The following is a 255,046-nucleotide window of genomic DNA, read 5'->3' as shown; positions in this document are numbered from 1 at the left end:
AGCACATTTTTAGTTGTTACTTGTGACTTTTGGAGATGCATCCTCCATTGAATCCTTATAGAATGAAGCTCAGATGAATTATATTTTAAATATGAAAACGATGATATGAAAACTATATTTGTGCTAACTGTCAAATCATACCTATAATCAATGGCGAATAAATGCTATTTCAGACATGTGTGTATTACTTAATGCTACTCCTGTCTAAATTGAGCCACCCCAGTGAAAAAAAGCCAGACACGCCCCTGTCTCTGACCACTTCCCTCTGACATTGAGCCGTTTGAGAAGAGGTATGAACATATACTGTAGCTTAGTCTGAACAGCGTGAAAGGGGTTAACCACAGTTCTTTCAGTTCTCTATCTCAGTTGTAGTTTGAGCTTTCAGTGTTGAGGAACAACATTTTGATTTGCCATTTAAAAGGCCCTTAAACTGAAAGGGCGGGGGCAGTTGACTCTGTTGACCAAAGCTGTGTATGCTACGAGTGATTCGTAAAAGCCTACAGCTGCAGACCCAAGAAAGTGTGAGCAGTGATGATTAGGGATTACCCATGGCAGTGTTTTATGTGGGTCAAACACAGCCCCATGTCCTCAAACAGCCTCAGCCATCCCAACGCTTCGTATGTGAGCAGACAAATTCTTAGGTTCACTCTTGAATATTGCAACTGTGTGAAAAGAAACCACCTCTTACAATCTAGCTGAACTCACTGAGTGGTGACTGTAAGGTCAGGGGCTTTGTTAATGTAATGTTTCCTAGAAAAAGGTCAAGGTTCCAGTCTAACAAACATTGTAATCATGTTTTGGTTGGGGTAGCAAAGGTGCTGGTGTAAAATTGAGAATAGATGTGAAAAACATAAAATGTGACTGACCTTTTTGGCTGACTCTGGAGGGAAATTATTTAGTTTCCTGTTTAACCTATAATATAACGGCATACTTCCAGAAAGGAAGATAGGGTAGTTGAATGTGATTGAAACAATAACGAAACACTTCATGAAACAGAAACATCACAAGACCTAAAAGTAATAATATAATTTAAATATAATGTCTATAAGTCTGATTATGACTCATATTGTAAGATCTATAACTAACAGACCTGATTACTTTATGCATCTTCCACATATTTCTTGCCCTTCCTTTTCGCCTCTATTGAACCGCCATTGACCTATGCATCAGATGTTGACTTTACTCGAGCAGGTTCAATCAATTAGTGTATGTTCTTCATGTGTAATTGCTTCATGTTGTTTGCTTATCGATGAGACTGCATTGAGGGAACTTGGCCTCCACATGTGTTTGCTGTTAGGGTGTTAGGCTATAGAAGACAGCAGCTATAAAACATTTCGCCAAATGCAATTAAGCCTCCACGCTACAGTAGATGTGATTCCAGTAATAGATAGAGTTGTCAGTTTTCAGAATATGTCCTCTTAAATCCTGACAAGCCATTAATGAAATTCCAGAATATACACGGCATAAATACTTAATGTTGTTTTGCATATATGTGTAAAATAAAGGGTGTCACAAAAAAGAATGACATTATATCCGGTTCCTTATGAATTGCAGCTACATTCTAGTCATCAAGGGGTCATGTTAATAAGGGGAGGAGACGCATATCTGAGAAAATGTATCCTTGATGCTTAAAAGATGTTCTATATTTTAGCCTGATGATTTATAAAACATTCTCCTTAGAGCATACCCTTATATATTCAGGGATCTTACAAAGGTCGGAGAAACTAAACCTAAAACACAAAACTAAAACTAAATCTTTGGTTGAATCCTTTTCCGTCTTGTTTTATGATTGAGCAGCTGACATGTAGTTTATCACAGTGAGCCTGTGGACGCAATAATAAAGAGGCAGACGGCTGCTGTCCTCTGTGATTTATCCTGCTCTTCTGCCCTCCATCTGCACTTGACCAAAAGCTAATTAAAACCCCTGTCTTGTGTCTTCATTCCATCCTGGACAGCAAGAGCAAATCATCTCCCACCATTCACAGCCTTTATGATTTCTTTATGATCAACAGCAGAGCTGAAGTCAAAGGGGGCAGCATGGAGGCTTTATTAGCGTTATTATTTTAACCTAACTTCATTACGAGATGCAATGTCTTTCATCTTTAATTCCTGTCATCCCCGTTGGATACTCTATTAAAAATTGTTGTGTGTGAAGGAGAGATAGCGAAACAGCTCGTTACATACAGTAGTTACATAGAATTAATACAGCCAAATTGAGGTAGTACTAACTGCTACTCCTCGACTTTGCTATTTCTTTAAATTTTTTAAAAAACTTTCTTGAACAATAGGGTTCAACTCAATAGTCCAACTCAATAGTCCTCTGTTGAAAAACAATCTGATGTATCAAAGCCCCTGTGATTTTTAAACGGTTGTGAGAATCAGAATCAGAAATACTTTATTAATCCCAGAGGGAAATTCGGTGGGGATTTGAAGCGGTTTAGATGTTTAGCATTAGACACCTGAAGCCATTCCTCACAGTGCCCTACTGCTGATTCACCACAAACAGCAGGGCTGTTTGTCAGAGGAGACTGCACCATTCCCACCAACGAGGAGTGATAGTCAATTTTCTTCAAGGGAACAGTGAGTAATGGTGCAGGGACAGAGAAGACAGTTCACATCCAGGACACAGAGCTCTCACAGTGAGGGTGTCATACAGTATGTGCTTGCATCATCCACGCAACTGACCAAGATGGTTGGTCATTTACAGGGAATCTTTATCTCTCACACCTAGGGCTATAGAAAATGCCCACTCAAAGCTTTATTTTCAGTATACAACACAAAAGTAAAGCCCTATTTTTATGCAATAATAAAGGAGAACCATCCATGGCACCAATAGATTAGTGGAGCTACATTAGACCTTTTTTCAGCTTACTGTCTGTGTGTCGTTCAAAATAAATGATATGAACTGCATGTTTTTGGGGACTGATGATCATATGTTCTTGCTCATTATTTTGAGCTCCACAGACAGAGACCTGCAAATAGACATCATCATCATATTGTGTTGTCTGTATTTGCAGCACATCTCTTAATTTGCTTGTGTGTTTTATCTGAAAACTTTTCTTCTTTAAATTGCATTGTATTGAGCTTCAAGGTGACTGTAATGAAGGCTATATTTTTTATTTTAATGTTTGTTTAAAGTGAAGGTATAATGTGTATTCTCGAAATGAAAAATATCAGGACAGTTGATCATATGGGTCAAAATTGAGTTTGTAACATATAAACAATATTGCAACATTTCTTCATCAACATACAAAAAAATATTGACATAGTCATTAAACCATGTGTCGCAAAGCCAAATAGCATTAGCTGCAGGCTTCTCGCTCTACACTCTTTATGGCAGGACTGATTACGCCAGAGAATAACACCTGTGAACAGTCCCTTATTTCAAATACGTAAAGGCGAGGTGTCCTCCTAAAACCGGCAAGCATCATGGGAAATTGGTCCCAGAGGATCATGAAAGTTTTAGTGGTGCAGCGGTTCTCTAGCTACCCTGTGCCCAGAAAACTGGCTAGAAAATGAACTGAAATACTGATAAGATGAGACAGCAAGCAATGTGAGATATTGTACAAAACTGAAAAATTGTTATTATTTGTGTCAAAAAGTTTAAACTTGTCTACTGGTGAGAAAAAATTACCCCAGGCAAAAACTGCTGATCAATCTTTTTTCTTTTCTTTTTTTTGATGAGAAATACAAGAAAATAAAAAAATAAAAACAAAAGAAGATTATAATTATAATGTGGGTTGGCCGTCAGTTTCATACACTTTTTACTCCAGTGTCTTTCCAAACATAGTTACCTTAAAAAGGCACTCTTCATTTGCGTGGGTCTTAGTCGACTATTGTTAAGTGTTTCCCCAATGAGCCCACAGAGGGCCATTTCTTTTTAGTGTACTGAATAAAAAGCAAAGTCACCTTGAACCTAAGAGGCATCACCAGACATGTCTCAGCTGCTCCTTTATTTCACAGGCGTAGAACTTTGGATGGAGTCATGTTGGAAGGAAACGTGTATACTGTAACGGTTGCTTCATTGATTATTATTACTGCAAGTGTATAATAGTGAGTCTGAAGAGGGTGTGGAGAAAACAAGCATCATCTCATTTCCAAGGAGTGAAATACTGGCACTTTGTCAAGGCTATACATGTCAAGGTTCCCTTCGGGGTCTTCATTTGCAAAATTAGACTTAGCAATCAGGGCAATATCGCATCAAATAACACAGAACATTCCACCTGGAAGTTTGAAAATTGTGACTTTAATCATGTACATTTCCCAGCCTACAGCTTACCTGACATACAGTTAGATGTTAACCAAGTGTAAGACATGAAGGAAACGGACCTCATGTGTCTGTGGAACAAAAACCTAACATTGCCTTAGGTGTCCATATGAGATACCATGTACATCTAATGAGATGCCAAAGAATTTTACACAGTGGTATTTGACAAACTGGGACAAGAATGTGTGACGGCAACACACTTGAAACTCTTTTAACATGAATAATGTAAGACATTTTATCAAGTGTGTTGGTAGATATAGCTTGAGATCAGGACTATGAGATGTTCATGTAGCTTTCAATAATGCCAAACATGAATTTAAATCAAATTCAAAAGTAAAGGTATGGGAAGAGGCAGCTAAAATAAGTAATGTATTGCAAAGGGGAAAGCATAAAAGACTGAACAGTAAATATGTTTGATGGCTTTTCTTACATTTTATAAAGTCATGCATTTTTCATAAGTTTTGCAGTGTAATGAATAAATGGACTGTGTTGTGTCAATCTAATTGGATAAAGGTTATCTGTGGGGCATCAATGTTCAGTTGGATCTGTGGTTCCTCGTGTGGCCTAACCAAGTAAACTGCAGTCTAATCACATTCAAGCCAAAGTCTGTTTACTTTCTGGGGCCATGCTGCTCTGGCAAGAGACAAAATGGGCTTGTGGAAGGGCTCTTGTAAATGTGTGTGCCATTGCCAATCTAGCCCTCCTAATGCTTATACAGTGTACAGGGCCAGTGAGAGGCCTTGACAGGCTGGCAACAGGGGAAAGTAGGCCCTGCTTAAATCAATTAGCTAAGAGGACAAATATCATCTAAATCATACCACGCCTGGCCCTGGGCAAAGAGTCTGAATTGGAGGCACATGAAGGCAGAAAGCAGCATTTGTTCTCTAAGGGCCATAGTAATGATTCAGGTGCTGACAGGTAAGCATACACTTACTATATCAACTAGATTAGAACTAATCATCCATTAAAATTAAAATTGTATATCAAACCTAAAAAACCTACAGTTTACTTTTGGTACATTCTAGTGAGTGTACAATCAATCCACTCAACCTGCAAACATGGAAAGCAAATTCAGAAGTGTAAATTTGGGTAGTTATATCTGGTGAATGTTTAAGATTTCAGTGTTCAAAAACAGATTATCCGACAGTCATACCCACTTTATTCAGTTATTGATGAGGACAACTTTTATGCTTGGATTTGTCACAAAATATACCCCCAAGTGACCATATATCAATTTGTAGATAAGAGTAAGTTTGGTTACTCTGACGGAGCTCAAGTTAGCTGAATAACTTAACAAATCCTGCTTTTGTCTCTTTGTTTCTTCCACAATCCAGAAAGTTTCTAAAGTGCCTTCTACCTGTCCAACTATCTCCCTGTCCTGTGAGTGCAGCCTAGGTGTGGAGAACAGGGAGTGGTATCATACAAGGGAGAAGGTGGGGACATATGGTGTCTGTGCTGAGAAGCTGTATGTGGGAGATAACATTTCCCACCAATGTTTATTCTCACTGTGGAGACTTCAAGAAGGAGAGGGTCTCAAGGGGAGCAACATACCATCTGGATTTCTGACACATCCAATTTACCTCTGCCTGTGGACCAGTCAGTATCCTCTCTGTAGGGCTCACCAGGCCAACAGCCATAGAGATTAGATGAAGTCAGTCAGACAACACAAACCTTTCAGAAAGAGCAAGCTCCTCTCTGCATCAGAGCAGATTTAAGATGTGTAGCTATTGTTGCTATATGTATAGCAGAAGAAAATGTATGTGGAAGGGATTATACACATTTTACCCTCTTCCAACTACAGATTGGAGCAGTATTTTTTGTATTATTAACCTGAGGAGGTGTAAAACTTTTCCTTCAGATGTCCCCTACAACAGCTATTACGCTGTAAATGAAATTTATGCATTTTAAGATTAGCAGTCCATAACTAAATTTTGCTATGCTCGGCTCACAACATGCATCTCATCAAATCATCCTCATCAAAGCCAAGGACACCGCCATATCTTCTTTCTATGGACTTATGCCAAAGAGAGACTCTTTTCTTCACATCATCATCATTTAGCCTGAAATGAAAAGTCACAAGTCACATTTCATGGTACAAAGATTTCTCTCTAATAAAAATCATTGAGCTGTCTTTCAAATGTTCTAATATTATACAAACAAAAGGATATCAAAGCAATAAAATACCACATTGAAGACATAAATCATCCACTAATTACATTAGACGTCTCAAATGTCTAATTAACACTCAAGGGCATCAGACTTGTACTTTTAAAAAAAAAGAGAGGCTACAAATGCAAAAATATTTTTTGGAAAGCAGATAGTATCACGATGTAATAAAACCAGTTGTGTCCAAAGTTAAAAGAAAAATCATATACTTTTTCGAATGCTTCAGCTGTATGTGAAATGTTTTTTTCAAATGTATATCTGAAAACTTAGCTCTAAACCAATATTATCTGAAATTGAATACTATTTCCAAGGGAATATTACAGTATGCAAGTGGTAAATAGACTTTCTTCTGACTACTCAAAGTGTTTTTTACACTGCAGGTCACACATACCCATTCACACACTGATGGCAGAGGCTGCTATGGGAATTGTCCCTTAGCATATTAACTAATCCCATTCATACACATTCACACTCCATGGATGGAATTTGGGGTTCGGTGTATTCCCCAAGGACACTTTGGCATGTGACTGCAGGAGCTGGGGATCAAACCCCTTGACCTTCTGGTTGAGAGATGACAGACTCAACAACATAAAAGGCAGAAGTAGTGTAATGTTAATAATGTATCATGGAACTTTTTGCAAGGCATACTTTATGTGTTATAATGAATATCTTGTTGTTTAAAATCACAGTGAATGTCCTATGTTTTGAGTCCTACAGGCTATGGTTTGACTGTCAGGGAGGCTTTCAGGAAGAGATGTGATCATATTGATTGCGCTGAGGTCTAAAAAGTAGAGACTACTTTTAATTCACAAAGTGTCTTGAACAGAATGCAGAATTTACTGTCAACTTCTGAGCTCTCAGTTGGATGTCTAGCAAATGTACAGAGACTACATTTTTATTTAGCTTTAGATGTGATGTGCTCATGGACCTATTGTCACCATTTGAAGAAGCAAGGCTAGGTGTTTCTATTTTTTACAGAGAGATTATAGATTACCAGCTGGTATCCATTTCTCATCTTACTCTTGTTCTTTATGTTCAAGTCTATAATTAAGTGCTCGGAGGTTTGATGGGGTAAATAGATAGCCTATAGTATTCACTTGTTACTGACTGTCTAATAACTACATTTGCAGGACAACCTCTAGGTCAATTTCCTCCTTCCTTTTTATAACTCATACTGGATCTGGAGGAAAATGCAAGACAAGAGGGAAAGCATCTACAGTATGTGGGTACATTTCCCAACCTCTAACAAACTATCCACTTCACCTGGATGTTTTCGCTTTCAGCTAATTGATGAATGGTTGGATTTCAAAGTGGGAAATGCAGCCTCACATCCTATCTGTTTCACTTATTTTGGAGTAACTACTAGCCAGGCTGCCTGTGGTTAGTTGATTATCTCTACCCAGCATCATTAGCAGCCAGTCCAGACAGGCACTCTGCAATCAGTCACATCGCCATCTGAGCCCGGCCCACTATGATGGACTCCCCGTGATAATGATGAGGGCCTCTGTGGTCTCCTGCGTAGCCTGGATGACAGAAAAGCTTCATCCTCTCCATGCCTCTCCCTGAGGAGTTGGTTTGATGGTAACACAGACACAGAATTGAATCACAGAGACATAACACTGGCCAAATGTACAGACGTCATTAACCCAAGATACTGTATCCAATTCTCCATAGTTAAATGATTTAGTTGCATCATAAAAGCTCCAGTCACATACAGGTCAGTAACATGAATCAAACAATTTTTTGTCCTATAATCAAGTTTCTGGGTACTCATTATGACTTCAGCTCTCTGTTTTAGAGACTCCAATTTGTTAAAGCTGTCACACAGTGTGTTGTTTGCAGCCGCTCAAACATTTTTATTCAAAACCAATGCATCTTTCTAGTACAACTCATATTTGCTCCTATCTGATTTGATTGTACTAATTGATTATATGTTTCCCACCTCATCTTACAGTGCACTTCATTTTACTCTCCCTTTGTGAAGATGCATCCTCCCACTGGGACCCCCTTCATGGCGGTGAATTTCCCATCTCACACTGCTGGTCAGGCTCAGGCAGGTCATTTCCATGTCCAGCGCTGATAGGCATTGATTGAATCCCCACTGCTTTGACCCTACTTTGAGCCCCAGGAGAGAAGCTTAGTGTCCAATGTCCAATACCACCAGAGCTGCATTATCTGTTATACTCCATCATAATTACCTTCCAACCATGACCAATGTCTCCTCATCTTCATCTTGCTCCACAAAAATGAGCTCAAGGGATTGAACGTGGCATAATGATATTTAATGATGCAATTTTGATAGCTGACATGAACGTTTTATTTCCAAAATGAACGGAGTGAAAGACATAATTGTGGCAATGCATTACCAGAATGGACATCTTCCAAAATTTATTTTTCTGTGATTCATTTTTTATGCATGAAATTAGTGTCAGGAGTATAAATTATTATTTCAATTCTTTGTCAAAACGTTTGTTAGACGTTTGGAAGTAAATAACCTTCTCTCAATGAAAGATACTGAAAATGACCCAGAACATTTTCAAAATAATTTCCTGAAAGACTCCCAATATTCCCAGATAATTTCCATGAATGTTTCCAAAAATGTCCTTAAAAATTACCCCAAACTTCGTAGAAGGTTTCATGAATTTCTTTTGTTGCCCATTTTTGCATTTATTTTGATGAGACAGGGAAGAATAACAGGAAATGTTGGAGAAGAGAGTAGGGAAAGACATTTGACAAATGTTAAGTGTCAGACTATATCAGGGTCAGAGAGTGTAGCCTCTGCACATGGGTCACACACTCTAACTGCTAGGCTAAACCTGGGCCACATTTCCATGAATTTCCCAAAGTACTTTTAGGTTCTACCTAAAATTTCCATAAATGTTTTTAAAAAATAACCTGAATATTATCTAAAATTTCCCTATGAATGTATACAAAATAACCCTATAAAAGTTTCCAAAAATTTCAACGAAATTAGTTTAATAAAACTTCTCAATTCCCAATTTCAATAGAAAGTTTATGAAAAATTAAATGAATTTTCCAAAAGATTTTTAATGACATTGAATTATTCCAATCATTTGTTTTTACAGCTTCCAAATAGTTCTAATGAAGATTACCAAAAGTTTCCAAACATTTTTCAGTTACCCAAATGCCTCTGAAAGATTTCTATAACTTTTAACAAAAGTGATTATTTTCGATCGTTTTTTACAACATTTTACAGGGAGTTTATGAAAACTCCAAAAAATGTCAGACGAAAGTTCTGGAAAATTTCTAAACATCTCCAAATTAAATTACGATAAGTTTCCATTTAATATTTCTAATATGATCAAAGTTCTACCCTGACATTTCAGGGCCTGTTTTAAGCTACCCACTGGTAAGGAGCAATAAGTTAACCCTGAAATTGCATTTACATACTACTGTCTACGCACATAATGCTTGATAACTGTGTGTTGGCTGCTGCTATCTACTGGCTACAGGCACTCAAATATAACTCTTGATGCACTGTCCATAACTCATGACAATTCTGATCTGTGTAGACTGCAGCAAAACCCCGACACACCCTGACATGCACAAAGGTGAGAGGTTCCAATCAGTGCTAGTTGATGAGCAGAAAGACACATTGCTTTGCTTCAATCTAGCTCTTCTCTTAGACAGATATTCACTTCTTAGCACATTACAGGCCCATCCAGGGTTAAGAGAATGACTCTGGTCCACGGTGATTGTGTGGAATCATGTCAGTAAAAAGTACCTTTGTAAGACAGTTGAATGTCTATGTCAAATGGAATTCATTTTTAAACTAAAAAGTTAACTGAGTGATAATCAAGGTGTTTTGTAGACAGACAGACATTGCTGCATGTGCACATGAATTAATAGAGCCTCACACATATACTGTTGTCAGGTATACATTGAGATGTTTGACCCTGTCCTTTTTCCTTCAGTCATTTATTTATTTATTATTCTATCATCAGAGCAAAATTCAAAAGAAAAACCTGCAAAGTATGACAGCTGTTTATTCAAGTTCCTAATCCGCCAGCCTCTATAATCTTTGATGCACAATTTGGAAAGCAATCTTTCTTTCTTTCAGTTCTCTTCAGAAAAAGTATTTGGTGGCTGAAACTAGCCGACCTGGGCAGAAGGCCACTTATAAATCAAACTTCTGAGGGAGGAGATCTGAGATGGCCCAGACCAATTAATCCAATAAGGATTTGTGGGGCAGCAACTAAAGACAGGTGTGGTTTAATGCTCCTCCTGGGCTGTAAAAAATGTCACCATGGAGTACTCTCAGGAGATCATTAAGTCCCGCTCTATCTGCAGGTGTCACTACAGAGAATCTATCTTCCTAACTCTTGCTGCATGGCATACTGGACACTTCACCTTCCTGTCTATCATTGAGAAGCTGAATGCATTAATGAACAGGCTAATCTGTCTTCATAGAGACTATCCCAAACTGACCGCTCAGTCTGATGCAACAGATATGGACTGCTAACATAAACCCACCCACAGGGTGACTACTTCTCACTATTTCCACACTTTGTATACAAGAAACAAGTGTAAAGGTTTCAACTCGTGATCATTCAGTCAGCAAAATGCTCCCCCTCCCATTGCTTCTTTTAAAACAACAGACGGTGAAAATGGATTGCTTACAGGGATATTAATCAATAAAATTAGAAAAAAAAATGTTTTGTCAGTGTATAAAGCATCTTGTCAAGTGCTAAACATGAGATTTGGTAACAGACGAGCAGGTTCAGTGACAAACTCTAAACTATCACAGAATTTCCTGGATAGATGCCAAAATATATTTATATAATGAATGTTACTATATTTCTTTTATCAAGTTATTGTAATACTGTGCATAATACACAGAAGTGGATAGTCTTCTGAAGTACTCTGATCAATTTCATACAAATACCCTATCAGAATGAAAAACACTTGATTACAAAAAAAGTGCTGCATTCAAAGTTTTAGTTGGTGTGAAAGAAGTTTTGGTTTCAACTTCTTTCTAATATATAAAAGCAAAACTACATAAGAAGAAAAAGGACTACAACTTTTATTACACTATCATAGTTTGTTGTTGAATGTTTTACAGTGAAGGATTCATTTGGCATTTTGCTCTTGTTGCTGGTTGCGCTGATTATAACTAAATGCTATGTTGCCAATGAACCTTTATTTGTATAGTGCCAATCCATAACAAGTGTTATCTCCAGACCCTTTACAAAAAGTAGGTAAAAGACCTTACTCTTTGTTATTTAATATTACAAAAGAGCAGGTAAAAAGACCTTACTCTTTGTTATTTAATATTACAAAAGAGCAGGTAAAAAGACCTTACTTATTACTATATTACAAAAAGCAGGTAAAAGACCGTATTCATTGCTAAATTACAAAGAACCAGCGTCAATCCATCATGAGCGTAGCATAAATTGTTGTTACTACATTCTTAAGCTGCCGACAATGTCTAGGGGAAAAATGCAATGTTTCCTTTGAATATGTAGTGTAGAAATGCGACGAATCAGATGAACCCTTATACAAAAAAGAAATTAAAGTACAGTTCCTCTCTACCTCTGTTTTTCTTGTTGTTATTCTGTAGTTACATTGAATACATTGACTCAGTCGAAACCCTGCAAGATGATGAAGAATACACCCAAACTATGAGCGACCCTTTGACATTCAATTCATGCTTAACCTCATATGATTAAGTGAAACAAGTTTTATAAGAACCTGAAAGGAAGCAATCAACACACACACACACACACACACACACACACACACACACACATATAGAGAAAAAAAAGTCAGAAGAAGACTTAAAAATAAAGCATCTCACATGAACCAATGAGATGGGGTTTACCCCCCAGCAGGCATTCGATGGAGGGAAATCGATATCCTCACATGAGGCTGCGACTCTATGGTACTGAAGCCGAGCACTCCAGGTAATGAACTGCCTCCTTGATATATTTCTCTCACAGGGTGGTATTGCAGTGGTGCAACATGGTACTGCAACAGCAGCAATTCTTTGATTAGCCATCTCTCTTCCATCACACTTCCCTGGCATGCAGCAAAATCTCTCACACACGTACACTAAACAGTCCGTCGCCATGTCAGCATGTCTGTTCATGTGGTTCATTCCATCTTTCAGACTGCAGAGAAAGAGAAAAGTCAAATACAACCTCCAGCATCATCTATGTGATGTGTCATGTCAGTTCCAGGTTTATATCACTTTTTCTGCTATGCAGCTATTGTTTCATTATTATTCAACAACAAAATAACTATATTAAACTCTTCTGAAATGTAATGCACATTAGTTAGTCACAAGTCTCTGTCAGTCTCCTCCTGTCAGGATCCTTGGAGCTGTTTCCTGTCTTTATTGTGTCCACTGAGAGTCAAGACAGGGTCCCCCCAGGCTAAACTTGATTAAGATGATTCAAGGGCAGGAGCTAAAGTCTGTTTAGGATGATAACAGAACACTTTATAGCCAGACCAAAACAACAAGGCCTCTGCAGACAGCAAAAAAGACACAGACTATGCTGTCACCCTTAAAGTAATTGATGATTGCATGCCATATTGCATAAACAATTATGATACAATTTTACTATACATGTCTGAATGTAGGTGTAGGAAAGGATGTCTTAAACATGTTTTTTTTAAAAAGAAAACCTAAATTAAGATTATTTGACAATGTTTGTGTGTGTGTGTGCACGTGTATACAGTATATCCTATATATATATATATATATATATATATATTATGCATACAGATGGACTAAGATGTGACCCCGAATGACCCATGAATTTAAATATTTATCTATGTTTATTCTTGTGATTTCTCACTGTAAATCCTGTATCTTAAAGTAACGTCCACTCCTATTTGCCGATTGTATATCTTTTTGTTTGTTCACTTCGACGAGCTGCACTTTGCATAGTGGCTACAAGTCAGAGGGTAGTTACTCATTCTTTCGCCGAAGCAGAAAGAGTGATATTTAAATATAGGCCTATTGCTTTCTAAAGATAATATGTATAATGCACACATATGATTCCACAAACATATAATAAAACAGTGCAGTCCATGGCCCTGACCCATCCATTCACCCTAATAAAAGACAGGCGAGGTTCAAAACCTAATCAGCTCCCATTGATCTGCTCTTAGTGATCCAGAAAAGAAGTATGTGGAGCAAATCTATAATCCCTTACAAGTCATTGAGGCTGCTCCTCATGCATGATACAGTTCCTTTACTGGCCATAGTAATGAGGCTTTAAGCAGTGTGATGACTGTAAATCTGCTACGCTAAGATTGCACTGCCCCTGATCTGACTGGACCTCAGCTCACTAAATCTTACATCCTGTGCCACAGAATAATTGACTGTCCACTCTTGAGCACACTTGCCAAAGCAGTGTGAAGTCAGCAAATGATCACAGGTCACCGCGATTTGTCAACCTATGTTTGTTGATGGGAAGTTATTTAGGGTCCCCATTTGTAGATCGACATCTGTACTAAGGTCTCTGGGTTGTGTATTTGTGGTTTTGGATAAAAAAAGCTGTGAGAACAAAAACTGCTGATTTACAGTATAGACAGAGAAATAGTGTATAAATTCCACTCTGAACCTGCAGAGACCTTAATAATTTGGATTTTTTTTTTTCATAAAGTTTTCAAGCAGAGTCAAATGAATAAATATCATGTGCCATTTGTTATAAATGGAGATGCTGGATTCATCCACACACCATCAAGAAAGAAACAATACTTATTTTGTTTGTATTGACGCCTGTCTTTGCCATTCCCAGTGCAAAAGTATAATTATGGCAATGATATAAATCAAAACTTTAATTTTTTGAAACAACAAATGGCACAACAAATGTGCTGATGTGTGATCAGCATGTAACCTACCACCAAAAAGCATCTACTAAGGTGGTGTAAACTTGCAGTAGCTGTCGCTGATCGGAGTCCTGGTATAGGACCTGCGGGACCTGCTGGGGGAGGATAGGCTGCTGCGCATAGACGGAGCGTAAAGAGCTGTTTGTCTCGAGGAGGGAATGTTTATGGGCCGAGTAGTTTCAAAGTCGCCAAGCCGTGCAGTAACAAGTCTCGCTTTGCGGTTAATGATCTGTTTTTTTCAGACATTGGGCACAGTGCAGATTAAGTGTCCAAACTGTGAGGAGTCCGGCATGTCCGAAAGACAGAGAGCTGACGACCGCAGCTTTGAGGCTTCATCACTGACAACTTGCGCGGAGCAGATGGTGCCGAAAAAATGACTCGGGCTCTCCCCATCATACTCGCTTCCTTTTTCTCTTTGCTTCACGGTAAGTGTGTAGCCTATTTCTTACCTTATATGACTTAATTATTTAGTAGGCTAGCTAATTACGGAAGTTCAACGCTTTTATGTGTGCCTGCTCCAAACTGATTTGAGTAAAAATCCCATGTTGTTAGTGGATAGTCTTTTTGAGAGGCGTTTCAAATTATAATTGTAAATGCATGAAGTTTCAGTGCAGTACGTGTGTGTGCGTGTCTCTGTGTGTCTCTGTGTGTGTGTTAAGACACCCAATTTATTGCCCCATTTTTGTATTGGAAAGTAAATCCTTTTTTAAAGGGCCTATACTTTTTATTTAAATATGCTTAAATAGGCTTAAAACTTAAAACTCCTATATTCCACAAGGGACAATTTGATGAGTCTTTCCTGCCATCAAAGTTGACACTTGAGGGAGGAAGATATTTAGTGTATGAGAACAACATACAAGTATCCAAACATATAAAACAAAGAATGGTTAATATAAGAAATAGTTTCCTAAACCTGTAAAAAGAAGAAAAAAAACATCTTTATACATACTCTATAACAGCTCAATCAACCTTGGCCATGTTTTGGTTTATTCTTTGGTTTCATTCTTCATGTTCTAAGGACTCACACTGTATAAGATTTTTGTAGAATCATGTTTTCAGTTTTCTTCACAGAGTGACCTTATCAGCTCCGCAATGGCTGACTCAAGCAATGTATTCACACGCCTGACCTCACTCTCCATCAACATAATGTCAACATAACCCTCACTTTACAAATTCAATCTACGCACACACTCACAATCACACACACTCACACTCTCACACACACGTAAAAAACACACACACACACACTCTCTCACACACACACACACACAGACACACACACACACACACACACACACACACACACACACACACACACACAGACACACACACACACAGACACACACACACACACACACACACACACACACACACAGACACACAGACACACACACACACACACACACACACACACACGCACACACGCACACACACACACACACACAGAAGTGGCCTTGGCAGGGCAGATTTTGTATGACTGGTCTCTAAAGGGCTTCACTACACATCATCTGTTAAAGGGTGCTGTGAGATCAGATTGTGTTTGATGGGACCTCACTAAAATGACTGACACGGCACAGTCGTGGCAGCATGCTCTGACACATTGGGCAAAGCTGAACCCTGCCGAGCTCCGGGTGTGCTGATAATGACACACAGCAACTGAAAAAAAAATACTGGGGTTAGAAAGTCTTATTTTGTTCTTGCTTAAACTGTAGCATCACATAAAGCTGCACAAAATGCACATGTGCAGATTCTCTGAGATTATGCAGCCATGCAATTCACTCTGCTGACTACTGACAATAGTAGCAGTTCTTCCTCTGCAGGCCCATCATGAGTAAGTCCACTCAGCTACTCCAAACCACATGTGGGGTCATTAATAACTAGCTGCATGTAAGGAAAATGGAAGAGGTGTTGCTACATGTATTCAATCTGTTCCAGATGAGAAGCAATGATCATCAGTTTCAATCAGGCTTGAGTTCACCTCTGACACAGGCTTCATTAATCATGGAGGGAGGGAAGAAGGCAGAGTTTCAGTGTCGGTATTCTTAGCTTCTTCTCATTTCAAACGTACAGAGCATCCAAAAGTTTGGTTAAAAAGAAAAGCCGACTTCTTAACTTGCAGTCTAATCATCTCCCCTCCACCAACAATGTGATTACTTTGATATGACTTTGCAGTCTTTAAATATAATTTCCACAACACAGTCATGTCTGGCTTTCCTAATTGACAGCTGCTGTTTTCAAAAGGACCTTGAAAGTTATATGTGCAGTCACTAAATGAGAGTCTGTGGGATTCAGGTGAACTGCTGAAGTAAGAAAAGTATTTTGCCAAAGAGATTTGTTCATTTCCTTTTGTTTCAAGAATCTCTAAAACAAAAGGAAGTGAACAATGCAAGAGTGTAATAAAACAGGGTAGCAGATAGCTAGCTTATGGTTCATTAGACTGCATCAACATAGTGTGAAAGCATGGCCATAGTACCCAGGCTTCCAATCATAGCATAGACAGGTACTTGTATCCACTACATCAGAATCAGTGATACTACCTGCCCGTTTCCTGGCCCGGGACTGGTATAAGTCCTGGATGAGGGGGAGGATTTTTTCTGCAGTCCTTATAGTCCGTTGCAGTCTGTGTCTGTCCAGTTTGGTTGCAGATCCAAACCAGACAGTGATGGAGGTGCACAGAACAGACTGGATGATGGCGGTGTAAAACATGATCAGCAGCTCCTGGGGCAGGTTGAACTTCCTGAGCTGACGCAGGAAGTGCATCCTCTGCTGTGCCTTATTTCTGATTGTGTCTATGTGGGAGGTCCACTTCAGGTCTCCAGAGATTGTGGATCCCAGGAACCTGAAGGAGTCCACAGTAGACACTGTGCTGTTCAGAATGGTGAGGGGGGGAGTGAAGGGGGGCTTCTCCTGAAGTCCACTGTCATCTCCACAGTCTTGAGCGGGTTCAGCTCCAGATGGTTCTGACTGCACCAGAGAGCCAGCTGTTCCACCTCCCGTCTGTGAGCAGACTCGTCTCCGTCCTCAATGAGACCGATGACGGTGGTGTCGTCTGCAAAGTTCAGGAGTTTCACAGAAGGGTCTCCTGAGGTACATGTGAAAAAAGTTATCATTGATCTACATTGTGACACCAGGTATCAGCTGTGCTGACTCAGAGGAGCGTCTCATGAACTGGCTGCTGGGAAAGAATCGCTACAATCCACTCATCCGCCCGGCTGTCAACAGGAGCGCCAGAGTCACAGTGAAGCTGCAAGTGTCTCTGGCTCAGCTAATCAGTGTGGTAAGACACCAAATACTTCTGCCCACTGTGAAGATATCTGTGTATTTATTAATGTGAGTATGAAGGAGATAATACATGCTGGGGAGACAGAAGAGAAAGACAGAATGAAAGGAAGTTGATAGTAGAAAAGACAGAGCAGAGCCACAAAGCTTTCACAAAGCAGTTAATTTCACAGCGGCCTGCACAGAGAAGCCATAGCTCTGAAAGAATGGATGAAGTGGAGGATAGATGTGGTCAGCTGTGATCTCTGCCTCTGTCATGTTCAGATTGAAACTTCAGCACATTGGATTAAAAGGGGCCATAAAGCTGTTTCAGCCACAGTGATAGAGCCTCTACTCTGATTTACAGTGGACGCTCCTCCCAGCTGCAGACCATGGCAGCGTGGTTCATGCAGCCTCATTTTATGAGTTTACATTGTAATACTTGGAGTAATTGGAATTTGATATCAATTTTTTTTAAGGTGCATGTCATGACAGTGTGATGGGAATTTTATATACAAACATGTTGACAAGCAATCTGAAATGCTTCACAGTTGGATTGGTTTTATTATGAACTTAACCTCAAACTAGACATTGATTCGAAACGGAAGGTTCATCTGGCATTGTTTAGTAAGGTCACTTCTCTGCGCTCAAGCCTTGACTAACTCTGCTTTAGATTGTCATTTTGCTTTTACACATGTTGCCGCTTTTAGTATCATCTCAGTTTAACGGTGGAGTTAAAAGACTGCAGACCACTAATAAGTCACAGTGTCAGGCCCAACAATGCAAGATGGGCTGGTCCACCAAGTTTGGTGTAAAGATACCAACAATAAAAAGTGATCGAGCTCATAACCAGGTTTTATGCAAAATGTGACTTTGAATTCAGGGAAACTTTGCATTGTGATGCATAATGATTAACAAAGGAGGAGAACACAAAAGTACATATATATATATACATAAAATGCAAATTCAGGGTCGCTGGTGGTGCAGTGGTTAGTGCGCGTGCCCCATGTATGGAGGCTGTGGTCCTCCCAGCGAGCGGCCCAGGTTCAAATCCAACCTTTGGCTCCTTTCCCACATGTCATTCCCCACTCTCCCTATCCCTGATTTCCAACTCTATCCACTGTCCTATCTCTCCATTTAAGGCACACACACAAAAAAAATATTTTAAATAAAGGCAAATTTAAAGCAATAACAATTACAATATATATAGATATAGATATAAAAAAAATGTACAAATATTTAGTTAAAGGTATGACAAAGAACATGTGCAATTTGCAATAATCTACTTGCGTTTTTGTTTCCCATTTAACATGATGTGTTAACTGTTAATATTGTTGTGTATGAAGGTTATTAGAGTATTTAGATTTCTGGCTTAAATTAGCACTTAGCATCAGCATATTTACAGTCTTGGGTATTACAGAGACTATTTATTTTTATCTTTTGTTTTAGTCTGACTCAAATGTATTTGTGCTTGAGCAAGTTCTCAGAATAATTGTCATTTCTCTCGTACATTTCCAGAATGAAAGAGAACAGATCATGACCACAAATGTCTGGCTCACTCAGGTAAGTTTGATGAATCTCTGTGTCACAAGCTGCCAGTCAGCCTGGGTCTTGTTAAATGTCCTTCCATCTGAACTTGAATTAAACCGTATCCTTTCATCCTCTTTAAATGTGGAACAAAACACTTCTATAATTGTGCTCTAAATATATTTCACTGATAATGAAGCATGTAATGCGAATTAAGTTGGTCCCGAGACAGCAAGTAGAAGGTCTCTCCGTCTTTCTCTCCAGCACTGGGAGGATTACAGGTTATCCTGGGACCCAGCAAAGTACGAAGGTATTGACAAGCTGCGTATTCCCTCCAGGCACATCTGGCTCCCTGATATTGTTCTGTATAACAAGTAAGCATTATCTGAAAACCCATTTTGAGATTTTACAACGATTGCAGAAATAATAAAAAAGACGCTTATTCTTTTTTTAGCCATATTCTCCAACTGATTTACTTGCGCTTCTTCAGGTTTTATGTACAGGCATCTTTAATGCACCTTTAAGTCTATCCTATTTGGTTTTGAATTTTATTTGGAATGATGCAGAAAGTAACTTTTTTCTTATCTTCCTCATGACTGCACTGTTTAGTTTATATTTTGTGCAAAAAATACTAAATAGAAAACACATGAAGAAAAGAATGAAAGCATACTGTATGTTTTGATGGGGTATGGGTATTAAAGTTCCCTCTCTCCCTCTCTCTCTCTCTCTGCCTTTTTTTTCTCATTAGTGCTGATGGTACTTATGAGGTGACAGTCTTCACAAATGCTATAGTCCTCTTCAATGGCAGCATCAACTGGCTTCCTCCAGCGATCTACAAAAGCGCCTGTAGGATTGAGGTCAAGCATTTTCCCTTCGATCAGCAGAACTGCACCCTGAAGTTCCGCTCCTGGACGTACGACCACACAGAGATCGACCTCATCCTCAAGTCTGGGGTGGCCAGTATGGACGATTTTACACCCAGTGGGGAGTGGGATATCTTGGCGCTGCCAGGCAGACGGACTGTTAACCCTTTGGATCCCACCTATGTGGACCTTACCTATGACTTCATCATCAAGAGGAAGCCGCTTTTCTACACCATCAACCTGATCATTCCCTGTGTTCTGATCACCTCTCTGGCCATCTTGGTCTTCTATCTACCATCAGACTGTGGAGAGAAGATAACCCTCTGCATATCCGTCCTTCTGGCGCTCACTGTGTTCCTGCTTTTGATCTCAAAGATTGTCCCTCCCACTTCGCTGGATGTGCCTCTGATTGGCAAGTACCTGATGTTCACCATGGTGCTTGTGACCTTCTCCATCATTACCAGTGTGTGCGTGCTCAACGTGCACCACCGCTCTCCCAGCACTCACACCATGCCCTCCTGGGTCAAGCTGATATTTCTGGTCAAACTGCCCGCTCTACTCTTCATGAGACGCCCTTGTAATATCTCCGCACGCCAGAGACTTCGCCAGCAGCGGTGTCTGCGGGCGAGGAGAGCCATTTTGGGCGTGAGTTACCCAGTCGCATCTAAAACTGGTATCACCATGTCGTCTGCTGCCCTGCTATCCCCAGACTGTGTCTTTCCCACACCAGGGCACAAAAATGTACCTCCTCCACTGAGTCACAGCCACTGCAACAGGAAAGGAGACCTGCAGCCAAATGACCTTACAAGTTGTTTTGCTTCCACCCAAGATCTCCTGCAGAACAGAAACTCAGACTGGTCCGCCGATGTCCAGGAGGCTGTAAACGGGGTCCGCTATGTGGCGGAGCACATGATGGGAGATGATGACGATCAGAGTGTATGTAAAAACATTTCAACTTTATGTCACGGTTCTGAATATTTAAACAAAGGAAAGAAGACCCAATTGCAGAATTAACAAAAATGATTTATTTAAAAAAATGGCAAAACAAAATCTCACTCACTCAGGGGTCCAAAAATTAAATAGCCCACAATTAGTCCCAAAAAGTCCAACAGAAAACAGGGACATTATCAAGAAGCAGAGGAAACACAACATGCATACCAAAAATGCTAAAAAAAATTTTTAAATCTTAACCGATTATAAAAACAAGGGTGACCATACAGCAAGGACAGTTCAACACATTTTTAAAAATGTAATCTTCTGAACGCACGCCCTTGATAATTCAGGCAGACCGCGAGATCACACACTTGATGTTTGTGGTAAGATACGATCAAACTTGACTTCAGAAGAACAAAATATGGACAACATTCAACGTTGTCATCTGGCTCTCCTGACGTGTGTTCTATTTTGCAGCCGACAACAGAACTAACTGCGTAATACAATTTGTAGCGTGAGCTGGAGGTGAATTGTAAAGATACACAACATCAAGTTATCGACTCTTCCCAGTCTGATGTCATTGGCTATTGCGTGTATTCCGTCGTAGGCAGCCCAACCTGGAATCTTTCTCAGGATCAGAGAGGCTCGGACTCGATCGGGAGCAGTAAATTAATTTTATTGACACTATACTATGAGGATTGAGCCACGCTCAGTATGTAGGAGACATTTTTCCCACAAAGATGCATGACACAAGAAATAAAAATAAATCATTGAAATCTTATGAGTCTAAAATGAATGAAATGATCAGAAAACACAATTGCATTGCAGTTTCAAGAGTTTATATGGCAAAAGGGTTTACATTTTTAATCTAAAAACTGGTAAGGTAAGAGTTGAATTAAACACTGTCCTCTTCCATTTTTGACCCAATAAACTGGATCAATAGTGTTTGTATGACATGATAACATTTACGGTAAAGTCTGTGACCTCTGAGGCACAGGAAGGAATAACCTTAAGTAGTGGCTGTGACCAGCAAATTGATGACTGACTTTAGGTAATCAATTGCTTCCTCTGATAATCAATACAATAAGGAGGGAACCAGGCGTGAGGAATTACTCGTTCCAACAACTACCAAGGACAGGGCTGGAAATGGGGTTAAAGGGTCAATAGATACGTCAGTGAACATCTCTGCAATCTATAAATGGTCAATATGGACGTGATCCTACCAAAGATAACTTAATATAGTTATGTCTTTATAAATATATTAAGTCTTTCAATACCTGAAAAATACATTTCTCTAACAAAGCAGTATAACTGTGATGAGTGAATGTAACACAAAAATGAGAAAGATTGTAATAAAAACATTTTCCCCCCATTTCTACAATTCATGAGCTCATGAATGTTATGTAAACCAAGAGATGTTACATAAAAGTGGCAACATGGTAAAAGGCATGACATTAAAAAGAGGAACACTCACACCAATTCATTCATTCACTCAGATACACTCTCTGCCCTCCATTGACTCTGCCATACTGATGTTTAAAAATGTCTGTGTACATTTTCTTTTTACAAAAAATGGTTTACAAAAAATGTTGATTATAGTGTTTATATGTGGTTTCTTTTTTTTCTTCACCTTTTTTAGGTAATAGAGGACTGGAAGTATGTGGCCATGGTGGTGGATCGGATGTTCCTGTGGATCTTTATGATTGTATGTGTGGTGGGAACCCTGGGCTTATTTCTCCAACCTGTCTTCCAGACTCAGATTATTCCGAGCAAGTGAGCCAGCATAGACACCCCTCGCATGTGACGGAATATAAATACCACAGAGCAAATTAAGGTTTACTTAAAAAAAATTATACTGTATGACAAGAAAGACCAAAAGCAGATGTTCCTCTGTAGCTATTGAGAGGTGTTTCTGTTGTAAGCTTAAAGCCTTTGCAGCCATACTGGTTGGTTAGAAATTACTACACTGCAACTCAGCATGTGCCAAACTTCACCACTAAGGCACCCTGATATGCTTATACCAGACAAAGAAGTACTTGCAACCACTTATCAGAGGGACCAACAAGATATAAGTCCATGATGGCACCTAAATACAATATCTGCTCTTAACCAAGACTGCAAAGTTAGCGACAATATAACCCTTTACAGGACCTGATATATTGAGGAAATGGTACAACTGAAAAGGACCCATTTCAACATCATAGCGCTGAGGTAATTTTTCTTGTCCATAAAGGATTCTGCAGAACTGGACTGAATGTAACATTTACTGCATTTATTTATACTGAATTGTTGCATAAATATACCCCAATATAACAGACATATGAGGAATATCTGCTTGCTGTCAGATGACAATTGATTTTCTTTGTGTTCAAGATGAAATGTGATGTGTGATTAAAGAAGGGATAATAAAGGTAAAATGTGCCCTCTTTCAGTTTGATTCAATCTATGAAATCACCAGTAAAGTCTTTAAATCGTCGGGGTCCAGCCAAAGTGCTTAGTTAATCTTTGATGCTGGTGATAAAGTTTATGCTCAGAGCCAATACATTAGTCGAAGATGTGCCAAAAGGACATTTCATCAAAAAGGCTAGATAGCCATTCACTTGAAACGTGTAAAATGTGTGACCAGGCAAAAATAACAAATCAGTTAGCGATGGAGCTGATTTCCATTATAACGCCAGAAGTGTGATCCCATAGTTATAGTCAAAGATCTGGTGCATACAATTTCTTAATAGGGCTTTAAATGTTTTTATTGATGATGAGAGAAAACTACTACAAAGTGCTTTCTCAAACTGTAAGGTAAGGCCAGGAAAATATAAATGATGCTTCACTATGCGTACAAACTGACGCAGAGCTGAACCTTCAGCCACACATTTACTACTCAATAAACAGTGCTGAGTGGGCTCGTTACAGATTCTGCAGACTGTTCTTGTTTATAATCTCGATATAGCAACAGCATCTATGTCAAGATACGCACTTGATTTCCTTTAATTTGTGTTTCAACCTTTCAATATCATTCATGTTTTTTTTTGCTCTAACTCACCTGTTATCTTCCTGTCATTAATGAAGGTAGAGCCAGTGTAATCCATCATCTGTTTCAATCCAAACAAAGCAGGAGTTGTCATTGGACACTCATGGGAAGGTCCCATAAATCACGAGCGTCCCCGTCAGCAGCATTTTGTAATTAGTGTCTAATAAGATATGCATGGAAACATTGCTCTGAAAACTTTTCTATTACACAGGCAGGCAGGTAACATTTATAATTACAGATCTACTGCCATACACTCTTTAAAAATAAATTAGAGTATTACCATTTCTGTCTGTATTGATGCAATGTTTTCCTGTACAAGTTCCCCTCGAGTGCAGCCCCCTTCTCATTTACCTGAGGGAGTTGATAAGGCAGGGTCAGACACAAAACAGAATATCTGGTGCCAGAGAGGATTTAACATTTGAGGGCCCTGCTGCAGGGCTGACAGCACTTGGACCTCTCCATTATCCAGCTGAGGGACCGAAGTGGGAAACCACTGGGCCTGGTAATGGCTACCCTGCTGGCCACAGAAAAGAGAAATAACATAATAAAATGGCATCACAGAGAGAAAACGAAAAAGTCGAGAGCTAAATACATACAAGGATATTTTTTTGGGGGGGGAAAGTACATGAGAAAATCAAAATCAATAAGGAAACTATAAATCAATCAGGAATAGTTCTAAAGCTGAAAGGCCACCAAAAATGAACCCAGCAGCACACAGGCTCTATTGATTTTTTTGATGAAGGCTATGTGGTGATTTAATAAAGGCGTTTTCACATTGAGTGGAAACTATATGTCAACACCTGTGTCCACGGTCACTGTCCACAAGAAATGTTGGTTACACTGCATCTGTCTCAATATAAATTTAGGTAAATCCCCCTAAAATATTGTAAATATTTTGCTTAATCAACAAAATTAAAGTAAAAAGAACCTGTTTTTTTATTATTGTGAAAAGTATGGACTTAAAAGATTCAAGCTAATCTGCTTAATCAAGAGCGTGGTTTGATGATATTTGATTAATTAAACAGCTCTCTGACTATCATCAAAGGAAGTTACAAATGGCTAATGGTCATATCTGGTTGTCTGGAGATCACAAGTTAATCATTTCTTATCTTGAGATAACACAGCCTGTTGTCTCTTGATTGCTTGTTAATGTCAGATATATCTTTGTTAAAGGGAATGTTTTTGTATTTTATTGGGGCTTGACAAAATTATTAACTTGTGATATTAATAAAACAAGTTTCAAAATATTTGCATTTAAGCCATTATTATGCTGAGTCAAATGCTGCAAAATGATGGTGGGTCGTGGGGTGACGTCACATGCCCAAGCCCCGCCCATGTCTGAGCAATAAGGGGAGTGCAAGAAAAACAGAAATGTAGCTCGTCAACTATCCAAAAGTTTTTTTTTTATATTTGTGGGAATAATGTATAGTATTCAATCACTCAAGCTAATAAAACAATTAATTGTCCTTCATAGGCCGTTGTTTGTTTTTACAATAATTTTGTTTCACGTCATTCGCCTATTTGCTGTCTTGTAGCCAATGTTTGTTGATGTCTTTTTTCATTTGCGTTTTTATGCTCTTGGTGCGAGGCAAATTCCCCGAGGGGCACTAAAAGTTTAATTCATTAATTTCCTTTTTCCCTCAGAGCCTTAATTTTTAGGAACATGTAGGCTAGTAAGGGCCTGATTTAAAACAATTTGAGATCTTATCTGTAGCCACAGGAAGTCTGTTTTGATCTTTAAGTAGCGGAACAACGTCTTCTCTTTTTGTTCTGTGTCTATCACCGTGCAGTTTGCCTCATCTGTTTCACGTCTGTCCGTGTAGCTCTCTCTCTCTCTCTCTCTCTCTTTCTCTCTCTCTCTCTGTAGCCCTGTCTCTCTCTTTCTCTCTCTCTCTGTAGCCCTCTCTCTCTCTCTCTCTCTTTCTCTCTCTCTCTGTAGCCCTCTCTCTGTAGCCCTCTCTCTCTCTCTCTCTCTCTCTCTCTGTAGCCCTCTCTCTCTCTCTCTCTGTAGCCCTCTCTCTCTCTCTCTCTCTCTCTCTCTCTCTCTCTGTAGCCCTCTCTCTCTCTCTCTCTCTCTCTCTCTCTCTCTCTCTCTGCTCTCTGGAGCTGCTTTCACTCTCACACTTTCTCCTGCTGTCTGCTCCGAGGAACTGCTGCCTCTGACCCTGCGTGGATTCACGTCCAAGTCGTCCGTGGAAACAAGATGAAAGTCGATTTTTACTTCGTTTTACCCACGTTTTCTTTACTCCTCTGCCTTCTTCCAGGTGAGCTATAAGCTAATAGTCCTAAAATAACGTTTTTATTACGTACCTACTTGTTGCTTTGCATAAAAGGGTTGAATTATTCCACTAAAATGTGTCATGAATATTATATCATATAAGAACATTTTAACATAACAACAAAACAAAATGTGCTCATATTAATGGGAATACCATAAGAAAACCATAAAACTGAAGCAGACCAACACAGTCTGGTTTTTCACTCTATGGGATTAAAAAGAAAATGTTATTTATCAGTGCACTGAAATAGGTCAAATATAATGTCATGTTTCTGACCCTATGCTCCTCTTCAGGAAGCTTCACTTCAGATGGAGAGCACAAGCTCTTCTCTGTGATATTTTCCAGATACAACCAGTACATACGGCCGGTGGAAAATGTGTCTGATCCCGTTATTGTGCAGTTTGAGGTGTCCATGTCCCAGCTGGTCAAAGTGGTAAGTAAAAGGTTTTTTTCACTGTTTGTGTGGCCGGGGCTGCTGCATTTGTAGTCCTTGTGAGTTATGTGCAGCTACTTCACCATGGCCAAACATTCATCACTCTTTTGAAGGAGCAGTCAGGACCTGAGGGGAAAACAAGGAATAACACAAAGCCAGCATTACATTTGAAAGGTCTGGGCATGGGAAGAAATATGAGAACATGGAACAACAAAGTTTTACAGAGGAGTGAACTTGTGATACCATCCAAGACAACTGAAATACACCCTGCCAGTGCAAAGCAGCCCCTGGTTTATAGTCCTGAGGAGGTACTACCAGATGAAAAGAGGCAGTGTGGCTGTTTGTCTGGACAGGACAAGATGGAAAGTGTCAGCTGTCTGAGTGCCTCTCACTTTAGGAAAGCCTCTATCACTCTATCACTGCCACTTCACATGAGCACCTCTGGATTCGGCTGCAGGTTGTGCTGAAGCTCGATTAGTGCAGGCTGCAGGGCAGACAGACGCCTCTCTTTTGACTCAGACACTTCCAGAGAGGATGTTGATAATTAAGTAAAAAGGCTTGTGTTGGACAGGGTGCACAGCCCTATTTACAGAGTCAACAGGGCTGGACACATTGCACCTCATCACATTAGCCTGTCTGTTTGTATTGAGTGGCATTAGGAGTTGCTGATCAGCTCTTTTTTCTTCTTCGGAGACTTGGAGGAGAGAATGGATAATATAAAACTAAAGGTGTGTTATTTTATTTTTAATGACTTCATGACTTTAAATCAGAGGTAGAGCTACAGAAGAGATACACAAAAGGTTAAAAAATAAATCTTTGGGCTAAGGCTAACATATATTTCAGTTGTAAAGAACTATTCATCAAACTGTTAATACGATAGTGACAAACATACTTTGAAGAGTGTACTATTTATTTGGAAAATGCTATAATAATTAAGAATTTCTCATCCAAAAGTATGAATGAACTAGTAGCCTATATGCACAGTTTCTTATAGTCATTTCTCGTGAACGTGTGGGGTCTGACACATTGCAGCCACCCTCAATCTGTTTTCCTTTGCCTGTGTACAGGCAATCCATGTGTTGATGGATGACCGTTATTCCCTCCCTACACCTGCTGCTCCTTACACAGATGCAATTGGTATTGGTCAGCCCACACCAATTACAGTCGGGCTGCATGAGCTCATTAAGACCATCAATATCTCATTGCATGTGGTGGGTCAGTCATCATCTCACAACCAGGGTTCATTTGACAGGCTCTCTGAGGGAGAAGAACAGGTGACAGGTGCATGTACTGAAAGAGACTGTCATTTAAATAAGGTTTGACATGTCAGGAAATTGGCTTATTTACTTATTTTTGCAAGAGATAGATGAGACATTTATCCCACTCTCAGGCTTTCCCTCAAATATGAGGCTATAGACAGAAGCAGATACCTAGCACAGAGACTGAAATAAGGCGAAAAAGCTTGTCTGGAGTGATCCAAAGGTAATATAGTCTGCGAAATAAGTACCTCTAATGATCATTTGAATATTACACATATTTTTTGTTTAATTAATAAAGAGTAAAGACAATTTCTTGGCAAGAAATTAAAACGATTGTTTAGTCTTCCAAATACCAAACTGACACTTTCTAAGTCTTATTCTTGATCATCATGTAACATCAATTTTTTGTACAAATGCAGTACCTAAGATGAGGCTGGCACGCAATTGTCCAACAATTGCAAAAACCATGCTGCAAGAGAAACATTATCCGATCTATTATTCTCATTCCTGATGAAAGCTAAACAAGTAGTTCTTAATGAATCCTTCTGTGGTCTGAATTCAAAGACTTCCTTGTGTGTATCTGCACTATGTCTGATTTGGTGATGAGATACAGGATGCTCTACAGAGCTTTCAAAGAGATATATCGAATCAACATTTTTCCAAAGCTAATCCAATAAAGTTTGTCCTGCAGCCTTTTTTCCACCAGTGCTCACCAGCCATGTACGTCCTCTCCTGAATACTACATGTTAACATAAATACTTTATGTTATGCACTGGGTCATGAGATTTGTTCATTCACGGTCTAAGTCACACACAAACCTATCTCACACACACACTCTCCCAGTTAGTCCCTCTGCTCCAGCTTTACCACTGAGTTATTAGGATAAAAAAGTAAACCCAGTGCTGTGACCCCAAAGTTGTCATGTGGGCCATGCTGCAGGCATGGAGGACTCAGGTGTGCTGCTCTTAATCCTCCTGTCTGGGATTCACAGAAGTCTGACCCTCTGTGCACACAAACAATCCAAACATTGTTGTATTTGTATCTTGCCTCTTTTCTATTGTTGTCTGTACCTCTGCACCATTGCAAATGAGGGTTCTCCCTCAATGTGTTTTCCGAGGATTTAAATAAAAGAAATGATGATGTGACAGTATGATTGCCTGTGACACTGTTTTTCCTGTTTAAACTCTAAAATGTTACATTTTTACTGGTTTATCTTTGCTAAGAAGTCTTCATCATCATTGTTGCTGTTTTCCCAGGATGAAGTCAATCAGATCATGGAGACAAATCTGTGGCTGAGGCATGTAAGTTTATGGCGCGTGTCTGTGCAAATGGCCCTTGGGCAAGGACATCAAGTATGGATCCAGCCTTCTGTCATACATGATTCTTGGTTGCTAGACTGACAAGATGAATTATTCATGGAGGAGAGGTCTTTAAACACATTGATCCCCCTGGCTCTCTTTTTGAAAAAAGAAAAGAAAATCCTATGACCCAAATGAACCTAGTTTTTATGATCAATTAGGTGTTTATGTTTTATAAATATTTGACAGTGGTCTTAAATGTAAAATACTTACCCATGTCAAAATGTTGGTCTTTGTCTTTCTGACAGATAACATCTATGGCACACTGTGTGCACTACTATTCCATAATTACACAGAACAAATCTATATCACGAGTGAACCAGTTTCATTATGCTGTAAAGCTTTTTGTTTTGTCATCTACTGGGTCCCTCGTCTGCCGTGCTGCGTTATGCAGTGAAACAGTGTAGCATCAAATGAGGCAGGGCAAGTCTCCAGGTCCCATATTACAAGTGCTGAGCAAATAAACATCTGTGCTGGAGCCATTTTCATGCTGCAATTGCTCTTTGGTGCTGAGAGTTTAAACACTGTTGCACTTATTTTAATGTGATCTGTTGTTTCAGTGTCTCTCAAAGCAATGTAACAACAGCTGGCCATTCAAATCTCACAGCAGACTATGGAGGTTTTTTGTTTCTTCTTAATTAAGTGAGTTTTTTTACAGCTCTACATTGTTGCTTTATGAGTCTCAGGATCATTCTCTGTCCTCAAAGGAGGGACAAAACAAATTGTCCAAAGGGTCCATAAAACACACTGTAAGCTGTGCTCCATATCTCTCAGTTTATATCCTGTATTAACGATGTTTATATGCTGCAGCTGGACGAAGCATCTTGTCATTGTTTTTACGAGGACATTTTTCCCCCCCAAATGAATCCATTTAAAATGAGCCAGAATACATTCATAAAGTAAAAGATGATCCCCATGAGGAAACAACTAGTGCCTGCTAGCTTTTATATCTAATTTTAGATTATAAAAACCCTGTTTTGTTCATATTACTTGCCTACTACAACTAAAAAGCTAAACCAAAGATGCTAGCATGCTAACAATAGCTTTTAGCTGTAACTAATACAGCGACCAAGTATAGCTTCACAATGTCACTAGCCAGTGTGGTCAAAGGGTAATTGCCATAATGTGGACTGTTGCTTTATGAGTTGTAAAATATTTTGTCTTGTAGGTATTTGTATGTTTGTATCTTTCATGCCATGTGTTTCAAATAGCAGTGGTTACATTTATGAGAACTAAAATGTCTTGGATTCTTTGAATAATAAAAATAGGGCCTTCATTGAGTAGAAAAGTGGATACATTTCATGATTGTTGCCAACTTAACACGTGACCTTAAGTCAAATTAGTTGTTTTTATATGAACTTAAATCAAAAAAAGAGTCAAGGGACTTGTTCTTTTGAGTTTTACCAATTCAGGATTTCATTAAACCCCTAAAAAAGAAACCTCTATTGTAGATCATTTTTCTCTAGACATTTTTATTTTATTTTCCTACAAGTCTTAAATGTAAATGAAATATTCTGTTGTTTTTTTTTTGTTTCAGATCTGGAATGACTACAAACTAAGATGGAATCCAAAAGATTATGCAGGCGTCGAGTTTATCCGAGTCCCGTCCAATAGGATTTGGAAGCCAGACATTGTGCTATACAACAAGTGAGTGTAACAGCTGATTAAAAACCTGGCTGAACATCTTCATTGATTGTTTTTTCCGTTTGCTATGAATGATGGCTAACAATGATAAACTCTGTGTCTCCATATTTTGTATGGGTCATCTTTATTGTTGCATAATCTTAAAGGAGTGTAATAGGAACACCTGATGGTGTAGCATATTAAAACTACAAGGCATTTAAAAAAAAAAGATTTCTCCTCACCATCATCAATTGATAACTTCCTTCACTCTAATCTTCAATCACTCATTGGTCTCCAACCCCTACTCTTCCTCTCTCTCTTATTCTGGGAACAGTGCAGTGGGAGATTTCCAGGTGGATGATAAAACAAAGGCCCTGCTTCGTTACAATGGTGATGTCACCTGGATCCCTCCGGCCATATTCAAGAGCTCCTGCAAGATCGACGTCACTTACTTCCCCTTTGACTATCAGAACTGCACCATGAAGTTCGGCTCCTGGACCTACGACAAGGCCAAGATCGATCTGGTGCTCATTGGCTCCACAATCAACCTCAAAGACTTCTGGGAGAGCGGCCAGTGGAATATCATCGATGCCCCAGGTTACAAACACGACATTAAGTACAACTGCTGTGAGGAAATCTACACAGACATCACCTACTCCTTGTACATCCGCCGCCTGCCACTTTTTTACACCATAAACATGATCATCCCCTGCCTCCTCATCTCCTTCCTCACCGTGCTTGTCTTCTATCTTCCGTCTGACTGCGGTGAGAAAGTCACTCTCTGTATTTCTGTCCTTCTGTCTTTAACTGTCTTCCTTCTTGTTATAACTGAAACCATCCCCTCCACGTCCCTTGTCATCCCTCTGATCGGCGAGTATCTCCTCTTCACCATGATCTTTGTCACCCTCTCTATTGTTATCACTGTTTTTGTTTTGAATGTACACTACCGCACGCCAAAGACAAACACAATGCCCTGCTGGGTGAGGACAGTCTTCCTAGGACTCCTGCCTAAAGTAATGTTTATGATCAGACCAGAGAGGGAACCCGAGAATGTGACAGTGGCCAGCAGTGCTCAGATGATCCATTCAAGGCCCTGTGCCATTCATTCCTCAAGTACCTTACAGAAGCAGCACAAACCTCAGGCCCTGGCCTCCAGCGTGGTGTCCACCCTGACAAACCGTCATCGGCTTTTCAACAACACTGAGCTCTCCAACCTCAATAACTTAAGTGGAGACCCAGGCGATAGTGCAGGAGCCGCATTCATTTGCCGGGAGGGCCACTGCAAATGCTGCTGGCACCAGAGATCCAGCAAACTGCCCGCAGACTCAGGGGGAGGGACTGGAGGGCTGGGCAGCCTGGGGGCGCTGACAGGAGGAGGAAGTGCTATCGGGGTTGGAGGGAGTCAGTGCTCCAGCTCTGAGTCTCTGGATGTAGGATTAATGTCCTTGTTGCCGCTCTCTCCTGAGGTCAGGGAGGCTATTGAGAGTGTCAAATACATCGCAGAGAATATGAGACTGCAGAATGAAGCAAAGGAGGTGAGTGCATTTAAAACTGTACCTTTTTAAACCCTTTAAACCCTTTACTCTTTAAGAAAAAATGTGAAACAACCTGAACAATTGTTTTCACTGTGATCCTCTGTCAGGTGCAGGATGACTGGAAGTACGTGGCCATGGTTATCGACAGGATCTTCCTCTGGGTTTTTGTGCTCGTGTGCATCTTGGGGACAGCTGGCCTCTTCCTCCAGCCTCTCTTACTTTTAGAAGATATTTGAGTAACAAAACAAATACTCCAGACTGTTGAACTAGAGGACATTGTTTTCATGTAAGACTCTCAACCTGGCTCTGAGAGAGACAACAAAGAGTGAACCCAAAGCAACGAAGGAAAGTGACTGTGCCAAATGTTGACTCGAATGTTTTCTGTTTGTTTTTCTGCACAAAGAGATGATGATTGTTGTTTGTTGAAGTGGTTCGAGGGCTCTGCAATGCTGAGAACATGGCTGAAAAACAATGGCATAGACCAAAGTGGGTGGGGATCTATTTGTGTACAATATAGTCACAAACTGGCAGCGTAATCTTCGATGCTACAGAAAAGAAACAGGAAATAAATTCAATAAACTTAAAAATACCTCATATACAGTTTAGAAAGTATCAACATAGGTTCAAAAGTGCAACCTTTACTCCACTAGAAAGCTAAATATTTGAAATACAGACATTTTCCATGTGTCTGAGAAATGAGCAAGGACTGTGTTCAAAGACTGCCATCATGTGGTAATTCTGTGCAACTGCTAAAAAGGCTTGCTACCTGTTTGTTTTTTAAGGAAGTTTTAGTATGTCACATGAGCTGTGGTGGCATCATCTTAGGGATAACATTTAACCAAAGTACTGGTATTTTATTTTGTTGTATCCTTTTCATTTCTTCCTTCCTACATTTCATGTTTATTCAATGCATAAAGATAGCGGATGTTGGATCTACATAGAACTATCTGCTAGATCAGATGAGAGAAGAAAATGTCACTTCTTGACCATGTAAAATTGATTAACGTAATGCCCTGAAAGAATTTGATGTGCAAGGAAAAGATTTATACGTAAATATTTCAGTGCTGTTTTTCCTCACATATGTCACTAAATAAATATTTAAACAATTATATTAAAGTGAGATGGATCTATATCTTAATCGCTTTCTTTTCCAAATTAGAAGTATTTCTGCTTATGCAACAATAGCTATGGGATGTACATGTATGGGGCACTGAGGCTCTGTTTATTGCTCCACATGCTCTAGAAGCTAACTCAGCTAATTGAATCATGATCAATACAGAGAGTAACTGATGAAGGACCTTATTGGATTTCTCTATTTTCTTCATCAAACCACTCTTCTGGCCAAAATACATGTTTCCACTCTGACTCCACGGGGTCTGTTCTCTCTCTATAAGCTCTGTTCTAACACAGTATGTCTGCTGCTGTCAGTGGATGTACAGTACTAATCGATATTATACTGAAATCACAGTCGTCCTGTTTGATTCAACATAACACAGACTCTCTACGCACATAGAGGTCCAGGTATTGAAGAAATACTAGTGCAGGGGTCAGATTTGAAGAAATGCAGCTGATATTCCCACATGCACTTTGGATATCTGTGTCAAAAGCCTCTTTCATGGGCTCTGTCTTTCACTATGTCGCTGTCAGATTCTCATTATACAACTAAAAATCAGAGCAGATGGCGAGCTATGTGATTACAACAAAAACCTGCCTGTATTAATTGAAAGCTGGCAGGGTAGCACAGACAGATATAGTGTAATCGCTCGCTGTCACATCTGATAAGAAATCTAGCTAATGAATTTAATTCAAGCTGTTCAACAGTTACTGTGTGATGTCAGACATAAAGATGAGGTATGAGGTAAAGGAAGAACAAATGATGCTAATTCAAAAAATACAAAACCAAATTTAAACTCTTGGTGTTTAAGTTTAGAACAGGTGTGTTCAAATGTCAGCAGATATAACAAACAGGAAGAAGTTCATTTCAGTGCAGGGTTTCACTTTCAGTGGTCTGTAAAACAAGAACTTGTTTCACGAGGTGCAGGGGAGTGGAGGCTTTCGAGATCCCCATCATGAATTTAATCATAATTTTTCTTTGTAAGTATATTGTCAAACTATTTATAGAACTTTCTTTTTAAATTCAATGAACCTTTGCCTAGCAAAAAGTTGTATTTTATTTTTCTTTTAGACGGCGTCACAAACCTTGTCACAAGCCAAAGTAATGGTAAGCTTCCATTCATTAGTAAACATTTGTACATTTCTTCTCAATATCTTTGTTTGGCATTCAATGATTTGTAATTCAATATCTGTTTCTGTGTCAACTGATCATTGCGACAGATACTTTTCCTGCAAGGATCCTGTCCCAGCAGAAAACTATCAGCGAGAACAGTGACCTTTATCTAACCTGCAGCACATTTGGGAAGAAAAGCATCACAGTTTATGTTTATTTATGCAAGGAAGAGATTGCATTTGATAAGAAAATGCAGAAACAAGATCGACATGACACCACCTTCATCATACAGAGAGTGAAACAACACCACAGTGGGAATTACAGCTGTTTTTACTCCTTAAAAAATGATTTACCCAAACAAGCTAGCATGAGAGGACACAACATCATTGAGATTCTAGTTATAGGTTTGAATTTTTCATTTCAAATAAAGCATGATATCAGTGTTATATACCTCCACTCAATTTGCTTTATCTTTCTGCTGCACAGCCAATTTTCTCCCTGGAGATATTTCAGTAGCCGGGGCATCCACTGTCAACGAGGGAGACTATGTTGAATTCAGGTGCACTCTTTCGGTCACCCTGCAAACAATCAGAGAATGTCAGCTCATCCACTCGTACCTGTGGAGAAATGACTCCATCCTGCAGGTGCAAACATTTAATGTCTCAAAGATGGAGGCTATTTTCACCATCCAGGGCGCAGCCATGAGAGATTCAGGACATTACAGCTGTGTGGTGCTCCCATCTACATGCACCAAGAAGCATGAGGAGATCTATGGAAACAATGCTGTAATCCTAGAGGTCAAAGGTCTGTATAGTTTTTTTCTACAAATAACAAAAAATACTTAGTTTAAGAACAGAAATATGATCATAATGTTGAACTGCCTGTGCTGCTTTTCAGGGAGTCTCTTCTTCCAAGTGCTTATCTCTGCTGGAGTGATAAGCCTGATTGTATCTCTGGGTCTGGGTCTCTGTCTTGGTTTGTGGTGGATCAACAAACAAGGTCAAATAATTTGAAACAAATTATGTAGATATCCAGCAAATTCAAATTCAAAAATAAATATCTATATATTCAGCATATATTTTAAAGCTTTTTTTTTCATGTTATATTGTCTATACCTTGGAAGTATGCATGTTTTATTTACCTACAATTTATTAATTCATTCGTTTGTTTCACCTCATCAACAGGATCAGCCTCAGCTTTGTGCAACCTTAGGTAAGTCTTACTGATTCTGTCTGAAGATGTCTGATGTCTGTGTCAAACAATGCTGGGCTGATTAAAGAGCTTGTTTCACAGTGCACAGATACAGCAGGAGCAGCAGGCAGAAGCAGACAATATGGAAACAGAGGATGGTATGTTGAAAATAGAATTACAGTAAATACATACTCAGGGGAACCTGTGATTGAATTATCTTTGATGACTTGAAAACATAATCTAGAAACATTCTACCCAGTCTGAAAACAACAAGAGCATGAACAGTATGAGACATAACTGAGATGGTCCTACTTTGTGTTTTTATTTTATCTTGACTTCAGCTGAAACTGTTTAATCTTTTCAGTTTATCCCTCAAATCAAATGATACAATGGATTAAAGATTAAGGCTTTCACATAACATATGATTATAATAACCAAAGAATGCATTGTTATTTTCTTTTTAGAATCCTTTAAACAACAATAATATTACACTGTTGTTATGAATATTGGGACTTAGAGAAATATTCAAAGCGTTATCTGCCAAAAGTAATCCGTGGATTTCTGTCTCTTACACTATAAACTCTTCTTTCGTGTAATAGATGAATCTTTCAGCACGGAGGATGAGGAGGAACAACAGTAAGTAATCTCATCAATTTTGATTAAGAAAAATGTTTACCCCAGTGCCTTTTAATAAATTAGATTTTTTTTAAATCTGTTATATTTGAATGTTTAGACAGAGTGACTTGTTAGAAAACTTTTACAGTTCATCTTGCTTTATTATTATTATAACTTTTATTATTGTTGTTATCTATTTGCAACATTTTGTCAGGTATCAGAATGGCATGGTGGCTGAGGAAGCTGACATCTCGGACCCTGAAGAGTATGATGACTTGTACAGTGTTGTAGGTGAGAGAAGACTTTGTGTTATAATCAGTATTTTAACTTCCTCTAGAAGTCTCTTGGATGAATTTGGGTATCTAACAAATAGATGACAGTGACAGGGTGTGTTCCCTCTGACTTCTTTTGATTGTTGAGTATATAGTGAAATGTTTATTTATCATCTTAATTCTGTATTCTCATATATAATGACAGAGCAGTTAACAATGTAACAAGTGAGCCACTTGTCAAATTAAACTTTTATTTTTATTGTGTAGATGTTATTATTTCTTTGCTTACACTGCTGCTCTATAAAAAGATAAATGAGCAGAAAACGCACAAGAAAGCTATCTTCGATTATGAGGCTATAGGGTTCAGATAAGGGATTCTTGCTTTCTGTCAGTAAGTGCACGTTACAGGAAAACCGCAACTCTATTTGTAACAGATGTGAGCAGACCTTTGCAGCAAGCTTTCTAACCCACAAGAGCTAATTCTGTCTGTTTGAAAACAAAGAGTATAACCTATTAAAATCGTGTTAATTAACACAGATAACACTGGGCCTGTCTTTAACCCGTGAACTTCTCAACCACAGATGAAGGACCCCCGAGACAGGATTTGTATTCCAAGTCCATCAAACTGAACAAATTCCAGCATTGATTAAATTTCACTTCAGTGCATCATTATACAACCTGTTTGTTCTGTTTCTGTGTAATCTGTGTTGTAAGGGTGAGGGTTTTATTTTCTGCCTTCATTTCTTTCATTTTAAATAAATGAATGAATGTGTTATGTGGAATATTAAACAGCTTTGTCATAGTCTAGTCTATCAAAACAGAAAATAAAGCTGATTAGCTCATGTCAAATTTAAACATGGATCCTTTTTTTTCATTAAACCGACTTATAAACCTTTATATCAGTTGAATTAAAAGAATGGCGTCTGCTGTATTGAACTATAAGTGCTTGATAAAATATACAGAAGTTTATCATTTGAGAGAAAGAGAATGACTAGAAGAAGAAAATGTGTTTTGCTTTGTATTGAACAACATGGAAAGCAGATTGTAACACTTGACACGTGTTATCAGACACATATGTTGTTGGTTGTATCCTTTGTCTATTCATGTAAATATTATGCTTACAGAAATAAATCATATTTTTCTGCTGATTCATTGAGACGCACGTACTTTCTTTCTGTGTAACTCTGTATCAACATTGATTTTCATTGTAACACTGCATTCATTTCTCCTCCTGTGGCTGCACTATAATTACTATACTAAAATATTTAACATCATAATTAAAACCATTAACGGCTGATTCTGACACAAAACTAAAAGAAAGTGTTTCATGTATTATGCCATTTAAAAGGAAAACAATTTCTACAACTGTACATCTAGTATTAAAAATTAGTGTTTTAGGTCAAAAAAGCTACACTAAAGAGGTAACTATTGTTACTATATTCTCCATCTGACGAGCTGCCAATCAAGAGAAGAATCAAATGTATTTTGCTACTTTCCATCTCTCTTTCTTTAATTCTGCAGCTCTTGGGACAACACAGTGAATCAACCTACAGAAAGAATGGAGTAACTTGTCAGTTATTAAAATGGAGGGGAGAGGGGTGTGCATTTCTGTTAATAACCTCTGAACAAAGAGGCTTAAAGCTTAAGAGCCATTTTAACAGCTTTACTCAGATAAGCTGAAAATTCACATACCTTTCTCAAAAGTTTTTCTTTGGTATTTTTTCAGTCTGAGCGAACAAGGTCATTTTACGTAACAAGTAAAATCAGGACTACAAGCTATGAAAACCTAATCAGAGGTCTAATTTAAAGGTCTCTTCTAAAGAGCACCTCAGTGCTCACAGAGCCAGCCTAACCAGAATCTACACACAGGGTTTCCCATCCCCTTTAGAAGGGGTTTTGCCTATCCCTTCTTGTAACATGTTTTGAAACATCTGCATTGGAAAAAAGAACATATTCCTGGTCTTTGTAGGAGTTTTGCATATGCAATCAAACCTTAACTCCTGTACTGTACCAATGGCTGCTGAGGACCCTGAGGTGCAGTAGGGGAATTAAGTGGAAGCTTTGTTTCTTTTTTTGTGTAGATGGTGAGATGAAAGATATAATAAATTGTAGTGAGAAATAATGAATTACATAACCTCTCTGTATTGTTCCTGCAGCTAGTTCTACAAATAGAAGGATACCGTTTAGTGTCTTGCTGTTGTATCTTTTTCTTTGGCATGATTTGGTAGCCTATATCGCCTTGAATTAATTCTAAAATTGGCTCCATGCTAAGGGCATGGTCTTGTTTTTATAGATGTAATGTGTATAGCCTTTGAATGATTAGTCACGTTTCATTTTATTTTTACTCCTGGTAGTGCATAAACACCTAATTAACATGAAAGCAGTTATTAGTATGAGAAGCAAAGCTCCAGCCAGGAACACAAAGACATCAACAGAGTAGTAGGAATACCAGGGTAGCTTGTAGGACTCTGTTCTCAGATGAGCTGCACCTTTGTGTCTCATGACAAACTCTATCCAGAAGAGGGCGCTATCCAGAGGCTTTATGGGAGTATCTCTGTGCAGCCTGGAGAGTCTCTGCATGTTCATCCTGTATGAGGGCTCATTCAGGACTTCCTGAATGGTCTTCAGGAAGTTGTCATCTTTGTCCACAGTAGCTAAGGTAAGAATCTTAGCGGCTCCTCTCTCTTTGAGACGCAGCAGGTTGTCATATTGGTCAAAAAACAAAGGCAGACCCACAACAGGGACTCCATGATAAATGGCTTCTTGAACTCCATTTGTTCCTCCGTGCGCCACGAATAGTTTTATCTTGGGATGCCCTAAAAGATCATTCTGCGGCATCCAGTCGACCAGCAAAGTGTTGTCACCTAAAGATTTTGGTTTTTCACCTTTATGTCTCCAGATGACTTTCTGAGGCAATTTAGCAAAAGCTGAGGCAATTTCATTTGTCATGTCATCAGGAAGTTCACTTACAAAAGTCCCCATAGACATAATAATGACTCCATGCTCTCCAGAACTCTGCACAAACTCCTCCAGGTCTTCAGGAAGTGGTTTTGCAGGTTTACACTGAAACCCTCCCATGTAGATGACATTAGGCATGGTGGGACGAGGGAACTCAAAGACAAAGTCCACTCTCATGAGCCACAGGTCTGCTTCCTGTAATAGGTCTCTAAATCTGACCTCCGAGCCAAAAAATTCATCACAAACAGCCTGATACTGAGGGTTGACTAGGAATCCATCCTGTATTTGCCAAATGAAGTAGAAAAGAAGATTTTGAAATCTTTGTTTAAAACTCATTTTGTCTGACAGTCCTGATCCAGTCATTGGGATGTAAGATAAAGGAGAAGGTGCAATTGCCATATGTCCCTCTCCACTTGTGATCCATCGCACGTTATAAACCAGAGGAAGCTTCAGAGCATGAGCCAACATTACACCTGCACCCCATGCAGGGTCAGTGAAGACCAAGTCATAGTCGCGCTCCTTCAACCTACTCATCAAGTCTTCATCTTTGAACATGCTCATTGCCATATTGCAGGTTATTCTGTGTATGTTGTACATGGCATCAAACATCTCCAACAGCAAACTTGCAAAGGTCCAAAAAGAGCTCCCCCCCCTCTCAATGTGAAAGATCTTTTTCAGAATCGGTTTGACGAAGTCGTGGTTGAAGGCTTCAGCGACAGAGACAGTGATTGTCTTGTAGTGTGGGAAGCCGTCCTTAATGTACCAGCTTTGATTTGTTCGTACAACATCAACCGAGTGTCCTTCAGAGTGCAGAGCTTTGATCATGATGTCCATGTTCACCCAGTGGCTGCCCTCTAAAGGGACGATCAAAATCTTACCTCCGTGACATGTCCTCCATGTTAAAAACATTGTACACAACAAGAGAAGAAATGTCGCATTTCTGTTATGGTACATCTTCAACCTGAAAAAAATAAAATAAAATAAATACAAACAATTTGTAATCATCATGGGTAACAAAACGAGCTGTGTAAAGTTCACTATGAATCAGTCTAATCTGTGACATACCTGTTTAACATGAGGTAGCCCCGGGGTGCATGTGGTTGATAGTGGTGTGGACCACCAAATGTACCGCTGAATAAATAACTACAGATTCCAGGAAAGCTTACGTATGTGGACTTTGGATTAGCTTTCAATTGGAATTTGTCCCCCCATGAATATACTACTGTGTGAGCTCTTAGTCGAAGCTTTTGGTAGAAACATGTTACAGCTGCTTATAAGTAACCCTTTATCCCAAGAAGCATTTCTGTGGTAGGAATTGTAAATTTATATTGACAGTGTACTCTTCTTAGGATTTGTCTTATTCATTTTACCATTATGGCCCCTGACTTATCCTGACTGTTGGTATTGTCTTACTACTGGAAAAAAAAGGATCCTTTATATCTACCTGGTCTTCTTTGTTTGTATTTGGCATGTTGTTGTGTTGTTATCATTACTGTTATAATTATTCATTTTCTGCATTTCATTTTATTATTGTCTTTTCCTGTATTGCCTTTGACTTTAGATAATGTAATTTGTGTGGACTTTATTTTCCTGTTTGCCCGTGTTAACCCCATTAAGACTGGTTGCTACATTGGTAGTGGATAAATATTTTTGGTTACATATTGTGCAACTCTGCACTTGAACACATTGATTAACAGAAAATTCATCCTTTCTTTATCCTCATATCAGGCTCATCAGATGAGTATTGCATTGCTCGTTTTTTTTTTTTTATCTCAGCCTTCAGACAATCTTCCTTGTCTGAAGAAGTCTTAGATTGCTGCCTTGATGTAATTAAAAACGGCTTTGGCCACGTATCAAATAAAAACGGTCCTAATGCTAAACCTACACTAAAAGATGTTATAGTTTGCTAACAGTATTGTCTCAACTCTAACCACGCTCCCTGAACTATGAGTATGAACTATTACCATGATAATTTTTAAACAAGTCAATCCAAAAATGAAAAATGGAGCTTAGTCCCAGATCAAGAGGGTTGAGGTCTCTGAATATTTGTCTGTGTTTGAAAGTTATTTCAAATGTATGCATCTTTTTATGTTGTCTTGAATTTTTATGTTGTAAATTCAGATTAATATTAATTATTTATTGGATAAATGGAGCTGCATTAATGCGAGTCAAACTTCAGATGTCAGACACAAAAGTCATCAATCAATAGACTTTCAAATCTATTGCTTTATGCTGGAGTCTGCAGCATCTTTTCTTTGATTTGTTTTATCCATCTAAATCAAATCTGAATAAAATATCAAAAATACATTCTCTATCTGTAATGATTTTGTTCATCACTTTTTAATAACATTCTCTACATTCAATGTAGTAGTAACCAACTAAAATGTTGCAGATTTCACAACCTCGGTCCCAAACATGTTCATGCTCGTCAACGTGCCTTTGTTGCTTTTTCTTTTTAGCTGTAATGTGACAACATGGCCATGCGGTGGCAGTGCAGGCTCGACATAGGCTGACAGCGTCTTCCTGATTATTGGAGATGTTGTTAGTGGTGAAGAGAACCTAAAGGCCTTTATAACATGTCTCTGAATCACATCATCTGAGGTATCTGCATGCAGCATCAATCAAACAAGATCTGTTTTCAGTTACACTGAAGCTAAGTCTTGGTGCTAAGCTACAGGTAGGCTAAAAACACTGTGGACCTACGTTGTCTTTGTACTGATCTAGAAAGGATAGCTTTACAGTCCTCAGGAGACTGTGCCCTCAGGCTGAGAGGAAGTGGTGCCTGAGAAATTCAAGTCTTGGCAAGAAAGTCGACCTCTCCTTCTCCCACGCACAGTCAAGTGGAATAGAGAATCATTTAACCACGTGGGTCTCTAAAAAGGAGTGCTGAACCTGCGTGCAGTCTGAATGATCGTCTGTACATTGTTTTTATGTAACTTTGGAAAGTGTACACAGAAGTTAACAGATGTCACAAAGATACAGGTTTTTATAGTAGTTATCTGTGGTTCTTTTTTCAGCATTATGTTCCAGCTCTTTAATCACATTTCACATAATTACCTTTAAGAATATTCTACAGAAATATCAATATATTAATGACACTTGCTGATGCCATGATATGTATGTCTTTTTAAGTGATTAGAAGTTGAATCACCCCTTTTGTTTGGAGCATGTTCCATGAATAAAGTGGTCAGCTTTCCAAATAGAGAGCAATTAGGAGAGCAAATAGGCTGATAGAAAGTCATACGTAAAATGGGAGCAAAGGTCCTCTTCTATCTATTGTGTGCAGGTATATTTATCTTGGTGGTGAGCTGCCATGACAAGGACATAGTTGTACTGAAATGAACTGAATCTGATTTTATCACTGTTCTCACAAATACAGAAGTTTAAATCCCTCTCAAACTAAAAACAGGTTTCTGTGAGATAAAATCAGCAAGCAGCAGCCTGATCTCTCGCTTCGGCTCTGAGGATGACTGCAGATATTAGAGCAGGACCTGAACCTGTTGCTACTCTCAGTATTTCAGTCCTTCAGTCCAAAATATGTCCCATAACAAAGTGTTTTAATGTGCTTTGTGTTTGCCTCCATCAGTCAGTGTGGTTACTAGAGGGTGCTTCCAGCGTGGTTAGGGACGATGATGTTGGCCCATTTGTAAATAACTGGGATGAAGAGGAGAGCAGTGCCCAAGATCGACACCAAGAGGAAGGCCCAAAGAAACATCCGATCCAGGACCTGGGCTACAAACTTCCAGTCTTGAACCACCTGAAACATCCAGGAGACACATGTTATTCTCCAGATAATTCAGTGAAATAACTTTAAGTATTGATAATGTATAAGCCAAATTTTCTCATCTATATGTGGAGGCCAACATAAAACACTCCATCTTAAAGGTCACATATTACGCTAAATACACTTCACTATGTTTTTCTAACACTAATGTGTGCCCTTAGCCTGTCTACAAACCTCCCAACTTTGAGTAAAGTCCGTCCTGTCTATCTTTAGCCTGCTCAACTTTTCAGAAAATGTGTGCTCAAACAGGCCGTTTGGAAATTTTCAAGTAACCCCCTCCCCGTGTAATGATAGTTCACATTTCTATTAGCCATCATTTTTATTCAAAGATGTAGCCTACTATAGATTTTTTTATCATTATTATTCCTTTACAATATTAATTTCAATAGCGTAGTAGACTTGAGTAACTTCATAAAAAACATTTGTACCCTTATTATTAATATTCTTATATGTGCATGCCAGAAGCGCCACTCAGCTATAAGCAATAAGAAGCCTCTTTTAGCCCACCATGTGGGCCTATGTACAAGTGTGTGAGGTCATGTGAAAAGAATAAATTAACTTTGGATGAACTTGAGGTTATATAAATACACAAAAGCCCACGTACTCACCTCTCTGACCTCATTTTCTTTAACTACATGCATGGTTATGTAGCGAATAGAATCCAAAGCAGCTTCTAGGCTGTGTCTGGTGTACAGGAGAGGTGTCAGTTCAGGTGCTTGGTCCTTCATCAGACCCAATCCTACTGCACATCTGGCTCTGGCTGCTCCTGCCGTGGCGTACCGATCCGCATGGCTGCGCATGCAAAGCAGCTTAGGCAACATGTGCAGGAAAATCCTCCTCACCCAGGGGGCCATATCATGGTGTGTGGACGATGAGCGATGGTGGATGTTGATGGCAAAGACTGTGATGATAATGGAGAGTGTGACGAAAATCATGGTGAAGACTAGGTACTCTCCGATGAGAGGGATGGCCTTTGAGGAGGACGGGATGATCTCCTCGATGACCAGGAGGAAAACTGTGAGTGACACCAGGACTGAGGTGCAAAGAGAGATCTTCTCTCCACCGTTTGACGGGAGATAGAAGACGAGGATGGTAAGGAAGGACAGGCCAATGCAGGGAATGATGAGGAAAAGGGTGTAGAAAAGAGGCAGACGGCGGATGATGAAGTAATAAGTGATGGTGGGATAGGAAGAGCTGCTGTCTGTTCTGATACCACGGCTGCCTGTGGCTTTCACTATCTCCCATTCACCATTGTCAAAATAGTCCTGTTTGTCCACGTGGAAGTCCTCCAGTGTGATGTCCACCTGTTAAATACAGAGATAACCTCATGTCAATCACTGATCATGACTGAAAATAATCTACCACACACGTACTGAGAAGTAGAAACTTACCTGGGAGCCATCATACGTCCAGGAACCGAACTTCATAGAACAGTTCTGGAGGTCAAAAGGGAAGAATGTGACATCAATGGTGCAGGCTGACTTGTAATTAGCTGGTGGTGTCCATGCTATGGTTCCATCATATTTCACAACAGCCTTAGTGACCGTACCCTCAAAACGCCCATCTGAACTGTTGAAAGAAAATACATTAATTAATCTTATATGTTACATGGTAATCAGAAGTTGCATTACACTTTGTCATTGTCTGTCATTTTGATGGACTGGGTCGTAAAGACTCTGTCATCATGTGTTATTACTCTGAATTTTAACCATCACTTTTCTGATAAGACTACCACTGGATCAGTTTTCAACAAACAATGAAAATAAAATCTAAGGTTCAGTCCCATGTCTTTGTTGTGAGAATAAAACTGAACACCTTTCATGAAGCACCCACCTGACAGAAACACATTGCACTCGTTATTGTGGAGCTACAGCTGCAGTTATATTCTGGCTAATGTTATTCACTAGCTTAAGCTTAACAAACTACTCGGAAACTGTGATGCACTTATGCAAGAGCAAGTGTGCCAATGATAGCCAGCAAAAGTCTGCCATGCGTTGTCGGCATATAGTGGGAGTCCGTTAGCTTCAGCTCACACAAACATGATTTTGATAGGCATATTAGTTAGGCTGTTGTTCGGACCCAACATAACTAATGTTAAACACATTTTGTTGTAGGAAAAAACCCGATAAGTGTGTGTGTTCTAAAGTTGGGTACAGTGGTCCGTTGTCAGACAGTCGATTCTCCTGTTCACAGCTAACCAACTCAAATAGGCCTACATTCCATGCAGCCAAGATGTTCGGCATGTAGGCTACTCAACCATGCAAACGTTGTTGCTGTGATCATTTGGTGGCATTGTAATCATTAAGTGTAACTTTGTGAAGGATTTTCCCGCATCATAAGTGCCAGACAGAATGGTATTGTTGATCGACCTCAATTTTCGAACCAGTCAAAATGACAGACAGACTTCAGATTTTTCCGTCATTGTTAAAAAATATTCTGTCAAAGACGGAAAATATTCGGTTAACGCGATTTCTGATAATAATAGATAGAAATTAGACGTATTTCATTGTAAGTCATTGTTAGAATCCGGTCATGTCCTTGCATACATAAGGCTTACTAAAACATACTTATCATACAGTACGACATCAGGGAGCCAGAGCCTGTCTGAAGGGACGCGTATAATTGTGATGCCCAGATAGTCATTAGGGTTCCATCTCAGCTTCATGTCAATCCACTCCTACATTGAAGAAAAATGGAAATTTAAATTAAAAAAAGAAGACATGAGGGCTTTGAAGGAAAGCTTTGATATCTGGGAAATGTGTTAGTTTGCTTTCTTGCTGATAGCTTGATGGGAATATGGAAAACATTGATACAAACGACTAACAGGGTACTCTATACACAGCCAAACTACGTACTCAGGTGCTGGTTGCAAGAATATACAGTTAGAAAATAAATAAGTCCGCCACAAACTGAGTGCACTAGCAGAAATGTATTATCTAATTGATAACATTAATGTGTCTATGCTAAGAAGCTCTGGCTGCAGCAGAAAGACAGGAATAAAAGCTATCGTGGCTCCGTGCAAACAAAACCTGTCCAGTAAAACCTCAGTGCTAACTAATAAGGCTAGTTAATGTTTAAATACAAAGTTGCATGTATAAAAATAAAATGACAAATTGAAGTTTTACATGCAGTTTAAACAAGATTCCAAAAGTTGAGGTTTAGAGGGTTGGCTCTGCCGGAGCCAAGCTAATGGTTCCCCTCTTTGTTTCAATCTTTTAGCTTAGCTAGGCTAACCCACTTCTGGTGGCAGCTTCACATTTACTTTACAGTAACAGTAGTATCCATATTCTCATCTAAACACAAAAAGAAAGCAAATAAGAATATTTTCAAAAATGTCAATCTTCCCTCTTTAGGATTGGTATACATTGTGTGTTAGCATTATTGCTAATATTTGCAAAGCTCAGAGCCACTGAAAAGGTTCCTTGTACAAGCAAATATAGAAAGATTTACTGTGACTAAAATGACAAACTAGACTTGCTGTACATGATAAGTGCCTTGTGATAGAATAATGTGAAGGGTAAGCCTTTCTTTCCACTTTGCAAATTACAATGATAGATGGACATCAGTAGGTTCAATGCCCTTCATTTCTCTCTTTGCAGGACGCTATCCATCACTGTGAAAGGGGGCAGCTGACCTGCATGGCATGGCCTCATCTGTGGGGATAATTCATAAAATGTATGACAGACAGGGACAGCCATGACCATAAATAAGGGTGACAGAGGTGGGGGAGGAGGGGGCTTGTGATGAAAGGTGTGTGGGCACTGAGCACTGTATGGACTCAGAAAGAAGGAAAGTCGGTGAAATGCCACCTGACCAGATTAAAAGAGGGTACGAAGAGGCTGACCGGCTGCCTCTAAGGGCCATGTTAGCCATGAGCAAGAATATTGTACTGCAATACCCTCACATATTTACCTGTATATTAACTCATGATGTTAAATGTCATGCTGTATCAGTGGTTTAGATCAACTTTACTTGCCTGTTTCATCCACACATTGGTTGTCATCCGCTGATTTTTCTCATCCTAGAATGGTAAAACAACAATAAGATCAAAATGAAATGAAAAAACAAGATAAGTGGATGTGCAGTATCTGTTTCAAAAATCGTTACTTTGTTTAACATGAGTGTAGTCTTTGACACATAGTCATAAACAATATTAATAATCTGTGCTCACCACATCAACTAGCTGGGAGATGGCCAGTCCGAACTTCACACGTATCGTCTGGTTTAGGTATTCTACTGGGCGAACCCATTTCTGGTAGTTTCCAAAGAGGTATTTGAACAGCTTGTCCTCTGCTTTTGCATAGGAGGAGAGTTTTGGAACCCCTAAAAGGCAACAAACGACAAACTGAAGTTTCATAGTAACTTGTAGATCATTCTGCAAATATGACAGCAGCACTTTTTGTTTTATTCACTAGTCCCATAAAGACTCTACTCTTAATAAGAGCTATAATACAAACATTGCTCTCAAACAGTGATGTTCACCTCTGTGACCTTACTGCAGTGTTTCTTTCAAGTGTTTTTCCTCTGGATATAACCTTCAGGGTAAACCTCTAGTTTCAAAAGATTTAACCAGGCGGCAATGAATATTTAACAATGTTAGGAATCAATAATACTTCAAACAAATGAAACGCCTGGAAATCAATGCCAAAATGAGTGAGCCAACACTGGATACCAAGTCCTTAATGTAGCAGTGATGAGTGCAGTGTGTTCATGACAAGGCTGGGATGTGAAGAATTTATGAAGAATCTCTCTGATTTTTAAACGTAGTTATATTGTATTTCCAGATGAAGTTAAAACATAAGGTTTTATGAGGGGGTTGACTAGCTTAACAATTTCAAATTTGATCAGAGAAAGCATTTACTTTCAGATGTTGATTCTTTCCCACTTTACGGCATGCTCTCCCTAGATTCACCACAGTAAGCAATGACTCATGTGCGTGGTGATTAAAAACAATGCAGGTACTCTTCTTTCAAAGTGGAATCATTAAAAAAAAAACACTGCTCACTAATGAAACTATTGTAAATGTAGGCTCTTATGTAGTGGTGTGACGGATCTCAAAGCTAGCCATGGGTTAAACTTTACATTTTAACAGCACTACAAACCAAAAAGAATCATCATGAATCTTAATAAGGTTTCACACCATCAGTTTTCTTCACTATATACACATTGATACAATTCCAATAATAACACTATTCAGTAAAAGTGTTTTTTTTATAAAGTATCCTTAGACAATGATCTATCTTTACGTCCCTTTTTCCTGTATGAAAGTCACCATAAACTTTCATACAAATATCTTTGAACAGACTGTTTTGACTATTTTTACAGCACTCCTTCATGGCGCAGTATGCACTACTTAAATGCTGCCTTCTTTTCACTGAGACTTTGTGCAGGGATTGTGGCAGGACATTTATTTCACGCTGTGATGATAGATTTACTATCAGTCGACGGATCGCAAGCGGCCTGATCCGTGGGACTCATGGAGAGGTCACAGATAAGCTATGATCCATTGCACCACTATTTATATGTGATACTGTGAATTGGACAGTCGAGGGTGTTTATGTAACAAAAGATCAACGGCCACAGGAGGATCCCAGGAAGAAAAGCTGTTGCAATGCTGCAGCAAATTGGGATCCTAATAAACTAAACTAAAATACAGTTTGAAATATGACTAGAACTTTGCACTTATGAGAAATGTTGTATATTGACACCAAAATATTCAACATGCACCCACATGTACAAGACATGTAGCCATGGTTATTCAGTAGCAAAACAATGAAAGAGTATTATACCGTATAAACCACAGTCAAAGTGGAGCATTGTCTTTCTGCAGCAGGTCTCCTCTACACTGCAGAACGTATCGATTACATTGTGAATTACGCACAATTTCTTTCATCTTGCTCCTTAAATCATTCACAAAGCGGTAATATACTCAATTTATGGACCCAGAATGCGGCTAGAAATCTACCACAAGACCGAGGAAAAACTGTATGGTGTCACACTTTCAGTGCTTGTGGATCAATAAAGACAGGGCTGCAAAACCCCCAATCAATGACTGTGTGATAAGAGAATTCATCATTTCTGCAGCCTCTCCCGCACTGTTATCATCATCATCATTCTCGAGTTGCAGACTCTGCTGGATACAATGCGAATTTGAAAACAGAACGATACAAACAAACAAAAATAATGGATGTGCTACAAGGTACTGGGTAATGATTATTTTACCTCATGCTGGGTAATATTCAAATTTTACAAAAACTGATTCCTGTGTTTTTAACAAGAGCTGAGTCAGTGCTTGTTACTCTCTGCTAGGTACAGGAGAGGGCATGACACATATTCACTATACATTGAATAAATAATGTTTGTATGAATTGCTACCATACTGATGCATAGGATTCCCTTGAGCTCAACCTTAGATGACACATAACTACAAGCAGATAAATGTGCAAAACATGAATGGCAGAAAGAAAAAAAAAAATACAATATATAGCAGGAGGCACAGAAGTATGCTTTGTCATAGCAACACGCAGCTCTTACCTTCACTCTTGCCAACAGTTTTTAAAAGGTTTGAACTATTTTTCACATGTTGGACTAAACTTCACCGTCACTCCTTGCTTTCCCTCAGGCTTCCATTACGGTTAACTGATTCAGCTCATCATCTGACCCTATCATCTCTGATCTGTCCATCACGCTGTGCTGTGTTTACCTCAGTATCAGTTGTCCTGCAACTTTTTTCTGCCTGTTGCTGTCACAGTTCTAGTGGCTGTTTGGCTGTCTTTTGTCAAACACCTGTATGCCTAACGCATAGCTTGTAGATAGCAGCCGTGCTTACTTGAGCTCGTAATAACTGGGAAAGTAATTTTTGTCTGAAAGCTTAGAAGTATCTGACTTAAGAATAAGGTGCCTGAAAACCAAACAAACATTGACACCCCAACAGGTGTTAAAACAGGTCAATAAAATGAATCAATGCTGAGCTAAGTTTTCATTATTTTCATGCAGCTAGAATCATAACATGATGAAAACTGGTAATAAAACTACATGAACAACCATAACATTTGATATAAGAAGGAAAGCGGCCCCAATCACGCACGTTTAATTGAGTTTGACTCCTAAATTTCAAGCTCTGCTCACCCTTCACTGACCATCTGCCAATTCCTCATATTTTTTTGCTCGCTTTGACATATCCACTTGAGCCCCGCTTATCCTCATCTACACCATCTGTCACACTCAGACTATCACCAAAAGCATTTCCAGTGCATATGAAACTTACGCAGTGAGTGGCACAGGTGGCAACAGCACAGCAATGGCAGCAGCAGCAGCAGTGCTAGAGAGGTGGCTGCCCCTCCTGCTCTCAACATCATATCAGAGGTGGCACCGGATCCACACAGCTGGCATCACAGATCTGGGAAATTAATAAAACAGATGCTATTGTGTGTAACGGGCAAACATCTAAGCTATGAGAGAACATCCTGACTTTGGTTGAGGGTTCAAATTCGATGGTAGCCAGTGCAGTGTACCTGTGGTAAATCTCCATGCAATCTTGCTTATAGACCACCTTGGAAAATCACTGTAAAGATACAAAAAGATGATGCAAATCATTTGATAGCACACCTTTAATAAACAGCAAGCCATAGTGCACTCTACCCTCACTTATTGTTCCATTCCACTCAGTAAACACTGCACACATACCTGCTCTGGGTCTCTTCCATTAACACACTATCCAGAGTGGTGGTAGTTGACGACAGCCACAGTGCTGCTCAAGCACTCCTCGATTGCACACAGGTTCCTTTTCTCGCCTCATACAGATGCTGCTTCACTCCTAGCTGCTTCCAATTGTGCAAAGACTACGCATCCTTCTCCTTCTCCTTTTCCATACTGAGAGCCCGCCCCTTTTTGCCACCACAACAACCCCCTCCTCCCCTTCTCATATCATTCTCATGGTCACTAATCACAGGCAGGGATAGTCGCCCCCTCCATGCCGCCGCCTTTTCCACAGCAGCATCAAGGAAATGCAAAGAAAGCTCTGCCACTGAGAATCTGCTTCACATATCCCTGTTTCTTATCTAATAATGCACACAGTAAAATGTGATGCAACATTTTGTCCCTCCAATCACTGTCAATCTCTCTGTGTGAGTGTGTGTGTGTGTGTGCTGCCATGGCGACAGCATATTGAGGAGGACCCAAAGATGTTGCATGAGATTGAAAAAAAAAATCAATTTCCAGCCTGTGGTTAAAAATAAGTGTAGAGTTACTGTTGAATATCGAGCTTTGTCATTAATATTCATGTGTGGGGCGACTATAGTCTTACACAAATAGTAAGGTTTAAAATAACTTGGAAATTAACTATGGGCTAAAAATTAGCAACTAAACCTACATTTACATGTATTAATTAATCTGACGCTGTAAAGAAATGAAGGATCATTCAAAAGTGCAAATCTAGATTGGAATATTTAATCTAATGTGATCCTACCGACAGACAGACCAGACATACGGCATGTTATGTTCACACCATGTAAATTAAACAAATGAGCCAAAAGTCTCCATGCAGTTGCAGGCAGGAGGGATTAACATCCAAATATTGCAACACTGCCAACTCTGGGTTTCTAACAGTATTGGTTTTGCTTTGAAATAATAGCAATGGGGAAAAATTGGCAGACTGGCATTAAGCACTTCAAAATTAAATTACATGTACAGCCTAAGGTCTCTGTTCTTTTCATTGTAAACATGGTAGTAAACAGATATCCACCTTGTTACCCCGTATTTGTTGTCTTATCCAATGAGCTGAGACTTAGGGGTAAAAAAAAAAAAATGACTGTAATGACAAAAAAGAAAGCAGTTTAAAACCGAAACTGTGTCCTAAGGGTCATGTGCAGTTATTTGATCAGAAACGTCTTAGCTATCTAATAAATGATTAATTGTGAACAATATCAATACGTCATTCAATCCTTCTACATGTCAACGCACTGATATCAATCAGTAAATGCCTTATCACCTTATCACGATGTTTACTGCTCAGACTTCAGTCTGTTATAACCTCTCACTGCGCGGGGCGCTACTGGACCACTTCCTCATGTCATTCATCTGGACCACAGAGACTCTCTGCTGGTCCCGCTCGGCTCTGCACACTGGGACTATAGACTCAGGCTGAAACAATCTTCTTACGCTGTGACTTTTCTGCGTAGAGTGAAGAGAAAAAAAACACGGAGAAAGGTAAGTTGAAATGCTAAAGGCTTTGTTACGGTCTATTGACTGTTATTTGGATGAAAGCTGCGGAGTTTATGTTCGTGGTGAAGGTGTCGGTGCTCAAAGTCTCCCCGCAGATTGAAAAACAAACTTCTCCTTGCAGTAAGGGAAACGGAATTAAAAACTCGACTCCTGTAGCTGTAAAACAAATGTAGTTAAATTTAAGTAGGCTATTTCTGCATCAAAGCATGTTTAATGGTTAAATTAAAAATATCATGGGAGTCGTCCTTAAGAGACACATGTCACGAGTTACTTGCGTTGGACTACGTGTTTACATCGGTTTATATGTAACGTACTGAGCTGTTTTTGAAAGTTCAAACATCTCACACCACATTTAGCCTACACCATAACTTCATGAGTTTCAGCTCGATATGAAAAATACTGATATTCAAATTGATCCTCTCTGTGACCACTGACCTTAAAAAAGAAGTCCCGCGGGTACACGATTGAAAATGTAAAGGCTAGTCTTACAGTAAATTGAATGCATGCAACTACTGCGACTGGTTCAGTGTCGGACAAAGTGAGTGAGTCCCAGCATGCTGAAGAATAGTTTAAAAAAAAAAAAAAAAAAAAAAAGAACCCCAGTGAGGGTCCGTTTGAAACTGAAAGAAAGGAAGAGGAGATATTTCATTAGACACACTACTTACCCATGGACAGGACAAGATCAGCCACGACTGAAGAGGTCCAATTTTGTTGAGGAGACACCAAATCAACATATTCTGAAGGTTTCTTACATGAGCTTTAAATGAGCCATTTCTCTTAATTTTCCACATCTTTGGTCTTACTGTCAATGTTTTCATTTCAGATGAGGCTGGTCTGTTTCTGCAGTGCTCTGCTGCTACTTGTCTTTATTCCCAAAGCCTGTCAGGGTGGCAACATCTTGGTCCTTCCTATAGAAGGCAGCCACTGGATAAACATGGAGATCCTTCTTCAAGCTTGTCATGAGAAAGGACACAATCTAACAATACTGCGTTCAAACAAAAGCTGGTACATCAAGGAGAAATCCTCCTATTACCACACTTTAACAGTTCAAGTGGAGAGGAGCTTGGATCAGAAGTTCATAACAAAAATCATAAAAGAGGCCATTGACATGGAGAGGGGAGCTCTTCCCTTGACACATTTTCTCCACATGTCTGTAGGAATGATCGGCACGTTTTTGGACGCTCACGAAGCTGTGGCCGAGTTTATGACAGGGATCCTGGATAACTCAGAACTGATAAAAAAGTTGAAGGACAGCAAGTTCGACCTGGTGCTCACTGACCCCTGCTGGGGTGGAGGAGTGATTTTGGCCAAATATTTGAACCTTCCTTTGGTTTATAATGTTCGCTGGCTATTAGGCGGAGAGGCTCACCTCGCTATTGCTCCTTCTCCTTTATCATACATTCCTATAACAGGATCTGGCAACACAGACAAGATTACCTTTTTGCAGAGAGTAAAAAATGTGGCTTTTCATTTAGTAACGGAAACACAAAATCACTTAGTTAGTCAAATATACCAGAAAATGTCTGACAAATATCTTGGGCCTGGTATCGACTATAAACAGTTAATGCTTGATGCAGATCTGTGGCTCATGAGGGCGGACTTTGTGTTTGAGTTCCCTCGTCCCACCATGCCAAATGTCGTCTACATGGGAGGGTTTCAGTGTAAACCTGCAAAACCACTTCCTGCAGATCTTGAGGAGTTTGTGCAGAGTTCTGGAGAGCATGGAGTCATTATTATGTCTCTGGGGACTTTTGTGAGTGAACTTCCTGATGACATGACGGACGAGCTCGCCTCAGCTTTTGCGAAAGTACCTCAGAAAGTCATCTGGAGACATAAAGGACGAAAACCAGCCACTCTGGGCAACAACACTTTGCTGGTCGACTGGATGCCACAGAATGATCTTTTAGGGCATCCCAAGGTAAAGCTATTTGTTGCACATGGAGGAACAAATGGAGTTCAAGAAGCCATTTATCATGGAGTCCCTGTTGTGGGTCTGCCTTTGTTTTTTGACCAATATGACAACCTGCTGCGTCTCAAAGAGAGAGGTGGTGCTGAGATCCTGAGCATTCAAACAGTGGACAAAGAAGACAACTTCCTGAAGACCATACAGGAAGTCCTGAATGAGCCCTCGTACAGGATGAACATGCAGAGACTCTCCAGGCTGCACAGAGATACTCCCATAAAGCCTCTGGATAACGCTCTCTTCTGGATAGGATTTGTTATTAGACACAAAGGTGCAGCTCATCTGAAAGCACAGTCCTTACAGATGCCCTGGTATTCCTACCACTCAGTTGATGTCTTTGTGTTCCTGGCTGGAGCTTTGCTTCTCGTTCTTCTAACTGTTTTCATGCTGATGAGATGTTTCTACAATAGAATGTGTAAGAAAAAAGTGAAACACGAGTAATCATTTACAACATTTCCATTTCACTTTATAGACCAAAATATGTCATAAAGATTTTCTGATTTTGGGATTTATGTGAGACCTTTGATTTATGGTACCTCTGAACAGATATGAAAAATACATCAATTTTGGCAGCACAATCAATAATAATAATAATTTTTGAGTGTGTTTTTTTAATTATATTGATCATAATTTATAAGGTATTTGTATGAACCTAATGAATGTTGTGACAGGGCCTCTATCTGAAAGACCTTTCTTAAAATAAACATTGTCTAAATAAAATATTTCACATGGTTTATTTTCTTGTTGTTGGCACTGATGATATTTATTGTCTTACTCAACCTTTGCTCGAGGGTAAAGCACTAGTGTTCCGGATAAATCATTTCCTAAGTATAGGATATCAGAGGTTAATGTGAACAGAGGGTAACCTTCTGGGGGCACTTTATTTATATTATCCCACTAGGTTTAGATACATATCATCAAATGAAAAGCTATGAATAACTAATCACTGACAGGAGAAGCTAACACATGCTTTTAGTTTAGATTTATTCTGTGTGTTGATCCTCCTACTAACTACTCTTAGTTAGTGCAACAAGCTTCAAGTATTACAAACAACACTGGTTCTGCAAATGTTGAGCTATAAAACAACAGCTACACAGTGAAAGCCTCTCAGTGGCTTTTCAGGAATACATTCTATCTCTATTTAAACTCGAGAATGATTGAAAGCATTGCCCTTATTTACAATGACGTTGAGCAGACAAAAATATCAGATTGCAATATAAACAACGCAAAAAAAGATGTAGGGGAAAAAAAGATCAGTTAAAACATACATTCACATAACAAGCAATGTTAACATTAAAATCAGTTGAAAAGGAAGGTGAAGAAGTTAATAATTAGGATCTAAAAGGGCCATATCCTTCAACAATAGGCTTGATTCAATAAAATCTCCCTTCCCCTTTTGTAACACTTTAGCTGGTTAAAAGTTAAAAACAGACGTGTTCCTTCCTGTTTGAATGGCTGCTTACAACATGAAAGATCGCTGACTCATTTTTAATCCAAGTAGAAACCTCCCTGGGACAACAGACAAAAACTCTCTTGCCAATTAGTTCATACCTAAACAAAGCAAGGCAGATAAGAGAGGAGCTCAACTGTGGGAAGAACAATACCTATTTTACTGCAACATGTTTGACTTTGAATAACATGACTAATTTAAGAGTTGTTTTCCTGTAGCTGGTGTCTCTGCCTTAAGGGTGTGCACAGGTCTATGCAGGTCCTATGATTATAAAGTCTTATCAATGGATGACTGCCTTTTCATTACTAATCCAAAGTTCAACAATCACGAGAAATAAAAATCAAGCGTATCTTGATGTTTTGGATAAAGACATATCTGCTGTGTGAGGTCTATTGAAATCATTCTTTTTTTTTTTTTTTTTTACTTTTATACTCCTATCGTTTCAGATTGGTTCAAGTTGTATGTAGAATTGAGGGATTTTATTATATCTATTTGCCTCGTCATCTAATTGGTGAAGTCTTGGTAACCCCATCGGAGACATAGCTTTTGTGTTGTATGTTCAACTTAACTGCCTTATGGGGTGTGGCAAAGTTTGCAGAGAAAAAAGATTACCTGTCTAGTATTTAAGTACGAAGTTTGTTAGTTTTCACTTAATTTCTAAGTGTTCGTGTTCGGTTTATTTGGGCCGCTTGGTTAGTTATTATAGCAAATGATACCTGTGTTTTGGGCGACAAATCTTGCAGCCTAAATTAAACAAAACATTTTTTACTTTGAGTCACAAGATATCAGAAGACCTCATTTACAAGGGTCCCAGTTCATTTCTAAACAGTTTGCGCTGACATTGTTGGAGGTCGGTGCAATTGTTGTGCACCCATTGCACAGTAACCCTGCTCTCTTGATAGAACTGCAGCTCTCTCTTAATGCACAGTGAGGACTATGTAAATTGAGCTTTTCCTGGAATGAGACAGGAATCTCTTGTGGAGAGTGTTGTTGGAGGGACAAAAGAAACCTGCAAGTGTTTATGTTCTGTTAGGAATCAGTAAGGTTCTTCTTCTTCATCCTTATCTGTCTGTTTTGTTAATCACTTTGGACTGGTTTTCATGGGGAGAATAGAGAATGGGTTTAAGCTGTGTTTACTGGATTGTCCGATAGTCTTGAACGCACCATTCCTGAAGTGAGCTCAGAGCGGTGCTCTGGCGCTTTAAATGACGTAATACGACAGGTGAAGTGGCAGCTGACGGAGGACCCGTACGGACGCCAAATTGGAAGCTGTCGGACCTAACAGATGACCCACTCCCATGGACTTGTTTTAGAAACCAGCCGTATCTTATGTGATCCAACTACAACAAACAAATCTGAACTCAAACACAAAGCTTGGGCTCGTCGCTCTAAAAGCTGTCCGGTGCCCCTGCAGACCCGCGTGTAGGTGAGCTGACCTAACCTTATGTTTTCCCTGTGTGAGAATCAGTCCGTTCAGTACCTGTCATCTCTTGACTTCTCTGTCACACTTCAGGTTAGGGCTAGTTTTGTTGTGTGTATATGTGTAGCCGGTGCTACATCATCTACTTGAATTTGTTTAGGTATGAACTGATTGGAAATAGAGTTTTTGACAGTTGTCCCAGAAAAGTTTTCACTTGGATAAGGAGAAATGAGTCAGCAATCTTTCATGCTGTCAGCAGCCATTCAAACGGGAAGGAACACGTCTGTTACAAAATGGGAAGGGAGATGTTCCTGAATCAAGCCTATTGAAGGACTGGGTGTTCCATCAAAAGGAAAAATAGGTGCACTGGATTGGTTTCAAATGGATTATGTGTTTTCTCCGATGAAAGCTCTTGAATTTTAATTACATGCCAAACAACACTTGTGATTTCTAAAACGTTGTTGCTCAGGGAGACTGGAGGAAATCCATCACATGCACAGCTCTTGTCACAAACTGCACTTTCACTTCCTGAGAAAGGCCCCGTGTGGGACTTCTACATCAGGGTGTTTACATTTCCAGGTATACTACATAATTTTATTTGGTCAAGCTTTAAATTCGGAGTCTATAAATGGTCTTATATATTTGAATGTATTCACATTTGTTTTGTATATATTTTTTTTTTAGCAGATATAATCAATAAGTTCTTGACAGTAGCAGATTTTTTTACTGTGTTTTTCTGTGTGTTGTTTTAGAAGACAGTCTATGACTAAGTCTACATTTTTTCAATGGTTATTACTATTACTAATTAGGGCCTGACCGGTATAGGATTTTTGGGGAGAGAAAAAAATCTGGTACCAATATATTGGAAAATATCTTTCTTAGATCTATGCTCGATACATCGAGAAAGCTAGAGAAAGATATACACATCTATTGTGTTGATCCCTCAAATGCAGTTATCAAACACTGTTGGAAAAGATATACAGTGTAACATAGACAACATGGTCACTCAACTGGAAAGTAACTGTGCATGTACGTGCGTCACTGCGTGACACTCTGGAGAGTGATAATGCTTGTTGTGATCTGTGCAGCACACTCTCTGAAGAACAGACAGAAAAAGAACCCCTAGTGTAATACAACGAGACTCAAACTCAATGCTTTTTAACTGGTGAATAAATCTAGTAATATCAGCGTATATATCTGTGATAAAATTAGCCGACACTGATAGTCACTTGATAATACTTGATATTAATGCTAATATCTGCTGATACTATCGGCTGGCCGATTAATCGGTCGGGCTCCATTACAGATAATAATAATCAAGGTCAAGCACTCACAGCAAGGGCAAACTATCATGAGACCAGTAGATAAACGTACTGAAAAGTGTCAAAGTACTAAACTATGTTATGTAAAATGCACACTATTGAAAAGATGACCCTGAATAAAATAAAACAATAAAATAACACCAATAAGTATTATAATGCCCCTGAATCTTTTTAACATAGATAGCAGTGGTTTTCCATGCTGAAAGTAAACCCTCTTGATTTGTTAAGATACAAAGATAGTGTAGGAGTGTAGGATTTTACACCCTCAGATATGAGAGCTTGCTAATTTTCATTTAACGGCCAGTAAATGTTTTTCAAGGGTTTTAAAAATGACATTGTTTGACAATCTAAAATTTTCATCTGAATGAACACTTGTAATAAGGAGTTCATCCATCTGTTTTACAGGTTTTTCTTATTTGTTTTTGCTGATGATATCTGATTCAAGTTTAACACTATAAACATGTTTGACTCCCTTCCTTTTGTACTTTCTTTTCCGCTGTGCATTGAAGACCCTGAAACCACCTTCTCAAAGTTCTTCTGGAGTTGAGAAACAGCAAGAGTGTGGCTCTACAGAAAATGTGAAATATACAAGTACAGTACATCTTCTTGTCCCAATGCGTTGCTTATTGGTTCTTGCAGTAAATATTAAAAAGGTTACAATGCAGACACTTATTTAGTAACTGCATAAAACATCAACCTTTTCATATTGATACAAAAGTAAATCCTACATTTGATGTTCTGTTTAAAAATGAATTGCTTCTTGCTTACATAAAAAATACTGTAAAACCATTACAATAGAGAAGTGACATAGAAAGATGTTCATTGACAAATAAGTGATGAATTATTCCTTCTGTATGTACATTTTAAATACTAATTCAACTTTTTTAGTAAAAAACAAATACACATTTGATAAGACTTAATGTGCTTTCTTCCCATCTCCAGAATGAAAATGCATTCACTGTGGGTCCTGATCATTCTCTGCCTGCTCTGTCCAACCATGATTTGCGGAGGGAAAATTCTTGTTGTCCCCTTGGACGGGAGCCACTGGGTGAACATGAAGGTCATTGTTGAGGCACTGCATTCAAGGGGTCACCAGATTTCTGTTGTGCGATACCTAGACAGCTGGTACATCAAGGAAACCTCCCCTTTTTATGATTCTATTACACTCGAAATGGATTGTGGATTTGATGAAGATTTTATCACGGCTTTTGCATCTAAGCTGCTGGAGATTCAGAGGGAGGGGAGGTCTGCCTGGGCACGTTTTAAACTGGAAATGGAACAAACAAGCATAGCCTCTGAGATGCATGTGCACACATCCAAAATGATTGAGCGGCTTTTTGAAAACAAAAAACAGATACAGTCACTACAGGAGGCCAAATATGACCTTGTCCTTACAGATCCTGTTCTTCCAGTAGGTGTTATAATCGCACACTACCTGAGGTTGCCGATTGTGTTTAATGTTAGGTGGACAAGTCACGGTGAAGGCCATTTTGCAATCGCCCCTTCTCCTCTTTCATATGTACCACTTCCAGGAATTGGGTTTTCAGATAAGATGAGCTTTCTTGAGAGAGTTCTTAACGTTATAGTTTTTGGCCTTGCGGAAATTCATACTACACACAATGTCTTACCACATTATGATGGCATAATCAAGAAATATTTAGGTCCAGAGCTAGATTACCTCTCCCTGTTTCAAGCTGCAGACCTGTGGCTCATGAGAGTGGACTTTGTCTTTGAGTTCCCTCGTCCCACCATGCCTAATGTCGTCTACATGGGAGGGTTTCAGTGTAAACCTGCAAAACCACTTCCTGAAGACCTGGAGGAGTTTGTGCAGAGTTCTGGAGAGCATGGAGTCATTATTATGTCTCTGGGGACACTTATTGCAAAGCTTCCCCATGACCTAGCTGACGCTATCGCCTCAGCTTTTGCGAGAGTACCTCAGAAAGTCATCTGGAGACATAAAGGCGACAAACCAGCCACTCTGGGCAACAACACTTTACTTGTTGACTGGATGCCACAGAATGATCTTTTGGGCCATCCAAAAATTAAACTATTTGTGGCTCATGGAGGAACAAATGGAGTTTATGAAGCTATGTACCATGGAGTTCCCATCTTAGGTGTCCCATTGATTTTTGATCAGCATGATAATCTGTTCAAAATTGAATCAAGAGGAGCAGGGAAAGTGATAGATATCTTTACTATGAATGAAGATATCTTCTATCAAGGAATTCAGGAAGTCCTGAATGAGCCCTCATACAGGATGAACATGCAGAGACTCTCCAGGCTGCACAGAGATACTCCCATAAAGCCTCTGGATAGCGCCCTCTTCTGGATAGAGTTTGTCATGAGACACAAAGGTGCAGCTCATCTGAGAACAGAGTCCTACAAGCTACCCTGGTATTCCTACTACTCTGTTGATGTGATATCTTTTCTACTAACAGTCACACTGCTAATGTTGTTGTGTTTTACTGTGTTAATATGGTCATGCTACAAAACCTGTCTAAAAAGGAAAGTTAAATCTACCTCAAAGGGAAAGACAGAATGATGCTTTCATAGTTACTGTATATATACATTGTTTTACTTTGGTCAGTCTCACTTACACTAAATGTGATATTTTGTTTACTAAAATGTGTAACAATAATACAAAAAAGTAATCAATGACACTGTTTTCATGGACTTTTGTTTTAACTGTTACTTTAAATAAATTTTTTAAATGAATTAAAAGCAAGTCATTTTTTATTTGGTTTTAGTGAGACCCAATCGAGTTGCAAAGGCCATTCAGCAAGTCCTTAAAGGGCAACACAAAACAAATAAATGAAGGGACCCTTCAGCCTGCAGAGATCAGCCAATAAAGGTTGTTGACTGTGCTTCTGGGAGGTACAGTATTTGTCACGAGATACAAAGGTGCAGCTTGCCTAAGAAAAGAGTGCTACAGCCTGCCCTGGTGTTCCACAACTCTGCTGGTTTCATAGTATTTAGTTTGGCCACGCTTTTAAACTGTGTGTTGTTTTAGTTACCTTTAGGTTGTCTTATGATTGTTTGAGGTCTGTTTAATTACTTGTGTCAGTTTTAAGGTGATAAGTATTGATACTTACACTCAAAAAGTCTTGAGGTGAAAAAAGAAATAGGTTAAGCAATCACACCAAAGGAAACTGTCACAGGGCTACTATTGAGCTGAAAAAGATAGGACACAGTTCAAATGTATGCTTAATTTTTCTAAAGAGCACTGTGACAGAAATAAGTTGAATGCATTATTTATAAACTGGCAAGTAAAGGTTATGTCTGCTAAAAGGCAAACCACAAACATTTTTAAAACTAGATAAAGTGTTTATAATCTTTCTAGTCATATATATATATATATATATGAGGGTTTGGTGATTATTTATCAGCTATAGAAGGTGATGTTATTCATGCATTTACTGAATTTTGCTAACGTGTCAAAAATGACATTTAATGACAATCTAAAAGGTTGATGATTATGAACATTTGTGAAAAGGGGAAATCCATATGGTTTTAGTTTTATGAATATTTGCTTAAAGTTCAACACTTTATGACTGACATGGACTCCCCTTTGTACTTTCTTATCATCTGTGTTGTAGATGACACTCCATTACCTAAGACCTTTACAAGTTGAATGTCGAAGGACCAGCACATGTGCTGCTCTCTGTAAAAGGAGAAATATTTCAAGAAATAAATTGGATGCCAAAAAAGGTAACTGTATCATTTAAAATCATTTTTATTTTAAATGACTAGCTCTATTAAGGTTTGAACTGCTGTGTTTGTTTTTTCCAAACGTGAACACTCACTTTGGACTTCTCTCAGGTGCACATGTTGTTGTTCATTAGTTCTTTCAGTGAATGCTAAAAAGTACTCCATGCAGACACTAACGCAGTTATAGCACGATACATCAACAATTCAGTTTAATAAAATGATAATACCCTTTTCAGATAATAATAATACAATTGGTTATTTGTAAAGAAACTAGCTGCACATGTAATGTAAAAACGTATGGAAAGATTCTGAACAAATTCAGGTAATAAATTGCACGCCCTAAGAACATTTTCCAGTAGATAAAAACGCTGGAAATGATTAACACAAATATGCTTCCTCCCAACTTTAGAAAATGCATTCACTGTGGGTCCTGATCATTCTCTGCCTGCTCTGTCCAACCATGATTTTTGGAGGAAGAATTCTTGTTTTTCCCATGGACGGGAGCCACTGGGTGAACATGAAGGTCATTGTTGAGGCACTGCATTCAAGGGGTCACCAGATTTCTGTTGTGCGATACCTAGACAGCTGGTACATCAAGGAAACCTCCCCTTTTTATGATTCTATTACACTCGAAATGGATTGTGGATTTGATGAAGATTTTATCACGGCTTTTGCATCTAAGCTGCTGGAGATTCAGAGGGAGGGGAGGTCTGCCTGGGCACGTTTTAAACTGGAAATGGAACAAACAAGCATAGCCTCTGAGATGAATGTGCACTCATCCAAAGAGCTTGAGCGGCTTTTTGAAAACAAAAAACAGATACAGTCACTACAGGAGGCCAAATATGACCTTGTCCTTACAGATCCTGTTCTTCCAGTAGGTGTTATAATCGCACACTACCTGAGGTTGCCGATTGTGTTTAATGTTAGGTGGACAAGTCACGGTGAAGGCCATTTTGCAATCGCCCCTTCTCCTCTTTCATATGTTCCCCTGCCAGGGACTGAATTGTCAGATAAGATGAGCTTTCTTGAGAGAGTTCTAAACGTTATAGTTTTTGGCTTCTCGGAACTTCAAATTTCATTGTGTCTCACACCACATTATGATGGCATAATCAAGAAATATTTGGGTCCAGAGCTAGATTACCTCTCCCTGTTTCAAGCTGCAGACCTGTGGCTCATGAGAGTGGACTTTGTCTTTGAGTTCCCTCGTCCCACCATGCCTAATGTCGTCTACATGGGAGGGTTTCAGTGTAAACCTGCAAAACCACTTCCTGAAGACCTGGAGGAGTTTGTGCAGAGTTCTGGAGAGCATGGAGTCATTATTATGTCTCTGGGGACACTTATTGCAAAGCTTCCCCATGACCTAGCTGACGCTATCGCCTCAGCTTTTGCGAGAGTACCTCAGAAAGTCATCTGGAGACATAAAGGCGACAAACCAGCCACTCTGGGCAACAACACTTTACTTGTTGACTGGATGCCACAGAATGATCTTTTGGGCCATCCAAAAATTAAACTATTTGTGGCTCATGGAGGAACAAATGGAGTTTATGAAGCTATGTACCATGGAGTTCCCATCTTAGGTGTCCCATTGATTTTTGATCAGCATGATAATCTGTTCAAAATTGAATCAAGAGGAGCAGGGAAAGTGATAGATATCTTTACTATGAATGAAGATATCTTCTATCAAGGAATTCAGGAAGTCCTGAATGAGCCCTCATACAGGATGAACATGCAGAGACTCTCCAGGCTGCACAGAGATACTCCCATAAAGCCTCTGGATAGCGCCCTCTTCTGGATAGAGTTTGTCATGAGACACAAAGGTGCAGCTCATCTGAGAACAGAGTCCTACAAGCTACCCTGGTATTCCTACTACTCTGTTGATGTGATATCTTTTCTACTAACAGTCACACTGCTAATGTTGTTGTGTTTTACTGTGTTAATATGGTCATGCTACAAAACCTGTCTAAAAAGGAAAGTTAAATCTACCTCAAAGGGAAAGACAGAATGAAAGGTTTTATCAATATATTTACTTTGGTTTGTGGGGATTGATGATTGATTAGGGTTAATTACAAAATCAGTCTGATTTCCATTCATTGTCATTCATTGGTTTAACTGTTATTATTTCACAATGAGGGTATTTTAGAAAAACAAAACATAACCTACCTTTACTTTTCAGGTTGGTTATCATGATTATTGTGAGGAAATCAAATGTATATGCAAATAAAAAAAGGTACAGTTTGTGTGTTTGCTTTGTCTTTTATTACTTCTGTTTTTCATGACTTTTTAAATAAATTTTTACTGTACATGCCTTAATATCTTACATAAAATTAGGGCCCGACCGATATTGAATTTTTGGGGCCAATACTGATATTGGAAAGAGAATAAAATCTGATACCAATATATCCCTGGATATCTTTATTAGATCATCATGTTCGATCTGTAGAGATATATACATTTATTATGTTGATCCCTCAAAATCAGTTATTAAACACTTGAGGAAAAGAGCAATAATAAAGATAAGAAGGTCACTCAACTGGAAAGTAACTGCGCATGAAAGTGCAACACTGCTTGACACTCTGGAGAGTGACAATGCTTGTTGTAATCTGTATAGCACACTCTGCTGATGAAAGAGAACTGCTAGTGTAATACAATGACACTCAAATGAAATTTGACTAGTGAATAAATCTAGCAATACCAGCACATATCTGTGATAAAATTAGCTAATATCGATAATCACTAAAAATTAACAATTCGCTTTCTTAATTTCTCATGCCTCTTTGACTGTCCTAATTGTTTTTTCATCCAACTTCTCTTCTGTAAAGACTCAAGATCCACTAACCATTAAGTTCTTAAACTGACAGATAAGTCCTTCAGTTAAAACACTGAAAGATTTATCGTAAATCTGATGTACGTAGAACACTTGATACAGTGATGTACAAACGATGTATAAAAGTACACAGTGGGGATGTTAACTGCCAAGTTTTTAGTTTAGGATCAACCTCATTTATCATCTTAAAGGCAGGCAGCATGCTGATCTTAACTTAACCAGTACATGGTGTAGTATTAGTATTTATTAGAACCTGCATATTTAAGGGGAGGACTTGGCTCTGCAACAGTTATACATTTCTTAAGTTTTGTTATTGGCTTAATAGTGGTTGCAATTATGTTTAAACCAAATGTCCTATACTCAAGTGAACATTCACTATAAAAGTAGTTTAAGACTCCCAGTTGTGGCTCTGTATTTGTCTGCAAATGAATATGACACCCTGTTGTGATTAAGAGTGAAAGGTGCTTAGTGGATAAAGACAACTTCCTCAAGGCGATCTGTGAAGTTCTGAATAAGCTCCCCCCACAGGATGAACATGCAGGGTCTGCTCCAATTTCTACACTTAATAGGCTTAACTGGCACTTAGGCAATGTTGTGGGAAAAAAAACAAGAAACACAAGTCAGAACTCTACTTTGCTGTATTTGTCAATTCTGTCAGACCTACAGGGACTCTCCAGGCAGCAAAGATTAGCCTATAAAGCCACTGAACAACAATCTTTTCTGGAATAAGGCCACCTTAAAACATAAAGGTGCCATTCACCAGGTTACTACCAACAGTTTTGGTTTTCCTCTGAAGATAAACTGCTTTAAAATAGTCATTCAATTTTTTTCAAGCAAATTCTGATCTTCCTAATGAAGATATTGAATATACAGCATCAACTAAAAATTGAACAAGAGTTGCTTTGGTAAACATAGGTTGTAGCTGTTGGAACATCAGTGTTGAGTATTCAAATGCTGATGTTCAACGGTGGATTGGCGTTTGTTAAATTTCCTCGCTGTAGCGACGCTACAGTAAAATCTAGCTTTTAGTGCAGTTACAGACAAACTCAGAATCCCAAGACCGTTGGGGTAATGAGGGTTGTTCAAGGTTCAAGGTTTCTTTATTGGTACCTTGAAAGGTCAATCTGTTGTGCAGACAGGAGATTCAGCGTTCCAGTTGTGGAATTTGTTATGCAAATATGACATGACAGTACAAGATCCCTGATTGTTTTACTTCAATAAATAAATTATTTTATTACAAAACAATAAAAAAAAAAACGTACTGCAAATACAGTTACAGAACTCATGTCTACATATCACTATTGGCGGGTTGCAGCTATGATAGAAATCAGTGTATACATGGTAGGTGTCAAAAAGGTACATGAATTTATTCAGTTTCATCACTGTTGGCGGCATAAGGCAAGAGGGGGAGCAAGACCCTTTAAAAGTCTGAAGAGGTTAACGACCAATGTGGGAAAATTAAAAGATATAAAGTGAAACTCCACTTTGAATAAACATTTTCAGGACACACACAATATAACAAGTCAACTAACATTAGTCAGATTGATATTAGCTGCCTGGTGGATTCCACTTGTGTTGCAATAGCATGTATATAAGGCACGAGAAAACACTACTTTTAAAGGTACCAAAAGCTTAAAGTTAGGGAACACTTCTGTATGAGCTTCTCATGGATTCTTGCTAATAATTCACGATGACAGGAAAAAAAACCTTGCCGAGGTTGAATGTCACTTATTTGAAACTATGGTAAAAAGCTGTTTTGCTGAACCTAGCACCTGGAACACAGCGAAACAGGTAATTCACCATTTTATGTACGGGGGGTTATGTACCAGACTTTCTGTCTCTTCTGGAACATAACCTCCTTTAAAACTAACAAATAATAATTTTACTTTAAAAACTTAAAGCTTTAGGACAGACCTCCTTTAGAGGTACTGTAAAGATGATTTTGTTATATATGGACAGAAAAATGCTGGCTGTGTTCCCCTTTTCTTTATTTTAGGCAATGCTAACCAGCAGCTAGCTGGTGCTTTAAAGTTAGAAGACAGAGATGAGTGTAGTTTTGACCTCCTCATCAAACCCTTGGACATATGTTAAGAGGCATATTTCCCGAAATATAACACTTTCCCTTAAAGATAGGAACTATAGTAAGAGGCACAAAAATGGTTACAAATTCGATATTATATAAAAAACAAAAACAAAATACTGTTTTAAATGACATCCATACTTACATTACCTTCACTTGGAGGCATCATTTACCAATCATGTGCTATCTCCTTAACATAAAACACTTTTAAACAGCACCTATTAACAATAGTTACGAAAACTGGTAGTGAAGTCTGTTCAAAGGATTTACAAAGTTTCCATGCCATCAGGCAGGTGTTTGTTGGGCGGTGCAAGTCCTCTCATGATGTCCGGGTCCGTAAAGAGCTCATCCTGAGCACTGTGAGCTCGGCTACATCTGCATCCTCCATCTCCACCTCTTGTTCGCAGCTTTCTCTGATTACATACACTACGAGACCCACACAGATGAAAATGAGGAGGATTATGCCTATAACCTGGGGTACAAAAGAGTAAAGCAACATGTTGTTAAGTAAACAACCAAAGACATATTCTAGTTTCTATTGACAAAGACTGTTAACAGAGCTATAGAAATAGTTTCTGTAGGGTCATGCGATGCAACATTATGGATCTTCAGTGCATACAATCATACAGTATAAGCTTCTATAAAGTTGAAAATAATGAACTCACCTGAGAAAAAACAAAGAGCTGCTGTGAGCGGAGCATTAGTTCTTGTGGGGTGACTTCTCCCTCACTTATCGGCTCACACCACTTCTGCGGAGCCGCCTTGTCAACTATTACAAATCTACCCTCCCAGTCTGTCATAGCACAAGCAAAGTATTGGCCATCGAGGAACAACAAGATCAGCCACACGATAGCAGGAACAAAACTGGAGAGGGAAACAGTTTTCCTGCACCACGTATCACATCTGCATCCTTGAATGATCAACATCAAGGTGAAGGCCATGACGGCAGGAATGATGAAGAAAGCTGATGAAAATACTCCGTTCCATGTAGGGTTGCAAGGACACTCAAACTCCAGCTCCACCAGCTTCTCTAGTCCCATGAGGATAAAGCCAAACGCCACATTTGATACCAGAGGACTGTTGCTAAGTTCATTTTTCAGCCTGGTAAGCCATTGTTGTCTACTTTCCATACTAGATTGACCGAAAAATGAAGACAATCGTTGTAAAAAGCCCAAAAGAGGGTCCACCGTTGTGAACACATTGGCAACAGCTAAGTGATGCGTAATTAACTCACCCAGGGGTAAGTTTTCCCTCGGGCAAAATGCCACACTTCCACTCTGATTGGTTTTGAACAAAGGAGGGTGTGCCGTCTGCTCTGACACTTCTCTAGCTGATTGGCCTGTGCGAGGTTTCAGGTGGGGTTACATTTTAAATGTGGTCTCTCATAGACAAACTGGAGGGAGGGCTGTAAAGTGGAGGGAAGTTTGTTCTGCAGTTAAGCAGACTGACTCTTTGCATTGTCCCAGTATAAAAAAAAACATGGACAGAAGTGTATAAGAAGGGGGGAGCATCTAAATAAATATAACAATCTAGTTAAAATGCACCAAAATGTGCACTTAAACTAAACAAAATACCTACATTTTTGCAAGTGAACAATGCATACATAAAAAAGTCACTAAATTCACCCCATAGTACTTCAAACTGAGTCAGTAAGTATGCTGAAGGTAAAAGGGCTTTGTTTTTTTTGCAACTGACTACAACTTAAAAAAATAAGAGGCATTCAGACTTTTTATGAAGTTACCACAACTGGCCACATGAGGGCACCCACGCAGTAGCACAGCTTAAGGATAGAGGGGATTACAGGAGGCCATGTTGAACTTTCAAGGGGATGTGGTTCATACAGCTTGAGAACAGCCAGGCCACTGATGTGATGACATAATTTATAAATGACCTCACTGAGCTCAAGAGCATCACCATAATCTGCTCACATTAAAACCTGACAGGAGCAAGTATTTGGGCTCTGTGAAATAGGATTGGAAAGATGGGACTGTTGAAAACAAGCGCTTCACTTTCATTCCATCTGCAGAACAATTTAGTGCATTTGTATTTTTAAAATGTAAAACCAAGCCTATTCAGATATTTCTAATTCCTGCACAGTTTTATTAATAATCTGACTTTTTTTTTCTTTTCCTGCTGATAAACGAGCAGTGAATTTATAGAAGCATTAATATTGCAAGAGCTGCTGAAAAAGAGGAAACCATATGGACCATGCTGATACTGAAGCTGTGGTCAGTACAGAAAAATGCTGTATGAGCAGTATCAACATCTTGCAAATGGGAAGATGATGAATATGCGCACCTGTCTTCACTTAAAATACCTTTGTCTGCATTTGAGTGAATGCAGGCGCAAATAAGTCACTGATTTCATAAACGACATCAATTACATACGTGTTTTAAGCTGTTTGTGTGTGTGTGTGTGTGTGTGTGTGTGTGTGTGTGTGTGTGTGTGTGTGTGTGTGTGTGTGTGTGTCTGCTTCTTTTCACGGTCATGAGCGCATAGGGCACGCGCAGCTTGTCGTTGCAGCCGTTGGTGTCCTACCAGCATCTGTTCCTCTTTTTGGAGCAGACTTATGTTTCGGCTACATCGGCTCCCATCGGGAATAATTTGTGCACCACTTTCATTTTAATCACCGCAACGTTACCGCGAGAGCGTAAATGCGCATCGCTCTGCGCATCTTTGAATCTTCAGAACTACACTGTGGACAATCTCCCTGACATCCCAAGACCTCTCCCCCGCAATCCGAAGAGGCTTCTTCAACCGCCTATGGCCGCATATCGGCATCCCTGAGCCGCTGGCCTCGACCTCGGACCTCTCACCCACCGCTGTCCTCAACAATTAAGAAGACATCTACAAACATTTTTTTTTATTTTGTCATCCTCGGCGTTCTATTTTTAAAGAACCCGGTGCTATGCTGGGCCCATCTCTCTAGATCTTGTGATTAAAACACGATCTCTCCTCCCACATTCGTCCGACAGAGACCCTGGTACTCTCGTCGAGCCCCGACGATGCATCCTAACGCAGTGATGCTGGCGGTGGTCCTTCTGGGGAACTTGATGCTGCCCTTCGTGTCGGCGCAAAACGGTAAGAAAGCAGATGTGACCATGGCATGATTGTAAACAGCGCGGTGGGGGGGGGGGGGGGGGGGGGAGAAGTGACTTGACTTGCGTGAAGACGCCCGAGCCCAATGTATTCCAAGGAGGATTCTGAGTATGACTGCGATAACGCTACTAATACAGTTTCATGCATCCCGAAAACAAGGCCAGAGTAAGGCATCAGCGAATCTGATCCAGTCTCTGACCGCAGGATGTAACTCTTAACTGAGAAACCAGACGATGTAGTGAGATTTTTTTTTTTTTGCAAGGTTATTTACTGTCAACTGAGTGAAGGGAAGGTGTGTCTGAATGAGGAATTATCGGTAACCGACACTGGCTGGCAGGTGGTACATGTTGCCAGATTCGTGTTAATAGTGAGCAAACTTGGCCTTGTAGGCTACATACACGAATGAAGTTATAATGAATATTTACACATGGCAGCCCATAGTAGCCTTAGGGTGCCAGCTGTGTCATTTATTTGGTTATAGGGGATTGGGAAGCAGAGTGTCTCAAGCAAGACTGATCAGTTGCTTGCTGATCTAGTAACATAATCAACACCAAACACGGACTGAAGGCTTTCCCAGTCTGTGCTGTAAATACTGTAAACACAAGGGCTCCTGTATCACAGATGCAGGGCCTATGCACCTACTATTCTGCATCTCCTTGTCTTGAAGATTCAGTCAGTCTTGAAATGCATACACAAATAGCATCCTTATCTCTTTTTTTCCTGATTATGAAAAAAAACACATAAAGGATTTTACTTAAGAGCTGCAGAGGATGCTCTTTTGTAACTTTATTTTCAAAAGTTCACTGTGCATTAATCATAAAAAAGCTGACATGATGTGGTTTAAGTAAATGTCAGCAACATGCTGTTGGGTGTTACAGGCTGTCCTCCTCTGAAACAGCGTGTCCTCCTGACTTCAAATTGTGTTGAATCACGTCACCCAGAGGGGCAAACAAGTCAGAAAGACATTCACAAAATGAGGGTGGAATATTTTATTTTTTTCAGCATTTTATGTATTATCTTTATGTCCCTTAAGCAACCCTAACATGTTTTCTAAAGACGCGGGTGCTTTTGTGTTCAAACTGAATCATTCAGATGAGTTGTAAATATGATCACTGCCTATATTTCTGTTATTTAGGAGACATCAATGCCCACCTGTCACAGCCCTTGACATGTCCACATCACTGACACAATCTAATCTCCTTTCAGTGGAACATAAAATAGAGATTTACTCTGCATATTTATAATCTTGATGCTTAATGTCCACCTCCTCTTTGCTGTGGGATAACTGAACGCCCACTATATGCAGAACTTAATAGGCATACATTTTAATGAAAGGATGAGGAGATTGTAAAAAGAAAAAAAGCTCTGAAATGTTTAAGATAATTTAATCCTCTTAAAAACTACCAAAGTCAACATTTTTTTTGGAAGTTTGTATATTTGTGTGTAATACTTGTTCACACAACATGCAGCAATATTTGAAGTTAAAATCCAGAACATTTCACAAGAAAGCACTGGAGAAACTTGCACCTTCTGCGTGTGAGTAGACATAACAAACTGAAATACCACAGCCAATATTTCTTAAATTCCTTTCATTTTTAATTTTGTACATTTTGCTACGGTGCATGAAGACTGTGTGCGCACATGGACAGTCATTCTCTGTTCTTGCTTTCTGGAAAAATCAAATCGGCAATAAGCCGTCTATTGTTTGATAAAGCTCAAGCGAAGGCATTCCAAACACTTCCTGTGGTCTTTGCCCAGTGTCAGTGCCCACTCACTGAGGCCCAGTTCACCCCGCAGAAACACACGCACCCACTGACAGACACACACACATCCACGCAGGGGTCAGCGGGAGACAGACTGGTGCCATTCAGTCTCTAAATGTGTATGTGCTTTAGCTGTTTCATGTAGAAATCCTTAATTCATGCTAATCCACAGACACCCTACATTCATTACAGCTTTGATCACAGTTACATGCAATACACGCTGGTTATATTCTGATTCATGCTCACTGCATGCACCTAAAATCATCCCATTTCTCTCACAGTTCAGATTAAGGGTAATCAGCACAAGGCTCCTTATGCAATCCTACATTTCCCTGTGATATTACAGAGTGCAGGCGGTACAGTGTGCAGAATAATAATTATAAGTGTATGAGATGTAATCACTGTATGTGGGAAGCAGAGGGAATTTGTGCCATTTTTCCACAAATTTTCAGGGGAAATAAGGGCTACTATAGGTGGCCACTTTCTGCGACAGATATTCGGAGGACTGTAAATAGCATCCGTCCATTCTGCCTCGTTTCTATTTTTACCTCCGAGACACAGCGCTGAGAACTGTGGCTTTAAGGTCCTTTTGTGAAAGTGAATTCATTAACTCTTAATGGACGGTCTTCTTGTGCACAGCCTTGTAAAGGCTCACTAGGTGGCTCTGTGAACTATTTGAGCTGAGGGATGGGATCTTTATGCAAAGACAATAAAGCTGCTGAGAAGGTGGCTGGAGCTGACCTGAGGAAGTGCATTTGTGTCTTACATAATGTCTCACTACAAAACATGTAGCCTGCTCCTGCTGCCAACTTTGTCGTTTTATTATCACTTCATTGTGTAAATCATAATACCTAGATCATGTTAGGAAAACCTTTAGAATAATTTGCTGAAATAAGTACTGCCATTTAAAAAACTGCCTGTATTTACACGTCTTCTTTCATGCAACTGGTAACAGTACCTTGTTTAGCGGTGGCTTAAGACTGAGAAAACAGCTGCAACTCTACTTCCTTTTAAGGTTACACAATCAAAGTATAAAGGCATGATGTAGAGCAAGCCTGCCCAGGTATTACAATATGTACTGCAATTACAATATGCTGTTTTGTCAATATAGGGCCCTATATTTATTTTCAAGCTCACTGGTGCATTATCATCGACAGAGGCCTACACTGCATTTTATGATAAGCAATTACAGCTACATACCATCCAATCAATACGCCAACATGATGTAACAGCATGTCCATTATCATGTTTCTGTCCAGACTCTGGACAAAGGTTCATTTGTAAGTTTGGAAAATATGCTTTAGGATCCAAGCCAGCTCTTACACTGAGTCATTCCTCCCCACTGTGAAATCTGATACATAATGCACTGATTGGGAGAAACACCACACACTAACTTACACTGCAGGTATATGCAATGATGGTGATGCAGCCTTTTTTTAAATGGTAAATTGTCCAGCGAAAGCTGTGCATGCAAACTGTGTTTTTCTCCTGCTTCACATTCAGTTACTAACACATTAATGCTGGAAATTCAGCAATTTGGACACATCCTTGCACTATTGCCTTGCACTATTCTGCTGGGACAACTTATGTTAAGTGTGCTGCAGTAGTGCAACTTATATATAAAATACTCAAAGGTAATATTCATGTATACCTTTCCTGACTTTTCCCGACGGTTTCAATATTTTATAGAAACCTAGAAGAAACAATAAAATGTGTGTTTTTACCGAAAGGCTCAGGCCTATTATTTGTCAAGATGACAAATAATAATAATAGTTGTAAGTCTGTCAGATGTTTGGGAATAGCTTTCCTGCAGAGAAGAATTACACGCTGAAGAGACACTCCAAGAGACGTGATTTGTTTAATTTTAGCATTGCCTTGTTTATTTAAAGATGGGAAATAGAGTCCCATGACCCAGCTGTCTCTGTGTTCCTCTGGCCTTACATCAAATCATTTGAATTTCCTTGTTTTGATTCCTGATAGAGACATAGGAGGTACTCCCTCGGTGTGATTAAAGGATGGGATCAGAGCATTTCTACCCAAGCACGAGGGTTATAGGGATTTAAATCTCATTAAACTGTTGCCATCGTCTGTGATCTGAAAGACAGACTCAAGTATTACAAGGGAGAAAGGATATTGTTGGTCTTCTTTTTTTCCATGCGTGACAATTCAGCTTTACATTTAATAGTTATATTTTGCTTCACTGCCGTGTCATCTGATAATCAATGTAGTGATCAGGTCAGTGCATCACAATAGTCTCTTTAACACAGATGTTCCCTTAAGGGGATGTTACTGTATTCACCTTGATGTGGGGGCAGGGAATGGCCTTTTCAGATTATTATGCGCATATGAACCCTTTTTATTGGCTATAAAAAACAATTTACATTCCCACTGGATACTCAGTTCAGTTCTCATTAATCATAGTTTGAATTTACCACGGTTCATTATTTTATTAATTTGTTGGCAACCTGTTTTGGGGAATTAATTTTTGAGAGTTACCATTGTAGAATCAACGTATCAACCAGACTTAGTGTACAGAGCAGTTATTTGGCTAACGTTTGATTTTGCAGTAACAAGGCTTGTGAATTGTTTTTTCAAACTCCTTAAACCTGTCTCATGTGTCAACAAATGAAGGCTTTCAAAAAACAAAGAAAGGCTTAGGTTCTAAACATTTAAAATTGAAAAAAGGAGGAACATGCAACATTTTACACATAAATATAGCAGAAATCAAGTATATCAAGTATTTAGTTATCTGAGCTGTATATCATGTTTACATGGACGGTACTGCCCTGAGTAGAAAGCTGTTTTAGTCAAGGACTAGATAAAAGAAGAATAACACAACCTACCCACTGCCCATCTGTTTAGATCACGGTCATTCTGCGTCAATTTATGTGCAATGTGAAGCTGTGAGTTAACCAAAGTGTGCTAACATTAGCCTGCTAACACAACAATGCAGGCCACAGGCAATTGCAGCCCAAGCAAAGGACAATGTTGCCGGGCGCTTGTGCTTAATGGTGCTTTTTTGGTGCGTTGTAATTGATAACTCTTTTGTGGGAACACGAGTGGAGAGGGATTGGAGGTGTGCCGCTGGAGGAGAGTCTTCAGAATAGCGGAGGTGTCGCCAAACAGCAGTTTGTTTTGGTTTAATGTTGGTGCTCAAGGGAGACATCTACTGGTTCAAAAAGTCGCACATTCTTCCTCTAACGGATTATTTTGATACCATTACTAAAAATAACAGAAACATCTGAAAATTTGAAAACGGCAGGATAGCAGGGGTGTCAAATACAAGTGACTTATGTTATGCTGGAAATGTTTCTAACCAAAGGTAGATTTAAAAAATAAGAAAAAGGATGAATGGATATACAATATAACAAAATTAGACACCCATAGCACATTCACATGGGGGTTCTAACTTATGCCAAATTTGACCTTTTCTAAAAAGTGTGTGGGTGTGCTTGACTGTGCTTGACTGACATCACCCTGACACACCATATTACTTTTGTGGGCCAGTTAGTGCAGGAAAGGTTACACCTTTATGATTGTTTTAGTTAGTATGAGAGTTGTGATATTGACATCTTCTCAGGATCGCTTTCCTGACTTTAAAAATTGAAGTTGAATTCAGCTAGAACAATCCAAAACACCTGCCTGTAAAACAAAAGAAGACAAAAATAGTTTATACCTTTACCTTGTGAGGAAAAGGCTGTTAGATAAGGGCATTGGTTGCATTTGTGTTACAATACTACTAACAACAGTTAGTCATAGATACAATCATTAAAAGTATGTTCTATTGCTTCATATAAATGAGCTGTGAAGGCACCAATGACTGAAGGAGAACCATGCAGGTGCAACGAGTCACCCACACCCAAAGCTAAGACTCTCTCACATACTGTATAGCACATAACCAGTTCAGTGTCCCCAGGGTGGTTTCCTACTCGCTGCTTTCTCTGTCTTTGTTGTGGGATGTGGATGGGGATCCAGTTTGTAGGAAGGCAGCTGACTCACTCTCAGGCTGCTTGGCGGTGGTGTGTGTGGCTTGCTGTCAGTCCTCAGGGGAGCAGCTCTCCTCTCTACCTCCATCAGTGGAGTATGTAGGCTGTAATGACTGTGACTTCCATGCAGCCTTAGACAGCAGTTGTCACAGAAAACTACAGGTTATTTTTGATACTATTGTGCACATGTCATTTGGGAGTAAAGTGAGCTAAAGCGTGGAAGAAAGAAATGGCACTGTGAAGGACTTCATTATTCTGTGTTGAATAATTTGTGTAAAACCATGCACTTGTCTAAATGTTTGACCTCCTCAGTTAGATTACATACTTTCCATCATAGCAACTACACCTCTGCATGTATTAAACCATATATTTCAGCATGGTGAAATGTTAAAAAGAGGGGACCACGATGTCTGTTTTTTTTTTTTGCTGTGAAGCTCTGATTTGTTTCAATGATTGTATAATCTTTTAATGTGACAACCCGCCCCCATTTTAATGTGACACTGAGCAACAAGGAATTCCCCACATAGCCATGTTTGCCTGTCTGATATTTTGCTTTATAGTCATTTGTTTTTTTTTGTTTTTTTTTTTAGAAATGTGCAACAACAACATCAAATGGAACAGTATCATACTACAGCAGCCAGGGGGAGGATAAGCTGAGACTAGATATCTGAATGTTCGCTGCACAAGCATTAGCAGTTAGCTGCTTTATGCAACGAAGCAATTTACAATTCACCACTGGACATTTAATCGAGCAATTACTCTTAAGGGTCATGCAACCCAATTTTTCGGAGCGACCTATGCCTTCAGCAGGAATTTGACAAGAGGACATTTACAGTGGACAGAGGCCGGGTCTAAATTCTGCAAGCTCTATAGAGCTTCAGGGGATAGTTCTCTTGACATAAAAATAACTAATGTTGCTCGTAGTTTGTCCTGTCACTTACAGCGTTCGAGATTTCCAACTATAAAAAGAGTATATTGAGACATAAGTAGTCTTTGTCATGTCTTGCAAGGGCACCAAGTAAGACAGCCAGCCTTGCCTGCTTGCCTTGTTTGCACACACTGCTGTCAATTCTGCAATTCTTCAATTGTTGAGCAATAACACAAACTTAAAGTTATATTAAAGTATTGCATTAATGTTTCCTAACATTAATTACTGATATATTTTCATTTTTTGGCCATAGAACAAGTAAATTAATAAATGTGTTGATCAGTTCACAAAACTAATCAGTAACCGTTTTGATTTGAAATGCTTTGGTTAGGTATTAGTTCAATATATTTGTTTAGACTGTTTATTATAATTAGTGATATTTATACTGTCCTATAATCTAAGTGGGACTTCTGTATTCCTTACATGCTGTTAATTATTGAGGTAGAGTTGGCTAAGAATGCCAGGTGTTACTGATGATAAACAGCTCGGTTGTATCACTTCTTTATTTTGCAGTTTCCTGTGACCAAACATTGATCAGCCAGTTAGACAATCTTGTGTATGTGCTGTACTTTTTACGGGAAAGTGACATTACCCCAGATAGAAAGACAGAAACTCGTGACCACAGAGGGAGATTGCGACAAGGTTCAAGAGTGTAATGAGGCAGCATTGAGCTTCATCTAGTCATATACCATCCCTGTACCAACAAATCCAATTCAGGACAAAGCAATTCAATTATATTGAGCAGTAACATCATTTAAATAATGATGGTCAATTGGGCATCAAATTGGTAACATTTAGCTATTCAATATCAGTTTAGCAATACGCATCAAGTGGTAACACTCTATTATCAACTAACGTTTAGAATCAGATTAGTAAAATCAAATGTTCCATGCCTAAGATTTATTTCCACTAGCAGTGAGGCAGCTCAGCAATCTTAGTGTACAATGTTTTTCTGTTTGAGGCTTAATCGTAGGCTAATGGATAACGACACTACTGTTAAAAGGAAAATGGCTTGGACACATCATCAACTGATTTTTGGTGACGTTAATAAATCTTTATATTTAACAAGAGCATAGAAATAGGAAAACTGCAACAAAACCAAGAAACATAGACATCAATGCAAAAAGAGACATTCTAAGAGTCAATCAGAGCCAACGCACAGCTGACCTGAGAGAAAATTCATGAAACCTCCAATATACTGTATGTTATAATCATCAAGCACATTCAAGACACTTGTTTGATCGTGTTTGTATGGTCTTCATCAAACATGCAATATGTGATATGACACAAATATTATTTTTAAACTTATATTAGAGAGCCATATTTATGTTTTATTAGGGTATGCCACATTTAAAAGGCTTAGATGTCATTACACATCATGTTACACAAGATGTTTCGCAAGAGATTCTCAGTGCACTTGTCATACAGGTGCTGACAAACATTACACCTGGACTTCCCACATCTAATTCTGTATATTTGCTTCTTTGCTAAACTGTCACAGCTGAACAAGTCTGTAGTATCAACACATATGGCATTCTGGTGCAGTGCAGCAGCGAAGCTTGTACTGTCAGCTCTAATTCCCCGACGTCTCATGATCAAAGGTTTTGTTCAATTTCATTGTAGAACAAATCTGTTTTAATTTAGTTCAGGTAGAAATAATGGCAGAGTTGGCTGGACAGTATACTAGCGTGCAGCGTCTTTTTGACATGATTCTTTTGCACCTGCAAACACTGTAATGCTGTGTAAATTCACACACAGCAATGTGATGGTTGGTTCAGATCGAAAGTATTAAAGAGATGGCTGAACTGTTGAGATAGGTGTGATATTGCTTGAATTATGTCAGTTTGATTATCCACAGATAACTGTCACAGTGAGTGCCAAAGAAATGCACGCAAACAAAATAGGCTGCTGCCGTGTCTGAGCCAAGCCAAACTCTACTGATCTTACTCTTGCTACCCGATTGATGAGATCTGTCCACCATCCACTGCTTTTCTCGTTGTCACTTCTAGTCTCCTAGCACGCCTTTGAAATGAATGTGAACCGGCTGGCTGCTTTGTGTTTTGTTTTCACTCCCAATATAAGCTCCTTGTTCAAACAACACATAAATTGGTCTTCTCACTGGCAGAGTGTTTTCTGTGGTTTGTTCTGTGTGTTTCTCCACAGATCCTCCCTGAGCCTGAATTTAAATTAAGTCATCTGTTCCTTTTTTTTAAATTTAATTTGCCATCACCTTGGAGGACACTCATTAGGATGTTTAAGCAGATACGATACTGTGATTATGAAAACGTACGCATGGCTGACCGTAGTCATCTGGGCCATGTGCAAAGCCTTTTTACCCTCATACCCACAACCACAGTAAGAAATGCCATTGTAAATGTGCTGTCAAATTGAAATATTGCTTTAACAGTGTAGGCAGATAGGCTTGGATTCCCCCTCTGGGATTATGGTGAGTTTGATGGGCCCAGATGTTTCCTTAGAAAAGAAACAAATGCTAATTACTCTGCATAACTCAAGGCATAGCACATAGAAGCACAAGTTGTGAGTGCCAAATATGCTCAGTCACATCTCCTAGCAGTAACACTGCAATTTTTATTACTATATTTTTTGCAAAATTCTGTTCACAATCATTCGTTCCCATCGTCTCAGTTGTTTTCATATTACTGTGAGTCACAAATGGGAGTTGGGCAACAGACTTGTTACCATGGTAGTTAGTGAAATTTATGTATTGTTAAGTTTGAAATATTTTGGCTGTACTTTTCCTGCCAGTTTGAGTCAGTGTAGCAGAGAAAAATATTCTTGAGAACATGCATTCATAGTATTACATACGTTTAGCAAACCTTGTAAATGTTTGGATATACTCACTTTGTTCACAAGTTCACAATACTATTCTTGAAATAAAATGTAACTGGCTTCATTGTGAGGATGAGCTGAATAGCATGGATGTTTACTCTGCTTCCTCAGGCTTATCTGTTCATGTGCTTATGATACATTCCTTTGAACAGGGCAAACAGATCAGTGAGGGCCTGTAAGCTGTTGTATTTAGACACAACACACAACACTCAGTAGACCACAGGCTCTTTGTTCCCATTTCCTCTTAAACATTTCAGGGCAGAGTTAAGGGCAGTTTTTTTTTCTAATTCATTTAAGCTCATGTGGTTTAGAGCTGACAGGCTGCAGGGGCAGCAGAGAACAGAGTCTGTGGTCCAGGTGATTTGTCATTAGATGAGGTTCATTAGGTCTGACAGTGTATCGTTGGATTAACTACTGATGTGAGGGGTGAAAAAGGGTGATGAATCTGCCTATACACCGCATGGTACACTCACAGTTGTAGTAATAATGCCTATAGATCCTATTTTATTATTTATTTCACTGCATTTCAGATTTACAATGTTTTTGCTATTTAAAATGGAAGTAATATAATTGTAAAAAAAATTCAGGCCATTTGACCACGTCCACAAGATTCATGTCTAGTAATAGTGTGACGCAGCTTTTAAATTAGAGATAAACTGTGTGTGATTAAAAAATGATGGCTTTTCAGTCTTTATGGAAAGGCTGTTTAAACTATCCTATCCCACTGTGACCATAAGAGAATTTTGAAAACCTACTCTTTAAGTCTGGCTTATCCAAAATGACAGCTGGCTGACCTAATTTCAGGCGCCACCAGCAGGAGCTGATATGGATGAAGAGATTAGGTTTATACATATATTACACATGTACATACATACATGCAGGTGTTTATGGCAATATCAAACATTTCACGCTTTGCAACAGAAAATTTACTGTGATGATTGGCATTTATTGTAAACGTTTTACATTTTTGTTCCATTCAGATATTTGTATAATCACAACTCAGAATAGACTTAAAACTAACGTCCACATTTTAATTTCATATATTTGAGAAGTGTTGTTTAACATGCTACAATATCAAGAATTCTAGAGAATGGCACAAAAGCTGTGGGTTATCAAATGCAAATGTTGACTTCACCCGTTGAAATATGAATCTGTATTGACATTGGGTCATATATGTAGTAGAAATGTGAAATAAATTTTGAAGTTGGTGTCTTCTTGGCCGAGAAAAGGCAGAAAGTGTCTTTTTGGCTCATGTGGATGACAGACACCAAATCCCAGAATGCACAGAATCCCGCAGGCCACTCCCACTAAGGTCCGAATCAGAATCAGAAATACTTTATTAATCCCAGAGGGAAATTCGATCGTTACAGTTTCTCCAAAATATACAATATAGCAGTAGAAATATAGTAATAAAAACATTTACAGACATATTTACATGTTTACCATTTCCTCAACTGATTCCGAAATTTCTTCCAGAATTGATCTTGGAAATTCCTGGCAGAAAACAGACTCTATGTCTGTGTCCATAGGCAAACAGTGAGAGCACCGACACTACCAGTCTGCCCCAGCTCGAGCCGGCCCGGGCTCCTTGTCCTCACCGCCGCTGACAAGCAGGCCTTATGTCTCGGCTGCTGAGCTGGCAGCGGCCGGCGGCGGCCAGCAATATAGCCGTGAGACGGTTGCTGCCGGTGGACGGTGGCCCCGGCGGCCAGCAGTCGCAGCAGCCACAACACAAGACCGGCCTGTCGGCAGCAACCGTCTCGCCGCTATATCTATATTTTTTCGCCATTATCAGCTTTCTCCATAGAGCCTGTTGGCATAGCTTCAAAGTAATATGGCGGACGTTAAGTTTCGATTCTGGGAGTGAGTTCCCACCCACTGATCTGTGATTGGTCTGTAGCTTCAGTGGTTGATAATATGAGGAACTAGCGTTGTAGTTTCACCCTGCTAACCGCAACAGCTTCCAGTGACACAAAAATTGTCATTTTGCGTCACTGGAAGCTCCTTTTCAGACTCAGAAATACAAAGATTTCCCATCTCAGGGGAAAATGAGGGCGGGATGCACGACCATTCAAAAATACTACCAGGTTTGATACAAAGCTTAATGCATATGGGTGAAGTATCCCTTTAATTGTTCGTTGATGTCCGTCTGTATGTTAGCCTTGTTACAGATGTGTCAAGGGTGTATCCCACATCCTAGACCCTCCGTATAGTGTATGCTCCAGATACATGTGATACTCAACAGAGCAACAGGATTAATTCATTTTTTGGAAATTGAAGTAGCATATCAAAAAATGTATTAATATTTCATAAAAATGTATACAAACCCACACACAATGAGACAAACGTATACCATTGGTCAATATCTGAATCACTTTTAAGAATCAATTGAGCAGATTTTCTTACTGCTAATAGATTTTTTACATCTTTGGTGGTGGGAAATAACCTCACACTTTCTTTGACTGACGACACACAGTATGCCGAGGAATCAACAATTTTGTACCTCTTTAATTTCGGTAGGTTCAGTGACTCAAAAGTGACATTCATTCCTCCGACAGGGTGGTGTCAGCAAGACTTAAGCTCAAGGGGAACATTTCCAAGCCACTGATTTTGACAAATTGCACGATTTTCAATGCAGTGTTCTTATTCATTTCATTGGGGTCAAGTGTGTGTAATGCTACTGATTGTGGCTGTAAAGTGAGCATGGAATAGCAGTGTGATTTTTCAGCTACTTGACTAGGCTCTGATTAACAAAACTGATTAAACTTTGCATTTAAACTTAAAAAGTTTAAATGCACAGATTCCCCCTCACCAAATGTTTTGTGTTCTATGACATTTTATATTTAGGTGTACTATGTGTGCTGAATTTAATGTACTGTAGCATGAGTGCAGCAATGATAAGCTTTGAAGATAATTTCTTTGTTTTATAAAGTTAAATGTGAGAAAGAAGGTGACAATATGAAAGGGAAAAGACTTGGGACTGGTTGACTATGACTGCGACTGAAGGCTCTATGGCCTTGCTGGGGCAGGGATTCCTGACATTCAACAACTTTTCCAAGGGGCAACCTCCGGTCTCGAAAAATGAAGCCAATGCGGAAGTACAAAAAACTGCAGTTCCTTGAGGTTCCGCTTGAGGCTGGCTGCAGAAGCGAAAAAAAAGCCTGTTTTTACCACAGGAATTGACACTGTTTATAGAGTTTTCTCAGGACGAGCAGGAAAGCCGTAGGGGATGACAGCAGCCGTAGCCGTTAGCTAAGTTGTCAAGTGGACTGCTAACGTCGAACTGAATGGGCGGAGTTAAGTCCCGCCGGTCCCGCCTTACTGCTGTGGCTAGGTTGATCCGAAGTTAGGTTGAGACCGCAAATCCAATATGGATGCGGCCGTCGATTGGACTCATTTGCTGCCTAGGTAACAGACGGGTCAGGGTTTGTCCAGTAATATTAACAGTCTATGGCCTGTTCACACTTTTCTACTGCTCTAACCCTCTTTTACCTTTTCCTTCCCTGCCATCTTGATACACTTGTCCTCTCCAGCTGGGTTTGTGAAGTCGCCAATGTCTGAGACTAAGCTCACGGGGGACACCTTTGAGCTGTACTGCGACGTGATCGGTAACCCCACCCCAGAGATCCAGTGGTGGTATGCTGAAATCAACCGAGCTGACTCCTTCAAGCTGCTGTGGGACGGAGCCCGCAAGCGTCGGGTATCCATCAACACCGCCTACGGCGCCAATGGGGTTAGTGTGCTCGGCGTCACGCGCCTCACACTGGAAGACTCTGGGACCTATGAGTGTCGGGCTAGCAACGACAAAAGACGCAATGAGCTCCGAGAAAACCCTGCCAACACCTGGATCCGGGCCCAGGCCACCATTTCAGTGCTACAGAGTGAGTGGTCTATGTCCCGTAGTACCTAGATGGTAAAGGAACTTGTATTCCCTTGTCCCAACCACTCCAGTCCCTAAAAGCAACCGCCCAACCTAAACACAGCGTGTCCTGGCCAGGCAAAAATTGAACACCTTTCATGCTAGTAAATATTGTAATTGTAAAATTTGGAGAAAAAATTATCTAATTAACAAAATGATTTATGGAAGTGGAGTCCTTTTTAGTTTTGTTTTAATCTCCCTGTAAGATTAAAACCTGTCCCTGTCTTCCTAAATCCCTTGAGCATCTTGTCGCTAATGACCACAAACCCAGAACTTTCAAGTCTCTATCTAAAGTTTCCTCTTTCCACCCACACCAGACTTTTTGTTCTTACTGTCTCATGTGTCCTTTAATAATATCTTGATCATTATCTTTTTCTATCCTAATTTTACCCATTTCCTATTCTTGGATATACATGTGATACCAACTCCCCTAACACTATGTTGAATCTGTTGCATTGCCTGGATTGTCTTATTTACTTCAAAGCCCTGCCTGGTAAAAGTCATCAGACAGCTAGTTGTGCTTTGAAGTAATATTGCTTTTGATGTAACTTTCTTACTCTGGGAACAGCGTAAATGGAGCTGTAAGACTACACAAGGAGGGATCTGTAAGATGTGAAAGAGTGATTCCTGCTGTCAACTCTCACCTGATAAAAGCAAATATTTTCTGCTTTCAAATTTGTGTGTGGTAATACAATACAGGGCAAGACCACGTGAGGGCTGTGAGTGTCTCATTTCTGTTGCAGATGAGACAAAGAAATCACTTTTTCAACACAGCCTCTCTGGACTTGCCTGTGCACTTTGTAACCTTGTGCCTTCTCAGCCATTCAGCATGTGAGTGTGAATCAGTAATGACATTATATCTTTTAACCCTCTGCTCTATGCATACAAACAATCGAACCATCTGCATTTCAACAGGACCCTTGTAATCGATACATGCTTCAGTGCTCTGCCCACTGGAGCAAAAGGAGATGTGGAATGTTGTTAGTCATAGTGAAGCTCTCTGAGAAGCTTAGAGGAGTAAGGTCCTTTCTGGCTTCTCTGACTGGACTGTGAATATTTAATTTCCGTGTGAGCACTACATTATAAGTTATTTATCTATTATAAGAAGTTAAAAGGACAGAGGCTGGTCACATCTCACATTTACTGTACTTGCTTCCTACTTGGCTGGCACAGTGTAGTGTATCAAACTTGCAATTTAAGTCCTCATTATATATATATTCTGTCATTACTGAGGAATAAAATATCCCTCCAATATACATGTAATATTGATTTTCTTACATGTATATAATAGGCTATTTATAATAGCAAATTTATATGAATGTATAGTATGTAACTGGGTAAAGTTTGACTGTTTGGTTTAGGCCCTTTTGCTTTATTTACTTTGTGAATTGCTCTTCATACATTTCTGCATGGTCAGCGTGTTTATGAAAAATACTTCAGGCTACTAATGTTTTGATTAGATCCTTTTGTGACAAGGGGATTCTTAAGTGAATGTAATACTACAGTCAAATCACTGCCCAGAAAAGATCAATAACAATAACAACAACATGAACTAAGCATGCATATATGCATGCTCTTTCTACATGTGCTTAAAGTGATAACCTTACCAAATCTAACTTTTAAGTATGAAACTCAAAAAAAGGCAGGAATGGCTGGACATTTTAGGAAAGGAGGGCTATTTTTTTTCAAATATGACAGCCAAAAAGCTAGCTAGTTTTCCTTAGCATAAAGATTGAACTCACACAAAGACAGCTAGCTTAGCTCCTTCCAAAAGTAAAAATGCTTACCTCTAAAGCTCATTAATTGACATGTCATATCTTGTTTGTTAAATCCCTTTAGGGGGGATATGTGACAGACTATTTACTGGCCTGGATCAGTAACTTCTGGAAGCCAAGCTGGCTGTTTTCCCTTGCTTTGAGTCTTCATGCTAAGGTTAACTACTATAATGCTTTCTGTAAGCCCACATTTAGTATAAAAAATTGAACATGTTATTGGTTTTCTTACCTAAATCCTAGCAACAAAAAATATGCATATTTCGCTATATAATATTGAGCAATTACTTTTACAAAGAACATCAGCTGTGGTCAGCTTGAATTCATCAAATTTACAAAAAATTTCACTGGAAAAAGTCAGCAGGACTTAATTCTTTTACGAAAAAAATGTGGCTTGAAACAGTGCCTCTGTGTGTCGCACTTTCTTGAAAATCATTGTGGCCCAAATGGATTCAAGCTAAACACAGGTAGTTTCTATGTGAAATGGTGGTGATTGTTTCATACTTAAATACATACAACTAGATTTGGTATGAAGTATCACTTCAAGTTGTTTTAGTCTACTGTACACTAAAAGCAAAAAAAGCTTTTGTACCACTTTACTTTTTAAAACAGTCAAAAAGGTTTATAAGGATCAACTCTTTGTATTGTTAAGTACACCACAAAAGGGTGTTGTTTAAAGGTAAACATAGTAATGTAATAAAACAATTGAAATTCATTATTAAAGTGACTGAAATGATGAAGCTCATCCGTATGCTCAGAAGGGTTAGTGTTTTCATTGTTCCAAAACAATTACTGAGACATGGCTCTGGCAGGGAACCTCTACTTATGTAATTTAAATCAAAATTATGATTTGAGGACTGCCTTGTTTTCCAGGGAAATTATTTACCCCTGAATGAAGGCCTTGCCAAGTAGTTTACTATGTCTCAGCTACTTAGCTAATTGATTTAATACATTTTGGCATAATGAAGCAGCATGCTGCTCAATAAAAACAAAACTGTCACTCTAAAGAAGCAGATCATTTAAGGATGACAAAACATGTTTGTGCAAATAATAAAATGCACTTCTCAAAAATAATATTTGACAGATAATTGGATATAATACCAGTCTAAATACAGTACAGTATTACATTAGACAAAGGGTGGCTAAGGCTTCACTACATCTTACATTCTTGGGTCACTGAGGACAGTTGCACTGTGGTTACGCTCTGATACAGTGATACATTATTCAGCAGTGACCACATTTTAAGTTGTGACAAGGTGTCCTACAAACAACCTTCTGGTTAAAATGCCCAAGGACCACTGTGCCGTGTTTGCAAAATGTTAATTTATGTACCTCATGTTGTGCGGGTATGCATGTCTCAAAGATACTATTAATAGTACATGTAGTTCTGCTTAGTGGGGGGGTGGGGTGGGATGGGGGTGTATGGTGGGAGTGGGGGAGGGGTGGAGAAGAGATATCCCTTTTGCTTTACAGAATACAGAATTGCAAGAAGGAGGTGTCATCAATGCTGAAACGTCACATTTGGTGTCAGTAGCCAAGCTTTCCCCTTCTCCTCCCTTCTGCTCTCCTAGTGGCCGTGTAACAGCCAGTAGTAAGATTATGATGCGTCTCCTCTCTGCTCCTCCCCTCGGGGGCTCCATCCTTGCCATGGTTGGCCCGCCCTGGAGGAGGAGGAGGGGAAGAAGGAGAGGGGGCAGGGCGGAGAAGCCTTCCTGCTTACAACTGAAGGCAGTGCGAAGGACGCCACACTCTCAGATGACACCTCCTGCTTCCCCAGATGTCCTTGAGAAATGGACCGTACTATTGTGTAGTAATGAGTAGATTTAGCAGGTGAAGTAATTAAGGTAGTCGCACAACAGTCATGTAAAATGTCAAAAGACTGTTCAATATTACAACAATCTTCAGCTCAGATCTCAAATACAAGGCTTCTCTACTTCAATATCCTAATGGCACAGATGTTTGAGCGCGCAGTCAGTTTGCTCTGTTACAGTGTAACATTGAAAAAATAACTTGTGTTATCAGTTATTGCATATCTTCTGTTAAATATACTTATGAAGACTGTGCATGTAAATTACGAGTATGAAGATAATCAAACATAATATTATAACATCATTTTTTTTGTAAAATATCAGACAGTTTCTGGGATCTGAATGCAAATGTAGTATTTAAATGTATTACTGTTCTTCTTCAGAAAATAAGCGTTTACACACAAAGTCTGTCAATTAACGTCATTATAACCATATTACTGATTATTACACTAAATGTAAATTAATCCGACCATACATTGCAGTTATGTCATGTATTTGATGTGTCTTTTATTCTTATTTGTGTGTTCACTTCTGTCTTCACTTCATAGACACCCTCCTACACAGATTGTATATAAACAGCATATAGCCCACAGCTACTAAAACATGGGCGGAAGCATTTAAACAGCATTGAGTCCCAGTTCTGTGATAAGGGTTGACTGTCTCTGTCTTCCAGAACCAAAGATCAATGCCACTGATCAGATCATCCTGTCAGCGGACAGCGCTAGCAAACCAGTTACCCTGCAGTGTAACCTCACCACTGCACATACCCCGCACCAGGAAAGCTTCTGGATGAAGAACGGAAAGGAGATCACCAATACACGGACAGAGCACAGGAGCACGTTGTACAGGTGATAAACAGCTTGCCTCAATATAGTAGGTAGGACATGCTTTGGGAGGGTGGACAATGAAGACAACAACATCTTCCAGCTATGTCAATGTAATGATAATTTAGTTAATTTTCGTTATCTACAACTTTCATAAATAGAAGTGGCTATCCAATCACTACACTATGGAGGTCTGGAAAAATTATGAAAAAACTTGGAGTAGGACTTTACTGAGACAAAGGCAGGCTACAGTGTTGCCCACATCTTGTAATGGTAAATGGACTGTACTGACATGGCACATTTCTAGTGTTCTGGCAACTCTAAACATATATATATATGTTATAGTGTTAAAATTAACGAGAAGAATAAAATAAAAGAGAGAATGTTTGAATGAAAAAATGTTTGTTTAATAATTTCAACATTAATTTCCATCTCTAAAGCCCGCACAATTAGTCCTCCTCATCCCACCCATCACTCACTGAGGTTGAAATTTAACTAAGCTTAACTAAGCTCAGCCGTCTTGGTGTTGCAGAAGCATGGCAAAGCGGGAGCTCCACATACACACAGAGCCAGACATGCACATACACACACCGCTGTGGGCCCCCGCTTGCTCAGCTGATCCAGTTTCACCTTCATAACGCCTCTATTACTACCACCGAGAAGGTACAGAGGGGGAATCACCTGGTCCCCCTATTACGGCTCCACTACATTCGGATTGAAGGGACTTAAATACCGCTCCTTGAAAACGTCTGAATAGGATTCTCTATAGATACACAGGCACATATGAATCTCCAGCTGATCTTTGACTCTTTTTTTTCTCACACTGTAACACATAGTAGAATTATTCTTTCTGGGACAGTAGTTGAAGGTCATCTTTATTTTTTGAGCCTTGCTGCTTTTTCTCGTAATTTTTGATCCGTAAACTATCACAGCAGATGGCTGTTCAACATGATGTGTTATATTCTAAGAAATTATAGGTGATGCAGAGTTTTTTTTAAGAATACTGCTGATGTGGTTTCAATTTTAAATCTCCCCTGACCATTAATGTTGAGGCAACTACTGGGCTTTCTGTCTATTTGTTTTTTTTCAAAATATGACACAGCATCTCACTGCCTTAAGCTAAGAATAGAAATATACCTATGTACCCAATTACAATAAAATTACTATAGCCTAAGGTACCAACTAGTCGTTAGTTCCTGCTGTCACACAGTATAACCATTGGAGCACAAAGTTACTGTCACCCCTGTAGACATACCACAGACTCTCCCTTGCCACAAGATAAGACCAATTGGTCACTTCCTTGTCACATTACATCAGTGATACTCTGAAGATTACAGCTTAAATGCCTGTGGTGCCCTTTCCTGCAGAATCCAGAGCTGCTGTTCCGTAATATAACAGCATTATGCCAGCGTTTTGTCTCCCTTGGCCTTGCATGCCCCTCGAGCTTTCACTGCTATAGTCCAAAGTAATTACTAGAGTTCAACTGAAATTAGTTGACTTTATTTACTTGACTACTTTCAGTGTAAGTGACTGGTAAATTAAAGTTTTGGAATAAGTCTGTGTTTTTGTGTTTTGTCGTAGAATCACTAAGCCACGGGCAGATGTCTCTGGGGAATACATGTGTGTTTACACATTTAGCATGGCTCCAAATGCAAATGCAACAATCGAAGTAAAAGGTAAGTTTCACCTGTGATAATGTTAAAACTGATCATTGTTGCTAGTGTTCAAAAAATGATAACAATTGATTCCTTTTATTATAATTAAATGTATATCAAAAATAGCTGACACTTGAATTAAGATTTGAATCATGTCATCTGTGTTATCCTATTGAAAAACTGAGAGATTATGTTGTCCTCAAAAAGTTAACCCCAAAAGCTCTGTGAAGAGAGTCCTTGTTTACAAAGATGTTTGTGATCATCTAGTGCAGCGTTGATGACGGGGCGATCCGGAGGCTCTCACTGAGAACAGTCTAGTGAAATAGACGGGCACAGCACATGTTCACAAAAACATGCAAACCAAAAGCTCACTAGAAAGTATCTTTAAGCACCGTTATACCTCTTAAAAACCTAGATAGAAATTGATGATTTAAGTTTGTAAATAAGTTTAATATTTAAAAAAATGTGGTTTTAGTAAGACAGTTAACAAAGACAGTATATGGCTTAAATACTGACTGAAGAAATACAATGTTGGTTTCATTCAAGCTGACAACGAAGTAATCCACTTGAATAAAGAATCTTCCCTGACAAAGGGCAAGTGAAACCCTGTTCAAGAGAAGCTTGCTTGTGTGTAGTGCTAAGCCAATTTGCTGTGGCATGGCTGTAGTGCATACTGAGCATGCCCTGCCTCTTATTCCCTGGCTGTCTTAAAACACTGCCTGATTGCATAACATGGGTGATGACCGTGTGTGCAATGCCTTCACTGGATCGTGAGATGATGGGACTTTTGCCATTCAAACTGAAGGGTCCTAGCCATCACTAGACTGCAGGCTTGTGACTGTTGAGGCTTGCTATCTGTCCCCTGGAGAACAAAGTCAGTCTTTTAACTAACTGATGATGCATGATTTTGTCCTTTATAAAGATCTACATTGAATGACTTACGGTCTTTTTTTTTTTTTAAACAACAGACTGTTTGACATCAAGAGTGGGGACAACTGCTGAACCTAAACTAAATATCTCTTCAGTTCTTAAAAGCACTTGAGATTTTCTAGAGGTGTTTGAGATCTTTTCTGACCCAGGTAGCAAGCCCACTGTTATGCTAGCCAGCTTTGCAATGCGCTTCTGGCAGCAGTTCACTGAGATCCCTCGCCTACAGTGTCCTTGGCACAGTCATCCTTGCAGGACTCGGCTCAGAGGCAACAGATGGAGGGTTCTGTGATGTTGTAGGATTAAGGCTCGGAATCCAGTCCCCGCCATCTCTGTGGCAGGCAGTGGACTTTATTGTCTGTGATACTAAGCTTACCACAGATTCATATTTCTGGTTTTAAGGAAATCTGAAGTATATTTCTCTATAAAATGTTTTCACATTAATAGTTCATTCAAATTTTACTCTCAAAAAATAAATGTAGCTCAAGTTTAAAGAATTAAACACAAATCAAAGACACAAACATACACATACAAACAATTAATGAAGGATTTAATGTTCCTCTAACATACAGTATGTAACAACAAAGTTATCTTAATCAGCTTTTTTTTCCTTTTTCCTTTTTTCTGGCAGCTTTGGCCTGCTCCTTCTTTCACACATCCCTCTCACAGTCATGTGTCACATCACCTCTGTCTTGCACAGCCAGAATAGAGATCATTGTAAGCACAGTCAGGAGTGTGAAATTGAGGTTTCTGCCTGTTTTAGCACCACTCTGTGCTGTCTCTGTGCTGTCACTCACTGGCATAATGCAGTCACGATAAGCAACAAACTAGACCACTCCTGCTCAGGGAGCACGAGTGCACCATAATTAGAGCGGGCTGATGTCACCAAAGAGCTCAGACCCCTCTTGCTCTACTATCGGTGCATAGCTGGAAAATGTGCACTCCAGGCCTCTACTGTATCCTGCTTAATTGCATGGATGGAATTATTGTAATTTTGGGGATTAGTGGAAAAGAAGGAACAGTTATCTACTTGATGCTGAGCAGAGTTACACAGCGTGTCCGTCTCACCTTTGGGAAAGACTGTTCATTTTATGGATCAGTTTGCAATCATCTGTTGCAGTGCTTCACGCATGACATATGATTGAATTTATAGAATTTAAAATCTTTGTGCTGAATTTTTATTATCAGTCTTTTCATTAATCAGAGCCAATTCACATTGGTTTTCTTGTGCTCAACATCTCTTTTGTGGAATTCACAGTGGAATAATTTCAATGGGAACATCTGGAAGCTCATATAACATACTGATCCCACTCTTCCATGACCTCATTATGCATTGTACTGAAATGCTTTATCTCTCCCAGAGTATAATATAAGTACATTTCTCTGGGGTTTGGTGGTGGGGTTGTGCATGCTCAGAAAAATAACAGCAATGCCAATTTAGAGCTGTGTTTTGACAGCTGTAGTCCACCCGTACTTTTAGGCAAGTCTTTGTCTTGACATGGTGGACAGTTGCATGGGATTATTTTGTCTCTAATCTCCGCTAAACATACATCTACATTAAAACCAACAACTAGTCTAGTATAATATAAATAATACCAAAAGGAGAGTTACAAAAATATCTCTTCATTAAAAAGCTTTGGGCATCACTCCTATGTTCAATACTTTTAGGAGCTTTATTCTGGAAATAAAAATAATTTGTGCTAAGTAAAAAGTGACCCAAAAACACTCTTAGAATACAAGTTAAATCCCCTTTGTATTCTAACTTCTTAAAGAAAAATGGCAACAAGAAAAGAAAATATGAGATGATGGTGTAGTCAATTGAAGGTATAGTCAGAAAAAGTTGGAAACTTTACAGAACACCAATTCAGCAAGCTTTGTATGCGAAACAAAGATGATGTCACTTGAACTAAATGATGCATTGTGAGGCGTATGAATGTAGAAAATATCCTCAACGCAAGACAAAAAGAGCCTGTTAACTATGCTTTTCTTGACTCCAGTAGCTCAAAGTTATGGGAAATTCAAAGCGAACCAGGCAGCTTCAGTGAATCAATCTTTCTATAGAGACTCTTAATTACAGTCCTCTCACAGACATCTGAATAACACATAGTATTACGATAGCCAGGACAGCCAATCATGCTTCCCATATTCATGCCATCTGTTAGGAGTTACAATGCCCTTTGTGTGTGTTACCTCTGCCAAATCAGCTAATGATCAGCTTTATTTATTTATTTTACCTGTCCAGCAAAACCTGATGTCACTGGCCACAAGAGGAGTGAGAATAAAAACGAGGCGGAAGATGCAATGATGTACTGCAAATCCGTTGGTTACCCACATCCCACCTGGGCATGGCGTAAAATGGATGGCACATCCTACACGGTATGACTATGGTTAATAAATAAACATTAATCAATATAGTTCAATATAAATAAATAACGGGCACAGATAGATAAAGAAAGACATATGTGTACCTATGATACATAGACACAATAGAGGTAATGCTATAACGTTTTCATTGTAATGAACTTGAGAAATTATCATTGTGTTTCAGGACATTGACAACTCTACTGGACGCTTCTTCATCACTAGCAGAGACAACTACACAGAGCTCAACATAATTAACCTGGATATAAAAACAGACCCTGGAGTATACCAGTGCAATGCCAGTAACGTGATTGGAAACACTGCTCAGACCACAATACTGCGGGTGCGCAGTCACCTTGCGCCGCTTTGGCCCTTCCTTGGTGTGCTCGCAGAAATTATCATCCTTGTTGTCATCATCGTTGTATACGAGAAACGCAAGAAGCCCGACGACTTTATTGATGGTAAGCAAGCTTTTCCTCACTTACTAGCATTGACTACTTACATGTACCTCATTATGAAAGTTTTAATGTCATTGTTTATGTTCAATTAGCAATACTCCAATTTCAATCCTTTCAGGAGTTCAGTTTGTTGTCTTGTGTCAGGTCTTTTGTGTTTAAGTTTTTTCAGAGAGTTGATGTGTGCTGCTCTTACATCAATGGTTTCTTTTCATGGAAATAGCTGAGTTAATAAACATGTTTGGGGTTATCAAAATGTAGCCTGAAGGCAACTTCATAACATGATTGGTTACTATTGTTTTCCCTTCCCATTCTTTCCAAATGGCAACATAATCTTAACTGGTGGTAAGTGAGTGAACCCGCATGGTTTTGGAGATTTTTGTATGTTTCTATTAGTCTACAGTCCATCCAAAACATAACGAACATTATGAGGATTATCTCTGCTCTCATATTAACACAGTAAATTATGTTTATGTTAATGAAAATCATTTCCATTTCTAACTCAAAGTCTTATGGTAGACATCCATTGGTGGTAGTAGACAAATGTTTTGGGATGAACATAAATTGCATATATCGCTCAGGAGTCATAATCTTTAAAAAAAAGCCCTAACATGATTTTTCCTAAAAACAAAACAAACAAATACACAAAAAGTTAATAATCTGCACAACCTTGATTCGGTTTCACTTTTATTAGGTAAATGTGGCTGTTGTTTGCTAATAACATCCTGTATAATCTTAATTTACATTCAGTTAAAACAAAAATATGAATCCCTCTCAAATGACAAGAGATGTTCCAATATGTTGTAATATAATATAACATATACATATATACACATATGTATGAGATGTAAAAATAAATATGTTAATAGATAAGGTTATGAATAAACGTTTTATTTATAAAGGAAGACCTGTGTTTATTAATATAAACTACAGAATGAAAAAAAAAAACATTCTCTATTCAGGCTGATACAGAGCTGCAGGACTTTGTTTGCAACCAAAAACAGATTTTTGATTAATTCATTAATTTGGCAGTGCTTAAGAGGGAAGTTAAAATCACAGGATAAGAATGTGACAAGATCAAAATGTGTAGAACGCCCAGGGGCATTTCCATCAATCACGAAAGGTGAATCAGTTTGGTCTGACCTCTACTCATGGCTTTGTTTCCTTTTCAAATGGATGAAACATGCACACACGGAAGACACAAACCACAACAGTAACCCCACTAATGATGAATAATGAGCAACAGTTGTTTGCCATAAATAAATAGAGCTTCAGTGTAATTCTGCTTTTTATTAATTTATTGACATAAAAAACATTCATTAAGTCAAATATGTAAGGAATACTATGATTTAGTTTCCAATGTTTCAGGGGTTAAACATGTGAAGCAATTTATGTTTTCCAGTTTCCTTCAATAGATTCAGCACTTAGAACACATTAAAGATTAATGTGATTATATGTGAATCAATCATTTGATGAGGTTCACAGTAGTTTTTATAAAGCTTCACAATACACTTAATTGCCATTTCTTAGCAGTATAAATAAATCTAAACTGCAATTATGTGATAAAAATGGTCACTTATTGTTCAAATTGTTTACTGTGTTCCTAAGATACGAGGTCGTAATAGCTATCTGAACACAATTAGTTAAAAATACGTCACTCACATTATTACCCAGCACTACATCACTTTTTTCCCAAACCTTGATGTGTTCTTAATGTCAATAATTTCAAACGTAAAAATAAACAAATAAACAAAATTGAAAAGGTTTTAGAGCACACACATGTACATGCTCACACACAGAAAAAACAATTCAAGTAAGCTCTGTGCATCAATGGCCTATAGTTTGGTTTCATCTACCGGAAAAAACGAAGCGATTAAGGTGGATTATATTTGCCGTGTTTACGACATTCATATCAGGGATGAGGACTCCCTGCTCATGATGCACAGCCTCTCTAAAATTTCCTTTTAGCATCCCGTATTCCCAGAGGTTTTTTCCCCTGTCTGCCTGCATTATGAATTTTAGTCTCTTGATGGCTTAGCTGTTTGAAAACTTTCATTCTTCACGGCCAAGGGCTCTAAGACAGACAATGACATTTCTATCCACTATTCCAAAACCAGATGCTAAAATTACTGAATCTGCTGCGTGATCATCATTTGCTATACAGGCTGGCTTCATGTAATAACACACATTTTAAGATCAAAATTTAATCCACATTCTGTTTGTTTTAAGTTATATAAACAGCTTACTGAAACAAATGAAATCTTGATACAATACTATGACTATTGTCAATGTTCAGCTGCCCCCCCCCCCCCCCCACACACACACACACACACACACACACAGTAAAAAATCCGTAATGTGATTTCAAAGCCATTGTAGTACAAACTGTTTTTGTGGTGTTTAGATGAGGTGTGAAACACTGGTTTATGCTCACAGATGTTCCTCCCACACGTGATCACAGAACCATTTTTTGTTTCACAAACATTATTATTAACTGCATACATAATCTTCTTCATTTAATTCCATGGAATGCTGCTAATCTCAGATTTATAACTGCATGGGAAATATCTCACTGTGATGATTATTTAGTGGTTGACACATGTTCATCTTTATGCGAAAAAACATCCACCATGTTAACCCTGAAGGCTGTTGATTTTCTACCTGCCACTCACTACAACAATATCCACTATTATTCACCAGTTCCTCTTCCAGCAGTCTTACAGTCACCTTGTAGTAAATGTGGTTATTGCACTACTGTATCTTGAAAATTACAATTTCATATGGTCCCTCTGAGAAAATCATCAAAGATGAGAGTATGAGTGGAATTAGCATTTAATAAATAAATAACAGGTCTAGATGCTGACGGTAAGCCTTGAAGGGAATAATGTTTCTATGCCAAGTCAGTCACAGTATCACACCCAAATACAAGGCTCATTCGAAACCATTATGAAATTACTGAGTGTAATTAAAAGATGGCTTTAAGTGAGCCATCTGTAACCCTCCTCCACATATGCTCGGTCTGAAATGAAAAGAAACCCCATGAGAATCAGATGGCATGGGAAGTTTACAATGCAAGGCGTTAAAGATGTGGTTATGTTAGAGACTGTACCACATGTTTCTCCACATTTCAGCCCCTCTACTGCATATAAAAACTACTGACCATTTTCACTGAACCTCTATTGTCTAAAAAACCCTTTTCCACAAGAAGCTACTTAACTCAGTCTGATATGTTTGCTTAGTGTGTTCCTTCAGAGTCTGTTTATCAGAAACAAAGGCTGTGCATACAGAGCTGTTCAGCAGCTGACTCCCATGTCTGTGATGTCAGAGCTTCCCACCAGTGCACGACTATGCTGTACCAGTATTCAAAGCAATCTGTGCTTTCAGCTGCAGCATCACAAAATATTAATGTTTACTGAGGAATTTGGTAACCTGTCTCTAATAGCTCAACTAAAGGCTGCTTTGGAAAAACAAAGTCAAAATGTCTGAGAGGCAAAGATGTATGTGCTGAAACAAGCAAGCTGTGTTTTTTTCCTGATCTTTATCTCATATGTGACTAATGTTCTCTTTTTCTCCTGGTTTCTTCCCATACCAAAGATGATGAACCAGTGGGACCAATGTAAGTATCTTCTTATTTATTCCTATTCTTGCATTTGAATTATTATTTCCTTAAGGTCACTAACTCATAACTACTTCTTTCCCAGGAAAACAAATTCAACAAACAACCACAAGGACAAAAACATTCGCCAGAGGAATATGAAATAAGCAATTTACTCAAGTAAGACACTGTTGTAGGGATGGGGGCTAATAATAGAACTCTCTGCGAGGATTATCCGTAGTCACGCCTTCTCTTGATTTTCTCTTCACAGATGAGATGGCTAAACTGCGTTTTTGGATTACAAGAAGGTGTCAGAGGTGGTTGGAGCTCCAGGCAGTTTTGAAAAAAGCATATCTTGTCTCATTTTATGAGAAACAATATCAGCATAACACTGGCAACAAAAAGAACATAATGGCTGTCTTAAGCATGCCTTATTCAGTCTTAACATGGAGATTACAGGATGACGAATAATGACTAAAACCACCACAAAGGTGTACACATTTTTAATGTGCTGTTTGTGTCTCCTTTATTGATTTAATCGTATCCTCAGATGAGGCGATCCCTTTTGTATTACATATCATGTACAATGCATGCAAGATGATTACGCAATAGGATACTCAGAATAGACCTTTTCTGTTGTTATCCCTCATGTGGCTTTTTTTGCATCTAAAATGACCTATGTTTTTTATGGAGTCATCCCTATTTAATATATATATGTATATTTATATATACATATATATGTAGAGTTAGTTTTATTCTTGGAATTTGTACAGCATATCATGGTCAGTTAAATAAGTTTGATTTTGTGAAGCCCAATTTTAACAGAACTTTAATTGTGAAGCAAGGGCTTCAAAGACTGGCAGTATTTACATTTTATTGAGAGTGATTACAGAAAATGACTACTGTGTGTTTAAATATCTAAACAAAAATGATGTGTATTATTTTTATTTTCTTTCCGGAGTAACTTAGGTGTCTTGTGTATGTTTAAGTATGAGTGTTCAAATGATAGGAAATCTGTAAAAAGATATTTTTTTTATATTTCCCAATTTCATTTGTTGATTTTGATTTTTTTATTTTGTTCTCTCTTTAACTGTATAGCATGGCTATAATCCTATGCAATATGTATTCTTAAATAGATATATGGAGGGCAGTTTGTTTTACTCAGTGAAGCTTTAATATTGTGGGAATCACTTGGAAGCGGGCATAGCAAAATTCACTGCTGTAGCTGCATGACTCCTGTTTCAATACAATGTACCCATGTGTGTTGAGGTGGAAATGGACCTGCGTCAAGGTGGGAACAGAGGGACCAGAGTATATAGCCAAGATCAAACATATGAGTGAGACCAATATTTTTTTTCTGAATAAAAAGTTTGAAATTCTTTTCTGTTTCAGAGTCTTCTAACAGCCCAAATTGAAAATCTGCATTAGGCCATACACAATAATAGCAAATGTGAAACATTTCAAAAGAACATCAGCAGCAAAGCATCAACACAACCAACAGGAGCTGCCTACACAAACTGTATAAGAAAGAACACATTGCACTGACTTGACCTCTTCGCCTTCAGCTGTAGATGAGATTCCTCATTCTTCAAGCAGTTTCCTCAGCTCCCCCTCCACATTCTCCACAAACGCAGGAAAGCTGGGATCAAGGAGACATAAACGCAGGACGGGCTCCAGGTCGATGTGTGCCAAAGAACTGTGGCGATACACTTGAGGCAGAGTCACAGCAGTCCCTCCTAAGAAGTGCTGTGGAAGGTCCAGCAGATGCATCAGTGTAGTCAAGGAAGAAACACCTAATACAGTAGCTGATGTTGGCATTCATAGTTTGAATCAAGTACGGTAACTACACTGAGCCACCTGCATCTCTTAAAAATTAATGAGACAATTAAAATTCATAAGTTGCAGTGTTGATATGGAAAGTTGTTATCTCTCACTTCAAACTGTAATACCTGGGTAAGATGCTCTATGGACAATGATCCTTTAACAACCACAGGTTCAGCACCCACAGCCTTCCCCTGGTAAGTCTGCTGACATACAATTACACACAAAGGAAGAAAAAAAGATTTGAGGAACACGGCATGACACTGCAGGGTTAAGAGGCCAATCTATGGCTTCATTACTAATTGAAAGATATCTAGCCCTCAAAGCCCTTTCATCTTCACTGTGAACTCCTTCAGTGTGTCTGTTCACTAAAGGTCACATTCAGACCCATGGCAGGGTCCGTTCCTTTGCAGTCCTTCATGTTGAAGGTTGTTAGCTGGATGGCTGGATCTGAGTTTCTACTCACGATCTGTTTAAGAATTTGCTCTGAGGCTATAAATATTATAAATAAAAGGCCAAAAGTGAATAAATCTGAATCATTCAATAAAGCACCAACATTTCTCATTATGTCCTTCATAGAGCTTGAATATTAACTGAGATGAATTGCATGATACATTGCCTGTGTTGTTTCAAGTTGGGGCCAAAGTGTTTAGTTTTCATAACCAACGTTTTGACTATCAAATGCAAATTAAGAAATTATTTTTTCAGTGGGTTTGATAGTAAGCTAATTTGATTGCTGTATTTAACATTTACTTGTATTATTGTACTACTCTCCTGTCTATGTGTTATGATGTGGAATATTTTTCTTCACTATAGTATTGCTGTTATTGGTTATTGACTCCTGTGCACAAAACTGTAACTCTGTCCACCTAATGTCACCTCTAAGAATAACACAGTATTGTAAATAGCACCATCTAGTGCTTGTCACGGTTCATGAAGCAGACCACAGAATTGTGACTGTTGATGAAGAACTGAGTAATGATTATATGATACAATAGGATACATCACTTTGGTGTAGTTTTTAATATTTACAACATACTAGGCAATAAACTGTGATGTCAGAAGGACAATGTAAGGAGAAGGGAGGTAACTATTTGGAAAGGAACAAATTAGACCGTCAGCTTCAAGTGTCCGCCTTGTTAAAGGTATGTTTTTTGATTACATTAATAATATATTAATATAATAATGCTTGATAAATCCAACATTTTTATTGTTTGAATTGCAAAGTGGGAAACCTGTTTCACTGGCACAGAATCCCCGGCAGGGGTCTGATTCGAAGCCGGCAGGGTGTCTTGCTGTGTGGTGACAGGTAAGTACTCCATCAGTTTTTTCACAGCACTTGAACACTGTTTGATAGCCTCTGCCTTGCTACTTCCATCAAACTGCATCCTCATCATGCGGCTCTCTCCCTGCAAGAATACAAAAGCACATTCATTCAGTTTGTTTCTGCCAATCTAAACTGTGCTGATGACAACACTCTGAGGTTGTGAAACAAGACAATATTCAAATAAAAATATATAAGGGAAATTAAGTATGGAAGATTAAATTAAGCAAATAAAGCAAAATATTAAAATGCAGTGTTCTAAAATGTACAAAAGGGTACAAAAACGACTAATGCAAACCTCAAGTATTTACTTTCTATTTATTCAAGTGTGTCAAAATAATCCTCTTTTTCTAACAAGGCCATTAAGGTGTAAAATAAAGATGTTAAGAAAATTCGACCTTTTGTTGGATGGAAATGCAAATCACATCTCACCTTCAGAGTAAATCGAAACATGAGGTTGTCAGATTTCTGGTGAACTTTGCAAGAATCTGAAGCATATAGCAGAGGTATTGTATCCTAAAGAAAAAAAAGACAGAAATGTCTTCAACTGCAGAGAAAAGAAACAATTTCAACCACAGACTACATGAACTCACTTACAATAAATATTTTTTTATACATTAAAAGACTAAAAATAATAACATCCCCCCTTGAACTACACCTAGTAAAGCCAAGTAAAAACTTCATGTCTGCTCATTCACTCATGAAATACTATGTTAAATCAATGGACTAAAAGGACTTGATTGAGTTATATCAAGCTGACAGGAAGAAATAAACAGTTGCTTAAAACCGTCTGCAGGGGTCTCTGTTTACCCAGCAACACCAGCATCAAGGCTTAGGATAAGCTTTGATGCTGTCTAATGTCTAATCTTAAATGTAAACTATCAAAAATGCAGATGTATATTATCAGTAGCTTCATAATGTGACCGTCCTATTTTGTTTAGGATGCTTTAAAATTAGTGGTTCTGACTTTACAGCTATGGCATCTATATAGTGGGTTTTCCCATGGACAATGGTACTGTAGTAGGAAGTAGGGGCCTCTGTACTGTCGAACCACCGTCCATGTCGAATGTCTATAATACCCACTTTTGAATTACAACTATTTTAAAGACAATTTCACAAGTAGAAATGTTTCCATACAGGCATGCAGGATGAATAAATGGATTTAGAAGGTAGTGTAATAGTGATGAGAATCATATTGTAAGACTTTCAAAATCTCCAGCTTCCAATTCAGTTAGACGAGAGACAAATATTTTCAGCAAGACAATGCTTGTCATCGAGAATATGCCAAATGAGTGAATATCTTTTGAAGGAATGCTGTTTCATACTTTTAGCAGTTTCCCATTCATTTGACTTAAATCTATTCTATTCTAGTTACAAGTGACGCTGCTCTGGTGGCTCATAGTAGGTCAATATTTTTCTAAAAGACTCTTTTGATTGGTTTCCCTGAGGCAGTCACCATCTTTTGCATGGTCAGCATGAATAAATGCCAGATGTAAAAATTAACAGAATACTGATTTCATTTCTTCCCGCTGGTGTCTATTAAATCATGATATCCAAATTTTATGAAGAGTTCTGAAGTCAATAAGTTACACTTTGATTCTCTCTGGCACAGTAAACTTTGAGCTTGTTCACAGTTTCCTTTGGACCTTACAGTGTAGCATATAGGCCGTAACTCTCTGTACTGAAAGGTCCTCAGCATTCAGTGCACCAATCTATAATAGACCAGTCTATCATCCTTGGTGGAAAGTCTCCTCAGCCTGACCTGAATATCTGTCTGGCTCCGCACCCTGGCACAGCAAGATAGCTGTGTCACCTGCCAGAACTCCATTAATAAGACACTGAATAGACCCTCAAATTTCTGTTGTCTGCAGGTCAGGTAGTTAACTTCTTATGTCCAAAGGCCACACTAACTCATAGAAAGCACCATGTCCATTCTCTTCTCTAGCATTTCAGACTCATTACAAGAGTTTGAAGTGTAACACACCTATAATGTAGCTGCTAGAACTGTTGATTCAACACAGTCTTCACCATTATTTGTGAAGTGAAATTTAATCATTCCTAGCCCTGATTATTCAAAACTGGCATTGACCTACTTTTGAATTATGATGAACATGCCAATGTTGGATACAAACCTACACATCACTTTAAAAACAAATATTGAGCCCCTGTTTGATGAGGCATATGAAATAGAAATTGAATCAGGGAATTTAAGACCACAGCCAACTTGAACACCAACTAAAATATTTACATCAAACCTGAACAAAGTCCTGAATTTCTTTATGAAAGTCTTAACCTGAAGTTCTTCTCAGTGATATTCTTAAACCTATTTTAAACATTCACCCAAAACATTCTGAGGGATATTTAACTTGAACCAACCAAAACAGTACAGACACATCCCATCAGATTTGAGCTGAAATGTCAAGCTCTTCTTCAGCGGAATATTTTACATGGCCTCCCTGAAGCATTTTATCTAGAGAGCAGATTTCTGTTACAGATTTAAATGTAATCTTCTCAGGTCGTACTTCGTACATCAATAATAAAAATACAATTATTTTTCAAGTGAAAAACAAGTTGAGGAACTTCACTACAACTTGTATTACATTTTTCATGCTGTTGTAGACTGAGAAATAAATGAACATTAAGAAATGTGCTTAGAGAGATGTACACTTCTTACACTATTTCTAAAAGGTGTATTTGAGACATGTTACATAATTCTACCTAACATTACATCTCATTGAGGTTAAAATACATTACAAATATACATGTTTTGGGTAAACCCCAAAACAGAGATCTTTTAGCATTTTTATTTCTTTATTTTCCAAAAAAGGACAGTGTCATAAATCTAACAAAAATACTCCATAGATAATTGCTAATTTTCAAAAAAAAAATCGAAACAAATTAAAAAATAGACAATATTCAGCGCAGGAAGAAGCAGGAAACTCAGAGCTTATTTGAATCCTTAATCTGTAGCCGTTTTCACATAAGCACTCCTGAAAATATCTTAATAATTTCAGAGGGACTGATCCAGAGATTTTCCCGACCTGGCTGTTCACACATGCTCCACACAGAAGGAGACTATTCCTGTCAGACGGGAGCGGGGCAGGGGGTCTCCTGAGGTAAGACGTGACGCAAAAAAAAAAAAAAAACGACGAGGAAGTAGTGGACGACGCAACAGAGTCCGCTATACGATGCTATAATGAGAATATTTTCCTTCATATCAATGCTACATGTAGTTCAAGAAATCACACTGTCAACAAAAAAGCGGAGAACAACATACTGACGAACATACGACGTAATGCAGCCGTTTAATTACGTGCACAGAGATCGTAGCGATCGCGTGCACACTTTCTATGCACCGTGCAGCAGTCACAGTATCTAAACGTCACTTCCTCCTCCCATTGGCTTGAGGTGAATTACAAGGGGTCTGGTCAGTAGAAACTCCGGGTGAAGAACAAGCAAAAAAGTTTTCTGCAAGTGTGAAAGCCCTCTAAATGTTAAAATACCTTAACACACAGACATACCCAGATCTAAATATAATCAGGCTTGAAACTCAGTTGTTGTATCACCAGAGACACTGCATGAGAAACAAAACAGTCTACTTACAAAACTTTCCTGCCCCTGCAAAACCAACAAGTATCCAGACTCCAAAATTTTGAGAAAAATTCCTGTTTTATCGCCATCAGCCTCGTACACCTAGAAGGAGAAGAAAATATAAGCTATTGTAAAGACATCAATATTGTATGGCTCAATCTACATGTTTCAGAAAGGGTGTTTGTATGTCTTTACAAATCAAGGGACCAATCTATGAGCACTAGATTATACAGATTTTGGGAAGCACTGTGAACTTTACAAAAGGGTTCTTAAAATTTGAGTTTAAAAAAATCGAAGTGCCTAATGCACACCTTAATTTGTGTTAAATACCTATGTGTAGCTTGTAATTAAACCTAACTCCGTTTAACCAAATCCAATTGATATCTATGGTAGGTTAGACTTCTGTTACACAACCATCAATCCCTATCTTCACTCTAAACACACAGCTCCAGCATGCCACCTAGAGCCAGATCTAGTCAATGAAAGACAAAACCACAATTCTTTAAACTAGACTTGTCGTACAGCATACATTTGTTACAGCACACTAAAGCATCCCGAGTCTTTCTTTTAAGGTCCCAACTGATATTTTTCAAACCTTTAGTAAAAAAAAGACATGAGAAGAATAATGCAGCGCTAACAGCAACAATGAACTCCTGCAATTTAAATTGGTCAAAAACAAGTCTGGCTAAATGCTCTTCACTGAGCTACACATAAGATTAGCAGGTATTTTGGAGGATGCTTCTGCTTTTTGCCACTTAATTTAGTTCCCAAATTAAAGAATGCAGATTTAAATGTCCCAGCTGTGTTGCCTATTCTTCATCTTCCCTTGATAATTTGTTTGTGCGACCAAGCACACCCTCAAAAACTCAAGTCAGATCATTTGACATAATTCCTCAAATGTGTATTGTTTTGTTTACTATATCGAGGAATTTACTGTTTATTTTGTATAGTGAACGTTCAATACCTTACTTTAGCAGATATACAGAAATTGTTGGTAGACTAAGAGTACCAATATGTTTTTTTTATGCTTCTGTTTGTAATGAAGCCATAAGAGAGAAAATGTAAATCAAACAGGATTGATTAACAGATCACCCGTTTTACTTTTTCTAAAAGCTATTTGTTCTTTAACTTTGACAAGGAATTTCAACAATCAGCAGCAGCACTCAGCATCGAGTAGATGTATTATCCCAGATATGCTTTTCTGCCTGTGTAGAAAGATGCTGACAGGCAGCTAACCCCATTTTCTTGTTTTCCATAGTAACACGTTTTGTCCAATCTAGCTGTCATGGTTGGATTGACAATTAGCAGCGACTCCACCTCTTTTAAAGTTTTGCTCAGTTTGAGATTTAATTGTAGGTAGGGGTAATCTTCCTTCCATTTGCCATGCACCTTAACTGCCTCTGCTTTATCTGGTCTCATGCACTACATCACTTTATTCTATCCTTTCTATTTTAGTATTCATCCAGTTCTGGTTACTTTATTCCTGTTGTTTCTTATCCATCATTGCACTACGGTCACTTCATTGATCTCATTTTTACCTTTACAGTTATATTGTATATATTAGTTCTGTTGTTCCATTATTCACCATGCACCTTATAACTTATAATTTAGTATTTAGTATTTAGCCTACTTGCACATAGCTATGTATATATATATATTTATTTCTCGTTTACTGCACATAGTTCTGGTTACATCTGTTTACATCTGTCAGTCCGATCACTGTCCACTTATATCTGCTCTTTTATATTTTGTATTTTTAAGTTAAGTTTAAGCTTTAAGTTGTATTTAAATTGACACTTTATATTTAGGTTAAAAAGTTTCGTTTACTTGCACTGTTGTTAATTTGTGTTTCACTGTGTGCCTTTGAATTGCCCCCCGGGGACAAATAAAGTTTTTTGAATTGAATTGAATTGAATCTTAAAAAACAGTGGGTGCAGGTGTATTCTGCTGATGATGCTCTTCTCATTGGGAACAACTAAATAAGACGTCCGGTATAGGTGGATATTTTCATTTCATAACAACACACCTGTTGACTAAACTGACAAAGCACCTGTCTGCGTTTACCTGGCGACCGAAAAAACTTTCGATTTGGACATTTACCAACACTTCACCTCTCTTCTTCACTAGACAGATGAGAATAACTTAACCAGACAAAGAAGCCGCACACAGCGCCGCTCAGTGGCGAGTATCATACACTGCAAGCTAGCACTTAGCTCCCAAGTACAATTATGAATAATTAATGAGGTTAGTTTTAATTAGTGTGTTTAGACGATAACTGTATAACAAAACAATACCTTTGCAATGACTGCATCTTTTAACGGTAAAAACATTATTATTAAGGACTAATGTCGAACTATAGATTGTATAATAGATACCAGAGTTATCTTAATGTGATAAGCTAATGTTGGCTAGCGAACAAAACATGAGCTAGTACAATAATTATTTGTTTGAGTGAGATACCTTCCATGGCTTTCCCCCCGTTTTTGCTGTGCCAGTAATTAAACGACCGTAGCGTTTTAATCTCCACTCTTGACAAGTTGCCATATGTCCAGCAGAAGAGTTCTGTTTACCGATATTTTCAGGCTTACCAACACTGGACGAGCAAAGTTTAAAGTTTGTGTAGGCGCCCTTCTGGGGTGTAAGCGCGCGCTGAAAAATACTTAAAAAAATAAATAAATTTAAAAAAAATTAAATTAAAAAATTAAATTAAATTAAATTAAATTTAAAAATTAAAATAAAATAAAAGTCAGACACACCGATAGATAGGCCTAATCATTTTCAACTGAATAATGGTAAGCTGAACAGAAATGTATTTACAATGGTCCTACATATATGTGCTCCTTTAGTCTTATCATTTATTTGTAAATTTATAATTTATTTGCTTGCAAATGAAAGATACATCCACAAGAATGACATACCAGATAAACATTAGGCTAAGTAGCTCTCATACAGAACTTTAGAAGCAAATGTAGTCTGTTTGAATAGAGAGTAGCCTACTAGCAAATCATGTGTATATTGCCATATCTGTAAATTACATTGAATTGTTATGTAATATAGACTAATAGGTTTAAGAAAGGTGTGTATTATAGGAACAAAACATCACATCTGAATAGATTTTGCTTGTGTTTGATGAACCCATAAGTATAAAACTGAAACATGGTCCAATATGGATGAGCAATGATAAACATGAGGTGTAATAAAGGATATTTTTGATACCTGATGTTTCTTTTTTTTGGTTTGATGTTTCTTGGGCTATTTTTCGCCAGGACAGCTGAAGAGTGTTGGGAGGAGAGAGTAGGGGAAGACATGCTGCAAAGGGCCAAAGATTCGAACCACGGTCGCTGCAATGAGGACTACAGCCACATGGGGCACATGACATTACCGCTAGACTATCCAGCGCACCGGTATGATGTTTCTAAACCTATTCCTGATTTTTTTTAATGGTAGGTGCAAACGTCAGCAGGCCTTTCGCTTTCTGGCTACAAGGAGTGAGAGGTATTAGTCTAAAACCGACCTCATGACTGTGGGGCCATGCAAACCCAAAATCTCTACAAGAATCACTTTGTTTAAAAAAACAAAACAAAAAAAACCTTCTTTATCACGAGTGACTAGTGATTTACAGTTATTTTTATTTTTTATTTTTTTTTATTTCATTTTATGTGTGAAAACAACATAAACATCTTGAGTAATGATGTTCATTGCCCAGAATTGTGATGTACATTGGGCCACACCATTATTTTAAATAAAATGTTTTCCTGTGACAATCTGTCAGTAAAAAAGGTTCCATATTTTAGTCAAATTGAAATTTGCTTTGTAGTGTTGTATTGCTTTTGCCAAAATATAGTCTTTCTTTGAATCTTTCTTCAGGCTATAATGCCATAGGGTGATTTTAAGTTGTTGAAATTAAAATGATCGATGGTACGTGAATCTGTCATGGCCCTAAAATGGGCAACCTCATAACTGACATCAGAATTTTGCCAGGCTACCTGTCGGATGAAGGTATAGTTCCTTTTTGAATACATGCATGTGGTACATTAAAATTAAGTGCAAAGTGATCAAAATAATGGCCATTATTATTGATGTTATGTTAGCCATATGAAGTGTGCTGTATGGATATTGTTTATATTAAGCAAGAAAGTGTTCAGAATTTAATAAGGAAATAATATGTCTAATTGAGAGGGCACAACACATCTAAAGCATGTTTGTTTAAACACTTAAGTATGTTTTCCAGCTGATATTATGGGGTTGTATTATCAGAGGAACAGACGAATAAGGAATTGTGAACAGACTTTCTGGTTCTTCCACGTGAAGCCCTCACCTGGGCTGAACAATGGGCTTGCATTGCCTACCTGTAGCCCTAACTTAAGAGAAGAGGGGAGCGTTTTAAGAATGGGCAGAGCATTCCCCTTTAAACAAGGTGGGCTGAGCTTATTTGCAGTTCTCGCTCCTATGGCAACCCAATAGATCAGCATCATGAATATTCACTATTCGCCAAAACGCACCATGACTATGGTACAGTGATGTCAGCGCTCCCTGGAATGCTCGACTGTATTGTACTTGATTGTGTCGTGTTGTTTGATGGCAACTGGAAAGACATCTGGTGAAAAGAGCATCCTTCGACGTGTATGACCTTTTTCCTCGTCTCCATATCACCGTCCGACGGCACGTCTCTCACATGTCACGCTAAGGTGACTTTCAAGCAGTTTTTTCCACTTTTGCGCACAATGTCGGAGCGGCACAAAGATGCACATCAGGGACGCTGTGGCCAAGCGGACCGCCCAGGCTGTGCGTGAGGACATGCAAACTGCCAGGTAGTCTAATAATGAAAAAGAGTGTCTCTCATCTGCTTCAGTAGAGCTACGGCGGTCCATGTCATGTGTAGCAGGATTTCAGGGATTCAGATTAGCTCCAGACTGATCGCACTCACAAATAGATAGGGGAGAGCGGGGCTGTTGGCAATAATCGTTACAATACAGCCTAACAAACTGGATTTATTCAATTTCCACCACTGTGTCTCAATGTCATAATGGACAGGTTGCACTCCTCCATGCGTAAAAGGCTCTACAGTTTGCCACAGCACATTGGGCAGAAAGCATCCGTGATGGGAGAAGGAGAAGACGCAGACAAGGACACCCGGAGGAAGAGTATCAGGATGAAGCCTCTCCCGTCACCGTCGCCGACCTCTGGGGGAAGCTGCAAAGGCATCGGGGAGACAAAAAGTGGGGAGTCTGGGATCATGGAGACGGACATTGGGAGACCGATGAAGACCAGCTCAAATGGAGACTGTCGGAGGTTTCGAGGCAGCCTCTCGTCCATCACAAGTCGGCATGTTCACGACTCAGACTCGGCGGAGGAGAGGCGTCTCATCACCGAGGGGGATGTCACCCCGAGCGAGGAGAGCCCCCCCGGAACTATCGGCGACGGGCCGCCTGATCAAGGTGCGCAAGGGGGCAGCGGTAGTGGTGGCGGCAGTGGTGGTGATGATGGTGCCCAAAAAGAGTCCCCAGACCAGCAGCCAGGGTTCATTAAGTTGGACGGCATTGATCAAATTCTGCCGGACGACGAGAGATTGTATCAGGCCGGGTTCATACACAGACAGTTTGGAGCGATGCTTCAACCAGGGGTCAACAAGTTCTCCCTGAGGATGTTTGGGAGTGAGAAGGCAGTAGAACGCGAACAAGAGCGGGTTAAATCCGCCGGATTTTGGATAATTCACCCATACAGTGATTTCAGGTAAATTTAGACACGTTCTACACATGCTGTGGGAATAACAAAAGGTTCAGACTGAACCGTCACGTTACGTAGATGCATCGCGCAGGCCCAGATGTTTTTCTTTCTGTTTTTACATTTTTTTTTTTAGCGCATTAATCAGCACAAGAACACATCCATGGTTCTACTCAACACTTTTATCATTGAATACTGATTACCCATGTGAATCATTTACAAGAGCCATACTTGTGTCAAATTGTCTTTATTTCCTCATGAAACAATATTTACAATTAATTTGGTCATAGATTAATTCTGGATTATTTAAGTGCCATATCACAGGAGAGGAACTATATTCAGTGGTTTCTAAATATGCACATTTTACTGTTAAACATTGTTTTCTTAGGGAAAAATCCACATATAACGTGCTTATTTGGCCTATTTACCTGTGTTGTGCTGCCCAAATGGATTCACAATAAGAGTCTTTAGGCGTTTGTTTTTTTAACTTGTGCTCAGGGGACATAATTTATCATCGATTAGGCCTTCGCTTCACATTGTCCTAAACGGCTCATGTTTGGACCTCCCCCCTCATGCAAGGTATTTTGACAAACAGCTTTGAGTCATCTCATTTCAATTCATTTTGTTCATCACTACAATTTCTGTCCTCATCTAAAAGTGTTGTATTCTCTGGTAACAAACTGAAGCTGCAGAAGTGAAAAGAGAAAGTCATGAATAATCTGATGCTGCCTGTAGATTTCTCTCTGTTTTTAGTGCCCTTGAGTTTGTTATTGGCCACATGCATGTGATACATGGTCACACAGAGGCTCTTAACAGCAAAGCAAGACCACATTTAATTTCCTTCATCCTCTTCGCTTGGATTATCAATGCTTTTAACATTTAGCGAAGTCTAATAGTTTCACTCTCATATTTGAGCGTCACAGATAAAATGCCAGTAAGCTGTTAGTTTGCACTTGTTATTTTTTTGGCCAAAAACATTATTTTGAGGCTCAATCTCAATTTTACCGGTATAGAACACAAGTGTCTACATGATCTTGATATTATTAGATGGGTCTATTACAGTTAATTGGCTTTGATTGAAAAGTGCCTTAACAATTTGCATCCTTCTCAATTAAATCAAATATGAAAAAGAAAAAAACATATTTGGAAAATTTCGAGGCTTAAAGTTAAAATAGGTAACAACCTTTAAATCCCACACCTGTAAACTGCAGTTTTAATAAGTTAGTTGAAACTCTTCCAGTACAGTGTTTCTCCAGCATTTGTTTTTCAAATAATAACTATAATTTAATGATTTAAATCATATGGTTTATTATATGACATTTGTTTTGCTGTTAAAGATACACACAGATCGTATCCAGATCCTTAAAGTTACATTTCTCCTTGTTCCTGACGTTGAATGAAGATGAGCTTCCCCTCGGTTTGATTGTTGAATGACATGTGATATAGAAACATCAGAAGTGTGCTTTTCTATCTCAATAACAAGATGTCTGACTCTGAGAGACATGTGAGCCGTAATGTGAGTTGCTCACAGGCCTGGGGTGTCAGTGAAAAAAGCAACAAAAAAAAAGACTCTTCCTCGAATAAAAAAAACGCACATATTTATCTTCCTGTTTATGTCGTGAGAAGGGACAGATTCACTGTGCTGGCTAACATAAAAGGATGTTTTTTTTAATTTAATTTGTGTTTAAAATAACTGACTCATATGTCAGCTGCCATAAACAGTATTCTTGAAATAAACAGTCTATGTGTGAGGAACATGAGAGGGATAAGTGCAGCAAAGACTTGAAAAATGTTTTTTTGTAGAGTAATATTTCAGTCAACTTTTTATTTAATTCAACCACAATCAAACCCAGGTGATTTGAATTAGGTCTTTTTACCCTCCAAATAATAATTTGCTGGTGTTTGAACAGTCAAAACCTGTAAAAAGCAGGAAACAAGTCCCAGGCTTCTTTAGCATCACATTACTAAGACACTGCACTGAGAAGCGTTTAGTGTGTCCAAATCCACACACACTTTAGGCAGGTCATCATCAGAAAGTGAGACATGTTGTAGACAGTTTGCCATTTTTGTGATGCTCCTCCTAGCTGGTTGTGTTTCTTCTGACCCCCTCTGCTCTCTTACTCACTGTGTTGAATGTCAGGAGGAAGGGTGATTCGGGGCTTGGGGAGACTGTCCTGATACTGAAAGGTCAGAATCTTGGCATTAGCTTTCCGTTTTGAAGTGTCTTTGCGCAAGACACCCAAACATTTGATCCACACGGTACTCACTGAGATAAATGCACGAGTTATTCTGTCAACGGGATGAAACAAAAAAAAAGCTTTATAAAAATGCATGGAGTTAGAAAAGCTGTAAAAAGGTTAGCCATCCTCTTGTATGGGGTGTGAAGGGGGTTTACTGTGTAATACCATAATTAGACATTTTAGTGATCTGATAGCAGTTTGATTATAGTTCAACCACTCAACACTATGATTGTGTAATCACTCAAATCTACAATTACAACTGCAGATGTGGCTCTTAGTCAGATGAGCAACAAAGAACAAGACTATGCTTTGCAAACTCTGCTTTTTCCTTGCCTAACGAAAAAGACAAAAGCTAATTCTTAAGTAGATTAATGGATTACTGACCAAGACTGACGGAAGTCTATCACACCATTTTTATCAGCATCAAAATGCTCTATTATATACTAGAACATAGTCTCTGTGTAAGAGTGAAAAAAAAGCTCATCGTGCAGCATGTTGAGATGGGTTACAGCCAGTATTTTATTTTTAATGAACTGAAGGAGAAACATGATCCTCAGACGCCCACTTCCTCCAAAATCAGGATCAGAGACAGGACAAGATGACTGTAATTAGAGTACACAAGGAGATGAGCGGGACCTTTTAATGGGCCCGGATAAGAGAAGGGTCTCTGTGACTAAAAGTTTTATTCCCATGTCCTCATCAAAGCTTTGCTACTATAAGCTCAAATTAGAGTGTCACAGGAAATCACATAGTCATCACTGCGCTGGAATTCAGCAAAATCTCCTCTCGTCAAGTATTGTATAACGCTAAGAAGCAAGGGAGGAGCAATATCTTGCAAGGGAAAAAGAAGGATTAAAAATGGCATCATAATCCAATCTACAGCCTCATTTCCAGATCCAAAGCTGAACGGCCTCCTTCGATTCTGAACAAACATCTCACAGTTAGAAAGTTTAGACATGGACATATCTACACACCCAAAAAAGGAGACAAGTGTCCCTGCTATAAGAATGATTCGTATGGAGGCTTTTTGGAAGATTATGATAGTAGTTGACCATAAAATATCTGTGGCGGTCTGATAGGATTGTTGAACAAAGCATATGATTGATGCTGGGATTACTGCCCCTGCTGCCCTGCTCTTAACTGGAGGCTTCTGTTGGATATCTGCTTTTCTCTGGGAGCTTTCTTGTCTTTGTCCAGAAAATGTGATTTCATGTTTGCTACTTAAAAGCTACCATAGAATAAACCGTGCAAAGGTCTATCATTGCTGCATGATCTTACAGATAGTTGTAAATCCTGTCAATTATTTCCCCCTTCTAAGATTTGTCTAATATTTCAGTACTTGATTGACAAAATGATAGCCCTCTCACAGAATGTTTTCTCCATCTCGTCATCATGAAAACCAGGTGATCATTTTCTTTTTAATCTCTTTATATAGAGCTCTTTGAGTGGATTCTATCAATGCAACAGCGTTGTGCGGAGCTCTAAACAAATGACACCAGGCAACATTACAACCCAGCCCTCTGATCGCCAAGTGCTGTTTAATTATCCTGCAATTCAGAACCGAGGGGACACATCTGCTGGAAAGTCTTCCACATTTCCCAGGAGAGATAGAAAAGAAGATGTCACACATTAGAAGTCGTTTTTTTTTTTTTTGCACTGTAGGCTCTATTAATCCCCCCTTTTTCCTTTTAGAACCGTGTTGCCGACACTATCAGAGAGGGGGGTCGCCTGTCCTGTAGTTTCTGTCAATCAGTTAAATCCCTTTGCAACAGTCAGACCAATCCTTCCATTCCCTCTGCAAAGTCCACTTTTTTTTGTCAGCAGCCTTTTTTTTCCTCCCGCACAACCAGTTCTGTTTCCCAGAAGACACTTACCTAGACAGTGGCAAAAAAAATAAATCCTCTGAAAAGAAATGTTACAATTTTGCTCCTTTTATTTTTGGGTAAAGAGAATACATTAAAGGAAAGTAGAGCAGATCTAGTCACAAAGAAGTGCACATAAAATCTGTCATATAGTTAAAGGAAAGAAACTTTTTAGACAAAGTGAAAACATGCACGGTGTTCCTGCAGGCATTCATGTCACCTATCATTTTAACCAGATGCCATGTTTTTCATTCTCTTGCTAAAGTGAGTCATGCAAAATTAAATGTCTTCCTCTAGTGTTAATAGAAAACTGTTTCTCGGACAGTTTCACATAATGTGGCACGTTGACGTTTACATATTTGAAAATCTCAACCTTGGAAAGATTAAAATGAGTGAAATGGTACAGTCAGGCTTGGTGTATTTGATAAGAATAAAGAGCTGTGCTACCTGTACTTAAACAGCCCTTGTTTTTGTTGTAGGGGAAGTATATTTTATGGTAATAACTCCCCTGATGAATGCTGAGATATTTTAAATGTGCACAAATGGTGCACCTTTGCATTACAGTCCTTATCAAACATAAGCAGCCACTAACAGCCACAAGGTGTTTGTTGCAGATAGATTACTTGTCCTGTTCCGAGTCATGCATTTACTTTTGTTGTATTACGTTGGTGCACGCATGTGATCAGATTAAGTAACAGTATTCCCTATATCAGTCAGGTTGATTACGGTTGATTTGAGAGAACGTTTTGCTATTGATTTGTTTGGGTCTTCCGGGGCCGAGAGCTTGCCTTCTATTGATTTATTGAAAAATGAGATGAGGGAACATACGTGGCTGCAGCCTGAGAGATTCCTCTTCCTGTGGAGGTGGCAGGAGTCATAGTCTAGGTGAGAGTTACACAAAGGTCAAGGTTAGGTGCTGGAGCTACAGTAAAGAAACGAATGCTCGGACATGAACTGCTCCATTTAAACTGTTTTGACAGTATTTCTTTGCAGAAAATCATTCAAGCTCAAAATGTTTTTAATAAATAAGAATGAATTGAGTCCAGGCTATGAGTAGTGTGCTCCATCATGGACCATGTGTTTTTGTCTTGTAGTGCTAATCTGCTGGGAAACTTGAGACAAAATATTGTTTTGACTCCACACAGGATAAATGACACTCTATTCCTTTCGGTCTTCATTGAATAATTCCTCCTTTAATTTAGTGAGGGTAAAACATGGGGATTACAGATGGTTCTGGCTGGGACTGAAAGTGGGGTAATCAAAATAGGCTTCTGTGTTCATCCACCAATATTAGGAGCCAAGAGATTATTACAGCACAATTTATTTAATGGAGGGAGCCCAGGGAGGATGTGCGTGGCTAGTGGGTGGAAGGTCGCCTGCCATAGTAGCAGAATGATTGAACAGTGCCGTGTGACCTCGACAGGCACACTTGTGTGGGAGTGTGAAGTCAGGACACGTGATCGTAACTGTAGAAGAATGTTTTTTTTTATTTTTGTATGTCAGTGCCCTCCCCTCTCCTGATATGTCATTTAATTCATCTTTATGTATTAGTCAGAGGGCTGAGTTTAACCTTGGCAAAGTGATGGTATTGTCGAGGTGAGATTATATTGATTGATTGGACATCATATACATTTTGAAAATGGAAAAGCCTGCTTGAAGCATTTTCTGTTAAGTGCTGCATGTCAGCCAGCCGGTGTGCTTGATGTATTTTGGTCACCTGACAAATGTGATGTTGTGTGTCCTTCCCACCTCAGCATCCTGCACTGCAGCATCACTTTATAATCTCTCAACACGAGACAGCTAATCCCTATTCGGGAGTTTTTATTTTTCTTAACTCATATTCTGATTATTATATATTTCTTACCACTGGACAGAGGTAAATATTGTTCCGCAGGTAGCAGAGGTAAATATGTCCGATGAATTCAACCTCAGGGTATGGAGAAAAGATGTTTTTCATTTTCCGAACACATCTTCCCATGCAGTCAAGTAAGTTTGCTCAGTTTTGTGTTTGACAGTAGAATGACCAAGGCCTGTGGTCATGACATCATTTTTAATACTACTTCCTGTATTTGACTAGTGCAAAAAATATTCGTATTAAGAGTGGCTGCTCCATTTACACAGTGGACTGACACTCATCTGTTGATGACCTCAGCTGTCTACTTGGCTCATGCAGAGGAAAAATTGGAAAGGAGAGGAAACACAGTGCAAAGGTGGCTCCTTGTTACTTTGTTGAGATAAACACAGAAATAGACGCTAATCCATTCCAGCATGTTTTATTTTTTCTTGGCCCTTAGCACAGTTACAATTATTTGACCTCCAAATTGAATCTCTGTACACAAATTTGCTGGTTGAAAAAGTGGCAATCAACAGCAAGATGGATTAAATAGGTGTAATATTTTTGTGATGCCCAAAAGGGCATTCTTTAGTCTGTGACGCAGCCTCTACCTCATTGATAAAGATTATCTTTGGTATCATTGCTTGTAATTGCCCTTGCCCTCGAATTGAAGACTTTTGTTGTACTTACAAAAAATACAACTTTCAAAAGAAGAAAGCAATCGGTTGCTTGTAATACACTAAGCACAGCTGGCTCTATTTTACCAGAATTGTCAACATGGTCAAAATGAATACCTAAGATTGGTGCCTTCCATTCTGTATCCAGGCCCACTATTCACACAAAGACCTGGGTGAAATAATGTTTGTAATTGCTATTCTTGGTTTGTTCTTAGTTAGAAGCCAGATGGCGGGATTTACTAATTTTAACAATGCTGTGAGGGTCTATTCACTAACACTCACGTTATACGGCAGCTCAGTGCACCACTGAGAATAGTGTGATACATGAAGTCCCATTTCTTTTCATCCCTTGCAAGTGAAATTGTTTCAAGTTTTTAATGCAAAACCATGTGGTGACCCTGATTTGTCCTTCAGCTGGAGAAAGGTGGTTAAAAAAAATGTTTAATTTTTGAAAAACAAATTAGCCATGCTTTATGCATAGTTTGTTCAGGACAGTAACCGAATAACACCTTCCCTGACCTCTGCCTGCACGCTTCGGCCCCAGCCTGTCCATTTTTCCTCTCACAGATTCTACTATATCTAGCACAGGTTGACCTTTTCAGCCCTGCCTGTGTCCCAGGTGGATTCTCACACCCCTTGTCTCTCTGAGATTGGATTGCTTTTTCCTATCAGCCAGATAGGAAATGGCCGAGGTGTCAAACAGGCACAGATATGCAGCTACAGAGGGTGAACATAATGTTTGAAACTTGGTATTAAAAAGCACTTAATGGTCGATGTAAAAAAAAACTCACCCTGGCAAGTCTGTCTCACAAACAAGCTCTAATAAGATCAGCCAATTGGTAAAATGTGCCAGAGAAATCATTTCCCGCTGCAGGTGACTCGGGTGGAAGATGTTAAGTGACAGTCACAGTCATTTTTTATTACATTTTATAATGTAATGTCCATAATCATTCCATCTTTCTTACAATTGACTTTCATGTGATGTAATTTTTTTTTAAATTGTAATTTGCAAGCAAAAATAGCTTCAATTCCCCTTTTCTATTTTTTCGTCTACACTGTATTTTGATATGATAATATTACAATGGTTTATACATGCTTTACTAAAAACATTTCATAAAATTCCAACTCACTTAAGAATCAACAAAAACTGTTTTTGTGCCTCAAATGTAAAGAGGTTTGTCCATTAAAAGGCAGAAAGCTCAGGCATAGGTCAAAATGTTATACAAAACCTTTACTCAGTATCCATGTACCACGTAAGTAACCTTTATCAGCTTTCAACTGCAACTCCTGGTATTAATCTGCATTTGGAGTTGCCCTTTTTTTAGTCATAACTTCTACACAATGTGTTGAAAATTAGTTTCAGTTACTTTCATAGAGCCAATCCCAGACAAGTGTTGATGAAGACCAGGTGATGTGGTTGGAATTAAAAAAAATAGAGTAAAGTGGTCTTGAGTGAATAGAGATTTATTTGTCAAGTTACAGTTAATATTCAGAAAAAAAACCTTTTATGCTCAAATCATTTTGATTATTAGTAATACATATGGATTTATAAATACTATATTAACATACAATTCCATATAACTGGTATGTGGTTCTGCAGTTTAATAGTAATCCTGTTTAATCTGCTCTGATCAGTTATTATTTAATGTTAACACATCTTGCTAATGGATTTTAGGGTTGCAGTTATTCAGAATAGTGAATGATCTACTCTATATATCTTTATGTGAAGTCAAATAATATTTTTACTCTCAAGCTATCAGGTAGGGTGGCATTTCCTAAGAGCACCTTACATTTACTCTGTAAGAATGTATTGAAGGCTCAGCGCTTTAGAAACAGCGGGGTTTCCACTCATAGGACCAGAGTCCAGTGCGTCGAATAAAGAACTCTGTGTGTGGCTGGTGTGATTCACAGGAAATACTTCCCTGGATCAATGTGTTTGGCCTGGCCCAGCCTCACGCTGGGTGTCCAGAAGACTCAGACAAATGGCTGGATTATAAAACAAGCAGTGAGAGACAGATTGTTCTCTCTCCTCTGCTATGGAGGAAGGGACTCCTGATTTATCTTTGCCATCACCATAGTCGATAACATGTCTAACCCAGTTTAGGTATCAGCAAGTTACCCGGTGTTTGATTGAATAGTGAGGCAGCAGCGAAGTTGGTGTTTACAAATCCAATCCCTGACCCTGTATAGCATGCACAATCCAGAAATGATGGTGCTAACAAAAAAAACAGACAAATCCTACCTTGTTTGGTTTAACAGTCAGATAAGCCTCCACTTTCGCTTACTCACGCAAACCAGAAAAATCTGATAAACTGCATCTCCTCTCCAATTTGATTTGATTTCATGCTCCAAGGGTCTTCCTACTGAGGGCTTTCCATTAGCTTTTATGCTGCATTAATTTGGCTTATATTTATCTTAGGTTTGCAAAATGTTCTGCAAATCAACATTGAAGCAAAAGTGGTGACCCTTACTCCCTTAAGACAGCCAGCTCTTTCTCATTCACACCCCTTGTTTTGGTCATCTCTGCACACTAGCCTGGATACATGTTGTTCAGTCTCATTTTCTCTCACCGTTTCCATGTTTTCTCCCCCCTCATTTTCTCTTTTCATGCCCCTTCTCTCCTTGTCGCCCTTTGACCCTCAGATCGTCGTTTTTGAGATGGATAGAAAAGACTTTCATTGTAGCTGCTCCATTTACTGATTGCAGTACCTGAAGTGGCGAAGATAATGGTCCCAGTGCTGGTGCAGCCCAGAGCAAGGGCGTGAGGTGATGGTGTACAGTGTGATCAGCTCCTGGTATTATAGACAGTACATTATCTTAGCACCTCATCTATGTTCAGAGAAAGCCCATTGCTCCATTTCTCTCTCTATCTCTCTGGCTCTCCTCTGTCCTGGACTTAAGGGGCGGGGGAGGGATTGTCATGTTCAGTTGGCAGGCCAGTGTTTCCTCTGCCACACTCTGGCTGACAGGGGACCCACTTGACATGACCCGAAGGACCTTGTGGGAGATAACAAGACATCATGATAAAACACAGATGCAATTAGTGGCAGGATGACAGTCCACAACGCTAGAGTGCAGATACTGGCATATGCAACTATGATAAGTGCATGGTGGTGGCCAAGTTTTATGTCTTCTGCCTGTCTTCCACAGAACTGCTTTGGCTCTCACTTCTTCATTTTCCCTAGAGTAAGCTTATTTCTTTACACACACACATACACAAAGTGGGGGGGAATCGCAGGCGGGAAATTGGGGCAAGAAGTACATACTTAAAGGGATTTGACACTTGCACAAAACTCTTAAAAACTCCTGATATTTGTAGGAGGAGCTGCATGTGTGAACGCACACAGCCACATTTTTCACTCGGCCCGAACCGACCAGCCAACTATTTCTTTCCCTGCAGAACGTCCAAGTGAGCTGATGTGAGAACACAGCAGTGAGCGAGGAGGGGGTGGTGATGCGATCGGTGATCGGTGCATGACCATAAACTGTATGCATGCAACTGAACGTAATTTACAGTATTTTTTCCGTTCGCCAGTATGATCTTCTCCGCTCTTTTGTTGATATTCTGGTTCTGTCAAACTACTCGTAGCATTGATATAAAGGCAAACATTCTCATTATAGCAGCATACAGCAGACTCTGTTGCTTTGTCTCCGACTTCCCTGTCATCAGGTCTTAAAGCAGTGATCATCTTATGCACTTTTTGATACACTTAACTCATTCTGTAAGTATTTCTGACCATATGAATGTACTCAGAGACATAACCTGGGTTTGACAACCAACTAATGAAAACAATCAATGTATTCTACTTGATTTGCTGTGTTCATAATTACTGCTGATCTTAATACTATCAATCACTTAGATTCAGTTGGTTTTAAGTTTACTCTGTAATTATGAGATCTGTTAATCAATCTCCAGCTCATCTTTTGTGCTCTGAGCCTTTTGGCTCTCTTATACATTTGTTCATGTTTAACTTTAAGGGATGAGACCTCTATCCGTCAGAAAATGTTCTACTGCAGCCGCTTTGACATTGTGTCTTAAGCATTGTCTTTCTCTTGGCTGAGTTGAATAACCATTCCAGTCAGAGTTTGGAAGTCACTGAAAGACCTTACTCTGTACCCTCACCTTGATGTCCTAGCATAGAACTGCTTGTAATCTTATTTATGAATCTCTTATAAGCAGTGTTAGGTAAGGTTGACTCCTTTCTCATGATTTCGCTTCTCCTCTCCCCTCTGTAGGTATTTAGCAAATCCCTCTGTTTTCTCGTTGCCTAAGGTTGGGGAGATTTGCCTCTACCTCTGATGAAATCTTCTTAGCCTGGGTTTGAAACAGCGTGCCTCACCTAAATATAGCCACCTGCAACTGCAGAGCCCCAGTGTCAGTGATGTGCTTGCAGTGTGCCTGCTGGCTGTGCTCAGCAAAGACAACGCCGTTATGACAGTTCATTGGAGCGGGTGACAACAAAAATAGGATTAACCCTTTTAACCTGTTTTTTTTTCTTGACGACACTTGCATCTTGCTGTGTTTCTTAACTGTGCTCTTTAAACACAATGGGCTTCTCTTTTGTGGGCAAGTCACATGAGGTTTTTGATTGTCGTTGGTGCTAAAGAGAGGCTGTTCTCCAGTTAAGTGTGACAGGCTTTATCATGGATTGCTCTCCCTGTGGCGTGTGTGTAGCTTATGTAAAATGAACTGCTATTTTTTCCCTAACCAGAGCAGGCTATGTTTAATTTTCATTCAAGCCTCCTCCATTCATTCAAAAGTGTCAATGACACTGTTTTTCTGTCACTTATTACTTGAGGCAAATTTCCATGTAAAAGTGGTTCAGTTAGAATAAATGCTACTGCAGGGTTTTGTAGCTAAATACAAATATAATTTCATGATAGCATATCCAGTGTTATCATGCAATTAAAAAATTACCTACCATCAATCTGGCTCTGAAAATGTCTATTAAACATCATACATAAAATAACATGCATTTCAATTGTATTATAACCTGAGTAGCAGCTAAATCACCTGAAGCATAGATTTAGATTCTGTGCCTCCTACACTACATTCAGGTTTAACTTAAAATGAGATACAAGGGTGGTGTCTGAGATACTGAGTGGTTTATTCTTATATTAAGCTCCAATTCAGCTAAAAAGAGAAAAAAGTCCAAATACAATACTAAACACCTCTAAATTAAAGAAAGACACACAGTTGGAGATTAAGAACTCCTGTTAGCACATTTTACCACCAGTTATCAGATAAATATGATCAATCAATGTGATTAACCTTCAATTATCTTTATTATCATATTTCAATACCATATCATAATATCCTCCGAATGATACTGTGAGCAATAATATTCAGAACTTACCTGGTGCAATAACATGTTCAACTTTATGTGACTGTGTGCATGATAGTGTTTCTTTCTGTTTAACTGAATGTTCAGACTGCAGCTCTGTTTTGGCTCCTCAACAATTATTTACTTAATTGTGTGCACCTGTTTTGGTCGTCCTTGCTCTTTGCTACAGTAACACTATACATTTCTCCATTACGGGACGAATAGAGGTTTATCTTATCTTATATTCATAGGGATGTGACGGTACACTCAGCTAATGAGACTAGATGATACACGGTATTTGTGTTAGGGAGAAGAGACGAGACGATAATTTAACACTATTTTTAAGAAAACAATTTACAAGTGACGAGGGCTTCTTCTATGGTCACTTTTAGTTCAATATCAGACTTCGTCATGATGGCTGCTGCTCTGCCTCTGCGTCTATATACTGGAATGGAAAGACAGTTTTCCCCCCGACAAGAAATATTGTCACGTTTTAATATCACACCCCTAACCTTAAATATTGTTTTTTAGTCATGGCTGTTTGTACTATTCACCGTGCTGTTCAATCAGTTTCATACAATTGGCTTTACAAACTGTAAAATAAAACTGTATTTCTATGTCATCTGTACTTGATATTAGACCGACGGGTACTTGATATTAGACCGACGGGAGACGGGAGAGAAAATTAGTTTGATGCAGAATATTCTAAGGCATATATGAGGCAGTACCTCTGAGTAGGATCACTTTAAACCAAATCATCACACAGCCCCACACACACACACACACACACACACACACACACACACACACACACACACACACATACACACACAGACTATCACACACCCACACCCTCACAACCACAAACAAACACACAAATTAATAATTCAGAAGGGGGTGCTGCTTTTTCATGCAAAAGCAGATCAATTTCAATCATGTAATTAGCCAAAATCACATTACTGTGTTGGCCGGTGACCTCGCGGTAGAGTAGTCTGTGATCACCCACTGCTCCTCTGCTGTTCCCATTCAGTCAGTGTGATACAGAATAAAGGCAGACACTGTCTGCCTCCTGTACCTGACATGACAGATGATCTGCTTGCCTGTTATTCTTACACTCCTCCAGCATGATAGCCAACTGATAGGAGTCTCCACAGGGGGAATGTACACAAGGTCTCTGTATAGACAAGACAATTTTCACTCCTTTCTTATTTATTCTGTGCCTCTCCATTTTAAATATAAGATACTCTGAAAAGTGAGTGTGTCCATCTCGGGCTGCTTGTGGTGGCTCTCACGTTGCCTTTCAGGTAGCCTAGCTGGCAGGGTGAGGAGAAAGAGAGAGGCTTATCATGTAGTCAGATGCACTCTGAGGGTGACAACATGTTCCCGTTGTCCCTGGTCATCCCACCAGGGAGCAGAGTGGGCTGCTGCTCTGGACCTACAGACAACAAAATGTCATGGCTCCCTTCATCAGTACATTGTAATCCCAGCACTAACATGATGTAAGGTGGGAGTTTCTTTCACTGTCAGATTGGCGAACTGCTACGCATGTCTTCTATTCTGTAAGCCGCAGTTTACTTCCCTCCAACTTTGATCAAATAATGAGACAAAGAAAGACACATGCAGGATACGTTTTTCCAGAGTTTGTAAATTTTTGTAAAAAAATGTTTTGATTGGATTTAATTCCTACAAACCTCTTTGTCTCAAGTCTATATTTAAGCCTTTCTGTTACAACCAAATCCAAGTCAATTTACATATTCAAAATTAGTTTTAAAAAGGTAAATGAAGGAGCATTTTCATTTTTTTTAACCTAACTTTTACCACTGCTGGGTTGCTGCATTTTGTAACGATGGCATGAATGAACTAGTGGAAGAGAAAGCCATTTTTTAAAAGAGACAGCAGCAATGTGATAGGCTAACAATGAGGGAGTGGAGCAGTGTTATTGGATAGATGTGACCAGGTGATGGTTACGAGAAGTAATGAGTGAGCATGCGTGGAGGAGTGATTTGACATGGTATGAGAATAAACAATAAAACGAGTGTGCAAAATATAGTCTTCCTGTCTGAACTTTCGCTAGAGCTACATTTAATGGATCCCTGCTATGTTTAGGTGGCCTGACCTCCATTAGGAGGCAAAGGCAAGGTAACCACAAGTGAAAAGGAGATATCATGAACATATGCCTTACACATGCACGCACACATGCATGCATGCCTCCACACACATACACACACACACACACACAGACACGCTCACACGTACATTTAAAATGCACACATTCACAGGCTTCACTTACAGAAAGCAACAAACACGGTAGAGGATTCCAACACAGATATTCAAAATTCAGCATGAGTCAATAACAATTATAATTGTTCTGGGATGTTCTTAAAAGTCTATTTCTTTATTGGTCATAGGAGACCTTTCACTCCTAGTTAAATTTGTATGACAAATAAAATCAAAAATTACAATTACAGTGAAAGGTTCAATGACCTTGGCAGGTTTCTCTTTTTTTCTGTCAGAGCATGTATTGCATTCACTTGATATGTTCTCAAATGTGTTTTTACAACCAGTGTGCAGAATCTGCTCTCAGTTTACCGTTTAAAAAAGTGTTATTAAATGTGAGTCGGCCTCTTACTTATACAGGTGGCAGACAGAAATTTGTTTTGCAAGAGAGAAGTCCAGGGGTCTTAAATGGTTTTCTGTCCCGTTGAACTTGAGATGTTCATGGTCTCTTCTCTGGCACAAATTTTCTATTTCTTTCACTCTGTTTCCTCATGCTGTCTTTCATACAGCATTTATCTTACTACAGGCTGAGTTTTTTCTGCAAGGTTTCAGATTTTATTTATAAGGAATACAACCTTTGGCAAGCATGTAAGGCTTATCTTTTATTTTTGCATGAATGCGTCTTAGCTCAAAGGATGGGAATGTTTGTCTGCAGCATTAGGTGAAGTCTACAACAGTTGTTTGGTTTATGATGAAATACCTGCAAAATTAGCCACTGCTGGTCTTTGTTTTAAGATCTTAGCAAACTATCCATGCTGTCAAGCAAAGATTGTCATTTTGGGCATACAAAAAAATTGGGCTGCACATTTAATCGTGATTTTACCGTTATCCCGATATAAGCCTTCACAATAATCACAGCACAGATTATATCGCAATAAAAAAACACTTTTAATTAAGTCGAGCAATGTTGCTTACTCAGCATGTTTACATTTTACAAGTTAGATGAAGGCCTGGGGAAGCTAAATGAAGCTAAAGCTACCTTTCAGCTACCTTCGGATTAATCAGTGCCAATTTAGATTCATATTTAGAAATACACCTAGTTCCCTGTCCTGTGTAAGTTTTAACTTACCTTTGTGTTACCAATCAATACTAATGTCACCTTAACACAGGGATGACATCATTCATGCCAGTTTCTCATCTTTAGGAGATTTCTACAAAATTATGCATACCATGGTTTTCCTGCAAGATTGGCCAAAACAAAATGTATTATGCCATTGTGTGCAACAGAAAATAGTTTATTTTTTCTTATCATACTTTTTAGTGAACAGGCTGCAAAAATAAGAAAGGTCATGAATTGTCCTTTAATGTGAAAAGAAGCCGAATGTATGGTTGAGTCATCGTAGCTTATGCAAACAACAGCATAAACAAGTTGATTCAGTTAGTGAAAGAAACATAAATTCTCATTTCATCTCTAGTAGACCTGTCAAGTGCTGCGAGCACACTTACATCTTATCAGTAAGCTGTTGATCTCATACAAATGCCCTGAATATCTGGCATTTGTAATGTAAGGAAACATGGCTATATGAAAAACAAATGTCATTACCTGTGTTTGCCTTTTTCCTTTGAAGTTTTTCTTTTCCTCCTGGGCTTTCACTCTCAACATGAGCAAACACAGTGGTGGCAAGGTCTGTCTAAATATAACTCCTCATGACAACAAGCTGGAACAGTAGATACCCTTTTACTTTGAAGAAATCCAATTACTGTCACTATTTCTTCTGTGTGTTTGTGTGTGCAATAATCATGAAACTGAGATACATGTATGTTTGTACTGTCTATTTACGTACGCATGTGTAAGTGTCAGACATTTGTTTAATGTAATGGGAGCTGCATAGCAACCTTTGTAGTTTTAGCTGTTTTTAACAGTCATTATTTATTTATAGAGAGGAAAAATCTGTCCAGTTTTATTTGTGAGAGAATTATACTTCTCCTTTCCAAAGGCAGCCGTGACAAACCGTAACATGGAGAACACAGTGCTGGTCATTATTGATGTCCCTTGTTTTGCCTCTGTAATGCATCACTAATGGAGTTTAGTCATGCTCACAAAAGAAAAAAGAAAAGCTAACAATGCTTGCACACTGGGAAAAAAAAAATGTATTTGTGACCAAGTTCGGGGCTATTTAAAAATAACAAGTTTATTTTTCTTGCAATGCAGAACAAATATTAGTGTAGCAGCATCAACGGGATATCAAGGTAGAAAGGTAATAGGCATGTTTTACTGCTTTATCACAAACCTTGCGCATAGGACTTTGAAGAGAAAAATTGACTACCCTCAATGAAATAAAAAAAAGTGTACATCATTGGTTGAAACAAACAAAAACACTGGGTGTGAAAAAAATTAGGGTCTCTAGAAAATCTCATGAGGATAAAAGTGGAAGACACCTGGTGAGCGCCAGGTTATTTTTATCAGTATGTTTTTGGCCTGTAAGGCAGACACTATGTACCAAAAATAAAACTAGATTTTCACTCAACTTGACATGGCCAGAGGTCTTTTTATATCAGGATGTGTGATCCAGCAGTTCCTTGTAATGCCACAAGTTATTTACTTCAACACAACATGAAATCTATAGAACTCAGCTGCAACAAGGAAGTGACCGAGAAGTAATTAATTACTTGCTTTAATCTAGCTGGATTGCCATTAAAAATAATCTCTAACCTGTATAGGTACATAGTTATGTATTCCCTTTCCTTTCTTCGTTATTTCCAATAGCACTGCTCTTGAAATTGGTTCTGCACAGAGATAGATCTTTGTGGCCTATTTAAAGGTGGGTGGCTAAATCATCCAAGCTTACTGAAGCAGTGCACATTGCAGAATTCGCTTATGGTGCAATCTATGGAGCATCCAAGATATATCACCCATCATCACACAAATGGACTGATCTGAATTCAATTACAGAGCCAGGAGAGGGTGCAATTTATATCCAAACTCTGAGGCCTGGAAGATGGACAAGGTCCCAGTACAGTTAGTAATTAACCGTTAACTCTCATTGACCGCTGAGCTGTGACATACAGTCCAAACACAAATAGCTTCAATGATAAGCATCCACTGGCATTAGGAAGGTTATGTAAGTACAGTATAGGTTATTAGACTAATAAAGGAATATAACACACTTCAGTAATAGTTCAACAATGTGAATGCATGTAAACATTGTATTTTACTTTTTCGGACTAGACAAAAATTCAAATGGCTTTTTAAAAGTGTCTAGAAGCCAAGTCCCTACAACTGGAATTTCGCCATCATCGACTTTATAACATTTTTACACTTTTCCTACCCTGCCCTATCCAAGTCTCCTGTGAGAAAAGCCTCCCTGTGCAGATGAAAACAAGTCATTGCTCTATTGATGTTTCCAATGACTTTATTATTGTTAGTGTAGGTCACTTTGCGATGGTTTTTATAAGATTTTGAGTTATCGGAAATGGACCGTTTTATTAACATTTAACATATTTAAAATATTGGAAACTGTCTTGGAACGTGTTTTTCAATGCAGCAAGTTGGTGACAATACTTTATTAAAAGACTTTTCAAAGCACACAGTAGTATAAGTTTAACCATAAACTAGGCAGGATTTTGCAAGTGTTAGGGCGCGGTCACACTGGCCATCTGTACCGTGCCCAAGCACACTTCAACCCTAAAGTCCAGTTCGTTTGGCCAGTGTGACCGCTCCATATCATGCTCAGGCACGGTACACTTCCTTGGCTTCGGCACAGTACACTTCATGCACGAGCACAAGCACACGGGTACACAACCCTGACAGCCTTCATTATGGAGAAATCCAGAGTTTCATGGCTGTATCTGACTAAAATGGCACAATATAAGCCACAAAGTAGCTGTTCTCTGTGTTGTTCTCCGATGTGCGGCCGTCCGCAAATTATAAATAAAATGTATTTATTTATGGCTGTGTCTGATTAAAATGGCTTGAAAATAGCCGCAAAGTCAGTAAAGTAGCTGTCATGCTCTGTGTTTTTCTCTGATGTGCAGACGCGGACTGTTTGTAAACTGAGCACGCTTCATAATAACATAAAGCATGCATGTGTTGTATTACGATGTTATGTACAAGAGGTAATCGTGCATTTAGGCACGGTTAGTCCTGGCCAGTATGCCGGCCTGCGTGGGAATGGCGCAGCGGGGGGGCAATCGTGTTTGAGTACAGCACGGTACAGATGGCCAGTATGACCGCGCCCTTAGAGTTGCTAATAGAAATAATTCATACATTCTGACCATAGCATTCTTTCTCTTTCTTTCTATTTTTCCCCAAGGTTTTACTGGGACTTGACCATGCTGCTGCTGATGGTGGGAAACCTCATAATCATCCCTGTTGGCATCACATTCTTCAAAGACGAGCACACACCTCCCTGGATCGTGTTCAATGTGGTCTCTGACACCTTTTTCCTCATGGACCTGGTCCTCAACTTCAGGACGGGAATCGTCAAGGAAGACAACACGGAGATCATCCTGGATCCGCAACAGATCAAGGTCAAGTACTTGCGAAGTTGGTTTGTGGTGGACTTCATCTCCTCGATCCCTGTGGACTACATCTTCCTCATCGTGGAGACACGGATTGACTCAGATTTCTACAAGACGGCACGAGCTTTGCGGATTGTCCGCTTCACCAAGATCCTCAGCTTGCTGCGACTCCTGCGTCTCTCTCGACTCATTCGCTACATCCATCAATGGGAAGAGGTAGGAAAGTGCATGCCACTGTTTTTACTGTTTTTGTGTTGCTCTGCTGATACTTCCCACTCTCCTGTATGATGTGTATGATCAGCGCTAATTTAAGTTGTCCTTGGCAAACTGGATCCCCTTGATGTCAACACTCAGAGAGGAAAAGACAGAGAAGCAGCGACAGAGAAAACACTTGAGTGACAATCATACAATCATATTATTAGATGAATCTTGTCAAACACATGGGGCTTCACTTCCTATACCAGTTATATCCAAATGGTATTCCCATGCTGAGGAGATACTCTTGAGTATGTTTGCAGAGCTCTGTCCCCTAGGTGGATGCTGCTTCTGATTACATCCACCCTTGAAAGGAGTGAAGAGGCTCCTTTGCTGTAGCCCAGTCACCAATAAGTTGAAGAAGCCAGGCTACTGATTAGCATTTACACTCTGTGTGCCCATCCAGCTAGCAGTGGGACCACAGAGCCCAGAGAGGCATCGCTGCTACACAATCATGATTATAATTGCTGCAATAATTAGGAAAATGTCCCATTGCTCTGGCTGGATGGATCTTGTTGTTCAGTCTCAGAGGTAAAATGTGCAAAGTGAAGCATCGGAAGTCTTAGTGTGGAGTCAACATGAAGACACTTTGGGGAACATGGGACAGTCAGGCTTGCTTTGGGCGGTCAGTGACAAAATAAGAGAAAATCACTAGCAGAACTACTTTATGGAGAGTCGGTGCTTTCTAATAAACAGCTGTATTATTCCAAGTATCTCCCCTAAAAATAACCAAGGTTTAGTGTCTCTATGAAGAGTACTTTCAATCAGTGAGCAAGGTCAGATTACAGATGTTAAATCGCATTGAGCGCTGATGATGATGTCATGAATCTAAGCATCAAGTTTAAGTAAATTCAGGCCCAGAAACAGTGCAAGAGATTAAACATAACTGGTCCTCACAGTATTTAACTTGTGTCAAAATACGTTGTTTTTTCACGCAGAATTTTGAGTTCAGATACATTCCACTCAAAATAATATTTAGGTAAGAATTTTAATGCTCTTATGCTATTGTTACATTATTCCCACTTGTAGAGATGTTGGTTCCTTTTGAATTTAAGCTTATTATCAGAGTTCAATTTAATATTTCCAGTTTAATCTCAGAATCGAGAGTTTAAGTATTTAATGAGAAGAGAAGATAACACTTTATCATATAATCTGGAAGGACATTCAACAATTTTGATAATACCAATAACTTGCTTGTTTTTCTTTTCATGCTGGATGCATGATGGATCGCTTAGGATCACATGAAAGCTACATTTTAATTTTCTTTTAGTGTGACTGTTCCCTCCTTATTTCACATTCACATTTTAACATCACTGTATATAGATATCCATTAGTTAGCATGGTTGTTCAACGTTGTCAAAATGAAACGCCACTCAGTGGGTGCGTTCACCTGAGTGGATGGTATAACATGGACAATTGGAAAGGTTGAACAGCAGCAGATTGGCAATCAAACCACAGCAACCCCAGACCTGCCCACGGGTGTTCTGAAAAGTTTTTGGGTTTTCAAATATTCAGCTGGCACCCTTGTAGAACAGTGTGTATAAGTGTTGTGACATTAATCATGCCGGGCCTCTGTGATGCCATTTCAAAGAGAGGAAAAGTTCAAATGAAATCACTTTGGGAGACTCCCCCTGCCACCCTGTGCCTCTATGCATGCCTGCTGCTGTACTCCTGAGTCCAAAATGAAGGAGGCGATACAAGAAGTAAAGTCCTGCTTTCATTTGAATAGAGTGGACACACTGACAATGTGCTGTCTCATGTTCAGCCTGTGCAATAAAGCAGCAGAGAAGGAGAGCAGAGAGGAGGAAAATGATTGAAGGAAATAAAAAAGAGAAAGAAAAAACAAGCAGAATTGTCTGCTGAACTAGCGCATTGTATCTAAAAAAAACCCAGCAAGACAATAGCACAAGGACAGGGAGAATACACTCAAGGAGGCAGCTGCCATTTACATGTTTTATGCCTGCGTGGGTGGTGTGTGCGTGTTGAGGAGTGTGTGTAAGGTTTGCTGATGATTGCTAGCTAGGCAGACGGAGTGAAAGGCCAGCTTTGCCTCAGTGCCAGAGTACTCCAGATGCAACCTCACAGAAATGTCATCCGTCACTGCAGAATAACTTGTCGCTGAGATCTCACCACCTGAATGACTTTTTGACTTTTCCTATTGACAGCTACACTTCCGAAAACGTGTGTGCATCTCATCGCCATTTGAATATATTTTGGTAACACTGACCTAGCTTTGGTCGAGTCACCTGCATGCTCAACCGAGGAGGAAATTTCAAAAACTAAACAGTCTTTCTGCGGTTATACTTTAATTCTTTTTTTTTTTTTACTATCCTGTCCTTGAAATTTGACGGTAGATGAACTCAGTGTAATGAACCATTTTCCCTGCCATTATCAGCATGTCATGGCAGGATTCGTGTGAAATTTTTACCATCACTGCATACCATTGGTGTTCCTTGCCACTCTAAATATGCTGCGCGGTAGGATCTGCCTCTCTGACATGTCAGAAGCTGCAGGCCTGTGATGTCCCCATGTCCTCCCGAGGGGCACTGCTGATTTAATTTACTCATATTTCACAAGTATCTGCAAGCTTTAAATAGACTCCCACACAAATTCATTTGGTTTGTTATTGTTTGAGTTTCATTTCCTCCTCAGCTCAGTAAAAAGTCACGCAGAGGACACTTCTTTCGGGAAGTGTTGAATACAGCCCAGTGAACTGTACTGCATGGTTTAATGCCTCAGAGTGATACTGTGGGGAACAAATATTAAAATTAGAATCTTTTCTCATGTTCCCGCTGCGGTGAAAAAATCTTTTCAGGAATTCAGGACAAGACAAAAGAATCAAACATGTGTACCGAATAAATGGAAAAAAACAATGCAAAGCAGGGACATAACAGTTCAAATCTTTAGTTGTTTTTCTCTCATTTCTGGGTTTATTTCTGTTTGGTTTCTAGTTAAAAAAAAATAATAATAATAATAATGAAATCATAGCACACTTGCCATGCAGATCATATAGAAACATGTCATAGGGGAGGTAATCCAATCATGATGCCTCACTTTAAAAAGCTGCGGAGTGTGACTTGAACTTTCACTACAGCAGTAGTCTGGTCCAACACGTCATAAATCTCTTCCATAATCCTTCAGGGAGAGTTAGCTAACTTCTACATGTAGCATTTTCTCAGCCATAGAGTCACTTAGTGATATAACAACATTTCTCAGACACATTAAGGGCTTGCATCGACTGATGCCTCCTTAGAGGATCCCCAAATATACCACCTGTAAAAATGATTCACTTTGGTCAAGGAATTAGATCATATACAGTATAGACACAAATCATGAAGAAGTCCTTGTATTTTTTATTTGTTTATTTGATATGTAAAAAATAAAGTTCTGTAGGTGCCATGCATACAGGTCTCTTGCCGTGGCTAATTTGCAACCCCTTGTGTTTATGTACATGGCCAATAAAGCAGATTCTGATACTGTATGCTTTAAGAAATAGTAAACTATTGGTTGTATTATTATTGTAAGATATTTACTTCATTATACTGTGCATGTCAGTTCTGTGAGTGTGTGCATGCCAGCTTTGTTGACATGGACTATAATTGCATGTCATTAGAGAGTTTAATGTGCTAGTAGCCTGAAGCCCATAACATGATATCACGCAACCACAAATTGTTGAAGTGTCCTTGAGTCTGAGGCTTCACCCCCAAACTGCTCCAGTGGGGTTTCCCAGAAGACATCGCAAGGGATTTGAGTTTGAAGAGGAGCAACGTTGCTAGTCATCAAAATGATGAATTGTGACATTTGTACGTTCTTCTTTTGTAGCTTTACCCTGCAGATTCCTTTTGGTACCATGCATCAACAAAGAAATGATGACACTGTATCGATGGGTCTCACATGAGCAGTTCTACTTAAGGAGTGACATTGTATTCGAAACTCAAAATGTGACCCTGCAGCAGCTTGTGGTGGTACTTCTCCCATGTCCCTTTCATCACAGCTGCCATGAATTAGCTCTGATTGATTCCATTTCCTCTCCGAACACTTCAGATATTAGGGTGTTTCTACAACCGGCGTGTTGACACAATGTTGTTTACAAACATGGAGGTTTTTTGTGGTGGTGGCTTTCTGCCAGTGGTAACACATTCATGCTAAATGACGTTCAGCATGGTGTGCAGATATCTATTACACACACACAAACACACATACATACACAGTATACACACACACATGGAGCTGCCGTTACGCTGCCCCCCCACCCCACCCTCTTGTCAGCTTCCTCTTGTCACTTTTCATCGGGATAAAAATAAGGCTGTGACCGGATATTCTCCTCATTGGAGTTGTCTCCTGTTGACGAACCAGTGACTTGGATGAGATTAGTCATCCTGTTAAATCAGATTCAAGGCAGTGCGCTAATGACTAAGCTCTGAGGGCTTCCTCTTATCGTGCCTGATGCCTACAACATAACCGTCTCGACTGGCCGACCCAGTAAACGTTGCTTTTAGCATGCATGGAGTTGAATTTACGAGAGCCGAGGCATTTAATGATGGGTTATGGAATTCAAATAATGATGTTAATATTTGACAGCTTGATTTTTCATATCAATTTGTCAAAACAAAACTGCTATACAAAGACTTCAAACAGGAGAAATGATCAGACAAAAACAAAGAGGAGCAAATACATTTTATTGTGAGGAATATTAGCCAATTGCTTAAGGTGTAATGAGCTCTGCATTTGTCTATTTGTTACAGAACGTCTCTGTTTATATTGGCACCATGGTTTGTTTTTATGGCTCAGTCTGCACAAGTGGGGCTTTGTGCTTTAGTTTGAGAGAAACGAAACGGTCCGTCAGTAAAATCCTCAGGCGCTATAACAGAAGTTAGCCATGTGGCTGCCTCTTGGGTCCAGAGACGAACTAAGATGCCTTTCATTTCCACCCAGTAAATCTTTACAGAAATATTTAAATAAGATAAATCAGCTAATCAGCTCCGCACTCACTGACCCATTACCTTGGCCAAGGACTGGTCTTTGAGAGATAAGCAAAGCAGGAAGAATAGATTTAATGGGCTATTATTTAGTGCACAATGAAGCTTGCCAGCCAAAGTGACAGGTCCTCAACACTCTGAATAAGCTTTGTGTGATATCAATACCCACAGTGCACTTGCCTAAAAAAGTATTACATAAAAGTGTGTAATCCTGCAGAAACCCAATGGCGCATCTTGGTAGGGAGCAGAGCGAAAGTGGTTTTTGTGATCCGAGCCCTCCAGGCCTGTTCAGACGGATGATGGAAGGGTTTTCCCAGTGGTCCACTCCCAGGCCTACTTCTCATTCTCTATGTGCGCTTCGTCCGCCATGACAGCATGCATGAGCATGACATTTTGGTCGAGGCATTTAGAGTGAGAAATCTAACCCCTGCCCACAGCCTGCTCCCAGAGTCTGCCATCATCCTGGATGATTAAAAATAACACTGAGACATGCATGGATTGATTTAGCTGATAAACTTCATTACTCATCATCATGCTGTAATCATGTCTCACGCAGACACAGGAGAAGCAAGCATATGGCCATTGTCATGCTTTATAATGAAAAAAAAAAAATACATACAGGACAACATGGAGAGAAAAGACTGATGGTTTTAAAATGACTATTACTTTCATCCTAAATCTAGAGCTTCACTGTGCATGTGTTCTGAACTCCCTCTAATTGAAATCCACTCAAATGATTATAGCTAAATGACTCATTGAACACAGTTATAAAGTATTTAATTTGAGAGCTGCCCTTCTCATGACGCCTGGATTGCTCTGCAATCACAACTGTGTGATAAAATGACATGTCCACTCTGTTCATGATTATTTAAACACTGCTGCCAAAATGTAGCTTGTACAATTACCGCTCATCATAACATTCATTATTCAAAACCAATTAAAGCACATCAAACTCATTTTTTATATAAAGGATATTGGTGCAAAGCAGGGAAACTATAATCAAAGAGAAAAAGATTTGAGGTAGGGAAACCATGTGTTTAAAGTTTTGTCAGCAAAGTGGCTGATTTAAAAAAAAAAAAATGTAAGTGAGGACTTTTTTGTTTTGTTGTGTTGAGACACCATCACGCCAAACATTCATCATCATCAGCAACGCTAGCAAGAAACAACAGATGTCTCTGTATATTGTTACATCGAGTGTGTCTGGGGTAGCCACCGTCAGCACTGTGGCACACATGCATCTATTCTCTCACCTGGATCGCACTCTTCTTACTCCATCTGTTTGAGATGGCAAGGCAGCTGCCTCCACCCAGTCCTCTTTCTGGACCTGATGGCTGGCACACAAGGATGCAAATTAATAACTTTAGCGTGTAACCCTGTATTTGACCCCTGTCATCTTTACCAGTCCTTGTTTATAAGTTTATTATGTCCTTAAGTATTTTTGAGCCTATTCCTCAATGCGATGTAGTAGTAAAGAAAGGAGTCAATGTGTGTTACAATTATATTCTAGTATTTTATCGCTTTAAAATAACTGATTGTAGTGTAGCTTACAAGCCATGTTTCTACCAAAAGTAGCAGGAACTTCTATAAAGGAGACATATCATTCTGATCTGTATTTGTAATACATATAATGTTACACTGTTGGATGTCTGAACTAAACCTGGGCTAAGTTTTAAAAATATGTATTTTTTCCAAAGTGTACAAATAAAGGCTCCAGGACTTCACTTGGACCCTTGTCTCTGGGTGTTGGAATAGCCGTGGTACCCCTTAGTCCCTGGGGGAAGATCCTTCAGTGAAAAACGCTGCTTTAGTTGACAGCAGTGCTACTCAGCAGGGGAAAAAAGATTGTAGTAATGGTGTATTCATTAAGGAACTGTGTTTTGGTGGCAGGTATATTACCCCTACATTTATTATGTATTTAATTGTCTTGTAAAGTGGCTTTACAAGTCTTCTGTCTCTTGGTGCCTAAAACCATGTCACTGCAATTTCATTAGTGGTGTTCATGAAACCACAACTTAGCTTAGCTTGCTGTATTTAGGCTATGTTTTTGATTTTAAAAAAAGGAAGCCGGTTTCAGCTTGTCCTACCTTATGGTAAAACCGAATGAGGGGAGTGAGAGTAACAACAGGACCTCGTACAAATCTGTTGTGTTAGGTCTAAGTGCCTTCATCCATCAAAGCTCTCTTGTTTTTGCTGATCCTAATACAGCCGGGCTCATGATGTGTCCCTTTCAATTTAGTGAAAGTGATCAGTAATCAATCATAATTCATGTAACACGCCATGTTGTGGAACGTCTGCAATAACGGTCCATGTATTCACATTTAAGTTTGTGTATACTGTAGGTTCGTACTATAATGCATGTTTGTTCATTAGATCACAGAGATCACAGCGATCCTGCTGTATGTGGCTGTTTTTTCCAATTTACAGAAGGAAATAGAGAAACACAGTCGTTTGATTTATCATCCTTTCATAATCTACTTTTTACCCGACCCAGTCTTTGTAATACATTTTTGTTAAGTGTTAAGTCTGTTCCTCCTTGGCATGATGGGAGTATTTGAATTGATTACTGCTGGAAAATAGAGATAGAGGAATCACCTTCCTCCAGTGACAGTACAGTTTGGGTTACAAACGGCAGATTTGCATGAAATTACCCATGGCAGTACTCGTAGGCTTTATTCTTCACACAGTGTTTAAGAGCCAGAGGTCTTTTGAGGGCACGTCTACAGTAGGGATGTAGCAGGAGTTATTGTTGAACAGTAATGACACATTCAGGCTGCACCAAGAGATATTGAAAGGAATTTATCCTGCTTCAGAAATGCACTTACACTGTAGAGGTTGATAGTGTTCAGAGTATTTACATGTTCAAGGACAACCCATAGAACATTGCATAAAACAGCAAAACTTGCAGATCGTGTGTTATGTCTCGAAATGTTCAGGGTTTACACGTGCACAAACTCACAAAGAGTTACATGTTTTTACAAATCAGTTTTGATTCTATTGTGATCGCAAAGTGATACTTTTTCTTTTTTTTAAGAATAATTTTTGGGCATTTTGTGCCTATATTGGAGAGATAGGACAGTGGATAGAGTCAGAAATCAAGAAGGCAGAGATTGGGGAATGACATGCGGGAAAGGAGCCACAGGTCGGATTCAAACTCGGGTCACCCGCTTGGAAGTCTACAGCCTCTATACATGGGGCGCGCGCTCTAACCACTGCGCCACCAGCACCCCTCGCAAAGTGATACTTAAACAAATATGTAAAAAGTTTGATTTAAATTGATTGCGGAGATACCATGACATTATACCCCATAAATAAAAATACTACATCTCCCATAATATGCGCGCATACAGTATAAACATATTTGCCACTGTCTCTACATAGAAACTTAAACACAAGCACTCACATGCTACACAGATACTAAAGACTCATGTCCATGCAATTTTTATCTTATGGTCACGACTTACTTCCCTCGTGGCCTCCAGTTATTTTTTTATTTTCTATGTCATCACACAGGCTCAGTAAATTCCCTTTTTATTAACAGGCTTTCGTTTAAAATGTATTTAAGTCACAAAGTGAGCTAACTGTAACAACATTTAAATTGTACACCCAGCATTATACATTAGGAGAAAGCAACACACTTTTATCCTCTTTCTTTAAATACACAGCATCAACTGGCTGATGAATGAGGGTACATTTTATATAGACACTTTACTTGTGCCATAGTATCTAAATATGCTAGTTAAAAAAAAAAACATTTTCTAATGTTTTAAAATTAGACTGCTATCTAGTAAGCTTGATGTCTTTGTTGTAAACTCCATTGCGTCATTTGGATTAAGCAAGTTTTTTTATAGCTCTTAAGCAGCATCTGTTTCATAAAGCTCCCCTTTCCTGTCTTGAAAAAAAGATTTCACGAATGAAAAATATATCAGGCTCAGTGTGGGAGATGGAAAGGGGAACCTCATGACTTATTCATTGGCCACAGAGTGAATTTAACACTCTAATGTTATGGAATGCCATTACTGCTCCAGCAGGAAATTTGACATCACTCAACATTGCATATTAGATAAAATGACTTATTTATTATCACTGTGTTTAAGGAAAATACTGACTCCTTAGAAAGCACACCGTAACTCATATCTGGCGTGCTGCTGTGAACAGAAGTGTAGAAAATTAAAGGATCTTGCGGGCTGACGGAGAAAAAAGATGCAGTTGGGCGAATGATTTAACTTAGGTGATGTGAAAGTGCCTGAGGCTAAACATTTTTGAACAAGAGCCCACAGAAAGAAGGAAAGAGACGGAGTGGGAGAGAGGCACATTGGGTTTCAGAGTGAATGGTTTGCGTGAGTGGGGATGTCTCCATCTACTCTCAGAGAGCCTGGCTGCGCTCCTCGCTCGGGCACATTTTTATGGACTTCCCTCTGGCTTCATGGTAGCCTGCTGATGGAGCTAAATTGATGTGATTTGATGGTGCACCCACACTGTCCTGCACAGACGCCACCCTGGTCCCTGCCAGCCTCGTTCTTAACACACGCAAGGAAAAATACATGTATAAACACTGGCATTCAGAAAAATAAACAAACCCAGTGCTTAAACAGCAAACACCAAGATTCAAATCTGGATGGCAAATATGTTTATGCCTTCATCTTCCGCCTCATAATCACCTGCTAATGAACAACAAAGCAAAGATGGAATATCCCCTCTCAGTCGCAAGCTCTTAAAAGGCACTCAGTGGATTTTAATAAGGAGTGAAGTGGTTAGTGATGCACACCCCGGTCTTCAATGGGATTAAGAGGCTTTGAATGGTTGGTGCCATTAAAATCTACACCAGCCCACAAGTCCTGGAGCGCCTTATGAGTGTATTTATCATTAGGATTAACGAACCCAGCCTGTGAACGCTCTAACCCTGTGAGCTCAGGCACCTCTACCTGTGTACAATTATTGTGTTTTGTCTGAGTGGCTGGCGATAAGAGCAAATCAGCAGGTAAAGCTTCGGTCCCAGTCTGCACTCCGTCCCCTGTGGACCGTTCACAAAACAGCAACATCTGCATACAAGCTCATCTGTGTGCACTGTAAAAAGCTGAGGTTTGTATTGTTGTCGAACTCCTAAACCACAAACCCTGTGCATGATTTGATCAAAGAACAGACCCAGAAGTCATTCAAATGTCTCTTGGCGGCAAGTATGTGCTTTGCAATCTAGAGAGATTTCAGGGATCTGACCACCAGTGTGTTCCCTAACCTATTTGTTTTTTTGTCTTTATCATCTCTCTCACCCTTCAGATTTTCCACATGACTTATGACCTTGCCAGCGCCATGGTGAGGATTGTCAACCTGATCGGCATGATGCTGCTTCTCTGCCACTGGGACGGCTGCCTGCAGTTCCTGGTACCCATGTTGCAGGACTTCCCTGCCGACTGCTGGGTGTCCAAAAATAAGATGGTGGTAAGTGTTCCTCCTGCACAGAGCCCTCCTGCCTGTACCAATCAGATTATGCCCCATCTTATCTCATCCATCAGCCTCAGTAATTACTGAACTAAAACCCTTTAGCATCCTGGGAAAGCCTGCCGTGCATATCGGTCATTTTTAAGACCCAAATCAAACATATTTATCTTGTACATTTGCCCACATTTATTCAATTTGCGGATTATTTGTATTTATTAGGAGCTCTCTCGACATCTTGTTGTGAAAAGAGAGAGACACTAAGCCTGTGGAGGGAATATTGATTTTCTGAGGTCGACTTAAACCCCCTTATTCAATATTGTCGCAATATTGACAGTTTCCGGTGACCAGTCATGCTGTGCTTTAATTTGCTGCACTGTTAAAACAGCTGCTAGAGTGAAGTCTCTGTTATAGCTTGACTCACATTTCTGTTCTCTGTCATTTGCTCACGAAGCGGACTGTGTAACACCTGATGTGCGACTCTGATTCATTGCAGCTGATGACCTCATGTTAACCCAGCGTGGTGTAAAGGATGTGGCTCGAAATGCACCTGAGTTATTGTCAGGTTTTGTGGTTTGGCCTTCGGTAGGATTGATTCAACGTCAGCGCATGCATCTCTCTCTAGTATAACAAATCAATAAATCAACATGTATTTAACCCTTAAAGGGAAGCAGCTGAGGAGAGTGGTGTCCTAACCACTGAGTATATTGATGGAATTGTCAATAGGGTGACATTTGGGCTTTGTGTAGTTAACAACTAGTTTGGTGAAAAACTGTCCACATGATGCAAAACAGATTCCCGGATTGAAAAGCGTTCATGGCAACATTTTGACCATGCCTGTGAAACCTTTTCAACCAGCAGGAATTCGTTTTTTATTATCCATGTAAGGATTATTGCCATTTAGTGTTACAGTTGTCCTTTGCAAAAATGTTGCCATCACAATTATATATTACGGGCTGATTGACTCTTTTGAAGTAATTTAATAATTCAAGTCACAGACTGAATTAATTAAAAGAGTGATGACAGATTAAAGCCCAGAATAAACATGTCTTTAAAAAAATGTTGATAAAACAACTTTGGGTTTAACATGAACAAGCCTGTAGTCAACTGTATGATCAGCCCTGCGTGCCAGAGCAGATGTCACATGAGTCCTTACAGCGCTCATGGTATGATGTATTTGGTTCATCATGCCTCGCTGCCTCCCTGACGTGCTCACTTGTTACATTTAATCATAAGAAACAACAGATGCTGCAAACCACTGTCCCTTTAGATGATCACACTTGAAGCTAATTTTAGCTCATTTTCTGTACCTGCCTGTTCCTAGATAATCACACTCAGGTGAGGCTGGTCTGCTCAGGGACATTCTCAGTACTGGAGATCAAGTCATTTTAAAACAAAAACCTCTTTGGCAATTATTGATCTGAATGAATGGATCAAGACATCAGATAAAGATGTCAAGCTTTCGTTCTATTCCCCCGTTCTATTTTTTATATTTTTCATTCCCTTCCCCGCCATTGAAAGACGCATTTTACAACTAGCTCCATATGCAGAGCCAAGTTGCAAGGGGATTATTTTAAGTTACATAAACCAGAGCTGTCAGGCAACATAATATAAACTGTGGCTCATCATTAAGGTACAGTAGAATATGCATGGATTAAGATCCAATTTGAAGTCTTACTCTGCAGCAGTGAAAACAAAGATATGATTGCTTTACTAATCTCTTTGTTGTATCCTGCATAAACAGTGAAACATTGTGTAAACTGCAGAAAAGGCAGGCTTAAAAATCCTACTGCAGACCAACAAGGGACACTTGCCATCCCTCGTTTTTAGACTTTAATCTCTAATTTTCCATTTGCATGTTTACATTTTCAAATATTTTTAATAACAAACTCTACTTTTACCTTCAATAGCTCCCATTAAAACCTAAAAATGTACTCTCCCATTTCTTGACCGTTTTAACAACCTCCACGTGAGCATCTCTGGAATATAAATTCATGTTTGAAATGCTTTATCACAATATTATTTCATGCAGTTCTCATGAGATTATATTTTTCTACTTCTGGAGTTTGTTTTCAAAACTTCCACAGAGATTTTTTACTATCTGCCTCCTTCGTCTTCTGCACACACAGACAGCCCCTTGAATCTGGAAGTGCAAGATCTGAGGAAGAGCCCTCACAATGGACTAAGTTTAAAATCCCATGTGAGAGATGCAGCCTCTCATTAAGATCAAAATGGACTTTGTTGTGTTCACACAGTAAACACTGGCTAATTAATTGCATTACGAAGAATAATGGTTCTCACTGTGACAGAATAACAACTATATCTTCCTGAATTAATTCAAGCCTCGGGGGCAGGCACCTCTCTATTGGAAAAGCTTTTCATGGTTGGCTCCGATTACCTGGCAGACACAGAGTTTGTTAGTATTGACTCAGTCACGGCTGGTTTGAGTCTGATTAGAATCATCAGGAGACATATATTTTGTCTTCTTTTACCATAGCTGTCCTATTGCCTTGCAGTGGTCATCGCTCCTTACCTTTACAGGAGGGCACTAATAAAATCACTATCTCTCTCCTCTTCTCTGCTGTGGAAATGAGTTTGAAAGCCATTTGGACATTGTCACCCCCAGGAGAGGGTTGATATTGATTTGCCATGAAACTACCACTGGGATCCAAAGGAAAAAAGGGCAATTTATCTACAAATGAGAAAACTCTCAGAGAAATCACATTTTTCTAAATAGCTGACCTACTTACTGTCATGCAAGCCTCTTGTGTCTCGCTCGCTCACTTCTCAGGGCTCTGTTTTAGGCTCCTGCCCAAAAATCTGCTTGTTCCAAATGTTTGCATATCTAAAAGTATATTTACCCTGCCAACTGCTCTGTATTTACCCAAGACAGTTTGAAGTGGACATCTGCCATTAGTTTTGTCTTTCATAATTGGATGTGTGCGTGCCTGTGTGTGAGCTGTCAGGCTGCTCATTGACCTTTAATGTGCCATCAACACTCTTATGAAAGAGAGAAGGAGAGTGACTGAGCAAAACAGAACTATATAAAGTGTGTCAGTGTATTAACCCTAACCCACCCTGTCTCTTCATCCAGAACGACACGTGGGGACAGCAGTACTCCTACGCACTTTTCAAAGCTATGAGCCACATGCTGTGTATTGGGTATGGCATGTACCCCCCTGTTGGAATGACAGACGTGTGGCTGACCATCCTCAGCATGATCGTGGGCGCTACCTGCTACGCCATGTTCGTCGGCCATGCCACCGCGCTAATCCAATCCCTGGATTCTTCTCGACGGCAGTACCAGGAGAAGGTGAGTGAACATGACGTGTTGTGGACAGCTGTGTGTTCTTTGTTTGTTGTGAAGAGAGGACAGTGGTGGGATGCTGCCTCGTCCTCAGCTGTAAGATTGTTTTTTTTGCATTTCTGTTTTTGCATGTAGTCATAAAAAAACACACACCCTTCCGTTATCCTTCTCCATCATTATTCACTAGTTTTGCTAAATCTGATGTTCTTGGTAGCCCCACAGGTAAAAGTATAGCAACTGTTTCTACTTGAGTTTCAGAAAAAGTAGCTAGGGCTTCATAAAGCTACTTCATTTATAAATTTGTCTTACCTCTACAGAATTGAAAGTCCTGCAATAATATTTGTCTGAAACCACCAAAATCTTTGCTCTAATAACATGGCTCAAACATACAAGTTTTAAAAAGATAATAGAGGCGGGCAATACACTGGTTTCATTGCAGACACTCGTATCACGTTCTGGAATTTTTGCACTGTGATTCCAGGATTAAACAGGTTTTGGTTCTAGTGCACACATGAGGGAGATTCACTCCCTCAAACATCACTGCAAGGTTGGAAATATTCGCACCTATCACAATAATTAACAAGTCGGCAGTCAGAAGATCCACATGTTTTAGAAACTCAGAGCAAAATATGACATTTTAAAATATGAGGAAATTATACAAATCGATAAACACTGTATCCAGGCGGACATTGTCATTGATGCAGCTGACAAACGTAGGAAGAATAAGTGGGGGAAAAACAACAACTGTTTGAATGCCCAAATAAAGGTTTAAAAATAACTTTCCCATGATTAATGTATGATGGACCTGAAAAATAATAACTCCACTTGATTGCCCTTAAAAAGCTGTAGTGTAGCTCATATGTATTCTAGTTTGTGTCTGTCATTGTAATATGTCGGCATCAGCCCCAATTATCAAACAGAGCAGTATAGAACTAAACATGAATATGAAAACTTAATTGAAGCGAGTGAGCAGGCCTACATTCAATTTTATAACATATACTAGGGGTGTGAATCTCTCCCTCACAAGGTGATTTAGTTATTTATTTAAATAGGGACAGTGCACATTAGTGAACATCAACACGTAAATATGCCAGATTATAGCCATAGGTATAAAGTGACCATCCTCTGGGGCTCTGATGCAATTCATGTCGACTCAGTTGGATTGAACATTTCATGAAAGCTGTGACTCCCAACTACACTGTCTGGTCGTAAACCTTAGCCATACAGAGCTATAGACACCCTGACTTTGGCTTCGTCACTTCTGTCTCTGTATTTAATCTCTTTTCTGCACCACCAAACACAAAAAGCACTTGCATTAATAGTAAGGCCATTCTGAAATGGGAGTCCAAGTGTTCTCAGCTCTTGTGAGCCCACTTTTTGGCTTTTGCTGTGAAATCATCCTCATCGAGAAAAGGAACCCCATCCTCCCTTGTTCCTTCGAAAGGGAAGCCCAGACAGCTGGCTGTGAAGGTCGAGCTGTGCTTCTCAGTCCCTTGCCCTTTGTGGGTGATAATGAGCTGAGCTGCAACTTTTCCCAACATTTCCAGCGAGGAGGAGATTGGAGGAATTACCTCCAGAGAATGGAGGCTCCAGAGAACCCACCCGAATGAGAGGAGGAGAGTGGGAATAAAAAGAAAGCGGACATGTGGAGGAACGGATTAGTTGATGTAATTGGTGTATTGCTAAATCTTCAAAGGGTGAAAAAGTGCACTGGATAAATGAACACCTCACAAATCAAGGGATGAGAAACAAAAACCAGTTTTTTTTTTACCAAATTCTCACCAGCTAAAAAGGTGAAAGATCCAATAAATTTACCATGCAACATGACAAACTGCCGTTCTCCAGCAGAGGGGAGAAAACTTTCCTCTGGCCTGGCATGCTCCACCCCTCTGCTGCTCTGCTTCTGAAGCCTGGCTGCCAAGAAGACTGAACAGCTGGCTTGTCTCAGCACCAGTCAGCATGTGCTACCAGAGCCATTTGCTGCTGTTTGTGGGATCACCCCCTAAGGCACCTTAAGAATCCCCCATCCAGCTAGAAAGAGCTTCCCGAGCTCCCACAGCTTCCCACGGTGCTTGCCTGCAGAGAGGTTATTACTGCAGACCGCAATTAATTTTAAAGAGTGCGGATTCTCTCATTTATCTCTCCTCATGCCTCACTGATAAGGCTCTGTATGAGTGCACGGTTTCTATGTGCTCATCTGGCTGTGGGAGCCAGAAAGAAGTAATTTCTACAACAATGTACAACACGCACTCCTCCTTTCTGCTTATCACAGTTAGTTCCTTCAAAGACATAAACCTTTCTGTCACTGGCCTTTGCTTTGGTTGTGTGACAATGGGGTCTGCTTTAGGAGATTTAACTCTGCCTTTTCAGTGTTAGACTAATACCATGGTCCACACACTCAAGAAAAAGACAACCGATTGGTCAATCCCCTAGGTTTTAAGGAAACAGGTGGCTGTTCTTCGATGGCCAACAGTCCACTATGACAGGGACAGCTGTGTCTGTGTGCTGGGACTCAGTCTGAAGTGAAATATGCGAGCTCATACACTGCCAACACAGCAGCCAGTGTCAAATCTGCCATCTTCAGCCAAGTTATTACACACATCTGACTGATTCTATGATGTCTCATTTGTTGAAGTAAGGTGGCATTTTATATCTTTTTTATGAAATTGATTGCACTTTGCAGCCAAGCAGATTATCGATATACTTTTTTTTAAACAATGCACAGTAAGAGAAGGAGATCATAATATGACAGGAATCAGGTAATCATAAAGAAATCTGTATTTTTAAACCCAAAAATGGGAAGTGGACACATTGAGTAAGAAATAATGGTGCATCAAATCAAATAAACTAATCAAATAAACTCTCTTATTGCTACGGTGAATACTTTGAAAATAAAATTGTTAGAAGTAATCTGTGCAGTCACAGCACTTTAATGAGTGTTATTAAACTCAAAGACTTAGTCTCAGAGTGGGTTGTCAAAGTACAAGGACGCTGAGGAGCTTTAATGCTACAAAGAAAACTGTTTGTATTTGGAATAAATTATATCACACAGGATGACATAAATGGGCTGTTCCTGTTTTTAGTGTGTCATGAAAATTAAGAGGAACAAATAACTTTCTATTTAAAGTCAACATAACTACCAGCAGCTTTTCATCTTGGTCTCGATGTCTTTGTGTCAAAACAACATCACAGTGTTCAGAGACTCCCTTTAATACTTAATTTGGCGGGCTGACTCAACACATGCATAGCTGATGTTGCAGATTACAGACTGTGAAATATGAAGAATTAGACAGTTTGACTCATTAGAAAACGCTGGAATATCCACCAGTAGCTTTTCCTTTGGCAAGCTGAAATGGATGGCTGTAGTTTGCTTTTTGGAGTTTTTATGTGTTGGGCATCCAAATTTGCCCATGTTGATATTCCAAAAAAGCCGTCATTGAGGCTACAAAACTGCGTCATTTGCATAAACCTCTAGTCTGTGAAGTTGAAAGAGTTGTGACTCGCTCATTTGTTGTGTAGATGCAGTGCAGCCGCAGGAATTGATGGCATTATGTTCAGATACTTTGATTTTTATACAATTGTTATAAATACTCAAGTGTGCGTGTACGTCACAGTAACAGGAAATTAAAGCATGGAGCAGTATGACTGTTTAACTGTGATGGTTGATGCTCAAAGTGGAGCATGGTCCTTTCAAACACACGTGGCTGTATTGCAAGGATGAGAAGCCATCTGTCCGGTGACATGCAGAGATAATGTCCAGGTAACAGTCAAATACCAGTCAGGAAAAAACACACCAGCAAAATGTCTATGTGGTAATATGATGAAGAAAATCAGTCTATGAAGAAATCTTAGGAGTGTAGAGACAGTAAATATGAAACGAGGGGGATAAGGCTTTGGCTTCAAAGATGGTGGAAATTATCATCAGAAAGCCCCAGTATAATCTTTTCTGAATAGAATTCTATTATAATGCGCACCATGTGATAAATGCCGTAGCTGTCAGAAGCTAGCAAGCAGACTCAAATGAGCTCTTAAATAGTAATCAGGCAGCCTGTTAGCTGTTACACAAAATGGAGAGCCCAACAATCACACTAAATGCTAGGGGTTGGAGTGTGGCCCCCACTGAGATGTAATAGGACTTTATTAGATTCATTTTCTCTCTGCTAAAAATACATGCCTCATGCCAGTCTTACGCTGTGTGTAAACAGATCCTGCGGCTGCAGAGTAGGGAAGAATTATTGCATTTTCTACCTTTTTGAAACTCAATTTGTAGCAGATGTTCCTGACTGTATTGATTAGGGTGGGTACATCTTAGATCTGAATGAAAAAGAGGCTTCACTTCCTTGTGCTAGTGATGCAGAAAGCTAGCACTCGAGTCCTGGGATTTTTTCCAATTAAAAGCAGAGATATCTTTACTGAACTCTGTTCTCCCTGCCAGCTAGCTAGAGTGTATGTTTTCCTAAAGGATGCTTTGACACAGAACATTTCACATTCTCATGGGGGCAGACAAACATTCTATTCATTTTTTGTTGATTTGATCGTTCAATTATCTTTTAAAAAGTCCTTAAATCCTAAAATAAAACATTCACATTGCTTTGAACCATTTGTTATTTGGGAGTTGTTGCTTTATATATAACATATTATACTTACTATATTACAAGACACTTCAAGAATAACGTGCAACTCTGATTTTTCCTTTTTTCAGATTCTCTTTTTCTTTTAAATTACTACTGCATTAACTGTTATTGTGCAGAATTAGTATTATCAATAGTATAATACTATTAGTGTTGGGGTCTCTTAGCCTCTCATTCTATCCAGCAGTTCCGCTGTTCACCACAGTCTGAGGCAATGGGTTAACCATCTGCAACTTTGATGAAATACTATATAAAATAATTCTGCGGTTTTTAGGCTCTTGTATTCTTTTGTGTTGTTCCTTTTTGTTCCCAGTGTTTGGATAGGCCCATTAGTGCATCTGTGTGTACACCATGTTATATGCTTAAACCCCCTCCAGGGACAGTGTGGGTTCCCATGTCTCTGGCATCCTTATTGTGGGGGTCGTGAGACGAAAGATTTGGGAACCCGAGAATTACCTTAGTCCAGATTGGGTGCACAAGATGGCTGTACAAAGCGGGCATGCCTATTGCTCCAGATGTCTGTAAGCCGCTATATATCTGTCACTGTGCTCATCAGTGTGGATGAATGCAGATGGTGATATGAAAGCCAAACAAAATAGATAATCTTCTCTGTTTGTATGTGATCCTTTTTGTCTGTACTCATTTTATAGACGCTCTCATATCCTTTTGAGTATTTTATTTCTTGCAAGTATTTAACAGCATTAAAATGATATGATTCAGCGTGGGATCACTGAGTGATGTTCAGTTGTTGTTGGATAGCTAGTGATGAAATTAGAGACGCTCTGGAGGGAATTGTATATGAGCAGCGTGTTGTGGCATGCTGGTCCCAAATGACTTACGAAGGAAATGACAATGAGGTGCTGCAGCCCCTCGTCTGTAAATCTCTAATCAACACTTGGCAATTAAACACTGCTCTTTAGAGAATAGTTAATAAGAGGCCCAAAGCTGATTATTTGAGGTTGAAGAGGCTTGAGAGATTTTTTTCTTTGGCAGACTTTTTTTTTAACTTACACGTTGTGACTCTCTACCTATGAGAGCAAGAAAGGGATTCATGCAGTCAGAGAATGAGTTACACATTCAGATTGTGTATGTCTCATTGATAGAAAATATTCCCTCTGTGTTGCTCGATGTTGAGATAGAATGAAAATATATAAGTTTAATGCGACTATAGAAATAACTTGTCTGTGCCTTGTAGATGTTCAGTCATAATATGAATGTACCCAAGGACACAGCTGTCAACAAGTTGAAGAACCTAATCTGATTGTGCCTTACAGTAAGAGTCGTTCTCATTAGCTGGGACCTGACGGATGGCATTAATCTAAACCCTGTTACATTCCCTTTTCCTCTCTGTCTGCCACACAACTTTTACTGTTGAGTCAACTACTGTTGACATGTGCCAGAGGTGCTCCATGATGTAGCCGCTCTGTCAGTGTAGCCAATAACCCAGGCCAAAGCAAAGGTGCAAACATTGTCAATATACTGTAGATTACTTGTCACATTATGCTTCTTGCAGCATTTGAAGCATACCTTCCTTTGGATTGACATCAGCTGTTGATGAAATAAAAACAAATCATTTCAATGCTTTCAGCTCTGAAAGGCTTTACTCTCCCTGTCTTTTGGTTTGTCACTATCCCTGTCACTCATTTTAACTCTATTTCTGTCCAACTCTTCCACCTAAAGGGTCATGGCACATGGTTGTTCAACAATAGTCTGGGTCTGGTTAAGGTTACTGCAGTATAAAGCCAGTTTTTCCTCGCCATTTTTGCCAGGTGTTGGTCATTTTTGAAAGTAATTTGGTCTCTCTATACAATCTGATATTACATGGACGATGGTCTAGACCGGCTATACAGAAAGTAACATGAGATTTATTTGTATTTATTTTTTAATTTTCAGCAATATAAACAATTTATTGATTGACCCAAAGACAGAGGCGCCTGTAAGTAAAATGCTATGCTCACAATAATATTGTTAGCATTCTAATGTTTAAGAGTTATAATGTTTGCTTAACTATAGTTTGGGCTTTAAGCATGTGCTTCTTAAAAGTAAAGAAAATACATTTGATAGGAATGTATTTATTTTGCAGAGCACTTTATGTCTAAAATCTGAATTTGATATGATTAGAACACTAAGTGAAAAGTCAGAGTCACCGATGATATAATGCTTTTTATCTTTGCACAATGAACCTCTTTGGAAAATGTCACAGCAATCCATTTGAATAGTCATTCAGATATTTAAGTCTGGATCAAAATGATGGACCCACATTATTCTCCCTGGAGAAACACTGCCAGCATGGCTTAAAACCTTGATGCAGTTTCACACAAGTAGAGCATGTAATTGGTGCTTCCACAATTAGCAGGACTTATCCATGGCTAGTGGAATAATTAGTTGAAATATATGAGGTATCAGACATTTAATGTGAGCACCTGTCTCACTGTAGTATAAATCCTAATACAGTATTTTAAGGGCTCTCCATGCGTGCAACTGCAAGTCCTGAATCCAAAGGTGTTATGACTATTTCACACCAGACTGAGCTGTCCCTCAACACATACATCACAGCCGGTGAATGCACATTGAAAGAACTCAGCCTTATTATATGATCCATACACATGGGCCGAGGTTAGAGAGAAAAGGACAGAAAACATTGGGGAAAAATAAATGTTTAGAAAGTATGATTAAGTGGCAGACATCTCTTTTTAGAAGATGCATTATTCATTCATTTTGTTTGGTAAAAAATGTGCATCTGCTTGGAGAGCAGAGTGAGAGAGAAGGGATTTGGGGAAAAATGAAAAACAGGATAAATGAGAGCGAAAGAAAGAAAAGGAAAAGTACGAGTGGGAAATAGACCAAAGGATGGCTGTGTGGAGAGAGATCAAAAGTGAGAAAGAGAGGGAAAGGATTTGTGAAATAAAATATCAGGCAGATGCAGTTCTGTAAAGCTCAGAGGGCATAGTATGCCACTGCACAATATTGCCAAGGCGATGAAAGTAATTTGACTTAACCTCATAAATTATAAAACCTCTATACTTTGATGTACTTTGAATGAAGTAGGTAACAGAAATGTACTTAAAGTATAGATGAAAATATTCTGACTAATGCAGTTACACAATCCAATAGCATTGAAAGAGGTATTTATTTAAAGGCTTCTGACATTTAAAGGACAAAGAACATTGAACAATGCAGAATTGACATTGTGAAATTTAACATCACCCTCAATAGCAAACAGGAGCTGCCAAACATTTTAGTATTAAATTCACCCAAAGTATCTGCATATTTTTCTTCTACCATTTTTTTAAAATGTTAAATGCATTTTATTCAATACCATTTCCTTGGCAGGACAGGTACAAAAACAGGTGACTGCATTAATAAAAAAACACAAATGCAAGTGTAATGACAAAATGCTGTGGTTTTTCTAAGATTTCTTGGTCCAATAAAGTTACCACAGCTGCCGTGCTGTTTGCATGGGAAGGTCAGTCTCTGTTGCCTAACCTTTAGGGGTGCTGGTAAGAGAATCATGTTACCTTTGGACATAGTCAGACTTGTTGTGCCTCTTTACACCTCTGTTCTGTACTAAGCGTACACACATTTACCATACTTACAAGGAACGCCTTTTAATCAATACATTTTCAATTGATTTGTGTTTTTCCAGATTGATGGAACTAAGTTTTTGTACAGCAACCCTGCACTCCCTGATTTTCAGAGCATAGTGGAGGTGGGGGGGTGGGGGGGACTCATGGTGGTATGATCACCTCCTTAATGCTGACAATGATTTGATTTAGCCGAGTATTACATGAGAGCAGGGTTCTCTCTTGTGCCAGTGTGATGCAGCTGTGCAGCAATAGGATAATTTCTCATCACAGGGGTTGTTATCAGCCACCACCCCCCCCCCCCCCCCCCCCCCCCGTGGATGGTGAGACCCAGCCGTGATTAGTGAGTATGAGGTGCCTTTAAATGAGACACTACCACTGCGCTTCTTTGAAGAACAATCGTACTCATCACAATATAAAAGCACCACGACACTCCTTCTTTGTTCACTTGACTAATACCCTTTCATGCTGGATGAATCAAATTGTAACATGCTTCAAAGCTGAGGATAAATGGCTCTATTACATGTTGACAGTGTTTTTTTCTTTAAGATAATGTTTAAAAAAAAAAAGCAAGATGAGAGACACACTCAAAGAGATGATAATACACGTCTTTGGAACAGAGCAACTTGTCGTTGCATATCTAATGCGAGAGACATAAAGACATTAGACAAGATGCAGAATGTGGGTTACACCTGTCATCTTCACCCAGACATCACACACACTGAAAAACCATCTTTTCTGCAACCAATGAGACTACAGCTGGAGACCTCTGTGATTATTTTCACAGCTTTCTTTCTCTTTTCTGAATAGAGGAGCAAAAGTTCCTCTGTGCAAGGATTCTATTTCATCATCAGATCAGTAAATGCTCAATTTTATGCCAAAGGGATTGTAGGGATAAAGGCTCAAACCCTTACCCCATGACAGAGCTCATCCATCTCCCGACAGACACACAGAGGCTGGATATCTAAAAGCTTCTTTCTGCGTCTTATTCATGCTTGTGCAAGCATTTAATTTTCCAGGTCATTTTACTCAGCATAGACACATATAAATAGTCAAATATTCCACTTGAAACTCCTGAGAGGTGAACTGAGATTTTGAGTACATCAGTAATCGGTCTTTTCTGCAGTATTTCTTGTTAGGGATTATGTTCATGTTTATCCATATGAAAATGTTCATGGTTGATTGTTCAGATACGTACAATAAACACGTGCATGTAGATAAGTAGTGTAGATAAATATATCCGAGATAGTTTCTACTGGTTGTCTTTGTGTAGCAAAAAATTGCATGAAAAATCATGATTACAAGCTGGTTACTTGTCACAGTCTCAGGAGCTGTTTCATCAATATGCAAAGACTGTCTGCTTTGTTTGTGAGAGACTTAAAAGGCTTTGGTCAAACACCGGAAATCCATCTAATTTTGGCAAAGAGGGGAAAGGATTGACCATAGAACAGGAGCTGCATGAAGCAGGATTAAAGTGTGTCCGTGGGTCAGTGCGAGGATAGCCGATGTTACCGGCAGATCCTTGCTGGCATCCGACCAGATTATTTCCAAAATAGTTACAATGCACTGCTTCCATCATGTTTTATAGTAATTCTTATAGTATGTGTCTCTCTATCTCTTCACACATCCTCTGATTCTCAGGAAACCAGACGGCTTTTTCTGTTCTCACAATAAAAAATAAAAGCAATCTGACGTGCATAAGACAGCTGTCCTTATTAACTTCTCCGAAAGCTTGGCCTTTTGAAGATCTCCTCTAAGATTAATGGTGACTAGAGTATTACAGCCAGATAACAAAGAAGGGGACATCTGAGGTCAGCCATGCTATTGAGTAGGAAATCTGTTGGCTGTGTAAAACGGTGATCAAAGGGCACCTCCACTGTAGCCTTATGAATGGTTAATTGTTTTTCCTTCTTTTACTGAGGGTCAAGGATTCTACCTGTTATTATTCCAGAGGTTCTCTGTGTGCACTTTGATCTGCATCTTCTCATTTAGCGCAACTGAACTGGAGTTATAAAATATTGAATACGTTTAAATCAGATATGGAGATTAAGGACTTCCTAAATTACTTAAATTGGTTTTCTGGCTGATTTTTTTTCTGACCAAAAACTGGAAAAGTGCTTTCAGCTTCATCCACCGGGCTGTCAAAAGACTGAACTCTCTCCCCTCTTCTCCACCTCTCCCCTCCGCCCCCCACAACTCTGGACGTTAAACTTCCACCACCCATCATAGAGCGGCTCTCTCTCTCTTTCTCTCTCCCCGTCGCTCTGCCCCAAAGATCTCAGGACCACCCCCAACCTCACCAGGAAAATAGTTAAAGCACCGGGACACTTTAAACTAATGTCACTTGATAATTTCTCCTGCCCTCTCCTCATCAGGAACACAAACAGACATGACATAACTTTAAAAACACACTTGAGCACTGCTTTTAGTAAGTTACCAGTGCCTTATCTTTATTTCATGCACATTTGTTGTTTTGAATGCACATCTTTTTGGACTAATCTTTTGTATGTTTGTATCATTGTTCTATTATGCATGTGTATACTCTCTGCACCGTGGGTCGGAGATCATTTAGATTCTGTTTTTTTTCTAATGTCTAGTACATGGTAAAATGGACAATACAGTTGACTTTGACTTGTTTAGCCTTGATGGCCTGAAGTTATCGCCCTCTAATTCCTGAAGTCTGTCTTCAGTTCTAGCCGCCCTTTCCTGATGTGATTGTTATGTGTCTCTGTGTCCCCGCAGTACAAACAGGTGGAGCAGTACATGTCCTTCCACAAGCTGCCAGCAGATATGAGGCAGAGAATCCATGACTACTACGAGCACCGTTACCAGGGCAAGATGTTCGACGAGGAGAGCATCCTGGGAGAGCTGAACGAGCCACTGCGAGAGGTGATATGAGTGTTGCTGTCTGTGTTTGAACGTCCTGCACATTCAGGCGCCTGTTGACTGCTTGACATTTCCCTCAGTTTAGTTTCTTGAGGCCAAATACAAACAAGAATAAAACTGAGAGGAGCTCAAAAAAAAGAAATGCCTGCACAGCTGTCATTTTTTTTTGTTGGTACTATGATATCCTTGTTGAAAAGGCCCAGGTTTTTTTTTTTTTGCTGTTTTGCTAACTGCACTCTCTTTGTCTTTGCTCACATGCAGGAAATCATCAACTTTAACTGTCGAAAGCTGGTGGCGTCAATGCCTCTGTTTGCCAACGCAGACCCCAACTTTGTCACCTCAATGCTCACCAAGCTGAAATTTGAGGTTTTCCAGCCCAGGGATTATATCATCAGGGAAGGCACCATAGGCAAAAAGATGTACTTCATACAGCACGGGGTTGTCAGCGTGCTCACTAAAGGCAGTAAAGAGACCAAGCTTTCAGATGGCTCCTACTTTGGAGGTAAGACGAGCTGGAGCTGCAAGGTCACTCGCACACACAAACATATTTTTGTGCAGCTAAAATCTGCTCTATTTTAATATTTATAATGTATTTCTTCATCACTTTAAGGACTTGGCCAGGGTTTGAATTTTGATTTGTGAGGCAACAGCCCTTGGATAATGCTATTCTGGCTCTGATATTAGCTCATGTTCGTGCTCATGTTGTGCACTTCTCGTCACCTCACTTAAAATTCTGCTTCATGGTTTATGCAGGACTTTTCCCTTAATTCACATCATGAGCTGTCTTTTAAATGTAGGGCAAAAATCCAAATTAAGGAAACAGTACTTGTGGTAGTGCTAGTGTAGAAATATGCATTCAAAGGTCAGAGGGATGAGAAAGCTGCAAAATTACATACTATAGAATTGCTTACGACTTGTGCGATAACCCGGACTTGTTATGTACTTAACTTGAGTTATGTTGTTAATCAGGGTCAGATAATTCGCACCCCTCTGATGGTCCCACAGAGTCTATGACACATGTAGGAGACAATCCTGCCATACTGCCCTCACCAAATACCAATTAATTTGTCCAGTGACAGCGTATCATTTAGACTACACTGTTAAGTAATGAGAAATGGTGGCAAAGCATTTAACATCACATGACCTGCCTGTGGAAGTTTAATTACGCCTTGCCTGCTCAAGTCCGTCTCCATGCCCTCTCTCCAGGGGGTTCCAGAGAAATAATGAAAATATGGCAGGCAATCTATCTCTACACATGCCAAGACTAATCAGCATTTTAGACAACATGGCCCTGGCTCTCCAGGGCCATGTTGTCTGAAATGTTGTCCAAAATGTTCCGTTCTTCGGCCTCTCCTCAGAGAGGAAGAGTTAAGATTCCAAGAGAGGAGACTGTGAATTCACAGGCCTGTATTTAATACATGTATCACTGTAAGATTGTGTGACTGCTTGGACATTCTGCAACTTGAAGTTGCTTACTACATAAATGCATTAGAGGGTATGCATCTTAATTTTGTTTTTGAGCCAACATGAGTGGTATAACCCACACTGGTTTTGGAACGGAAACTGGCCTGCTCGCTTTAATCTTAAGCCTTGGATCTGTAATTATTTTCTCCTTTTACGCATTATAGACTCCATTATCCTGTGACTATTCCTGGCACTGTCCCTCCTATGTTGGGGGAGTTAGGGTGGGGGCTATTGAGGTAAGCCTGGAGCCACTGGGAGTTTGTTACCAAACACGAGTTAGTCATTCATGAAATTAATTGGTGCAAGATCAGCACAGCGAGTATGTGGCACATGTCTCAGTGTGACTGTCACTATCAGCAAGCAGCGAGCAGGAAGTCAAAGAATACATATATACGTATATACTGTATATAAAGTCATCTGACTTTCAAGCAGCTATTGACGGAGACAGTAGGAGGAGCTGCTCGTGCAGCGTTTATATATATGTGATGGTTTATATATTTATTACATTAGTAACATGTAAATCTGCTCTACATGAATTTCGAGGTTCTTACTCTGTGGTAAATGTGTGAGGATGTAAAAGCAAAGCGGAAGTGACCAGTCTCTGGAAAGCTTTCTTTTTGTCGAAGAACACTCATGTCAGCAAGCTGTACTTGTTCTTTCAGCAAATAGTTGCGCATATACACTCATCAACCATGAACTCATGGACCATCACTCATTCATTCATAGTCAATCTGAATTATTAACACAATTATATACCCAGTAGTCTGCTCCAGTTTGCTAGCTGTTGGATTAGTTCGAGCCAGAGAGCCTAACGTCTAAAGTGGACTCGACGTGTCCTGGACGGCAGCGTCGGCTGGGCACACAGCAATCCAGTACAGAGGGGAAATGTAATGTGACTGCAGTACTAACGCCAAGGGACACATGGATCACTGCCAAGCGTGCTCTCTGGATGCTGCTCTGGGCTCAGCAAGAAAACATGCACCCTCCAACCCCCCACCCCTCCTCCACTTGCCTCTTTCTCTCCTTATAGTTCAGTATTGGGACACTTATATGAACAGCGTCTCTACTGCCCTGTCAGAGACCAGACAGAGCAGGCTATTGTGTTGTTAGAGTCCATCCTTTGTAGCCTGCAGTAAATGATGTGTGGCCAGCGCAGACTGCGGCTCTCTCTTGGTTGGAGTGGAGTAAGTGACCTTGTTGCTGCCCTGCATGCCAGTCAGAGGTGCCATCTAGAGCTGCCTTTGATTGCACCTCTGTGATAGCTTACTTTGCCTCAGAGAGAGTGGGGAGGAGAAAAAAGTGAGACAGAGAGAGAGAGAGAGATTATGACATGTTGGAGAAGAGTAAGTTTACTGCACAGTTTACAATCTCGTGTCATCTTTTTCGCCTTTACTCAGACTCTGACTGATTTTCTGTGAATGGGGCTTTCTTAAGCTGTAGTCCTGTGAAGTTCTGTGTTAGAGAACTTATACCCCTCCCTTTTTCACTCTTTTTGCCCTTTTATATTTCTCTCTGAGCAAAGACTGAGCATGCTTTAGAGCTGCCAAATGGCCACCCTGACTGACTGAGTGAGTCAGTGAGAGAATCTGGCAGTAGCAAAGGCCCAGGTAATCCTCCAGGTCCTTAACCCGTTTACACCCCTGCACCTCCTACTCTGGGGCAGCATCAGCTGAAGATAGAGGCATCACAGCAGCCTACTGAGTGACAGAATATGGGATGATATGATGATATATAGGGTAGTACTATATTATAGGACATCTTAGATAGGGTATGATATACTAAACATAGCTGTGCTTTGATGCTTTGTTGATGTTATACCACACAAAATGTTGTGAGTCATTGTCTTCCAAACTTAAGGTGCAATGCAGTGGACTAGATAGAGAATATGATGTAATACAGCTTAAAACACAACATAGTACACATGCATGTCTGTTGTGTTATTGGATTGGACACAAATACGCTCTGACTGTTGAATTTTGTTTTACGTTTCTACTATTGTTCACTAACACAACCAGCCTCGGCTCAGGGGGTAAAGAAAAAAACAATGAGATGTGACGGGACTCCAGCTTCTGCAGCAGAGCTGAAAAACACTAAATCTCCCCTCCCTGTCGGTGTATGCGAGCAAAATGGAAGGTGTTTGCACAGCTATGTTAATGCTGTGAGGGATAGAGCATGGCATGTCGCTGGGAATCAGGCAGCCCACTGTGGATGTTCCAAAGGTTAGAGAGTGTCCGCTCTGTGGGCTGGGGGGCAGCATGGTGGGAGGGAGATGGGAGGTGACAGTAGGACTCAAAGTCCAGGTGAGCTTTGCCGGACAAGGCTACAGGACTAAGATACTTTACCACAGAACAAGCAGACGTGCTCATACTCATTAATTCACATCCATGCACCAATGTAAGCAATGATGGAGGCAGGTACACCCATACACACACTAAATCACATGCAGAGATATTCACTCTGAGACTTAGACTTATTTGAAAGCACATTCAAAGGCCAACATTTGCATTCACTTAGATTTATGCACAGCAGTTTTCAGGTACAGCTTTTGCAGATGCATGCATACAGGATGCTTTGATTTTATTGTGAACATTTAAGAAATGTACTTTGAAATGCATTTGTTAGTTAAAATAAAACGCATATTAGACAAGATCATATAATACTAACACATCTAGATAATACGGTGGGGGTGGATGTACCCTTGCATGTATACACCTGAACTGGCCCAAAACTGGCTTGGGCACCCTGCGCATGCTCCACAGTTCTCGTGCCAAGCTTTGTCCCAGATCTTCAACTGCATAAATGGGCAGAAGAAAGTTGGGAAGGAAACAAGATGAAGATATCAACATGGCAAGTGGTAGTGCTGTGTTGTTTTGGCATAGGTTTTTAGTAGGTCAACCAGAAGATGGTCCAATAGTAACTAGCTGAAAGGGTGTATATGGCCACCTACTGTAGTTGACAAACTTCCTTCAATAAATAGATTATACCCTGGAGCTTGTATACTGGGACAAGGACAGTAGTCCGATTAAATGACCTAATTGAGCTATGACAATGGCTCGACTTAACTGTCCATGTCAATGTACTGTCTGATTTACTATCTGGTAAAATGTAAAAATGTAATAGGCATACCTCTGAGTGGTACAGATCACTCAGACTTATTGATTCCTTTGTTATGAAATAATTTCAGGTGGGTACTGAAGGGGGGGAAACATTCCATATTCATGGAGAAAGGCCACTATTTCAGTGAAAGAAGAAACATGTACAAGGGATTGTATCATGTCAGACTTCACTGTTTCTCAACAAAAAGAGTACGACAAAATTGAAAGACATTTTAGAGCTATGGCCTTTCTTGCATCTGACATTGTGAAAAGGCCATAAAGAATAGAGTCTTTCACTACTGTATATTCTGGTACGTTTTTTGTGCAGATGTCGACAAATCAAAGATATGAAAACTTTCTTCACACAATATATAGATGAGACATAACCCTGTGAGCATGGTATTCAAATAACATGTGAAGACAGTAATGCACACAAGAGATGGATTTTTTCTCCCTTTCTTGTGTCTACATGGAAACACACACAAACACCAGCTCTGACATCTTGGACGGCATGCAGCTTTTCCTGCATCTGAGAGCTGGGACTCTGGGGAAGCATCTCTCCAGTAAGAGCTCAGGACACGTGGGCTGCACCATCCAACAAAAGACCAGTCATGTGTGCTCTTACCAAGGTCACAGCACATGACGTCTTGCTCCACCATTCCCTGAGCTACATCCAATTTTAATTGGTGTCATTCAATTTTGATGAATGCTTTGTCACTTAAGTGCGAAAATGAGCCACATCAGTGCCCTGGCAAAGTACCATCCTCTGGTGCACTGAGCCTCTAAGAAACAGGCATATTTGTATCTGTAGCACTTACTTGGCAAATGCAGCTTTTAGAATGATCACTGCCTGTCCAGATAAACTCAAAGCACACCCAAACAGCAGGGGGAGTGGAAAGGAAGATTTATCAAGTAGTCCTTCAGAGTTTAGTCAAATCTTTTTCATTTTTAACCACTCTTTTCTTTAGTGCTTTTTTTTTTAAATTCTCCTCTGTCACTTCTGTCACTACAGTATTATGACAAGCTCTTCCAATTTTACCTTACAAGCCCACTTTTCGGTTATTTTTAATCATCTCATTGTTATTTACGACCACACAGGGATGGGTGATTTTTGATGCAGGAGTCAGTTTAAGAAGAAAGCTCCACCTCCCTTACACAAAACAAGCTACACTATCTAAAACAACTAAGCCTGTTCTAGGATTTCATGCAGGATTTGGGGAGCATTTCGATGAGTCACAGGGGATATGTAAAGAGCAGTGGGAGAGAAGCATTCATAAATAAATGGAGTGCAACTCACAAACCATCCACAAAAGCTGTCAAAAATGGAACTGTCCAATGAAGAACTTATAGCACTCAGCTTTAATGAAATACTGGGCTCTTTTTCTGTTTAGTTTACAGATGTCCCAAATGCCCCCAGGATGCACTGAAATATTTAATATTGAACACTCACTTACGAATTAAGTAAAACAAATATTATAAGTTTCATAGAAAAATTAGTCTGGTACCATGGTAAATAAATATCAGCATTGAGAGATATCAAAACCTTAAAAGAAAAGCTTAGTGATAGATAAATAGTAGAAAGGATCTATCCAACTTTTTTCACTTATCAGAGGTTGTGACGCGGTGGCAACAGGCGAAGTCAGTCAACCCAGACTGCCCTCTCCCCAGCAAACCTCCTTGGGGATTCTAAGGCATTCCCAGGGCAGAGATAGGATACATAATCCCTCCAGTGAGCTCTTGGTCTTCCCGGGTTCTCCTCCCAGTTGGGCATACCCGGAAAACCTCCAAAGGGATGTGTCCTGGAGGCATTGTAATCAGATGTCCGAACCACCTCAACTTGCTCCTTTCGATGCGAGGGAGTAGCTCTACTCCATGCTCCTCCTGAATCTCTGAGTTCCTCACCTTACCTTTAAGGCTGAATCCAGTTACCCTCCGGAGGAAACTCATTTCGGCCACTTGTATCTGCGATCTTATTCTTTTGTTCACTACCCATAGCTCATGACCCTAGGTGAGGGTTTGAATGAAAAGCAACCAGTAAATTGAAAACTTTGCCTTCAGGCCCCCTTAGTCCCACAGTACCCTCCACATGACTCCCCGAGGGACATGCCTTTTACAAAACACATGTAGAATGGAAGAGAAATTCTTCCAGAGGTGAGAGTTGAAGACCTCACAGACAGAGACCTGCATGATGTTCCCAGTTCACCCACACTACACGTTTAGGCCTACCAGGTCCGTCTGCCAGCCATGTGATCCAACTCAACACCAGGTGGTGATCAGCTGACCACTCTGCTTCTCTCTTCACCTGAGTGTCCAATAAACAGCCGCAGATCAGATGATGACCACAAAGTCAATCATCAATGTTTGGCCGAGCGTTCTCTGGTACCAAATACACATATCAACATGTTCAACTCGGGTTCAAATAAGGAAGGCTGTACCTACCAATCAACCCCTCTAGGTGTCTCCTGCATTTCCCACCTTTGTGATGAAGTCCCCCAGAAGAACTATAGTCAGGGTTCCAGGGCCCCACCCAGCGACTCCGAGAAGGCTGTGTACACTAAACTGCTGTTGGGTGCTTATGCACATACAACAGTCTCTCTGCGACCTCAAGTCGCACAGAGGGGACCCTCTCGTTCACCGGGGGAAAAACTCCAACACAGTGGCACTCAGCTGAGGCTTGTGAGTATCTCTGCACCCGCCTGGGTAAATCTGAAAGAGGAGAGAGTCCATCCCCTCTTCAGGAATTTGGTTTCAGAACCAGTGCTGTGCGTTGAATTGAGCCCAACTATATCTAGCTGTTGGCGCTCGACCTGACGTACCAAGTCGGGTTCCTCCCCTGCTGGAGAGGTAACATTCCATGTCCAAACAACTAGTTTGGTGTTTCCGGGGATTAGCATGCCTAGGCCCCTGCTTTTGTCTGCCACCCTGCTTATCATGTTGCATACCCCCATGTCTCTCCCTGTGGGTGGTGGGCCTACATGTTGTCTTTTCGCACTGAGCTGGACCAGGCCCCATTAAGGTAAGCCCGCTGACCAGACTCTGGCCTTCAACACAGCTCTCTGTAGAGCTCTGTGTAACTAATGTAAGATTTCTACTTTTGCTTTTTTTCCCATTTCTCTCAGAAAAAAATCCATTTCATATTGTTTTTACCTATGGTAAATCCATTTGTTGCAAACACCATTTTATTTTGACACCACAGTTAAATTAGCTCTAATTCGACATTTTCTGATATTCAGGACAGTGTGAAGCTTAAGGATAGCTGCATGTGGAACTCAAAGATGTCCACTAATCTCTCATTGTCCAGTTTGGAGAGGGTTGCACCAGACCCAAACCCTGTCATGGATTTGTAGTTCAGATGACAGTGTTAAGTGTCTGGGCTTCACTCACTTTCTGCAAACACAGTTAGTTGAGGCCAGAGGGCTCACTGCAGCTCACAGCCTCATCTTGGCAGTATTGGCTTCATCCAGAAAGCCAAGGGACAAGAGGATTTAATCTAGAGCTGTGATGCTCCTCTCCAGAGGGGATTACTGGAGCAGTGCTGCGGGAAATGGACCCCCAGCACAGCTACAGCCAGGGCTGCCCCACTTGCACCCACTTACTGTACACACACACATGTGCAAATAGAGTATATACACAAATGAGCATGGTATTATTATACTCACATTCACATGCCTCTTGCTTACTAGCCTCTTGGCCATTGCCCATTAACCCATTAACCCATGCTTTCATTGCACACATAAACAGTAACACATTTAGGTTGTTCTTGTGCTTCAGAGAACGTACATATTCCTCCTGTCCTGTCAATCCTGAAATCAGTCCAAAGTAATTAAATAACATTAAATTGTGGTACTGGCTGCCTTTGTGGAAAATATAACGGAGCAGTATTGAAGTTTTATTGTCATATAAAATTACATAAGTCGTCCCATCGTCACTTGTAGCTTGTTCAGAACACAGCTGCACGTCTTCTGACTGAGAAGAGACGACGTGACCACATCAAGCCAGTACTGGCTTCTCTCCACTGGCTTCCTGTCACTTTAAAGATCCAGTTAAAGATTTGATTACTTGTTTTTAAAACTTTACATGGTTTGGCATTGTCCTATGGAGTTAGATCAGACTCAATATTCACGAATGCACACAGAAGGATTCACAAATGTATTTCAACGCACACACGAATATATATCATTCTATATAAATGTAAAACAAATCCACAAATAAAAAAATAAGATTCACAAATGTATTTCTGATTCACACACAAATATTTATAGTTTTATATAAACGCCTCAAAAAAAAGTTTGGAAACATTATTTTGGTCAATTATTTGGCCCCTTAGATAATACTAATTGGTTTTGTATTTTATATTGTTGGAAAGCCTGATTAGTCACCTTTACAACAAGGTATAACTTGTAAGGGTTGTACATTCATGGAATGTGCAACACAGCTAAACATGTGGGTAGTGCCCCAAACAAATGTGCCAAAATCCCCTGCAATGTTCTTCTGTTGGTATTCACTCCTGTTTTGAGTTGCTTGGTGGGATGGATAATTTGCACTCTCCCACAGTAATACGTTTTTTACACTTTATTCATTTTACACTGTCAGGGACCTCAGTAGCGTGTGGAAGATCCATACACAGCTACAACAGCTTGGCACCTCCTCCTCATGCTGGTCACCAGCCTGGTTACATTTCGGAATGGGATGGCATCCCATTCCTCAACCAGGAGTTGTTGAAGGTCAACCAGCGTGGTTGTGTTGGTCACTCTGGCATGAACAGCACGCCCAATATGATCCCACAAGTGCTGTCAATTAGGTGCCAATCAGGTGCCAGTCATACACCCGTAACTGGCACACACCTGGCAGCACTGGAAGCTCAAAACAGGAGTGAATACCAACAGAAGAACATTGCAGGGGATTTTGGCACATTTCTTTAGAGCGCTACTCACACATTTAGCTGTGTTGCACATTCCACGTATGCATGATCCTTACACGTTATACCTCGTTGTAAAGGTAAAGGCTTTCCAATGATATAACATACGCCACTAATTAGTATTATTAAAGGGGCGAAATAAGTGATAACGTTTCCAAACTTTTTTTGAGGAGTTTATATGTAATAGAAATCCACAAATATATAATATACATATATATTAAAAAAAACATTTGGATCTTGTTACATTTATATACAAACTGTTCAGTCTGCATTTACAAACTGTTTGTCATTTGTGAACCTCACCGCATTTGTGTGTGGGATTTTTCAGACTCCCCTGCCGTGGTTCAATTCACAAACACATTTTTTTTCAGCAGGGAAATGTCTGTAGTCAATCAGATGTCTCCTTCCTATTCAGCCAATCAGCATAGATTCAAGTATCTATTTTAATGTGATCACTTCAGTGTTACATCTGCGCAGACAGTGAGCACAAATAATCTCTGTGATTGTCTTACTTAGATGGAAAGTTGTTTATCGTGGTTATGACATTGCTATATTGACTGCGTGTGGTTATGTATCAACACACATTCAACGTCATTCTGATGACAGACTAGCGGTCACTGTCACAAGTTAACATGGCCAGGTGTCCATCCACGGTACTTTCGGGCTTTCACACATCGTTCAGACTGTTTGTGTCCAGTAACTAGAGCTGGGACAACGCGTCAACATAGTCGATGTAATCGACGACATAAATTCGTTAAACATGAATAATTTGCGTCGACGCATCGTCCCAAACATCTAGATTGTCCCACACTCCAGTCCCGTGGTGGCGGTAATGCACCAGAAAGCTAGTCGCCAATCGCTATAGACGCTAAAACGGAAGAAGAATTCACACAACAACAACGGCGGCGGCATGCAATAACAGCAGCGCGAGCACCAAGGAGCAACACATAGCCAAAAAAGTCACGCACACGGTCATTAAAGTCAGCTGGCGTACCACACGAGTACAACAGCAATGAACGGATATTTGGAGTGAAAACACCCGGGAGCTCTGTGTCAGGATGGCAGCAAAACACCGTAAGTTTCTGTTTACTTTCCCACCCTGGAATGTTCGATTATCAAGCATTGATACAGAATGTGTTTTAGTAGTAAACGTTACATTACACTGTTGATTGGTTGTCTATAAATACATCACTACTAACGTTTAACATCGTTAGCTGTCCGGACCAGTTTCTAATCTGTTTGTTCATACTGGACGGGTGACTTGTACCCCGGCGTCGCTTGATAAAATATGACACAAAAGAGACAACTTTTCTGTCTGCTAGGCTGTCATGTGATGTAGCCGTTTACTCTTGAAATTTCACGATCTAGCAACCAGTTCCAAGTAAACATGCATGAGACAATACATCTGACAATTGTAATTACAGCAATTCTTTTTGAAGTTAAGCCTCTAAAATGGCTGTAGTCTACTAATATCAATGTATGCATGGTGTGGACTGTGAATTTTTAGACTTATGTTATATTTCTGATTTGCTATTGTGAATATTCATGTGCTTTGTGTTTTTCACCTTTACAGGAATAGGCAAAGCAGTGTTGAGGATTTTTTTCCATAAATAGAACCAGAAACCATTCACGCCCGAGGAGGCTAGTGTGTATATGCACAGCATCGTCTCAATGATTGTTAAGGACATGAGGCCCATTGCTATTGTTGAGGGTGAAGGCTTCTGTGAAATTAAAAATACTTTCCATTCAGGATACACCCTTCCATCCAGGACTACTTTACTGACTTGATGGAGAGGAAGTATGTGGCTACCATGGACAAAGTAAAAAGTGACGTAAAAAAAGCACATCAGACTATCACTACACAGAATTTTATTTTGGAGAGATTCTTGAAGAGCAATGCTCAAATAGCCATGTTAAAGAAATGTTTAATAAATATTGAAATGTTAACAAAAAATGTTTTGATATCCTTATTGTGTGAATAGTTACGTTGATCAAGTAATGTGAGATAATCGATAACTGAAAAATGTATATATTACATATTTGTGCTGGTCAGAATAAAAATTAGTTAATCAGACAGCTAGGCTAATCGCTGTCTGCGCAGATTTAACACTAAAGTGATCACATTAAATCACACCTTTGAATCTACGCTACTGTGATTGGCTGAATAGGAAGGAGACATCTGATTGGCTACAGACATTTCCCTGCTGAAGAAAATGCATTTGTGAATCTAACCACGGCAGGGGAGTCTCAAAAGTCCCAAACACAAATGCAGTGAGGTTCACAAATGTCAAACAGTTTGTAAATGCAGACTGAACAGTTTGTAAATGCAGACTGAACAGTTTATAGATAAATGTAACAAGATACAAATGTATCTTTTTAAATATATATGTATATTATATATTTGTGGATTTCTATTACATATATACAAAACTATAAATATTTGTGTGTGAATCAGAAATACATTTGTGAATCTATTTTTTTTATTTTTGGATTTGTTTTACATTTATATAGAATGATATATATTTGTGTTTGCATTGAAATACATTTGTGAATCCTTCTGTGTGTATTCGTGACTATTGAGACTGATCTAACTCCATATCGTCCTACTTATCCGAGCTGTTGCTCCATTATGCTCCAGTCAGAGCACTGCGGTCAACTGACCAGATGCTTTTGGATGTCCCACGATGTTGGTCATCTCACTAAAAACTCGAGGTGACAGTGCATTTGCGGTGGCTGCTCCGAACTTAAGGAACAGTTTACCTGTGAACATCAGAACTGCCACATCCACTGAAACTTGTAAATTGCTGCTTTCAACACACCTCTTTGGGTTGGCCTTTTATACAAGTAGAGCTCTTTATTGTGTTTTTTTTTTATTATATAGAGTTATTTGTTGTGCTTTTATTGCTATATATTAGTCTATTTGTTTTACCTGTACAGCATGGTCACTGGTCAACTGAGTTTGTTTTTTAATGTGCTATATAAATTAACCTTGACTTGATTTTATGTAATTTTAAGATTCAGTCCAATTGTTTCTAAATAAGTCAATAAAGAAAAGTGATGTTCACAAAATAATTATAACCCCCTGAACCAAACCTGTCCTACATGTTGCTGGAAACTATACTGTTTGTGGTGTATGTAAGTGATCAGATATGGCATTTTCATGGCAGTGAGTACGTTTATTTTGTGTGTGGTTTATCTGGTTATGGTTCATTAGGGTAAGGGTGACTAGAATATATATTTTAAAAATAGTTGTCATATATGAATATCTTCCGTACAGATTTAATTTTGAATGTTTACTAAGAAATATCTGCAGTTTACATTAATTTGAGTATTCTGTCAGAATGTATATGAGCACTGATTGTACATGACATGAGAGAAGCTGTCATGATTTACTGTGCTTGCCAAAATACAACCAGGCTCAGTGACAGCTTACCATCATCATCATACCCACATGTGGAAAAAAATCCTGCAATAACAAACGTCTCTGTGTTTACGTTTGATTAGAGCAGACATCCTCCCAAGCTGAACAATGAGGGTCTTGCTGTGTCTTAAGGTGTGGGTTTGCAGGGAAAATAGCTACAAACACCAGCATTTGTATCTAACAGGGTAAAACAAAAGCAAAAAACCATTGGACAGAAAAACAGCTATGATGGAGAGTGAAACTGTGCATAAGATCTCTGGAGATAAGTTGGATTATTTGAAAATTTCATTTGAAATAGGCTAAGGGGGAGGAGGTTTTAGGAAAATGAATTTGTTGGGAGTATTGAGAGCATCTGTCTGAATTAACTGGAAATGAGTTTATCAGAAAGAGGGAGAGTGATGGTGAATGCAGGCCGGGAGGGCAGAAAAAAAAGAGATGATATAAGGGAATGTGTACAAACAGGGGGTGTCAAATAATAAATGTTTTAATATTTTGATTAATCGCTGAATTTGAACAATTTAATTAACACATTTCTAATTGCATGTTTTAGGTTCCATTATTATGAATTTCAAAACAGTTTTGTTGTGCCTTTATCTTGAGTTTTTGTAGTCTTATTTTTACTTGCGGTTTGGATACAAACCTGCTTTTATTTTGAAATAAAATCAGGAACTTCTGGTAGATTAAAGGTTACAACATTAACTTAACCATAAAAAAAAAAAAAAAAAAGGAAAAAAGTTTAAGTGAACTGTAAAAAAGTCAATTGTTTAATGTCACGCCATTCTAAGGCATAGTGGGGTCATGCTTTACCATCATTGTGACCACAGGGAGACGTTGAGGTAGCTATTTATACACGACACGTACAATATATTGGATATAGGGGCGGCTGTGGCTCAGTTGGTAGAGTCGTCGTCTCTCAACCAGAAGGTCGAGGGTTCAATCCCCAGCTCGTCAACGTGTCCTTGGGCAAGAGACTTCACCCAGAATTGCTCCCACTGCTTCTGTGGTGGTGTATGAATGGGATTAGTTACTTCTGATGAATTATACTTTACTAGTGACCACTACCATCAGTGTGTGAATGGGTAGGTGTGACATGCAGTGTAAAAGCGCTTTAAAAAGAGCTATATAAACTTCAGTCCATTTACCATGCACATACAAAGTATGTTTTTCACTTATCTTGTTTACATTTGACTCACATCTTATGGAAACACATGCACTCATGTAGTCACCTCCATGTTGAATTCTACATGCATGCACATTTAACACCTGCAAACAGTGCATACACACGTGTAACAACACACACGTGTCAGAGCTCTACAGCAGTAAAGCTGTTTAGGTGGAGCATCGTTTTCCTTTGTAGGCATGGCAGCTCAGGGCTGGTAGACCCCTAAAATTAAAAGATAGGATTTTGAGCCCTGATGGCTTTACACAAAAGTAATGATCGTAATCAGGGATGGAATATATGAATTTTACTGAGTCAATGACGATAACCATAACGGTGCAAAACATCCACACTAGTTACGCCATCTAGACCCTCGCTGTGCCCCTTGTTGTTTTTCTTTTCTGTGTTCAATGGCGGCTCGCATACCGCCACTTAATGTGTAGGAATGTGTAGGCTTGTTAATGGGTATATTATCATCATTAATATTGGTTTATTTTATCAATTACAATTTATTTGTTTGAATATAATGAGAAATAATAAAATACACGAGCCAATAAACAATCTAAGTTGTATATCTAAGATATATATCATGCATCCCTAGTCTTGATGCTAAAAATTAAAACAAATCTGCTTCTGAGTTCTCATTTTGCTTATAAAGGGCATTCTGTTTTTATTTGTTACTATCAGCTAACTGTTTTTGCTAGGATAAATAAAATGGCCTCAAATCTGATGCTTTATATCATATAGAAAAAGTTATGGTAAATTACATAAGGGCTATAGCAGATAGAGCAATGGTTGTTCTTAATATGGGTGACTCTTTTTAACTATTCAACCACATCAAATAAGTAATTAGTCAGTCCACATTTCCAAAATTATGTTCAGTAATTCAGAGACGAGGAGAACAAGACTGGCAGAAAAAAGGCAACAGCGTGGTTAAATAAAGGCAGCAATCAAGAAATCAAGAGCAAAAGATCAAAGAGCCCAGAGGAGAAGAGGTGAAAGGAAAAAATGAACATCAAAAGACTTAACAAAAAAAACTATTAATCGTACAGTGTTTTAGTACAGTTTTTCCCCTTGTCCCCCGTGTCCTGTCCAATAATAATTAAATAGTCCATTCTTGTATGTTGTTCAAGGTCCTCAATTAATCCATCAGGTCCTGGCATAGCTTGCTGTTTAACCAATTTTAGCTGTTTGCTAAATTCCCCCGACACAAAAAAAAGAGATTTCCTGATCTCCTCCAGCATTCCTCAACTGCAGTATTAGCCGTCCTTGGCAGCATATTGTTATCAGTTTAGTTATTTTACTGGTTCTGTTCAGTTTTGTTTCTTCTTGTGCGAAAACTGCACAGGTTAATTTGTTCGCTTTGGCTGCAGGCTCAGCCAGTGGTTGCCTGCATGCAGTTGTCATCGGTTTCCATTTAAACAAAGGCATACTGTTGCATTAAATGATTAATTTTCTGTAATTTAAGAGTCTCTTCTCTAGTCTGGGAAGTCTGAATTCAGAGAGATTACCTGTTCAGCTGTCATCTTCAATAGGACTCGTACATATGATAAGTTGTGTTTTAAACAGTAAGTTAAGTAACAATCAAAGACTGTTAAGCTGCTAGATTGAACTCCAATAAACAACAATTTCCTTTGTTTTTTGCAGAGATTTGTTTGCTGACTCGGGGCAGAAGGACAGCCAGTGTCCGAGCGGACACATACTGTCGTCTCTACTCACTGTCTGTTGACAACTTCAATGAGGTGCTGGAGGAGTATCCTATGATGAGACGAGCCTTTGAGACCGTGGCCTTGGACCGACTGGACCGTATTGGTAAGAAAATATGGATTTTTTTATAACTTTTAACAAGATGCTAGCAACTTTTATTTGGACATAAAGGTCTCAGTTGATGTTACAAACTAGATGATAACCTTATTCACTAACCATTAATGTACATCTTTTGTAATTTGAGTCTGAAATTATTCTCACTTTATAAATTCAGCACATCAGAGCAACATTAGTGGATTAGAAGAGGATTGACGTATCCCTGTTTTACTTTCTGACTTTAAGTTTTTGTACACTATGGCACACTGACCATGAGGAAAAACAACAAAATTTTTCTTAGCTAGAGGTAAAGGGAATAAGACAAATTAGATAAGAGATGCTAAAATATTCCCATATATTTTTTTATTAATAAAATGACTTTCAAAGATATCTTGATATAAATGAATGCGGATAGATGGTGGTGTTGAAATCCCTGCTTGACTTCTCTTACCCATAAAATTGATATTCTCTCCATAGCCATCACTGTTCCCGGGCTCAGCCTGAGCAGATGAAAAATTCACAATGGAAAGCACGCCTGTATCATCACTCAGCCATCTCTGCATGCTCTGTTTTATCCTCAGCTATGTTTAGAATGGAAGATAGAGGAATCGCTTTAGGGGGTCTCTTTGTAGAAAATGGGTGCTTTGAAAAAAACAAATGGTGGGCTGATAGTGATGTCTCTGTGAGACAGTCTTCTGTGGATGCCCTTTCTCCTTGGCTTAAAGCATGTGTACATGCTTCTTCCCTAATAAAGTCACTCATATGGCAATGATCCAAAAAAAAATAAGTCTGTATGGACTTGGCACAATCTGATTGAAGGTGTGCAGTGGACAAAGGGCCAGGCGTTGCCAGGGTCAAGCTAGATGTAGATACAATACCTCAATGCAATACCTCTACTAATCTGCCAGCAGTCAGGGCAAAAGGGGATTGATCTGGACCTAATTACATTTACAATATCTTTGGATTTCACAGCCTTTTGTCAGCACCAAATTGAAAATGGCAGTCATGTGTATTAACCCTGTCACTGCTAGTGCGGCCATTCAACAATGACTAATGGACTCTTGGTCAGAGCTGCTCTCATTTCTCTTTGTGGTTGGGTCAGCAGTTAGTATGCCTGTCATAGTTATGCACCTCCAACTTGTCTCTTTGACCTTGTGCAGAGCTCACAGGGACTTCATTGTATGTATGTTAGGGTGTAAATTCAAGGTGCCAGGTAAACTGGGACAAGGCGTTAGCATTTGTGATGGGAAATTGTTTAAAGGGATGCTGTTGTTCTAAATCCAAAATGTAGGCATTATTTTTTCTTTTTTCTTGAGGACAGGATAGTGGATAGAGTAAGAACTGGAGATGAGATAGTGGTAAGTGACAAGTGGCAAAGTACTGAGTGTCGCAGTCAAACTCAGGCCACCCTCCTTAAGAACTATAGCCTCTGTTAATATGGTATTAGATATAACTGCTAGGCTATCTGGCACCTCTTATTTTTATTCTTTAACAAGATAGCTTATAACCCAGATGTTGGAACATTTAATAAATAGTTTCAAGATTATCCTAGATCTTCAAGATGCTTCCCTTTGGCATTTATAACCAACAGAAAACCCAAATGTAGGCTTTATGTTTCCCCCCCGGTATCAGAGAATGAGATTACTAGTAGCCCAAAAAGTGCCTATGGCCTTAGGCTTTCTGGTGCGCAAGCTTCTGTGTTGAGGTAGTTATCTCCTCGTCTTTCATTGTTGTTCTTATTCCATGCTCTGCTTGCCCTTTTCCCTCTGCTCCATTACCCTGACCCTTTGACAATGTGTTTCTTTCCACAATTCCAACCGTTTTTAACATTCACAACTTTTCATTATTTCTTTGGTCAGTTACTCCCATCCTTATATGACAACCTCATTCTAACATTCTACAAGATTTATGATCATGCTGTGCATTTGTATTTACAGGCAAGAAAAACTCCATTCTGCAACACAAAGTACAACATGACCTCAGCTCGGGTGTACTCAACTACCAAGAGAATGAGATCATCCAGCAGATTGTGCAGCATGACAGAGATATGGCCCACTGCGCCCACCTCTTACAGAACGCCCCACCCCGGACTCCTCCATCCCCTACTCCTGTAATCTGGGCCCCCCTCATCCAGGCCCCTCTCCAGGCAGCAGCAGCCACGACCTCAGTAGCCATTGCCCTTACACACCATCCTCACTTTCCACCAACTCTCTTCAGGCCACCAGTTTCTGTTCTTGGTTCCCTAAAGGATCCTTCCAGTCATCTAAAGAAATTCCACACATATGTTCCTCCAGCACCTGGCTCTACTGGGGACTCTCCCTGTAGCACACCCTCTAAACGGAGCACTGGAGTGGACATGCCATTGCTAGCCACTTTTCGCGCCCAGCATATGACATCAGGAACAGGGGCAACTGGCTCTAGCCTACAGGCCTCAGGTAGCGGAGGCAAACATGGACCTAGTGGGGCAGGTTCTGGGTCCAGTGGAGGAGGGACCTTTCCCTCTGGACAATACTCTTCCTCTGGTTCACCCTCATCCAGTATGGCCCAGCTACACCCACAACCACAGCATCAACAGCCCTTTAGATCCAGCACCCCACCTCTCTCAAAACTCTTCCACCAAGGATCTATAAGTGGCAGCACAGGTTCAGGAATAGGTGGGGGAGCAATTGGAGCCTGTGGTGGGGCAACAGGGTGGTCTTCAGCTGGAGCAGCCGGAGGGTCTGTAGAAGGAGCCACTGGAGAAGATGCTGCTTGGGCTGGAGAGGACTTCACAACTGGAACAACAGAAGTGACTCCTGGGGTGAACTTTGGGTTGGGAGGAGCTACTTGTGGCTTAGTAGGTGAGATCTCAGGGGAATCAACAGGAGGAGTATCTGAAGGATCTGTTGTTGCTGCTTGTGGCAGGTTAGTAAGTGGGGCATCAGGGGTATCAGTGGGGAGCATTACTTTAGGGCAAAATGGAGATGTAACCAGAAGATCAATGACAGGGACTTATAAAGGATCATTAAAAAGAGCTTCCCGTGGATCAGTAGGGGGGGCTTCTGGAGAATCACTGGTAGTGACAACAACTGGGGGGTCTTTAGGGAGGGCTTCTATTGGATCACTGGGAGTAGTTTCTGGAGGACTGACAGGAGGAGCCTCTGGAGGATCCCTTGTAGGAACTTCCGGTGATTCAATGGTAGGGAATTCTGGAGTGCCATTAGGAAGGGCTTCTGTTGGATCAACTTCTAGCCATATAGGAGGGGCTTCAATTGGACAAGGGGTAGGGGTGATTGGAGGACATGTTAGCAGAGCAGTAGGAGGGGCAGTAGGGAGCCATATAGGAGGGCCTGCAACGTGTCCAGCTGGAGGGTCTTCTGGTGGAATTACATCCGGATTTATTAATTCCTCCCATTGTCATAGTCCCATATCTACCAGCTCTTCTAGCCCTATGCCTGGTCAGCTTCTCCATAGCCAGCCACCTCCCAAGCCCCCTCAGTTGTCTCCTTTGCAACAGTTTGCTGGAGGGGGCAGGACTACAAGTGGCTTGAACCTCTTCAATACCCCTCCACAAGGCTCCCCAAGTAGAGGACAGCACAGCCAACAGCCTGCTGAGGGCTCTGTATCTTCCCTCAGCCACTTTAGCCTGCCAGGCCTCCCATCTGGCTTTCTGCCTCACCAGGTGTCGCTAGAAAGGTCTGCCCTAGCCTCCCTGGCTCAGTATGGTTCAGCAAATGCCTCTCCCTGCCTTACCCCCATTGCACCCAGCCCTACCATTCAAAGCCCAGTGGCCGGTAGGACTTTCCACTACAGCGATCCCTCCAGTGCCATGGGATCCCATAGCTCTCTGTTCATGCCACAGTCTTATCTACCTTCACAGCTTCCAGGCCAGCCACAAACAACAGGAAGAGATTCTCCACTAGGCCGCTTTTCTGAGGACTTGAGACTTTTATCCAGCTCACCCCCATCTTTGCATCAAGAGGTGGCCCATGCATTAGGTCACCATACTCCTCCCCCCTCTGTTGAAACTGGATATTACCCCTCACCTTTTTCATCACCAACTCTTGTGCCCAAACCCTGTAGCTCAGTGCCGGGGCGCATGACTCCTCCAATCCAGACGTCTCCTGGGCACCCGCACCAGACTCGGCCCCCCGGGACTTCCCCAGCCTTGCATCTACGGAGGGGCTCTGCTGCCTACTCATCAGATCTAGAACCTCAAACTGTCCGCTCCAAACTTCCCTCCAATTTGTGAGGATTATTCACACCCTCCTGTGCTCCGACAAACTAAAACACACGCAAACTATCTCCAAGTGTGGCGTTCTTTTCTGTCTATCTTCAGACTTCACTGTGTTCAACATCTCATTTTACAAAGATCTTAACTTTACTGTGATTTAGAAGACACTTTACTGGGTAACTCAGAAGTATAGAATATTAAGTGTTTATTTCAAACATTGTCCTTTTTTATTCGTGTATACTGTACATAGATAGAGATATATTTAAAAGATAAGTTAATCAAGGAACTAGGAGGGTGTGAAAAAGTATCTACTGTTAAAGGACAGTCATTTTATTTATATAACTATGCCAAATTCATCCAGTGGTGTTTGGAGAAACATTTTAATGGACAACACAATAATCCTCTTTTTTCAGCAGGAACCTATGCACTATTACCTGCATGTATAAAGTCTTTTTTGTGTGTAAAAAAAAATTCTACATTTTCAGCACATACAAAAAGACGTGTTTCAACAGGCTGACTCTTGTACCATGTCATACAGGATCACATATTGTTGATTCTTAAATGTATATTTTAGATAGTAATTATTTATCAACTGTGTTCCTTTTTTCAAATCTTTATGAGGGATGAAGAAGAGATTTTAGAACCAAAAATTATTTTTCTGTGGGGTAATATTTCACCGCCTCTTGGCCCTTCCATCCTCATATATTATATCACTTTATTGTGATCTTGAAGCAAAGAGGTTCAGATAGTGACTCTCCATCTCAATATGGATACAAAACAGTTTGTGAGCAACTGCCTTTCTGCAAAGTCCTCAACTATATCATAAAAAGCTCACATTGTCTTCCAAGCACATGCCCCTAATGTGTGTAGAAAACATGTTCTTTTTCTTCCTGACTGAGTGCAACTGTTAAAGTATGAGTGCTATTGGGAATACGTTGAAACTTCAGTGGAACAGTCAGATGCAAGGCAAGATTTTCCCAGCACAGTTCAAAAGGGGGGTTATCCTTATAAAACAAAAATACAACATTCAATCTACCACAGCTTGTGTTAAACCGTGAAGCACTCTAATTTAGACAACTACAAAAAAAGGTCCCAAAATTACACTTTTTATTCAGAGAGCTAATACAGTACCTGGAGTACGCAAGCTGAAATATCAAATAAATTAAATATTGTTTCTTTTACATTACTTTAACTGCAGCTGCTATACTATCTCTCTGGACATATTTCCTCTTTGATCAAAGTGCTAAGTGAGAAACTTTGAATGTATGTACACTTTACAGAGAGACTGTTCCATATTTAAAAAGATTCATTGGATCAAAATCTTTGTAAGATGTTTTCTTCAGCAGCCAATTCTCAAGCAAAAGTGTCCTTTAGCAAGATGCAGAGCAAATAATGACAAATTGTATTAGGGCAATCTGGATATGTGACTCAGTACTCTAAGTCAGTAAGCCTCAAGCAGCCCACTCTTCACAGCACATCCCACAAGAAAATATTACCATTCTTCTGTCCTGCATCTATTACTCTGAAGAATATACTTTCTTACAGCTTCCTCCATGCACAGCAAGATGTGAGAAAGCCTTTGACAGCCATTTGTTTATTTTTGCCTCGATTAACCTTTTAGAATAACCAGCACATTACTGAAAGACACAGTTTAGGTCACATTGCTGGTATTTTTTGGATTACATAATTCGTAAATGGAGTGGAATGTTGAAGTAGCTCTTAGACATCAAAGATAGGAATAGGTGCATCATATATGTTTATTTATTTAGAATCTGATGATACTCTCAAGGAGCTTTACAGTGGTCAAAAAAACGAGAAACAGATAGAGGGAGGTATCACGAGCAGTGATATGCTTTTGCATGTTTGTATGTATCTCATCGCCATGACAGACCTGTTTCCACTCAAACAGCTGAGTCCCTAACTCAGTCACAGCACTCAGCCACAACACCCTAATTTAACAAGACATGTCTGTAATCCCTTGACCCTCGCAGGCTATCATGGACTCACACACAGAGTTGCACAGACCATGTTCTCCCCTCATTACATCTCCCACAGGTCCCTAAGATAACACATCAGTAACGTAACAGGACACATGGCTGCACGAATGCACATTTGCACCACAAGAGCACACGACGGCTGTCGATTTAAAAAATAACAAATATTCAACAAACCTTTTTTATGCACATCGTTTTATGTTCTGGATATCCCCACTAAAGTTTCCAAAGCAAATCTATGACTAGTCCATTTTCAATTTCTTAATGAATTCTGATCAGCCAAACCAATTTATAAAAGTAGTTCTACCATTTTTATTTTTTCTGTCTTGAAGAAATGATCACATGCACCAAAGGAAAAAGTAAGTTTTGAATCTCCAACTTACATACTATACACCTAAAGGGAGTTATTTTATGCTGTGCTGTTGATCCTCTGGTAAAATTGACTGAATTAATTGATTACATTTTTCACCTTTTTCTTCTTTGCTTGGATAACGGCTCAATGTAAACATCATTGTGTGATGTCAAGATTCATAAAGATACAGTTCTACCATTGTAGCAGGTACGAACAAATAATACCATCAGCTAAATGTTATAAGACCAGATACAAGTTGTGAAAACAATATTTTGTGAAATAAAGAAAATCAACAATTGATATATGCAGAATTAAAGGAGCCGGATTGAGAGGGTGTGTACATGGCAAGAACTTTATGATTCTCTGGCTTATCATTCAAGAGATACTCCTGAAGTAAATTACATAGGTGAAATCAATCATAAATGATTGCCTTTATCTCGACTTCTGTTCTTCACAGATAGAGCAGGCATTACTCAAAGCTGGGGCAGTGTTTCCTTGTTTACACCTGCAGTTGAAAGGTTTCTGAAAGGCTCAGTAACATTAACATAAGACCTGTGTTTTATGGGACGACATCATGGACTCTTTTCATCACCATTTAGAGGGGCAAGAGGGTAGTAGGGACAGAGACAACAGAAAGTAAACGCGTAGACCTGTTTCATCGCTGGAATACTGATTAAATACAAACAGTGTAGACATTTAAACCCCAGTCCTTCTGTTAGCCTTGCACTGTACAGAAGCAGACAGACTGCTATTCCTTCCACATGGGGAAAAATACCCTTTTTTTTCTTAAAATGTGACCTTATCGAGATATGGAGTCTAAGAACAGCATTTAGCTGGTCTATGAGGCACTGAGAGGATATTTATCTGACTTCAGCGAAGGAGGAGAGAGTAGCAAGGCACCTCATGGAGTCATATGGGAGGAGTTACTGTTCTGGGGACCGGCCTTCTCTTATTGTTTGTTTAGAATGCTAGTGGATGTTTGTCAGTGTGTTATTGATTGGGGGGATAATAGGGAAAGCTCTTACTGTAGCTAAGTAGCCGCTGTAGCAGCCAGTGGGTGTGTGTGACCTGGCAGGGTCGATGGCCGGGGCTGGGCTCAAATGGAGGAGGGTGGGACAGGGAGACACAGGTCATAGCTGAGGGAGAAATCAACACTGGACAGGGATTGATTTGATGGCCTGAGCTTAGTCCGGTGTTTCATCACAGATAAGTGGTGGAGGGAAGTGTTTTGTATCTCCTTTTCATGCCAGTTGGAGAAGAGACACTATCTGTAGGATGTCGTGTCTGTTTCGTTTTGGCTGCAGTGTTTTCTAAATCTCCCATTGTGCTCTTTATATGAAAGAACATTTTCATGAAATTAAGAAAGACATTTTTGATTTGACCTTCCAGATTTGAAATCTTGTCATTAAAATAAAAGCAAGCTTGGTTCTAATTTTTTAAACTCACAAAAAAACCACAACATATTTTGTAAAGAGATGAAACTGAGAACATTGTCACCTGACAGCAGTGTTTATTCTTCAAGGGAATCTTCCTTTACACTCCCCTTGACTTTATATTGCAGCCTCTTCTGTAGCATAATACTATAACAGACTGTGTTTTACAGGGTTCATGGGAATTTTTAGAAGGTTTTGAAATTTTTTTGTAACAAGAATAGAACTGTGACTCACTCGCTCATGCAGGGAACTATTTTCTTCACACCTCCCGTCTAAACATGGGAAGAAACCAGCTGTATGAGAGCAGCAGTAGAAAAAGCAATGAAGGGCAGTTGAAGGATCACAACAGCTGCCAGCGATGTGTCTAAGCGCTGTGAGGGAGTCTGCTCAGAGATCAGTTCAGAGGAAATACTGGGAAAGCACTTGACACGTCTGTTGTTGCTTTGATGCTGTAAAGTGTTGTTTCTGTTTTCCCTATTGCACTGCTATGAATTGATTGCTCTATTTTAACTGAATCTGATCTAGGCCAGTGCTACATTGACGTGAGAATGAAACTGAAGATTTTGGAGTGAAAGAAATGTATCCCATCTGGCAGGAGTTATTTATCTCTCCTCTGCCTCAGGCCATACCTGGCTCTGGCCCTGTTGTTGGCTCTAGGTGTTGTGTTGTGAAGCAGCCAGCAGGTTTGTAGTTCACCCCCCCCCCCCCCCCACCCCCTCTCATTGCAGAGCTTTGGTGTAGCTCCACATGGCACCTCTGTTCCATTTTATGATTAATGCTTGTTTCTGTTGCACAGCATTTTCAGATTTTGTTTGGTGCGCTTCCAAATTCGCTGCCTAATCTTAGCCTCTCCCCCTCTCTCTCTCTTTGTGCTGTCCTACTCACCCATAAATATGGGTTGTTTAACCAGCGGTGCACACTGATGAAATCATTTGCTGTGAATGAAGATTAGATGTAGCAGCTGCGTAATCAAACCTGCAATTTCTCTGGGGAGAAAGAAGGCATGCGCTTTTTGTGGGTTTTTACTCCAAGGCCCTAGTTATTCATTCATGACCCCAAAATAATTTCACAAACATTCTATTTATTTCATTCACAAGCACTGAATCAGGTGTTATGTGTGACCGTTTCCCTCATTGTGTTTACATATGACATGAAAATTGCTCAATATGGTGAAAAGTTGAGTTTATTGTAGCATCAGTTGACCTCTTTGCTGCAGGAATAACACAATAGTAATCATATTTTGGCACCAAATGGGCAGTGTAACCTAGATGTGAATTAGTTCAGGTATACCACCTGGGGCAGATGAGTATAAAAAATCACTATAACTATGACCATTCGGAATAAAAGCACTGTGCAGCTAACTGACATGAGTCTCTCTTTTTAGCAATCAATAAAAAGACATCAATGAATCAAACTTTCCATTATTCATAAGAATTGTTTGTTTTTACATACAATCATTAGATTAGGTTCATGTGTTTTTTTTAATGGTTGCAGTATATCAGAGTGTCCTGTGTTGAAGCTATAGGTGAGGCTGCTCTTCACTGGATCAGCTTGGGAGAAATAAAAGGATGACTTCTTGCTTCATGTGGAGAAATTAGGGTTTACATAAATCATGTGTCTCGAAACTGTCCTTTTTTTTTTTTTTGCTGATGTACTATAATTCCACTTAATCTAATGTTGAGACATTCTGATGAGAAGGTATTTACGTATGCAGATTTATATATTTCCATAGGATCTATTTATATTTCTGTATTTATTTTAGACTATTAATAAGTGATCTCCATAACAGATACCGATAAGCAATGCTCATCATGTTGTGTATGTGTGTGTACAGAGTTCATAACATGTCCATGAATTTTGAGTAAACATTTAAATTGTATAATCTGTCTTCTATGATGCGATGTAGCAGTGGGACATTTTTTTTGTTACTTGATGCTACAGACCGGACTTTCTACTTGAAGGCTCAACTTTTTTGTTTTACAAAGGCGTCGACTGGTTTAACACTTCTTACAAGGACGAGCAACCTTTTGAGGAGGACAGTATTTTGACTGCTTTGCTATTGATCAATGGATATCTATTTTTTCTGCATTTAACACAGGAACTATGGAAAAAAAAGCAATAAGGGAACTGTACAGGTATGTTGTGACTAGACATGTAACTTGGGGACATTACACTGACCCACAAAACAGCCACACACAACGTAGCCGTGGCTCAAATTTGTGAGGCGGTGAAGGGACTGAGGCAAAAACTGCATTGTCAATAAGCACACATACTGGATGAAATAAAATGGTATAGAATAAACATCAGAAACACCCGACTGTTTTTTTGCCTACCTGTTTGCAGCTGGGTACACGATATGGGAAATTGTTTTTTTTTCACTCTTATTATTTTTTCCCCTGCATCTTGTGATAGCTGTCAATAAGCATGTGTCTTTTGCATACACACAATGAGTCAGAGACACACCCGGAGAGCCGGTCAGGAGACAGGTGAAGCTCCTCAGAATGTTGGAAATGTTGGCAGCCAATAAAAAGGAGGACAGTCTGCGTCTGCCCCTGTGAGCACTCAGCCATCTGCTTCATTAGAATTCCCCCTTGAGGTAACCTTCCTTCTGCAAGAGGAACTCATTGAAAGTGAAGGGCTTTGTTTTAGATTGTCTTTTGTAATTACACATTATTCTCCTCCTCTCATGCCTGCCTGCTGGGAGAAGACGAGCTGGCGACAGAAAAGCGCAGAAGGGTCCTGGTGTAAACGCTGCATGGCTGCCACCGCTGCCACGTGAGCCTTCGCTATATGCTGCCACTGTGTGTGTGGTTTTTTTTTGTGCAGCAGGTCAGATCAGTGAGGTCACGGTGACATCCTCACGGTTGAGGTGGCTGTCTCTCTGCGGCCACAGAGGGAGGACCGAGACTAATGCCTTCCTCTGCTGTATCTGGGATAATCTGCTCCAGTTCTCCTTGGGTCAAACTCAACAGTAATTAATCCTACCATTACCCCGTGGGCCTTAGGGGTAAAGCACTGTAAGTGTGTTTGTCTCATGTATTTTCTCAATCTCAAGATGGCCCTTTTCAGCTCCCAATGTGGCCCGAGAGGGGAGAGAGCATGCCTGAGTCTTGTTGGAAATTCAAATGATTAAATAGGGATATTTAAGTGGGGCATGAGGATTTAGGTTTTTTTTTTCAGTTGACCAAAAATTGTTACTTGAGTCTCTTTAAAGGCTAAGATCTGAACAGAGTAACAAGATCAAAATCAGAGTTTTTATATAAAATAAGCTAACAAAACACTCCTTTATCTTTATTTCAGGGTCTTTTTGACTTTTTTTTCTATTTCTAACTTTGGTTCTTTTAAGGAAAAAAGCTTTTACTTTTCATATCTCTTCACGCCCCTAGCATGCAGTACTGGCTCTACATTTCTTGGCAGCCCAAGGCCTAGAGCACTTAAAAGCACACAGTAACTACATTACATTGGTATTAGTGCTTTATTTCCTCTAAAACCTAACCGTCCAAGCCTTTTGACATCTGCCAGTTTATTCACAAATATTGTCCGAATGCCAAGTTTGCAGCTTCTGATTCGCTTGGCTGAAAGTTTACTTTCTGTGTCTGTGTGTGTGTGTGTGTGTGTGTGTGTGTGTGTGTGTGTGTGTGTGTCCACGCACGTGAGTGACTGCATTTGTGTGTGCCTCCCGGGATTAAGTTCATGAAAGCATACACATGGATAACATCAGAAAGATGGCCAAATGGACCTCGTGCCCTACTTTAAGGTATAGCAAAGTGCTATCCAAAGGACCGAGAGGCTGAATAAAAATGGATGTAATGTTTATCCATACATGTATATAAATCTAAGTACATTTTTGAGATACACTTCTCCAAACACTTTACTCTTTAAGTTATCTATTTGCATTGTTAAACAGCATGAACATCTATTTAATAATTATTTTTCTAATCCATTACAATCTAGTTATCCACATTACTTATGCTAGATGATAAATGATGGACTATTAGTTTTGATCTGGTGTTCTAAGATAGTAACCTGAGGATCTGAGTAGTTTTTCTTCAACTGTCATGCTTGTACTTACATCTACATTGAGAGTATGTCACATAATATTATATCTTTTATAACCTATTTGGGCCATTTTCACATTGCTCATCAATGCTGTTAAATGAGAGAGATCGAGTTCCATGTGATGATGTGCTGCCTCGAGCTTTGACCCAACTGTGATGTGTCAACACAAGAACCAGCAGCTCAAGTTGTCACCCTGCCATCTGTTAGCAGTCCTACATAAATGCCCGTTTTTGGCGCAGAGCCAATCTCCCCTCCAGACAAACCCTACGAGGCTAATACAGTCAGCATCCTATTTCTGACATGAGGGGCTTAAATCCATCTTGAAATGCTCAATAAATGTTTGAATACTGTTTATTGAATCGGCCCTTGAGATTGAATTGCTGCGATTAATTCTAAAATGTTAAATCCGCTATTTCAAAAAAAATATGACCCCTACTCTTCACTGATTGCTGCAGACAGAGCGGAATATTTAAGGGGATATTTTTGGTGGGTTTTGATTTAAGGGAGAGGGATGTTCAGTGCCTGTTTTTGAAATGCTCAACAGTAAGCGGATGTATTTTCCCCCTCCATAACAAACACAATAATTTGCAAAGAAACCAAATACATTTCAATATATTAGCATGCTATATCGTTCAGTGGATGATTCGTGCATATTTACTATAAAAAAAACCTCTCCCTCTCCCCTGAATAATAATATATAAAATAAACCCAGCGGAACTCATTTAAAAGAGAGAAAAATACCTTATTTTTAGCAACTTTAATCTTCCATGTCTAGAGAAAAGATCTCCTTCCTCACATCCCTTTTGGCTGCAGAGGCGCTCTTTCCCTCACCAAAACAGACACCATCGCTGGCTTTTTCACAGAAGTGAACTACACGGCAAGCAGAAGACCCCGACCTGCCCCCCCAGCCTGCAGCCTCTGTTCCCTGTTTATCATATTAGCCCGTGCCCTTGAGCATTTTGCAGCCAGACTCAGCCTTTGAACTTAGGGGAGAAAGCAGACCAGGGCGACCATACCATAAATCATGGGGATTTAAATTCTGACAGTAAATGGCCTTGTGCTAAACCATCGCCTGGCTTCAGAGAGGAGTGTGTTGATTGGTTGTCTTGGTGTGCATGTGCTCCTGCCATGGCTCCTCTTCAGAGAGATTAAAAAAAAAAACACAGAGTCCTCTATCTTTTTTTCTCCTCGGTTATGAAAATTAAATAAATATTTGCTGCAAAATATATTTTGTGATAAAATCATGCAGACATTAATGCCGGCTATGAAGAGCTGGGGGATCAAATTATCACCCACCATATGCATCTAGAAAGGCTTAATTACAGCAGCACAGGACTAGCCATTGTTGAGAATAATTAAGACAGTTTGAGTGTCATTACTGATTCCCACAGCTGTAATTTTGCAGAAGAGCCAGCCTGTTGAGCTGAATCACTTTAGGAGGAGATCAGAGAAGAGGAGCAGTTCTGAAGTTATGAAACGCTTTGAATGTCACACACTAGTCTCTGCTTGACCTCCATGCTTCACCTGCAGATATGTCTTAGCTGTGAGCACAAGGGGAAATAAGGCTGCACGTTTAATGATGTCATATTCAGTAATTGTCTTTAGAGGATCATTTAGAAAAATGTACCCCAAAGCTGGACATTTACATTACTCACATATGACCTTTAACCTTTAAATACTAGTAAATTGTTCTCCTAAATCAGATCTAAATGCTAAACTACTAGATTTTACTTGTTCACAAAAAATGCATTTCAGATATTTGTTTTTCAGGTTGTTTGTCTTAAATCAATACATTGCTTAAATGATTCAGCATGGTATGTATTTAAAAGACAAGTAACCAATGAATGGGCTTAATCACCTTCTTATAGAGTAACAATCTCAAACTATGTAAACACAATACACAATTGTGATATAAAAGTAGTGAATTGATGTATAAAAGTTGAATTTTTTTATTTTTATTTAGGCTCTCTTGAATTCTCTCGGCCTATACAGCTTTTTTAGTCAAAAGTTTTTTTTTTATCAAATGTGTATATGTTGTAGGCCAACATAGTCAAAGGCCAAGATTTCGATTGTTGGAAGTCCAACCTGCCAGTTGAATTTGTCTGATGTTGTTGATTCCAGACCTAAATGTGGCCTAAACAAGTTCATAAAGATAGATTCAAAAAGACTGCAGGCAAATGATTAAGAATTCTCTGTTGCATTGCATCCAAATGTAAAGACAAAACATTCCTCATCAAACAACAGGTAACAGATGGAAAGCACAAGTTAAGAGAGACAAAGCCCACTTTGGGACTATCCTGCTCATGTGTAGTGGCCTGTGCTGTTATGTCACACAGCCCAGGAGAGCTGTTACATATACTTGCACTGAGAGGAATCACAATCAGCTGTGACTGTTAGACCCGCGACAATGGACCCCTGAGTGCCATTCTATTCACTATGTGCCTTTTTTTTTTCTTCTTATAATGGAACATAGAAATTCCCTGTTGCTGACCACCTCTGCTGTGCATAGAGTCAGAATTAGATCTCACAGAAAGGCTTAAAGGACTGTTGAGCACTCAGCAGCACATTCACAAAGAGAGGGAGGAGGACGGAAGGGGACAGGTTAGGATGGAGTGCGGCAGAGGAGACAGAAGAATGAGGGGAGTGATCAGGAGGTGGTGAAGAGGGAGACCTCGAGGAGAATTAATTAAGTGTAACTCAATGGTTACAGCCACATGCACATAGACACAAAAGGGGACCTGATTCCCTTCTCGTCTGTTCTGAGACTTAACAAACGTCATCTTGGCTTGTGTTAATTGTCTTATTGTTACATTTTATTTTATTTAAAGAAGGACATTTGACAAAAATAATATTATACTTCATAAACATTTCTATCAAGTATTGAATCAGTTACATATTGGTATAGGCTAATATTACTGTGTCACTTATACCAGCTGAAAGGCAACATCTGTGTTTACCTTGTTGATTAATGGCATGTATTGGTTTGCATTCATTATTCTGGCCCTCTTTTGGCTGCCAATGAAAGGGGCCCTTTGAAATGACTTCTGCACATTGTCAGCATGACTCCAGAATGAATAAACTCATACAAAGCTAAGAAGACGGGCAGATTATTCAGAAATATGGTGATTCTGCCATTTCCCCTCTCTGCTTGTCCGTACTGTAATGTTTTTCCATTTCTTTCAGAGTCTGGCTGAGACATATTACAAAAAGACTTTATTAAGAATAAAAGCAAAAAGTCTGCATCTTCCAAAATCTTTTTAAAATCCCTTGTGCAAAAATCAAACTTCTTCTCACCTTATAAGGCCAAAATTTTGACGTTACCTGTCATCAATCACAGGTAATTATCAATTGTCTTCTATAAATGAAGAAACTTTTGCTAAGGTCAAATCAAATATTAATCAAATTACTTTTTGGAATGCCAGTGTAGAAGATTCATCCCAGCTTTAAGACAGATTTTAAACAGCTTTTAAATGTTCCCCTTAAGTAATAAAACAATCCTTTCGTGACTGTATAGTGATGTAAGGAGGGTTACGGTCTCAAAAGGTATAAAGCTAGGGAAACATGGTAGATGTAGTTAATATTACTATGTTGGTAGCTCTGGGAATCATGCTGATTTTGCAAACATATCTGTATATTTTGGAGTCATTGTTTTAACGCTGAGAGCCAGGTGTCTTTTATAAAACCTGATCTACCCGTGGCCACCTCTGAAAAAGTCTCACGGAGGCTACAGTATAGAGCCTTTATATAACATGAAGAAAGCTGATGCTAATTTGAGTAAAGGATGACTCACTTTCATTAGCAGGCATGGATCCTTCTGAGCTGTCTTACCTTTGATGTTTCCTCCTAAGGTGTTTCACTGGGAATCCTTTCTTATTTGCAAAATGTGCAAGATTGATATTGCATGTAATTGTCTGTGTGTGTGAGTGTGTATAAGCACATAGCTCACAGCAGTGGATACAATAGACAGTTACAGTATGATGCCAACTCCCCCAGAGCAAAACAGAGAAAAAACAACAAGAGGGAGGAGTGGAGAAAATTGTGTTGTGTGTGTGTGTCTTTGCCTGTTTCTATTAAGTGTGTGTATGTGTTAGAACCAGGACACAAAAGCTGTAAGTGTGTCAGTGTGTGTGTGTGTGTGTGTTTTGTGTGTGATAAGAGGGATGGAGGAGGGGTTGAGATAATGTAAAAGGGAGGATGAAGGTGTGAGAGGGTTGTGCAGGGGAGAGAAAAAAGCCTGAGAGGGAATGGGCCAATGATGAAGTTTGTCTGTGGCCAGGGTGAGTATATGTGTATGTATGTATTTATGTATGTGTGCGTTTGTATGTGCGTATTTGGGCATGTGGCAGACACCTGGGAGAAAGAGGCAGTATTTTGAACAAGTCTGCACTACCATTGGGATTAAAAGAGGCAATTAAACACTGAATGTTTCATGATTTTCATTTGTCAACCATAAAGAAATGAATTTTTTCTGTTGTTATGATTAACTTTGATGTTTTTCTGGCTGACCTGTAGATTACATTCTGTTCCTAGATTCCTAAAATGACTGTTAGCTAAACCCCAGCACCTAAAAGTGATTAGCTGGTCATAGCTTAGCAACGGAACAGCAGGTTGGAGTGACGTACATTAGCTTCCATAGAAATACCTATTTGTACTGTATCTGGGCTTGCTAGCTTACCTTAAATAGCTGTAATTGAGCATTACTTTAAAGACCAATAATCTCACCAATAGAATAAGTCTGTGAAGTTACAGCAAATAATAGTTCTGTCAGTTTACAATGGGTCAGTCCTGATGTTTGCATGTTTGCCCTGCTCTTCATTGGATTTGGGGATTTTTTAAACTCCAGCTACTGCAACTCCAACACTTATGCTACAGTACCGGAGGTAGCATAATGTTGGATGTAAACCTTTCAAAGTCCTCGTCCTCAAATCTGCTGGAAACTTATATCATCATTCATGGAACAGAATTGACAGCCACCTGCTTGCAATGGGTAAGCAGCTTGGCTTACTTTAACTTATTGTATTGTAAGAGTTTTTGAGTGCTTTGTCTGTCCCAGCTTTGAACTACATTTAACCACGGAAGAGCTTAAAACCTTTAGTTATAAAGATAAACGTGAATGATTAAATCTGGTTTCTGTTCCTCTCAAAGGAATATTTTTCAAGTGCAGCAAATTCAGATTATTATCATTTTTTGCACGTTAACTGCTCTGTATATTGTTTCAAGAAAAATCAACAATATCAGTGAAAATTGGTGCATTTTTCTCAGAGGCTTCAGAGTTTCACACTTAACCTATTTGGGAAGAAATTGTGGCTGCTTTGTGAGGTAGTGTGACTAACTGGCTGAATCCAATCAGTGTGGAGTGACTGCAGTGAAATGTCTTAAACCGCGTGGAGGGAGTTGCTGAACGAATTCAATAATTCCCACATAAGACAGAGCTTGCACTCAAAGAGATCCCAGCGAGGTGAAATCCACTTCCTAATCCCCTGCCAAAAATTTCCAATGAAATAGAAGGAGAATACGTTTTCCTCCACGGCTTTATGTTGGTCAGCTGTAGGAGGCTCTGGAGCTCCTGAAAGGATACTCTACTGTCTCCTCTCTCTCTCTCTCTCTCTCTCTCTCTCTCTGGCTCCCCCACTGTCACCTCTTCCACTTCCTTTCACCTCCCTCCAAAGCCCTAAATCACTCTGACTGTGGACAAGGATGCTGTTAATAAACAGCCGGCAGGGAAGTGCTACAGTTACCTGTTTGTGTGTGTGTGTGTGTGTGTGTGTGTGTGTGTGTGTGCGTGTGGGTGTGTGTGAGAACAGCCAGAATAACTTCTTGTTGGGTCTTGGGGGAGGAAAAAACACCCTATCTGATACTGATAGCAGCTTGGAGTGATAAATCCATCAACATTATTTTCCTAAGCCATTTTAGACATCGCAATGTAGGAACAGTTATGTGCTGCATTGGATTGTATGCTAAATGACGAAGCTCCACAGCGCTTAAGACAAGATTCATTTCCTAAAGCCTGATGACGATGATGATAGGGCGTCAAAGCTAAAGTAACATTTAGGTACAGCCATTGTGTGCAAGTCACGGCTGAGAGGCTGGGTCATACAGTTTGATATGCAGGTGCACAGAAGCAAGGGGATTCCTGCAGCAAGCGGGCAGCTCGCTTGTCAGAGGTTTACTGAGCCATGACACACACACACACACACACACACACACACAGACACTCACACACACAGACACACACACACACACACATCTCCCCTTTTTGCAGTCATCCGCAACAGTAGGGATGATAAAAATATCACAGGCCCTATCAGGCAATTAAACAGGGAGACGCATCAGCCGAGTGTGTTGGATGCTTAATGGTTTCACTACCCCCCCTTCAGAGGAGCCAGTGTGACCGGCCAACAGGGGGGGACACGGACCACTGATGGAGGGGGAAATCAGAAGGTTGGTGAAGCAGCTATATTGGTCTCGGTGAGCAGTTTTTCTGTCATGTGGTAGTAGAAGGGTGCTGAGGGAGGTCTTACCCTGTACTGAGGAAATGTTTCTGTAGAAACAAAATGTTTTACCTTTGAATTTATAGAACGAATTGAGGAATTATAGTAAATAATTTCATCACAACTATCAAAAATGTATGAAAAAACTTTATTGTAGTACCTTGAAAATGTTTGCCCATGTAAGGAGGCTCTCACCTCTGATGCTACTTCACCTCAGGATGTGTAGTACACTATAGAGGTGATGGATCTACATCTCTAAAACGGACAGTCCTCCACCTAAATGGCAGTTATCAGCTGGGTGATAAAGTTTGGTATCTGCCACTCACCTCGACTCTGTGATGGGCTCCATGACGCCTCATCCAATCTACAGCCAGATGATACAGGGTGGCACCGGCATGGACTCTGATAGAGACACAAACTCGTTTTGTGTGTGTGCGATAAGAGAGAGAGAGAGAGCAAGGCAGATATACAGTGTGACAAAGACAGTGATAGTGCGTGTGTCTAATGTTCCCTTGATTCAGACTGATGTAAATGGAGACAGAAGGTATACTCTGTTGGAACAACAGCCTTGATAAACCGGTGTCATTGTTAAGCACCCAGGCAAAAATAAACATTGACAACAGATGGAAAACATGGTCTTTGACGGCTTAATTTGTTGGTTGGAAATAAATCTAGTTTATCTCCATAGTATGTAAAAATGACAAAAAGGGGAGACTTTTGAGAGCAAATATATGATAAGAAAACCTGACCTTGGAAAACACAGTTTGAAGATATACATGTGCAGCCTTGGACTTCACCTTGGACTGTAAACATAGACACACATTGTAAATATTGCAGAGAAAATATCCAACCCTCAGCAATATTTTTTACACTTAATTTATACATTTTCCCAAAACTACACATAAAGTTAATACTACATTTGTTTTTGTTTTACTCCATGTGTTGTTATCAGCTAAGTTTAATGTGCTTCCCTGTCTTTTAATCTGAATAATTTTTATGATCATCTTGAGACAATGCAGGTTATATAAGAGAAAATTTAGCTTAAAATGTGCTTGGAGTGTGTTGTCTCACAGATGTGAGTACTCGGTCACATGGCTCAGAGGCATTTTAGGTAGCAGTATGCACAGTTAGTAACACGGCAGCAAGCTTATTCTTAGTCGTGAAATTAATCGTACAACATATGGACCTAAAACAGAGAACCCAGAATCATGGAATGAATGCACAATACTGACAAGAATAAAATACAATAACAACCCTAAGTAGATGTTGCCGTATAATGTATCCCCTGTCTATTTGCATGAGTGTTTGCAGCCACATGCAGGGGGAACACTCCTCACCATGGCAAACAAGGATTTGGCTGACAAGAACCATGAAAAGGCATGGAAAGTGGCTTGAAATGCAGAATGGTAACTTGATGTAATAGCTCTATGTGTGGCTGTATTCTCTCCCCCCTCCCCATCACTAACATCCAAATGAAGGTCTGCTAAGTCAGCTCTGGTCCAGCATGCTGCTGCTCCGCAGCTCAGCCTCCCAGTGTGTGTGTGCTGCACACAAAGATAGGACTCTCAAAGGGTCGCCACAAGGCTGGACAATTCAAAAGCTCCCATTTCTGCTCGCTCCTCTCACTCTATCTCACTTTTTGTAATGGAAAAAAACAACCTGGCCCACACATCAGAACATGCTGTAACATTGATAAAATGACTTATTACTCCTTGCAGCACACTTTTCTCTCTCCCTGGATTCATGAAACTCCTAACCACCCCTCAAAATGGCTGGTATCTCATGGCGCTTGTCTAGCCTGTCACCCTTTCTCTGCAGTGACCTTGAGACATAGATGAAGGAGGGACGGTGTTCCTATAACTGCTGTAACACAGTTCTTCTCTCCCCCCGTATAGGAAAAAATACAGAGCAGCATAGATGGCTCTCACTTACACTGACAGCTGAAGGAGGGGGTAGAAAAAGCCTCTGCATATCCACATCAATCAAAACAGGATTAGGGTGCCTCTCTCTGGTCCTTTTTATTTCCCATTAACTTGAAGTTGCTGATGAAATATGGAGCTTTTTAAAAGAAACTGGGAATGCATAGCATCAATGTGTCTTTCACTTTCTTGAGTAATTATGTTAAATTAAAAACAAGCTTAACAAAATCAGAATTATTCCCAAATAACAAACTAGCTATATAATAAATCATTGCCATTTACAAGTTTTGAAAAATGTGACTGTAGTCCCCCCTCTCATCCCCTTTCTAATAAATAATTTAAAAGTATTGGCAACATCTTCAGCATAATCTGAGTTTAGAGGCTGTGTTCTGACACATGCTGAATTGCCATTGTCAATGACAAAGAGGGGAAGAGTCTATCTGACAGCAATATAAACAGATGAAATGACATGACAATGTGTGAAACAAAACTGTCTGCTGTGATCAACCACCTTCACATGCAAAGTGATCCGCCACCCTCCAAGGAAACTGCTGTGACCGGTCACGTGACTCATTTGATGCCATTCTTCCATGCCCTGTTGGAAAAGAGATGCAGACCAGAGATGATGCATGAATTCTTAATCAAATAAAGACAGTGAGAAGTGATAGGAGTGGAAGGCAATCGTCCTAGCCATGCTGAATTAATGAAGCGCTGGCTTCCTTCCGCATGCCAAGATTCTGAATGACTCTGCTCATCACTGTTCTCTTTCTTGAGCCATCTTGACCATCCGCCTCTATCCCCGGGCCGGATTCAGAAACTAAGCATTCAAAAACTCTACCATGTGATACCCATTCTTCTGCCGCTCTCAGTAAAATGGAAAGACGGATCACTTTAGCCCACAGGCTGATTCTCCTCATGACCTTGAGCTCATGCAAGGGAGGGGTTGCATTCTGCAGGAAATGTGGGTTCTGAGTCTGTGCTGAATAGTAGGAGTCCATAGTTCATCTGAGGATGTGGAAGTTGGGGTCCCAGTGCACGTCTGTCATGCAATCCTGTCCTAGTCCTGTCCAGAAAACACTCCTCTGTCCACCTGAGCCATTGCTCCATGTGCCTGTGTGCTGGCAGCTCGGAGCCAATGCATTGCTTCACACCAATTCAAAATCTAGTTGCACTTTTGTCCTGTCAGGTTACAGCTCCTCCTTCACACCTAAACTTTTTTTCTTAACACCTGTGATAATGTCACTGTGTATCTGTGTCCTTGTGCCATTTCGAACAAAAAAAAGTAGAGAAAGAGAGAAAAATAAAGTCTCAATAACTGAAGGTGGAGTTGGGCATTCTCATGGCAACCAGGTCCTGTGGTATAGACAGGGATATCAGGCCAAGCCCATGCCATTTGCATACAAATTGCCCAGCTGGCACCTTGTTGTTATGACAACGGCACACAGCTCCCAGAATTCATTTGGAAGTGAAATACAAAAGGAAAGCCAGTGAGGAGAGTCATTGATGATTTTTTTTGTCCCTCATAATGAAGACGTTGCTGACACTGAAACTATGTTCTCATGTAAATCCAATCACCATTTAGTACCTGCAGGAAATGAGAAAAAACAAATACTTTAACAGATAATGACTGAATGTAGTTCACATTGAATGCAATATTAAATGGGTATCTATCTACACCATGTTATATCGCAGAAAATTGCCTTGAAAAATTGAACTCTTGGTGAAATATTGTCAAAGTAATAAACGATCCACACCGAAAAAATACTTTTTTCCCCTTTCCAAATCGATAAACAAATTCTACATGACTCATGGCAGATACTTTCCAAAAGTGCATGTGTCTTCTTCTTGGCTCACCTATTTCTGCAAACATTTATATAATGAATAAGCCATGAGCCATGCCAAATCCTCAGAGCTTGAGAGGGAGAGAGTAAACTCCGCTGACAACACAGTGTCCTCTACTGGCAGTGTGCTGCAGGAAGTTTACACACCCGCCTGTCTGGCTAAACGGATAATATTTAGCTCAAGGGCAACAGAGCTGATGCTTTTCCATAGTCATCCTGGCTCAGCTTACTGGCCGGTTAAATTGCACTGCCGTGGGCTTCATGAGCATTTGGTGAACCCAGCAGATCTATTTACCCCCAACAACCCCCACCAGACTGTGGTTTAATCATTGACCTCTGTGGGGCTGTCAAACCATTGAAGGCTAATCAGTGCCTCCCTCAGTGGGAAACAAAGCAGCTCCAGGACCCAATACTTGACTTTTGTAGTATGGGAGAGTGTACACCTGTACACATTTAACTGTGCACTTTTCCTTCTTAGCGGTTAATATTAAGAGCCCCAATGATGGTCTTGTTACAGATTGTTAGAGACAACTGGTGCAAACCACTTCAACCTAGGTTGAAAGGCCTGTGTCAGCAACAGCACAACAACAGGGCCCTGTGTGTGTGTGTGTGTGTGTGTGTGTGTGTGTGTGTGTGTGTGTTTATTTGTGTGTTGTAACCTACCTCAGGGTTACAGCAGAAGGAAGGTGACACATCCTGCCTCCCCAGCATATAAATGCAGGAGCCTTCTCACTAAACTGCTGCTGGCTCTGAGGCATAGCAGGTAAGTGTGCTTCTTCCTCGTGAACGTGCAACCTTTCCCAAGGTCATATCTTGCCAGCAGCTCAGATCTTTACTAAAGCACCACCCTGCTCATTTGTCACTTACAATCCAATTCAACATGGCAACCCGGTGGGGACTGTGCGGTGCGGGGAAGATCAGCCATGACTTCAGTGTGGCTCTGAAGACTCTGCCGCCTGAAGATCACCAGGTACTTTATACACACACACACTTACTCCATCTTTATTGTCAGTCAGATTGTCTCCCTTGCTCTGAACACAGCTACTGACAGAGCAACACTGCAATATGTCAGTCTTTTTTTCTGTGTCCTATACATAGTAGTCATTACATCGAGGAGCTTGGAGCGTTCCAAAGAGTTTGCCAAGAAGCATGGTATTCCTAAGGCTTATGGCAGTTATGAGGAGCTGCCCAACGACCCAGATATAGGTGGGTCGAGCACTACGGCAGCCATAATGGATGTTTGTTCCCCTTTGAAGCTGAGCCTTGAATATGTGTGTCCTAACAAATATTGTGTACGTGGGAGTGCTGCACACAGAGCACTGGAAGGTTGGTCAGCTGTTCCTCAATGCTGGGAAGAACGTCTTGTGTGAAAAACCTTTCGCAATGAACTCAAGTCAGGTGAAGGAACTTGTTGCCTCAGCAAAGAGAAACAATGTCTTCCTCATGGAGGTAAGGTTGAAGTGTAACACTGATGTAGACCTTTGCATTTGGGGCGCAGATGAGTTTAGGTTTTAATGCAAGTACAGGTTTAGGTTTAAAATGAAAACAACTAAATTATGTGTGTGTGTGTGTGTAGGTGCAAACCTAGCTCTGGCAAGAAAATCTGCCCACCAGTACCTTTAATATTCAATATTTCACACACCGTAGATTTTTTAAAATTCATTTTTTTAACTTCATATACAGTCTGCTTGTTTACTCTCTGTCTGTTGCTTTAATTGTCTCTCTGCTTTTATTTTCTGTTGTAAAGCACTTTGTTACTTGTATAGAAAAGTGCTACACAAATAAAGTATTATTATTATATTGGTGATGAAAAACCCCACGGAAGTAGGCTAACTGCTGCCAGCCAAGTCAGCTTATAGACCCCTGTAAACAAAATCTTGTCTGAAACAAGATTTATTAATGTTAACATGTGATTTCACTTTTGCCATAACCTTCCAAAAGCTAGGCAATGCCATTGGTGGTTGTAGCCTAAGTTAAAAACAATCCTACCAAGCCGCATCTTTTGGTAAAAAGTTGTATTTTAGTGCTTGTAAAGAGGGCATTTATAACACATGGGAGTCATGTGGGAAGAAAATCCTTGATTGTCCTGGGAATATGTATGTACATGAAAACATCTAGTCGTGTCATGTTTTACCAGCACATCTGCCGACACAATCCTGGGAGGTTGGGGAAGTAAAGAGCTGGGGTTAATAAACTGTGGCTCAGGTGAAGTTTCAGTAAAAATTGGTCTAATGTTGCAGTAGTTCTAAGCTGTCTGTTCTGTCTCTCCCAGGCCATCTGGTCCCGCTGTTTCCCCCTGCATGGTGAGGTGCGCAGACTACTGGCGGAGGAGGCAGAAGGGGAAGTGAAGCTGGTAAAGGCATACTTTGGCTCCCCTCAGCTCCACATCCCCCGCTCAGTGCAGAAGGAGCTGGGCGGTGGCGGGCTCCTGGAGTGTACTGCCTGCAGTTTGTGCTGATGGTGTTCAATGGGGAGAGGCCAGAGTCCATCCAGGCCACAGGGGTTCTGCTTGACTCAGGTAGAATTCCGCACGAGGGTCATGCAGCAGAAGTGGGATGTTGATTAGAATCATTAACCACACTGCAGGACTCAGTTATCACAAACCGGCTATTGAAACTGCTCAACAAAACACAAGAAAATAAAAGCACTCAGTGAGACTCAGAAAATCATCTTTTTATGAACTTTCCAAAACGCAAACACCTTAGGGGAAGAATTCTTTGCAGAGAAAATCCTAGACTTATCTTTAAAATGTCAGACTAATCCAAATCCTCCCCCGAGAATACAGTAATACAGTAAAACTGGCAGGGGAATTTGTAACTGCATGTCTCACAGCAAGATATCCTTCAATGTAAGACCATCACACTAGGCATGTAATGAGCATTTCTTATCTCTAACCTACCTTTTTGCAGCATATTTGACAATTTAATAGTGTATTGATACGAGCTTCTTCCCCCTTTTTTTAATCAAAAATTCATGGCAGTAAAGCAGAGCAGAATTGAACTGATTTGACCGAATTGAAGTGTGCTGATCAAAAATGCATTGAAATGACCTAAAGTGATCTGAACTGAATGGAGACTGAAAGGAAATTTAACTGATATCCACTGCAATATTCCAAGTATTCTTTTCCATGTTACAATTAGTGATTTTTCTAAATGTCTGGCAGGGGCGGATGAGTCCTTGGTTGTGGTGATGAAGTTCTCCAGGAACAGGATCGCCTTCTGCGCCTGCTCAATCTCCGCTCGGCTTTCAGCTCCATTAAAGTATGCTATGCTAGTCTTGTACTGGGAACATTTGGATTAATTAAGAAATGATTGAGACATGCAAAAACTGAGCTGACTACTAATTACTTTCACATTTAATTAAACTTCAGTATTCAGACATCCATACACACGGCTTCTAATAACTTAAGGGTTAATTGATTGGATGAACGCAGAGATGCATTCCCTTTTTGACCTCCAGGTTGTTGGCCCAGTGCATTGCCCCACAAAACTTGTGGTCAACGACAAGGAGACGGTGTATCCTCTGTCTGAACCCTGCCTCCCCCTGAATTTCACCAACAGCACCGGGCTTCGCTACGAGGCAGAGGAAGTGAGGCAGTGTCTGCTTAAAGGTAGGTCATGATAAAAGGAAAGTTGTGTATTGGGCTTCAAAGAAATGGAATTGTTTGAACAACCAACATTTCAAAGGTAAGGTTAAATACAGACCATGCAATTCAATGAAATGCTGCTTTCATTAGGCCTTTTCTTAGAATTTCTAATCAAACTAGATTGAATTTGCCAGGTTGGTAATTAGTCCTTGAAATGTCCTCTAGCATACAGAATACTTCTATTGTTTTGCCTCCTATATTTCTTAACATAATCTTTACAATCCCTGCTTCGACATCGTGTATACATATATTATTTAACTGCCTACAAACTGACTTTCTAATGGCCTGATTTTCCTGGTAAACTCCTCTTCATGTTTAGGACTTAAGGAGAGCCCACGGATGCCTCTGCCAGAATCCGTCTTACTGACAGAGATCATGGATGAAATCAGGAAGCAGGTGGGAGTTGCCTTTAGCCAGGACAGCCAGTGACATCATTCCAAAGCTGGTCTGTTTCACCTGACCTAAACCCACTCAGGCGGAGCGGACAGAGCAGCTCCAGGCAGGCTTTAGTTCTTTGTTAAGAGAAGCTCACGCAAGGCATTGACAAAGAGTGACAGGACAAAATATAATGAAAATTACATAAAGATACAATCAGCATCTAAATGTAAATCTTGGGAACATCTATTGTTTGTTTTCAATAAACCTTTTTGCATTGTATAGGCCAGTTAGAGCTTTTATACCACCGAGTCAGCATGTAAACACCTAGGTCTGTACAATACAATGCATGACAAAAAGATTTGGTAACAAACATGTCTTCAACCAGATAATCCCACTGTAAACAAATTGAACAACCATGTAATGTGTGACCCTCCTGTCATCTTGTCCTGGACCTAAACCCAGTTTGTCACTGGGAAGTGTGTGATTGATGAATCCAATAAAGGACTGATTTTGAAAGCCTTGTTTCATTTCAAATATTACCCTCTGCAAAGACAAGAGACCTGGAATGGCACATTTGAATCAGTGTTCTGTCATGTTGGAGCCCGGCAGCCGTGCAAATATACTGTAGATGCATTCTCTCCATACAAAAATAAATTGCACGGTCTGCTCTTCATGGTCCGGGAGAAAGGCCTTTATGAGTCAGCAAAGAGCACGGCTCATTTAATAACTGTTCTCAACCTTTTGGGCTCAGAGGACTGCAAAAACAGGAGTCTCGTTTGACTCAATCTGTTAGATGCAAAATTGTTGCGATATCATTTCCCCCACTGTTTTGTTTGTAAATGAATAATCTCAGATTGCTGTAGATATATTTATATATATTAAGGAAGGAGTTAAGCTCTTTTTTTCTCTTTGCAGCAACTTTGCAATATGGTATTGAGATGAAGAATTATAAATGGACCAGAAAGTCTCAAGAAATACAAGATTTAAACAAAAATATTTTTTTAGAGGCCTGATTTGTGGCTGACCGCCATCTGACACTCCAGGTGACTACATGAAAAAAGACTATCAAGAGAAATGTAACTTATTCATTGGAAAGATAAAATATCTTTAAAAACTCCTATTATTTCCTTTCTTTTTTTTCAATCTATAATAATAGATAAAAATGGGATAAAGACTTTATTCATACCATGAAATTCCTGTGTAAATCTAGCTCAGAACAACTCACAAAATAATTCAAATGTAAAACAAATAAAATATATAGTCTATAGTCTGATATCTGATACAAAAATGATCATTTCAGACTAACAAATTATAAATACTAGGTTAGAAAATGGTCTATCCGAAAATAAAAAACAGCTACAAAAATACAAATTAAATTAAAATAAATAAAATGTCATCCTGGGTTTCTGAGAGTTTCTGAGATAACCTGAAAAAAAGAAAGAAAACATGTCGTTCTTGTGTTTCCTTTTAATCTATATAAAGGTCATGCTTTTGTTCTGCGAGCATGAATCGTCATCACTGTCAAGTTATTTTTGTGCTACGTCACACAGCTAAAACTAATACTCTGTCTCCATCTTGCGGCAGAGACGCAGTATTGATTTTGAACGCAATGTATATGTATCACCTCTCTCACTAGATCAGGCAGATTGCTATCCAATATGGCAACCAGGTGGGGAATCTGCAGCGCGGGCAAGATCAGCCATGACTTCACTGTGGCCCTGAAAACTCTTTCTCCTGAAGACCATCAGGTAACAGATAAGTTGCCTTGCCACAGGTTCATACAGTGTTTCCAATGCGTGTAGCCTACAGCGAGACTTCTTTGTTTTTCTTTGTATCAGACTGAATCTGACAATCCAAAATTTAAATATGTTTAAATCTGGTCATTCTGCAGCTTAACTTAACTAAACGCTCCTGAAACCATCCGCCAGGGACATTATAAGCAAGTACAAGACGTGTTAAAGTTAGTAGCACTTACAGGGCGTCAACCATGACCGACTTCATTCTTTTACCGTAAAGCATCTGATAAATGGGAGTTAAGAATAGTTTCCAACTATTCTTCCCATTAAGGTACGTGTATGGCATGACTGATTACATGTGGAAAACAGAATCAAAAGCATCCTAGAATATAAATACATTCAATTCCAATCAAAACCTAAAAATGCAGAACAAAAGGCTTAAGATTTACCACTGCGTAACTGTAAGATAGCTCCAATTAAATAACACTTCTTTTCAGTTTTGATCATGTAGGTAACTTTCAGCTTTGAAAAAGAAAGTTTGTGCCAAATACTGCAATTCATGGAATGGCCATTTGAGGCTAGCTTTTAAAGTGAGACAATTCCAGTAAAGGCTTTATATTAAACTCGACTTAACTGCAAATTTAAACTTGTTTCTAGCCAGGTAATCATTTCCCTTTTTCATGGCAACTGCCAAGGTCAAATATTGTATAACTGACCTGTTTAAGTTATAGTATTGCTTAGAGTTATGCATAACTGTGGATGTAGCCTCTTTAAGTTATACATGGGATATTGCTGTCCTTGTAGGTGCCATCTATGGTGATTCAAGCCTCTGCAAGTAACCTAGCAAAGTTGTTTGGAGTGTTAAAGTTAGTAGCATTTATAATGCGTTAACCATGACTGACTTTATTCTTTTACTGTAAAGTATCTAATAAATTGGTGTCAAACATAGTTTCCAACTCTTCTTTCCATTAAGGTACGTGTGTGGCATAAATGATTACATGTGGAAAACAGAATCAAAAGCAGTCTCCAATTTATTATTACTATTTATACTATATTTAATTCAAATCCAACCTTAAAAAGTTAGAACAAAAGATTTTACTGCTGCCTGCGTAACTATAGCTTCAATTAAATAGCAGGTTACCATTCCGGTTTGGAGTTGGGCAGAAAATATGTTGCACCTCCACATTGGTGCTATTGGGAGGAAAAAACATCAGCTGTCAAGCAGTCTTTACACGAGCCCTTCAGGATTACAGATTGCAAGAAGGATATTTTCTTGTCATTTAAGGCCTTTCATTCAGGTGAAGCAGGAGCGTTGTGTTGCAATAAATAATGTGTTAAAGCTGTTTTTTTAACAGGTTGTGGCTGTGGCAGCTCGTAAGTTGGAGGATGCTCAGGAATTTGCCAAAAAGCACAGCATCCCAAAGGTATATGGCAGCTATGAGGAGCTGGCCAGAGATCCAGATGTAGGTGAGATTTTGTTGATTTGTTGATGCATCTTTGGATTTGTCAGCTAAATTACGTTAAGCATCAAATTAAACATATTTTCTGCCTCAAACATTTCGGTCAGGGATAAACTTTACAACAAAAGACAGCTGTCACAAATCTCCAGTTCAAACTACAAGTATTTTTCCTGTGTATATTTTACTGCGACTATAATTTTGACTTACAGAAAATTCTGTTTTTGATTTGTTGTTTTGTGAGCCCAGATGTGGTGTACATTGGAGTTATCCACCCCTATCATCTGAAGACATGTCTTCTCTATACAAACGCCAAGAAAAACGTGCTATGTGAGAAGCCACTGGCCATGAACACAAAGGAGGTGAAGGAGATCCTGGCCTCTGCCAAACTCAATGATGTCTTCTTCATGGAAGTATGGCCATAAAAGAATAAAAGAAAATAACTTTTCTAATACAGCCCAACTTTCTCCTTCACTCACTTTAATTACATTTGCTTTCTGAAATGACTCCATGTCTGTGTGCTAGGCTGTCTGGACCCGATTCTTCCCGGCCTCAGTGGAGATAAGACGGCTACTGGCCCAAGGGGAGGTGGGGGACGTGAAGATGGTGAGATCTGAATTTGGCTGGCCAGTGTTGCACGTACCGAGATCAACGCAGAAGGAGCTGGGTGCAGGAGCAATGCTGGATCTTGGCATCTACTGCCTGCAGTTCATCTGCATGGTGTTCAATGGAGAGAAGCCAGAGTGCATCCAGGCCATGGGGGTGTGCCAGGAGACTGGTAAAGTAAAAGTGACCAGTATGGTCTCATGGATATGATAAGTGATACTCTGTCATTTGAAGATGTAGAATAATGCCTAAGAAGTGTATGTGATTAAAGTTTACAAGAATTATAGCTAAACACAGGTAAAAAAAAAAAAAACACAGTGGAATGACCTGACTCAAGATTTTATTTTGCTGAGGACATTCATGTGCCACTACAAGAATCATTAATGTCGCACCTTTTTAAAGCATGTGACAGAATTAATGTTTTTGTATTTATGTTTTTATCTTTAATAGATTAAACGGGAATTGAAATGTGTATTTATTAATTATTTGTAATATGTTGCAGGAGCGGATGAGACTGTTATTGTTACGCTGAAGTTCTCCAGGAACAGGATGGCAGTGTTTACTTGTTCTTCTAGTATGAAGCTGGTCAATGATGCCGTTATTGTGGGCACAAATGGCATCATCAAGGTAGGTCATCACAGCGAAGTCACATGATCAAATGCAATTCAAATAGTTTAAATGTAGATCCATCTGTGAAAAAAGCTTGTTGCATTCTTTTCTAGGTCCCTGAACATATGTGGTGCCCCACATCCTTAGTGGTGAATGGGGAGGAAACTCAGTATCCAGTGCCAGAACCCTATTTGCCTCTCAACTTCATCAACAGTACAGGGATGCGTTATGAAGCAGAGGAGGTTCGACAGTGTTTGCTTAAAGGTACTGTGACATTAAGCATGTTTTAGTCTGTACTATACTACTATACTACTTGTACTGTCAAGACTGATGTTACCATTTGTCAAGTTCACACAGTATTTGGGCATCATAGGGGTCTTTGCCGTTGCCTCTGTCTTGAAACAACCTTTGACTTTCTCATTACTCTGACCGGCAATCACAAGGGTTCTGATTGCTTACAAGAAATTAAAAGGTAGATTACATAAAACTATTAAATACTTGGTTATTGAAAAAAAATCTTTTACTAAGAGTAATTGCTCAATAACTTTGAGGTTTAGAAATGCTACGGCCCTTAAAAGAAAAATCTGTCGGTAATTAAAAGGCAGTGGTTTTTGAACAGTCGCCATTTTTTGACTTGTAATAGACAAACTCAACACCAGGTGGCATCAGAGATACTGAAATCTTACAGGCCCTCTACCATGTTCCTACATGCACTGACACGATTTCATTTTCACATGTAGGGTTGAAGGAGAGTGCAGTTATCTCCCATGCAGACTCTCTGCTGCTGGCTGAGGTAGAGGACGAGATCCGCCGGCAGGTCGGGGTGACTTACAGCCAGGACTGCCAGTAGAAGAATATGAAGATGAAAGAAAAATCATCAATAGTCTCAACAAAGTGAGGGAATTTTGTGAGCACAAAGGCAGTATAATGTTTGAGACTTTCTTTATTTGACAAAGTGCTTCCATGTTGTAAACATGGAAAGACACTTAAATAGTTAAACCTTTCAATCACTAATAAAATGTTTTATTACATGTGTTTTCCTTAATTTGATTCTTGAATTTAAAAGCACACTTCATCTAAAGTGACTGCAGTACCGCACAGGCACTGTGAATCATTCACATCAGTCAATCAGAAACATACATTATTCATATAACCGCTAACTTAGATATGATCCAAATGCAAATAAACACAGACTCTCACACATTTAATAACAATAGTGGCTAATAATTTGTTTAGAGTGGACCTGTCTTTGGTTTGAGTATGTAAGGTTTACAGCTTTTTAAGTTCATTTTCTAACTGAGTGGTTTCTCATTTGCAAATTTCTTCTTAAATGAAGCACAGGAGATTATCCTTCCCCTCAAATATGCTCCAAGAGTATCCAACCAAACAGCAAGAGAGGTATCCTGTTTACAATACGTTTCTTCAAAAAGCGATTTTTCATTCCTAATCATATTGAGGAAGGCACTGTCTCTTAGTAAGGATGTGTTAAATCGCAACCTACGACTTCATCTGGTCTCTAGAAATGTTGTAATGCAGAGGAAAATTGGTGCATGATCTGAGATGACTATGTTACCTATATTGGAACTAATACAGTAATCCACTAATGGGTGAGAAATAAAAAAAAAAGGCAATCCTAGGGTAAACATGACGAGGTGCAGAAAAGGAGTACTCTCTTTCATCTGGATGCTTCTGTCTCCATGTCTTCTAAACCAAAATCAGAAGTTAACTGGTCGCAGCCTAATATTGTTTCATCACTCCCCAGGTTCTGGAGAAGTTGGGATAAATTATAGAAGAACTCTGGTTGGTCACAGTTAGGCGCATACATGTTACAGAGTGCAATGTGTTTTTTAAAGAGTTGCCCAATTACTATTACATACCTGCCATCTAAATCAGCTATTACCTTTGTTTCATTAAAATGTACTGTCTGGTGGATTAAAATAGAAACCCCTATATTTTTGCCATTTCCTAGACTGGAAAATACTTTCCCTATCCAGGTTCATTTAAGGTTTAAAGATTATTTTTTGTTCATGTGAGTTTCCTTCCTTTTTCATCATTATGACGATGAGTGTAAAAAGGGGCACCAGTGTTTGAGAGTTGCTGAGATAACCTTGAATGCACTGTACAGTATATTCAATTCAAATAACTTTATTTATCCGTTAGGAACTTCATTTGTGTAGAAGAGCATCAGTGTGCATACAGCTAGACACAAAAACAACAGCAGAAACACACACATACAAGTGGCTCTATTATATCACCTCTCTCACTAGATCAGGCAGATTGATTGCTGTCCATTTTGGAAACCATGCAGGTTGGGAAGATCAGCCATGACTTCACTGTGGCCCTGAAAACTTTTCCTCCTGAAGACCATCACGTAATAAGTTGCATTGCCACAGGTTCATAGAGTGTTTCAAATGCATGTTTACAGCGAGACTTCTTTGCTCCGTGCAGACTGTATGAATTTGCTAATCCTGACAATCCAAAGTTAAATTGTCACAAATTTAAACTGGGAACAGGAGGACCGAAGTGCAGAATAAAGGAAAACTATTTTATTTTTAAACAAAAGCTTACTTTAAAACAAATCCAAAATGTCCAAAAAACCCATAAAGGGTAAAGAACACAGGTAGCCACGAGGAATCACTAGGAAGACTGACGCTGACATCCAACATACAACAACTGTCCTGGCTATGTGCCCTGGAGGCAGGGTACATAGCCAGGACAGTTCAGGAGGACAGCCAGGAGGCCGACCAAACAAGGAGAACAGTTCTGGTGGGTGGCCAGGAGGCCGACCTAACACGGAGAGCAGATGAGGAGGCGGCCTGGAGGCCGACCAGACGACAGCACTGCACCAGTGAGAGGCCGGGCCTCCCACGGACACACAGCAGTGTGCGGAGTCAGCAGAACCTCAGACGAAGGCGCAGGAGTGGACGGGGCATCAGACGAGGGTGCAGGAGTCAGCAGGACCTCTGACATGGGCGCAGGACTTAGCAGGACCTCAGACGAGGGCACAGGAGTCATCAGGATCTCCGATGAGGGCCTAGGAGTAGGCAGAACCTTTGAAGAAGGAGCAGGAGTAGCCGGAACCTCCGACAGGGAAGCAGGAGTCTGTTGAGTCAGCAGCGCCTCCCACGGAATCACAGGGGTGGGCTGGACCTCCCATGGGGACACAGGAGCCGGCCGGACCGCCGAGGGGGAACCAGGAGTCGGCCAGACCGCCAAGGGGTCTCGCTGGCGCCACAGCCAGGTGCTCAAGGTAGTTGCGGAAACGGTCACCACAGCCATCCAGTCCAGTCAACACCACCCCAGGAAGAAAACCATCCCTTTCCTTAAGGCTGGAGAGAAATCCGGGACTTGATCAACCCCGTATGGGTCACCTGGGTGAGGGGGTCTACTGTTTAAAGACCCGAAACCCCCAATGACCTCAGGAACATCACTGATGATGCATCCCAGCGCATCCAAGAGATGTATCTTGCAAACTATCAAACTTGTTTGAAGTTATGCTGAAAATACGTTGCACCTCCACATTGGTGCTATTGGGAGGAAAAAACATCAGATGCCAGGCAGTCTTTACACGAGCCCTTCAGGATTACAGATTGCTGAAAGGATATTTTCTTGTCATTTAAGGCCTTTCATTCAGGTGAAGCAGGAGCGTTGTGTTGCAATAAATAATGTGTTAAAGCTGTTTTTTTAACAGGTTGTGGCTGTGGCAGCTCGTAAGTTGGAGGATGCTCAGGAATTTGCCAAAAAGCACAGCATCCCAAAGGTATATGGCAGCTATGAGGAGCTGGCCAGAGATCCAGATGTAGGTGAGATTTTGTTGATTTGTTGATGCAGCTTTGGATTTGTCAGCTAAATTACGTTAAGCATCAAATTAAACATATTTTCTGCCTCAAACATTTCGGTCAGGGATAAACTTTACAACAAAAGACAGCTGTCACAAATCTCTAGTTCAAACTACAAGTATTTTTCCTGTGTATATTTTACTGTGACTATAATTTTGACTTACAGAAAATTCTGTTTTTGATTTGTTTTTGTGTGAGCCCAGATGTGGTGTACATTGGAGTTATCCACCCCTGTCATCTGAAGACATGTCTTCTCTATACAAACGCCAAGAAAAACGTCCTATGTGAGAAGCCACTGGCCATGAACACAAAGGAGGTGAAGGAGATCCTGGCCTCTGGAAGTATGGCCATAGAAGAATAAAAGAATAAAAGAAAATAACTTTTCTAATACAGCCCAACTTTCTCCTTCACTCACTTTAATTACATTTGCTTTCTGAAATGACTCCATGTCTGTGTGCTAGGCTGTCTGGACCCGATTCTTCCCGGCCTCAGTGGAGATAAGACGGCTACTGGCCCAAGGGGTCCAGGCCATGGGGGTGTGCCTGGAGACTGGTAATGTCAAAGTGACCAGTATGGTCTCATGGATATGATAAGTGATACCTTCTCATTTGAAGATGGAGAATAATGAGTAACACGTATTCATAATTAAAGTTTACAAGAATAATATCTAAACACAGGTAGAAAAAACACAGTGGCAGAATTTTAAACTGTGTTTGTGCCTACCTATATGTTTACAGACAAGATGTTTATTGTCTTCTTTTTTGCCACTGTGATTCCTTCTGTATGTGAAATAAGATTTTTTTGACCAAGGGAGTGTCCCCTGTACTGATACGACTTCACCTCTTATCTCTGTATTTTCATTTTGGCACTGTAAATGTTAAGGTTTGATAGTTCAGACACCTGATGTTGTCCTCCTTTTATACAGTATACCTCTTAAAAAACACAGTGGAATGACCTGACTCAACATTTTCTTTTGCTGAAGACATTCATGTGCCACTACAATAATCCCTAATGTCGCACCTTTTAAAGCATGTGACAGAATTCATGTTTTAGTATTATAGTTTTTATCTTTAATAGTTTAAATGTGAATTGAAATGTGTATATTATATATTTGTAATATGTTTCAGGAGCGGATGAGACTGTAATTGTTACGCTGAAGTTCTCCAGGAACAGGATGGCAGTGTTTACTTGTTCTTCCGGTTGGAAGCTGGTCAATGATGCCGTTAATGTGGGCACAAAGGGCATCATCAAAGGGCGTAGTTCTGAGTTTATTTGAGTTTGTTTTCCTGAGAGGCAGGAAGGCGATTAGTGTCCACAGTCTGTCTTAGAGGTAGATTACATAAAAAATATATATATATATAAAGTACTTGGTTATTGAAAAAAAACAAAGTACTTCAGTGAGACAACTTGAAGATGTCTTTCGTTTTTTTTTTTACTAAGAGTAATTGCTCCATATCTGACACGTTGAGGTTTAGAGATCTGCCGGCAGGTGGGGGTGACTTATAGCCAGGACTGCCAGTTGATGAATATAAAGATGAAAGAAAAATCATCAATAGTCTCAACAAAGTGAGGGAATTTTGTGAGCACAAAGGCAGTATAATGTTTGAGACTTTCTTTATTTGACAAAGTGCTTCCGTGTTGTACACTAAAACAGTTAAACCTTTCAATCATTAATAAAAAAAATTGTATAACATTTGTTTTCCTTCATTTGATTCTTGAATTTAAATGCACACTACTGATGTTGCATCCAAAGTGACTGCAGTACTCACTACACTGTGAATCATGGTTATACATTTTCACATAAAACATTTGAGGCTGAGGAAAGGTTGGTGCTTATCTCTTTTATTGATGGAAATCCAGTCTTTTAGGACAGCTCAGTACACCAGCTATACATTATATTTCCCCTTTACATAAAGTTAGTTCTCACACTCTAGTGTTACAATCCAGAGCATATTAGACACATGAAGACAGCTACAGTGGAGGGGGGCCGCCCCTAACCCACTGGGGCTGAAAGGGACACAGCTATGTTCCTTCCTCAGGTCCCTTGTGAGAAAAGAAACCCAAAAGTGCTCTTTCACATGAGTCAATGTTAGTGAACCATACCTCATTCAAATAAGCGCTAACTTAGATATGATCCAAATGCCAATAAACAAAGACTCTCACACATTTAATAACACAAACACAGTAACTAGCTCAAACAGCTCTTAAGTGGACATCCAAAACTAACATTTCTCTAAGGTCAGACAAAATATAAGTAGAATTGGATGTCCCGAGACAAAAATTTACCATTCAAAAAAGTCAAGTATAATATTGAATGTAACATTGTCTGGAGTAGATAAGGAGTGCAACATTTAAAGGTAGACATTAACAGTGACAGCTGGCTTTAAGAGTGGACACTTCATACAGACAGCACTACACAAGGGTTTGTTTAGGTGGAGAGGTGGAGCAAAGGCTTCCCCGTAGGATCATTCCTTTTGATTTAGGATGCACCCAGTTTGTTCATTATACCCGCAGGAGTGTGATCAGTAAGTCAAGTGTTACAGTACTAAAGGTGCTCTGTGGAGATCAGCCTGCTCCACCACTAACCCAACCTAAACAAGCCAGTAAGCGCATGCACACAGACCAGGATGTATTCACTTTCAGACTGGTTAACTTTTAACTATGTGAGTGAGTGAGTGAATAAATACAGCAGTTTTCTGGTCAGCGTGTATTCATCTGAGGCCCCGCAGACTGGTTTGATTGAGAGTACCCATGTGAAAGGAATAGAGACATAAATTGGAATAGTACTGAACAAGCCTCCACTCTTGGCTAAAACAGCTCTCTGGCCATGAAGGCTATAATCTATTTTTTTTTTTTATTCTTTGCATTATTGGCTAAATGCTAAATTCTGCAGCGATTGAGTCTATGAGCCCAAGTCTTAGATTGAAAGGCTGTGAGCTGGTATGGAGCGTAGGGGTGGAGCAATATGAAATAAAGATGAACATAAAGGGAGGAAGCAGAGGCCACCAGAAGCTGTTCAGGCCACCAGAACCACACGCATGGTGTTGGTGTAACCGGAGCCTGGACGCCAGCCAGTCAGGACGATGACAACATCTCCCTCTTTGAAGAAGCCCCTGGCTTTGCCTGAAAATTAAAAAGATGAATTAACAAATTATGCTTTTTTTTTTAACACCAAAATGTATCGCTCTTTAACACTGTTTCTCTTCCAACGTGCTCGAACAGTTACTTTAATTTTGTACAAGTATAAAAAGTTGTTCTTGTGCAATGTTGATTAGCTACACAACGTAATAATTAAAACCTGGCATATGTACTCACCCATATCCATAGCAAAGTTCACACGCATGTCGACGTCCTCAGCCCACACATCGTGAGAAGGCTTGGTGTAGAGGACAGGGAAGATGCCGCGGTACAGGTGGGCCTGGCGAGCTGTCTGAGCATTACGGGTGACGGCGATAATGGGTGCACGGGGCCTGTACCTGGAGAGCAGGTGGGCAGATCTGCACAGACACACAGAGACACACACCTGTAAGATTCCATGGCCAAATGACGGTGACTAAGGGATGGAGACAGCTATCTACAGTATACGCTATACTGTCCTTTTACTTCAACTGTCCACCAGAAAGAGTTTTAACAGTCAGTGTTGAATTGATTACAGAATGAGCGAGGATACTTTAAATACATACAAATGCAATTTGAATCATTATTTTCTTTAAACCTACATTATCTAGCTTTTTTCACACTGCATAAACCGTTAATATTAATACTTAACAGGCCAAATTAAACATTAGTCAGATGCAAATTCAGTCTTTAAAAAGCAATTCAATGCAATTAAAAAACCCTGTAGCCATGTGTTTTCAGATATTCTGTCTGATTTGGGCTTCTCAGAGACAGTAGAGCTCCAGCATGCTAACTGAATGAACAGGAAAGTGTGGGAGGCTGATCAGATTCTGCCCATACAGCCCTGAGAGGTCTAATCATTAAAAAATAATGAACAGTCAGAATGTGTGAGAGAAGGGTTAAATTGCTCAATCCAAATGTCCATATACTCAGATTACAGCAGGCTCAACCCCGATTTATGACATAGTGGCATATAGCCTCAAGCACTGCTGTGTGTGTACAACTTAAGTTTCCAAAATGTTTATTAATTTGATGTGATGTGAAATATGTTTAAGTATCTGGGTGGTAGCTCTTTCTTCTAATCTGATGTTATTAAGTCTTTGAGGGATGTACATTTGGATCGGCTTTAGGCAACCCAACTTTTCTTAATCTGTTGCAATCTCCCTCACCCTGTGTAGCAGCAGTCAGACACAAACACACAATAAAAAGGAGAGGGAATCTGTTGGAGCAAATTTGGTTTCGGAGGTAGAATCCCGATCCATGTCAGTCAGGTGGTTGTTAATTCTGCAACTACCTTACCTTGAAGGCATTTTCACCTCTACCCTTCTCTTTCTTACCTTCCAGTCTTGGTGAGAACAATGAAGGCACTAGCACAACATTTGAACGAGGACTCGACAGCTCCGACGGCTACTGCCTCCGAAGGGTCTCTGGTCAGTTGGGAGTGTCTCCTCAGCTCCTCAAACAGCTGTCTGTGGAAGGTGGCTGCCTCAGCCTCTCGTGCTATCTGAGCACAGAGGGACCACGAGGGAAGGATGGGAGGATGAGGAGGGGTTACCACTACCACAAACAGTCACTCACACCGCTGGGAGTGACTGGCAAATGTTTAACTAGACTCCTGGTTGGCAGTAAGGTGTTGGTTTAATGATAGGCACTAAAGTATGATTGATGAGATGAGATTCAACTTTATTGTCATTACACATATACAAGTATAGAGTAACGAAATGAGGTTTGGCATCTCACCAGAAGTGCAATAAGCAGAAAGTGCAAGTGATTGATGTGATTGATGTGCTTTAGCCTCTTTCAATTAGTTTATGGGTAAAGGTTTCGATTTTTGTCAACTCACATTTGAAAAAAATAACCAGCAGTCTACTTAATGCATTTGCCAGGTTCTCCCAGTCATTACTGCAGTCAGTCCCTGTCTAGCCCTACACTCCCTCTCCTGAACTTCCGACATCAATGTCCTTCTTGACCTGCCAGGACAAGATTAGCTCCCTACCTTCCAGAGCCAGTGAGCACAATGATCCCAGAGGCTAAGCTCTTAAAGGAGGCCTCAACAGCGCCAATTGCAATAGCCTCAGCGGGGTCTTTGCAGTACGGCGTGGAGCGGCGCAGGTCCTCAAACACCTGCCGGTGGAACATGGCCGCCTCAGCTTCGCGAGCAATCTGGCACAAGTGAGGGCAAGATGCATCAAACACAGGCATTCCCACACCAGGCACACCCAGATGGAACATGAGAAAAGTGGGTGGAGAATGGACAGGAATGTGACAAACAGAGGGACAATGTTGAAGGCACAAGAAGAAATAAAAGTAAAAAAAAAAGAGAAGGAAAGGAAGAAAAAGACAGGGGGGGACAGAGGAGTTTGGATGTGCAGTTAGTGTGGGGGTATCATCAAGATCTCCATATTTTACCACAACCATAAGCATGAGAATATAACATGCAAAATAGTAGACCACGACCCATGCTAATCCGGAGTCAAGGTTACCGTTATGCTGAAATAAACCTTAAACTAACAATACTATTTAACATAGAAATATCACAAATGATTAAAGATCCAAATGAAAGAGCCAATGTTTTGTTTAGAACTTAAAAATAAAGATAAGGAGGATAGGACAGGACTAAAGTCATCTTGAAATTAAAAAGAAGCCAAATCTCTGCACACATGCAAATACAGCCAGGAAGAAAGAACAAGAAAAGTCAGATTAAGGTGTAAAGATAATGTTTGAGTTAGTCTGTGAATGCTTCTCAACACGCATGGTTTGAGCTCAAGGAAAGTTGCAGTAAACTCCAGGTTGTGAAGCTCACGATGCAACTTGAGTGTAAGGACAGTAAGCTCAATAGCAGCAACTGCTGAGTCACTGCTGAGTCACGCCAGCACCTGCATAGCAGTGCACAGTGTTGCTGAGAGCAGTGCAGGTTAGCAAAGCAAGGCTTGAACGGAAAGACAGGCAGGGAGGGCAGCATGAACTGCTTAATCCATCTATGATTGATAATAATTGCTTTTTTGATGCAAGATTAGATTAAGATCTAATTACTACTAGATCTTAATCTTGTGAATTTAAACTGCAAAAAGGTCTTTAAACTGTTTCTTTCCCTGACTGACAAAACATACAATGAAGTGAAGAAGACACAAACAGATATTTCAGACAGAATTTTAAACATTTTTGTCATCCATCATCAGCTTAGTCAATTATCAACAATTGCTGAATCATTCAAAATGTGTATTATGCAGAAAAGCACTCCCCCATCCTTTTTTTTTTGTTTGTTTTTTTTACAATTAAGGCACTAATTGTTCGTGCTTGTCAAGTCTTTAAACATCTACGTGTTCGGGGTTGACTTAAATATTCACTGTAAAGTCTTGAAAAAGCACAAGGCTTTTGAGATAAGGAAGAAAGGCAGGACAGTGAGTCTTTGCTGGAGGTAAAGGGACAGACCACTCTGTCCAAAAATGTCATTTATGTAAATGATCATTGTTTCTGTGTCTCTATTTTGTGCACAACCACGGTCACAATATCCCCGTTTGAAAGTTATACACGGGTTCGGCCAGTTAACACACAAGCCTCGTTGGAACTTTATCACAGGGATTGCACAAATAAGATTGTCATTAGTGACGTCTCTAGCTTGTTGAGGTTTGAGTTGTAAATGATGAAGTCTTTCTTGAATAGCCTAAATAAAAGAGAATAATCTCAAAGAAGATAAATGGATGGATAAATCAATGATATATTCTTTCGGTTAGCTAAACTATTCTGCTGACACCTTCTTTAACAGTTGTTTAGCAATGTGGAAAAAAAGCTGCTGAATCATTGTGCGACTGAGAATCACACGTGTCCAGGTGGAAAAAAAAAGCAAACGAAAAGAGAAAGAGTGAAACACCAGTCTGTGACTAAAACATGCGAATGGGTTAGAGAAGTGATAAATCATGCAAGATCATCCCGTACTTCTTCTCTCGAATCAACAACCCTTGATTCTATGAAATAACTCTTTATGCTCAACATTGTATTCACTTTAATGCTCGTGACTTTTTAACATCTGAAATACATGAACTCACCATGTGCTGTGTGCGCACTGCCTCCAGGGGGTAATCTCCCTTGGCTGTCTCTCCGCTCAGCATGATGCAGTCAGCGCCATCCAACACGGCGTTGGCTACGTCACTGCCCTCAGCACGGGTGGGTCTGGGCTTCTTGATCATGCTCTCCAACATCTGAAAGTCGTCAATGTGAGGAGTTAGAGGGTAACACTCACACAATGCAAAAATATCAGCGTTTGGAGAGGCACAAACAAAATGAATACTGCAATCATTTTTTTTTTTAAGGCTGCTCTTTTTCACATTCACAAAACTGCAGATATTTTACACTGACAGTGAAATCTGCAAGTCATCTTCAGGCACAAACATCAGATGCTGGGGGGGGGGGGAATAAAGTTGAAGACATACAGTTTGTCCTTTGCTTCTATATTACCTGAGTGGCACATGTGATCGGCTTGCCAGCTCTGTTACAGCGACCAATCATCATCTTCTGGGCTAGGAAGACTTTTTCTGTGGGGATCTCAATTCCCAGGTCACCACGGGCAACCATGATGCCATCGCTGGCCTCCATGATCTCATCAAATCTGCACAAAAAGAAATAAATGATTATGGGATGTTCCACTTGTGTTCAGAGCACTGTTGTCAAGCCGACCATTAGACACAAAGAATCGATAAACTATTACTCCAACATGAAACCTGTCAAGATGTACACAAAAGATATGAACAAATGGACCTTGCGCACACACCTGCGTACACCCTCGTGGTTCTCCAGCTTGCTGATGATCTTGATGTCTTTGCCTTTCTCTCCCAGCACCGCTCTGACGGCGTGTACGTCGGCTGCTTTGCGGATGAAGGAGGCGAAGACCATGTCGACTCCATGCTGCACACCAAACTGCAGGTCCTTGATGTCCTTCTCTGAAACAGCAGGGAGGTCTACAGCAGCACCGGGGAGGTTCACTCCCTTTTTGCTGCCCAGGGTGCCACCGTTCTCGATCTCACAGATGAGGTTATCAGAACCTGAAGAGCAGAGTTATAATAGTTACTATAGTTAGTTAAATAGTTACTGGGTATGAATACAGTGCAGTGTTTTCAAAACAGAGTATAGGAGATTCCATATTTTTGTTTGCCAATCTTCCACTAACCAATCTCTGTAACTTGCAGGGAAATTAGTCCGTCATCAATGTAGATCTTGCTGCCAACTTCCACCACCTTGGTAATGTTCTTGTAGTCGAGCCAGAGGAGCTCATCGCTGCAGTTGTCCTGGTGAGAATCATCCACGGTAATCTTGATCGTGTTGCCCTTCTGCAGCTCCACCTCAGCTGTGCCGCTCTGTCAAACAAATATAGTTTTACTTTCTTTAGTTGTTTTTTTTCCATGCAAAAAGGCTTATGAAGGCATTACTTTTAGTTAGTAGAACAAGAACAAACAATGCTAAACTCACTCCCTGGATGAGGCCGGTCCTGATCTCAGGGCCCTTGGTATCCAGGGCGATACCGATGGGCCTGTACTGGATACTTCCCGGCTCAAAGCTCTCACATGCCTCACGCACATTCTTGATAGTATCTGCATGGTACTAGACAAAGGAAGAGAAAAATAACAGAGGATATATAAGCATTATAGTTTTTTAAACCATCTTATGCTGCTATCACACACATTTGAATGAGAGGAATAAAACAGAAGTGCTGGCCTTACAGTTCCTGTAAGATACTGGCTTTATCAGGCCTGGATAATTAAAAAGATAAAGTTGGTCTGACAACTCGCTCACACAGTCATAAACATGAGTCATACTGTCAGCATCACCATGGAGTCACTCAGTTCATTAACCACCTTGTTTGACACTGTCTACTGACCCAATTCTTTTCATGTCCTTGAGCACACCCTTTTTAATGGTGAAACCTAAAACACCACCTTTAAGAATTACATTTCTCTGTCAAGCACATTTATTGAGTAGCCGTATGTCAGAATGAGGAAGTGCAGTGTTTCTAAGGAAATTGCTCCTGAAGTTTCACAATAAAACCGAAATTTGTAAGTGCCACCCAATATTACAACATAAACAGACTTCTTATACACCAAAGTAAAAAAAAAAACATGTGGTCTAGAATTGTTAACATTATCAACAAAGTGTGAAAAAAAGTGTGAAAGGATGGCCAAAACAATGACATTATTTTCTGGGACAAAGTCAATGTCATGACAATGACTGCGTAGATGGCAAACCTTGGCTCTAACATTCTTTAAGAAATAGAGGTTAACCTTCCTGCCTTTCCAAATTCAGATCTGTCATATCACTGAGGTAGAAATCTTTTTCTAGTAATTAGAATTGTTAAGCATATAGTGCTGCCGCACATGGCCCATGCTGCCTATTGAGGTAAGCACTGGCGGATAATCAAATGTGCTGACTGTCACTCACAAAACATGGAGCTGATGATACACTCACTGCACTGTGGTTAAGAGAAAACCTGACCGCTCCCACAATCTGCACAATAAAGTAAAATACAGTGTAATGTTGTGTGTGTGTGTGTGTGTGTGTGTGTTTGGGGCTTGGTCCATGAATTTATAATTAATCTGCTACAGATGTCGCAGAGAAATGTGTTCAGGGAGGCCACATCTCATTTCTAATATTATTCAGGCTGTTTATTTAAGTTTTACTTTCAGGATTTGCAACACAATCCTCTGTCTTCTTCCAGTTTCACTTAAAGTCGCCATGCCCTTGCCGCTTGTGTTCACAGTCTCAGCATAAAAAAGGAAGGACAAGAAGTAACAAATTACGTTTTTATGGCAACAAACAAAGCCTTGATTTTTATTTTTTGGTTGCTTTTCTCTGAACCTTTATTTTCAGTCAGGCTGTAGGTACTATTTGTTTAGGACTAAGGATGCATTTAAAATGTTGCTTAAATTTATATTCTTAGAAAAATCATTGTGATTTAATCAATGAATATCAATCTAGAAAAACTTCTCTCATATTTCCCGATGAAGAGGTCAAAAAACTGTAAGCGCAAATTGAAACATGTTTATATAAAATGTCATTACAAAAATTGCCAAAAGTGACACTATTGAAAAGTTTAGTTAGAAACACAAAGAGCCCCACTTCTTGAATGTCGATTATTTTCTATTCGGAGCATTTAATCTGTTGATTAATGGGATGAGCATCTCTAATTTGTCCCTGTATGTGTGTCTGGAGGACAGAGTCAGGTTCTGAAGGAGAGACACAGCCTCACCTGGACAAGCTGGCAGCACTCAGCCAGTCTCTCTCACCACTGGTTTCCTCATCTCAGGATTGATCGGTTTGGTGATGTATGGCCAATGTCGTTTTTTCATCTCTTTTTACAAAACTTATTTTATAAATCTTTTGTTTGTGGAAAATTGTGCGAGTGTGTTCTTTGTCCTATCTTGATCTAGGTTGAAGCATAAAATCTGGCTAAGCTTTTTAAAATGTGCCACATCAACGAACCTAGGCATGGTGCAGGATATCAATGAGGAGTTTCCTTTTTCATATCTCAAAGTGCACAGATTATAAATAACCAAGTCATTTCAGCTAAGACACACAGCTATCACTTAATAAAGTATATAAACACTTAATCAGGCCACATCTCTTATCAACAGAATGCGGGTATATTACCCAAACTGTAATCTAAGTTAGCACTACTTTCTGTCCATTCACGTTGGCTGGCCTTCGTCTTGCACAATGTGGGAAGTTGACTTAAGTTTCCAATGAATTACGTGATGGTTCACTGTGAACGTTGATGACCCTTCACTTTCACCATAGTTATTTTCTGTAGAGAGTTACAACAGTGCTTTAAATGCTTAAAAAGTACACAAGATAAAAAAGCAAACACTGACACGTAGATCAACATGACCAACACAACCATTCTGTGATAAAGCACGGAACCATGTGTGCTGAAAATTATCAGCAAAGTTTAAACGTGACATGCAACAATGTGACTGCTTAGCTGCACTTTCCCCAACTTATTTACACAATAGACAGAGTTGTTGAAGACCCACCTCGTGTGTGCCGTGAGAGAAGTTCATGCGAGCAATGTTCATTCCAGACTTGATCATCTCCTTCAGTATGTCCACAGAACGGGAGACCGGTCCTGCAGGCAGTTATTGATAAGAGGGAACAAAGACATAGTATGACTTAATACCAAGTCCAATCATTTTGGCATTCAGCCTTCATTTAGATAGGACAGTAGAGAGTAGGAAACTGGGAGAGAGAGGGGGGAATGACATGCGAAAAAGGAGAAACATGTCTGACTTGAACCCCCGGCCGCCTGCTTGGAAAACTGCAGCCTCCGTAGATGCGGTGCAACCTTACTGCGAGGCCATTTGTGCCCCAACATAGCATAACTTATTTTAATCTAATATTAATTTACTCCTACTGGCAAATTAATCAATTAGAGCAGTACAGTGTTTGTATGTTTTATGATACTTTTTTATCATCAGGAATTCATTTGGTAGTGACCCTAGGTTAAAATAAAAAATGAAATAAAAAAAAAGGTAATTCTGACTTTCCATAATTGTGCAGCCCTAGCAGAAACCTCATATCAACCACATATCACAGAGCCTTTAACGTTAACCAACCGATGGTGCAGATGATGCCGGTGTTTCTTGCAGTGGTGGGCTCAGAGTCGATGTCCAGCAGGCACATGTGTTCCAGGAAGGTGTCGGCCATGGCAGCATTGAGCTGCTGTGTCTGGATGAAGGCAGAGCCCATGTCTGGAACCTTTGGATGAGGCATGTTGTTCACTGGTGAAACTGGAGAGGTCCTGCATGGAAATATGAAAAAAGGAAAACCTTCACATAGAGAATGCAACTTACAGCTTTCAAAAGGTAACCAAACGGAAAATCAACCTCGTCAAAAACTACGAGCTAAAACTACTTTCAAACGTAGGCTGTCTTCACATATAATGTCCTGAGTGCTCTACTGTAGGTTCATGGAATTATTTCCTATGCAGGTCACACTGACCAGACTTTAAGGGCACTGTATCCTTCCCCTCTGCAAAAACACCATACCATAACCAACCATACTTAATTATCTTGATCTCAAATCTATTTTAAACTAACCTCAGCTACTTAGACAAAGAACAATCAAGATTAAGGCTTACTTCCTGATTAAATGCCTTTATTTAAATAATCAGGCATTGTAATCTACTTTGTCTTTCACTCAGTTAGTATTTGCCTTTTAGGTTGCATATGTACTTATGTCAAATAAAATAATAATGAAACAATAGTATTTTTTAAGGATCTTCAAACTGTTAACAGTTTGATAATATAGCATAAATCTTATATTCTTAGCAAGATATGAATCCAAGTGATGCTCTGCAATTCCACCATGCTCCACACATCGAGCTGCTACACCATATTGTACATTCTGTACCCCCCACCCACTTCTTCCTGAGTCACCCATGGCAACAACGCCTTCATCATCATCATCATCATCAGGGTGGAATTGGCAAGCTTTGATCACGACAGTAGTATGTCGTAAAAGAGAGGAAATATCAAAATCTGTCAATCCTGTCATGTGCACAATAGGCACATGGATGTGTGAGTATAAAATCTCGTTCAAATCAAGGCATGTCTGGACGTGCAGTCAGTAAGGTGTTTGTTTTGGAGCAGGGTGTAGCATTCAGCACAGCGTCTATGAGGAATGCCTTTTCTACTGTGGCTCTAGTCTAGTTGTTTTGATTACATAACTACAGCACAGCTTGGGGAGCTGAAATTCTTGCTTGAACAGTAAATCGGGTCAAACAGACAGTTGTAGAAATCTGCGCAATTCAAACACTGAGTGTCTGAGCCTAATGAGGTAGGAGAGCCGACACATTTTAACAACAGAACTAGAAGGTTAAGCTATGTGAAATATATCACCAGTCATTTAGATGAAGATGTTTCTGGACAAAATGTTTCTAAAAAGATTTTCAAATGCAAATTTGGTCTAAAGTTTATTTTGGCCTTACAATGCACAATTAAACATCTGCAGCTATTTGGGGGTAGATGTGCTTACTGTCCACTGCCTTTACTACTAATACTGTTGAGTATTTCTCATCAAAACATGCAATAAGGATGAAGGTACATTTTAAATATTATTTATGATCACACCTCTTAGGTTCAAATAGCCACACAGGGAGGGAAAGAGCTAAACAAAAGATTAAACAAAGTCATATCACAGCGATAAAACAAGCTAATGAAAGTAACATATTATTAAAATAAAGCTTATATATTTGAGATACTAATATCTTAAATGTACTAAATTGACTTTAGAATATAATGACTTCCTGCCAACGTAAGATGAGTCCAAACCAGCCAGTGGAGGGATCAAGTTCTCGTTATTTAAATTATACATTGAAGTGAGCTTCACCAAAGAACACTCTCACTAGTAGATTGTTTGGCAGAACAAGACAACTAACATTTCTTCACTAGAAAATCACCTGATCTTTTTCAGATCCCCTTGGCACAAAAGCAAGACAGCCAATCGGGGTACAAAGGATGGTCCTTTACTATTTAAAAAGTAGCTCCCTACTAGTCCCAACTATAACAACCCACACTTCAAAAACTATTTTGTACTCACACAGGAGGGTTAAAAGTTGCAAATGCAATTGTCTGATTGCTGTAAATGTTGGTGATAGCAACTGTTGCATTCGACAGTATCACAAGTTGTCCTACTTGCTCTTACTCATCCCATCCTAATTACAAATGCATCACGTGGGGGGATTCCAAGCTGAGCCATTAAACTAACACGCTCTCTCAACAGAACCGCTGACTGATGATGTAACACTCCAGTCAATGGGGCCGACCAGTGCCAGACCAGTGCTGTACGTGAGCACAGTCACATCCCACCACTGCAGAGCACACACTGCATCACGGAGGTGGGATCTGAGTGGGCTAAACCAAAGGGAAAGACTGCAGAGGGGAGAAAAGTGTCTGAAATGTTGCAGTATGAGTAAGTAGACAGTTTCCAGTAAAATTCATTCATAGATTAATCACGGGCAATTTTAAGAAACACAACAGTTTTTTACGCATATTTCTACATTTGGATTTTAAACAAAATGATCATAAAAATAGAAAGAAGGCCCGGGTGGTCCACTCCGATATGTATCCCAGTGTTTAAAGGAGAACAAATCACAATGGCAATAACCAATAAACTGCATTACTTTCATGACAGAATCATATGTCATTAGTGAAGTCGACTAAATGAAATTTCAATGTTAGGCAACTCAACCTGAAATACAGCAACTCCAGGTGAGGTCGTATTTTTAGAGCTATTAGTGGTAAGATAACTGGCTTAGGAAACAAGTCCTCCTAATATAACATCTGAAAGTTATGTGCTGTGACTACAATGTCATGATTTGTCTGACCTGGCTTGCCAACTCCTAGTAAAACTAATGACATCATTGGCTTCAATGGCTGGCCAGCAGACAGTGATAGCATGTCTGACCTCAGATCAGCCAACAAAAAAGCAACAGCAGCCAGAGTAACCCTGACACAGATGCAGAGCTAACTTTAGAGTTGGCTGCTAATAATCCCCTTAAATCCCTTCCCACCACACTCTCTCCTTGTAAGACACACACAGCCACAATTTCTCCTGACTCTCTAAACAATGGCCTTATCGTAGCTTATCTCAAAAGACATCTGTGAAATCATAAGCAGCCAAAGCGGCACTGCTGACAGGGTGACATGACATTTAGTGCCATCTACTATGAATGTGATGTAACACTGGGCTAATCCAGGCTTGCTACAGAAGCTGGTTTCTATCAAGCACACTCACTCAAAAGAGATTCTCTTACATACCCACGGTAGTTCCGCCTCTTCTTTATAGGGACAAACAGACACCTTACTACCAATGTCCTCCAATACAATCCCAGAGTGCAGGAGCTTCCTTTTCTAATAAGCCAACCTTTTCCTGCAACAGCAGTCCTGACAGAAGTGACCGCAGCAGCATGCGTGCATACGTAAGACACTTCCAGGAGATCTAGAGTAAATCCCTTCAATGAGGATAAAGGAGAGCGTCTGCTGTGACCAAGCAATCGCCATGACCTGACAGCATGGGAGTACATGAGACTTCCACTATAGGACACACAGCACAGCACAGCACTGTAACATTAATGCAACTACCAGCCTACGTCATACAACCCCCCTAGGTTTAAAAATGGAGTCTTGGCTAAATATAACACACAGCGTGCCGAGTCTGTTTGTAGAAATTGAATACTGTGAGAATGTACGGTGGGATTTGCACTATGTGGGACGGTAAACTATAAAGCTTCACTGTAGTGCTGCACGGACATAAGTTCATGAAATGCACAGAACGCTGTGCATGTTTTTAATGACAAATAATCATGCTGAACTAGTCTGTTGGACTGCAGCACCTTGCATCAAATTGAGTTCAGTGTGCAGTCAAGTCTATCTGCAGTAGCAGAGGAGTACCCATAATTGGTTGTGCTCCACCTCATGGCTCTATGTAGTTTTAGTCAGCAGACATGCAGCTATTGTGGGGATGGACAGCATGGGAGTAGTGCCAGCTGCAAAAGGCCTTATCTACTGCGGTGACTAACAGCTCAACGACAACTGAAGTAGCTTAACAACATCAGCATGTCATGGATGGTCACCTGCCTAAATGCTCATTTGAGTACAAAAACATCAAGAGCTACAGCTTAAATTACAGTTTCACCCAGCAGTATACTTAATGCTTTTGTTGTGAGTCGAGAGCTGTATATAACGTTTGTAGAACCATAAGACAATGGAAATGTTGTTACAGTGATTTCGCTGGGATAAAGGGGACCATTTATGACATTGAGATGGAAGACAAGCTGGCTAAATAAATAGAAATCCTCCTGAGCAAGTTACTTGCCATCATAATCCTAAAAGGTCTAGTGGGAGAAAAACTCCATTTTGTTACAAGGCCTTCAGCCAGGAAGGACAAAGCAATGACAGTGACCCTAGAGTTGTGTTACTCACAAAAAAAACCTGTTCTCATGCATAACAAAGCCTATGCAGGCTACTCCTAAGGCCCTATGTATATCCTATGTATGTAAAAGCAGATATTGCCATATTACACAAGATATTTCATTAAGAAATGCACCTTTTATCATTCAAATCCTCTTCTGTCTCCTATTTGAAAAGGTTTAGAAACCGGGCATAGTTATCAAGTAGCATCACAAAAACAACAAATAGAGAATTAAAAGCCATAATAACTATTTATAAGCAGAGAGTAAGGGAAAATACTGTGTATCTACTATAAACAAGGCCTATTATCTGTGGAAATACTGCAACAGACAAATTGCCCAAACAATGTAGCCTAGGTTTACAACATTTTAAACATAAAAAAAAGGACATGTCGTTTTCTTATGCCATAACGAACGAGGGTCTGGTTTATTTTTTATAGTGTTTCTGAAAAACTATGAAGAGGTAGGCTAGCGTGGACAAAAGGATAAACTCTACCAACTTTCGATGCCATGTAAAGGATCACGACCACTACAAATGACTTTCAAAACGTCTTTGACTTTAAGCTTAGGTGCAATTCATGTGTTTGGTTCAAACGTAATTTGATTATAAAACACAGACACACGGTCCGGACGATGCGCTAAAGGTCACGTTCTCATCCTGCGTCACATTTTCCTGATCTTAGCGCATCACGGAAACTGACCAATGGAGGACCGAGAAGACGCAGCGGCCACACCCACATCAGGAGGCAACAGGAAGCGATGTTTTAAAAGCGTCACACTTAGTGCATCGCGTTTAATTCCAAAAGTTTACATGTAAGAACCGTATTTTGCCACAAATTAATACTTAAGTCTGTTAGTTTGCAAGTAATATTAGCAGCTGTTGTGCGCTAATAGTCCCCCTCGGATATCTTCTCTATAAACTGTATTTTACAATGCAATGTTGATGAACACACAAAAGCAGGAATGGAAATGGCTCATCTATGCCTATCAATTTTAGTCCAGGTGTGTTGGTATATGTTACATGATTTCGATTGTAAAAGCTTTAAGGTGAATGAGGAAACAAGCCACGAGTGACCGACTCGTCCATTCCCAGACTTACCAGCTCGCAGGATGACGCCTCAGATACAGAAGAAAAACAAAATGCTTTAAAAGGAATTGATGTGAAAGCGCAAGAGTCGAGTTATAAAGTTGCACGAGCAGCACCTGTTTAGGATACCCACCTTGTCTGGATGAGGAAGCGCTTAGGCCGATCTGACTGCCGTCACACTGAGCTCAGCTGAAGGTGATCTCTCTAGTCCCTCAGCCTATGCACTCTGCGGAACTACTTCCTAGTGATGCTGAGAGATATTCATCCGAGAAAAATGGGTAATTGAAAAAAATAATAAACTGCTCTTACACTTGTGTACCAACTATAATCACATCACACCACCCACACACGTCCTATACTTTAGTATTATTAATGTTAAATGTCACAAAACATCACAAACTAAATACAACGCGGAGGGATACGCAGACGCGCTGTGGAAGTGATTGGTAAAGTTAGGCAGCCAATCAGGGCGCGTAGAAGCATCAGTACAGAATGAAGTCAGACATGTGATTGAGGATGGCGTGGTGTAGTTTCCTGATGAATGCAACGCTGTTACTTATTTCATAAAGCACTTTGAAACGAGTAGAATCTGTCATGATGTAAGTATGCCCATGTTGTTTGCTCCATTCATAGAGCATATTTGCAAATAATCACCTGGCCACATAGATTATGGGAAGGGTCATCGCAAGTGTTTCACTGTAGGCTACAGCAATTTATTTTTAAATATGTAAAACAATTGTTTGTTCAAGTACATTTGATTCGGAAAGTCGAATTTAAATGCACATACTGTGTAGTTTTTCAAACGCATGGGGGTTTGGGTGATGACTCAAAGTGATGTGATGTGATGGTGCCGTGCTACTTTGAGTCAACATCTCCATCCAGTGGTGAAAAATGATAATACAGTTTAAGATGCCCCCCCCCCCCCCCCCCCCCCCCATTAGATTACTTTAAATTGGTAAATTAGATTCTTCGTATTGAATAGGCCTTTTCAAAATAACCCCCTGCCCCATAAATATTATGAATAGCTCTTCAAATAATTCACTTGCATTTAATTTATTTCACATTTCATACATTTTGCAGAAAAACATTGTATATTGATTTTCTTATATATTTTGTTGATAATACAGTGAAAAGTTCGTTAAAGTATTATTTATTTCCACATATCAAGGCTATGATTAAAACGTATTAGAGGTAAATTGTACATTTGTTCATCTACTGCCTGTACTGCAATATGTCACATCTATAATCAGACATAATGTTATGTCCAGTGCATGCTAGACATCGATGTCACAATAATTAATTGTTGTGATAATCAGCTCTTCTTAGGAGAAGAAGTCATATAAAAAACTAAGTAATTGCAGACACAACTGTCAATCACACCTCTGTCATTGTGACAGTAAAATGTAAACATCAAGCTGAATAGGAAAAAACACAGTCTGACAAATATGCTCCTCTGAGTATAAATTAGTTGGCAGATACATGCTCATCCTAATCTTTCCAGATTACCTCTGACTGACTTTAAAGGTGCATTGTCAAACCTGTGTGTCCATCTCTTTGTCTCCTTCTGCTCTCACCTGTTAGCAGCTGTTTTGGTGTTAGCACTGCTGCCTCCACTGCCCATGCTGCTGTCTCACTGGCTGCTGGCAGCCTCTGCCTGGATCTACACCACTCCACCACCTGAAGCCAATGGACACACCTGTCAAGGTGAGGGACAAATCTTTCATCCAGTAACCCTGTCTGCTGGCCTACCTCCCGACTGTCAGTCAGTATTAGACATGTGGAACTGTAAAACGCTGAGGGAACATGCACAGATTAATCCCAAAGATGAGCGCATTGGTAGCCCTCATTCTTCTAACTGTTAATACAGCATAACGTACAGTGACTAAATATTATTGAATGGATATGAAAAGGTATAAAACAGTCCAACAAAGAAGCATAGCATATGCACAACTCCATAAGACACACATAGAAAAACTGAAACAGCACAAATGTGTACTGATTATATCACAATCATATTACAATAATAAGAAAAGGGAAATTACATCATGGTAAACATGTGTGACAGGATCCAAAATAATTTTCTCTTCACTCAATAGTAGTTGGGTAGACTATTTCCAAATGACACAAAAACAATTTGTGAACACAACACATAGTCTTACTGTGAATAATTACACTGTAAGACTGTGTTTTGTTGGTTATTACATACTGAATTATATTTTAAAGTAGATTGAGTACTTTATGTTATAGCTTATCAAATTACAAAATACAGCTAATTATTACTTTCAGGTAAGAGAGATATTTTAATTCAGAGTATAATGATGCTTCAGTATGAGGGAAATTATTTGAAATGATTGACAGGATATTGGTTTTGTAGTTATAAGGCCTACTTTAATTGAATTCCTCATTTCAACTTGGAACATGAAGTAATAAAAAAGAAGAAACAGGTATTCTTACTGACCTCACTCTTCGAAAGGAAATGTTATCTTTATTTTTAGATGGTCCCAGTAGTTAGTTAATTAGTTAGTATTAGTCTCCTTATTATTTTTTGTCACATAAAAGTTATTCTTCCTCTCCTGATGACAGCCAAACAGTAAGCACACAGTTAGCCTATCACCTGTTCATTAATCCGTCCATTCTTTAGGTCAGTTCTTAAACAGATACATTACCTTGAGATAATTAGGGTAAAGACTGCTTAGCTTAATGGTCACACGTGCAACCAATGACACACCGTATCATAGCCCAGTGAGGTATTATTTGTAATGTTTGAATCATGTTTAAGATGTTACTTTACTCCTTTGTCACCTCAATGTATTATTACCTATTAATTATTAAAGCCTATTCCAGCTGTCTCTACAGCCTGCAAGGTAGCTTAAATGTAAATAACAGATTTATCATTATTCGTATTAAGGTTTTTTTTTTTTACTTTTTAATAATTTCAAACAAGACATGAAATATCTTAGATATGAGAAATAATGTCCTCCCAAAGGATCGTTATCGTTATTGACACAAACTACACACCAACACGTACACAAGGGCAGAGCCATTTCTCCTCCATTTTTCCTCTTTATTTCACAGCAGCAGTGCAGTCAGCTGCGGGTCACATGACTGGCTTGCCTGGCCTCACTGAGCATGCTCAGGCCCCTCTGTGTCGTCAGGCAAAATACAAGACAGCAGTAGGAGCAGAGATCTGCAACAGATAAACACACAGACTAACACACCAGCTCAATTGCTCGCAGACACACACACTCTACAAGCACTGCGAGACAGGCGCGGCAGAACGGGGGGGGATTGTGGCTCAGATTTCTCGAGTATCTTATGTTCATGGGCTTATTGTCATCCATCTTTTCTGTGGAAAACAGCCTCTGACAGAGTGCGGGGCAGGTGTGCCCTTTAAGAGCGGGAGCAGCTGAGGCAAGGACAGCATCCTAGGCTCCATCCTCTGTGGAGGTAAGTGTGGCTTGGATGGGGTGAGGGTGCAGAGCGTGGGGGAGGGGAAATCCGCTTGGCTGCCTCTGTGTTTGTGTTGAATATTATCATACGGAAGAATTGGGACGGTAATGGCGGTGGTTGAAGGTGGGGGGTTTGGGGGGGGGGGGGGGGGGGGGGGTAGTTTGTCTGCGGCTCTATTGGTATGTGAGACGACAGCGGCTCTGAGTATGGTGGTGGGGGGATGTAAATGCTAGCAGGGGTGAGGACATGGCAGGGCAGCAGGCACATAGAGAAAAGGAGAGGACCTGAAGTGAAGGACGTGCTGATGACAGGGGAGCTGCATTTAATCGAGTGAAGCTGACGTCTGGTAGGTTGTTTCAGACAAGAGGTGAGCCAACCTATATAACAGAAAGAAGACAGTCATCCATAACCAGGAGACACTGTTATATGATTATTTAGTGTAGACATGTAGAAAATGGCCTCATCTCTGGCAGTGATTACCTCGACGTCCTTTGTTGGTAAAGCAAACAGAGGAACATTTTTTTTTTTTGTTAATTTGATGAATAATAATTACATTGACCTACATCCAGCCTATACCTTCATGCTTTGCTGCTTTGGTGAAAGAAGCCTGTCGTGTGGTGCTAAGCTGTGTTGTCATCTAGTCTTTATTTGTCTCAGTATTCGGGCCTGTTAAATATCTTGAAGCCTGTTCTTTTATTTTAATTGGATATCAACAAGAATAATTTAATTTAAATGTGTATTCTAATGTAAACTGCTCCTGAAAACTACAAGTGTGCATCTAAAACTTTACATTTTGCCTATAGGACGACATGCTCATTGTTTACATGCCTGAAACAAAACACAATGATCTGTAGTTGCCATGGTTATATCAGTCATTTTTTCTTCAGATTTTTTTTGTACATTTTCTCTAAATCCAGAAGACAAAAAAAACGTGTAAGCCCTTTTTTTTCATTGTGAAAGCTGAAACAGTTCTATTTAGGTGGCTGATTTTGTTTTATTTTGAAATTCTTATTAAATGATCATTATAAATTAATCAACACTTGTGGCAAAGATGTGCTCTTCTTATGCTAGCTAGGAATCGACATGTTATTTCAAAAAGCTTTTCTATGTAATCGCCTGGCAAATGAAAAACGTCGGTCTAGCTCTGCTGCGATATCAGCAGACTGGTTGTTTTTCCAGTGTGTCTATAAAGGTGTGCCAACCTTTTGAGCTTCCATATTTATACATGTTATTCCTGAAAAAAACAAACAAAACAAAACATGAAAACGTCCAGGGTACTGAACGTACAGCACATATCTCCCACTCATTCTCTCAACAGTGATTAATGCCACTCTGAAAACAGGCAGAGATGGCTGTTGCTAGGATACATGGCAAGGTGAAGTGCAGACCATTTAAAGAAAAATGGAGGAGGGCACTGTTTACAAAGCATGGCATCACTAGAGATGTACTCTTTGTTTCATGTTTTCTACCTTTACTTATTCGGAATGTTCTGTTTGTCTAAGGTTTTTCCGGATCTAACGTGTGGAGAAAAGACGGCCGGTCAGTCAAAGCTGTCTGGTTCTCTGTTCTCCTGCCTCCCTCGTGGAAATAAGCTGCAATGGTTGGCAGTATTCAAAGGCCTAAAGCTGTGTGAGAGAGCTCTATGAACAGCAGACCCAATGGTAAGAAAGCAAGGATCCTATTAGTGTTACCCTTTCAAATGTTTAAACTGTGTCATTTATTTAAGAAACAATTTAGACACGGATCAATCAAAAAGACATTGTAGTGGTTACAGAATTGCAGACTTTATATATACATATAGATTTTGTATTAGCTTAATATGGATGTGTTAGAGTAGTTAAATACTCTAGCTTTGTGCAACAGGACCTCTTGGCTTCAGGCTGAGCAAGACATGACAAGAGACAGATATAGAGATATTTTTATGAACTCATCCTCTTTTATAGTCACTTGAGTATTCTTTTGTGGATATCATTCAGAATGGATCCTGTCTTTTTTTTTTGTTTTAATGATTCTTCTTCTCCTCTTTTGGAGGTGCTATATATAGCAGTGTTTTGAAGCCCGCCAATGGAAGGCTAAATAGGGAGATGTGAGGGAGGATGTGCAATGAAAGGATGATAGAAAGAGGTTGTATTTTTTCTCTCCACTCCACTATAATGGCCTTTACTCAATGTGGCGGCCCACAGGACATCAAAGGCCAGTGTTGGACAGACGAGGAGTCGGATGGGGAAAACGAATCGGAACAGTTCTTGTACGGCATTCAGGTACAAAAGAGGCCATTTCAGTCACCTTTTAGCAGTAATATATCTATATCTTTAATTTGAGGTTTGCCAAAATATCTAAATATGAAAAATCTGTAATATATTCATTGTGTTTTCTCTACTGATGCTAGTCATTGTTGTTACATATTATTTTTAAACTTCAGAACAATCTTACCTAAATTACTAGAAAAAGCCATCCTCAACAATATTTTTAATTAATAGAGCGTTTGACTTACAATCTCTACAGCAGATTTATCTTTACAGAAAGAATAATAGTGCATCATTTTATCAGAACATCAGCCTTCAGTATTCAATAGATAGTCATAGGCTGAAGTTAAAATAAAAAGTTAAAAATCCAAACCTTTTGATTTATAACGCACCAGATTACAGAAAAGTTATCTCGTCATATTTTTTTTATAACATGCAGGCCTTGACCTTTATAATATATTATAATCTATATCAGTCTTGTGAGGGATTTATGAATATTTAGACCTAATATTATGGACATGTGGCTGACTGTTGTTGAGAGATTTTTCTTCTTGTAGTGTAGAGCAGATGGACTAGCTGACTTGACATTTCCCTCCAAATGCCTCTCTGCAAGCTGGTCAAGCATTTGAATTCATGCGCAACAGTGTTTTCTGTTCAAATGTGACGCATGTGTCAATCATTTAAGAAGTCCGGGGAAAGTCTCAAAAATTTTAATTTCTAATTTTGATGTCAAAAATGACATTTACCACCAAAGTACAATGCATGTTTCTTAAAATACATGTAATACTTTATGTTTCAACTATTACCCTTAAGTATCGGTGCCAAACAATACTGTCAAATTCAATTCCCCAGCAGCCATCATCTCAGCTTCTCAAATTCAGTGCTTCATGTCCATACAGGATATTAATCTGAGCCATTCTCTTTTCCTGTTATCTTTCAAGCCTTGTGATTGAAATGTAAATCCAGTCTGGGACTTAAAGCTCATTTCTGTGCAGTCAAGAACATAAAAGCTGCGTAGTGAAGATAAGGATGAAAGTGTAGGATGTGCTCTATGCACTCAAATCTGAGGAGAAGAGACTCTGACACCAGGTCCAGGATCATTTATTTAAAAAAAAAAAACCCAATGTATTGTCTGAAAAACAATCATTTTTAATTTAGTGTAAAACTTAATTTCCGTGTGATGGTAGGATGTTTTTCAAATATTAAATGTTTAGTATAGGACCAGAGAAAGGTTGTAACCAGCCCTCTGAACTGAACCTTCTCATTCATTGATATTTTTCAGCTGAGCTGTCTGCTCATGTCTGAGCTGATGTGAACAAATGGAAATGAATTGATACATTCTTTTACAAATTTACATCATGATTAATGGAATTGATAGTAGGAAAAAAACCTTGTTAGCTAGCTAGTGGATTTATGAATACATGTTGTGAGTAAATGATTAAGACAGGCAGCTTGAATCAAAAGTTGAATAGTTTATATAACAAATCAAAACCAAGTAAGGTTACATTTAATGGATCAATCATTGTTTAAAGGACTAATAGGGCAATATAAATAGTTTGAATAGCTTTCTTAAGCTTAAAAAAAAAACGTATTGCTAACTGTAAAAGCTAACTGGCTGAAATGGTTTACTTAAAGTAACGGACAAATGGTTTAATATAGCCAAATGCAATATGCTTTCTATACCTAATTGACAGTTCAGTGTTGTAATGAAAATATTGTACAAAATCTCACATTGATATAATTAATTGTGTGAAAACTCACTCCCAGAACAACCACTCTATAGCATTTTCTGTACTGTAATTGTGTCCAGTGTTGCTTGTTACAGGGGAGCTGTGCTGCTGATCTGTACCGCCACCCTCAACTGGATGCAGATATTGAGGCAGTAAAAGACATCTACACTGACAGTGCTGTCTCTGTTAGGTACAAAACACACACACGCACACACACACAAACCCAACAATCTGAGCTATTTGTGACAGTGATATAATTGAGTTTGTCTGCAGTCCTTCGCTGTACACTGTTGGCAGTTTCTAACTGGACACGTCTTGCAATAAAATGAAAAATAACCTGCACTGTGTTTCTTCTCCGTCAAAGGTTTTGAATACTTTAAAGGGTCAGGGAGCAATGCATCCCATCTTTTATGGTAAATTCACCGTGTCAGTTGTTTGTCTCTGAACAGGGAGTATGGAACCATTGATGATGTGGACATCGATCTTCATATTAACATCGGTTTCTTAGACGTGAGTCAGCAGTCTCTTTTTCTGCACACACCTCCTCAGTCTTTTCTCATTACAATTCTAATGTTGACATTTTGCAAAGTAACACACCATTCATAATGCATCTTGTGCTCATCATTTATTTATGTCATGAGAAATTGCCCTAATTAGGATGCTAACTCTGTGTATCTCTGTGTGTGTGTATGTGTGTGTATGTGTATGTGTGTCTGACTCAGGAGGAGGTTGCAACAGCTTGGAAAGTTATCAGAACAGAGCCCATTATTCTGAGACTGCGCTTTTCTCTTTCTCAGTACCTCGATGGACCTGGTGAGTAAAGGTGTCAGTGTGGATGTTGGTTTTCTGGGAGGGACTTTAGGTATTTGTGCCACTCACTGAGCGTGGGAGGTGAGTACACTATGTGCTATACAAACAGGGAGAGAGAAAGACAGAAAGCCGGTGTGCATCTGTTGACAGTGTAATAATGTGAGTCATGTTTACTCAGAGCCGTCAGTAGAAGTGTTCCAGCCCTCTAATAAAGAAGGCTTCAGCCTTGGCCTGCAGCTCAAAAAGTAAGTTATGGGATTTTTTTTAGTATTTATAATGTTTTGTTTGGAAATTGTTGTTAATATAAAAAGTAATATTGTGTTAAAACAAAGATGCAGTGTCAAAAATACAAATCACAGATTGTGTATTTTTCAATCTATACCTGTAGTCATACAAAATAGATGCATGAGAGAAAAGCAAACATTTGATTAAGTTATCGACTCTCACGCCAACAAAGAGCTAAAGCCAACAACAAAAAGAATGTGATTCAAGGAGTATAATCAACCTCAACTAGGCTCTCTCACATTTCTTCACGCATGACTCTCCTTTTTTGCACAATGGCAGGATCCTGAGCTCGTTCACCTCACAGCAGTGGAAGCACCTCAGTAATGAGTTCCTCAAGGCCCAGCAGGAGAAGAGGCACAGCTGGTTCAAAGCCGGAGGAACCATCAAGAAGTTCCGTGCCGGGCTCAGCATCTTCTCCCCCATACCCAAGTAGGTCTCTCTCTCTCTCTCTCTCTCTCTCTCTCTCTCTCTCTCTCTCTCGCTCTCTCTCTCTCTCTTTGTTTATCCTTTAAGGCATCTGCACAACAATATCAAGGTTTCATATTTAGCATGGAGCACACTTTATCTAGGAACCGACAATCCAGTACACAGTTAATTTAAGCAGTTACCTTTATTTTGTATCATCAGGGAAACTGTGATGGTGATTCTTACTGTGACTCAAGTGAGAGCTACTTTTGATAAATAATGAAAAAGAACCAATTTCAGCTGTTGCAGTTTGAAGTTGATAATATCCGAGGCTGTAGACAAACTTTATTCATTCACAGTTTGTTGATTATTATTATTGTTCAGAAATATGTAATCAGAGTAATTACATATTACATACTGTAGATCAAAGTAATTAGAGGTCCATGGTTGCACAGTGTATTTCACATCCCAAAATGTAGTAATTCAATCTGAATCAGTAGTTAGGTGCACTAGATGTCAGCATTACATTTATTTGAAGAAATAAACATCGTCTACTGACATCAGCTCATGCTACATTATTTGTCAGTCAACAGGGCTGATATCGGCCGATATTCGGATGTTGAACCGATCCATTGGTGCATCCCTAATATGTACCAGAACATCACTGTGTCTCTCGGTATAATATCCACAGTGTGTGTATTTTATCCACATTACTCAGACTTCTATGTAGTGTCTCTGTTTTCTTTCTTTTCTTCTTACCTGAGGCACTTTATGACATCTGAGCTGTCTAAATACATTTCACTAACACACTAACTGGAGACTTACGAGAGCTTTCAGAGGGACAAACACAAAATGTCATCAATAAGTACAAAATACAGCTGGCTATAGAAACAGTGACAGACAGTAATAATAGGTGTGTCTGTGAAAGATTTTTCAAAGCAGAGAAGCAAAGGGAAAGGTGTCTCTTTCACAGCATGTTGCTGATAGACTTTACTTCAGGATCTGACATGCTCAACCAATTTCCCCCGTGGGAGAGAGAGGTCTTCCTCTCCTCTGTCGTACTCTTTGCTTTGACAGTTATTGGTGCAAAGGGAGTGGATCCTTGCCCACTCGATGGAGGCCAGCGTCCCTAACTACTGGGCTGTCATGACAGCTTCAAAAGTTGACAAGAGTCTTATGACAGGAGTGTACACAGATATTATGTTGAGAAGGATGTTGACAGAGAACATTGGTCCTTGTATATGAGAGTTTTTTTGACCAAATGTTTCTGCAAAAACAGTTCAATTGTCTGAGCGAATAAGATACTTAAAGTAGAGGTGGGACAGATTGGATCTAATATCGGTATCCGGTCTGATATTGATGAATTTACATATTGGATATCGGACTGACAGCACCAATCCACGTCACTGATAGAGATCGTTGTGCACCTTAAACATTCTCCACTTGCACAGTCTTGCTATTGAGACATTCAGACTGAACTGTGAGTGCCCACAAATCATCTACATCGAGACGTTCAGACAAGTTGGAACACTGCCTTCTAAAAGATAGAAGGCAGTGTTTCCCCTAGGTTTACAGCGTTGGGGGGGGAGGACACGCCGACACACCGACACAAACACTTGAAGGAATCTTGGTGTTCATGTGTTACTTTTAATGACAGATGTCCTTTTCTGTCTGAAAGGTATCCTTAAATGACTTCTTTCCCTGATTTCCGACTCAATCCACCATCATATCCCTACAATAAAGGCACAAAAAGACCAAAAATGAATCTTAAAAAAAATAAATAACAATAATATATATATATATATTTTTTTTTACTTGACCTTTCAAGGGGGGCGGGGGGATGGGCATTGGGGGGGCGGGCCCCCCTAATATAATGGTAGGGGAAACACTGGAAGGTATAATTCTTGCACTTCAGTTTAAAAGATTGAATGCATTTTTATTTATTGTCATTTTTATTTTTTGCTCTGTCGATAAGAAATGCAATGCAACAATAATTATGTTTAAAAAAGATATCTGAATCAGTATCATTATCAGTACTGTTACGGCCGGCTCAAAATGCCGAACATAATAATGGACACAACACAAAGGATTTAAGTCGTTGAATTTTAGTTTATTGAAAATTAACCAGAAACTGCTGCTGTGACGCTGAGCAGAGAGTGAACTTATCAGGAGGCCTTGCCTAAATGGACTCAGCTTAATAGTCCACAGGTGCTGGCTGCCAGGTGACATCAACAGAGATCAGACAGGAAACAGAAACATTACTTGTGTATCAGTACATATGTATCAGAATCGGATCAGAACAGAACAGAAAAAAGTGGATCGATGCATCTCTAACTTTAAGTTTAGTATAAGTGACGAGTGCAGTGTGTATTTCTATCACACACACCTCTAAACACTGAACCATGTAAATACACTCATTGGTATATAAACATACATTTATGGCGACATTACAATGGAAAGCTAAAGTTCTGAAACTAACCCATGTGAGACCCTGCAGAGTAAATACTTGGACCAAAACAAAATCATCAAAGCTTACATTTTTTTTAAGTAATGCACATGTGTCTTCTCTTTTTTTCTTTAGGTCTCCAAGTTTTCCTCTGATCCAAGATACAGTGTTAAAGGGGAAGCTTAGTGTCCCGGAGCTGAGAGTGACCCGCCTGATGAACCGCTCTATCTCGTGTACCATGAAGAACCCGAAAGGGGAGCTCTTCAGCTATCCACCCAACAGCCAGGTCAGTGACATGGTGGACAAATCAGCATCCACACATCTCTTTTAGATTTGGAGTCCATTATCCTCCCTTTTTTATGTGTCTTTAATATGTCTAACTTGCATGCCAACTTAGAAACTCATGATGCCATGATGTGGAGTTTAAATCCCAATTCTATAACATTGTTATTTGCTGATTTTAAATCACTGTGAAATGTATTTGATTCTGTTTTTTATGCATTCTGATCCACTCTGAACCTCTTCTCAGTCACTCCCGCCTACTGAACTGTTCCCACTTGAGCCTTTCCTTACCCCTACGGTAACATGGCTGCTGTGCCCTTTCCCATAATGCTTTGTCTTCACTTGACTCATCAGACTGTGGCTGTCCCGGCGGCCAGGGCCCCAGCGCAGATTACCACGAGGCAGCTGATTGAATTGTTTTTCTCATCCCAGGCGGGCGGCCACTGCAAGAACATCCCTACCTTGGAGTACGGCTTCTTAGTGCAGGTTAGACCTCGAGGATTTATGAGCCTACTTATACCACCTGTGCTTTGTGGGCCCTTCCTACTCTCAGAAACAGTGAGATGCCTCACAGTTTTAAAGAATGTCGGTAAGGACAAAGTCTGTGGAGGAGTGAAAGTGTACAAAGATATTAAAACTAGTCCCCTGTGATTGTACGAGTTCAGCATATAACAGAACACACTATCTGGTAAGTGAGTGTACTGGAGTTTTATGCAGGAATTGTGTTTTTGTTGGCAGCTGGTTAGGGGTATGGTGCAGTATGTTGTGCTCTGACTCGTAACAGGTTAAGCCACCTGCAATCAAAATGTAGTTGAAGCATTGCTACAGTCGAATAACTCGGCTGCCAGACATGTTTTTTTTTTTTTTTTACTTTATCTGGCAGCACTAGAGGTGGGAAGGATAACTTGGGCCAAAACTGTGCTTTTCTACTAACAGATAATGAAGTACTCAGAGCAGAGGATTCCAACGCTCAACGAGTACTGCGTGGTGTGCGATGAGCAGCACGTCTTTCAGAACGGATCCATGCTGAAGGTACCAGACATAAGACAGAGAAACATGTGCTATGGATTAATAAAGTGTTACAAATGAGTTAAATAATAAAAGAAAGAACAGTCATGAATAAGTAGTAGTGTTAGTTGTGTGATCCTGTATATGGATGATCTATTATTAGAGATGTGAGGGAGTCAAAGACAGAGTGTGTGTTTCAGTATGAGCGTATGCAGTCTGTACATATGCAATAAGATTATTAAATTCTCTGCATGTGTGTTTCTAAAGCCCGCTGTGTGCACCAGGGAGCTCTGTGTGTTTTCCTTCTACACTCTTGGTGTGATGTCTGGAGCTGCAGAGGAGGTGGCCACTGGAGCAGAGGTGACAACATCACAGCAGACAGTTTATGATGTAGCTCAGCTTCTTTGTATTGTCTTTCTGCAACGATTATTCAAACAATGTGATTTTTCTTATATCCAAGTTGAAAACCAATATGAGCAAATACCAAGAGTCCGACATTTTGACTTGGTAATTTATTCATATTGCTGGAACTACGGCAGGTTCTGGTACTTACTAGTAAACAAAGCTGCAGCAGATAGAGGCAGACAGTGCAGATCTAAAACCTGTCGCTCCTCAGGTGGTGGACCTACTTGTGGCTATGTGTCGAGCTGCTCTCGAGTCTCCCCGTAAGAGCATCATCTTTGAGCCCTACCCTTCAGTCGTTGACCCCAACGACCCCAAGACTCTGGCCTTCAACCCAAAGGTCAGCATTCTCACTACTTCAGATGTGATCGCTCAATAAATCAATGAACACATTGCATTTCAAGAGGACTGATCCATTTGTGAAAAGCCATCTCTATTATAACCAATTCTGCTGTCATAGCATATCTATAGGTATATTATAATAGGAGGCGGTAGTTCTAAACTCTTAACGTATTTATATGAAACAGAAGTGAGTCAATAGTAATTGCGACTTTGAAATAGAGTGCAACTAGTATTATATATTTTGTTTTCTTAAAGCTGGAAGAATTAAGACAAAGTAGCAATTGTTTGTTCCAAACTCTTACCTGTATGAATGATTTTACATGTCTGTATGTTGTTCCCTTTCTCATTGCATACAATCGATGTTCGGCTCAACCGATGAACACAGAAGAAGAATTATGAAAGACTGCAGAAAGCATTGGACAGCGTCATGTCCATTCGGGAAATGACCCAGGTACAAGAAGGGTACAGGGGAGGGCCACAGTTTGGTTTAGGATGCCAATTTTAACGACTGAAATAGTTCTGTTCTGTTTACCAAAGGGACATTTGTTACTATTTTTTCTATTTCTGGTTAAAGCACAGTGGCTTTAATGCATCCGCAAAATATATTAAGACGTGGTATGTCTGTATGTAGACACGTGCTCATTTAGCTTTTTAACTCTCATATTGTTTCTTTTCCAGGGCTCATATCTAGAGATCAAGAAACAGATGGACAAACTTGACCCGTTGGCCCATCCACTGCTGCAGTGGTGAGTAGAGACTATCTGTTTGACAATGTAGATCACTCTGCCTGATTGGAACAGGGTTTGATTTCATTTAGTTGCTGGTCATCAAATCAAACCTGTCTGATAAAGTCAATGATAGTTTCTATGTAATGAAGCTTTTGATCCAATGTTAAAGGTCTCGACACAGCAAAAGGGCACAAGGGGTAAAAAAAAATGAAATAATGATGATAGAATTTCCTTAGCTTCTCCTTTTTTCATGGTCATGTTATTGTGCCTATAAGCTCATTGTGATGTCATCATGTGAGCAGAGCAATAATTCATGTCATAAGAGATGAGTTAAAATATCTAGTCTAAAAAAACGTCTATTGTGGTTCAAAGTTTTAGCCCCGTGGCAGGTAATTCAAATATTCTACACATTGTTTGTTTTTTATTTTGTGCTCCTCTCTGTGTCTCTGCAGGATTATTTCCAGTAACAGATCTCATATCGTCAAGCTGCCTCTGAGTAGGGTAGGGAGCCAGAACGACATCATCTTAAGTGTCCTGTATATATATATATTATATATATATATATATTTTTAAATGCTCATTAATTATTCTCTTTGTGTGTGTGTTTGTCTGTCTCTCCTGTCCTCACTTGTTCCTTATGACCTCACTGTGATAGCAACTGAAATTCATGCACACCTCCCACCAGTTCCTGCTGCTCAGCAGCCCCCCTGCCAAGGAGGCTCGTTTTCGCACTGCCAAGAAGCTCTACGGCAGCACCTTCGCCTTCCAGTGAGTCCCCTGTGTTCCTCTCGTTAGCTGATGCAGCATTCGTACAATCCAGACTCCGTTTTCATTTAATTACTGTCTAAATCTTGTTTTTACAGCTAATGAGTCAAAATCATTTAGGCTGTTTATAAAACACCTGAAAATAATGAGCAGTTTTATTGTCCGGCTTGTGGATGTTTGGCAGTAATAAAGTGAGAAATGAGTTGCTGTAAATAATTGATCACACATCAAGCATAGTCACTGGAATGCATGTATAATTTAGCGTTACAGCAGTACAACCTGTTAAACATGAACACTTCTCAGTGTAACACCTGGTCATTATGTTGTTGACGGAGGAGTCACTTTAACAAAGTTTCTGGGAACCATAACAAACAGCACAGGGCAGTGGCTACTCTCCTGGACAGAGAAACCACCTTGTTATGCCATCACTGTGAGATAAAGGTTTGAACTGTAGCAGATGGGGTTTCGCTGAATATTTTACATACACATGGTCCATCTGGGGACTTGCAGGCTACATCTAACTCACAAGCAGTATTTACAGCTCTGGTTAATACAGTTGTAGTACAAATTTAATAATTCTAAAGAGGAAATGCCAAATGTGTGAGTTTGGCTCTCATCATTTTCTTCTGATATGAATAGAATTAGATGAATTATAGGTGCCTACTCTGGGTCAGTTTAGTGACAATCTGCATGATTTAGAGCGGTTGAGAAGAAGTTCTCCATGTTTATTTTTGGAAATAAGGCCCACCTATCACAAGTAGTTAAGAAATAATATCACTCATGACACTGCTGTGACTGCTGTAGTCTATTTTTAGACGATCCTGATACCGGCCCAGGGAGATGTTTTCTAATAACACATCCTGTACTGGAATACAGTGACGGGTTGTCAGCTTTGATCTTCATCTTTACGACTTTTCTATTATTAGATTGTATTATAAAGTGCTGTAGAATGAACTTAGAGGACTATGATGATGAAACCAAATGTATCACAATGTCAGATTACCAAAGTATACAAGTATAAATACATTTGTAGATAGTTTACAGGAATCAATGACACTTTTAGATACAATTCAGAATATAATGGTAAGTTAAATATTTATTAGTATTCTTCTCAATCACTGTTAGTGAATCAGACATCACAGACACAGAACACCATTCACATCATGGCTCAGGCTGCTCCACAGTAGTGGTTACACACCATTTATATCCACACAGAACTTTGCTTTATCTCTTCTTTCTTATCTCTCCCTCTCTCTACACTTGCTCTAGTGGTTCCCATATAGAGAACTGGCACTCTGTTCTGAGAAATGGACTAGTCAATGCCTCTTATACCAAACTGCAGGTACGTAACCCCTGGCAGTTGGCTGGAAGTTACGATGCACCTCCTCTCGGACAGGGATCCTGCTCTCAGACAGAGCAGGCTCGCTGTCCGGCTGATTCATTTTTGCAGTTAATAGATGCCAGCTTCCCTTCCGTCAGCTTTGCAATTTTGGCATTTTAGCGAGCGGGGCACACTAGGAGATTTCCTGGCACATGCCGGCTGATTTTGCGTCCTCAGCCGGCAGCAGCAGACAGCACATCTCTTCCTGTTGTTGGGACAAAGGGAGGGGGCTGTGGTGTCGGCTGTGATGCAAGGAAACTGCTGCTGTGCCCTGCGGGGTTTAACCACGTAGAGCATGGAGTAGGTTAGGTCTGAAGCCGAACGATGCAGAGGAACAACTCCATGATAGTGAGTATAGACCTCCAAATGAGGGGTTCAGTAGAAGGTCAGTAACTGGAACCACTAAGTATCTACCCACACAGGTACGATAATAATCTTTAATCATTTGAAAGGTTCACTTAAATGAGGGGCTTTCAAGGCTGAAAAACAGGACCATCATTTTTTTCCATGTGTATTCCTTTTTCACTCATGGTTACGTCTTTATGTTATCTTGCCAAGGTTGGAGTTAAACTCTGTGCCCCCGGCCTCATAAAGCAAGAACTAGAGGGTGCAGAACTGTCTCATTGCACAATCCGGCAGATAATGACTGTTTGGAGATAAACCGGCAAGTCCTAAAAAAAAAGAGATGAAACACAATTTAGTCTTAAATCTAAAGGATCTTAGAAACTTTCACATCGGCCCTGATTGCTCTATCATGGTGATGTGTTTCATTTTATGCCGTCTTTGTTCTCCGACTTTTTGAATCTGCCCGTCTTTGATCAGTGCTCGTCTGCCTCCTCGTTTCCCCTCTCCTCTTCACCTTGAGCTTTGACACCCCTTCCTCTTGTCATTGTCTTCGCACAAGAGGAGGAGGATGGAGTCTGTCGCCAGCACACAAAACCTCTTGTTTGTGGTTCCTTTTGATTTTTCTTCCAAATGTTCCCCCGTCCTTCACTGCACCTTCCGCGGCTTTTTCATTTCCTAAACTATCGAGACGTTCTTTGTTCTTCCCTTGTTTCACAATGGCTTCACAATGGCTTCACCGTGGCTCGTGAAGACTTCATGTTGCACCTGTGGTCCCTTCTTTTCCTTAAAGCTTCACTTTCTTATGTGGAGGCTCATCATCATTGTCAGCCACCATGATTCAAAACCATTTTTACTTTGAAGATAGTGCACACTGTCTCATTTCTCACGGCAGGATTTCTTGAAAGCCTGAACAAATGATCACGTTTCAGTCACAAAATGTAGGAACAATGCATAGAGTAAGGCATGTGACCGTATGTTTGTAATGATGAAATGTGTAGGCAGTTGACTCTGAACTATAGGAGTAGCTTTAGATCTGTGGAATGATAAGGTTAGATTATTAGATCAGGCGCTTTGGTATCCACCATCTCTGTATTTGTGTGTGTTTGAGTGAATGTGTGTATATACTGTAATACTCTTTTTTCTATGGTTCTAAGATTCAACTTTACAGAAAAAAACTATAACAAAGACTTATACATGCTTTTTGTGATTTAACTGTATTAGGAAATGTAGGTATTGCACTGTGTGTGTGTGTGAGTGTGTGTGTGTGTGTGTGTGAGAGAGAGAGAGAGAGAGAGAGAGAGGCTGTCCTGTGTAACCGCTCAGTGACCCTTCCTTCCTGCCTGCTCTTTTCAAACCCAAGCTGCATGGGGCAGCGTATGGAAAGGGCATCTATCTGAGCCCCATCTCCAGCATATCTTTTGGATACTCAGGTAGGAACGGCTCATTCTTCGCCACTCAGCCCCCGTCCGGTCCCTCCAGCTCCCCCTCCACCCATTTCTTCTCCCATGTTGACTGAGCAAGCTCTGTGTTTGTATCATGGCCTGATCATCATCCAGGATCACTTCATTTTCACATGTGGGAGCTCTCCATGCCGTCATACTGTGCTGCTCTGTGTCGTGTGTCCGTTTAGGGTGCTGGGCCCCGGGGCCATTTTTTCTCAGAGCTTGTGTGCCGACTACCATAACATATGCTACGTTGAGTTTTTGTAAAGTGGGACTGCAGTGGATTTGTACGTGTTCACATTGTGCTTTGTTGGCTTTTGATATTGTTTTCTTTTTGGTTGTTGTGGGAGTTGAACCCTTTCGAGTGAACTTTCAGCCTCACCTTATCTCCCTCTGTCTGTTTCCCCTGAAACACAATTTCACTGGTAAGATTTATGGTCTTACTTATTGCCAAAGAGTGCACATGTTGACACAATTCACAACACCATTAGTTAAAGTTTCTCAACTGTAAGAATGGTGATTGAATTATTTTGTGGTAAAGGCTGGAAAATAGAATCAACAGTCACTGACAGTTAAAATAAACAATATAAGTAACAGCGATGCATTGGTTGATGGCAATTTTAAGTTGCCTTTTCGAATGAATACTGGAGATTTTTACAGTCCTTAGGTTACCCACAGTGATAACTTTCACCTGAAGGTTATCACTGTGGGTCATAATGTCTCTGTAGAAGGAGTTCAAGAGCACCGGAGGAAGGGTTTTCACAGCTTGAGTGACTGGAGGTAAGGTCGTTCTGACTCTTGCTTGTTTGCTGTCTCTGTGTGTTGTGTCCTGCAGGAATGGGGAAAGGACAGCACCGTATGCCCACCAAAGATGAACTGGTGCAGCGCTACAACCGCATGAATACCATACCACAGGTGAGGGACGTGGACATAGTACAGCCTCACTATGTGTACTTGGTTAAGAAAAAGGAAATATATGAACTGTACCGTCTAGGAGACGTTTAGGATTTATGAATTCAGATTCAAATTACACATAAAGATGATATGCTGAAACACAGAAAGAGACATGGAAAGAGTATAATTATTCATTTCCAACCTGATGTTGACGGTTCAATCTGTACAGTTTTAGGGCTCTGTCATACACTTGACGTAAAGTGTCTTGGCGCACTATTTTCCACCTGTCGCAGTTGTTGTTTTTCGCCCAGTGTGTAAACAGCAAATCAGCTTGTGCAACATTTAGTGCACACGTTGTGTCGCTCTTAAATAAAAATGAGCTGTGTTCAGGCACAAAAAAGCATCCCTATCTTGAGGATGCAGAAATCAATTTACACCATCCAAAAACTAAAACTAAAGTCTTAAATCCATAGTGCAGTATATTCTTATACTGCTCAATTTTTGCTGGTTATTTTCAAATCGAGTTTTACATCCAGTGATCTTTATTAACTTTGAGCATGAGGCCGGTCTGGTGATGTTGGAAACACTCATTGCTAATTCTGATGCCTGCTACAAGGAACAATGCTCCACACACTCCCATGTAACATAGAACCCTACTGGATGAAACTGAGGAAGCTACAGGCGAGACGCGTTGTTCACGAACAATAAGATACAGTAAAGTTATTTTCAGTATGCCAAGGATTATTGATTTATTTTCATGATCTGTTCCTGCAACCGCGTGCACATGAGAATGTACAGTCTGTGCACGAGGAACCCTGTTGGCTATTTTGTTCAACATATTACTGAATTCATAATAATTCTTAGAAACCAAGAGTGCCACCGACAATCAAGCCTATATTATTATTGACTATCTGGTGTCCATTATGCAGTCATTAGAGAATATAGTCATGGATTCCATTAGAAAAAATAAATAAATAAATGTTTACAGCCTACCTTTATTTGATGTTAGGCACACAGAACACAAGTTAACATAGATCCTGTTTGATCCTGACAAATTGTCTGAAGATTTTGATAATAAACAAGGATACACTTTAGTTTCCTGATGCGGAAATGTCTCTTAATTTGGAAATGCGCTTATCACTTCTGATGTTGTGGGAATGCTTCAGTGAAAAATATCGTAAATAACTTTGTGCAAGCCTGAAGGTTCACCCAGCCCTCCAGGGAATAAGAGCCGACACTCTGATTGGTTTGATTCATGTTACACCCAAATAAAACTACTTATGTATGATCAAGCAACTTAATCTAACTTTTTGCATCCTGTGCTTAATTCATGAATGTGTGCTGAGTCACTGTAGTGTAGTCTGACACGCCACTAAATCACTTTGCGCCACGCCTTTTAGACGACACATTTAGGACAGTCAAAAGAAGGATCTCAGTGTTTGTAATTCTTTAAGTTCCAACCCTCCTCAGCTCATCAGAGACATATGGACTAAACTGTTCCTCTGTTTTCCTACAGAGCCGCCCAATACAGTCAAGGTTTCTCCAAAGTAGGAATCTGAACTGCATCGCTCTGTGTGAAGGTAATCACAAACAACAGGGCTAATATGTGTTATAAGTGAGATTATGATGGGTACGTGTCATATGTCTATAAGATAACAGTCTATGCTTTGTGTGAAAAAAGTAACACACTGACTGAGTTGCCAGAGACTTATAAGACATGTAGAAGTGAAGATTTAAGTACATCTCAAGCACAGTATGAGTTGTTTTATAGGGATATTAAAAAATATTTTGTATATAATGTAATTATTTACAATAGTCACAGAACTTCTGTCTTCTTCATGTTCGAAAAACCGAAATCCAACTAATGAAAAATACTTCATGTTGTTTTGAACCAAACTAAAAACAGCAGGAGTATTATAACATTGGGGATACTCGAAGAAGAAGAAAAAGATTAATAGTAGAAGAAGAAAGTATTATAACTTACAACTTTTACCTACTTGATACTTCAACATGTGTCTTTATTTTTAACAGTGATCACATCGAAGGATCTGCAGAAACACGGCAACATTTGGGTGTGTCCAGTTTCCGACCACGTCTGTACTCGCTTCTTTTTTGTGTGAGTATTCCTAACATGTTATACTCCTTCATGATTCCCATCCATCCACAGAATAACATAATTAGCTCAGGAGTGTTGGGGAATGAGTGCATCTCAAGTCCTTGTCAAGATTTCAAATCATCATCACAGATGCTAAAACAGCCACTATTTCCATCCCTGCAGTTGATTTATAATCTCTAGTCCCACTCCTCTGTAAAGTCTCCACAAAAAACAACAACAGTTTTAACAGTTCATCTTCAGACCTACTCTGACTATCTGCAGTATAACAAAGCGTCTCTCAACACAGCAAGGTCCACATACTACTCACACCTAATTCACTCTGGCTCCTTCAACCCCAGGGCTCTCGTTTCTATCCTTTAACAAACTTCTCAAACCCAGTGACAACACCTCCTCATCATCCACAGTCAACAACATCAATGTCTTCTTTTCATTTCCCCGTACAATAATTGACACCATTTACAGCAGCTTCACCCACCTGCATCCCCCACCAGTATTCTTAACCCCAATCCATCAAATTGTTTTTATGAGCTGCTCTTTTCCCCACATTGCTAATCATCATTCAAAATGATCTATGGACATAATGTGCTGATAGTCAAATGGTATCACCACTCTCCGAAAGAGGGTTCCACTCAGCTCAAACCTTTCAATGAAATATTTAAAACTGTGTTTTGTGGCTCAGCAGATAAAACACATCATCCAGGCTGGCGCCTGATGGGAGAGCTTTTAGTCCAAACTTTGGACTCATGTATTCACCAGATGGCTAAATCTCTATTAGATTTGGGATGGCCTGCAATCAAATTTTAAATTTGGGCTAAATATAATTCAATTCTGAACCTGTGCTGAGTTCAGAGATGCTCTATATGTTCAGAGAAAAAACCTTGAAAGACTCAAATAAATCCCCCTAATTCAGAAGCTACCTGATAAAATCATCTCAAGGAGGCTCATTTGTCAAAGAGAGCTTTCTTTTTATCAACAGTATGCCATCATTCGATATGAAATAAACTTCTACTTTGAATAAACTGTACAAAGAATTGAAGAAACCGTATGTTTACTAATCTGCATGTATGTGTAGGTATGAAGACGGCCAAGTAGGAGATGCCAACATCAACACCCAGGAGCCTAAGGTGCAGAAGGAGATCATGCGTGTGATTGGGACCCAGATCTACTCCAGCTAATGGAGGTTTTTTCCAACAGTCTCTCTGGCGGAGGCACACAGGCGGGCAGGCAGTGAATGTTTGGACGAGCTGACCTCATGCCTGTTACTGACGGCTGAGGGAGCTCTCGAGCACATACTTTCTAGAGTCCTTTTGTTCTGCTCTGCTCATTTTCCTCTCTTTCCTTTATTCATTTTCTCCGAGTGTTACATGTTCATGTTACATGTTCATTCCCACCATACGAAGGTTCAAGCCAGTTAAAGTCCATTTTCTCAGTTTAATTCAGAACTGGGTAAACTTGGCTTTTTCCTTTTTCGCTGCACCCTAACTGATCTTTTGTACTAATTATCTCTATTTATCATTTCTCTTTGTGAATATCTTCTTAAAAAAAAAATCTAAATGACATCCTGTGTGAAACAAGTGTTGGTTTAACATGCATATATAAGTCTATTCTTTTATTGTTTTTGCAAAAGTATTATCTAAAAAAAATGTTGTTAGTTTTTTGATTAATGACATGAACTAAGGTCTGTGACAGTGAGGTCGTGGGGGCAAACACTCCTGTCATGTTTTCACTGGATGAAGTTCCCAGAATCCAATAACGAGGTGCTACTTGAACTACAGTTATTCACTGTAGGCACTTTGTTTTCATCACATTATAAACATGTACAAATCCAGCCATTGACAGTGTTAAGATTTTTCAGTACAGAATAGGACACGATGAAGCACTTTTAAAACTTTAAAACACCCGGATGTCACACAGACAGAATTTGAAAAAATATCTCAATAAAGCTCATAATGTTTTCTCCGAGCTTCCCTTTTAAAGGGCGGCACTTTCTGCAGATCCCACAGAGAGTCAACACCAAACTGAACCTCATTCATATTTTAGATACTGTAAGCTAATTGAAAGGGATTGCCAACGCTAGCTTCACTTCATCTAGCCTGCACTCCCAGTTTTTAGTTTTCTTACATCTGTTTATGTGAATGGCTGAAATGTGTTACTGAAGTATTGACAACAATTGGGCAACCACAACACATTTTTTTTTTTTTCATCAACTACTGTGCTCTTAAGATTTTGTTTCTGCATCTCTGTTAAAGACTTATGAGAGCTGTTTTTTCTGGAATTCTGAAAAAGAATAAGTGTGACGGGGCCAAGTTGCTGCAAGTTCTGGTTGTAATTTTCTTATGGAAGATAAATCAGACAAAACCTTAAATCTGGCTAAACTCAACTGTGAGGTTTCCCACTTAAAGCCAAATTGTTTGTTACAATAATGTCCTACTATTTTCCCTGGAAAAAAACAAAAATGACAGAGAATCGAATCTTACCTGGTGGCACATCCTTTGCCTTTGTTCAATGGGGTTGTTTGCCAAGATTTTATTCAAGCAGTCGTGACTTTTTTTTTTCCTTTCAGTGGTTTTTATATCTCTCTTTGACACTTCTCATTGGATTCACACCTTACAAAATGTACTGTACAGAGAAATCATGGACAATTTAACCAAACTATCTACTGATCCAGTCGAGGTGAGCTCACATCCTCACTGACCCTTCCTAACATACACTTGATGTTAAAGATCACCTCTATGGTTTCACCCCGAAGAACAGCAACCTTGTATAGCTAATCAAGTTTATCAGTTAGTCATGTACTTTATCTATGTGTGTGTGTGTGTATGTATGTATGTATGTATGTATGTATGTGTGTATGTATGTGTGGGTTTGTATTTTCTTGACATTATAATAGACATTGCACTTATTCAAAGTTTGCCTAAGCTGGAGAAATGGACTGTCCTTTGACTTGCAGTAGACGGGTGCTGTTGGAGAGAAACAAGGGGGAAAGTATTTCCTGAGAAAGCAAGACTATAATATCAAACATCTGTACCATGTCTGTACTGAGATGGGCTTTTAGTTTCTCCTGGAACTTAAAACTCGAAATACTATAAGGACTCTGAGGCACCGAAGAGAGCAAACTGTAAATAAGGACATTGGAGACCTGGTTGAAATGTACTGCCCAGAACGACATGGACGTGTGCAGCTTACTCTTTGTGTTGCGGGACTGTGCTAATAGCTGATGCCTGTTTTTTTGCCAAGAGATTTGAGTTGCGAGTCTCTTTGAGAATCTCTTCTCTGGCTGTCTGTGAGTAATGTTTTTGAAGATGATGTCGACGACAATGATGGTGATTACGATGAAGATGATGATGATGATGATGAAAGGCGACAATGCGGGAGGGAAAAAAAAAGAATAAAGCCTGAATTTTGCACAGTTTTATATACAGCCTCCTTTTTCTTTTTTGTCTTATGGGGAAGTAAATTGAACATTAAATGCAGAAATGTCTCATTCAGGCGAGGTTTTCTTTGAGCAGAAGGGGGCACCATTACTCCACGTGCGTATTCACAGACCCAACCTGAGTCTAGCCGGCTTTTTGCCCCCTATTCATAACTCCAATGGTACAATTACTTGGAAAAGTTTTTGCAATAATAGATGAAGTATTATGTTTGTATAATCAGATTTATTGGACCTTCACCTGTGAATCAAATTTACTTTAAAGTTAATGTGGTTGTCAATTGTCTGCAATCAACATTTCTTTTCATGAAGTCAATAAGTCCTCCCTTTAAATAAATAACACAAATATGGAATATGATTTTATTGAAATCTAATTCAATGTATGTGTGTGTCACTCAGCATGTTTGTCGCTTAAAAAAGTGACAAATATCAGAAAATTGCAATTTTATCATAAAATAGGAAAAATGATTAAATAAGAAATATATATGTATGTATAGTTATGCAGTTAATTTGTAAATGTTTATTACAAGGACATTTATTGTAAGGATTGAAGAAAATTATATATATTATTGTGCTCAAAAGCACATCACACTAAACTCTTTAAAAAACGCAGGAAGAACACAAATGAAAGAAAAATAAAACCACAGTCCTCACCCTTAATAATTATTTTCCTTCAAAGCTATTGATTTATTTCTTCAGGAGGTAGTGCAGGACACATACATTTCATATACTGCAGTACCTAAAGGCTAGTTGAAAGTACATCTAAAAGTTTTCAGTTTATTGCATCACAAATTCATTAAAGTTTACATTGATTTCTTCACATCCAATCCCTCCTGGTTGAATATGGCAAGGTTTGCTCTCAGCCCAAAGGGAGCAGATCACTGAAAGTTTTTGACCAGCCCATTGCTCACTCTGCTCCCTCTCTCTCTCCCTCTCTCTCTCTCTCTCTCTCTCTCTCACTCTCTCTACGTCCTCCTTTTTCAGACCACAGAAAGCTCTCCTCTTACAAACATGTCTCATTGCTACTCTGCTGCAAAAGTCCAGTCTGATGGCTGTTGGCAGAGGCGGTGCTGCATGTCTACGACGAGTGCTGGATGTGTAGAGAGTGAGCATAATCATGGGGAAGCTGAAGCACTCATGGACTCTTGAAAGGCACTTCATGTGTGTATTTGTGGCTTCGGTAATTGGGCTCCTCCCTTCGTGAGCTGACCCTATTTGATGGGGGCCTGTGTCTAAGCCCCTTGTTCTGATATCTGTACATGTGTGTGACGAGCAGATGATGTGTATGGTTCACGTGCTAGTATGATCTCTGAAACCCGGCCCTCATGTTGGACATGGTCCCCTGTTTTGGCTTTGTCCCCTATTACCAAAGCCAGCTGGCTGGTAGCACACAACCAGGGCTTTTTCTGGTGCAGTTCCAACATCCACCACTCAGGGGAGCTCTGGTGTTACTCTAATTTGCCTGGTTCCAAGGGCTTTCTTTGCATACTTTACACACACACTCCGACACACACACACACACACACACACACACACACACACACACACACACACACATTATGGGCATTAGCACACACTCATGCAGGTAAACACACACACTACAAAGAGGTTGTTTGGTCGGATAAAGGAGCACTGACGGGGGGCCAGAAGGTCACAGAGGGTGTCTGGCCCTCGGCGGAAGGGACTGCTCCCATTCTCTCTCCCTCTCTCCTCTGCCCTCCGTAATAAGTGTGACCGTTTGATTCCTGCACAAAAGGAGCAATTACAGGGAGTTGTTTAATCACCCACACTTTTATTGAGCTAGGGGTCTCTTAGCTTGCAGCTCAGGCCCCCGACGTCTGCAGCAGCAGGCAACATGAGTGACAGAGAAGGTCGGTGGTTTAACGGGGCGCGAAGGGGTCTCGTTTGAGTTAAGACTTCGTAAGGCTACTCTGCACGCCTGCCCAGGCCCCAGGGACAGTGACAAAGAGTTTGGACAAGACCAGGAGACAGGCTAGCCAGCCAGGCAGAGAGATAGATGGACTTAACAGAGAATCTGAGACTAAAGGGCAGAGTTTAGGGGATACATCAGAACCAGAATCGCTTTATTCGCCAAGTAGGATAAATGTCCAGGAGTTTCCTTAAGGTTGTGTTTGGTCAGAGATAGTATGCAGTGGCACAGAACAAAATAGGCATTCAGGTATGAAAGATGCACCTGTTAATCAGGAGGTGGGATGGATTCCCAGGAGAGTCGACACAAAAAGGGTATCCTGTAAATTATTGGGCGAAAAAACTTGAAATAAGCTGCGGTATGAACAAGCACAGTGCGGCATGCATGGAGTTGCGCGGACATTGTGAGAGCCGGGATGGCATACAAAAAATGTTTTCTTTTAACAACGTGAGGGAAGGGAAAAAAACAGAATTCGATTTTCCTACTTTACAGTCAGCCCAGAGCCCCAGTAAGCCCAAACTCCCATTCAAAACAGCACCAACCACTGTCAGTGTCAGAGCTTTTTATTGGATTTTCAGCCGGGGTGTTACTCTATATTTGTGTGCATGCCGAGTGCCTCCTCCTCCTCCATCTCCCTGGATATGAATGATGGAGTACAAGTCCTTGTCTAGTCCCCCTGAAATGGCAAGGGTTGTGGTGTGAAGCATTGATGGCAGAGCTGATCGTGGGGTTGGTTGTTTTTTAAAATGGCACAAAGTGTGAAAAGAACAGCACCTCTGTGTGGTGACCAGGGGGAGGCAGGTGTTTGTGGGTGGAGGAGGAGAGGTTTCGAAGAGATAGAGAGTGGAAGGGGATGAGAGAGAGCGGGAGAAGAAGGGAGAGGGGAGGGAGGAAAAGGGAGTGCACCATTGCTGCTCATAAAGCCAACAGCTGTGTGGGTAATGTTTTGTGACACCGAGCCTCTCCGAGCCCTTCTGTTTCCCAGAGAACTGGGAGACGCCATATTCCATCGCCACAAATGGCTCTGTCATTCACCCCCTAAGTCTTAATTATCGCTCCCGGTTTTTTTGGCCACGTTTTGCTCAGGCGTATGGATCCATCTGCACGCTGTATAATTCCACTACGCAATTTACAAGTGGCATTTATTACAATGGCCTCCGTGGCATCTCCTCTTTAACACCGGCAGCACTTTCCAGAAAGACGAAGGGGGAACAAAAGAGCAGTGCAATCTGGCAGCAACAGTGCCCACCCTCAGCTCCCTCAAATTCTCTCTCTTGTCTCTTTTTTTTTTTTTTCCATCTGTACCCTTGCTCTCTGTTCGACTATCTCACTCTCTACGCCCCCGTATTACTAATTTTTCCGCTTCTATTTGTGTGTGTGTGTGTGTTTTTTCCCTTTGTTATTAATTTAATTTTTATGGGATTCACAGTACTCGCACAAACCTCCCCCTATCTGCCTCCAAGCAGAGGAAAAGGAAATAGCTGATGTTGATTTTTTTTTTCCCCCCCTCCTCTTTTCTCCTCTCCTTCCCCTTCGTAATTCTTTTTGGATTAATTCCCCTGTCTTCAGAGACAATCCTAATTCTTTATTATTTCCACTTCACAGGCTTCATGACATCCCCATATCCACATATCATATCAAGGGGAAACTTTACACCCAGCAGACCTTCTTGTTTTCTCCACTCTTTTCCTGTTTCGCTCCTTTAATTTTTCTCTATCTCTTATTCTCTTCGCTGTTTCCATGTCTTTCATTTCATGTTTTATTTTTTTATTTTATTTTTACCAATTTCAGTATATTCTTCCTAATCTGTCTCCTCACCAGAGTGAAGAGTGCTCCATGCCCCGATGTTGGGTTCCCTATCTAGAGAGAAAGGCTTTCAAAAGCCTGTCTTGCACACTTTCCCATCTCCTTTGATCCCTATCATAATGTGTCAGAATGCATTGTGCAGGTCATGTCTGCTCTCCCTCGTCATATAGTCCAATATTAACACTTTCCAAGGCCATGTAACAACCACTGGCAAAAAAAAATCTACTTACATTGATCACTTGTCCACCTTCCTACCTGCTATTAGTGATGCTCATTTGCAGATGGATTCATAAGCTTATCATATAGTAACTCTTCTTAGATGTATTTTTTTATTCTCCAGAATCATTCTGTTGTCCCCCCTTTCTTCTTCAGTCCTTGTATGAATCTCCCACACTCCCCCTTTTGGTTTTCCTGTATATCTTTCATCTTTTTTTAATATCGCTTTCCCCCTGCCTTGTGATGCCTGTCTATAATTTTTAGGGTGTTTTTTTTCCCCTTGCTCATGTCAAGTGCGTTCTCAAATCAGCCTTCCTCAGATTTTTAGGGACCAATTTTTGCTGCTGCCATGGGTGCTCTCCTTTGTCCCGCACCTACCAAACACTCATCCACAAACTCATATAGCCAGACACACACACACACAAATACACACACATATACACACACACAGGCACACAAACACACACATGCAATGTCCCATCTCCAATTCACTATTAAGTGGGCCCTGAATTTCCCCTGAGCTCTGGTGTGGTGGCGGCCGCCTCTGGAGTCCGGCTGTGCTAGATGTGTTGTCTGCTCCCTTACCATTCAATTACCCTCCTGTAATCTGACAGGCTCCTCATGGCCTGCGCTGGGACAATCACTGGTGTTTGTGTGTGCATGTGTGGATGTGGGTGCAAGGTCTGCGGGTCTGTCTGCTATTAAATCTATCTGCCTGTGCGAGTGTATGCCAGCCTTTTGAAATGCACACAGAAGCAGGGATGGTTTTTACTTTGCATTTTCTGCTAAGCTTTTCCTTTCGGTTGCTTCTCTTATTGTTTTGCACACTCAAAGTCTCGCCTCGATCACTGGCCTCTAGTCACTTGACGTCCTGCATGCATCAAAAACACACTGATGAAATGAAAGAAACTCAGGCCAAATTTTGCTCTTCTATCCTTCCTGCAGCTATTTTTTTCTCTGTGACTTCATCTTGCTCTCTCTTTCCTCCATCATTTTATCATGTTCCCCTAATCAGACTCCCCCTGATTTCTCTTTATATCTCCATCTACTCCCTGTGTCTCCCCGCCCTCCATCTCAGCCACCCACCCCTCTCCCTCTCTCTGTCTATGTAAGGCAGACTGGCTCTCCGTGTTGACCTGAGAAGGACTGACATTCAGAGGCCGGTCCCCTGCCTGCAGCACTGACATTTCTGCCAGACTTTGATGGTGCCTTTGAACAGAGATGTGTGGAAGGAAGAGCTGCCTGCCTGTCTCTCTGCCTTCCAGCAGCTCGAGCTCTGCCTCTCAAATGCTCAGAGTGAGATGTACACTGTATAGCAGGCTGCTCTCCCAACACACATGCACATAAATACATGCATATACATAGAATACACCTCTGAAATCATCGCGTTAGCTGCTTTTACTGAGGCGCTTGCAAATAAACTTCTCTACAAATACATTTTTGCACATAAACATGACATCGAAATATACACACACAATCATAACACCTCCTGCTGGGAAGCCTTCAAAGACCCTCATTGCCCCCCCCTCTGATAAAACCTCTCCCCTACCCAACCCCCTCACCTCTCCGACCCCCCCTCCCCCCCCACCCCCCCTCCCCCAGGCTGTTGCCTTCAAAGACACCCATGTCACTTCTCAAGCCCTGAAGCTCCTCTCCTCCTCCTCCTGTTCTTCCTCTATCCCCTCCAATCTTGTTTAACCTCTCCTCTGAGCACCCCTCTCACTTGCAGCCAGCTTCTTGCAAGGTTACAAACAAGAGGAGACACAAATATAACAGAAATGGAGACAGGAATTTGTTAGATAGGGATGGCTCTTGTGACAATCAGTACAGCATGATGTAAAATGGCGTCCCGTTCCGTTATTCAGCGAATGCCGATTTTGTGCCAAGCTGCCAGCCTTGGCTCCCCTCTCCCTCTTTGCTGTCACTGTGAGGGAAATGGAGTTTTTTTTTTCATGTGTTGGAGGTAGGGACCAAAGCATTTGCTGCTCTAGGAGTCTAATTAAAATGACTTGGCTATTTTGCCATGCATGCCATGGTGTCCCTGAGAGGTGAGCGAGAAGTGAAACACTTAATTTAGTTTCTATTGGTTTTACACTTTGTAGAGTCTGACAGAGCTGAGCCTTGATGAGAGTTTGGATTTGACAGCTGTGCATGCATAAGAATGCTTGTTTTTTTGTAGATATTTGTGTGAAGTGCCAACAAATCTAATAAGTGGCTTAATTTGTATTCAGTCATAAAGTCATAAATAATTTCACCCCCAATGAAGGAGCATTAAAATGTCCTGACCACAAAGTTTAGAAATTGTGACGCTCTTGTCAGGCAGTTTATCAGCTGACTTTGACTTGAGTCAGGTTGGTTTCATTGACGTTCCTGGAGAGAAGCAGGAGACTGATTCCCCAAACGCCCTGATGCAAGACATACTGCCAAAAATACGCAGCTTGTATTATTTCATCCTGTTATCTGACTTTACATCAGCCATCTTTCAAAGTAAAGCAAATTCACTTTTGTCAAATGAAACTCAGTCAGTTTCATTTTGAATGAACAGAGATTTTCTTGAAGAGCGCAGACTTATCCCTTTCTTTGAAGATAGTGTCACATTTTTGAAGGAGAACCCAGAAAACTGCACGTGAAACAATTAAAGAGACTTTCGTTGAAATGTGTGTAGCATGATCAATTCTGGCATAGCTGGAGTTGCGTGAGTATATTTGAATGAATTGTGGATTTTGAAAATGGCTGTGTTGAATATGAGAATTCCAAACTTTCATTTTGATACTTTAATCCAAGAAATTGATTTTCACTTGTTGTGTGTTCTTCAGCCACACAGAAACACAGCTTTTATTTCCAAGCTCCTCTGATGTTGCCAACAGCGTGTCAACACTCTTCACTAAGTGTGTCGATTTTATTAGCCTGGCTCCTTCTTGTTCAAGAAAAGCAGCCATTGAAGATTGAATTTGCAGACAAATTGCACATTCTTGCTTTGTGTTTGTGAACGTGTGTGCGTAGAAAGAATAAGAGGAAGTGTCAGGTCCAACCCCTCCAAACAGCCCTCCGGCCGGGCAGCATGGCATGTTTCCACCTCAGCCTTTCTTGCCAGCTCCTCTCCCTTCTCTCCCACCACCCCCCTCCTCTGCTCTCCTCCCTCCAAGCCAGGGGCCCCAGGGTGCCTGCAGCTTGCCTGCACTGGGCTATTGATTGGGAACAGGGCTGCAGCTCACCTGCTAATTGAAAGCCGATTGGGGCCCTGGGGCAGAGCTGTAAAACAGGCCCCACGTGGCATTAAAAGCTGAAGGCTGACGGGCCACTGTAAATCCAGAGCTGCTAATAGTGCTGCTGTATATCCATCTGTGTTAGAGCTGGATCAGAGTGTGTATGTGTCTGCGTGCATGTGTGTGTGTGCTTCTTCTGAACGTGTACAAGATGTTAATGCATGTACATTACATGTGTGTGAATCTTAATGTGTGCGCTTGTGCTGTTACAGCATGTGTTAATCACATGCATCAATGTGTGTGTGCATGTTTGAGTGCGCACATTAGTATAGTAGGTGTGCGTCACACACCCACACCCCACACAGGTGGTTCATGGTGACAGTCTGGTCTCCTGCTGCACTGGGAGAACAGTCTTGTCTGTAATGGACACATCCTTCCTCTTCCCTCAATCCTCCTGACAACATCAGCAACAGCTCTCCCTCCCTCCCTCCCTCCCTCCCTGTCTCTCTCTTCCTTCAGATTTCTCATCTTCCATTGTCACAACAAAAGTCACACCTGTGATCCTCCACTGAGACATCAGCTCTTGAGTTAAGCTTCATTTCTTTCCCTTTCCCCCTGCATTATTTCTCATTTCGTTCTCATTTTTTTCCATGAATTCGCAGTCAGCTCTCTTTTTGCTTCCCTTCTCTTCATCTTGGTCCATTCATCCATATTTATCACTTTTATATGTATCATGGACTCAAACGTGATGTTTCAGTTCACGTCAAGGGGACAGAGTTGAAGTCAGGGGTCTTTGCAGGGCAGTTTTTTTCACAGTAAACTCCATGCTTCATAGATCATGCTTTATATATGGGGACATTCGACTGCTGTTTCCTCTATGTTTAAGGCGTACTATTGTCATTAAGACTTACTGTAAATGTAAAACGTGAACAAGACAAAACTGTGAAAACAGCTCAAGACTACCAAGATGAGCACTGTGCTGTCCATATATTTTGGCCACACAGTTTATCGAGTCGTCTCTCTTCAGCTCTCTCCCCTTCTGACTTACTTTTTCTCCCATTAAATCTCACTCTCTCTCCTGTTCCGTCGCTCTGTCTGTCTCTGTCTGTCTCTCTCAGGGTGCTGTGATTGAGGAGGGAGGGTGCTGGCCGTCCTGCAGCATGGCACATGGAAACAGAGGTTAATTGGATTGTAATTAGAGCGGAGGTGATTAATTGATAGCATCTGTAAATTTGGATGTTTCCATTGTAAATGTGACAAATGAGTGCGTGGTGGACCGGAGGAGGAAGGGCAGAGAGTAGAAGAGAGGAAAAGAGGGAGCAAGACACATGCATGAGAAGAATGGGGGCGGGGAGAGAGAGGGAGAGAGAGAGAGAGAGAGAGAGAGTAGTGAAGGTTTATTTTTAGTTAGTGCTAGATCCCATTGGAGTATGATAAGGCAGGGTTGATAAATATGATTTCTATATTATTGCTATGATTACTTGTGTGATCAATTCAGTAAGTTATTACATTTTGCAAAACTTTTTACTATGTTTGACAGTAAATTATGCTGAGGGTATTGGTACAAGTTGAAATGCTAGATGATTATATATATTTTTATACCCAAATTATTACTTTTAGGTTGTTAATCAGAGATGATTTATGCTAATGTGTTCATCAAGTTCTTGTCTAGAGGAAACTGAGAACACTGCAACTTTTACATCTGTATATGAATATAAGACTAGCTGCAGCTGAGGATTAGCATCGCTAAGCAAAGGGACTGAAAGTTGTTGTGACTGGTGGTGTTGTGCTTAACTAGTTCTTAACTATTTTATTGGACAGAGCTTAGCCAGTTGTTAAGAACACTAATAGTCTTGTTGTAAAGCTGCTGCGATATAGCATCATCTTACAGACCGTTATGACATTTACATTAGTTTTAATATGCAACTCCTTCTCTGGCAGAATAAAAGAACCTATATTAAAAATGTTTGAACTTTTCCTTATGTAAGGGTGCTGTGAAGGTCAAGGAAAAATTCACCCAGCAAGTGACCTTTCCAGTACACTCAGGTTTCTGAAGTAGCCAATGAACTCCCAATAACAATGTATTATACTGTAAACATAATGATTATGATCTTACATGATGTCAAACATACCAGCTCGTGAAGCTGACACATTCCTGAAGACATACTTTGCACCATGACTGGGTTTTTGCGTTGTTTACCTCAAAATCCCT

The 255,046-nt window shown here is 39.9% G+C and overlaps 17 protein-coding genes across 29 annotated transcripts; 12 read left to right on the top strand and 5 right to left on the bottom strand.

Moving 5' to 3' along the window:
- The first annotated feature begins 14,342 nt into the window (after positions 1-14,342).
- chrnb4 (cholinergic receptor, nicotinic, beta 4 (neuronal)) lies at positions 14,343-23,305 on the top strand. Its single transcript, XM_061039401.1, has 6 exons — positions 14,343-14,718; positions 17,425-17,570; positions 19,070-19,114; positions 19,343-19,452; positions 19,827-20,877; positions 22,514-23,305. The coding sequence occupies exons 1-6, from the start codon at positions 14,667-14,669 to the stop codon at positions 22,649-22,651; spliced, it is 1,542 nt and encodes a 513-aa protein (XP_060895384.1). The 5' UTR covers positions 14,343-14,666; the 3' UTR covers positions 22,652-23,305.
- Positions 23,306-25,987: 2,682 nt separating this feature from the next.
- chrna3 (cholinergic receptor, nicotinic, alpha 3) lies at positions 25,988-32,985 on the top strand. 2 transcript variants are annotated; one of them, XM_061039357.1, is made up of 6 exons: positions 25,988-26,166; positions 26,475-26,614; positions 29,130-29,174; positions 30,769-30,878; positions 31,189-32,389; positions 32,497-32,985. In XM_061039357.1, the coding sequence occupies exons 1-6, from the start codon at positions 26,106-26,108 to the stop codon at positions 32,623-32,625; spliced, it is 1,686 nt and encodes a 561-aa protein (XP_060895340.1). In that variant the 5' UTR covers positions 25,988-26,105; the 3' UTR covers positions 32,626-32,985. The 2 variants fall into 2 exon arrangements, with proteins under 2 accessions (XP_060895340.1, XP_060895341.1); XM_061039358.1 differs by lacking the exon at positions 29,130-29,174.
- Positions 32,986-34,378: 1,393 nt separating this feature from the next.
- On the top strand, positions 34,379-37,842 carry LOC132975124 (uncharacterized). 2 transcript variants are annotated; one of them, XM_061039444.1, is made up of 9 exons: positions 34,379-34,483; positions 34,575-34,610; positions 34,724-35,020; positions 35,103-35,420; positions 35,514-35,615; positions 35,801-35,828; positions 35,910-35,965; positions 36,407-36,713; positions 37,276-37,842. In XM_061039444.1, the coding sequence occupies exons 1-8, from the start codon at positions 34,459-34,461 to the stop codon at positions 36,445-36,447; spliced, it is 903 nt and encodes a 300-aa protein (XP_060895427.1). In that variant the 5' UTR covers positions 34,379-34,458; the 3' UTR covers positions 36,448-36,713; positions 37,276-37,842. The 2 variants fall into 2 exon arrangements, with proteins under 2 accessions (XP_060895427.1, XP_060895434.1); XM_061039451.1 differs by having other exon boundaries at positions 34,432-34,487.
- Positions 37,843-38,328: 486 nt separating this feature from the next.
- LOC132975059 (UDP-glucuronosyltransferase 2C1-like) lies at positions 38,329-40,814 on the bottom strand. The gene is made up of 2 exons (XM_061039359.1): positions 40,718-40,814; positions 38,329-40,613 (listed from the first exon to the last, which is right to left on the bottom strand). Exons 1-2 carry the CDS (start codon positions 40,726-40,728, stop codon positions 39,014-39,016), a joined length of 1,611 nt encoding a protein of 536 aa, XP_060895342.1. The 5' UTR covers positions 40,729-40,814; the 3' UTR covers positions 38,329-39,013.
- Positions 40,815-41,970: 1,156 nt separating this feature from the next.
- chrna5 (cholinergic receptor, nicotinic, alpha 5) lies at positions 41,971-52,086 on the bottom strand. Its single transcript, XM_061039413.1, has 9 exons — positions 51,123-52,086; positions 50,951-51,000; positions 50,704-50,835; positions 47,608-47,759; positions 47,413-47,457; positions 46,004-46,113; positions 44,828-45,005; positions 44,045-44,740; positions 41,971-43,409 (listed from the first exon to the last, which is right to left on the bottom strand). The coding sequence occupies exons 3-9, from the start codon at positions 50,792-50,794 to the stop codon at positions 43,251-43,253; spliced, it is 1,431 nt and encodes a 476-aa protein (XP_060895396.1). The 5' UTR covers positions 50,795-50,835; positions 50,951-51,000; positions 51,123-52,086; the 3' UTR covers positions 41,971-43,250.
- A 406-nt stretch (positions 52,087-52,492) lies between these two features.
- Positions 52,493-55,341, top strand: LOC132975089 (UDP-glucuronosyltransferase 2C1-like). Its single transcript, XM_061039388.1, has 2 exons — positions 52,493-52,643; positions 53,482-55,341. Exon 2 carries the CDS (start codon positions 53,482-53,484, stop codon positions 55,060-55,062), a length of 1,581 nt encoding a protein of 526 aa, XP_060895371.1. The 5' UTR covers positions 52,493-52,643; the 3' UTR covers positions 55,063-55,341.
- Positions 55,342-59,168: 3,827 nt separating this feature from the next.
- Positions 59,169-61,510, top strand: LOC132975080 (UDP-glucuronosyltransferase 2C1-like). Its single transcript, XM_061039377.1, has 2 exons — positions 59,169-59,404; positions 59,756-61,510. The coding sequence occupies exon 2, from the start codon at positions 59,757-59,759 to the stop codon at positions 61,353-61,355; it is 1,599 nt and encodes a 532-aa protein (XP_060895360.1). The 5' UTR covers positions 59,169-59,404; position 59,756; the 3' UTR covers positions 61,356-61,510.
- An 859-nt stretch (positions 61,511-62,369) lies between these two features.
- On the top strand, positions 62,370-64,756 carry LOC132975071 (UDP-glucuronosyltransferase 2C1-like). The gene is made up of 2 exons (XM_061039368.1): positions 62,370-62,521; positions 62,931-64,756. The coding sequence occupies exons 1-2, from the start codon at positions 62,510-62,512 to the stop codon at positions 64,524-64,526; spliced, it is 1,608 nt and encodes a 535-aa protein (XP_060895351.1). The 5' UTR covers positions 62,370-62,509; the 3' UTR covers positions 64,527-64,756.
- Positions 64,757-66,259: 1,503 nt separating this feature from the next.
- Positions 66,260-68,670, bottom strand: LOC132980274 (calcium homeostasis modulator protein 6). The gene is made up of 2 exons (XM_061046323.1): positions 68,091-68,670; positions 66,260-67,897 (listed from the first exon to the last, which is right to left on the bottom strand). The coding sequence occupies exons 1-2, from the start codon at positions 68,553-68,555 to the stop codon at positions 67,745-67,747; spliced, it is 618 nt and encodes a 205-aa protein (XP_060902306.1). The 5' UTR covers positions 68,556-68,670; the 3' UTR covers positions 66,260-67,744.
- A 1,256-nt stretch (positions 68,671-69,926) lies between these two features.
- nptnb (neuroplastin b) lies at positions 69,927-98,746 on the top strand. 2 transcript variants are annotated; one of them, XM_061039425.1, is made up of 9 exons: positions 69,927-70,506; positions 83,585-83,932; positions 88,224-88,398; positions 89,956-90,050; positions 93,199-93,332; positions 93,505-93,778; positions 97,367-97,388; positions 97,474-97,547; positions 97,639-98,746. In XM_061039425.1, exons 1-8 carry the CDS (start codon positions 70,431-70,433, stop codon positions 97,532-97,534), a joined length of 1,185 nt encoding a protein of 394 aa, XP_060895408.1. In that variant the 5' UTR covers positions 69,927-70,430; the 3' UTR covers positions 97,535-97,547; positions 97,639-98,746. The 2 variants fall into 2 exon arrangements, with proteins under 2 accessions (XP_060895408.1, XP_060895417.1); XM_061039434.1 differs by lacking the exon at positions 83,585-83,932 and having other exon boundaries at positions 69,928-70,506.
- A 156-nt stretch (positions 98,747-98,902) lies between these two features.
- On the bottom strand, positions 98,903-108,445 carry rec114 (REC114 meiotic recombination protein). Its single transcript, XM_061044271.1, has 5 exons — positions 108,422-108,445; positions 104,116-104,205; positions 100,945-101,028; positions 100,361-100,597; positions 98,903-99,113 (listed from the first exon to the last, which is right to left on the bottom strand). The coding sequence occupies exons 1-5, from the start codon at positions 108,443-108,445 to the stop codon at positions 98,949-98,951; spliced, it is 600 nt and encodes a 199-aa protein (XP_060900254.1). The 3' UTR covers positions 98,903-98,948.
- Positions 108,348-174,951, top strand: hcn4 (hyperpolarization activated cyclic nucleotide-gated potassium channel 4). Its single transcript, XM_061039339.1, has 9 exons — positions 108,348-108,914; positions 109,138-109,836; positions 128,295-128,718; positions 139,011-139,172; positions 142,264-142,482; positions 153,434-153,580; positions 153,839-154,079; positions 169,282-169,446; positions 171,375-174,951. The coding sequence occupies exons 1-9, from the start codon at positions 108,847-108,849 to the stop codon at positions 173,666-173,668; spliced, it is 4,419 nt and encodes a 1,472-aa protein (XP_060895322.1). The 5' UTR covers positions 108,348-108,846; the 3' UTR covers positions 173,669-174,951.
- Positions 174,952-192,474: 17,523 nt separating this feature from the next.
- dhdh.1 (dihydrodiol dehydrogenase, tandem duplicate 1) lies at positions 192,475-196,075 on the top strand. Its single transcript, XM_061046310.1, is given in 8 exon segments — positions 192,475-192,709; positions 192,834-192,945; positions 193,025-193,188; positions 194,012-194,165; positions 194,168-194,257; positions 194,903-195,012; positions 195,175-195,349; positions 195,705-196,075. Coding segments are annotated over 8 exon segments (1,005 nt in total). The 5' UTR covers positions 192,475-192,619; the 3' UTR covers positions 195,815-196,075.
- Positions 196,076-197,388: 1,313 nt separating this feature from the next.
- Positions 197,389-201,202, top strand: LOC132975017 (trans-1,2-dihydrobenzene-1,2-diol dehydrogenase-like). The gene is made up of 7 exons (XM_061039356.1): positions 197,389-197,511; positions 198,855-198,966; positions 199,206-199,369; positions 199,482-199,734; positions 200,065-200,189; positions 200,285-200,435; positions 200,912-201,202. The coding sequence occupies exons 1-7, from the start codon at positions 197,422-197,424 to the stop codon at positions 201,019-201,021; spliced, it is 1,005 nt and encodes a 334-aa protein (XP_060895339.1). The 5' UTR covers positions 197,389-197,421; the 3' UTR covers positions 201,022-201,202.
- A 1,271-nt stretch (positions 201,203-202,473) lies between these two features.
- On the top strand, positions 202,474-205,399 carry LOC132978903 (trans-1,2-dihydrobenzene-1,2-diol dehydrogenase-like). The gene is made up of 3 exons (XM_061044258.1): positions 202,474-202,542; positions 203,863-203,974; positions 204,214-205,399. Exons 1-3 carry the CDS (start codon positions 202,474-202,476, stop codon positions 204,369-204,371), a joined length of 339 nt encoding a protein of 112 aa, XP_060900241.1. The 3' UTR covers positions 204,372-205,399.
- Positions 205,400-205,836: 437 nt separating this feature from the next.
- pkma (pyruvate kinase M1/2a) lies at positions 205,837-215,931 on the bottom strand. 2 transcript variants are annotated; one of them, XM_061039355.1, is made up of 10 exons: positions 215,728-215,931; positions 215,149-215,240; positions 212,591-212,722; positions 212,292-212,478; positions 211,896-212,166; positions 211,583-211,733; positions 211,174-211,326; positions 208,465-208,631; positions 207,326-207,507; positions 205,837-207,133 (listed from the first exon to the last, which is right to left on the bottom strand). In XM_061039355.1, the coding sequence occupies exons 1-10, from the start codon at positions 215,882-215,884 to the stop codon at positions 207,027-207,029; spliced, it is 1,599 nt and encodes a 532-aa protein (XP_060895338.1). In that variant the 5' UTR covers positions 215,885-215,931; the 3' UTR covers positions 205,837-207,026. The 2 variants fall into 2 exon arrangements, with proteins under 2 accessions (XP_060895338.1, XP_060895332.1); XM_061039349.1 differs by lacking the exon at positions 208,465-208,631 and adding an exon at positions 209,124-209,290 and having other exon boundaries at positions 215,728-215,929.
- Positions 215,932-221,749: 5,818 nt separating this feature from the next.
- LOC132974922 (protein mono-ADP-ribosyltransferase PARP6) lies at positions 221,750-245,661 on the top strand. 9 transcript variants are annotated; one of them, XM_061039312.1, is made up of 25 exons: positions 221,750-221,768; positions 222,751-222,873; positions 224,529-224,616; positions 226,122-226,280; positions 226,803-226,880; positions 228,676-228,785; positions 229,045-229,105; positions 229,318-229,408; positions 229,584-229,650; positions 229,970-230,119; positions 232,677-232,827; positions 233,178-233,309; positions 233,760-233,855; positions 234,099-234,191; positions 234,448-234,573; positions 234,961-235,026; positions 235,254-235,321; positions 235,756-235,804; positions 235,959-236,071; positions 237,338-237,410; positions 239,155-239,224; positions 240,072-240,151; positions 241,647-241,710; positions 242,162-242,246; positions 243,319-245,661. In XM_061039312.1, the coding sequence occupies exons 4-25, from the start codon at positions 226,278-226,280 to the stop codon at positions 243,419-243,421; spliced, it is 1,929 nt and encodes a 642-aa protein (XP_060895295.1). In that variant the 5' UTR covers positions 221,750-221,768; positions 222,751-222,873; positions 224,529-224,616; positions 226,122-226,277; the 3' UTR covers positions 243,422-245,661. The 9 variants fall into 9 exon arrangements, with proteins under 9 accessions (XP_060895295.1, XP_060895316.1, XP_060895310.1 ...); XM_061039333.1 differs by lacking the exons at positions 221,750-221,768; positions 222,751-222,873 and having other exon boundaries at positions 224,315-224,616; positions 228,691-228,785; positions 233,256-233,309; XM_061039327.1 differs by lacking the exons at positions 221,750-221,768; positions 222,751-222,873 and having other exon boundaries at positions 224,315-224,616; positions 233,256-233,309.
- Positions 245,662-255,046: the final 9,385 nt, after the last annotated feature.

The sequence above is a fragment of the Labrus mixtus genome, chromosome 1 (assembly GCF_963584025.1).
Source record: "Labrus mixtus chromosome 1, fLabMix1.1, whole genome shotgun sequence".
NCBI lineage: Eukaryota > Metazoa > Chordata > Actinopteri > Labriformes > Labridae > Labrus > Labrus mixtus.
This window is presented reverse-complemented; position numbering and strand designations above follow the sequence as displayed.

Excerpts from the sequence above, each read along its gene's own strand:
- chrnb4 (XM_061039401.1), top strand. The coding sequence starts at position 14,667 with ATGACTCGGGCTCTCCCCATCATACTCGCTTCCTTTTTCTCTTTGCTT. Across the intron at positions 14,719-17,424 it reads CTTTTTCTCTTTGCTTCACG|GTATCAGCTGTGCTGACTCA; the intron begins GTAAGTGTGTAG and ends TTGTGACACCAG. Across the intron at positions 20,878-22,513 it reads GAGATGATGACGATCAGAGT|GTAATAGAGGACTGGAAGTA; the intron begins GTATGTAAAAAC and ends CACCTTTTTTAG.
- chrna3 (XM_061039357.1), top strand. The coding sequence starts at position 26,106 with ATGAAAGTCGATTTTTACTTCGTTTTACCCACGTTTTCTTTACTCCTC. Across the intron at positions 26,167-26,474 it reads ACTCCTCTGCCTTCTTCCAG|GAAGCTTCACTTCAGATGGA; the intron begins GTGAGCTATAAG and ends GCTCCTCTTCAG. Across the intron at positions 32,390-32,496 it reads TGCAGAATGAAGCAAAGGAG|GTGCAGGATGACTGGAAGTA; the intron begins GTGAGTGCATTT and ends ATCCTCTGTCAG.
- LOC132975124 (XM_061039444.1), top strand. The coding sequence starts at position 34,459 with ATGAATTTAATCATAATTTTTCTTT. Across the intron at positions 34,484-34,574 it reads TTTAATCATAATTTTTCTTT|ACGGCGTCACAAACCTTGTC; the intron begins GTAAGTATATTG and ends TTTTTCTTTTAG. Across the intron at positions 34,611-34,723 it reads TGTCACAAGCCAAAGTAATG|ATACTTTTCCTGCAAGGATC; the intron begins GTAAGCTTCCAT and ends TCATTGCGACAG.
- chrna5 (XM_061039413.1), bottom strand. The coding sequence starts at position 50,794 with ATGATGTTGAGAGCAGGAGGGGCAGCCACCTCTCTAGCACTGCTGCTG. Across the intron at positions 47,458-47,607 it reads TCTCCCAGCTAGTTGATGTG|GATGAGAAAAATCAGCGGAT; the intron begins GTGAGCACAGAT and ends TTACCATTCTAG. Across the intron at positions 45,006-46,003 it reads GATGTCGTACTGTATGATAA|TTCAGATGGGCGTTTTGAGG; the intron begins GTATGTTTTAGT and ends TTCTTTCAACAG.
- LOC132975089 (XM_061039388.1), top strand. The coding sequence starts at position 53,482 with ATGAGGCTGGTCTGTTTCTGCAGTGCTCTGCTGCTACTTGTCTTTATT.
- LOC132975080 (XM_061039377.1), top strand. The coding sequence starts at position 59,757 with ATGAAAATGCATTCACTGTGGGTCCTGATCATTCTCTGCCTGCTCTGT.
- LOC132980274 (XM_061046323.1), bottom strand. The coding sequence starts at position 68,555 with ATGGAAAGTAGACAACAATGGCTTACCAGGCTGAAAAATGAACTTAGC. Across the intron at positions 67,898-68,090 it reads AGCTCTTTGTTTTTTCTCAG|GTTATAGGCATAATCCTCCT; the intron begins GTGAGTTCATTA and ends TTTGTACCCCAG.
- nptnb (XM_061039425.1), top strand. The coding sequence starts at position 70,431 with ATGCATCCTAACGCAGTGATGCTGGCGGTGGTCCTTCTGGGGAACTTG. Across the intron at positions 93,333-93,504 it reads TGGATGGCACATCCTACACG|GACATTGACAACTCTACTGG; the intron begins GTATGACTATGG and ends ATTGTGTTTCAG. Across the intron at positions 93,779-97,366 it reads GCCCGACGACTTTATTGATG|ATGATGAACCAGTGGGACCA; the intron begins GTAAGCAAGCTT and ends CCCATACCAAAG.
- rec114 (XM_061044271.1), bottom strand. The coding sequence starts at position 108,445 with ATGCAAGCCCATTGTTCAGCCCAG. Across the intron at positions 101,029-104,115 it reads TGCAGGGGCAGGAAAGTTTT|GATACAATACCTCTGCTATA; the intron begins GTAAGTAGACTG and ends TTTTTTCTTTAG. Across the intron at positions 100,598-100,944 it reads TGTTTCGATTTACTCTGAAG|GGAGAGAGCCGCATGATGAG; the intron begins GTGAGATGTGAT and ends GTATTCTTGCAG.
- hcn4 (XM_061039339.1), top strand. The coding sequence starts at position 108,847 with ATGCACATCAGGGACGCTGTGGCCAAGCGGACCGCCCAGGCTGTGCGT. Across the intron at positions 128,719-139,010 it reads ACATCCATCAATGGGAAGAG|ATTTTCCACATGACTTATGA; the intron begins GTAGGAAAGTGC and ends CTCACCCTTCAG. Across the intron at positions 142,483-153,433 it reads GACGGCAGTACCAGGAGAAG|TACAAACAGGTGGAGCAGTA; the intron begins GTGAGTGAACAT and ends GTGTCCCCGCAG.
- LOC132975017 (XM_061039356.1), top strand. The coding sequence starts at position 197,422 with ATGGCAACCAGGTGGGGAATCTGCAGCGCGGGCAAGATCAGCCATGAC. Across the intron at positions 199,735-200,064 it reads GGGGGTGTGCCAGGAGACTG|GAGCGGATGAGACTGTTATT; the intron begins GTAAAGTAAAAG and ends AATATGTTGCAG. Across the intron at positions 200,436-200,911 it reads TCGACAGTGTTTGCTTAAAG|GGTTGAAGGAGAGTGCAGTT; the intron begins GTACTGTGACAT and ends TTTCACATGTAG.
- LOC132978903 (XM_061044258.1), top strand. The coding sequence starts at position 202,474 with ATGCAGGTTGGGAAGATCAGCCATGACTTCACTGTGGCCCTGAAAACT. Across the intron at positions 202,543-203,862 it reads TTCCTCCTGAAGACCATCAC|GTTGTGGCTGTGGCAGCTCG; the intron begins GTAATAAGTTGC and ends TTTTTTTAACAG. Across the intron at positions 203,975-204,213 it reads GGCCAGAGATCCAGATGTAG|ATGTGGTGTACATTGGAGTT; the intron begins GTGAGATTTTGT and ends GTGTGAGCCCAG.
- pkma (XM_061039355.1), bottom strand. The coding sequence starts at position 215,884 with ATGCCTCATCCAAAGGTTCCAGACATGGGCTCTGCCTTCATCCAGACA. Across the intron at positions 211,327-211,582 it reads CGATCACATGTGCCACTCAG|ATGTTGGAGAGCATGATCAA; the intron begins GTAATATAGAAG and ends GACGACTTTCAG. Across the intron at positions 207,508-208,464 it reads GTTCTCACCAAGACTGGAAG|ATCTGCCCACCTGCTCTCCA; the intron begins GTAAGAAAGAGA and ends GTGTCTGTGCAG.
- LOC132974922 (XM_061039290.1), top strand. The coding sequence starts at position 226,773 with ATGGCCTTTACTCAATGTGGCGGCCCACAGGACATCAAAGGCCAGTGT. Across the intron at positions 228,786-229,044 it reads GACAGTGCTGTCTCTGTTAG|GGAGTATGGAACCATTGATG; the intron begins GTACAAAACACA and ends GTCTCTGAACAG. Across the intron at positions 233,856-234,098 it reads AGAACGGATCCATGCTGAAG|CCCGCTGTGTGCACCAGGGA; the intron begins GTACCAGACATA and ends GTGTTTCTAAAG.